The sequence below is a fragment of the Aquarana catesbeiana genome, linkage group LG11 (genome assembly GCF_042186555.1).
Source record: "Aquarana catesbeiana isolate 2022-GZ linkage group LG11, ASM4218655v1, whole genome shotgun sequence".
Taxonomy (NCBI): domain Eukaryota; kingdom Metazoa; phylum Chordata; class Amphibia; order Anura; family Ranidae; genus Aquarana; species Aquarana catesbeiana.
In genome coordinates this window covers 225,070,059-225,324,674 of record NC_133334.1, presented here as the reverse complement: position 1 = coordinate 225,324,674, position 254,616 = coordinate 225,070,059, and the positions used below count along the sequence as shown (strand labels likewise).

At 43.4% G+C, this 254,616-nt stretch overlaps 3 protein-coding genes and 1 long non-coding RNA gene across 4 annotated transcripts; 3 read left to right on the top strand and 1 right to left on the bottom strand.

The window, feature by feature from the left end:
- Nucleotides 1-21,405: 21,405 nt before the first annotated feature.
- LOC141111648 (chymotrypsin A-like) lies at nucleotides 21,406-28,632 on the top strand. The gene is made up of 7 exons (XM_073603801.1): nucleotides 21,406-21,457; nucleotides 22,718-22,821; nucleotides 23,838-23,917; nucleotides 25,508-25,586; nucleotides 25,972-26,152; nucleotides 27,268-27,401; nucleotides 28,471-28,632. The coding sequence occupies exons 1-7, from the start codon at nucleotides 21,406-21,408 to the stop codon at nucleotides 28,630-28,632; spliced, it is 792 nt and encodes a 263-aa protein (XP_073459902.1).
- Nucleotides 28,633-72,667: 44,035 nt separating this feature from the next.
- Nucleotides 72,668-83,699, top strand: AGRP (agouti related neuropeptide). The gene is made up of 3 exons (XM_073603800.1): nucleotides 72,668-72,848; nucleotides 76,559-76,647; nucleotides 82,943-83,699. The coding sequence occupies exons 1-3, from the start codon at nucleotides 72,674-72,676 to the stop codon at nucleotides 83,126-83,128; spliced, it is 450 nt and encodes a 149-aa protein (XP_073459901.1). The 5' UTR covers nucleotides 72,668-72,673; the 3' UTR covers nucleotides 83,129-83,699.
- A 4,976-nt stretch (nucleotides 83,700-88,675) lies between these two features.
- On the bottom strand, nucleotides 88,676-106,196 carry LOC141112519 (uncharacterized). The gene is made up of 3 exons (XR_012236613.1): nucleotides 106,015-106,196; nucleotides 95,885-95,945; nucleotides 88,676-89,249 (listed from the first exon to the last, which is right to left on the bottom strand). It is a non-coding gene; the product is annotated as an uncharacterized lncRNA (long non-coding RNA).
- A 49-nt stretch (nucleotides 106,197-106,245) lies between these two features.
- ATP6V0D1 (ATPase H+ transporting V0 subunit d1) lies at nucleotides 106,246-239,549 on the top strand. The gene is made up of 8 exons (XM_073605424.1): nucleotides 106,246-106,537; nucleotides 170,199-170,370; nucleotides 205,775-205,953; nucleotides 216,092-216,171; nucleotides 219,075-219,152; nucleotides 224,838-225,014; nucleotides 226,601-226,678; nucleotides 234,395-239,549. The coding sequence occupies exons 1-8, from the start codon at nucleotides 106,408-106,410 to the stop codon at nucleotides 234,554-234,556; spliced, it is 1,056 nt and encodes a 351-aa protein (XP_073461525.1). The 5' UTR covers nucleotides 106,246-106,407; the 3' UTR covers nucleotides 234,557-239,549.
- The last annotated feature ends 15,067 nt before the right edge of the window (nucleotides 239,550-254,616 follow it).

Here is a 254,616-nt window from a genome sequence, read left to right as displayed (position 1 = left end):
TGAGGTGGCACTTATAGGGACTGATGAGGTGGTACGTATGGGCACTGATTAGGAGACACTATTTTGCCGCACTGATGGGCACTGATAGGTGGCACTGATATGCGGCAATGAGCACTGATAGGTGGCACTTGTGGGCACTGATAGGCAGCACAGATAGGCGGCACTGATGGGCACTAATGGGCAGCACTGATGGGAATTGATGGGCAGCACCAATGAGCAGGCACTGATGGGCACTAAAAGGCAGCACTGACTGGCACCAGTAATAGGCACTGATTTGTGTCACTGATGGGCACTGATTTGTGTCACTGATGGGCACTCATGGGCTCTGCTTGGTGGCACTCATGGGCATTTATTGGTGGCACTTCTGGGGCTTTACTCTCTATGGGGTTTAGGTCAGGCGAGTTTGCTGGCTAATTAAGCACAGTGATACCATGATCATTAAACCAGGTATTGGCACTTTTGGCAGTGTGGACAGGTACCAACTCTGCTGGAGAATAAAATCGGCATCTCCATAAAGCTGGTCAGCAGAGTGAAGCATGAAGTACTCTAGAATTTCCTGGCAGAGGGCTGCACTGACTTGGGACTTGATAAAACACAGAGGACCAACACCAGCAGATGACATCGCTCCCCAAATCATCACTGACTGTGGAAACTTCACACTGGACCTCATGCAACTTGGGTTCTGTGCCTCTCCACTCCAAATGAAATGCAAAATATTGTACAGTCCGTGATGGTTTGGGGAGCGATGTCATCTGCTGGTGTTGGTCCTCTGTATTTTATCAAGTCCAAAGTCAGTGCAGCCCTCTACCAGGAAATTCTAGAGCACTTTATGCTTCCCTCTACTGACCAACTTTATGGAGATGCTGATTTCATTTTCCAGCAGGACTTGGCACCTGCCCACCCTGCCAAAAGTACCAATACCTGGTTTAATGATCATGGTATCACTGTGCTTGATTAGCCAGAAAACTCACCTGACCTAAAGTATAAGTAGTTTAGGTCAGGTGAGTAGGTCTATAAATATAAGCAGGTCTATAAATATATGTAGGTCTATAGAAATATAATATCAGGTGAGTAGTCTATGAATATAAGCAGGTCTATAAATATATGTAGGTCTATAGAAATATAATATCAGATGGGTAGTCTATAAATATAAGCGAAAAAAATGAAAAACTTTGAAAAAAAAAACAATATTTTCTACTTTCTATTTTTAAAAATATCCAATAAAATCAAATTTGGTCATAAAATTAGGCCAGAATGTATTCTGCTATATGTCTTTGGTAAACAAAATCCTAATAAGTGTATGATAATTGATTTGTGTGAAAGTCATAGAGTCTACAAGCTATGCTACGTATCATTGAAAATTAATCAATTCTGATGTCGGGGGCGGGCTGGGCCGGGGGCGCAGGATGGCATTTACCCCCCAGGCCGGTCTAACTTACATGCAAAACGGCCGGCTGACGATTTTTTTTTTTTTTCCTTGGAGGAAGTCGGGGGGGGGGGGGGGGGGGCGTCGCTGGCTAGCTGATGCACGTTGATGCATTCTGGGAGTTGTAGTCCACTCCGCGCACACTCAAGCTCCTGGTGGGTGGAGAAGCAGTGCAGCCAGGAAACTACAACTACCAGAACTTGGAGGCAGAGTGCGCCAGGGAGTCGGGACTTAGAACCCACACGACTGGCTCGGGCTGGAACTCTACTTGACCCCAGCCCCCAGGACCCTATAGTGAAGAGCTGTGAGTGCCATTGCCCATTACTTGGAGGTGGTGAGCGAACTTATACACAACAAGAGTGGCAGCATGTTATCAGCATGTTAACATGTGATATCAGAGCAGCCACCCATTGTACATGATCACCGCCACTCCAGTCCCAGTGTCCCTGATCACCACCACACCAGTTCCAGTGTCCCTGATTACCGACACACCAGTACCAGTGTCCCTGATCACCGCCACACCAGTTCCAGTGTCCCTGATCATCACCACACCAGTCCCAGTGTCTCTGACCACCGACACACCAGTCCCAGTGTCCCTGATCACCACCACACCAGTTCCAGTGTCCCTGATCACCGACACACCAGTCCCAGTGTCCCTGATCATCACCACACCAGTCCTAGTGTCCCTGATCACCGCCACACCAGTCCCAGTGTCCCTGATCACCGACACACCAGTCCCAGTGTCCCTGATCATCACCACACCAGTCCCAGTGTCCCTGACCACTGCCACACCAGTCCCAGTGTCCCTGATCACCGCCAAACCAATCACAGTGTCCCTGATCACCGCCACACCAGTCCCAGTGTCCCTGATCACCGCCACACCAGTCCCAGTGTCCCTGATCACCGCCACACCAGTCCCAGTGTCCCTGATCATCGCCACACCAGTCCCAGTGTCCCTGATCATCGCCACACCAGTCCCAGTGTCCCTGATCACCGCCACACCAGTCCCAGTGTCCCTGATCATCGCCACACCAGTCCCAGTGTCCCTGATCACCGCCACACCAGTCCCAGTGTCCCTGATCATCGCCACACCAGTCCCAGTGTCCCTGATCACCGCCACACCAGTCCCAGTGTCTCTGATCACCGCCACACCAGTCCCAGTGTCTCTGATCACCGCCACACCAGTCCCAGTGTCCCTGATCACCGCCACACCAGTCCCAGTGTCCCTGATCACCGCCACACCAGTCCCAGTGTCTCTGATCATCACCACACCAGTCAAAGTGTCCCTGATCACCGCCACACCAGTTCCAGTGTCCCTGACCACTGCCACACCAGTCCCAGTGTCCCTGATCACCGTCACACCAATCCCAGTGTCCCTGATCACCGTCACACCAATCCCAGTGTCCCTGACACCGCCACACCAGTCCCAGTGTCCCTGATCACCGCCACACCAGTCCAAGTGTCCCTGATTACCGCCACACCAGTCCCAGTGTCCCTGATCACCGCCACACAAGTCATAGTGTCACCATAGGGACTTATGAACATGCAATGCCCTCTGAAGAGCAACCCACGTTCAAGTCACTCTTCAGAGAGCATGTGGCAAACAGAGAGGAGGTGTTGTATCTCCTCTTTACCACCTGCTGTAACCCCAAGAACCCTGCACAAGCACCCGCATTCACTTGAATGGGTCCCAAACTGTGGGCCATTTCAGCCATGGCATGTGTACACCTTTGGTCACTGCATCTGCAGCTAAAGTGGGTAGGGGTTGGGGGAAGAAAAAACATGGCTCAACCACATGCTCCACTCTCCTGTGCAATGCAGCGCAATGTGATTTTCAGCCTATTGATTTGAATGGGCTGAAATCGCACTGGATTGGACCAAGTGCGTGCACTACTTTTACAAATGCACTGCAACCGGATCACATTGTACTGCCGTTACCTTACAATCTGGTGCAGACAAATGCACTGCGTTTGCGATCTGCATTTGGAGTGTCATTAGAAATACATTGGCACCTGCAGCAGATTGCACACCCAGTGAGTTTTAAAAGCGGGCCCTAATACTTTCCTTATTCCTCATCCACTCCGTTCTCTAATGTCCTGGGGAGGAACGCCTGCATTTTATGCAATGACATTGGAAAGAAGCAGTGAAAAAAGTGGCTTCGGGGGATTGGTCTTGCAGCTAGGAGGAAGAGAGCAATAAGGTAAGTATTACTGCCAGTTCCTACCCCCCTCCCAAGACTAAATAGGCGATTAACAAATGCAGTGTGGGAGGTTGGGTACTGCAGGGGTCATTTATTTTTGCCGCTTGGAGTTGAACTTTAAAGTAAACTTATTATGGGGGAATCATGGATGCTGTAAATGCTGAACTTGAATGAAAATGTTAGTTGCCTGGCTGTCATGATGCCCTTCTTTCTTCAAAATTTCTGACTTTTCTCTGACTTTTCAGAACTGTGTTCTTGTTTTGGGTTAGTGACTCAGGAAGGACTGAAGCCAAAATGTCTGAGTAAAAATGAGAGTGTCAGTCATATTTCTCTCATTTTTAATTGTATTTTAATAGTGACATTTGTCTTAAGCCCCGTACACACGATCGGATTTTCCGGCGGGAAATGTTCAATGTCAGGCTGTTGGCGGAAAATCCGACCATGTGTATGCTCCATCGGACAATTATTATTGGACTTTCCGTGGACAAATGTTGGATCGCAGGTTTTCAAATTTTCCACCAACAAATGTGTGTTGTCGGATTTTCCGAGCGTGTGTACACAAGTACGTTGGACAAAAGTCCAAAGTACAAACACGCATGCTTGGAAGCAAGGACAAGCCAGAAGCGGTCGGTCTTGTAAACTAGCGTTCGTAATGGAGAATTAACATTAGTGACGCGGCAAATGATGAAATCTAGAAATGCAGCGCACAATTCTCTTCTTCTTTAATGGGATAATAATGAAGCTGCTTTGCTGGTGATACTGATGGAGTTATTGCAAACTAATTTTCAAAGGCTTTTTTTTTCTAGTAAAATCAAGAATAATATTATTATGTTTTTTTTTTTTTTTTTTCGGGCAAATTACCACAACACCATTATCCCATGGTTTTTAAGATCAAAGATACAACTAGGTTGGTGTCCCTTGTCAATTTTACATTGTATTTTTTTTTTAAATGTAACTGCCTACTCCCAAAATGTCCCAAGTATTAGCCCCGGTTCGCACAGGGGCAACTTGTCAGGCGACTTAGCCGCCTGACAAGTCGCGTCCCGTTCTGTACTATGGAACCGTTCTAATAGGAGTGACTTAAGTCGCTCCGACTTAGAAAAAGGTTCCTGTACTACTTTTGGGGCGACTTCAGGCGACTTGCATTGACTTGTATACATAAGTCCTTTTGTAAGTCGCCGCTGAAGTCGTGTGCAGGTCGCCTCTGTGAGTTGTGTTGCCCCTGTGTGAACCAGCAGTTATTCTCCACAATAATTTTATTGAGCATTGAAAAAAGAAAACAAACAAAATTAGACATGCTATCTGCCAATAGAACTTAGCCAAAAAGTGCATTCTATGCATCCAAAAATATAGAAAATATACCAAATCAAATTATTATTCAACCAAAAAAATAATGTCAAAGCAATAACTCCAAGGCCAATAATAAATAACACGTTATCTCCTCTGATTCTGCAACATGTCTGGTTGACGAACGGCCGTTCAGAAACAAACTGAAAAGCACGAAATGAAAAGCGCGAATCAACACTCACCGAACGTCTACCAACACGAAATTAGCAGAAGGAGCCCAAAGGGTGGCGCTAAAGAGCTGAAAAACAACATAGTACATCTAGTACGTCACTACGTTCGTAATTGTTGGCCAACAATTGTGTGGCCGTGTGTATGCAAGACAAGTTTGGGCCAACGCCCTTCGGACAAAATTCCACGGTTTTCTTGTGGGAAAGTCCGAACGTGTGCACGAGGCATAATACAGAGAGCTACCAAACAATTGATCTGTCACCGTATAATGAGGAGATCCACAAATCTGAGATCTGATGTTCAGGTCTGGTGGCACATGTCCTAGCCACTGGACCTCCATCTTTAAGGCCTCATGAACACTGGACATTTTGCTTTCTGTCCTAGACACCTTTCCTCCTGACAGCGGTGTTTTGGCAGAAACGCGTGTGATGCGTTTAGGCATGTTAAGCAATTGGGCGTTAATTCATTTCCTTGGCCAGAATAATAATTTATTCTGGCCATTGAAATTAATTAATTGAAATTAATTAGCGCTCAATCACTAAACGCACTATGGAAGCACAAAGGCTGCCATTTTTGGCCTCATAAAAAAGGCCTGGCTGTTGTGGCTGAAATAACACCCAACTTAAATTGGTAGTAAACCCTATTCTACCACTTGTATCTACAGGCAAGCCTATATTAAGGCTTACCTGTAGGTACTGTGAATATCTCTCAAACTTGCAGAGTTTGGGAGATATTCAGAGTGCATTCTGCCAGTGACGTTACCGGCGCATGTGCTCTGAAGGTTCAACATACAGTGCCAGACCTTCAGAGCCCCGTGCCGTTAACGCTGGCTCTCGTGCACATGCATGGGACTGACGTCATTGCGCCCCCAGTCACTCATGTAGCTGGAGGACAACAACCTAGAAGGAAGACCGGGGGAAGATGTCAGCCCTCTCAGTGGTGACAGCACGGCGCCAGGGGCGGATCCAGGGGGGACAACGGGGCAATTGCCACCCCCGAGAAATCTGTTGCAGCCTGGCCGGGCAGGTGAGCTCCGCGGGCGGCTCCGCCGCGAGTGGCTCCGAGAGCGAGAGCGGGCGGCTCCACCACGGACGGATGAGAGAGAAGGCGGCTCCGCAGGAGTGTCGGGCAGCTCCATGTGAGGGCAGGCAGGCAGCAGGCGGGAGAGAGAGCGGATTGGCCGGGCGGCTCCGTGTGTGGATGGGCGGGTGAGACTGAGGCTGAGCAGGCTAGGTGTGTGTGTGGGGGTGGCTGGCCAATCAGCGAGCCGATGGGCAGGGGAGCAGAGAGATGACATCATCTCTCACCGCCCCCCACATCTCTGCATTAACTTCCACCCTCACTGTGCAGGTAGCATGGGCAGTAGGGAGATTACATTATCCCTCTGCTGCCTGTCTCTGGAACAAGGAAACAAGAAACAAGCAAAACACCACCTTACCTGGCACGTGACACTCCACATCTGGATGGCAAGTGACAATCCGCATCTAGTGGCAGATGACGTGGCAAGTGACAATCCGCATCTAGTGGCAGATGACGTGGCAAGTGACAATCCGCATCTAGTGGCAGATGACGTGGCAAGTGACAATCCACAATGTGTGGCATATATTATGTGGCAAGTGACAATCAGCATCTAGTGGCAGATGACGTGGCAAGTGACAATCCGCAATGTGTGGCATATGACGTGGCAAGTGACAATCTGCATCCAGTGGTAGGTGACGTGGCAAGTCACAATCCACAAGGTGTGGCAAGTGACAATCCGCATCTAGTGGCAGCTGATGTAGCAAGTGACAATCCACAAAATGTGGCAGGCGACGGTGGAAGGTGACACGCTCGGGGTTCCCACTGATTCTGCATTATGGTGAGTTGAATGATTTCATTTTATATTACAATGTAATAATAGAAATAATGCGCTTCAATCATCCTGACACCATAACAACCATGGTGCTGGGATGATTAAAGCATCAACAACAGCCATTTCCCCGATAAATTGTCCGCAAAAAAAAAAAAAAAATTATATTTCTGGCAGTGCCCCTCCCAAGACTAGGCTCTGGATCCGCCCCTGCGTGGTGCTAGAGGACTTCGTTCTAAGGTAAGTTTTCACAATGTGCTAGTATGCGATGCATACTAGCACATTATGACCTTGCCTTGCAGGGGAATTTTTTTTTCATCCACTGTGGTTTAGGACCACTTTAAACTGAAAGTTCAAGCGGTAGTAAAGACTCAAGGTTTTTTACCTTCATGCATTCTATACATTAAGGTAAAAAACCTTCTCTGTGCAGCAGCCCCTCTTAATACTTACATGAGCCCCATCTTTCCCCAGCGCTGTGCTTGAGAGCCTCGAGACACTATCCCTCCTCATTGGCTGAGACAGCAACAGGAGCCATTGACTCCCACTGCTGTCAATCACAGACTGTGAGCCAATGAGGAGAGAGAGGGCTGGGGGCACTCAGTTGGAAGGAGGGGCCAGGAGCACCAGCAGGGGACCCAAGAAGAGGAGGATCAGGGCTGCTCTGTGCAAAACCATTGCACAGAGCAGGTAAACATGAAATGTTTGTTATTTTAATGTAAAAAAAATACAAATCTTTAATATCACTTTAAACCAGGTAAATACATTGCCTGACCTGTAGATGTCACTATATATAGTTGTTACATGTATAATTCTTTCTATACTCTGTACAAGTTAGGTCCTGTTTATGAATGCCTGAGCTTGCCAATAAAGTACTCTGCCTCCCAGATTACAGGACATAACAGTTTATTTTAACAATCAACCACAGACTGTATAGAACAGGCTGTCTTCTGCTAGCATGCTGGTAAGAAGGAACCTTGCTCTCTGTGTGGAAACAGCGGTCTCTCTGCACAGATCCAACTCACCCCTTGATAAATCAGACCTATAGCTCTGCAATCAGCAAAGCTTACACTCCTTCCTTATACCTCCCAACTGTCCCTGATTTTGAGGGGCTTCTCCCTGATTTGGAACAAAGTCCCTCTGTCCCTCTTTCCTCCTCATTTGTCACTCATTTTGGACTGATCTATATAGATGTATATAAAATGCACTTTTAATCTATCAAATAGTGTTTCCCAGAGCTAAACCTTTCATCCAATTTCTACATTGCTGCATTTGTAAATTCCAAGAGCCAGTATAAAGAAATAGTAATGGTAAAAAAGCACTTGTGGGTTTAACCAATCGTTTTTTTGTACACTTCTCCTTTAAGGGGGGCGTGGCAGTGGGTGTGTCCTATGCCTATATACTTTTGCTAATAGGTGTCCCTTGTTCTCATTTCAGAAAGTTGGGAGGTATGCTTCCTGGTTGAAGAGCTCTAGCTGTAACTGAGCAGGAGGTGTGTTGGAGTGCAGCAGAGTGACCACTGCTTCTACAAAGATAGCAAAGAATGTATTGGAATGTATTTTTAGCTGATTAAAGCTGAATGTTTACTGGGCTTTAGGAGTTTTGAGTCACAGATAGAACAAACATGCTGTAAATGAACGTAAGGAAAGTGTCAGTTTATTTCTATATTTGTTCTGGGTCAAGGACTCAGAAAGTATTGAAGCTGAAACATCACCATAACAGAGAGGGAACCAACGTTTCCAAAAGGAGAGTACAGCAATGACAGGGAGGCTTATAGTAAAACTAAATGCAAAACTTATTTTTGTAAGTTTTGGATAGAGAGAAGGATTAGAACACCTGTCAGGTTTTTATTGGTCTCTGTGTCTCTCTGAGGGAGATTCACCCTCTCTATTTGTCCAGTTTACAGTTATCACCAAAAATGAAAGTGAAAGAAAATCCCACATTTTAGGTTGTCACCATAACAGGAATAAAGGGGAAATCTTTCAATGGCGACACTAGTTCTGGTGACCCTGGTGACAACCAGTGATTCTCTCACTTTGGAGGGATTTCCTCTCACTTCCTGTTTTGGCTATGGGACAAGTGAAGGGAAATCTCCCCAACGAGACACAGAAGGCAACAAAATTCTGACAGAGGTTACAACCTCTTTTATTCTGTTCAAAATGGAAAAAAAATAATTTTGCCTTTAGTTTATCACACGATGGAGCTCCTTTTGGGGCCAGTTATTTATTTTATTATTTCTAAACCATTAATATTTTATCTATAACAGTGCCTGCCATTTGGCAAATCAAACTGAACAAACAAGTGCAATCCTCAAAGCCTCTTACAAATGGAAAAAAAAGAGTTGGAAAGAAGTGTATGAGCACATGCATTTTCCCAGTTGGTAATGCTACTGTATGAGCTTTGTAGTTCCAGTGTGTTCATTGATTCTCCCTTCATGGAAATAATGATTGTACTGCAGTATACATAATGTACATACTGTATATGTGCAAGTCTTGTATCTGTTTAGATGTGCTGTCTCATGGCCTGTGCTCTTACTACATTTCAACCTATAGTACAAATGAAATGCGGCGCTATAAAATAAATAAACCCCAGGACTTAAATCCAGGGATAAGGTGCAAAGTATAAGGTGCAAAATACAGTGCATATGTGAACAAAAATGGTAATCCTAAAAATAAGAAATACAAAATGTGTACATAATGTGATACTAGCACACACAAGGTGTGCAAACCTGAACAAATAATAGAAAGCTTCACATAAATAAGTCTGTGTTTGCAACCACATGGGATTGGAACAAAGTGAAATATCAACGTGAAAAAGTCACTGAAGTATAATAAAGTTCATGGAAAATAACTAGGTAACAATAACTAAAACATAATCCCACGGTAATAAATTCATAAGGTATGTTCATAAGGGGTAGAAATGATGCTGACTCATGCAGAGTGGAACTTGCACACAACACCCAGGGATATGTCTCCAACACTGGGGAAGGGGAATGGGTACTCTTACCCTCCATGGTGGACTCACGTGCCAGTGGCGGTGAGTCAATCAGGCATGAAACGACAGTTGGGAACTCGATTTCCGATCAGGACATCCACGGTTGTACTGGTAAATGAATATACATGTGTACATCAAGCCAGAAGCGATACCAAAATACATATTTCAGCGATGATGTTCCCGGAATGTATGTTGCTTCTTACGTCCAAAGATCAGCATAAGTCATATAAAAAGAAGAGAAGGCCTCCACATAGTGCAGATGAATCCCATGAAAAATGTATTAAAATAACAAAAATGGTAAAAACAGTACAACCATCACTTAAAGATGAGTACAAATGGTGATCTCAAGAAGAATAAAAATAAGCGCGGTGTGTAGAGCCAAGCAGTACAAAATATTTTACAGCGCACACATACAAGAATGACATTTCCTGCAGGGCTAGTTAAAAACACCTGAACAACCTGAACATATTCAAAAAATACGGGGGTTTGGTCACACTATATGGTCATATAGTGCTAAGCCCACTTACTGCGACAAAGTACCCCGAATTAGTGGGTCCTACACTAGTAATAGAATGGAAGATCCTCTGTCTCAACCATGGGAGCTGAACTCCTCTATGTGGGAGAACTGAAAGGGATACATCCTAATCACTGGTGACCACTAAATAGGAGGTAATGAGGAGGGGGAGGGGTGCTGTATGTGTGCGCTGTAAAATATTTTGTACTGTTTATAGGTCTTACAGCAGCACCATCTTGAATTTAAATGCATTGTATGGTGTGCCCCCCCAAATATGTTCTTGTATGTTGTAATAGGCCCTGACCAGGTTTTTGGGCTGGAGCACCCCTCCCCCTCCTCATTACCTCCTATTTAGTGGCCACCAGTGATTAGGATGTATCCCTTTCAGTTCTCCCACATAGAGGAGTTCAGCTCCCATGGTTGAGACAGAGGATCTTCCATTCTATTACTAGTGTAGGACCCACTAATTCGGGGTACTTTGTCGCAGTAAGTGGGCTTGGCACTATATGACCATATAGTGTGACCAAACCCCCGTATTTTTAGAATATGTTCAGGTGTTTTTAACTAGCCCTGCAGGAAATGTCATTCTTGTATGTGTGCGCTGTAAAATATTTTGTACTGTTTATAGGTCTTACAGCAGCACCATCTTGAATTTAAATGCATTGTATGGTGTGCCCCCCAAATATGTTCTTGTATGGTGTAGAGCCAAGCAGTCTAGGTACATAGCCTGCTTGGCTCTACACACCTCGCTTAATTTTATTCTTCTGAAGTCCCAAGTCAGCGCAGCCCTCTACCAGGAAATTCTAGAGCACTTCAGGCTTCCCTCAGCTGACCAGCTTTATGCTGATTTCATTTTCTAGCAGGACTTGGCACCTGCCCACACTGCCAAAAGTACCAATACCTGGTTTAACCACTTGCCGACCGCCTAACGTATATATACGTCGGCAGAATGGCACGGGCAGGCAGAATCACGTACCTGTACGTGATCTGCCTCCCGCGGGCGGGGGGTCCGATCGGACCCCCCCCCGGTGCCATCGGCGGTCGGCATCTGACTGGGAGCGTCGGGAGGCGAGGGGGAGACCATCCGATCGTGGCCCCCCCCTCGCGATCGCTCCCAGCCAATGGGAATCCTCCTCTGCCTGTGTGTAGTTTCACACAGGCAGAGGATGTGATGTCATCTCTCCTCGGTCTGGCAGTTTCCGTCCCAGCGCCGAGGAGAGAAGACATGTAAGTGCACACAACACAAACACACACAGTAGAACATGCCAGGCATACCTTACACCCCCGATCCCCCCCCGATCGCCCCCCGATCCCCCCCCAATCACCCCCCCCCCCCGTCACAAACTGACATTAGCAGTATTTTTTTTTTTTTTTTTTTTTTTTTTTCTGATTACTGCATAATGTCAGTTTGTGACAGTTACAGTGTTAGGGCAGTGAGTATTACCCCCCTTTAGGTCTAGGGTACCCCCCTAACCCCCCCTAATAAAGTTTTAACCCCTTGATCACCCCCTGTCACCAGTGTCACTAAGCGATCATTTTTCTGATCGCTGTATTAGTGTCGCTGGTGACGCTAGTTAGAGACGTAAATATTTAGGTTCGCCGTCAGCGTTTTATAGCGACAGGGACCCCCATATACTATCTAATAAATGTTTTAACCCCTTGATTGCCCCCTAGTTAACCCTTTCAACACTGATCACCATATAAGTGTTACGGGTGACGCTGGTTAGTTTGTTTATTTTTTATAGTGTCAGGGCACCCGCCGTTTATTACCTAATAAAGGTTTAGCCCCCTGATCGCCCGGCGGTGATATGCGTCGCCCCAGGCAGCGTCAGATTAGCGCCAGTACCGCTAACACCCTCGCACGCAGCATACGCCTCCCTTAGTGGTATAGTATCTGATCGGATCAATATCTGATCCGATCAGATCTATACTAGCGTCCCCAGCAGTTTAGGGTTCCCGAAAACGCAGTGTTAGCGGGATCAGCCCAGATACCCGCTAGCACCTGCGTTTTGCCCCTCTGCCCGGCCCACCCAAGTGCAGTATCGATCGATCACTGTCACTTACAAAACACTAAACGCATAACTGCAGCGTTCGCATAGTCAGGCCTGATCCCTGCGATCGCTAACAGTTTTTTTGGTAGCGTTTTGGTGAACTGGCAAGCACCAGCCCCAGGCAGCGTCAGATTAGCGCCAGTACCGCTAACACCCACGCACGCACCGTACACCTCCCTTAGTGGTATAGTATCTGATCGGATCAATATCTGATCTGATCAGATCTATACTAGCGTCCCCAGCAGTTTAGGGTTCCCACAAACGCAGTGTTAGCGGGATCAGCCCAGATACCTGCTAGCACCTGCGTTTTGCCCCTCCGCCTGGCCCAGCCCAGCCCACCCAAGTGCAGTATCGATCGATCACTGACACTTACAAAACACTAAACACATAACTGCAGCGTTCGCAGAGTCAGGCCTGATCCCTGCGATCGCTAACAGTTTTTCTGGTAGCGTTTTGGTGAACTGGCAAGCACCAGCCCCAGGCAGCGTCAGGTTAGCGCCAGTACCGCTAACACCCACGCACGCAGCATACGCCTCCCTTAGTGGTATAGTATCTGATCGGATCAATATCTGATCTGATCAGATCTATACTAGCGTCCCCAGCAGTTTAGGGTTCCCACAAACGCAGTGTTAGCGGGATCAGCCCAGATACCTGCTAGCACCTGCGTTTTGCCCCTCCGCCCGGCCCAGCCCAGCCCACCCAAGTGCAGTATCGATCGATCACTGTCACTTACAAAACACTAAACGCATAACTGCAGCGTTCGCAGAGTCAGGCCTGATCCTTGCGATCGCTAACAGTTTTTTTGGTAGCGTTTTGGTGAACTGGCAAGCACCAGCAGCCTAGTACACCCCGGTCGTAGTCAAACCAGCACTGCAGTAACACTTGGTGACGTGGCAAGTCCCATAAGTGCAGTTCAAGCTGGTGAGGTGGCAAGCACAAGTAGTGTCCTGCTGCCACCAAGAAGACGAACACAGGCCCGTCGTGCCCATAGTGCCCTTCCTGCTGCATTCGCCAATCCTAATTGGGAACCCACCACTTCTGCAGCGCCCGTACTTCCCCCATTCACATCCCCAACCAAATGCAGTCGGCTGCATGAGAGGCATTTTTATGTCCTCCCGAGTACCCCTACCCAACGAACCCCCCAAAAAAGATGTCGTGTCTGCAGCAAGCGCGGATATAGGCGTGACACCCACTATTATTGTCCCTCCTGTCCTGACAATCCTGGTCTTTGCATTGGTGAATATTTTGAACGCTACCATGCACTAGTTGAGTATTAGCGTAGGGTACAGCATTCCACAGACTAGGCACACTTTCACAGGGTCTCCCAAAATGCCATCGCATTTTGAGAGACCCGAACCTGGAACCGGTTACAGTTATAAAAGTTAGTTACAAAAAAAAGTGTAAAAAAAAAAAAACACATACAAAAATATAAAATAAAAAAAAAATAGTTGTCGTTTTATTGTTCTCTCTCTCTCTATTCTCTCTCTATTGTTCTGTTCTTTTTTACTGTATTATATTCTGCAATGTTTTATTGTTATTATGTTTTATCATGTTTGCTTTTCAGGTATGCAATTTTTTATACTTTATTGTTTACTGTGCTTTATTGTTAACCATTTTTTTGTCTTCAGGTACGCCATTCACGACTTTGAGTGGTTATACCAGAATGATGCCTGCAGGTTTAGGTATCATCTTGGTATCATTCTTTTCAGCCAGCGGTCGGCTTTCATGTAAAAGCAATCCTAGCGGCTAATTAGCCTCTAGACTGCTTTTACAAGCAGTGGGAGGGAATGCCCCTCCCCCCCCAACGTCTTCCGTGTTTTTCTCTGGCTCTCCTGTCTCAACAGGGAACCTGAAAATGCAGCCGGTGATTCAGCCAGCTGACCATAGAGCTGATCAGAGACCAGAGTGGCTCCAAACATCTCTATGGCCTAAGAAACCGGAAGCTACGAGCATTTTAGGACTTAGATTTCGCCGGATGTAAACAGCGCCATTGGGAAATTGTGAAAGCATTTTATCACACCGATCTTGGTGTGGTCAGATGCTTTGAGGGCAGAGGAGAAATCTAGGGTCTAATAGACCCCAATTTTTGCAAAAAAGAGTACCTGTCACTACCTATTGCTATGATAGGGGATATTTACATTCCCTGAGATAACAATAAAAATGATTAAAAAAAAAAAAAAAATGAAAGGAACAGTTTAAAAATAAGATAAAAAAATAATAATAATAAAGAAAAAAAAAAAAAAAAAAAAAAAAGCACCCCTGTCCCCCCTGCTCTCGCGCTAAGGCGAACGCAAGCGTCGGTCTGGCGTCAAATGTAAACAGCAATTGCACCATGCATGTGAGGTATCGCCGCGAAGGTCAGATCGAGGGCAGTAAGTTTAGCAGTAGACCTCCTCTGTAAATCTAAAGTGGTAACCTGTAAAGGCTTTTAAAGGCTTTTAAAAATGTATTTAGTTTGTCGCCACTGCACGTTTGTGCGCAATTTTAAAGCATGTCATGTTTGGTATCCATGTACTCGGCCTAAGATCATCTTTTTTATTTCATCAAACATTTGGGCAATATAGTGTGTTTTAGTGCATTAAAATGTAAAAAAGTGTGTTTTTTCCCCAAAAAATGCGTTTGAAAAATCGCTGCGCAAATACTGTGTGAAAAAAAAAAATGAAACACCCACCATTTTAATCTGTAGGGCATTTGCTTTAAAAAAAATATATAATGTTTGGGGGTTCAAAGTAATTTTCTTGCAAAAAAAAATTATTTTTTTATGTAAACAATAAGTGTCAGAAAGGGCTTTGTCTTCAAGTGGTTAGAAGAGTGGGTGATGTGTGACATAAGCTTCTAGATGTTGTGCATAAAATGCCAGGACAGTTCAAAACCCCCCCAAATGACCCCATTTTGGAAAGTAGACACCCCAAGCTATTTGCTGAGAGTCATGTTGAGTCCATGGAATAATTTATATTGTGACACAAGTTGCGGGAAAGAGACAATTTTTTATTTTTTTTATTTTTTTTTGCGCAAAGTTGTCACTAAATGATATATTGCTCAAACATGCCATGGGAATATGTGAAATTACACCCCAAAATACATTCTGCTGCTTCTCCTGAGTACGGGGATACCACATGTGTGGGACTTTTTGGGAGCCTAGCCGCGTACGGGACCCCGAAAACCAAGCACCGCCTTCAGGCTTTCTAAGGCCGTAAATTTTTGATTTCACTCTTCACTGCCTATCACAGTTTCGGAGGCCATGGAATGCCCAGGTGGCAAAAAAACCCCCCAAATGACCCCATTTTTGGAAAGTAGACACCCCAAGCTATTTGATGAGAGGTATAGTGAGTATTTTGCAGACCTCACTTTTTGTCACAAAGTTTTGAAAATTGAAAAAAGAAAAAAAAAAATTTTTTTTTCTCGTCTTTCTTTATTTTCAAAAACAAATGAGAGCTGCAAAATACTCACCATGCCTCTCAGCAAATAGCTTGGGGTGTCTACTTTCCAAAATGGGGTCATTTGGGGGGGGTTTGTGCCACCTGGGCATTCCATGGCCTCCGAAACTGTGATAGGCAGTGAGGAGTAAAATCAAAAATGTACGCCCTTAGAAATCCTGAAGGCAGTGATTGGTTTTCGGGGTCCCGTACGCGGCTAGGCTCCCAAAAAGTCCCACACATGTGGTATCCCCATACTCAGGAGAAGCAGCTAAATGTATTTTGGGGTGCAATTCCACATATGCCCATGGCCTGTGTGAGCAATATATCATTTAGTGACAACTTTGTGCAAAAAAAAAAAAAAAAAAAAAAAATTTGTCACTTTCCCGCAACTTGTGTCAAAATATAAAACATTCCATGGACTCAACATGCCTCAAAGCAAATAGCTTGGGGTGTCTACTTTCCAAAATGGGGTCATTTGGGGGGGTTTTATGTCATCTGGGCATTTTATGGCCTTCAAAACTGTGATAGGTAGTGAGGAGTAAAATCAAAAATGTACGCCCTTAGAAATCCTGAAGGCAGTGATTGGTTTTCGGGGCCCCGTACGCGGCTAGGCTCCCAAAAAGTCTCACACATGTGGTATCCCCATACTCAGGAGAAGCAGCTAAATGTATTTTGGGGTGCAATTCCACATATGCCCATGGCCTGTGTGAGCAATATATCATTTAGTGACAACTTTTTGTAATTTTTTTTTTTTTTTTTTTTTTTTTGTCATTGTTCAATCACTTGGGACAAAAAAAATGAATATTCAATGGGCTCAACATGCCTCTCAGCAAATTCCTTGGGGTGTCTACTTTCCAAAATGGGGTCATTTGTGGGGGTTTTGTACTGCCCTGCCATTTTAGCACCTCAAGAAACGACATAGGCAGTCATAAATTAAAGGCTGTGTAAATTCCAGAAAATGTACCCTAGTTTGTAGACGCTATAACTTTTGCGCAAACCAATAAATATACACTTATTGACATTTTTTTTACCAAAGACATGTGGCCGAATACATTTTGGCCTAAATGTATGACTAAAATTGAGTTTATTGGATTTTTTTTAGAACAAAAAGTAGAAAATATCATTTTTTTTCAAAATTTTCGGTCTTTTTCCGTGTATAGCGCAAAAAATAAAAACGGCAGAGGTGATCAAATACTATCAAAAGAAAGCTCTATTTGTGGGAAGAAAAGGACGCAAATTTCGTTTGGGTACCTCATTGTTTGACCGCGCAATTAGCAGTTAAAGCGACGCAGTGCCGAATTGTAAAAAGTGCTCTGGTCAGGAAGGGGGTAAAACCTTCCGGGGCTGAAGTGGTTAATGATCATGGTATCACTGTGCTTGATTGGCCAGCAAACTTGCCTGACCTAAACCCCATAGAGAATTTGTGGGGTATTGTCAAGAGGAAGATGAGACACCAGACCCAACAATGCAGAGGAGCTGAAGGCCACTATCAAAGCAACCTGGGCTTCCATAACACCTCAGCAGTGCCACAGGCTGATCGCCTTCATGCCACGCCGCATTGATGCAATAATTCATGCAAAAGGAGCCCCGACCAAGTATTGAGTGCATACTATGCTGTACATGGACATACTTTTCAGTAAGCCAACATTTCTGTATTCAAAATCCTTTTTTTATTGGTCTTATGTAATATTCTAGTTTTCTGAAATACTGAATTTTGGGTTTTCACTAGCTGTAAGCCATAATCATCAAAATTAAAAGTAAGAAATGCTTGAAATATATCTCTCTATGTGTAACACATCTATATAATATATATGAGTTTCACTTTTTTTAATTGAATTACTGAAATAAGTTAACTTATTCGAATTTTATTCTAATTTTTTGAGATGCACCTGTATATCACATACACTGGGTGAACTCATCCATTTATAATCGTTCACAATGCAGTGACTTATCATGCGATTTGACAGGTAAAATCGCATGACAAGTCGCACCCTATTGTCCGCAATGGCTCTGTACAAATTGGTGCGACGTTGACTTTGCGGTGCCACATCGATTTGAAAAAGTAGTTATCCAAAAAGTAGTTGAAAAAGTAGTTATGTCTTAGTGAAGAGTTCAGCTGCCTGTGAATGGTGCTGTCATGTACCTGGTGGGAGAGCCTGACAAGAAAAGGAAGGCCTCTCTCACACCCCTGACTCAGGGCCTCTGACAGAGCACACAGGTAGCACAGGAGTACAGAGTGGCACGAGTGCCTATTGGTTTTGTTAGCAGCAGGGCTAGGTGGACTCTCAGGATCAAGCAGGGGAACACCAGTAGACCACAGCTAGACAGGAGTGCCAGATGGACACCAGTGAGCAGGAGACAGGAACAGGCTGGTACTGGAAATAGTGAACAGGCACAGGCTGGTAGCAGACAGGTGGTGAGCGACACCAGTGGAACATAGGCAAAGCTCACAGCAGGCAGTCCAGCAGCAAAAGGGGACAGAAGCAGAGTCAGAGGAACCGGGGCATAGACAGGCAGACAGGTCAGGTGCAGATGGTTAGGCAGGAGCAATGTCAGGATGCAGGCCGAGTCAGTAACAGATCAGTGGAACAGCAGCAAGGGGAACAGGCAGAAGTGTGGACAGAGGCAAGCCGGGATCAATGCAGGCAGAGTTCAGGAGTAGTCAAGACAAGCCAGGTCGGTAACAGTAGTCAGATGTAGAGTAACAAGTTGCAGGCATGCACAGGAACGATGTAGACAAGACAGCACTAAAGCATAGCACAGGCTCAGATGCATGCACGTGACCAAATTCTACTAGCATGAACAGGAACATGAATTAGCCTGTGCCTATACACAGGGCGCCATCTAGAAGAGCCATCCTGTCTGCTGGAATGCCCTTCCTGACAGGTAGCAAGTAAATGCCTGTTTTTAAACCTATTGCCCAAGGATTTGCTTAGTGTGATCCTGTTGCAAGTTTTACTTGTTATTTTTTGAATAAATGTTTTTTTATGGGTTACACTATGGGCGTATATATGCTTTTTATTTTTCATCCTGCTGATGAACCAACCCTGACTGGATCACGTTTGGCGCTTTGGAGTTTTCCTTCATAAGGAAATGTAACACGCGCATTTGAATATACTATATGATGGTCCACAGGATCTGGTAAGAGGCTTTAATACTTGGTGTCACCTGGTGGTGGAAGCACTATGAATTGTAATTGCAGGGACACTGGTGGAGCATGTGAATTGTGGATAATTTGTTTCCTTTGGACTTTGCTTCACATATACAGTATTTTTCCTTTTTAGCCCTTGTGAATGGGCTCTTATGGACACTTATTTACATATTTGGTGTGATTTCTTTATACATGTTTATTCATTTAATAAGTTTTATGTCATTAAATTGATTTTATTTTTGTGTTTTCACAATATTGAGTTCACTTTTTTTAGCACTGCTTCATATACAGTATCTCACAAAAGTGAGTACACCCCTCACATTTTTGTAAATATTTTATTATATCTTTTCATGACAACATTGAAGAAATGACACTTTGTTACAATGTAAAGTAGTGAGTGTACAGCTTGTATAACAGTGTAAATTTGCTGTCCCCTCAAAATACCTCAACACACAGCCATTAATGTCTAAACTGCTGCCAACAAAAGTGAGTACACCCCTAAGTGAAAATGTCCAAATTGGGCTCAATTAGCCATTTTCCCTCCCTGGTGTCATGTGACTTGTTAGTGTTACAAGGTCTCAGGTGTGAAAGGGGAGCAGGTGTGTTAAATTTGGTGTTATCGCTCTCTCTCATACTGGTCACTGGAAGTTCAACATGGCACATCATGGCAAAAAACTCTGAGGCTCTGAAAAAAAGAATTGTTGCTCTTCATAAAGATAGCCTAGGCTATAAGAAGACTGCTAAGACCCTGAAACTGAGCTGCAGCACAATGGCCAAGACCATACAGCGGTTTAACAGGACAGGTTCCACTCAGAACAGGCTTTGTCATGGTCGACGAAAGAAGTTGAGTGCACGTGCTCAGCATCATATCCAAAGGTTGTCTTTGGGAAATAGACGTATGAGTGCTGCCAGCATTGCTGCAGAGGTTGAAGGGGTGGGGGTACAGCCTGTCAGTGTTCAGACCATACGCCGCACACTGCATCAAATTGGTCTGCATGGCTGTTGTCCCAGAAGGAAGCCTCTACTAAAGATGATACACAAGAAAGCCCGCAAACAGTTTGCTGAAGACAAGCAGACTAAGGACATGGATTACTGGAACCATGTCCTGTGGTCTGATGAGACCAAGATAAACTTATTTGGTTCAGATGGTGATGGCGTGTGTGGCGACAACCAGGTGAGGAGTACAAAGTACTACAGTCAAGCATGGTGGTGGGAGTGTGATGGTCTGGGGCTGCATGAAAGCTGCCGGCACTGGGGAGCTACATTTTATTGAGGGAACCATGAATGCCAACATGTACTTTGACATACTGAAGCAGAGCATGATCCCCTCCCTTCGGAGACTGGGCTGCAGGGCAGTATTCCAACATAACGACCCCAAACACACCTCCAAGATGACCACTGCCTTGCTAAAGAAGCTGAAGGTAAAGGTGATGGACTGACCAAGCATGTCTCCAGACCTTAACCCTATTGAGCATCTGTGGGGCATCTTCAAACAGAAGGTGGAGAAGCTCAAGGTCTCTAATATCCACCAGTTCCGTGATGTCGTCATGGAGGAGTGGAAGAGGACTACAGTGACAACCTGTGAAGCTCTGGTGAACTCCATGCCCAAGAGGGTTAAGGCAGTGCTGGAAAATAATGGTAGCCACACAAAATATTGACACTTTGGGCCCAATTTGGACATTTTCACTTAGGGGTGTACTCACTTTTGTTGCCAGCGGTTTAGACATTAATGGCTGTATGTTGAGTTATTTTGAGGGGACAGCAAATTTACACTGTTATACAAGCTGTACACTCACTACTTTACATTGTAGCAAAGTGTCATTTCTTCAGTGTTGTCACATAAAAAGATAGAATAAAATATTTACAAAAATGTGAGGGGTGTACTCACTTTTGTGAGATACTGTATTTATCACAATATTTAATATATATTTTACTAAGGGAATATGGTGCATGGGTGAAATTGCACACCTATAGCATCGTTTATAGCTCAGTAATTTAAAAGCACTGTCTCTCTCTAGCATGGGATATAATGACATCTGTGTAACTCTCACATCTTTTTATAAATCGGAATGAATGAATTCTTCATCCTGCCACAGGCCTGTCTTGATTATGATTTAATACACCATGTAGCTGCCAAATGTGCTTCTCAAGGTTCCAGTGATAACCAAATGTTACTTTTCCGTGAATGATTTCCAGCCCTCGGATAACTGGCCGCTATTTCATTGGTCTGCCATGTGTATAAAAGGATTGCTAATAAATCAGAGGGTCCCAAAGCATCATTATAAGAAAATGACACTATTTGGTCTCCTCTCATTCATAGCACTTGTGAGTGCTGCTTATGGTAAGTATTGTGTTAAGACTTTCATTCATTATAATTGGTCCGTCACTTTATGATAAACAATTAATTTTAGAATGAGCTTTATATTTTTTTTTTATAATGAAATGTACTAATGTATCTACTGCAGCATATCAGGCCAGCCATGCTTGTTTTATGTTAAAGTGGTTGTAAACCTCAGACATGGAATATGTACAAAGCATATCTCTCTATAGTGTGTACTTGTCTCAATTAGGAGCACTAAGTGTCATTTCTGGCTGCTGCTTCCTTCCTCTGCTATCAGCATGAATCACTTCTGACAATGGTGACAGGGGAGCGATCTCCAACTGATTGACAGCCTCAGCTCTGTTCCTGTGTGCTGTGTGAAGGGGGGTGTGTCCCTTCCCTCCAATCAGCTCTAAGAGCTCTCCTCACTGAGCACTGCAGAGTGTAATGTCAGCTCCCCATCCCGACTGACAGCGCTGCCTGGAGTGTTCTGGGGGAGGGGGGCGTTTCCCTGTCAGAACACAATAGAACAGTGGGGGAGGTCGCTGTACTAACATCGCATTGTTAGTACAGCGGCTCCAGATGGAGCTATCAGGTTTTTTTTCCTTCAACCAGACAAAAAAACTAGTGGTCTGTGCTAGGCTTAACCCCAAACTGCTCCTTCTCCCCAAAGCCTTCCTCCTACTCCCTTAAAAAAAAAAAAATCCCATTGTACACATATATCTTTTATACTGCAGCCTTCTGACAACCCTGCTGACTTCATGGGTCCTTCCTTTTCCTTGGCATCGGCAATCCTTGTTCCAGGACAGCCCAGCACTCTCATGTCCAGGCTGCCCAGAAGTACTATGAGCCCAGGCCAGACCAATAATGCACCTCCAGGGGGCAAGTCCATGACAGTCTGTGTTCACAAGAAGAGGACAGACTGATACAGGGTTTCCATATATCCCAGTAGACTGGGGACATCTTGTGGTAGAGAGGAGGTAGTGCAGCAGACAGTTTGGGATTGAAGGTGAGTATTGCAGCCAGAGCTGCTTTTATACTTGCTTAGCCTCACTTGCAAAGGGCAATGCAAATGTGCAAAGAGCAAATAAGAAGAATTAATTTTTCACTGCTTTCTACAATACGTAATAAAATGGATTGGTTACCATGGATTATTGTACTCATCACCTTTGCTCCATGCACACATTTCAGCATTGTTTTCTCTCTGATCACATAATCATTTGATTTTTTCACAGAACCTATAAACTTTATACTGTGACAGTTTCATGTTTTGTCACATAGGTTGTGGTCAGCCAGCCATCCATCCGGTCCTCACTGGATATTCCAGAATTGTGAATGGTGAGGAGGCTATTCCTGGATCCTGGCCATGGCAAGTGTCTCTTCAGGTAAGATTGCTCTCCATTGTGATTTGTACCATGGCCATTTCAAGACTCAGAACAGCCAAGGCAGAAGTTAAAACAGGGTGAACACTGATTTATAATTCACATGTGCATTTAAAGTATAGAAAGAACAAGTGTCAAGATTCTCAAGAGAATAATGCAAATATGGGGCTGTCACTTTGAAAATTATGCTGTGTAACTTTAATTTAGAAAAATGTTAATAGTTGTGTTTCAGATCCACTACCAAAATATAAACTGGGTGCTAATAGTTGAATGCCAATTCTTTTGGTTTTTATTTTCCTTTTATTGCAGTTACTGTTTCTTATGGTGTTCTTCCACCATGGAATGGTCTTTCAGTTATTAGCATTAGCCATCTTTTATTTACCCCCCCCCCCCGCCCTTCATGGCCAGGCCATTTTTGCTATACAGCACTGCATTAATTTACCTGACAATTGCGCGGTCATGCAACGCTGTACATAAATGAAATTTATGTATTTTTTTCCCCTACAAATAGAGCTTTCTTTTAGTGGTATTTGATCACCACTGGGTTTTTATTTTTTTTTTGTGCTATAAACAAAAAATACAAACAAACAATAGTTTTTACTTTCTGCTATAAAATCTCTTCATTTTCATTCAGTTTAAGCCAATATGTATTCTGCTGCATATTTTTGGTAAAAAAATCCCAATAAGCGTATATTGATTGGTTTGCACAAAAGTTATAGCATCTACAAACTATGGGATATATAATGGAATATTTTTTTTTTAATGTTATACTAGTAGCTGCAAACCGCAGAGGAGAAGCTGCAAAGCATTCGGGGTTGAATCTAGGAAGTTGTATAAAGAGACCAGCAGACAGGCAGAACTCACAACGTGAAAGTTGATGTTTTATATAAGCTTATACTGAATTGTCAAAAATGTCTATTGCTTATATTGCTATTACAATGCTGATATTGTAAAATAAAAGTGTATGCTGTGACCATAGAACTACTAAGGGTATATCATTCCCTACCTTCCTGTTATAGGACAGAACTGGTTTTCATTTCTGTGGTGGATCTCTGATCACCGATGAATGGGTTGTTACCGCTGCACATTGTGGTGTGAGGTAGGTGTTACCTAATGCAAACCTGTATGAAAGGAAAGTTTATTGTATAACTCACTACTCTTATTATTGGACCTTTCTGCCTTCAAAGTAGTTTAGCACCTGCTCCTCCTCAAAAACCTTCACTCCCTTGGCTTCCAAGACTCTGCTCTTTCCTGGTTCTTCTCCTACTTATCTAAGTGCTCCTTCAGTGTCATCTACTACTCTACCTCCACCTTTCCTATTGTTCTTTCTGTAGGGGTCCTGCAAGGCTCTGTCCTCAGACCCCCTTCTACACTTTTTCCCTCAGTCAGTTATTAACTGCATAGCTTCTGATACTGTGCCTATGCTGATGATACCAAAATCTGTCTCTGTCTGTCAGTTTACCGCATCAGTCTTGCATATCACTAATTTACTAACTGACATATATCAGTATGGATGCCAAACAACTTCCAATATTTATTCTTTCAAAAATTCTCAAAAACTCGTAATATTTCCTCTGCCCCCTCCGCAGACTGTTCCATCAGGTTTAGCAACACAACTATCCCTCCCTCTCCTCATACCAGGGTGCTAAATGTAATCCTGAACTCTGACCTCTCCTTTCCGCCCCACATTTAGTGACTGTTCAAATCTTGCTGCCTTCACCTCTGTAACATTTCCAAAATACAACCTTTTTAACCAATGACACCACCAAGCTACTAATTCACTCACTTGTTATCTCTTGCCTTGACTACTGCAACTTCCTTTTAGTTGGTCCACCTCTACACAGGTTATCCCCAGTGGCGGCTGGTGCTCAAAATTTTTGGGGGGGCGCATCGCTGCCACTGTGTCCTCAAATGCTGCCACTGTGCCCATCAAATGCTGCCACTGTGCCATCAAAGCAGCCACTGTGCCATCAAACGCTGCCACTGTGCCCTCAAATGCTGCCACTGTGCCATCAGTTGCAGCCACTGTGCCCATCAAACGCTGCCACTGTGCCCATCAAACGCTGCCACTGTGCCCATCAAACGCTGCCATTGTGCCCTCAAATGCTACCACTGTGCCATCAATTGCAGCCACTGTGCCAAACGCTGCCACTGTGCCCTTTAAACGCTGCCACTCTTCCCATTAAATGCTGCCACTGTACCATCAAACGCTGCCACTGTGCCATCAAAAGCTGCCACTGTGCCCATCAAATGCTGTCACTGTTCCATCACACACTGCCAGTGTGCCCATCATATGCTGCCAGTGTGCCCATCATATGCTGCCAGTGTGCCCATTAAATGCTGCCAGTGTGCCCTTGAATGCCCCCAGTGTGACCCCCCCGCCCGCTCGCCGTCTGCCCCGCACTTACCCTGTCTTGGTGGGGCAGCGGGTGACAGCGACGAGCGGGGTACTTTGTGCGTCTTCTGCCGTCCTCATCTCCTGTCCTGCTGATAGGCGTCCAATAGTCTTTGATAAGATTTACAGTACATGATCCATCCCTTCCTTCTCCAAATCCTTCATTTGGTAATGGGGAACACATTGGCTAATGAAAGCATTTTAGTTCTGCAGCTCAGCTCGTTCTTTGTAATAAAAAACAGAAAACTACCCCAATACACAAAACGTATTCCAATAATGTATTCTGTTTTACAGAACTACGCACAAGGTTGTTGTGGGTGAATTTGATCAACGTTCATCTGCTGAGAACGTTCAGGTTAAATCTATTGCCAAGGTACATTCCAAGTTTTTCAGTATTCTGTTTTTAGCCATTTGATTTTTTTGTTTGCAGCCTTTGCTGTGGCACTGACATATAAAATTTATGTTGCTTTGACCCTTTAAAATTGTTGGTAGTAGAATTCCAACATAAAACATAGTTCTTTATAAAATATGGCATAACTCTAAAAACATGGCTTCAAAAAGTAAAATATTACCGTATATGACAAGAAATCTTTATGTTCCTTTCTTTACTTTCTTGGGCTATTACCAATCTATTGTAGCTCTCTATAATTTGCTTTTACCCCGGTATGAACCTAAGGTGTTTTTGAAGGTTTACTTAGATAGATAAATTTGTGAAATGGGATATGTACTTGAGTAATGTCTTAGAAATTATACTCTAGGTCTTCAAGCACCCAAAATACAGCCCATTTACAGTCGTGAATGACATCACTCTGATCAAGCTGGAGTCTCCTGTTACTGCTCAACCACAAGTATCTCCTGTCTGTATAGCAGAGGCAACTGATAACTTTGAAGGTGGTATGAGGTGTGTCACCACTGGATGGGGACTGACTGATTCCTCTGGTATGAAAAACTTTTGTTATTCAAATTAAACATTAAATAGATGTGTACCCTACTTAAAGGAAAGCTCATCATAAGAAAAACATGGAGGCTGCCATTGCTGACTCGTTGTTTGACTGTCATTGTAACCACTATACTTTGCGTCACTGACCTGAAACAAATGTATAAGGATGTCTGAATTTTTTAAATTTTCTTGATCTCCTGTATATACTTGTTTCAGGTCAGGGACATCAAACGTATTGAAGCTAGCAGGCCAGCATGACAGCTAGTCTAGTACTTTTGGAAGTGGATCAATAGTGACAGCCCTCATATTGTTATGAGGACAGATATATTTTAATTGAACTTCTCTTTTACTGCTCACCCTTGCCCTTCATGGCTTTCAGGCCATCCATGGCCTTCAAGCCATTCATGCACCCACTTCCTATTTTGGGTCTTGAATCTTCTCCAGTGGTGGACAGTCCTCAATAATATAGAGAGCAGGGCCAACATCATTGTATGTGAGTGTAGGGTGCTGTGATGATGCCCTCCACTTACAGAATGCCTTAAATATTTTTGGTTGAATGAGATTGGGTGTTACTTAACCCAAAAGACTGAGGACATCACTGACATGAAAAAAAAAACTCTTTAACATTTTGCATAAAAGACAATACAATTTATAACTATAAAGTCTCCTTATCAATTCAAATAAATTGTTTCAGATAAAGTATATGCCCATATAAATGGATAGTAGCTACACTTCTGTATACTTTTGCCTGCCTGTGGCCTAGTAAAACCTAACTGCCCTACATAAGTTACTTTATGTTAATTCCAACTAGCCTGATGCATTGAAGCTAGAGAATAGAAAATGAGCACACAATTGGAGTTGTTGCCAATGACATCTAATTGGCTTTCTTCTTTCATTTTATTAAAAAGTTCAAAGAACAATTCTGATGGGCTGTTATGAGCAACATAAAATCATGGAGTTGTAAAAATTTCTGCCTAGGACCTGTCTTTGCTTATAAAGTGAAAAAGGTTAAACATGATTGTTTGTGTAAAAATATTATTAAGTTTAAGGGACCTCTGTGCATTTAGAATATAAAATGATTGTAAATGGGTTTATTGTTGCTTCCACCTTACAGCAAGCCAAACCCCAGCAAGGCTGCAGCAGGTAGCTCTTCCACTTCTCACTAATACCGAATGTAAGAAATACTGGGGCAACAAAATCCATGATGTGATGATCTGTGCTGGAGCTGATGGTGCCTCCTCTTGTATGGTAAGCTTACTTGTCAAATCCTGTCATTTTCTGTCATCTAAAATGTCTTAGATCAGTGGTTCTCAACTCCAGTCCTCAGGACCCACCAACAGGCCAGATTTTAAGTATTACCTTGGGAGAGATGCAGACTAGAATACCGCAATCACTGAGCAGCAAATTATATCACCTGTGATGTATTTCAGTTATCTTGCAAACCTGGCCTGGTAGTGGGTCCTGAGGACAGGAGTTGAGAACCACTGTCTTAGATGCTCTAAAAGTGAGATCTCCCTGCCTATCTGGGGGCTTTGATTGCACTTCCCCATGTTTATAATTGGGTAGAGTGGGGAAGGGTGGACTGTCTGACATTGCTTACTTTTATCTATGGCAATGTTGAGATTTTCCCCTGTATCCAGTCCTGGTGACAATGTGTTATATTCTGTCCATGTGGGAGATCGATTATACTTTACTTCCTGTTTAGGTGACAATACAGTGGGTAGGGCTGAGACTAGGGAGGGAAGGCAGAAGGGGCAGCTGCCCTGGGTGCAGTGCCTTTATGTATTGGGGGGCAGGGGCATAAGGCAGCAACCCATATTTTGCATTCAACCAACCTGAGAGCTAGCCTTCACCATTTCCATTCTTTACTGGTCTGCCCTACTACCTGGGCGCTGCCTTACCTGACAAATGAAGCCCAAACAGAGGAGTAGTGATGTGTTTGGTGGTAAGGTCCATTATCTGCACTAGTAGTGTTCTTTAAGACGATGTCGGCCACACCAGGTAACGGCACCTCGGGCAGACAGGCAGAAGCAGAGCTATAGTACTAGTATCATAGGTCCCAGCTGCAGAATATGATCAGAGGGAGGGGGGTTGGCTTCTTCTCCGTGGGCACTGGATGATCTAGTCCCGGGACTGGATGTGGGACATAAAGTAATATGTAATCTCTACAATTAAGCCTCAAGGAGTAGTAAAAATGCAACAAAAGCTATCCAAAGCTGAAATACACAGACTGGAGTTACACTTTCAGTACCAACCCCTATTATCATTTTTGTTTTTCTGTTTGACAATATTGTTCATTGGACTCCTTGAATTTTAGGGTGACTCTGGGGGACCTCTTGTGTGCCAGAAGGTCGGAAGCTGGACATTGGTTGGCATTGTGTCCTGGGGAAGCTCCACTTGTTCCCCATCATCTCCTGGAGTATATGCACGAGTCACTGAACTCAGGGACTTTATTGACCAGACCATTGCTGCCAACTAAAGACACTCCTGTATTTCTGTAATTTTTTCATTAAAAATAAATGAAGTTGTGAAGCAAACCTTTCCATTTTATATTTCTTGCAATTCATATTGGTTTCCACTCTAAGCAAAAAAAATGGTGTCCTCTTGCTTCCACTTTCAATCTGGTGTTTAGAAAATAGTAAAAAAATAAATAGAACAGCACAGAATGGAGCAGTCCAGAGTACCCTACTGTAAAGTACACTGAATAATGTAGTCTGTAGTGTGTACACAGTGGTTCATAGTATATATCATTCATTGCAACATACAGTACACAGGGTATCAACCTGGAGTACAGCATGGTATACAGAATATAATGATCTAGAGAAGCCATTCTCAGCCTTTTTAACATGAAGGATCCTTTGAAATAGCTTTCTGGGTTCAGGAAACTCCTGCTAATAATTCTATACAGTATCTACAGTTCCTAGTACATTGGTATGATCATTGTGATCATTGTGAAGAATCTTACAGATATCTAAAAAGATCATTAGTTAAAGTGGTTACTCATTTAAAGGACATTTACCAAATAAAAAGGCGCAATGCTCAGATATCTCAATATTACTCATGTAAGGTCCATAATCGTCCAAAAGGCAGGTATCAGGGGATAAAAATTAGATGAGTCTGTCAGGGCTGCCACCAAAGGAGACCAGAAGCAAATTCCAGTAGAGCTAGGAGAGAAACAAGGAGAGGGGCGCCTCTAAGTATATATCGAAAACACTTTATTATGAAAGCAATCTCCACTGAAATGGAAGCAAATGACTTTGGGTACATCTCTGGGATGAGCAGGTGGGACTACAGGTAGCAGAGAGTCCGTTTCTAGCTGGCAGGAAGCAGCACGTCAGATCCCAGGGAAGATGAGGGCAGTGAGTCGTCTAGACACCGCTGCAGCTTCAGGACTCCCGTCTGGTCACCTCAAAGATGGAGGAGGGCCGTACGGTGTGGGAACCAAAACGAGGCTTGGATAACAAACAGCGAGGCACAGGGTAGTGACGTCACTATAGTGCGACGTGTTTCATCTAAAGGACAGAAGTTGTTCATTGCTCAAGGAACCCCTGGAAAGCTTTGGAGGAATGCTGGTTGAGAAAGGTTTGTCTAGAACAGCCTTTTCCAACCTTTTTGCCCCAGAGAAACTCCTAAATAATTTTCAGGTCTCGTGGAACCCTTACTTAAATCAATTAATTAGAGTATCAATGGGATAAATGCCCTCTACATTGATAATCAGTTGGAAGAATGAAACCTTTACTGTGGTCGCCAGAATGCCATATTTACAGACAGCTCTAAATATATTATTGGTGTCATGCTGATGGCTTTGCCAAGTGGCGTTGACCCTGGAAATATGCAGGTACCATCAAATGAAAGGACAATCACCCACAGCTCAAGGAACCCCTAGATATACCTGGAAGAACCATGGAGTTCCACAGAACTCTGATTGAGAATGGATGGTCTAGAGCTCATGTGTCAAACACAAGGCCCTCAGGCTGTATCCGGCTCTCCAGGCTATTTCCTGTGGCCCTCACAACTCTCCTGCAGCTCCCCACCCCCCATCTCCACCTCCACCTTGTTTCAACAGTCGGCAGCAGAGAGGAGGACAGAACTCATCTTACAGATTCTGTGCCTTTCTGTGCAGCTGCAGCACCCCTTCTTCTTCGCCTCCCCTAGTCTCAGAATTCAGCTGACTCCAGCCCTTCTCTGGTCCTCCTGCAGTCCCTGCATTTTCTGCTTCCCAGCTCCACCCCCAGCTTCCTCCTGTTAGCAGCACAAGATAAGAGGGGTGCACTGAGTTGTAAGTGAGGGTGGAGGACTCTTGACATCTAATGTAGGGAGATTGGGTGCTCTGGACATCCAGATGCGACCAGCCCTTTGAGGGCAACCATTATGCTTATGTGGCCCACGGTGAAATTGAGTGTGACACCCCTGCTCTAGAGTGTATCACTGCATTGAGTGGAAAAGAATGGTTACAGAGGGAAGGAGAGAGGATATAGCTGGAAGAAAAGTTGGATGATGAGAGAAGAGAGCAGACACTGATGGAAGGGAAAAAGAGTGATCAGAGAAGGAAGGCGAAAAGGCATGGATGGAAGTGCAGAAAAATGACGAGAGTGAGAACAATGGCATTTGATAAAAGTGGAGGAAGGGTGAGCGTGGGCATAAAAAAATGTGGGTAAGCAAAATTACAACAGTGACTAGAACAATTAGATGAAACAGCTCACTGCTGGATTTTAAAAAACTTTACAGGTTTGATTGGAAGCTTTAGAAGCAACTAAAGACACTCTTGGTCTGCTCAAATCCAATGGTGAATGGAGGGATACAACTGGGTGAATCGATGAAGGGGAAGGATATTTGTGTCATGCTAGGTCACAGACTTAAAGCAGAACTTTACCAAAAAAAAAAAATGCTAACAGGTGGGATTTTTAATGCAGAAAAAACATGCTACGTCACTTCTGTATTAAAGTTACTTAACTGCCTGTTTGCCCCTGTACACTGTATGAATTTCGACAATGCCGGGATGACTGAACTCCTGCGCATGCGCAAGAGCGACATCTTCTTGGTCCAGCCAATGGAAATGGCTGGGGTACAATAACCGGAAGCCGCCAGGCTGCAGATGTCAGCGGATGGTGTGAAGCTCCGGGACATCACAAATAGGTGAGAATTGTTCCACTTTAAAAAAAAACATACAAATGGTAATCTGCAGCTTTTAAAGCTAGTAACATATTTTTGTATTATAATTCTGTTCTTATAATGTTTCTATTATAAGAGGCATAGGAGTTAATTTACTAAAGGCAAATAGGCTGTTGACTTTGCAAGGAAAATTTCACTTTGCAGGGGAATTTTCCCTTATCTCAGCGAATAAGGTGAATCTCAAACTTACAATTTTTTTTTTTTGAATGCCATTAGGTATTCTTAATAAACCAACTCTCCATAGAAAGGGAGGTAATATTTTACCCCTATACAAAGCCTCAAAAACCTGTACATATGTTTTGGGCACTCATTCACATAAGTGGCCCAGAGGACCTCAACTATCAACTGATCTGAATGAAATGTGCTGAACATTTCAAAGATGTAATTGGGGGGGATTTCTCATCTTGTATATAAATAAGTCTATTAGCTGTGCAACCACAGACCTACTATGCGAATAAATAAAACATCACAGAGAACAGCTTCCACATTATATCAATAAATCATCATAAAAAACGACAACATGACATGTTTGTGCATGCATATTTATACAGTATGTGATCCCATGTGCCTTACATATTGTGTAAAGTCCAATTTTTATTTTAAAGTCCTTGTAACCATAACACCATAAATAATAAAGTCCATTCAAAAATAGTGCCCTTTTCGTGTGCTCATGATTACTCTTATATAATAATTCCCATGTGAGTTGCCACCACCTTTCACTCACCTTTCAGAGCACTCACCTCAATAAACTGACCTATAAAATAAATAGGTCACCATGCCTTTTCCCCTTTAAGGGGTTCCAACCATCTCCCTGGAATATCTCCAGATATATCATAGACTTTTTAATATAGCCCTGGTTCACACTGATGCGATTTTGAAAGTGCTCCAGTACACATGGAATCACACAAGTGAAATAAACTGATTTTCCTTTGGAGGTCATTCACAAATATGCTCTCCAAATGTGATGTGATTTTAAAAAGGGTCCTGTGCGTCTTTGGAGCGTTGCATTGCAATTTTGGGCTCCATATAGTTGAATATAGGAACTGTATGCAGAATGTATAGCTGTTAAAAGACAATGCGATTCCAGTGTGATTGCTACAAGTCGAGAGGGAGAGAGAGAGAGAGAGAGAGCATCAAGTCACACTGGACATGATCCTTGAACTCTCACTGGAAAACGTATTCAAATCACACTGCATTTGTAAAATGATAGGAAATTGTCTAAAAGACAGAATTCAGAGAGTAGTGTTTAATGATTCTTACTCTGAATGGTCTAAGGTTATTAGAGGTGTACCCCAAGGTTCAGTGTTGGGACCCTTACTTGTATTTATAAATGATATAGGGTCTGGGATTAAAAGTACCATTTCAGTCTTTGCAGATGACAACAAGCTATGCAGTGGAATAACATCCTTACAGGATGTCTCCAACTTACAAGCCGACCTCAATGCACTACTGTATGTGGCAAATGAGATTTAATGTAGATAAATGTAAAGTTATGCACTTGGGGGCTAAGAATATGCATGCATCAAACATACTAGAGGGAGAACAGCTGGGGGAATCAATGGTGGAGAAGGATCTGGGTGTTCTGGTAGATCATGGACTTAAAGCAGAGTTCCACCCTAAATTGGAACTTCCGCTCATCGGATTCCCCCCCCTCCTCCAGTGTCACAATTGGCACCTTTCAGGGGGGAGGGGGGTGCAGATACCTGTATAATACAGGAATCTGCACCCACTTCCGGGTATAGCTAGCCACAGCTAGCAGCAGGCTCCCCGCCCACCCCCGTTGTGTTGTGGGAAATACACAGTTCCTACAACACAACGGGGACCAGTGTAGACGCACAGCGCGACTCGCGCATGCGCAGTAGGGAACCGGGCAGTGAAGCTGCAATGCTTCACTTCCCGATTCCCACAGTGAGAATTGCGTCAGCAGCACCCGAGGATCGAGGGACGGTTCGGTCTCGGGTGCCGACATCGCTGGACCCCGGGACAGGTGAGTGTCCTTATTTTAAAAGTCAGCAGCTGCAGTATTTGCAGCTGCTGACATCTAAAAAATTTTTTTAGCAAAACTCCGCTTTAAGGTATATGTAAAACCTCACCTTTTAAAACAACCCATTCAGTTTAAAATAGAAATGAAAGGCAAAACATTTGTATATAGATATGAAAAAAGCATAATAAATACGTTTTTCCCCCTTTTTTTATAAGTCATCGCATTCCCTATATTCTCTGTTACATAAGAGCTGGGGGGAGGAGAAGCACACCAATCTTCCCAGTGAAAGGCTTTGTAGGGGGTGGGAGTGTCAGGACAAGTCTGATCATTGGAGGAGAGCAAACTGGGTTCCCAGTACAGCCAGAGAACTGACCACTCTGTGCTCTCATTCCTAGTGTGGTCAGAGGGACTGGCAGGGGCACCAGGGATTTCACACAAAGGAAACAATATGATGAGGAAAGGATACTTTTTCATACAAGTACATGCTACAGCAGGCCTTTATCATGAATATGAAATGTTGGGATTAGAGGAACTGAATTTATTCACTCTTAAGAAGAGGAGGTTAAAGCAGAGTTCCAGACACTATTTTTTTATTTTAGTGTAGCTGCTGACTTTTAATAAGGACACTTACCAGGGAGCCCACGATGTCGCCCCCCCCCCCCCCCCCCCCAGGCCAAACCGTCCATCGGATTGGATGCAGGCGCCACCATTCTAACCAAGAGTTTCAGAGTTTCCTACTGAGAATGCGCGAGTCGCATGGCAGTTTGTGAATGGCCAGCTTGCCTCCTGGGACGCACACAGGTCCCAGGAGACAGCGGGGGGGGGGGGGTCTCGCTGCACAAGAGGACATGATGTTCATGGCCCAGGTGGAACGGAAGTACACTTAGTACTTCTAAAAAGGTACTTTAGAAAAAAAATTTAAAATTTTAGATATCCAATAACGAGGGGTGGAGGGGTGGTCTTTAGTTTAAGACCACCTCTCAAAAGTGGGTGGAACTCCACTTTAAGGGAGATATGATCAACGTGTATAAATACATAAGTGGTTCATATAGAGAACTTGGTGTTGAGTTATTCACTTAGTTTCGGGTCATTACAGAGGACAAGGGGGCACCCCTTATGTCTGGAGGAAAAGAGATTTAAGCTTTACATTGGGAAAGGCTTCTTCACAGTAAGAGCTGTGTAAATGTGAAATAGACTCCCTCAAGAACTAGTGGATGTATTCCTAAATGCACAAAATATAACCGGGTACCAATTTTTAGAGGTAATGACGCTAGGGGTATTTGATCCAGGGAATATCTGATTGCCTCCTGGGGGATTAAGAAGAAATTTTCCCCACTAGAAGGAATTGGACTATGTTTTATTGGAGTTTTTTTTGCCTTCCACTGGATCATCTGTGGATATAGGATAGCTTATATGGAGGTTTTCTATTTGTGTTTTTGTTTTGGTTGAACTAGATGGACTAGTATCTTTTTTTCCAACCTGACTAACTATGTAACCTCTAACTTTTCTCAAGATCTTTTTATTAGGTATAGCAGTAGCACTTTACACTCCAATGAGTTCCTCAGCTCAAAACAGATTAAAAAGCCATCACTGTGCTTTATTGCTTTAAAAATTATAATAATACCAAAGTTACACTCAATAAACTTGTGCACTGTATACCCAGGGTATGCCAGTATTTTCGCCTCAGAATATTAAAGCATTGCCCCCTTTAGTCCTGGGAATCAGCATCACCTCATTAGAAACCTCCGTCCAGTCACTTCTGGATTGTTTTGCGATAACGTCACTAGGCTCCACCCTGACACATTTAATAATTTTACCACAGGACTTCCTCGGGGTACTAGGAGCCGTGCCATCCGGACCACTATATATATCGGCCAATTGTTTATGCTTAGTTGCCAAGTTACCAGCGCTATATTGGAATCTACCGGCATCATTTCTGGCTTTCTATCTGCCATTACTGTAGTATTTACCACCATATCCGGCAAAAAGACGGACCGGGCTACATGTAAACTTTTCTATATTCCCCAACAAGACTTTTATTTCCCATGGATAGATCAGGTTTCCCTTCTAATATGATGCCGATACCCTAACAATTCCTCATCTTAATATTCTGCCAACATACCCAAACATAGTAAATATTACTATGCACTGCACAGGTTTTTCTAGGGGATTGGAGAGTTGAGATATACCTGCCTAATCCTCTGATCCTTCCAGCACAAGAGCGGTCCCTGCTACTCCTGCCCCCCTCCGCAGTCTAGCAGTCTTGTGTGGTAGACTATTCCTGAGGACATCATGCTCATAGACCTGCTATGGATGTGAAGATGTCAGGAATAGTCCACTGCTGGATAGTGGGGGAGTACCGTTTGCTGTTGAAGCAGAGGATCGGATGAGCATACCGCTTTCTGGTCACCCCTTGACAAAACAAGTAGTTAACCCATGCAGAGCGAGTACAGCCCCACTGCATGGGAAAAACAAAAAATTGCCCAGAGTTCATCTTTAAGTTGTTCACTTTGCATAGCAGCACCTTATGATTATTATTAGTATTATACAGGATTTATATAGCGCCAACAGTTTACGCAGCACTTTACAACTTGAGGGTAGACAGTACAAATAAAATACACTTTAATACAGTAGGAATCAGAGGGCCCTGCTCCTTAGAGCTTACAATCATTATGGTAAAAAGGTATTATTGCACCAAGATAAATTGTACCAACCAGTCCAAAAATGTATATTACTGAAAACACATAAAAACAAATACTTGTAAAACCAAACTAACTCCAAAATATTATATTAACTATTAATAAAATGCATGATACAACTACCATAAGAAAACACCCCACAAAGGATAAAATTAAAATCAAAACTAACCCAGCTGGACATCTTTTGGGATCTTTCTTATGTGCCAATGCAAAGTGTTTAGATAAGTATTTCTTGTATCCTATTGTCATGTTATATACAAATATATAAATCCTCAAAGATTTAATTTTAGTTATCATGATATAAAATAATGAATGTGGGGGCCTTTTGGTGGGCGGGATTTTTAGTTTTTTCGGGGGGGGGGGGGGCAGCATTACATTCTTGGTCCCAGGCAGCACCATGTCCTGGGCCAGCACTAGCTAGAGCATCTGTGCCCTGTGACCCATCAAGATTGTTTAAGGAAAAATATAGAGGAAACCTGTGCATTTTCTTTTGAGGCAAACAGATACGAAGATCTCCGGATTTAGAGACCACTCTGCTTCCTGAATGGGATGCCTGCTCATAAAATCCGCTACTCTGTTCAGGGTCCCCTTCAGGTGGATTGCTGACAGGGATAGCAAGTGCCTTTCTGCCCACAGCAGGATTTCTGTTGCCAGTGCCTGTAAGCAGTGGCGGATTAATGCACAGGCTGGTCTAGGCTGCAGCTTAGGGCCCCATGTGTGCAAGGGCCCCTGATTGGCCATGATATTTTTATTAATTTATATATAATTTATGTATATGTAGAATAAAAACCATGCCTGCATGTTATACGAATACGCCGATAAATGTTTTTTTTACCAACAGGGGGCGGGGATCGGGCGGTCCGCCCTGGGTGCCACCCATTGGGGGGGGTGTCAGGCCAGCTGTACCGCCTCTCCTGGCCTTGGGACAGCGCTGCCAGCATACTTTAAAGTTGAGAAAACATTACTGCCAGCCCTTTCTCATGCACAGCTACTCGTGTGTCACTCTCAATGTAAATGGAAGTCTCTTAATACCTCAATTAAAGCTGCTCTGTCTGGCCGCTCTCCTCCTCCCGCTCCTTCCCGAGTGTAGCCTTTGATTGCAGGAGGAGAGCGGTCATGTGACCGTCAATGAAACAGCAGAGGAGAGCAGTCAAATGACTGGGTCACGAAGAACGGCGTTAATTGAGGTATTTAGAAGCTTTGATTTACAATGAGAGACACAGGAGGAGCGGTGTATGAGAAAGGGCTGGCAGTGATGTTTTCTCAACTTTAGAGTATTCTTTCCCAGGAGACTGGGGGTCTCCCGGGAGTGCAGGGGGGCTTTATAATGAAAGAGGCCTGTGTGATATGCAGGCAAAGGGGTCTGTGTACTATGCAGATGTCTGTGTACTGTGCAGGGAAAGGGGTCTATGTACTGTGCAGGGAAAGGGGGCTGTGTTATGTGCAGGGGGTCTGTGTACTGTGCAGAGGGTTGTATACTGTGCAGGGAAAGGGGTCCGTGTACTGTGCAGGGGGGCTGTGTACTGTGCAGGGGGTCTGTGTACTGTGCAGAGGGCTGTGTACTGTGCAAGGAAAGGAGTCTGTGTACTGTGCAGGGGGGCTGTGTACTGTTTAATAAAACTGGAAAAAGGTACTTACAAAGGTACATAGTGAACAAGCATGTTGGCAAAAGCTGCCGGATATCCTGGGAGTGAGTCTGGTCCGTTTCCTGGATTGCAGTGGTGTCCGATGGACAGGCTGCGCCGATGGATGCTGGCACTTACTGCCGTTGGAACGTATGATTGTTCTGCTGTTGATTATTGCTTGCTTTTATGTGCTGCTGTTTATGGTATTTGTATGGCTTTTATTGTATTGGAATATTACACAGCGTTTCGATTGGTCTCTGTCAGAATGTTGTGATTTTGCCTCAGTTAAACAGGAGCTGATGCAGACGTTTTTGGCCTAACTGTTGGTTTAGAAAGGTAAAATCTGTTACCAGCTTGCAGGTGTATTTTGAATGCTTTTTTTCTGTGGAATTGCTGTTTATAGTAGGCTCATGTCTGAATGTGTTTGGGCTGTAGACCTGAGAGTTGCACTTGAGGCATGTAATATAGGTCTACCCTTTTACACATGGCACTAAATAATTTATTTTCTGGTAAAGCATGCTTAGGAGGGGGCCACACAAAAAGTAGCCTAGGGGCCCATGACCACCTTAATCCTCCACTGCCTGTAAGGACCTGGTCCTTGTGCCCCCCTGTCTGTTTAATTAAGCCACAGCCGTGGCGTTGTTCTTTAAAAATTTGAACATGGTGAAACTGGAGATCCTGTACAAAAATTAGTAGAGATAAGGCAATTACCTTTAGTTCTCTCCAATTTGAGGACCTCGTCGCCTCCCTCTTGGACCAACTTCCCTGAGTGAAGTTTTCCTCTAGGTGGGCCCCCCATTCCCAAGAGATGGCATCTGTAGTCATTCTTTTTTCGACTGGAAAGGTCCAATCTAGGCCTTTTGATAGGATCTCCCGACTACTCCACCACCAAAGTGACCTCTTCACTCGAGTTGAAATCTTTACCTGTGTGTTCAGAGATCTTAAGCTGTGATCCCATACCCTCAGGAGAAATGTTTGTAGACACCTGAAGTGCTGCCTTGCCCACTGAATTGCTGACATTGTTGAGGTCAGTACTCCTAATGCTGATATAACTTGCCTTATTGTTATTGGCTGGTTGGTCTGCAGCATCAGCACCGTGCACTGAACCTTGTCCTTTTTTTCTTGAGGGAGAACATTTTTTTGTTTCACAGAATCGATTAGGTAGCCCAGAAAATGAACCTCCTGTGGCGGATTTAGAGAGGATTTCTGGAGGTTTAGAATCCATCCTAGGGATTGCAGATGGTTGCGTGCTTTGGTCAAATTGTCCAGCAACCTTTCCTTTGAGGGGTGAAGAATAGTAGGTCGTCCCATCACTGCGATTCCTTGAAGACGAAGCGGCGCTAGGGCTTCCGCCATCACCTTGGTAAAAATCAGAGGTGAGGATGACAGCCCGAATGGCAAGGCGCGGAATTGTAGATGATGAATTATGCCTTCCATCTTTACCACCAACCTGAGGTACCTTTGGGAGTGGAGTGAGATTGGGATATGCAGATATGCATCCCTTAAATCGATTGACGCCATGAAACAATCTGGGGTCAGCAGATTTCTGACAGAAAAAAATCGAGTCCATCTTGAACTTTCTGTACATGACAGCTTTGTTTAGAGGTTTTAGATTGAGGATCAATCGGAACCTCCCCAATGGCTTTTTTACCAAGAAAACGTGTGGTTAAAACCCCTGTTGCTGCTCTTCTGGGGGCACTTGAATCACTACGCCCTGCTGTATCAGTTCCCTTAATGAGGACTTCATGGCCAGGGCTTTTACGGATCCTTCGGGATATTGGTCACGAGAAATCTTCTTGGGGGGAGTTCCGTAAACTCTATCACATAGTCTTGAACAAGAGTGGTCAGTATAAACTGGTTTGATGTGATGTCTGACCACTGAGGAAGAACATTTTTCAGCCTTCCGCCTACCCTCAGGGTCGAGTCATTGAGGTTTTTTGGCCTGTGTTGGAGGATGGGAAAGGATTCAGCTTCTGCTTTTAGCTTTCTGTGCGGACCAATTCTTCCTTTCCCCCTGGGATGTATTGTCCTGCTCCTGAGCTCTTTGAGGTTAAAAAAAGCGCTTTGGGGGTTGCTTCTTTTCCCGGGAAGGACTTCTTCCTATCGGCAGTCCTGTCCAGAATGGTATCTAGATCAGGGTCAAAGAGAAGGTCCCCTGAAAACTGAATTCCACAGAGCTTGCTCTTTGATGCCGCATCACCTGGCCAAGTCTTCAGCCATAATGCTCTTCTTGCCGAATTTGTTAAGGCTACAGATCTAGCTGACATTTTAATTGCTTCAGCTGAAGCAGTCGCTATATAGGCTACTGCAGAGGACAAGGTGAAAAAGGAATCTAAGATCTCCTGTTTGGGTGAATCCGCTACTATATGAGCTTTTAGCTTATCCATTGGGTCTCTTAAAACCCCCATGTCTTCAAAGGCTAGGTCGGTGGATCTAGAGACTTGGGAGAAGGCCGTATCCAGCCTGTTCCATAAAGCCAAAGTATCTTCCTCAAATGGAAAACGTCTCTTGTAGGCTCTTGAGCCTTTGCTGAGACCTGGTCTCTGCTTGTGGACCACCTCAAGGTGCACTTAAAGGAAGTAAATGAAAACTTAAAGTGCCCAGACAGGCCCCCACCACCGGGGGGGAAAAGGGGAGGACTGGAATCCCAAGAAAAGGAATGGACAGATTTAAGCTGCCCCCTACCTGGGCCTTGCTGGCACCTGTCCCCACCGCTGTAGAGCCTGCTGAGTTTTCCATCGCAGCCGTACAGTGCTTCACTCGTGGCTTAATGGTTCGATTCCGGACTCCCATAGTTCCACTGCACCAGACCGGAGGCGGAAATAGATTCCAGCATCAATCCTGCCTCCTCCCCTGCGTCCAACGCCATAAATGACGCCAGATGCCGACCCAGTGACCCACCCTTAGGTAAGATCACTTCTGGCGCGGCCAAGACACTTCTTAGCCACCAAAAACATGGCGGCGCTGCACCCACAGCTGCTGTTGTGCCAGAATAGAGCGGGCCAGCCGGATCCACTGAGGCTCTCTCTGAGCACAAAGGGGGAAGAGGAGCCCGTACGTACCGCTGCGAAGCCTGGGTAAATCAGAAGGGTTGAGGGCCTAAAGAAAAAGGAGGTAAAAAGAGGTGAGGAAACCCTGTCCCCCAGGCGCACCTGAGAGATCATAGCCCCCCCCCCCCAGATGTTCCCTCCGGGCCAGAGGAAACACAAACACTGATGATGGTAGGGAGATGCCTCCCTTTAAAGATCTGGATGAAGAAGGTGTTTCCTGTGGTCCGGTGGGAGGAGTCATTATCTCTCAGGTGCTGTCCTGAAAGACGCCTTGGGAAATACTGGTTGCTCAGAGAATCATCTTAATTACATTGTGTATAAATGACCCAAACTGACATGAAGTTTGGAAGAAAAGGGGCTTAAAGCACATTTCCAACCATACAATTTTTTTCTTGTCTTGGGTAGAATGGGGCAGGATTAGAGCCCTTTTGTTACAGAAATGTACACTCGCCTATGTCTTGATGACAAGATCAGACAGGAATGGAAAGAAAAGCTAGAAGAGGGAGAGATACTCTACTAAAAAAGAAACAAAAAATTCTGCCTATGCTGCTGTTGGAGAATCCCCTTACTTAGAGGGTAAAGATACCCATAGATGACTTGATTTTCTTTCCACTGCAGCGTTATTGTGTTCTACTGGCATGGGGAGCTTTCCGAACTGGCAGAAAACAATGATTACTGCTATCGGCTAAAGCTGCTGGTAGATATTGCATGTAAAAAATCTGACAGGCTAGTTGTACCGAAGTCGATTGATGGAAATCAGCCTGCCCATACATTAATTGAATCTCTGGAGGTCCCTGCTGAACTTGCCAAATTTTGATCCATGTATGGCCGGCTTGAGTCTTTCTAATGGTGCCTCAGATAGCAGTGAAATCTTTGATCTGTGTTTATGGAAAAATAGGATTTTTATAACAGCTTTCCTGTAAAATCCTTTTCTTTGAAGTACATCAGGGGACACCATCATAGGCCACCTTCAGGTGATGGAAACTGGCACACCCTAAGACAGGAAGTTCACTCCCTATATAACCCTTCCCACTACTGGGAGTACCTCAGTTTTTGTAGCAAAGCAATACACGTGTATACCAGAAAGAAGGGAGGGACCTCTGTGTCCCGTGATGTACTTAAAAGAAAAGGATTTTACAGGTAAGCTGTTATAAAAATTCTATTTTCTTATCATACATTACGGGACACAGAGCCATAGTAGTTACTATGTGGGATGTCCCTTAGCAATGCCAACTGAAGGGAGGGAGACACAACAAAAGTAGGGCACCAAGAGACCAGAGGACTTATACTCCTGCCTGCAGCACACTGTGCCCAAAGGCGATATTCTCATGACCTTTTACATCTACTTGATAAAATCTGGTAAATGTATGGACTGGAGACCAAGTTGCGGCCTTGCAGATTTGAGCCATGGAGGCTTGGTGATGCATTGCCCAGGAAGTACTAACAGCCCTGGTGGAGTGCGCTTTAATATGAAAAGGTGGAACTTTCCTCTTTAAACCATAAGCTTGAACAATCACTTGTCGAATCCATTTAGAAATAGTAGATTTTGATGCTGCCTGTCCTCTTTTAGGACCTTCAGGCAGCACAAACAAAACACCCGTTTTGAGCAGTCGCCTTCAAATAGATTTTGACTGCTCTCACCACATCAAGAGAATGTAGTGACTTCTCTTCTGCAGAACGGGGTTCTGGGAAAAAATGAAGGTGGAACAATATCCTGGTTTAAATGAAAACCTGACACTACCTTCGGTAGAAAATTAGGATGAGGACGCAATACAACCTTATCCATGTGAATAATTAAATATGGCTCTTTACAAGAAAGAGCAGCCAACTCTGAAACCCTTCTTGCAGAAGATATGGCTACCAGAAAAACTAGTTTTCTTGTCAAAAGGACCAAGGGAATATATTGGCTCAAAAGGCTGTTTCTCTAATGCCGACAAGACTAAATTCAAGTCTCAAGGGTTCAGGGGTGACCTAACCGGAGGATTAAGCCACGTTACCCCCTGAATAAAGCTACGAATCAAAGAGTGTGAAGCAAGTGGTCGCTGAAATAATACCGATAAGGCCGAAACCTGGCCCTTGATAGTACTCAAGACCAGCTTTATTTCTAATCCCATCTGTAGAAAGTCAAGGATTCTACCTATGACATACTTCCTGGGGTGCCAACCCCTGGATTCACACCAGGAGACATATGCCTTCCAGACTCTATAATATATGACTCTGGAGGCCAGGTTCCTTGCATTAACCAGGGTAGACACCACTGAACCTGACAGCCGACGCTTCTTCAGAATGTGGGTCTCAATAGCCAAACCATTAAATTTAGCGTTTGTAAACTAGGATGGAATACCGGACCTTGCGAGAGAAGGTCTGGCCGTGGCAGTAGGGTCCATGGGTCCCCTACCGCCATCTTTACAATCTCTGCATAACAAGATCTCCTGGGCCACGCTGGGGGCCACAAGAATCACCCACTTCCCTTCCTGCTTGATCCTGCGAAGAAGTTGTGGACGCAGGCAGAATAGGAGGGAATGCATAAATCAGTGAGAACCAATTCCACGGGAATAGCAAGGCATCTGTTCCGCATGCTAGCAGATCCTTTGTTCTTGACACAAAGTTGTCAATTTCTTTGTTGAACCTGGATGCAAACAGATCTACGTCTGGGATCCCCCATCTTTGACATATTGACAGGGAGATATCGGGGTGAAGGAACCATTCTCCTGGGAACAACTGCTGGCGACTCAAGTAGTCCGCCTCCCAATTTTCTATTCCTAGAATGAACACTGCTGATAGGCAAAGCACATCGTTTTCTGCCCAAGATAGGATATGATTCACCTCTCTATGGGCCGCACAACTTCTTGTGCCCCCTTGGTGATTGATATAGGCCATTGCTGTGGCATTGTCGGATTGAATCCTGGCAGGACAATTCCGTAAACTGAACGTTCAGGTCCTCAGGACCAAGTGCTCTGCCTGAATTTCTAGAATGTTAATGGACAAGGCCATTTCTGATCTGGGCCACTTCTCTTGGACAGTTGCCTCTTCCAGGACTGCTTCCCAACCCAAAAAAGGTTGGCATATGTTGTTACCACTTCCCAGGTAACTGAAGGAAGGATTTTCCCCTTTGCAGATTTTTGGTTATTAACCATAAACTGAGGCTCAGGCGCACCTTTGGAGTCAGACACATTGGGCAATCTAGAGCTTGAACCCTTTTGTTCAAGCCGATAGGATACTGTTTTGCTGGTGTCTCAAATGAAACTGAGCATAAGGAACGGCCTGGGGCAAGCATACCCTTCTCTGGGTGTAACTATGATCAGACCCAAGTATTTTAGCCTTCTTCATGGTTTTAAGGAAGATTTCTTCTAGGTTGAGAATCCAGGTAGTTGAATGTGGTGACCATACTTTGGTCTAAGTGGGCTACCGACTGGTCTGTCAAGAACAGATCATCTAGATAAACTCTAATCGTTATACCTTGGGGCCTTAATCTTGCTAGAGAAGGGGCCAGAACCTTTGTAAACACTCAAGGTGCAGTAGCTAGACCGAAAAAGCAGAGCTACACACTGAAAATGAATATTTTCTACCTTGAAAAGTAGATATTAGTGGTGAGCGAGGAAATAGGCATGATTGACGCCAGAAGTGCTCCTCCTTGTAGGATGGAGACAACTGATTGGATTGACTCAATGCAAAAAAAGAGCAGTTATAGTCAAGAATCGAATTAGATTTTTGAGATCCAGAATGTCCACTTGGTTTTGGCACCGTGAAAAAAGGTTTGAACCAAACCCCTGCTCTTACATGGGGACCACCATGATCACTTTTATCCAAAAGATGGTCCAATGCTTGAAAGAAAGACTTCTTTTTCTCTGGATCCTTAGGAACGTTTGAAAACGAGGAGACGAGAACTCTTGGAACTCCAGCTTGTACCCTGGAGCTATTGAGGAAGTCCCCCATCTGTCTCGACACTCTTCCTGCCAGATCCTTTGAGAACTGCAGAGGTATTCCCCCTACTCGAGCGAGGGGGGGCGCCTCCTCATAAGGAGGCTTTAATATTTAGTAAGTTTCCTCCCCCAAGACCTCTTTTGTCCGTGGGGTTGACCCTAAGGATTACCTTTTGAACTTGATGGCGGAGGCCATCGTGACTGCCTGGAGGCTGATGCCCCTGGCACAGGAGAAGGAGCTTGTTAAAATGAAATACGTTTACTCCTTTTCTTAAAAAGCAAAGGGCTATTTCCACTAGAATTTCTTTGGATGTATTACCCAAATCATCCCCAATATTAGGAATTCCAACTTTTTATCCGTTAGATCCCTAAGCATTTGAGCATTGTCAGCCGGACAAGTCAAACTTTTATTCACAGAGGAAATAGCAGTGTTAATTGCTGGTATACCCCACTTTTAGTGAATCTTTTCCTCCATAGGATAAAGTGTGAAAAAACTTTTTAGGAGGGAAATAATGCTTATCTGGGTGATCCACTCAGATACAAAAATCTTTTCCAGCAATGAATGGACAGGAAAGACATGCACAGCTTGAGAAGGCTTTAGCGAACCCAAACACTCAGTTAAGGGTACATAAATGTGGTGAGGACCATTCAGCAAGAAATTGCACCATCAATCTTACAGCTTGTGAAAGCTGATCCCCCCGCATTTGACACCTCAGAAGAGGAGTCATCAGCCTCACCACCGTCCGCTGAGGGAATTCATCTTCTCCCGCCCCCAGTTCCTCAGTTTGAGGGTCCTGGGTAATGAAAAAGAACCTGTCGCATTATGTCCCACACTGGCATGCGATTAAAGTCACTAACTTTTTTTTTTCCCAATCCTATCATGGCTGAGGAAAATAGACCTTTTTAGTAACATAGACAGGGGCTGCAGTGTTGAAAACAGTTGCAAACATTTTATGGCCCCCGATGCTCACTCTGACCAGCCACCCCCTCACAGGGGATGATGCCATTGTAGAGATGAGTAGGCTTTCCAGAGCTTGAGGGAGACCCTTTTAGCCCTTTTTTTTATAGGGGGGTGTTTCAACCCCCCCTTCTGACCTTAGCCTGATGCACAAAAGCAGAGGTACTATCAGAAGAAATCGCATCCACTGCTTGAGCAATAGTCCAGCCACTGTCGCTGCTATTAACGCTCAGCCTGATGCTTTTAGTAAATGTGTCAGGGAATGCCTGTGTCACCAACCTCTTATATGCCCCTTTTTGCTCTTGTGTCCCTCCGACATCTGCAGCCAGCAAAAATGGAGCTATTAAACATACTCCCGTGCTGGACATTGGAGGACGCCAACGCCGTGCTAAGTCCCTTCCATCACATCGCGGCCCCCCCCCTCCTTTTTCAAAAGAGGGTTTTCCCGCGGTTTTCCCGACGGGATCGGCTTGTGTGATGTTTGAGGAAAGCATGACAAGGTACGTGCTCTATACAGCCCCCCCGGTGACTCTTAGGCATGACAACATTTACTTTCTTAAAGGAGACATTTCATAAGAAAATTTAAAAATTCCTTAGAAACCTCTATTTACCTTTCCCGCCGCAGGGTTTTCTGTGGTAAAAGCCAACAGACCCAATCTTCACCTCTCACGGTGGGCTCCGTTACAAAACCTTCAGGAACTGAGACACTCTGGGAACCCACACTCCTGGACCCATAAAACACCCCACCAGAAAAAAACATTATGGCTGAAAAAACCAAAGCTCTGGATCCCGGGGTCCAGCTCTCTAAAAAGAGAAACGTTACAGGCAAAACCTTGTTTCTTCTGCCACGGGGCCCAGGTACCATTCAATTCGGCCTGAAGAGACACTTTGAATGGATCCGGCTGCATAGCTGGCCCCAGCAAGGATTGCTCCAGTGGAGCTCAGCACAGCACATTTTACTTGTGACCAACACCTTAGACACTGTACTCCCATTAGTGGGAGGGGTTATATAGGGAGTGGACATCCTCTCTTAGGGTGTGCCAGTGTCCATCACCTGAAGGTGGCCTATAACCCCACAACTACTATGGCTCTGTGTCCCATGATGTACTATAAGAAAGGTTCTTTACTGGAAGAACTTTGAAAACGTTGAATAGTCTTTCACAGGAATTGATTCTAGAAGGCTCAGTACATTGTTAAAAAAGAAAAAACAGGTTGAGTATGTTTTTAAAGCACAAAATATAAATGGCTACTTACAATTTATTACCGCATGTAGCTATGTTTTCTAGAAACCAAGGGCCCCCTAAAAGGAAGTACAATTTTTAGGAAATGTCAGACTGCTTTGCCTATAACATTCCTTGCTCAGCCTTCATTTTTTTTCTCTCTCTAATACTTCATCAAATGACAGTAATTGAAAAACAGTACCTTCTCTGGTTCATTGTATTAGTAGGATACAGCTTGAAAAACACATCCAGAGTGCAGATGCTTACCCTCAATTACCTTTGTTCCTTTGGATAGACGTCATACATGTTTTTTTCCCCATATCTTCCAGGTATTCAAGGACCTCTCTAGATTAATCACAATTTTAGGAGTACAAAAGCACTTTAAACAGTTTGAAATAATGAATCGAAGATCAATGCATTAAGATGTAGTTATTATTGTGATGTATTTAAAACGTTTACTGTGTTAAGTGGCTGTATAGTATTTTTTTATATATATATTTTTTAAATAATTTTTGGGACTAATACAATTCGGCTTATTCATCTTTTATTCAAATAAATATGAGATATAGCATATGAATAGTTAAAGTGGATGTAAACCCAATGTCATCCTTCCTAAACTACTGCCATAGTGGTTATCTATAAGGATATACATGCCTCCTGCATGTATCTTTACCTGTCAAATGTCTCCCCTCTGTCTGTTATGAGACCCAAAAAACTGCAGATTCTGTGGGTGGGTCTGTTGTCTGGAGCTCGGTGGGTGGAGTTGTGATGTCAGTAAACTCCCCGCCCACCTCTACACTCCCCTTGTCAATATGCATTTTCTCCTGTGTATTTCTTACACTGAACTTCTGCTATGATCTCTAACATCCAGTGAAAAGTCAGGAAAGTAACCACATGACTTCAGCATGCCAAATCATGCTGAGGTGTGGAACAGCCAATCCTTGCAGAGCTGCTGAAGAAAGGAGTGGGGGTGGGAATTAAAAAATAATGCATGTCTTAGGCTAGTGCACGAGATATGTAAATCACCTGTCACTCAGAGCAAGGGGGAGGATTTGACAAAGTTTTTCTCTGTTGTCAAGTTTTATCTCACTGAACAATAAAAGAGGATTGCTCAGAGCTGGATTAACTCTTTGTGGCAAGACTGGGCTCAAATGATAGAAAATCTTATACTCTACATTATGACATAAAAAAAAATCGGGTTTACATCCACTTTAGTGTTAACATTTCCAAAGTTTTTTTTTTTTTCTTATTTACCATCCTGTTGTCATCATTCAGTTTCAACCAGACAGTTCTTCCACAGTACTTTTTCTCTGCCACTAGATGTCCTCAGTCTGGTGGCTAGCAACATTTCACCCACTTCTTTTAAACCCAAGTCAGCCTTTACCCACCCCAGCCTGTGACTGGACAGCGAAAGGAGAAGCAGCACAGTAATGAGCTTATGTTTTCTCTGTCACTCTGGTTTCTCTTGCTGTCAGAATGTTTCTTGTCAGCATGCAAACTGACTGGCTCCCTGTGCTGCTTCTTCCTCTCATACTCCACCTCTGCTATACAGGGACTGCAAAAGCCTGATGTCAAGTCAAATTCAGGTATTTACACTGCTGGCATTTAGAAAATAAATTTAAAGATGATTTTTATATACAGCAGTGGTTTCCAAACTGTGGCCCTTGAAGCAGACCGTTGAAATAAATAGGCTTCTAATGCATCAAAATGTCCCAAAAATCAGATGTGCCACATGTGCGTTGCCTTAGCGTGTTGGGGTGCCATTCAAAATGAATGGCAATACTTGTAGCATGTGTAGCGATACCACCGCAGGAGCTGCTTAAGTTAGTTCAGTCCGTTACTCTGTCTCTCTTACCCCAATAACAGCCTTAGCCCCTCTGGCACACCTGGCAATAGTGTAAGTTCAATGAACAGTGAGAAACACACAGGGTTATGATAAAACACAGAAATTTGTCTTTACTGCAATATTTCTGTGGAAAAGAGTAACAAACGGTAACAATATATATTCAAAATAGTCAACTGGAGAGCAATAACTGAGATTAGGAGCAATATAGCTCTCAAGCTGCTTTCAGGGGATTCCAAACACTAGAATGTCTCCAAGAGCAGAGGCACACTTGGTAATGGTAAATAAAGCACAATATGACACTTCAAATTAGATTGGTTATCTTTACTTAGATTGGCTCTATGAGTCCAGGCAGGAGGAGAGTGGAGGAATGACTCCCTTTGTGTCAGGCCTCTCTATACTGTCCCCTGATACCAGAGGCCCAACTTTACACACCTATTCAAGTCAACAAACAATGGTTTAACTTTATGGATAAACTGTCCCACACACCCAATGCATATGCAGAGCCCTGAATATGTGTGTGCGGATCCGTATGGCCCTGTAAGCTTCAGTCTTTTTTTGAAGAAAAGGGTAAGCTTTGGTGTCTTCAGCTAGCCACTTTGGTTGGTGCACTTTAACTCCTGGGTAGCAGGGCAAACAATATAACTGGCCCAGATTATCAAGTGAAACAGACAGGATTTTGTTCAAGGTGAGAGGACAATGATGTCTGTATACAGTGACCCAGAAATGGATAAACTTATCATTTATCCCTGTAGTACTAAAAGTGTCGGCAAGATGTCTACCGGGAATGATGTTTGTATACAATGTTCAAATAACTCCTTCTGTAGTGCAGCATCTCTGTTTCCTGCAGATGGACAGAAATGCCCTCTCACCAATTCCTGCAAATAGGGCCCAAGAGAACGTCCTGGAACTTTCCCGGTGACCCGACCGGTCCTCACACACTGGAACGGTTTAGCGTTAGTGGAGATGCACCTCTATATACAACTGGTATCCCCCTCTCTCAGGCTGGATGTCCCAACTGGCAGTGGAGGCCTTAATCGCGCAGAGAGATCATCTGAGAGACAGCAGCTCTCCCTCAGGTCTGGTCTCTTTCCTCCCTCAAGGCTGACTGAACTTTACCTCAGGACACAAAATGGAGTCTTTTACTTTCCTGTCAACAAAGCCTCTTGGGATTTGTATTTCACCCTGTATACCAGTCTATTGGGCCATTTTGTGTGGGAACTGCATGTCCCAGAATCCATCGCATCTCTCTCTGCAGTTCAGTACAATCTTCCATTGGTTGTTGTAACTGTGCCCTCCATTGGTTTTCCTCTTCCGGCCAATAGGGGCACAAGAGAGGACACTGAATGCAGAGCTCTGTATGTGTCAGTTCATATTACATTAATTCAGTCAGTGAAAACAGAAAGAAGGGGGGGGGGTGAAAAATCCCCCTTACAACTGCTAGCAGGCAGCTCTCCCTAACTCAAGCTAGAAAGCCTGTGTATATTGTTCCAGCCAGCTTGGCGGAATTGCAGGTTAGAATGTGAGACACCCGCTACACATGCATTGTAGTAATGCATGCGTTACCCGGGTGCTAAGATATAAATGGGTCCTAAACAGGGGTTTCACTAGCGCCAGACACACAGGCAACCCCCTACTGGGTGTTCCGGCTACCCAAAGCCACAGCAGCAACCAGCATCTCTCCTCGTTGGCTACCTGTCATAGCAAAAAACTTTAGAGCAGAGGGAAGCTGTTTATAGGCTCCTCCTTGGCTCTGACATGTCACAAGATAAGGGGGAGCCGGGGTGAAGAACATCCCCCAGCATTCCTGAAAGGGAGAGGATTTGTGTTGGGATGAGGGATTTTGGGGAGAAGAGAATTTTTGCTGCGAGAGGGGATTTATGGGTGGGGATTTGTGGGGTGGAGAGGATTTGTGCTGGGACCCTGCACAGCCAGGCACACCGCATCTTCACAAGCACAATGCATTTAGGAAACAGTCCAGCGCTTTGTTTTCTTTTGTTTTATTGAGGGGAAAAAACTTGGATGGGGATAGGGGTATTATGGGATGCCCACTTGACTTGAAAAAAATCTTCATTTGCTTGTAGAACAAAATAACAGATCCAGCTGGAACATTTTTTTGGGTGGGATCTGACGGGGCACTCTGTCAGCTCCAGCAATTGCCCATTTGTCACATACCTGATTGTAGAACCTGATATGCAGGGAAAGGCCTCTCTTACACCTCTGACTCGAGAAACACTGATAGAGCAGACAGGGAGCTTGGAAGTGCAGAGTGGCACAAGTGCCTGGCAGGATCTCTGATAAAGGGCTGGTCAGAACTTCCGATGAGGCTGTGGAGAGACTTTCAGCAAGGAAGATGGCCAGAACAGCAGGTAGACTGGAGACAGGATCAGACTGGAAGCAGGACTCAGCAGTCAGCCAGGAGGTGTTCTTGTCAGGGCTGGGCTCAGTCCTTCCTTCTCTAAGCTGGCTGTCGGCTAATTGCCAGCTCCTATATCTCCACAGTTACTGACCTGTTGATGATATCCTGCTCATCAGTCCTGCCTACTTAAGCCGTCCAGTCCAGATGATCTCTGCCTTCGCCTTGGTCACATCTCTAGAGACGTTCTCCTGTGATCCTGTTAAAGACTTGCTTGGCTGACATTTATTCTGGCTCCAGATCCTGCTTGCTGTTCTACTACGCTCATCTCTGGCGCCCAGATGTTTTGGCTTGCCTGACTATCCATTCGGGTTCCTGAACTCTGGCTATGTTTTGACTACGTTTACTCTGTTTACCTTTTTTCATTATTATTAAACAAGTGTGATTTACCTGTACTTCTGTCCCAGTCTGCTTCATGGTTTCTGACAGTTCTGTATATAAGAACACAGACAAGTAAAAGCAAGCTGGGTCATACACTAGCGAATAGATCAGGAACAAGTGCGGTAGCTGGAGCAGAGTCAAGGTACAGGCCGAGTCAGTAACAGGCAGGCAGCAAGGTAACCAAGGGAGAGACAGGAACAAAGTCAGGACAAGCCGGGATAAGATGCAGGCGGAAGGCAGGAGTAGTCAAGGACAAGCCAAAAGTCTACTGGAACAGGTTTTCAGGATCAACAGGTAGCAGGGGTCACAGGGAATGCTGTAGACCAGACAGCAATGAACTTGGGCATCAGTCTCCTTTAAATAGCACATCTGGCGCCAAGAACTGTCACAACGTGCGCACCGGTATTCGAGCATCTGCGCATGCATGTGCGCCATGCAGCTCTTCTCATTGGAAACCTATGCACAGATGTTCTTCTGCTGTTGACATTTTGATTAATTCCTGACACCATTACAGTCAGGGACCGCGGGGTCCCTTTTTGGTGTGTAGAAAAGTCCCAGTGTCTAGCTATCTCCTGTGGCTACTGATCCCAGCACCACCTCTTCAGGCACTGCCAGCCCACCTGGCTGCAGCTGCCCCTTTCTCTAGCGCTCCTTGCTAATCTTCTCACAGTCATCCCAGACTGTCACACTCACCAGCCACATGGGTGCCTTCTCCCTGGAGATCTCCTCAACATGTTCACTAGCCCCATGTGTTGTAGAGGGTCCCCCCCTAGAACTCGAGCCCCAGACTCGAGGTCTCACCCCCCCCAGACTAGGGGGCTACCTTCAAGGGTCTCCGACAGCCTCCTTAGCACTCCATCTCCAGTTTCCACCCAAACTCTCCTGCCCCTGCTGGGTTGACTCAGAGTATTTATGAAGTGGCCTTCCCCCTGCCAACCCTTCTGTTGGGGATCAGTCAGGGCCCTTATGAATACTCCAAACAGCTCCTCCTAACCTCCCTCCCATTCTGTAAGTTTCTCACAAGTTCCAGAAGTATGGGGAGGTACCAGAGATGATGATTGCTGAGTCATACCAGCCTCCCTGAGTCACTCCCAAGCCAAACATTTGACCTACACTAACAAAAAAACGATCACCTAATCTAGCACACTAGAGGGTGCTACACTTAGAAGGGCAAGTGGAGAGAATATCACTTGTGGGGGTGGGGGTGGGGGGGGTTGCATTTTCCTGACCCCTACACTCAGAGTTCAGGAGTCATGGGTTTAAAATGCAGTGAAATGCTGACAATGCTTCCCTTTCCACTCCTCTCCTCCATTCATAAAAGCTGTACCATAGCTTTGAACAAGTGATCTATGAAAGGAGGATGGGTGCATGAATAAAAGATCTGCCTCCATTCATAGAGCACTTTTAGTTGCAGGAAGCTATATTACAACATCTATGAATGGTGGGGGAAGGTCTAGCAGCTTGTATTAAAGGGGTTGTAAACCCTCACGGATTTACAAAAAAAAAACCTCTTGTAGTGCACCACCCCCCAGACCCCCCCTTTTACCTACCTGAGCCAGATAGTTCCTGCGCCGGGGATGAGCACATGCGCTTGAACTGGTGTCTCGGGTCCTGATTGGATAGCTTGATAGCAGCGCAGCCATTGGCTCCCGCTGCTGTCAATCAAACCTAATGACACGGGAGCCGGGGCGGAGCCGAGTCCTGCTGTCTGTATCAAGTGACACAGCAGCAGGACATGGGAGCACACCCGCACGGGTGCCCCGAGGGAGAGTGCTTTTCCAACGGGGCATTCGAGAAGAGGGGGAGCCAGGAGCGCTGCTGAGGGACCCCAGAAGAGGAGGATCGGGGCCACTCTGTGCAAAACCAACTGCACAGAGGAGGAAAGTATGACATGTTTGTTATTTAAAAAAAAAAACAACACGTGCAGTGCCGCAAGATTACTCCAGCAGGGAGTATGGGGGGGTGCAGCGGATGGAAGATTTCAACTAAGACAGCCACCAGTACAAGGGATACTTCTCCATGAATGTAAGTATCTTTGTGCTGATTAAAAAAAAACAAAAAATTAACCTCAAGGGTTAGTTCACCTTTAAAAAAAAAAAAAAAGATCAACACTGTACACCCTCCCCCCCTCTCCCCGGTCCCCGCTGTACTTACCTCCGTGGGTGCCAGTACCCACACAGCCAGTGGTCCCTCTCCTTCTCTGTTCAGCATTTTGGAATGGATTCTGATTAGCCAGTGCCAGCACAGAGCATTGCTCTGATCTATCCTGAAAGCACTGCACAAAGAAGAGGGAAGAGAGCATAGATTTAAAATCCCTGCTCCGCTACACTGGATTCATGCAGAGCTTATCACTCATGGAGGTAAGGACAGCTGGAACTAGGGTGCGTGGGTGGGGATGGCGTTGATCCTTTCATTTTTCTCTCTACACTTTAAAGCAGAACTTCACCCAAAATAGGAACTCCAGCCTCTTTGGCTCCTCCCCCCTCCTCTCCTATTTTTGGACACATTTTGTTTGGAGGGGGGGAGTGGATACTTAGTTTTAGATAGGTACCCGCTCCCACTTCCAATTGGATCCAAACAAAAGTCCCCCCCCCCCTTTTTTTTGCCCACAGCCTACTGGGCCAAGTCACTGGTCCCAGGAGGCTGCAGGACCAAGCACATTGTTACTCATGCATGCACAGTGTGAAGCCTCAAGGAGTCAGCCTTGGTTCACACTGGTGCGGCTTTGCAATCAAGCTACTTCAGCCCGTTCCAAAGCCGCAGATAAGTGCAATTTGTACCTTTGATTTTATTGCGGCTTGCAACTTTGCTTAACAGAAGTCTATGCAAGTCGCAACAAAATCGGAAAAAAAAAGTAAAGCAGGAACCTTTTTCTGAGCCAATTTGAGCAGTTCCATTGCCAACAATGGACTGGGGTGCGACTTTTCATGCATAATGGAACTGTCAAATCGCATGGAAAGTCGAACCAGTGTGAATGAGAGCTTAAACATGCCAGCTCCGGGGACCTGAAGACCAGCAAAGAACTGGCGAGGGCGGCACAAGTGTCCTTTTTATTAAAAGGCAGCAGCTACAGTATTTGTACCTGCTGACTTTTAATTTTTTTTTGGGGGGGGAGCTCCAAAAGAATGAGCCTTCCACTGATGATACCTTGGTCAGCGGTCAGAGATCATTTCTATATTGTTTCACCGCTCTGCATCACCAACATCTGCTTTACATCAGAGATGGAATACTCCCATTACAACTCACAATCCCACATATACAATGACTCAGCCTGGCATTTTGTTTACAAATACAAGCCACTTTCTCTCATTTCCCCTCGCTGATTGTTCCTAATAAGTTTCAAGGTCAACAAAACGACAATAAACATGCTATTTATGTGAAGCCTGAATGGGGCAGTAATGAAGTCAGCTCAGCTGGGTTGTTTTTAGTGGAAATAGCTGATTAAATTGAGATTTATTGCTCCAGCTAATGTACGCAGTCATTTCATGGAAATAATATAACACTGGCTTAATGCAAAGTAAGCAACACAAGAATTACTCTGGAACGCAAAGCACTTACTTTTTATATAAAGTAATACGATGTATTCTTGTATATGCTGATTGTTTACCAACATGCTATAGTATATATGCATTTAAGGTGAGCCTGGTATAGCAGTTTCCTTGTACAGTGGAACCTTGGATTACGAGTATAATCCGTTCCAGGAGAATGCTTGTAATCCAAAGCACTCGCATATCAAAGCGAGTTTCCCCATAGAAGTCAATGGAAACGAAGATAATTTGCTCAGCATTGACTTCTATTGCATGCAATACCGCATGTGGCCAGGGGTGGGGGAGGGCGCCGGAGAGCCTCGGAAATACTCAGAAACCCTCAGAAAGGCTCGGAAACACTCGGGAACAGAGTATTTCCGAGTGTTTCAGAGTATTTCCAAGTGATTGCGAGTATTTCCGAATGGCTCCGAACCATTCTGAGTGTCACCGGTGCCCCCGCACCTCTGGCCAAATGCGGTACTGCACACCACATTGGCTTGAATTCTGCTTGTTATGCGAGACAAAACTCGCAAACTAAGTCAGGATTTAAAAAGAAGTTGCTCGTCTTTCAAAACGCTCGTAACCGCGTTACTCGTTAACCAAGGTTCCACTGTATTGTGTCTTCTTGAGGCTCACTTACACTTGCGGTTGGGGATGGTAAAAACACAGGGTTGAGCCGCATTTTTACCGCCTCCCGCACCTTATGCTGCAAAGACAGTAGACGGGTGTACCCATGTTGTGGCCATGATGCGTTGCTTTGCTTGTCTCCCTTGTGACATTCGGTGGGCAGGACTGCTGCCAAAAGCAACCTATATAGGCAAATGGGGCCGTGCTGAACTGCCCTGCAACCATGTGCAATGCATGGTGGGGCAATATTTATGGGGTTATAACAGGCGGTGAGGAGCTTACATATTGCCTATTCACCACCTGTCAAACACCCCTCAAAAACAATCTGACTAAGGATCACTTTTCAGAGGCATGGCCGTGACAGCAGCATGGGTAAATGTAGCCTAAGGTAGGCCTTTAATTCTTAGGCTGCCATGCCATTTATGCGTTATTAATTAAGCAGGATATTATTTAAAGCAGTAGTAAACCACAGGAAAAGAAACTGCAAGAAAATGGCATAATGTGCTAGTATGCATCGCATACTAGCACATTATGAAATACTTAGGTTCAGAAACTAAGCCCCCACAACAGTGCCCGGTCACCACTGAGATGGCTGACATGTTCCCCCCGGCATTTCTTCCGGGTTAGAGGGCTCTGGCAATGAGGTCACTCCTGCGCATGTGCACAGGAGCCCTCCGTTCCGGCAAGAAGCTCTGAAGTTCCTACACGATACGCCGGACCTTCAGAGCGCATGCGCCGCTGATGTCAGTGGCTGCATACAAGGTGAATATCTCCTAAATGGCGTACATTTAGGAGATATTAATTTTACCTACAGGTAAGCCAGATTATAGGCTTACCTGTAGGTAAAAATCACAAGGCATTCAACCATTTTAAGTTGCTTTGCCTGCAATATCAGATTTGACCGCAAGGTCAAAATTAACTGGTAAATTTACTGTTATTGCAGAAACCAGAAACTGTTCACCTTTAATAAAACTTCCCATCATTCTTCAGTCTAAGGAAGAAAAACAGGTGCATCCTTGGAACGCAGACTCCATCTTAGAGACTGAGAGAAGGAACCAGATATCAGAGCACATGTTTGACCAAAACATGCATCCGTATGCATACCCTAAACACAGCATCGCTGGTGAGAATTACTTATCGCCATTTACAGCCTAGCTTATTCATTGTATTTCTGTATATTTCTTATACTGATTATATGTATCTGTATTTGTTTTTACTCAATAGTTTCATCCCACCTTGTTTTGTTAATAAAGCTTTAAATTACATCCAGTCTGGCTTATTGTAAAATAGGAGGGTTTAGCTGTATGTTGAGCTACACACAGGGAAACGTGTAGCGGGGACAGAAAATGCATTCTGGCAACATAGGCAATACACAAAGGAAATTCTGGTTGGTTCCTGATGAACCATCCAAGATTCCAGCTGCTTATGACCTTGATGTAAAAAATTTAATCAATGACACCAGAGAAGTTAAAGAGGGGGCTCCAGTCTTCTGTGTAAAAATTAAAAGTCAGCGGCTGCAAAAACTGTAGCCGCTGACTTTTAATAAACAGCCACGATCCAGCGGCGTACCTCCCCCAGCTGTTTTCATCTAGCGTCGTTTGTCCCTTGTACCGGCACGTCAACTGTGGGCACGCGGCAGTGACAGCTTGCAGCCTCACATGGGGAAATCGGATGGAAACAGACCGCCTGTTGGTTTTCATCCGATCCGCCAAATGGATGGAAAATAGGACCACCATCCGTCTGGTTTTGGCGGACAGTATCAGATCGGATGGTGGCGGGTGTCAGCGGACATGTGTCTGCTAACATTGCTGTTCCATAGAGGAGACTGCAGGGTTCGATCAGGTCCGCCTGTAAAACTGACAGGCAGACCTGATCGGCCAGCCCGTGTGAAAAGGCCCTTAAGAGGTTCAACAAACAGCCAAATGAATGGGTGTCCAGCTGAACCTCCAGCTGCAGCAAGAACTGAAACAAATTCCTACTATAACTACCACTGCTAAATGTGAATGTTTTGTGCTCAGGGCTTCTGGATGTTTGGGAGCTGGCCCTGGTATGAATTTTAGGGGGGAATCCCACTAAAAAACAAGAACAAAAGCAGGAGGTCCATACCAGATGTTTATGAAAGCATGCAGCCCGGCAAGCCTAAAAAAGGGGTGGTGGGAAGAGCATGCCCCCCTCTTTCTAAACCATGCCAGGTAACATGCCCTCAACATAGAAGGACCCCCTGGCAAAGCACATTGTCCCAACGTTGATAAGGAACAAGGGCCTCTTCACCACAACCCTGGCCTGGTGACAACAGTTAAAAACACACACAGTTTTTGACAAGTCCATTATTTAAAAAAACAAAAAAAACAATGACCCACGATGTAAATTAACCATTAATCATGTTATCTAGCAATGAAGATCTATGGCAATTACACTAAATGACACCCGCCGAAAAAAACAACTGCCAACACGTGAGATCTTGTTGCTAGCCTCGGGCTGAATGACATTTCTGGGTCCCTGTCACTAAAGTAAGGAAAGGGATGGGGACTCCGGTTATGTCCACATTTGGTTAACCTGGGAGACCACGCCCCTTCCAAAATATGTAATAAATGATGCTTTAAACATACAGCAAAAAAAAAAAAAAATATATATATATATATATAAAAATATAATATGTAGAATCCAAATCAAACTATAGTTGGGGATCTAAAGTAATCGCTTTAAAGTTTTATTAAAGGCCTTTTTTCACAAATACATCTGTCTGCTCCAATTCTAATGATTGTACCCAAAATGTCCAGCTGCATTCACAGTAAGTAGTAAAATCCTCCTTAGGACTATGTGTCCTATTATTCAATTCTCCATTTAACAAAGATGCAAAGGGAGGATACAGCTGGAAAAACATAAGAAGAAACAGCATGTAAAGGGGCTTCTGATTGGCTGGTTGTTGGTGTCAACAGGTGCAAGTCCCAACCTCACTTCTTCTAGGGTAGAACAACCCATCTGTAGTCCTATAACTCCATCATATTATGTCTCTCTCCTTGCCAGTGGCCTTCCCACAACATCCTCAGCCATTAACCTTTATATTAACCACCTGCCAACCACTCACAGTAAACATACTGCGAGTGGGCAGTGGGTACAGGCACAGTCACATACATGTATATGCCTGGCCTTCTCCTCTGCCGACCCAGAAAGGAATGTCCACACAAAATAGTTTCCACATTTTTCTTCAAAAGATAGCATTGACACATCACATCACATAGACATATTATCCTGGGTCGTTTGGCATTACTTTGCCAATCACACATACAGTGGACGTACCATAGCAGTCATAATGTGAAAGCAGCACATTACACAGCACTCTTAGGCCATCTTCCCTTTTTGCATAGTCTGTCTCTCCTTGGGAGCCCCACAGGGTTGGGACTCATCTCCATGTATACTATATCTGCAGCATTCTGCTCTGCTATTCAAACCAAGATTCACAAGGTGAAGCATCCTGTTCTGTCGGCTGAGATTAACAATGCTCTTTCTTTAGTATACCAGTCTCTCCATAGAAGTCTCACTCCATACAGTAGCTATACCCAGACGGGCATAGGTGTGTGCAGCCTATTGCATTAGGGTGTGCACCCCAAAGCTCAAACACATATGCGTGTGGATATATATATATATATATATATATATATATATATATATATATATATATATATATATATATATACATATACACACACACACACACACAGTTCCTTGCAAAAGTATTCACCTCCCTTGGCTTTTTACTTATTGTGTTACATTACAGCCTTTAGTTCAATGATTTTTTTAATCTGAATTATATGTGATGGATCAGAACACAATTTTCTAAGTTGGTGAATTAAAATGATAAAAAATATATATATAAAACTGTTTTTCAGAAATAAAAAACTGATAATTGGCATGTGCGTATGTATTTACCCCCTTTGTTATGTAGCCCATAAAAAGCTCCGGTGCAACCAATTACCTTCAGAAGTCACATAATTAGTGAAATGATCTCCACCTGTGTGCAATCTAAGTGTCACATGATCTGTCATTACATATACACACCTTTTTGAAAGGCCCCAGAGGCTGCAACACCTAAGCAAGAGGCACCACTAACCAAACACTGCCATGAAGACCAAGGAACTCTCCAAACAAGTAAGGGACAATGTTGTTGAGAAGTACAAGTCAGGGTTAGGTTATAAAAAAATATCCAAATCTTTGATGATCCCTAGGAGCAACATCAAATCTATCATAACCAAATGGAAAGAACATAGCACAACAGCAAACCTGCCAAGAGACGGCCGCACACCAAAACTCACGGACCGGGCAAGGAGGGCATTAATCAGAGAGGAAGCACAGAGACCTAGGGTAACCCTGGAGGAGCTGCAGAGTTCCACAGCAGAGACTGGAGTATCTGTACATAGGACGACAATAAGCCGTACGCTCCATAAAGTTGGGCTTTATGGCAGAGTGGCCAGAAGAAAGCCATTACTTTCAGCAAAAAACAAAATGGCACGTTTAGAGTTTGCGAAAAGGCGTGTGGGAGACTCCCAAAATGTATGGAGGAAGGTGCTCTGGTCTGATGAGACTAAAATTGAACTTTTTTTGGTCATCAAAGAAAACGCTATGTCTGGCGCAAACCCAACACATCACACCACCCAAAGAACACCATCCCCACAGTGAAACATGGTGGTGGCAGCATCATGTTGTGGGGATGTTTTTCAGTAGTCAGGACTGGTCAGAGTTGAGGGAAAAATGGATGGTGCTAAATACAGGGATATTATTGAGCAAAACCTATACCACTCTGTGTGTGATTTGGGGCTAGGACAGAGGTTCACCTTCCAGCAGGACAATGACCCCAAACACACTGCTAAAGCAACACTTGAGTGGTTTAAGGGGAAACATGTAAATGTGTTGAAATGGCCTAGTCAAAGCCCAGACCTCAGTCCAATAGAAAATCTGTGGATAGACTTAAAGCGGAGTTTCGCTAAAAAATTTCTTTTAGATGTCAGCAGCTGCAAATACTGCAGCTGCTGACTTTTAAAATAAGGACACTCACCTGTCCTGGGGTCCAGCGATGTCGGCACCCAAGACCGAACCGTCCCTCGGTCCTCGGGTGCTGCTGCCGCCGCCATTCTCACTGAGGGAATCAGGAAGTGAAGCGTACAGGTATCTGCACCCCCCTCCCCCCTGAAAGGTGCCAATTGTGACACCGGAGGGGGGGAGGAATCCGATGAGCGGAAGTTCCACTTTAGGGTGGAACTCCGCTTTAAAGATTGCTGTTCACAAGCGCAAACCATCCAACTTGAAGGAGCTGGAGCAGTTTTGCAAGGAGGAATGGGCGAAAATCCCAGTGGTAAGATGTGGCAAGCTCATAGAGACTTATCCAAAGTGACTTGGAGCTGTGATAGCTGCAAAAGGTGGCTCTACGAAGTATTGACTTTAGGGGGGTGAATAGTTATGCACATTGACTTTTTCTGTTATTTTGTCCTATTTGTTGTTTGCTTCACAATAAAAAAAAATCTTCAAAGTTGTGGACATGTTCTGTAAATTAAATGATGCAAATCCTCAAACGATCCATGTTAATTCCAGGTTGTGAGGCAACAAAACACGAAAAATGCCAATGGGGGGGGGGGTGAATACTTTTGCAAGGCACTGTGTATGTATATATATATATATATATATATATATATATATATATATATATATATATATATATATATATATATATATATATATACACATACACAGTATATATAGCAGTAGGGCAATTTGTCAGAACAGCAGTGTTGGTGGTTTATTTTTTTCGTTATGACTACTTTTTTACAATTTAATTGTTTTACATTTTTACTTTTTTTTGTTAAATACTTTTTATTATCTATTTTAGTTTTTTAGAATTTTTAGGAGCCCTATTCAGGGGCTTTGGTGAAATATCAGGGGTCTAAACAGACCCCTGATGTTTTACTTTTGGGACAGAGAAAGGAACTGAGGACAGAGATTCTCCAATTCCTTTATCTGTATGCAAGCAGCAGGGGAAATCTGTGCATAACAAGGTGATTAGGGTGTGCAGACAGGTACGATCCCTGAAGTTACACTCTTGCTTCCAGACTCATTAGAACTCACTTAGGGTGCTCTGACTTGCCAATATGCTTAATGCATTAAACTCACGAGTCTCCTGTAGTTGTTCCAGGGACAGGACTGTTGCAGTTGCTCTTGAATTTTGTACACTTCTCCTGAGGTGTCTGCCCTGAGCAGGGCCTTGGCTGAGATGACTACATATTGCATAGTTGTGTGGTAATTGATTCCCATGCCCCGACTGCACTGGGCTCCTCCTAAACTGGCATATACAGTGGATATAGAATATAGAAAGAATCACCCCCTTTGAAATAACCACATTTTGTTGCTTTGCAGCCTGACATGAAAACAGACACAGTTTTTGTTTTATCCATATGTATTTACTAGTACACCTTTTAGCATCCAAGTGAAAGATATAACACCGCCATGTCATAAAAAAATAAAAAAATTCAAAAACAGAATCACTGAGTTGGAAAAAGGATCACCCCCTTGTGTCAGAATTTTGTTGAAGCACCTTTTGCTTTAATTACAGCCTTTAATCTGTTGGGATATGTCTCTACTAACTTTGCACATCTAGACTTTGCAATATTTGCCCACTCTTCTTTGCAGAACTGCTCAAGTTCAGTTCAATTTGATGGTGAATGGGCTCTGACTAGGCCATGCAAGGACATTCAGGCCAATTTTCAGCTTTCAGCACTGTCACACTTTGAATGACAATTGCATGCTCATGCAACGCTGTGCCCAAATGAATTTGTTATCATTTTCTTCCCACAAATAGAGCTTTCTTTTGGTGGTATTTATTCACCGCTGGGTTTTTAATTTTTTTTGTTAAAAAAACGAAAAAAGAACAACATTTTTGACAAAAAATTTTTTTCTTAGTTTGTGTCAGAGAATTTTGTAAATATGTAATTTTTTTCCTTCCCTGATGAGCGCTGATGAGGCTGCACTGATAGACTGCACTGATGGGCACTGATGAGGTGGCACCGAAGAGCACTGATGGGGTGGCATTGATGAGGAGGCACTAATATGCAGCACTGATGGGCACTGTGTCAGGGCTGGGCTCAGCCCTTCCTTCTCTGAACTGGCCGCTCAGCTGTCGGCTAATTGCCAGCTCCCATCTCTCTCCACAGTTACCCAGCTGTTGTTGATTCTGCTCGCCAATCCTGCCTACTTAAAGTCGTCCAGCTCACTTGATCTCTGCCTTCGCCTTTGTCAACATCACAGAAACTTTCTCCTGCGTTCCTGTTGAAGACCTGCTTGGCTGACATTCCTTCTGGCTCCTGATCCTGCTTGCTGTACTACTACATTTATCTCTGGCTCTCTGACATTTGCTTGGCTGACTACCCGATCTGGTTACTGAACTCTGGCTTGTTTTGACTATGCTTACTCTGTTTACATTATTATTATTATTATTATTATTATTAAACAAGTGTGATTTAACTATACTTCTGTCTCGGTCTGATTCATGGTTCCTGATACAAAGATACTGTAGGTGGCACTGACATCCAGCACTGATAGGCGGCACTTATAGGCAATGATAGGTGGCACGGATAGGCAACACTGATGGGCACAGATTGGCTTCACTGATGGGCACAAATTGGCATCAATGATGGGCACAGTCTAGTGTCACTGATGGGCACAGATTGGCGCACAGATGGGCACAGGGTGACATCACTGATGGGCACTGTTGTGAGCTGCACTGTAATCAGGGCACTGATGATCATCATGAGAACAAGCCGATAAACTGCATCTCCCTGTTTACATGTGATCAACTGTGATTGGACACAGCTGATCAAATGGATAAAGAGCTGCAGCTCTTTCCTGAGTCCGGGGTCGCTCCGTGTCCCAGGGACACAGCACGTCCACAATGACCGTGCTGCGCACCCCCGTGGGCATGCGATCGCGGCGAGACTGGGCGACATCATATGACCTCAGCCCAGAACAGGAGAGCATCCCGTCCACCATCAGTTGTCTATACGGTGGGTAGGAGACAGTTAAAAGAGGCTACTGTACCACATCACATGTTATTGCCTAAAATATGCACGTAACGGGGGAAAAACAAGGGTGGGACTTTATATGAGGAAATGAATGGATAGGTTCATATGCCTCCATCCCTAATATATTGAGAAAGGGGGGACTTGTGGGACTTTAAATGAAGCACACTACTAAAGAATGAAATGTAATCATGTTTATTGATTCCTAGTAAACAATTATTTAGTAGTAATAAACTTTATATAATCAATGACAACTTGATATTGCATGTATATACATATATTCCAGCATAAATCAGAATTATTAATAATAAAGGTAATGGTAAGTTGCCCATTGACGTAATAGACAGATGAATCTTATATTAATATATATATATATATAATATATATATAATATTATATACTTAATATAACTTATATTTTATTATACCTTTATTATTAATTACTAGGAATCAATAAACATGATTGCATTTTATTCTTTAGTAGTGTGCTTTTTTTAAAGTCCCACAAGTCCCCCCCTTTTAGAATATGCATGTGCAGTAATGCACCACAAACGTCTGAACTGGCCCTTACAGAACCCCTTTATCAGCTCACTTAACCACCTAGATACCGCCATATGTATATATACGGCCTCGTATGGAGGTGGTTATACTGGGACCATGGTTTAGGCTATAACCATGATCTTGGTACTGTTCTCTTCAGCCAACAATTCTCTTTCATGTAAAAGTGATCGGAGTGGCTATACAGCAGCTGGATCACTCTTACATTTTACAGTACGCCTTTAATGGGCTGTGCTGTCCGATCGGGGGGGTCGAAAACAATGCAACCTGTTCGGTTGCACGCACTGAGAAATGTGACGGCACAGAAGCTCCCTCCCCTCATCTGAGATGTCCGAAACCAGAAGCAACAAGGATTTTGTCACTTCCAGTTTCGGTTTGTTGACAAGCAGTTATTGGCTTGTACAGCATATGATCAATTTCAGTTTGATCAGATGCTTTGGAGGCCAGGGGAGAGATCTGGGGTCTAATAGACCTCAGAACTCTTTATAAACAGGACTTGTCATGACCCATTCTATCACAAGGGATGTTGTTCATTCCTTGTGATAGCAATAAAGTTGAAAAAAATCAAATAATGATACGGTCTAAAAAAATGTAAGTAAAATAGCATGCCGGTCCCACACACATATGTAAACGGTGATCGCACCACACATGTGAGGTATGACCACAAGTATCAGAGTGAGAGCAATAATTCTAGTGCCAGACCTCCTGTGTAACTCTCAGGCCCGGTTCACACCTATGCGAATTGGATGCGGCTTTAACCGCGTCCAATTCGCATGCCATTTTAAAATACGTTCATTTGAATGAGGCTGGTTCACATATGTGCGTTGCATTCACACTCCGCATTGCCCAAAATATGTGTGCATATTCTGCGTTGCGAATTGCAAGCACATTATCTTCTATGGAGATGCATCTGATTCGCAGATGCATTCCGTTGTGAACAGGATAAAATCCTGATGTAAACCTGACCTGATACTGATGCAATCCTGACCTGATCCTGATCAAAAACTGACATGAAACGCTGAACAACTGATTTTTCTCTTCGCAGGGAAACCTGAGCTTCAATTCGCACCGCACATGTGTGAACCGGGCCTCAATATGTAACCTGAAAAGGCTTTTTAGGCATCACCTATGGATAATTTAATGTACCGTAGTTTGTCACCATTCCACTGGCATGCGCAATTTTAAAGCGTGACATCTTTGGTACAAAAAGAATGGTATTATATTGTGTTCACTAAAACTCATTAACCCCTTTGCGCCGGCCGCACGCAAATATGCAGCCTCTCAGTGCCTGGTGCCGAGGCTGCACGCTCCTGACGCAGTTACCAGCACCTAACCGAAAGCTCCCGATCGCTGTTTTGGATCATGTGATTGCCGTGACAGCCAATTAAGGCGGTCACGTGCTCTTAAACCCCTCCCTGCCTCCCAACATCATAAACTTCTTAAAGGGCAAGGAGTCGCCGGCGTAAAAAGGTTAAAGTTTATTTTTTTCCCAAAAACTTATGCCGTGTACACACGAGCGGAATGTCCGACAGAAAAAGTCCGACGGGAGCTTTTCATCGTATATTCCGATCGTGTGTATGCCCCATCTGACTTTTTACGTCGAAAATTCAGATGGACCTAGAAATAGAACATGTTCTAAATTTTTCAGACAGAACCAATTCCTATCGGGAAAACCGCTCGTCTGTATGCTGTTCCGACGTACCAAAAACGACGCATGCTCTGAAGCAAGTTCGAGACGGAAGCTATTGGCTACTGGCTACTGAACTTCCGTTTTCTAGTCCCGTCCTACGTGTTGTACGTCACCGCGTTCTGGACGGTCGGAATTTTGTGTGACTGTGTTTATGCAAGACAGCTTGAGCGGAATTCCGTTGGAACTCCGTCGGAAAAACCTTCAGAGTTTATTCCGATGGGAAAACCGGTCGTGTGTACAGGGCATTAGGTTTGAAAAATTGCACAAATTTCAAGTGACAAAAAAAATTGCAACACCCACCATTTTATTCTCTAGGACCTCTGCTTCAAAAATATATAATGTTTGGGGGTTCTAAGTAATTTTCTAGCAAAAAAAAAATGCAGATTTTTACATCGCCCTCCACAGGAATTATTTAATGACAGACAGTGATCTCGCTGTATTATAGTAGCCATGGCCGATCAGTGCGGAGCTTCCGTACCTAAAAAATGAAGGGCTAATTTTTTTTCAATTTGCACATTTCAAAGGGATTTTTTATTTCAAAAGGTGTGCATATAGCCCGTTATTTGAATAACTGCTAAGTATGTGAATACATTAATTAAGCTGATGCTGACAACATCTAGGTAGTAAAAAAAACAAGTTAAAGATTTTCTGCAGGATCGACTAGTGAGTGATCTTTCCATAAATGCGGCAAATGGGACCAAAATAGATGACTTGCTGTGATTTATCTTATTTTTAAGATAAATCACATTTAGTGAGATTCTAAATGGGCATTTAATGAACACTGTCATTTGTCATTAAGACAGGGAAGAACCCTCCTACTTGTTATTGTGTAAAACGTCAGCACATTATAGCACTGATGTTCCTTTATATAAACCTTATTCTCATGTAACTCCCAACACCAGCTGGATTGATCGTCAGAACCTTCAACCTTCTGCATGTAAGTTACATTTATTCTTAAATATATTAAAGCATCAGATGTTACCAGAGGAAAAGGAATTGAGCGGGGCTTCACAGGTTATATTGTATAGGTTACACATTGGGGGTTAATGCAGGAAATAATTCATGCTTTTGTATAAAATATCTTGAAAATATAAAATAGGACACTTTATCATTTCTTTTCCAGCAAAAATACTGACCATATTGTAGAGCTTTGTTTATTGAAAAAAAAAAAAACACTTTTGAGACTGTATGAGATGCACATATTTTTCCAAACATAACATGGTCTTATGCCGCGTACACACGATCGGAAATGCCGCCAGCAAAACTCAGGTGAGAACTTTTTGTCGGAAAATGCGACTGTGTGTATGCTCCATCGGTCTTTTGCTGGCGGAATTCCAGCCAGCAAAAGATTGAGGGCATGTTCTCTATTTTTCGGTCGGGAAAAGTTCCTATCCGAAAATGCGATCGTCTGTATGCAATTCGGACGCGCAAAAAACGACGCATGCTCGGAAACAATTCGGAAGCATTGAACTTAATTTTCTCGTTCTTGACGGTCGAAGGTTCAGAGAACTTTTGTGTGACCGTGTGTATGCAAGGCAAGCTTGAGCGGAATTCTGTCGGAAAAACCATCCAAGTTCCGATCGTGTGTACGCGGCATTAGTGTCCTTTCAGACTAGGTGCACTGGGACTACACTGGGCACCCTTGCCCAGCACGGTCCCAAAGCAAGACAAGGCATAAAGTCTTGTTCCCAGCACTGTGCTGCCGTGGTGCCCTCAAGTCCAGTGCAAGGCTATGGGCTCTGTATCAGTCTTGATGATGCCAGGACTTTAGACTGCAGGAGCTCAAGGGAGAAAATGCTGCAGGGACACATCTAGCAGCACAGGAGAGCCTGCTGGTACTGAGGATCAGGTAAGTAAACTGCTGTTCACAGTCCCCCAGACAGAAATGAAATCAGTTAATTTTTAACTACTTTTCCAGAGTTCAACTTTAAAGTGAACTATGCACATATTTACATATTTTGAGCAAAGCAGTTAGGCCACTTTGAAACAAGCCCTCATTCACCTCTCTAGTTATAGGTATTGTGGAGAAATTCGTCTTTTGAAATTCACAAAATGCTCAGGAAAAACTGAGCTGCTTTCTGTGAAGAGCAGATTCATCTAATGTAAATGCATGGTAGGCGTTTTTAAGCTGGCGCTGCGCATGCACAGGGCTCTGAGCCTGTGATGCTGAGGGCGAGCATCCAATGGCTGGCTTATATTTCAACAGGGTGAAGCAATGCAGAATATTTGGAGTTTTTCAGGCAAGCTAGGTGCAAATGGTCTACAGGTATGGCAGACACATTAAGTTTTTTTTTTTTGAAAGCTACTTAGGGTGCGCTCACACTGGGACTGTTTTAAGTGAACTGTGGCTGGGTCCACTTGTCCTTCCTCCCTACTGACCTGCTGGTTTGCACTCACACTGGATTCTAAGGAAGTGGCCCCCAGGAACACCGACAACCAGACCAGCAATCCCTGTTTCATTACACAGTTCTCTATGGGGACAACTGTACTTTGGAATGGTTTGCACTCACACAGCAGCAAACTGTACCAGATTAGATGCCTGGGACCAGCTATTCCTAAGAGGTCCTGGATGCAGTATCAGCGTTTTTTTAGCGGGACTGCGATATTGCGGTGGACAAATTGGACACTAAGTGACACTTTTTGGGGACCAGTGACACCAATACAGTCATCAGTGCTAAAAAAAAAATGCACTGATCACTGCATAAATGACACTGGCAATGAAGGGGTTAACATCAGTGGCAATCAAAGGGTTAAATGTGGTCCCTATGTGTGCTTTCTAACTGTGTGGGAGGTGCTGACACTAGACAAAGAGAGAGATCAGTGTTCCTGATTAGTAGGAATCACAGATCTCTCTCTTCCTCTGTGGCAGGAGGACAGTCTGCCTTGTTTACATAGGCAGACCGTCATTTTGTCATTCCCCTGAACGATCGCAGTTGGTCGGCGGACCCGCTGATTGGCTCCCGCTGTGTCCAATCACAGCGGGCTTGGGTTGCCGGTGTCGCGGGTGTGTGTTCGAGACCAGGAAACGTGGACAACGTACAAGTACGTTGTTTCGCGCAGCCGGCCGCCCTGCCCCAGTATATGTGCGGTGGGCAGTCCGTAAGTAGTTAAACAGTATAGACACTTATTTTTAATGTTTTACATAGCTATACCTGCAAAAGGGGCCAGCCTGAAGTGATCTAGCAGGACTTCATTTTCTGACTAAAGTTCCACTTTAGGAACCCACTGAAACCCAACTTTATAGTCTTTGCTGTGATCTTCAATTAAAAAATTTTGAGAGCAAATTACTTCACATTACAAGCAGCTAGAAAGGTCAGCAATGGTTTATTTTACATCTTTTTTACTGCTTTTTAAGAATATGTAAATAAATGATTGCCTGTAGGTGCATTTCAATACTATGTTTTTTTTTGGGAAGATTGCAATAATACTTCCCAAAATACCTTCATACAGTATGTATAGGGCTCAAATTATCACAGTTGTGTAAGGTCGTGTGTACAATGGGCAACACACTAAGAAGCAGTTCGAATGCAGCCATGAAAAAGCACAGTTTTAGGGTTTGTGTAAATTGACATTTGAGTCTTGCTGCTGCCATGTGCTTGTACAGCATTTCTAAAGGATCTGGAATACAATGCTTGATTTTTTTTTTTTTTACTCCTTTGTACAAGTTAGTAGGAGCAAAGTGTAAACGCATGTCAGCACCAATCTGATCATTGGAGAAGAGCAGGCTGAGTTCCCAGCACAGCCACAACACTGACCACGCTCTGCTCTCATGCCTGGTGTGGTCAGTTTTTAACAGGAAAGTAGAGGGACTGGCAGGAACACCAGAGATTTCACACAAAGGAAGCAATACAAAGAGAACAGGATACTTTTTCATACAAGTACATGGTACAGCAGACACATATCAGGAATGTAAAATGTTGGGTTGACATATTCTTTACATCAGATACCTCCATACACATTTAAAGAAAATTAGTCAGGAATGGTCATTTATAAAAAAAAAATGTAATTCTTAAAAGAAACGTATATTGGTTTAGTAAGTATTTTCTTTGTTTATTAATATGGTTTAAAAACTTTTTTTTAAACTTTAATATTATTTTAGTGTGTCAAATATTCATGTTGCATATTAATATTTTATGATCTCCTTTTGGCCCAGCAAATGAAGCTGTAGTCTCCCTTTTACATGTTTAGCTACTTCAGCTAGAGAGCAGCCTAACCAGGGACACTGTACCCCTCTAACAAAAGACCATACTCTGCATTAAATAACCCTAGATCCAGTGCTTCTTATCAATATTAACTAAACCCTTCTTACACCCAATGGCAGGCTGCCTTTTCTGTGCTACCGCTTTAAGTAACTCATAAAGCTCTGGGAATCCCTTGATATTTATAAAAGGTTTATTTGTAAAACAAAGGTTGTTAATATATAATAAACACATATAAGTCCCGGTTCACACAGGGGCGACTTGTCAGGTGACTTAGCCGCCTGACAAGTCGCGTCCCGTTCTGTACTACGGAACCGTTCTAATAGGAGCGACGCAAGTCGCTCCAACTTAGAAAAAGGTTCCTGTACTACTTTTAGGGCAACTTCAGGCGACTTGCATTGACTTCTATACAGAAGTCGTTTTGCAAGTCGCCGTGAAGTCGTGTGCAGGTCGCCTCTGTGAGTCGGCCTGCAAGTCGTGTTGCCCCTGTGTGAACCAGCAGTAAGACTACAGTTGAAAAATATGCTCTGTGCGGTGGTTTTGCACACAGCAGCTCTGGTCCTCTTCTCTTCGCGTCCCCTGCCGTCACCCCTGGCTCCCCCCCCCCGAGCAGTGCCCCCAGAAAAGCCGATTGCCCTGGCGGCACCGCTGCATTCTGGCTTCCGTGCCGCTGCTCTATGCATCCACAAGACACATAGAGCCCGGCCTCTGCCCCGTTTCTCCACTCTCTCCTCATTGCCTCACTGGCTGTGATTGACAGCAGTGGGAGCTAATGGGCTTCCGCTGCTGTCTCAGCCAATGAGGAGGGAGAATCCTGGGACAGCCAAGGCTATCAAGGAGGGAGCTCATAGAATGCACAAGGGTAAAAAAAACTTCAGCCTTTAGAACCACTTAAAAAAAAAATAAAAACTTGACCAAACACATGATAGTTCTCTTTACGTTGTTATAATAATACAGACATACCTCTCTGGAACAGGCGTGCATGCTGCTATTTACTTGTTATTTCCCCTTGTCAGTGTAGAAATGCCACCCCAATGTCAAGGTCTCCATAGAGATGACCTGTCTCCTGCCTGAAATCAACACTAACACATGACACTCTGTATGGGTTGATGCAGATGGGTAAAACTGCATTTTAACAAAGTCTATATTTTTTTTATCAGCTAATGGTGATCACATATTATGGGTTAGTGACAATTGAAATCAATGGGTTAGCATAACATGCGGGCAACTGTATTTTATAGGGTATATGAAGTGGCAGCCTCAATGTTTGCCTCAGCTAAGAATTTTTTTAACATTTGTTTCTTTATTCACACCTAAGTGTTGCATTTTTGCCTGTTTTTTCTGGCATTTTGTTGCTTTTTTGCTTGCGCGTTTTTGAGCATTTTTGTACAGATTTTTCCAAGCATTTTGGAGCTTTGGTACTTTTGTAATAACCAATAGAAAAACTATCATAGGTTATATCCTTTGTTGCTATGTGTTTCTGCTACTTCAAAAATGCACCAGTCTGCCCAAATCAAGCTACAAAAGTAGCTCCAAAACTTCTTTGAGCTTCAGGCGTTTGGATTCAGGCGTTTTGGAGTGGAGATGTGAACCACCTGCATGGAGAATATTTGATTTTTTTTCTTCCCAAGTGGTTTGGAGCTTGGAGGTGTGATTGGGGCCTAAACTACTGTGATCAAGCTCTGTAAATGTTGTTCCTTTATATTTGGAGAAAATGATAAAATCATTATTTAGATCAGTGATCTCCAAACTGCGGCCCAGGGGCCAAGATGTGGCCCTGTCTTTACCAGGCCCTTAGGGTGCTATTCCTCCCACTGATACAAGCATTATTCCTTCTACTGATGCTAACAATGAGGTATAATTCCCATCACTGATACCAACAATAGGGCACTATTCCGACCACTGACAACAATGATGGGGCACTATTTCTCCCATTGACACCAATGATGAATCACTATTGCTTCTACTGACGCCAATGATGGGGCACTGTTCCTCCCAATGACACCAATGATGGGGCACTGTTCCTCCCAATGACACCAATGATGGGGCACTGTTCCTCCCAGTGACACCAACGATGGGGCACTGTTCCTCCCAATGACACCAATGATGGGGCACTGTTCCTCCCAATGACACCAATGATAGGGAACTATTTCTCCTCTTGACTAACAATTATGCAAAATTCCTGTCACTAATACCAATGGTGGTGCATTGTTTACTCCCATTGATGCCAGGGCATTTTCGACTCATGTTGGCCACAGTCTAGCCCCCTCAAAGTCTGAAGGAAAGTAAACTGGCCTTTTGTTCAGAAAGTTTGGAAACCCCTGATTTTGATTGTAGAGATCCTTGAACATGCTCTTTGAGATACAAGAAGCCCATACCTGCTTGTTATTTTTCAGTCGTTATACCTACACTACACAATCATTGGATGCAATCCTCAGATCTGTCACAATCATTTTTTTATATGAGTGAAAAAATGTACACAAAGTATACAACTTCGGTTTTATAGATCATATACATGTTTTGTTGCTGTTGTTGCTTATATTCATTGAGCATATATTTTTTTGTATTGTGTAGTCTTCTCCAGCCATGATGCTGAATACAGTGCTGCTGTGTGTGGCTATCATCCAGGCAATTCAAGCAATGCTCACCTTAGACTCTGGCAATGGCCGCTTTGAAGATATTAACTCTGGCACTAACAATGGAAGATACAACTACCCCGGTTTACTGCGTAAAGTGAAGGAATCTGGATTGGTTGTACCAGGTAAGAGATAGGAACCTTTTTTTTTATGGAAAAAATCTTTACCAAATAGTTTACAATTGTAATGTTCTAAGGCCCGGTTCACACTGGTGCAACATATGCTCGGACTTTGGGAGCACATGTCGCATAACGTGTACAAATCAATGGTTCCCTATGAGAGCTGTCTTAACTAGCGAAGTCGGTCTGACTTTAGAAAAAGTTCCTGCATTACTTTGGTCCGACTTTAGTCCATTTTCAGCTCATTCAATATCATTGAGGTCAGATCAAAGTCAGATCCTCGTCCTAACCAACCACTTGTGACAGCCAACATGGTAATTACAGCAGCAGGAAATGGGATTTATGTCACACTGGGATTATCTTGATTGATCAATAGACAAGTCGGACTATGTTAAAGTCAGAGCAAAATCGCATCCTGTTCATTCAAGTCGGATGGAAGTAGGACCGCAGTAGGACCGATGTCGCAGGGCAAAGTAAGATGACAGTGGTACAACGGTCATGTCGTACCAGTGTGAATTCAAAGTGACCCTGTCGCTGCAGTAAATATTTTAAAGCGGAAGTAAACCCATTGATTTAATAGTTTCATAAAACAGTTAAATTTCCAGCACATGCCGGGAATGTTAACTGTTACATTGGTTGTGCTCTCAACCAAACTGTCAAACCATCCAATGGCTGGTGTCATAACTGATCACATGTGCAGCATCATGGCAGTTGAAGATTAAACAATGGCCAAGATGGCAGCTTTTTTGGTTGAAAATGATAGGAGGGTTTACTTCCACTTTAAGCCATGGCATACATCTAAAAGAAGTCTGTAAATACTTGTCTTTCCCGCTGCTCCTGGTGCTGATAAATCTTCTGCTGAAGTCCACAGGGAAGCCAACACTTCTGGGAGTGTCAATTTCCTATGTCCCCTGCAGTTCTCACTGGCTGACCTCTACCTACTAAAAGATACAGGAAGCACCAGTGGACCCAGGAGATTGACACTGCATGCAGTGTTGGTTTTCCTTAAAGTGGTATTAAACCCAAAAGCAAACATTTATTACAGTATATAGTATATATTACAGTATACTGCAGCTTACCAATTCTTAGTTGTGATGGCTAAATTCGTTTTCTTTTCAGACCCTCTTCATTAATTTTTCATCTGGTGAACCTGCCAATAACTATGTTATTTTTTAAAAGAACAAGCCCTCCAGCAGAATGGATCAGTTACAGAGATGAGACAAACAATTTAACGCTGACAGGAGTGCTTACAAAAAATGCGTTCAGGACGGATGTTCAGAGGCATTTGAAATGCCAAATGCCTGTAACATCTACTAACGCATTTAGCCGGGTTTCGTTTATAGGTGTTTTTAATGGAGATACATTTCTGAGCATTTGCAATGCCAAAAAACGCTTCTGAACGCAAACGCTGCTAAACGGACGTTTTTAACCGTCAGTTACTAGCTGTCAAGTTCCATCGTTCAGGAGAGGTTTTAAAATGTCCCATGTACATGCTGCTGTCCAAAGAACTCTAATATAGGAGGTGTGTTACTGGCCAGATCATCAGGTGAAAACAGGGAAAGAAGCCTAAGAAAATAGAAAATGAATGCCGCCACCACATCTAATGATTGGCAAGCTGCAGTATATTACATTATTGGGTTTAATACCGCTTTAAGACTTCAAGTGTTACTAAAGCCACAACAGTAAAATCAGTCTGTACAAGCAGTAAACCATGCTTGTGTAGCGCACTACCCCCATAGGAGCTGCTAGTTAGTTTGTTCCTTTTCGCCAGTGTGGTTCTATTACCCCCCTTCCTTAAACTGATGACACAGCAGACAGTCTTAAACAAATAAACATATTTCCAACTTATGTCCGAAGAACGATACTCTGAATAAAGTTCTTAGACTGACTGTTTGGATTTCTCCAGGGTGATAACTCTTTAAAGCGGGGGTCCACCTATCTATCGTTTTTTTTTTTTTTGAGTTAATTCACAAACTTTTCTTCTCAGCATTACATACTCACATATTGTGTGTAATATGTCCGCCTGTGTCAGATTTCGTCTGAAAGAATAACTTATATTATTCCCTGCAAGCGGTTTCCATCTTCATTGTGGGCATTTGAAGCCCACAAGCATTTATTTCCTGGATGTGGTGAATGCTGTGCTTCCAGCATTCACTGCTCATTCCCGCACATGCTCAGTGGCATCCTGGGAAGCCTGAGACTAGCTCCCAGGAGTCTGGGAGAGGCTAGAAACATGCCTACTCCCACGGGAGGAGAACCAGGAAGTGCAAAGAAGAATAAAAAAATAAAAAGGTAATTACGGCGATTTAAATTTTTTAAACGGCATGTCAGCATCTAGGCAAGGAAGAGAATACATACAGATATTGTTCAAAATTTGGGTGGAACCCCGCTTTAAGACTCCGTGGTCAGCACCTTAACACCCTCGGTCTTTGGAATGACTGTTTCCCTGGGTTTACACTCACGTGTACTCCTGAGCAACCGTCCATGCTTGCCACAGAGGGTCCTCTCCCAGTCCTTCTTCTGTTGGTAGTAGCAGTCTCCCCCCTGCTAAATATTGCAGATTCCTTCTGTTATCTCCTCCATTTCTGCTCTCCACATGGCACGTTCCCCTCTCCAGAGGGGAGAGAGCTCTTGAGCTGCACCAGCCTCTACATGCTGTCTTCCTCTGCCATTCTTTTCCCATCAGCCAGACTCCTCTGAGCATGTTACCCACAGTTTATTTAGGCCTGAAAGCCCCTCCACATTCAAATTAATGATTGGTTCAGGGTGACCCATACAACTAACTGTATCCTGTTTCCAATTTATCTATCCTCCAGCACCTCTCACTGGACAAACAAGGCATCACTCTCAACAGAATGCAGGTGGTCACACCCCCAATTCTACTCTGTCTTTTCTCCCAACCAAAATAAAACCCAACCAGGCTTAAACCAACAGGGTAATGCCCAGAATTTTTACCTAACACTAACCCCCACTAACTAGTTACCACACACCTAAGTAGGTGGGCGCTACACTTGTTATACTCACTGTGGAACCTAAGGGGTTAATCCTCTCCATTGTGTAAAAAGACTGTTTGACCCTGTCTTTGCTGTTCCTCCCCTTCTTCCACAGTCCCCAATTTATCTGCTGATAGAACAGAGGCTAGGGGAGGAGCTGCACGTGCTCAGTTTGGTGTGTATTGATAGAGAGTTTTTTTTCTTGGGAGAGTGCATGTGATCAGCACAGGGCCAATCAGAACTGTCTAGACAGAGGGTCATGGGTCCCGCAGCCTGATAGGACAGTCAGAGGAGAATAAAAACTCCTCCTACAAGCTTTAACCAGACACTGATAGAAGTCCCAAGACTGCTCGAACTGCTGATGAGAAAAGGTATTAAGCAGTTTATATTTACTAAAACTATTGCATTTCCATGTTCTCTGTACTGTGGGAGACCAGATATAGTAATTGCAAGGTCCTGGGTTTAGTAACACTTTCAACAGAAGATGTCACAAAATCAAAACAATGTTCAGCGGCCTGGGAAAAGGGAATAGTATTTACAGACTTATTTTACAGGTATGCCATGGCATACATTTTTTTACTATGTTGCTTTAAACGCCAGAGAAATTTCATTTTTTTTATCCATAAAACAAGAGGTGTTTGAACACATAGCTACTAAACATGTCTTTGCTCCTGGAAATAGTACAATGCTGTTATAAATGCTCAATAAAATTTAATATTTCAGGAAGCTTGCAAGGATCAGAGGCTCTCCGAACAGACATAGGAGCAGCTCAGGAAGACCTGATAGAGGATTATGGTCTGCTGGACCCAAGGGTAACTTTATAACTTGTACCTTGTATTGTCTTATACCTACTGCTTGTTATGAACAATTCTGAGATGTTTCTGATCCCTATGTATAGTGACATTTAAGGGAACATCTTCCCAAGCAACAATAGGACCTCATCCTGTTTATATTATGCATGTGGGCGGTGTTAAACCCATAAATAGGGAGGTGTCAACACACCTTGATGTTTAAACGTTATTTTTTTTTTTTAATATGGCTCACAGCAGTGGCACTACATATGTTACAGGTTATACACTTCTTCAGGTAGAAAAGATAATGTTTGTCAACAAGGTACTTTTTCAATAGTGATATACCATGAGCATACCAACCACATGATGTCTGAGGAGCACTTCCCCTGGAGGAGGTATTTGATTACTGGATCACCCTATGATCCCCAAAATCCTTGCAGTTATCTGGCTGCCGGTGTTTTGCCGAGAAAGTTCCTCTCGGCAGATAAGGACCCCCATCTACTGCGCAGGTGCAGCGCCTGCGCAGTAGGAGCCAGCTGAAATAGCCGAAGCGAAATACAGAAGAAATCAGCTTTACACAGAGCCTGTAAGAGGGCCCCTCGCGGCTCGTCACGCTTCGGGCACGGCCTTGCTTCGCTCGGTACTTTTTTATTCCCCCTCTAGGTCCACTTGGATGGTGGGGCTTCAGCCTGGACTTAGGGCGCAGGCGCCATGTACAGCTATTTTCGGCGGCTCCTGGTCATTCGTACTGCGCAAGCGCAGTGCTTGCGCAGTACAGGGGGGAACTTATCCGCCGAGGGAACTTTCTCGGCAAGACACCGGCAGGGGACGGTTCCAAGAAGCTAGCAAAAGAGACAACCTGTAAGGGAAAACCTACTCTTTTCCACCTCTCCTTAAAGTGGAACTTTACCCATAATAACTTGATAAAAATAATGTTCTTTAGCAAGGGACGTACATTCCACATTATTAATTCTGCTACCAAAATGAGTGCATGCTGTAAATTGCCTCCAGAATTGTTCCTGTTTCTTCTTGCTGGACGCTGCCATTTTGCTGAAGCCCAGAGCCCCCCCGAACAACAATAAATTGGTGACATCAAATTCCCCAGTGTTTCTTAATACAAAAACAACAACCACAAACCAGCACTACAGTGAATGTTTATTAGAACCTATTGTAAAAGTGTGATCAACAATAACAGCACAGTCCAAAAGCTTTCTCCGCAAAGTCCTATAATCCAGAAGTTAAACTTCTTTTTCAAAAATGGCCTCTTGAGTGATACCCAATCTTAAAGTGGTTGTAAACCTCAAACATAAATTATGAAGAAAACATATCCTTCCATAGTGTGTAATTGTCTCAATTAAGAGCACTAAGTGTCATTTCTGTCGTTTTCCTGACACCAAGAGAAAAATGGTGCCAGGGGAGGGACCTCCAGCAGATTGACAGCCTCAGCTCTTTTCCCATTAGCCGTGTGAAGGGGGTGTGTCTCTTTCCTTCTACTCAGTACAAATTCTGGATGAACCCTTTGAACACTGCTATACACCCTTTCCAGGAAGCTGACCATTTGCATCAAAGTAATCCCTCTTATGGCCAGTCCTACTCTGCTCTGCCACTGCAAATGCTACGGTGGACACAATGCCAACATGGGGCAAACAGACACAAGCTCCAATCAGCTCTCAGAACTCTCCTCGCTGAGCTCTGCAGAGTTTAACTTCAGTTCTCCGCCCACTTTTTCTTAACTCTCAGACAAGCTTATAAATGCTGCACTTTGAATGGATGGAGAGAAGAGAAGACTGCAAATAGACAGATACAACTTATGTAGGCTGATTTGTTTAATCTCTGTGTATCACCTAAGGCCAATCACTTTACTGGGTATATGGAGTGGTCTTAATCTGTGGAATGCAAAATTATTTTGGTAAGCCTCCTCTATTCACGTAAGGGATATTAATTTAAGATTGGGGATCACCCAAGAGGTCATTTTTGGAAAAGAAGTTTCACTTTGGAAATTATAGGACTTTTTGGAGAAAGTTTTTGGACTGTGACTGTTATTGTTGATCACATTTTTACTATAGGTTATAATACGGACATTCACTGTAGAGCTGCTTTGTGGTTGTTGTTTTGGTATCCAGTAGGAGATGCTGACCTCCCCAAGATGGCTACCTGGAGTCCATAATATGGAACAGATTAGTCCCCAATGGTCTCCTTCCAGCCTGAAGGAACAGTACAGTACCACCTTTAGGTTTACAGATAAACTGCAGCTCAACACCTGCCTACATAGAGCTCACCAGTATATCTTTCCATGTTACTATACGCTAAAGTCACAAGGTGTTTTTGTTAAGCTAGAGAACCAAATTATGAAGCATCATTTCCCTATGTTATATCAAAAGTATTCCAATTAGCCAACCTACAGAATGGTTCCTATAAAGAACCTATTTTGTTTTACCCCGCGTATTTATTATTAGACAATTAGACATGTTTCTAGGGGCAGTCTTTCCCTTTACAGACATACACAACTGCCACTCTCTGAAGGTGCCCAAAACTAGCATGCTACTGAAACAGAGCTTTCTCAATCATTAACTTTGTTTTCAGTTCTTCACTTCCTAATTCCCTACTTCCCTGTATTATGGGTTCAATTGCAAGCAGTAGCAAACACTCCCTGCTATGGTCTCTACAGCCCAGTGACACCCTTCCCTTAATAACTCAACAAGTTTTTTAGGATGGAGGAGAAAAGAATGTGAAAGAAAATCTCTTGCTTTGACACAAGGCCTCATTGAAAAAAAAAAAAGATGTATGTCCTTCAAATTCAACCAAAATGCAAACAATAAACAAATTTTAACTTACATAGTCAGAAACCTAAACCCCAGGTGATGCAGAGACAGAAAAAAAAAAACCTTGTAAAACAGTACAATTTGCTCCAATAGGGAAAAAACCCTTCCTGATCCCCTAATGCCGCGTACACACGAGCGGACTTCTCATCGGACTGAACTTCGAAGGACTTTTCGACTGAGTTCCAACGAAACTGACTTGCCTACACACGATCTCACCAAAGTCCGATTCTTTCGAACGTGATGACGTACGTCCGGACTAGAAAAGGAAGTTCAATAGCCAGTAGCCAATAGCTGCCCTTGTGTCGTTTTCGGTCCGTCGGACTTGCATACAGACGAATGTTTAATTTGATAGGAATCGAGTCCGTCGGAAAGAAACGTGAAACATGTTCTATTTCTAAGGTCCGTCAGATTTTTTCAACAGAACAGGTCCGATGAAGCCCACACACGATCGGAATGTCCGACGGATTCGTTCCGTCTGACCTTTTCTGCCGAAAAGTCCGGTTGTGTGTACGCAACATAAGACGTTTAGGAAACTCCCCGGATCAACAATATCACTTTATGACTCCATGCACACTAGCGTTTTCTTTAAGCTCCTAGAAGCTGTTATTAGCATTTTTTCAGCTCCTAGAACCTAAATAGTGTTATCCTATGTGTCCATGCACTCTTCTTTAGGCTATTAGTGTTTTTTTGAGCTTCAGTGTCTAGGAGCAGAAAAAAAAATGTTTTTGTAGAGTTTTTTAGGGTGTTTTTCCAGCAGAAACGCTCCTAAACTCTATGAAATGCTTCTAAACACTACTAAAGAGCTCCTAAAAGCTTTTTCAAGCATTTTTTTTCTTCAAGTACTGTAAAAATGCTAATAAAATGCTAATGCTCCTAAACACTCCTAAAAGCTACTAAAACACTACTAAAAGCGAGCACAAAAACGGTATTATCAAAATTTTTCAAAAACGCTAGTGTGCATGGAGCCTACAAGTGGTAATACTTATTAAAGCGGTTGTAAACCCCGCTTGGTAATCTTTACCTACAGGTAAGCCTAGAATAAGGTTTACCTGTAGGTAAAATGAATATCTCCTAAACGTGCACCGTTTCGGAGATATTCACCCTGCATGTAGATACTTACAACACTGGCGCATGCGCTCTGAAAGTCCAGCATACCTTGCTGGAATTTCAGAGCTTCACGCTGGAACCAGAGGCTCCCACACGCATGCGCGTGAGTGACGTCATTGCGGCTCCGGATAATCACTCCACTGAAGCTCGCTAACCCGGAAAAAAGGGAAGGGGAACATGTCAGCCCTCTCAGAAGTGACTTTTTTAGCGCTGGAGGCCTTTGTTCCAAGGTGAGTATGATGCATACTAGCGCATTATGCCATTGCCTTGTAGGTTTTTTTTTTTTCAACATCCACGGTTTACAATCGCTTTAATACTAATAGCAAGTTAATTTTTTTGTGCATTTAGAGAATCATCCTGCCTTTTTTGAAACAATTTACACAACTGGCTAGAACTAGCTCCTATAGAAAATCTATTTCACATTTTCACAGTTTTTGTAGAGGTTAAACCTTTTTTCCTCCAGACACAAAGAGTTTTACCGTTGTCATTTGCAAAGACCTTAAGGCTGGGTTCAGACTATTGCGAATTGGATTGGGTTTTCTCCGCATCCAATTCGCAATAGCAGGAGATTTTCACCTGCTCTCTATGGAGCCGGTTCACATATCTCCGCTGCGGCTCTGGCGCAAATTTGCACAGGAGTCCTGTACGTCTTTTGGTCCTTTTCAGGTCCGAATTCAGCCAAAAATTCAGGCTGAAATCGGACTTGAAACCGTGAATGGGAACTCACTGGACCCCTGCTTTGAGCCGCATGCAAAGATAGTGTGAACCCAGCCTTAAGTGAGCAACTTTGTATCAAGTTTACTCTTTATATAAACTATTTATGTATTTATATATGGTAATTGTAGCCAGCTTTAATTGCCTCTTCTCAAGGAAAAATACATTCATTTCAGTTAGTCTTACATGATAGCTGAAGACCTCTGTGCCATTTATTGAGTGGAGCAGTAGAAGAAAGACTGCTTTGGTTTGCATCATCAAAGTATAAACTCTTTTAAATATGTCAGCAATGGAAAATGAATGAAAACCAGTTTACATAAGTTTGCATAGCATATGCATAATTACTGTACCCTATGTAAGTTTCAATAAAACAGAAAACTATCCCTTGCAACAAAGCAAGAATGCTAAGACATGACTGATTAAAACTGGCCATAAAGGAACAGCAACTGATGAACACCACAAGTGTTCCTGGCAGAACAGCACAGTCATCTATTCTATTATTGCCAACAGATGCCTCAGAGTCCCCTTAGGGAAAGCAGAAAATGATTTGCCTAAATGTTTGGTCAATAATGTGTAAAGATCAGATCCTCCAATGCATGACCAATCTAAGCAGAAAAAAGGCGCCTCTAAGTGCAGAAGTATAACAATTTAATAGTCCCCAGCGGGATTAAAAACACTTAGAGGATAAAAGAATCAAACGAGCATATCATGAGGGATGGTTATATGGAAGGGTTCAGCATCAGAAATGTTGACGGTGGGAGGCAGTCCCAAAGATGTGCTTGTGTTGTCCCATCAAATCCAGTGGAGTAAACAGCGGTGTGTAATGTAGCTGGAAACGCCAGTGGAAGACAGTGAGTCCGAGAGCAGGAAGGGAATCACACGGAGATGACGTCAGTGCTGTGGGACAGCCAACCAGCCTGAACCGTCATAAGAAAGGGGCGCGTTTCGGAACTCTATGTGGTTCCTTTATCAACCTAGGTTGATACCTACAACCACATAGAGTTCCGAAACGCGTCCTTTTCTTATGACGACATCCGGTTGCGGTTCAGGCTGTCCCACAGCACTGACGTCATCTCCGTGTGATTCCCTTCTTGGTCTCGGACTCACTGTCTTCCACTGGCGTTTCCAGCTACTTTACACACCGCTGTTTACTCCACTGGATTTGATGGGACAACACAAGCACATCTTTGGGACTGCCTCCCACCGTCAACATTTCTGATGCTGAACCCTTCCACATAACCATCCCTCATGATATGCTCCTTTGATTCTTTTATCCTCTAAGTGTTTTTAATCCCGCTGGGGACTATTAAATTGTTATACTTCTGCACTTAGAGGCGCCTTTTTTCTGCTTGTATTTTATATAGATTGCTTCATCTGTAAGTCGCAGCCCTAAGTGTTGAAGATTCATCATCATCATCACCCACATCATGGTCATTGGCACTAGTATTGGACTTTTTGTGTCACACAGAGACATTGCATTGTTTAACCCTTTAGCTCTGAGCGCCCTTTCTCCCCTCCCTTTTATTCTATATAACCAATCTAAGACAGAGAGAGTAGCACATATGAGGCCCTACAATTATTCCCCTGCACACAGATCCTTTCAAAAAAGACCAGTGTTATCGCTCAGCTTCCTCTGCTATGTTCCTCATCACAACTTTCTTTTTTCTCTTCAGCAGGCAATATCACTGGAGCTTTCTTCCCGTGAAGAGCGTTCTCCAAGGAGGTGTATCCAGCTTCATGAGTCCTGTGTTGGCCACCTGCCCTGCTGTAGCCCGTGTGCAACTTGTTATTGCAGATTCTTCAATGCAATTTGCTATTGCAGGAAAACCAGCACTAATTGCCACCAAGGCAAAAACTAGCATCAACGTGCTTAATGGTCCCTGAGGACTATCTACTATGCGATGCTTTGTAATAATAATTGATTGTATTTTTACCTCTATTTTCTCTATATGAATTTCTAACTTGCCTTTATAAAACCTCTTGTAAAGCTATTCAGGGAAAAGTAACAGGTTTGTTTTAGAGCAGGCAGGGTAATGAGCACTTACTTCCAGTGGGTTTCTCTGCTAACCCAACCCCACTGTAGTCACCTGCAAAATTGCTGAGTAAGACCCAACTCAACATCTGATTTGAAGCTTACACAGTGTAGAGAATTCCAGCCCTGTGTGACAAATGGCCACTTATTGGCAATATCCATCTTAAGCCCCATACACATACTATTGCATTGTCTGCAGATTTATGTCTTCAGATTTACCAAAACCATATAATGTGAGGTCAAACCTTAAGTTTCAATTTGTATGCAATCAGGCAGGCCCTTGCACTGCATGGTTTTGGTAAATCTGAAGACAAAAATCTGCAGACAATCTAATAGTGTGTATGGGGCCTAACTCTTATAGGTAGAAAATTACTATATTGTGCTATCTCCTGATGTTAATTCCAACAATGATTTTAAAATGCCAACATTGCAATATTGAAACTAAAAAATGAAGAGTGATAAAGCGATAAAATTTTTTATATTGCATATATATATATATATATATATATATATATATATATATATATATATTTATATATATATATAAAATCCTTTGATTGCTGTGATAATAAAATCTAAGTGTCACATTGCACAGACAAAATAAAATTATAATAAACAAACTTTTATAATATATACTACATTTCCCATGATGCTCAACTACACTGCAGAGTGCATGAGCATCATGGGGAATGTAGTTCCAAAACATCTGGGGTGCCAAGGTTCGCCATCGCTGCTCTATAGCATTATTGAGGATTAGTTAGTTCAGCGCTCTTATAAGTGTTGTCACAGCGCGTTCTGTTTAGGATTCCAGTATATACAGAGCATTGGGCTAAGTATATGCACATTAGGATGTCCCTAGACCACAAGAAAATGGCCGACGGCCAAGTATTCTAGTATAAACAATGCATTGGGCTAAGCATATGGACATTAGGATGTCCTCAGACTACAAGAAAATGGCCGACGGCCAAGTATTTAACTGACAATCAGCACCCCCCTGAGGAAGATACGAAATTTCCCTTGTATCATCACGCGTAGGGTAGGGGACAGGACGGTGTAGGAAGCAGCTGGTCTGCTTCACGGAGAAAGGACATACAACCTCAACTAAAACCGAGCATTTTAAAGGCACATTACAGAGTGGTGCACTATATGCACCTAACCCGTGTGAGTACCCTGTACTGGGGCTTTTTGTTTGTACAATAAAATTGTGTTTAAAAGGTACCACACTATGGAGTTTCTCTTTACTGTTTGTATATGAGGACACAGCACCAGTGAGCAGTTTGGAACTTTGAAAGCTCTGAAGTGATTCATATGCATGGTTGACAGAACTTAATTGTGAGGTCACACGCTCTGAGGTGAGCGTCCATTGCCTGAGGGTGGGGAGCACCTGAGTATGGACACCGCAACATGTGCCTTTCACGTTTTTATCAAGTCTCCATTATACCAATAATAAGGACTATATACCAATTATTTTGGACTGATCTTCGTTTGATTAGGATGTCACTGTTATATGCACTATAGCATATAACAGTGACATCCTACGTGACACTTAGATTTTATTATCACAGCAATCAAAGGAATATATATATATATATATATATATATATATATATATATATATATATATATATATATAATTTTTTGCAATATACAATTTTTTTGTTGCTTTATCACGCTTCATTTTCTAGTTTCAATATTGCAATGTTGGCATTTTAAAATCATTATTGGAACTAATATCAGGAGATAGCGCAGCATAGTGATTTTCTACCTATAGACCCCTTTCACACTGGGGTGCTTGGCAGGCGCTACAGCGCTAAAAATAGCGCCTGCAAAGCGCCCTGAAAGAACCACTCCATTCACTCCAGTGTGAAAGCCCGAGGGCTTTCACACTGGAGTGGTGCGCTGGCAGGACGCTAAAAAAAGTCCTGCTAGCAGCATCTTTGGAGCGGTGAAGGAGCGGTGTGTATACCGCTCCTCCACCGCTCCTGCCCATTGAAATTAATAGGCAGCGCGGCTATACCGCCGGCAAAGCGCTGCTACAGCAGTGCTTTGCGGATGGTTTTAACCCTTTCTCGGCTGGTTTTAACCCTTTCTCGGCTGCTAGCGGGGGGGTAAAAGCGCAAGAAATTAACGGTAAAGCAGCGCTTTACCGCCGACGCACCCACCGCCCCAGTGTGAAAGGGGCCATATTGTTTTCACACGGCTTTATGAGACGTGATTATTGCTAGCAGCTGTCGATCATGATTACTACGCACCTATTACATTTTTAATTTTTAATATTTTTCATATAGTTTATTATTTTATTTTCACAACAGGTAGCTCGCAAGATCCTTATAGTTTGTTTTAATTATCCATCTTACTTTTCCTGCTCCAAAGCAAACCTGTTACTTTGCACTGAATGGATAAACTACAGGGTCGCTTGAAACAAAATATAGTAGTGTGCTTTGCAATGTGCCTATAAATGCTACATATGCTCTATCCCATGCTTACTAAACAGACACTATATTTATACTACCGAATATGAAGATTTTTTTAAAGGGATATTAATATTTTAATGTAACTACAAAATTATTTCAGCAAAATTCACTATTAAATGTGAACAGCTGAATTTAAAGATGCTTTTGTGTTTCTTAAAAAAAGATGGATTATTTTAGAATACATTTTAAAGCTATTTGATTTGACAGGTTCCCACTTTGTCTCCATTTTCTGTTACAGGGTAATTAGGAGGTAAATTATTCTCTGATCATCCAATCTGCCTATTGCAATGATTCATATCTCTGACCATTTTTGCTGTCAGTGTCCCATTCCCATTGGTGGAAATTTCCTTTTATGTTGTGTTTTTCTGTTCTAGAGACACAAAAAAAAAAAATGTGTGAAACATTTCTCCAAATTGAGATGGAATCTAAAACAGATGTCACTAGAACAGTTGTCACCACTGGAAAATACTATCTTGCCTCTATTTAGGTGACAAATAGGAACAGTGAATCTCTGCAGCAGGGATACAGATAGCAAAAAACGTATAAGACTTTTTAACTACTGCCTACTGTATGAATAAGCTAGAAAAAGTGCGTTTGTATATACAAAAAAATGAAAAAAAGGGAACTAACCCTACAAAACTCTTTGCACCCAAGGCCTTGGCAGATGAGTATGAGGCTGCATTCACACCTGGATGATTTGAAACGCGAGCAGATTAGCCGTGATTCTGTCTACGATTTCAAAATGCCCAGGTGTGAATCACAAATCGCACAATGCACATTTCAGATGCCATTCATTTAATCGCCACCTAAAAATGCAGTTGCTGCAATAAATCGTAATGCAATTGTGGCAAACCACATCGCGTGAATCAAAAGAAGCTCCTGAACTTTTTTTGGGTGACAAGCTTCACGCGATGCGGTTGGCCGCGATTGCAATTCGATTTATTACCCGACAATCTCTGCAAAAATCTGCCTGCTATTCAAAATGCCAGGTGTGAATGCAGCCTAAGACCCCTTTCACACTGAGGCGCATTGCAGGCGCTATAGTGTTAAAAATAGCGCCTGCAAAGCGCCCTGAAACAGCGGCTCCCTTCACTCCAGTGTGAAAGCCCTCGATGCACTGGCAGGGCATCAGAAAAAGTCCTGCCAGAAGCTTCTTTGGAGCGCATTAGGAGCGGTGAACTCACTGCTTCAAAGCGCCCGTGCCTATTGAAAACAATAGGGCAGCGCTGCTAAACCGCAGGCAAAGCGCCACTGCAGCGACGATTTTCAGATTTAACCCCGAATAGCACCGCTAAAACAACGGTGAAGCGGCGCTAAAAATAGCGTCGCTTTACCGCTGATGCCCGGGGCGTCTTGGAGTGAAAGGGGTCTTAGTGATCTTTTTTTAAAAAGTGTTTCTATCTCTTTTTTTTACATGTTAGCAACAGGGTTGATTTAGGCTAGATTCAGGTGTCTGGGGGTGGGGAACGCATGCAATGTCCCAACCTGCAGGGAAATGTGCTGCACTTTAGCAGATTTAATTCTTAATGGCAGCCCCATGCATTTGCATACACAGTGGGGGAAAGTTACTAAAACTAGAGCACTCAGAATCTGGTGCAGATGTGCATGGTAGCCAATCAGCTTCTAACTTCAGCTTGTTGAGTTAGGCTTTGACAATAAAACCTGGAAGCTGATTGGTTTACATGCAGAGCTGCACCAGATTTTGCACTATGCAGTTTTAGTAAATGTGTCACACAGGTACGGCAGGCGGCAGCCCATTCAAACGAATAGACTGCCATACCTGCGATGTACATGCGCAACCATGGTTGCACATATCTATATAGAGGCTTAGGCTTGAAATGCATACAGTGAGCCTGCCTGCTCAATATTTCAGTTTATATTTAGGCACTGATTGTCCCCAATACAGACAACACTAAAACCTGACAGAGGTTCTAACCTTTCCCCTTTCTATCCAAAACTGAATAATGAGGAGCTTTAAGCCTATAATGTATACAGTGAACAGATCCTATGTTTTATTTAATTTTTAATCCAGGCATTGCTGTTGTGTAACAGCTCAGCCCACTGCCTTGTGTTTGTAATCTGGTGATTGGGGAACCTTGTTTGCTTACTGGTTTGTAATAAAGGAAAGATACAGTATAACTACTGAGAAGTGCTTGCTGTCTTGCACATATAGAAAGTATTCACATGGGACAATAGGATCCTTGTCCCATGCAGGGCCATGTTTATCTGGCATGGGGATGCACTGGATTTCCATGAATCCCTAGGCATGCCCATTCATGTGTATTGGGACACAGTGGCTGCACGGACACAGCCGCTGCTCCCAATACAACATCTGTGTGGCTGCTGGTGTGTTTGAGGCCATGCACCCGCACTGATGTCACTATGGGAGCAGCGGCGGTGTCCATGCAGCCACTGTGTCCCAATACATATGGATGGGACTGCCTTACACGGGGTGAAAGAAACACCTGTGCATCCCTGTGCTGGTAAAACATGGCCCTGCATGGGGCAAGGTTCAAATTGCCTCATGTAAATGAGGTATTAAGGTATTAAGTACTATGAAGATGCTTTTTTTTTTTTAAACTATGAAGATGCTTACATTTACCAATCACATGTTGCTAATTTTAACTAGACTGATAATACATCAAGGAAAGAGAGATAAGGGAAGTTGGAAAGCTTAGATTCAGAAAGCAAGATCGGTAGGGAGCTGTATGTAAGTATGTTATAGTGCAAAAATGCTGTGGTAGGGGAGAAAGGCCTGGAAATCATAAGTGCATTAAAAATCCAATTTAACCTTTAATAAGATAACTAAACATAATCTCAATGTAATTACATTTATTTATGTTGATGATTTAACCCCTTATGCATACTGTACATAAGAAATAAAAGTTATTATATAAAGAAACAAGAGCTGTAAATTATTTTTCTTATGTGACCTTTTCTCAAATCCAGGCCTAAAGCCTCATACACCTGATCAGATTTTCCACAGACAAAACCTTGGACTTTTGTCTGAAGGGCGTTGGCCCCAAACGTGTCTTGCATTCAAACGGCACACAATTGTCGGCCAACAAACACGAACGTAGTGACATACTACCTGGTTTTTCAGCTCTTTAGCGCCATCCTTTGGGCTCCTTCTGCTAATTTCGTGTTAGTAGAAGTTTGGTGAGTGTTGATTCGCGCTTTTCATTTCACGCTTTTCAGTTTGTTTCTGAACGGCCGTTCGTCAACCAGCCATGTTGTGGAATCGGAGGAGATAACGTGTTATTTATTATTGGCCTTGGAGTTATTGCTTTGACCCAAGTCCAGTCCAGGAGGAGGAGGATTTCTTGGACCAAAAATTGGTTGCTTTATTAATCGTGACCAATTATGTCATATGCCTTTGCTGCGGGAGCTCCAGGAGAATAATCCAGATGATTTTCAGAATTATCTCTGGCTGACGGACCCCTGCTTTTACCAACTCTTGGCATTGTTGACCCCCTATATTAAGAAGCAGGACACATTCATGAGGCTCTTATTTTATTTTTTGGTTGAATAATGATTTGATTTGGTATATTTTCTATATTTTTGGATGCATAGAATGCACTTTTTTGGTTAAGTTCTATTAGCAGATAGCATGTCATTTAATTAGACATTCATTATTAGACATTTAATGCACAATAAAAAAATTATAGAGAATAATACTTGGCTATGTGTTTTAATTCAAATGACAGTTTGGGAGTAGGCAGTTACATTTTAAAAAATACAATGTAAAATTAACAAGGGACACCAACATAGTTGGTGATAATGGTGTTGTGGTAACTTGTACCAAAAAAAAATAAAAAAAATAACAAGCATAATAATATTATTCTTGATATCACTAGAAAAAAAAAGCCTTCGAAAATGTGTTTGCAATAACTCCATCAGTATCACCAGCAAAGCAGCTTCATTATTATCCCATTAAAGAAGAAGATAATTGTGCGCTGCATTTCGAGATTTCATAATTTGCCACGTCACGAATGTTAATTCTCCATTACAAACGCTAGTTTACAAGACCGACCGCTTCTGGCTCGTCCTTGCTTCCGAGCATGCATGTTTGTACTTTGGACTTTTGTCTGACGAACTTGTGTATGCGCGCTCGGAAAATCCGACAACAGACATTTGTCCGCGGAAAATTTTAAAGCCTGCGTTCAACATTTGTCCGCGGAAAATCCGACAACAATTGTCCGATGGAGTGTACAAACGGTCAGATTTTCCCCCCAACAGCCATCACATCACACAATTACCGTTGGAAAATCCGATTGCGTGGCTTAAGACCACAGAAATCAGTTTTTTTATGATAAGTGGATTTTAAAAAACTGCCCATAAAAAGTTATTATTATACAAAAGCAAGGAGGTGAATGAAGATTTCAGCTTCTATTACAAAGTTAAAAGTTTACTTTTTGGGTGGGACCCAAACAGGACCCACATTTTTGGGCAGAACCCAAATCTATTGTTCATTAGGTCTGGTTTACACAACTTCAGCTTGTAAATGCTAGTTTAAGGCTGGGTTCACATCTGAGCATGCAGTGGCTCACAGCAGGAGTCCGGTGCGGCTCCGTTCACTGTTTCAGGTCCGATTTCAGCCCGAATTTTTGGCTGAATTCGGACCTGAAACGGAAAGACGCACAGGACTACTGTGCAAATCGCTCCATAGAGAGCTGGTCACAATATCCAGCAGTGCGAATTGGATGCAGGGAAACCCAGAGGCGGCTCTCTAATTAGGCAAAGTAGGCAGTCGCCTAAGGCCTCTCACTCCCAGGGGCCTCACGCCCGCCTAATTTGTCTACCGTGTGTGGGAGTGAATGTCCCCTGGTCGGCGCCCTCAGAAGATTTAATGCATGGCAAAAGCCCACGGTGCGCACAACTAGTTTTTCCCGGGCCACTTGAGCACTGCCCGAGAGCCCAGGATCACTGAGTGGCTCCATGTATTCCCCTCCTCCGGCTCTTCCCCTTCTGCCGCGCTCTGAGAATCTCCTGCCATGTGCAGACAGTGCTTGGATAATACCCGCAGCGGCTGAGCAGCTCCCTGATCCGTAATGGAGGACCTGCCAGAGTTGGTACCTGCCGATCATCGAATCTCAAGGTACTACACATGACACTCCTGTCAGACACTAACAGCATCCCATGTCGGGCGCCACGAAAATCACCTCTGCCAGCCGCCTGTGTTCTCACTCACACACAGAACAGTGCACTGATGATATGTATGCCGTCCAGCATATGATGCCACCTACTAACCCCTGTCATCATCATTATCCTTGTACTGGAATCACACCACCCTACCTCCTGTCACACTTCTTATCACCCTCCCTGCAGCCCTCTGCCAGCTTCCTACCACCCCACCCCCTGTCATCTTCATCCCCTCTGCCAGCTTCCTACCACCCCACCCCCTGTCATCTTCATCCCCTCTGCCAGCTTCCTACCACCCCACCCCCTGTCATCTTCATCCCCCTGCACCCCCTGCCAGCTTCCTATCACCTCCTGTCATGTTCATCCCCCCTGCACCCCTCTGCCAGCTTCCTACCACCTCACCCCGTCATCTTCATCCTCTCTGCACCCTTCTGCCAGCTTCCTACCACCCCACCCCTGTCATCTTCATCCCCCTGTACCACTCTGCCATCTTCCTACCACCCCACCCCCTGTCATCTTCATCCCCCTGCACCCCTCTGCCAGCTTCCTACCACCCCACCCCCTGTCATCTTCATCCCCTCTGCACCCCTCTTCCAGCTTCCTACCACCCCATCCCTGTCATCTTCATCCCCCTGTACCCCTCTATTAGCTTCCTACCACCCCACCCCTGTCATCTTCATCCCCCTGTACCCCTCTGCCAGTTTCCCACCACCCAACCCCCTGCCATCATCATCCCCCCTGCACCCCCCTCCCAGCTTCCTACCGGCCCACCCTCTGTCATCTTCCTCCCCCCTGCACCACTCTGCCAGCTTCCTACCACCCCCTGTCATCTTCATACCCCCTGCACCTCTCTGCCAGCTTCCTACCACCCCACCCCCTATCATCTTCATCCTCTTTACACCCTTCTGCCAGCTTCCTACCACCCCACCCCCTGTCATCTTCTTCACCCCTCTGCCAGCTTCCTACCACCCCACCCCCTGTCATCTTCATCCCCCTGCGCCCCTCTGCCAGCTTCCTACCACCCCACCCCCTGTCATCTTCATCCCCCTGCGCCCCTCTGCCAGTTTCCTACCACCCCTTCCCTGTCATCTTCATCCCCCTGTACCCCTTTGCCAGCTTCCTACCACCCCTTCCCTGTCATCTTTATCCCCCTGTACCCCTCTGCCGGCTTCCTACCACCCCACCCCTGTCATCTTCATCCCCCTGTACCACTCTGCCATCTTCCTACCACCCCACCCCCTGTCATCTTCATCCCCCTGCACCCCTCTGCCAGCTTCCTACCACCCCACCCCCTGTCATCTTCATCCCCTCTGCACCCCTCTTCCAGCTTCCTACCACCCCATCCCTGTCATCTTCATCCCCCTGTACCCCTCTCTCAGCTTCCTACCACCCCACCCCTGTCATCTTCATCCCCCTGTACCCCTCTGCCAGTTTGCCACCACCCAACCCCCTGCCATCATCATCCCCCCTGCACCCCCCTACCAGCTTCCTACCGGCCCACCCTCTGTCATCTTCCTCCCCCCTGCACCACTCTGCCAGCTTCCTACCACCCCCTGTCATCTTCATACCCCCTGCACCTCTCTGCCAGCTTCCTACCACCCCACCCCCTATCATCTTCATCCTCTCTACACCCTTCTGCCAGCTTCCTACCACCCCACCCCCTGTCATCTTCTTCACCCCTCTGCCAGCTTCCTACCACCCCACCCCCTGTCATCTTCATCCCCCTGCACCCCTCTGCCAGTTTCCTACCATCCCTTCCCTGTCATCTTCATCCCCCTGTACCCCTCTGCCGGCTTCCTACCACCCCACCCCTGTCATCTTCATCCCCCTGTACCCCTCTGCCAGTTTCCTACCACCAACCCCCTGTCATCATCATCCCCCTCTTCATCACAATCCCCATGTCCCTGGTATCCTACCACCCCAACCCCTTGTCATCTTCAACCCCCCTATACCCTACCTCTGACATCCTATCAACCTCCCTCCTGTCATCAACATCCCCATGTGCCCCACCTCTAACCCTACTCCTGTTATCATCATCCTTATCTTCACCCCCCTGTACCCCTCTGCCAGCTTCCTACCACCCCACCCCCTGTACCCCACCTCTAGCATCCAATCATCCTATCCCCATCATCCTTATCTTCATCCCCTTGTTCCCCACTGCCAGCTTCCTACCACCCCACCCCCTGTCATCTTCATCCCCCTGCGCCCCTCTGCCAGTTTCCTACCACCCCTTCCCTGTCATCTTCATCCCCCTGTACCCCTCTGCCGGCTTCCTACCACCCCACCCCTGTCATCTTCATCCCCCTGTACCCCTCTGCCAGTTTCCTACCACCAACCCCCTGTCATCATCATCCCCCTCTTCATCACAATCCCCATGTCCCTGGTATCCTACCACCCCAACCCCTTGTCATCTTCAACCCCCCTATACCCTACCTCTGACATCCTATCAACCTCCCTCCTGTCATCAACATTCCCATGTGCCCCACCTCTAACCCTACTCCTGTTATCATCATCCTTATCTTCACCCCCCTGTACCCCTCTGCCAGCTTCCTACCACCCCACCCCCTGTACCCCACCTCTAGCATCCAATCATCCTATCCCCATCATCACCATCCTTATCTTCATCCCCTTGTTCCCCACTGCCAGCTTCCTACCGCCCCATCCACTGTCATCATTCTCCCCCTGGTGGTGGGTGGGGGCAGCACCCAAGAGCTGATCCAAAAATCGGCTGGGGTCGCGACATCGCTGGATCCCGGGATACGCAAGTGTCCTAATATTAAAAGTCAGCAGCTACAGTATTTGATGTGGGGGGGGGGGGGCTGGACCTCCTCTTTAATGAGTTTGCATTGATTTCAACATGCACGGAGCACTTTGCACATGCTGAAATCAATGCAAACTCATTAAACAGTCCTCATTCAGTGAAAGTTTATGTACTGCAAAGTTTGAATTGATTTCAGTATGTGCAAAGTGCTCCATGCATGCTGAAATCAATCCAAACTTTGCAGTACATGAACTTTCCCTGAATGAAGACTGTTTAATGAGTTTGCAGCACAGATTACTTTATTGCAACAAGATCTGTTGAGCACTTATATGTGATTGGCTGCTTGGCACACATTACAAAAGTTTTGCCGTCAGGAGCCGCGGGGATTTGTTGCCACAAGGAGCCGGTGAGAGGAACCGGGGAACACCAAGTATATGGGGCAGTGTATGACTGCATGGAGGGGGGAGGTCATGTATGACTGCATGGAGGGGGAAGTAATGTATGACTGCATGGAGGGGGGGAGGTAATGTATGACTGCATGGAGGGGGAAGTAATGTATGACTGCATGGAGGGGGGGAGGTAATGTATGCCTGCATGGAGGGACGGGGGTTGTGTATGGGAGAGCCTCAAATATATAGGGGGGGAGGTAATGTATGCCTGCATGGGGGGGGGGGGGGGGGGTAGTATATTAGAGAGCCTCAAATATATGGAGGGGGGAGGTAATTGACTGCATGGAGTAATGTATGGGGGGGTAATATATGACTGCATGGAGGGGTTGTTAAATGGGAGAGCCTCAAATCTATAGGGGGGTAATGTATGCCTACATGGAGGGGGGGGGGGTGGTGTATGGGAGAGCCTCAAATATATAGGGGGGGTAATGTATGACAGCATGGAGGGGGGGGAGTAATGTATGACTGTATGGAGTAATGTATGGGGGGGGTAATGTATGGCTGCATGGAGGGGGGGAGTAATGTATGATTGCAAGGAGGAGGGCAGTGTATATGAGAGCTTCAAATATATATATATGTGTGTATGTGTGTCGGGGGTTAATGTATGGGGGAACACTGACTACTTGGAAAGCATTCTATGTATGGGGGGTGTCCATTGACCCAATCGGAGGTGTATCCTGAGAGCCTTGTACAGCTTGCAGTGAGGCCAGCCGTCTCTGGATCTCATCCGAAGATTTATTTTAGCTTTGTGGAGGATCCCAGCGCTGGAATCCTCCATGATTCTGGGCCACCCCAGCCCTCCCTGGTATAATTAGGGGAATGATGATGATGAGATCCTCCTCCTCCTCAACAGACCCCGCCCCGGGAGACAATACAGTGTAGAAAGCCGCACGGAGGAGGGTAGGCGGAGCATAAGGCTCCGTCTTCGCCAGTAAGATTACGTGCAGCCGGTCTGGCCAGTCGCTCCGCCCCCCTTGGCCAAGCACTGCATACTGCCCATAATATATTTACAAGTGCTGCGCTATAGCAAGCCGGCCGCTGTATTCGTTCGGAGTCAGCCATGGGAGCAGACGTTTGGGAAGATGGGTCTGGGTGGGGGGCTTTTTCTTGTGCAGGGGCTAAAAAACAGCACTAGATTACAATGCTTGCAGGGCAGCAAATACATTTCTAGGTTCCAAGTAGTGAGGACATTAACCACTTGACCTCCAGAAGGTTGACCCCCCCCCCCCTTTCATGACTAGGCCATTTTTTGCGATACAGCAACTGACAATTGAGTGGTCGTGCAAAACTGTACCCAAATAAAATTGATGTCCTTTTTTCCCCCCTACAAATAGACCTTTCTTTTGTTGGTATTTGATCACTTCTGCGTTTATTTTTTGCCCTATAAACAAAAAAACAAACAAAAAAAAACAGACATTTCAGAAAAAAAAAATCTAATTTCTTCATAAATTTAGTCCAATATGTATTCTGCTACATATTATTGGTAAAAAAAAATCCCAATAAGCGAATGTTGATTGGTTTAATAAAAGGAGTTCTGATGATATGAAATTCCCAGTGTGCCACATGCCATAGAAACAGGAAAAAGAAGAAGACCCCTAGGAGTGGGACTTTTAGGGCACTACAAAAATAAATCAATAATATATAAAAAAATATACATAATTTATTGAAAAGTATGTCATAGACAAAAATACTGAACATGGTCATGAAGACTAGAAAAGAATAATATATACAACAACTGTAGATACAATATCCTGTACCCGACACGTTTCAGAGCTGAATGTCCGTTCTTGCATCAGGGATTAACAGGATGTATATAATCTATAAAGTTCAAATACAAACAGTCAACAGTGAGTTTAAACATTTCTCTAGTCACATACAAATATGAGAGAGACATATATGTTCAATAACTCACATCTGGTAGATAGAAATGCCTCATTATGAAAAAGCAGTTGTTTCTGGAAATGTGTGTGATGGTGAAAAAATTAGGGGACTCTGCCCAACCTAAACCAAAAATTTGAGAAAAGGGTCTGGGCGAGTCCTGACCCTTTTCTCAAATTTTTGATTTAGGTTGGGCAGAGTTCCCTCATTTTTTCACGATCACACATATTTCCAGAAACAACTGCTTTTTCATAATGAGGCATTTTTATTGCAAATACTTATCATAAAGCAGACACAAAGCAGACATAGTTGATGGAGACCTCATGTGACAGTGTTTTTAATGTGAATATGGATTTTCTCATCCATATACAACTGAACCAGGTGTGAGTTATTGAACATATACAGTGGGGACGGAAAGTATTCAGACCCCCTTAAATTTTTCACTCTTTGTTATATTGCAGCCATTTGCTAAAATCATTTAAGTTCATTTTTTGTCCTCATTAATGTACACACAGCACCCCATATTGACAGAAAAACACAGAATTGTTGACATTTTTGCAGATTTATTAAAAAAGAAAAACTGAAATATCACATGGTCCTAAGTATTCAGACCCTTTGCTCAGTTATTAGTAGAAGCCCCCTTTTGATCTAATACAGCCATGAGTCTTTTTGGGAAAGATGCAACAAGTTTTTCACACCTGGATTTGGGGATCCTCTGCCATTCCTCCTTGCAGATCCTCTCCAGTTCTGTCAGGTTGGATGGTAAATGTTGGTGGACAGCCATTTTTAGGTCTCTCCAGAGATGCTCAATTGGGTTTAAGTCAGGGCTCTGGCTGGGCCATTCAAGAACAGTCGCGGACTTGTTGTGAAGCCACTCCTTCGTTATTTTAGCTGTGTGATTAGGGTCATTGTCTTGTTGGAAGGTAAACCTTCGGCCCAGTCTGAGGTCCTGAGCACTCTGGAGAAGGTTCTCCTCCAGGATATCCCTGTACTTGGCCGCATTCATCTTTCCCTCGATTGCAACCAGTCGTCCTGTCCCTGGAGCTGAAAAACACCCCCACAGCATGATGCTGCCACCACCATGCTTCACTGTTGGGACTGTATTGGACAGGTGATGAGCAGTGCCTGGTTTTCTCCACACATCCCGCTTAGAGTTAAGGCCAAAAAGTTCTATCTTGGTCTCATTAGACCAGAGAATCTTATTTCTCACCATCTTGGAGTCCTTTAGGTGTTTTTTTAGCAAACTCCATGCGGGCTTTCATGTGTCTTGCACTGAGGAGAGGCTTCCGTCGGGCCACTCTGTCATAAAGCCCTGACTGGTGGAGGGCTACAGTGATGGTTGACTTTCTACAACTTTCTCCCATCTACCGACTGCGTCTCTGGAGCTCAGCCACAGTGATCTTTGGGTTCTTATTTACCTCTCTCACCAAGGCTCTTCTCCCCTGATAGCTCAGTTTGGCCGGATGGCCAGCTCTAGGAAGGTTCTGGTCGTCCCAAACGTCTTCCATTTAAGGATTATGGAGGCCACTGTGCTCTTAGGAACCTTAAGTGCAGCAGAATTTTTTTTGTAACCTTGGCCAGATCTGTGCCTTGCCACAATTCTGTCTCTGAGTTCTTCAGGCAGTTCCTTTGAGCTCATGATTCTCATCTGCTCTGACATGCACTGTGAGCTGTAAGGTCTTATACAGACAGGTGTGTCTTTCCTAATCAAGTCCAATCAGTATAATCAACCACAGCTGGACTCAAATGAAGGTGTAGACCCATCTCAAGGATGATCAGAAGAAATGGACAGCACCTGAGTTAAATATATGAGTGTCACAGCAAAGGGTCTGAATACTTAGGACCATGTGATATTTCAGTTTTTCTTTTTTAATAAATCTGCAAAAATGTCAACAATTCTGTGTTTTTTTTGTCAATATGGTTGCTGGGTGTACATTAATGAGGAAAAAAATGAACTTAAATGATTTTAGCAAATGGCTGCAATATAACAAAGAGTGAAAAATTTAAGGGGGTCTGAATACTTTCCGCCCCCACTGTATGTATATTTATGCATTTTAGCAAGTGCTGCACAAACTGTTGGCCCAAAGTAAATCCTGAATAGTCATATTGTACTCTACACACGTGTAACTTTGCTAGCAATTTTCACCACCCCATACATACTTCATAGCTCCCAACTGTCCCTGATTTCGAGGGACTGTCCCTGATTTGGAGCAATGTCCCTCTGTCCCTCATTCCTCCTCATTTGTCCCTCATTTTGGTCTGATCTATATAGATGTATATAAAATCCACTTTTTATCTATCAAAAAGTGTTTTCCAGCGCTAAACATTTCATCTGATTTTTAAATTGCTGCATTTGTAAATTCTAAAAGCCAATATAAAGGAAGAGTAGTGGTAAATAAAGCACTTGTGGGTTGAACCAATCTTTTTTTTTTTTACACAATTCTCCTTTAAGGTGGTGTGACAAGGGGTGTGTCCTATGCCTGCATACTTTTGCTGATAGGTGTCCCTCATTCCCATCTCAAAAAGTTGGGAGGTATGCATACTTGTCTAGTTTTTTGTTGCCTCATCCTGGTGTCGTTCACATGTCACCCCATCAAAATTTCATCATTCACAGAAAATGCCACAGATGACAGAAAATGCCACAGATGCATTCCCTGCATTAGAATAAAAATAAATTTAAAAAATGTTTACGCAAAAAAGGCTCGAGATGCAGAGTTCGTCACACAAAACAAAAACTTTGTGTGACAAACTCTGCATATCAAGCCTTTTTATGTAACAGTTATGTACTATGTTGGGGGTGTAAAGTATCTATATGAAAATACAGCAGCCATTATCTACAGCTTCTGCCCAGCAAGTTCTTTCTATTGCTTCCATTGGCGCTCTCTCCTCTGCCCTCTGATTGGATTGGATCTGCACTGCGGGAGGGAGAAGAGGGCAGGAGTGGGGATTACGCAGAGCTGCTCCCGGTCACACGGGAGTCTTTGAACACAGCAGCCAGGCTGGAGGAGAAGTTTCTGGCTTCTCCAGGTTCCCTTTATAACTTCTTGCACAATGGGACTGTTTAAAGTGAACGGACAAGGGCAAGCCTCCATAGTGTTAAACCATAAATATTAGATATAAACAGTGAAAATTGCACTTATAGCATACCTCCCAACATTTTGAGATGGGAATGAGGGACACTTACTTGCAAATCTATGTAGGCATAGGACACACCCCCTGACACACCCCCTTAAAGGAGAATTAACCCAAAAAAAGGTCAATTAAGTCCACAAGGACTTTTTTTTCAACTCCTATTCCTTTATATTGGCTTTTTACATTTACAAATGCAGCAATTTAGAATTTAGATGAAAGGTTTAGCACTGGGAAACACTTTTTGAAAGATAAAAAGTGCATTTTATATACAACTATATGGATCAGACCAAAATGATGGACAAATGAGGAGGAAAGAGGGACAGAGGGACATTGCTCCGAATCAGGGACAGTCCCTCAAAATCAGGGACAGTTGGGAGCTATGCTTACAGCAATAAACATGTAATGGAGCTTTAAAAATCTGCCTGTCCGGGACGCCCTGCGTTCTACAGACCGAAGAATACAAAACCTGAAGTGACGCAAGTGGCTCTTTTTTTGCGTTTTTGGGAGCGATTTGTAAGCTGAAAAAAAAATCTGAAAGCTCCTCACTGCTGCTAAAGGCTGGCACAAAAATGCTATTATGAGTATTTTTCATCCAGCGTTTTTCTGGCATTTTTTTAGCTTGTAGTGTTCACGGAGCCTTAAGCTGGATGGAAGTCCGTGTGTTTTTCCCTCCTGATGGGTTTTTCATTGAAATCAATGTAAGCTCATCAATGAGCCCGCCATCGTGTTGCAATGCACATTGTATTGGGTGTCACCACATATCATAACACTGTCAGCCGCTGCAGTGGCTGTCTCACTGCATATATACTACAAACACCCAATGTTAGCATTTCATTCATCACCTGAGCGTCTCACTTGCCACTGTCACCTGCCACCAGATGCCATCAGGTGGCCCTCTTTATGTCAGGTGTTTACAGTCGATTCCCTCATTACATCAGGCGTCCCCCCTCTTCATCACCAGTAGCAACGCCACTGGCGATTTTGTCCCTGCACCATTTACAGAAGACCAGCTCATGGAGGCCGAAGGGAGGAACCAAGAGCCCGAGCCTGGGTTCCGCATCTTGTTTCTTCCTCACGATAGCTGGTCTTCTGTAAAATAGTGGCAAGAGGAGACTGTTAACGAATGTTGGCTGTGCACCTCTAGCGGAGGTGGAGAAAAATAGTTAAAACTCCAAATTCACGGGACAAGACCCAGTTAGACCAAGAAAAATGTCTAAATACCAGTAATGTGGGACAGTTGGCAACTATGCTAGAGCTTAGTTTTTATTTTTCACTTATGACTTACAGCTCTGGGTTTCTTGGTGTGAATCATGATTAGCATGCTATCTGCATGGAGTTTGCATATTATCACTGAACTTGCATTGCTTTTCTCTGGGTACCTACCCTGTGTTTGGGGGTCCACAAATGAAAATGGCCATAGCATCCATATCCCTTTGTCTACCCCCTGTCTCTAGCATGTACGTTCTATGATTGGCTGAGAGCTGTCAATGTGTTGGGAGTGCCATGCGCACGCACATAGGTTGCTGTGTAGGCATATTTGTGGCAGCTGCATGTTGTGTGGTTGAATAACAATACAAGACTGAACAAATGTTGCTTTGCTTTCGAGAGGAGGGGCTGTTTAGATGTAAAATTATAAATTCAAAATTATTATGGTTCAATCACATAAGCTTCTCACCATAGTTTACAGACACCATGCTGTGTTTTGTCTCTCCACCATTGACACCGAAGCAGGCTAAGGATATGGAGTGGTTTGTATCTTGAACAACTTTTTAACTCCTTCAGTTCTTGATAGGCCTCTTGGGGCACTATTCCAATCACTGACACCAATAATGGGGGCCTAATTACATTTGATTACAACAAAGATGGGGCCCTATTCCTCCCACATACACCAATGATGGGGCAATCTTTACTGCAACTGGACACCAGGACATTTTCTATTCCAACTAGCCAAAGTCCAGGCCCCCTAAAGTCAGAAGTATAGTAAACTGGCCCATTGTTTGGGTACCCCTGGTCTAGATGAATGACAATCTTCAGACAGTATGGATTGGAGTACTTTATTTTTATTTATCACAGGCAGGAACGCTAGTCAAATGTATTTATTTTTGCATTTTACAGTCAAAAGTAACAGTAAGCAGGCGGATGTACAGTCTTGTCTGATATCGCTCACAAATTTCTAGTGAGCGATGATAGTTTAGTCCCCTTTCACAAGATCAGATTCGCCTGTCCATTTTCTGGCAGATCCAATTGGCCCAACCATTAATTTCGATGGGGGGGTGGATGTCATGTGTCTGCTGATACCCACCGGGCATCCGTTTCAACAAGATCCACTAAAAACAGACAAATGGCAATACATTTACCATCTGTCTAGCAAGTTGGACGAAAAAGGACAAGTGGTGCTTTTTCATCCAATCTCCCCATAGAGAAGAGCGGTATGGAGTGATCTCATAGGAGGAGGTTTGTTGTGGATGGAGAAATTTGATGGAGGTATGTAGTAGATTTGGTGAGATTGAGGGTTGTAGTGGACAGGGAGAACCCCCAACTGCAATAGATTGAAACCTCTATCAGCTAGCAGACACAATAGGTCTTAATTTACAATGGGACTGCATTCTAGCAGCATACAATGGGAAATACATTTGTCTAGTTTATCCTAATAGAAAAGTCATAAGTAAAGAATACATGTCCCAGCTAGGTCATAAACATGAATCACGAGTCTTGATTTCCAGAGTCTGTATGTCTAAGGGTTTCCCCAGTCACTCATCTACCAAAGAGTAGTGGGTAAGAGGCCTGATCCTTATCTTTGCCAAACGTCCCTGTCCTGGGTAGGTTTGTCACAATGATGATGCCTTTAACACAAAATGTTTATTTTATGCACACAAATGGAACTCTGTTTTTGGTTAACCACATAATTTTAACATTTACTGAGGTTGGTTGAATTGTCACATGGATTCCCATGTGAGCAGTAACGCCACGTCAAGGCTTCAACCCTTGTTACTGACCATTCACACACCTTTCACCCATTCACCCACACCAGTCTCTCACACACACACACCACAGTCTCTCTCTCTTACACACACACAGTGACACACACACACACACACAGCCACTGCAGCAAGACAGCCACTGCAGCGACACTGCCACTGCAGCGAGAGAGACTGCCTCTGCAGCAAACTAGACAGTCATTGCAGCGAGACAGCCACTGCTGCGAGACATTGATCAGATGTTTATTTGTAATAGATTGTATGTGTTTAGCAGGATTAAATTGCAACCCCCCTCAACCTGAACTTATAAATTAGCATTGGAACGTATAAATTATCGTTCTGCTGTAGCTGTGTGTGCTCCCGCCGCAGTGTTTGTATTGTGATTTGGAACATGCCTTAAATCTTTACGCCGTAACTTTGCCGGACCCAGAAATCCGCTCGTCTGTATGCTAGTCCGATGGACAAAAAACGACGCTAGGGCAGCTATTGGCTACTGGCTATCAACTTCCTTATTTTAATCCGGTGTACGTCATCACGTACGAATCCGTCGGACTTTGGTGTGATCGTGTGTAGGCAAGTCCGTTCGTTAAAAAATCCGTCAAAAGTCCATTAAAAGTCCGTCGGACCAGTACGGTCGAAAAGTCCGACCATGTGTACGCTGCATAAGTGAACTTCTCTCCTTTTTATCTGCTTTCAGGTGTGATTTTTATATTGCCCACACCTGTTACTTGCCCCAGGTGAGTTTAAAGGAGCATCACATGCTTGAAACAATCTTATGCCTCGTTTCCACTTAGCGGATCGGTTCGGGTTGGTACAGTTTGAATGGCCTAGAATGGTCCTGTCTATTCTGGTGAGCGTTTCCACTGCAAGTGGGACCACAAGGGGCCATACAGGGTTTAGAAAAAATGCCTCAGCATAGCACAGCAGAGGGTTTTCTGTCAGCCAATCAGTGGAATGTATCGTAGCTCCGCCCTAACCGAACCGTTCCATTTTCTATGGCCCCACATCTGAAGCAGGACCCTGAATGGAGCGGTATGGTTCGGTCGTATGGGCCGCTTTCATAATGGAAACACCCAAAATAGCGTACCGTACCGTACCGTACCGAACCGAACCGATCCACTCAGTGGAAACGAGGCATTATTTATCCACAATTTTGAAAGTGGTGCCATGAATTTTGACCAGCCCATTTTTGGAGTTTTGTGTGACATTATGTCCAATTTGCTTTTTTTCCTCCTTTTTTTGTTTTGTTCCAATACACACAAAGGGAATAAACATGTGTATAGCAAAACGTGTTACTGCAATACTTTTCTGTGAGAAATACTTGATTTTCTGGAAAAATTTCTGGGGTGCCAACAATTTCGGCCATGAATGATATATATATATATATATATATATATACACACACACACACATACACATACATACACACGTGTGATTCTGCACTACCACCTATGTGGCGCGCACCACTGGTAGTCTGCTTATGCTGTGATTAATCACAGCAGAGGCCGATCTCCTGGTTCCGGGCACTGGATGTTCACTGGCACCCTCCGATCATCATTAACCACTTCAGCCCCGGAAGAATTTACCCCCTTCCTGACCAGAGGACTTTTTGCGATTCGGCACTGCGTCGCTTTAACTGACAATTGCGCGGTCGAGCGACGTGGCTCCCAAACAAAATTGACGTCCTTTTTTTCCCACAAATAGAGCTTTCTTATGGTGGTATTTGATCGCCTCTGAGGTTTTTATTTTTTGCGCTATAAACAAAAATAGAGCGGCAATTTTGAAAAAAAAACGCATTATTTTTTACTTTTTGCTATAATAAATATCCCCCAAAAATATATAAAAAACATTTTTTTTCCTCATACGTATTCTTCTACATATTTTTGGTAAAAAAAAAAAAAAAAAATCGCAATAAGCGATTATTGATCGGTTTGCGCAAAAGTTATAGTGTTTACAAAATAGGGGATAGTTTTATGGCATTTTTATTAATATATATTTTTTTTTAAATGGCGGCGATCAGCGATTTTTATCGTGACTGCGACATTATGGCGAACACATCGGACATTTTTGACACATTTTTGGGACCATTGTCATTTATACAGCAATCAGTGCTATAAAATGCACTGATTCCTGTGTAAATGACACTGACAGTGAAGGGGTTAACCACTAGGTGGCAGTGTAGGGGTTAAGTGTGTCCTAGGAGAGTGTTTCTAACTGTCAGGGGGATGGGCTGTGTGTGTGACGTCACTGATCTCTGCTCCAATGACAGGGAGCAGAGATCAGTGACACTGTCACTAGGCAGAACGGGGAGATGCTGTTTACATCAGCATCTCCCCGTTTTTCCTCCCCGTGAGGCGATCGCTGGTATCCCCGTGGCGATCGAGTCTGCAGGACCCGCGACCCGACTCACGGAGCTTGCTGCCAGCGGTGCGCGTGCGCCCGCTGGCCGCCTCTTAAAGGGCAACATATAGGTACGTGGTTTTGCCTGTACGAGCCCTTCTGCCGCAGTATATCTGCGTGAGACGGTCAGCAAGTGGTTAAAACACACAGAATGGAGCTTTGCCTATGTAAACAAGGCAGATCTCTGTTCTGACAGAGAATAAAATCCATCACTTTCCCTAGTAAAAGCAACACATACAGTAAACAAAAACACTGGCTAGGCACACAGTTAATCCTTTGAATGCCCTAGATGTTAACCCCTTCCTAGCCAGTGTCATTAGTACAGTGACAGTGCATATTTTCAGTACTGATTACTTTATTAGTGTCACTGGTTCCCGCAAAGTGTCATTTAGCATCCGATTGTCCGCCGCAATATTGCAGTCCCGCTATAAGTCACTGAACGCCGCCATTACTAGTATAAAAAAAATTCCTGTATATATCCCATAGTTTGTAGACGCTATAACGTTTGCTCAAACCAATCAATATGCGCTTATTGGGATTTTTTTTTTTTACAAAAAATATGTAGTAAAATTCATATTGGCCTAAATTGATGGAGAAATTTGACTTTTTACATTTTTTTATTGGTTATGTTTTATAGCAGAAAGTAAAAAATATTTTTTTTTTCAAAATTGTCTGTCTTTTTTTTTCTTATAGTGCAAAAAATAAAAACCGCAGAGGTGATCAAATACCACCAAACAAAAGCTCTAATTGTGAGAAAAAAATTTACATAAATTTTATTTGGGTAGAGCATTACATGACTGCGCAATTGTCAGTTAAAATAACGCAGTGCGGTATCGCAAACAATGGCCTGGTCATGATTTGAGGTAAATCTTCCGGAGGTCTGGAAGTGGTTAAATGCGCCTATTCATGCATTTTGTGCGTACACATACATGTGAAAAAAAAAAACTAAAACCTTTTAGCTCTTCTTGGATTGTGTCATATGTGCGGGTTCTTCATGTAAAAATACCAGCTGATTTATACACAGCACAGGTTTACGTTAAGGATGAGCTCCGGCGTGTTCGCACAGCCCACGTGTAGAGCTCGCCAGGAAGTGGGCACGGCGGAGCGCTAATCACAGGCAGTGAGATATTGTCCCGATGTGTGGCTGCAGAGATCGGGAAATGTCTCCCTGCCTGTGATTAGCGCAGCTCAGCGCCGACTTTCTGGCGAGCTCTACACGTGGGCTGTGCGAATACGCCGGAGCTCATCCTTAGTTTACGTGTACACAGGTCCATTACAAACAATGGGCTGCATTTACATCAGTAAAAAACACGCCTCAGTGCCTATAAACGTGGAATTTTAGGAGTCTGTGTGCAAGAGGCCTAATTCATGTTGCATGCATATGTGTTTAGACAATGTCCTGAACTGAACAAGGCCTATATATATATATATATATATATATATATATATATATATATATATATATAACATCCTGTGTTCTGACTTCACTGGCTGTTTACCTGCTCCAAGTCACTGAAAAACAAAGAAATTTGCATTTTCTGGAGGTCTGTAATGGCTGCCTCCCACCTCCCTAAGAGCTTTCCACCTATTACAGCAACTGCAGACATTACAGGAAGAATGTAGCTCATGCCATCAGCACAGCTCCACCTGGCGACTTCCTGCATTCCAAGCCTCTTTCTGATTCCATGGCGTCAGCAGGAAGCAAATCCACTCATTGGTTCTTCCTCCAATTCTACCTTCCCCCCCCTACATGACACCAGGCTCGTCATGTGACAGGTGGTGCTGTGTTCACGTGACCCCTCCCGATTCTCCGGGTTCCCCCTGGCCGGTGTAGTGACGTAATTATTCCTCTTTTGCTCATCCTCTGATACCGACCCGTCCCCGCCGCCAACATGATGTCCTTCTCCGAGCTCTACTTCAATGTGGACAGCGGCTACTTGGAGGGCTTAGTCCGGGGCTTCAAGGCCGGGGTCCTCACCCAGGGGGACTACCTGAACCTGGTGCAGTGCGAGACCCTGGAGGGTGAGTGATCGGGTCATATGGGGGGAGGGGCTACAATATTCATTCTGAGAGAATCTCCCTTCACCATCAATTTACAATGTGGCAAAATCCCCCCTACAGACAGAGGTCACCCACCCACATCTCATACAGAGCCATTCATTTATGTCATGGTGACCCCATATCATTCATCACTTCCTGGTGACCCCATCAGACCACCCAGTTCATCATACAAATTCATTCATTTATGTTAGGACCCCTCCTCATCCTCATGGGGTGACCCCATACCTCTTACATCATTCATCACTTCCTGGTGGCACCATAACACCACCCACATCTCATAAAGATCCATTCATTTATGTCAGGGTGACCCCATACCACTCATATAATTCACCACTTCCTGGTGACACCATACCATTACCCACATCTTATACAGAGCCATTCATTTATGTCACGGTGACCCCATACCACTCATATCATCAATCACTTCCTGGTGACCCCATCAGACCACCCAATTCATCATACAAATTTATTTATGTTAGGACCCCTCCTCATTTTCATGGGGTGACCCCATACCTCTTATATCATTCATCACTTCCTTGTGACACCATAACACCACCCACATCTCATAAAGATCCATTCATTTATGTCAGGGTGACCCCATACCACTCATATTATTTATCCCTTCCTGGTGTCACCATACCATTACCCACATCTCACACAGAGCCATTCATTTATGTTATGATCCCTCCTCCTCATGAGGAGACCCCCATGCCTCTCATATCATTCATCACTTCCTGGTGACCCTATAGCACCACCCACATCTCATACAGATTCAATCAAGACAGGATCCAGCGTCATTGTGAGGTGACCCCATACCTCTCATATCATTCATCACTTCCTGGTGACACCATAACACCACCCACACCTTTAGTGTTATCTCTTATGGCTCCTTCCTATTACAGAGTGACCCCACATCTATCACATCATTCCCCACTCCCTGGTACCCCATACCATCAACCCGATCGCCATGTTATTTCTCAGGGACCTCCTCATCATATTGAGGTGACCCCCATTCCTCTTATGCCGTTCATCACTTCCTGGTGACCCCATACCACCCTCCATATGCATTCATGTATGTCATGACCCCTCATCATCATGTGGTGAGCCCATAATTTCATATCATTCATCACTTCCTGGTGACCCCATACCATCCACCAGATCTCCCTGATTATTTATCAGGGCCCTCCTCATGGGGTGACACCATGCCTACAATCCCATTAATTGCTAACCAATGCCCGTACCATCACCCACATACCTCTTATGCTAGTCATCACTTTCTGGTGACCCCCATACCATCACCCACATCTCCGATCTTTTATGTCAGGACCCCTCCTCATCGTATGGAGGTGACCCCCTTGCCTCATACCATTTATTACTTCCTGGTGACTTCATTCCACCACCCACATCTCATACAGATCTATTCTTTCACATCAGGACCCCTCCTCATCATCGGGTGACCCCATACCTCTTATATTCATCACTTCCTGGTGACTCCATATCAACCGCTGGATCTCAGTGTTATCTGTTATGGCTCCTCCCTGCTACAGAGTGATCCCACATTTATCATTTCATTCATGATCTCTATGTTATTTCTTAGGGCCCTCCTCATCATAGGATACCCCCATTGCTATCCTACATTTTATTACCTCCTAATAGATCGCTTTCATGGAGCAGTGATGACCCGTGGCATTAAGTGCATCCGGAAAGTATTCCACGGCGCTTCACTTTTTCCACATTTTGTTATTTACAGCGTTATTCCAAAATGGATTAAATTCATTTTTTCCTCAAAATTCTACAAATGATACTCCATAATGACAATGTGAAAGAAGTTTGTTTGAAATCTTTGCAAATTTATTAAAAAAAAAAACTAAAATGAAATCCCATGTACATAAGTATTCACAGCCTTTATTCAATACTTTGTTTTATGCACCTTTTGGCACCAATTACAGTCTCAAGTCTTTGTGAGTATGATGCTAGACGCTTGGCACAGCTATTTTTGGGCCGTTTCTCTTATTCTTCTTTGCAGGACCTCTCAAGCTCCATCGGGTTGGATGGGGAGCGTCGGTGCACAGCCATTTTCAGATCTCTCCAGAGATGTTCGATCAGGTTCAAGTCTGGGCTCTGGCTGGGCCACGCAAGGACATTCACAGAGTTGTCCCATAACCACTCCTTTGTTATCTTGGCTGTGTGCTTAGGGTCGTTGTCCTGTTGGAGGATGAACCTTCGCCCCAATCTGAGGTCCAGAGCGCTCTGGAGCAGGTTTTAATCAAGGATATCTCTGCACATTGCTGCATTCATCTTTCCCTCAATCCTGACTAGTCTCCCAGTTCCTGCTGCTAAAAAAACATCCTAACAGCATGATGCGTCCACCGCCATGCTTCACTGTAGGGATGGTATTGGCCAGGTGATGCTCAGTGTCTGGTTTCCTCCAGACATGACGCTTGCTATTTAGGCCAATGAGTTCAATCTGTGTTTTATCAGACCAGAGAATTTTGTTTCTCATGGTCTGAGAGTCCTTCAGGTGCTTTTTGCCAAACTCCAGGTGGGCTGTCTTGTGCCTTTTACTGAGGAGTGGCTTCAGTCTGGCCACTCTACCATACAAACCATACAAGGCTGATTGGTGGAGTGCTGCAGAGATGGTTGTCCTCCTGAAAGGTTCTCCTCTCTTGGAATAAGGCTGTAACATAACAAAATGTGGAAAAAGTGAAGCGCTGTGAATACTTTCTGGATGCATTGTAATCTCAATGTCTTCTGTCAGCATCCTTCTTCATCATGGAGTGACCCCGTGCCTCCTTTGTTGTTTACTGGTTACTCATGCCATCATCCAGGTCTCAGTTCTGTCTGTCAGTCCCTTCCTCAGGATGGAGTGACACCATGCCTATTATCTCATGACCGCTGGCATCATTCAGATCTCTGTGTCACTATTCTTATTGTGCCCCCATGCCCCAGCCTGGTAGGTACCTTTCACTGGGTGTTGACCCAATGTCATCATTCGAAGCTCAGAGCCATGTGTCAGGGTCGATTGTCATCATGAGGTGACCCCAGTACCTATCAACTCACTCACTGTCTCCTGCAGTTTGCTTTTCCACTGAGCGCTGACAAGCTCTAACCTTCACATCTCAGTATCTTTTATCTGGGTCCATTGTCATCATTGATATCCTACCATTCATGGCCTCCTGTTGGATACACTTTAACCACTTGCCTACTGGGCACTTACACCCCCTTCCTGCCCAGGCCATTTTTCAGCTTCCAGCGCTGTCGCACTTTGAATGACAATTGCGCGGTCATACAACACTGTACCCAAACACATTCTTTATCATTTTCTTCACAAAATAGAGCTTTCTTTTGGTGGTATTTAATCACTGCTGGGTTTTTGTTTTTTTTTTACCAAAAAAAAGACCCAGAATGTTGAAAAAATTTTTTGTTTTGACTTTGTCAGTTTCTGTCAGTAAATTTTGTAACTAAGTAATTTTTCTCCTTCACTGATGGGCACTGATAGGCTGAACTGGTGGGCATTGATGAGGTGGCACTGATTAGGTGGCACTGATGAGGAGGCACTAATATGCCGCACTGATGGGCACTGTTGGGCGGCACGGATATGCGGTACTGATGGGCATTGATGGGTGACACTGATGGGCATTGATTGACAGCAGTGATGGGCATTGATGGGCAACACTGATAGGCGGCACTGATAGCCAGCACTGACTAAAATCGCTAATGGGCACTGATTGCTGCCACTGGTGAGCACTGATTGGTGACGCTGTTGGCACTATATTGTAATCAGGGCACTGATGATCAGTGCCCTAATTACATGTGTGAAGCGAGGAGCGCCGATTACCGGCATCTCCGTGTTTTACATGTGACCGGCTGTGATTGGACACAGCCGATCACATGGTCAAAGAGCCACGGACGCATGTCCTAGCAACACGGCGCCATGCCGTGCGCGAGAGCGGCCAATCTGGAACGCCGTCATATAAAGGCGTCCCAGAACAAGAGCCGAGCCGCACCACCACGGCGGGGCGGGCGGCAACTAGTTAATGACTTATGTCGTCTGTCCGAGTCCCTCCTCATTGTGGGGTGACCCCATTATCTGTCTCTAAAGTCAATGGGGGAGATTTACTAAAATTGGAGCACTCTGGTGCAGCTGTGCATGGTAGCCAATCCGCTTCTAACTTTAGCTTGTTCAATTAGGCTTTGACAATAAAACTTTGCAGCTGATTGGCTCCCGTGCAGAGCGGAACCAGATTTTGCACTCTCCAGTTTTAGGAAATCATCCCCAGTGTGTCCTGCTGAATCTCCTAACCAAACAGTGATCTAATGTCAGGGTCCCTTTTCACCATGTCTCCTCCCCACCTACATTTTTCATTCAACATCCAGTGGTTCCTTTCCCAGTTATTGCTAAACTTCCATCATTCAGAATTTATACAAGCCTGTCAGTGTTCCCTCCATCCTCAGCTGGACCACCCAGAGATCACCAACCCCATTACAGGTGGTCCCCGGGATACAAACATCCGACTTGCAAACAACTCCTACTTACAAACGGAGAACAGCAAGTGAGAAGAAATCTACCCTTAGGAAGGGAAATTCACTCCTGTATGTCATCATGGGAAAAAGGTGAATCCACTGAAGATTTATCACCAATCCTTGTTTCCACAACAACCCAAAATTGCTTACTGGGCACTTAAACCTCCTTCCTGCCCAGACCAATTTTCAGCTTTCAGCACTGTCACTCTTTAACAATTGCGCGGTCATGCTACAGTTTACCCAAATGAAATTTTTATCATTTTTTTCACACAGATAGAGCTTTCTTTTGGTGGTATTTAATTGCTGCTGGGTTTTTCATTTTTTGCTAAATAAAACAAAAAGGGACCGAAAATTTGAAAAGCAAAAAACAAAACTGTTTCATTGTTTGTTATAAAATTTTGAAAACGGGTAATTTTTCTCCTTCACCGATGGGCACTGATAGGCACCGATAAGGTGGCACTGATGGACACTGGTAGGTGACACTGATAGGCAGCATTGATCTGTGGCACTGATTATTAGACAATGATGAGCATTGATTGGCGGCACTGTGGGCACTGGTAGGTGGCACAGTGTGCACTGGTAGGTGACATTGGTGGGCACAGCCGCGGCTTTCTGAGTAAGGGACTGATGTCCCTTTGACAGAAGCGGTGATCGGCTTTTTTTTCCATGTTAGAAAAAAAAAAATACCAATTACCGAGCTTCTGTTTACATCACGTAATCAGCCGTCATTGGCTGACAGCTGATCACGTGGTAAAAGGCTGGGATCAACCCCTTACTTGGATCTGTGATAAGCCGAGTCTCATAGACTCTGTGAACACAGAGTGCGCAGCGCCACCCGCAGGGTCAAGCAGACTGCGCTTGCTTGGGAGGACATCCATCCTATGCATTAAGGTGAAAAAAAAACTGGAAGTCACCGGTCTGCCAGCCCCCCCCATTTTACTTACTTGACCCCCTTCATCTCTTCGGGGACGCGCTGCCCCTCTCTCCACGGGGTCCCGGCTCTTGATTGAATAGATTGATGGCAGCGCAGCCATTGGCTCCCACTGCTGTCAATCAAATCCAATGACCTGGGGGGTGGGCCCGAGTCTGGCATTCGTGTCTGTGGACGCAAATGCTGGACTCGGGAGTGCGCCCGCAAGGTAGCCCCCTCGGGACATCGCTTCTCCTAGGGGGTTATCTGATGCAGGGAGGAGCCGCAAGAGCCTCCAAGGGGACCCCAGAAGAGGATGTTCAGGGTCGCTCTGTGCAAAAGGAGCTGCACAGTGGAGGTAAGTATGACATGTTATTAAAAAAAAATAAAAAACCTTTACAATCACTTTAAAGTAGAACTATGGGCAAAACTTTTTTTTTTTTTTTTTTTTATTATTTTGGATCGAGTAAGGGAGAGACATAATCCCTGTCAGGTTATTTTTTGCCATCTGTGTCCCATTGGGGAGATTTTCCTTTACTTCCTGTCCCATAGCCAAACAGGAAGCGAGAGGAAATCTCTCCAAATTAAAGTATAAAGGCCCGTATGCATGATCAGAAAATCTGAAGTTAAATTTCGTCCAATGAACGATCTGACAATTTTCTGATCGTTAGTATGCTGCTTTTGACAGCCAATTACAAATTTTCGTCAGACAAAAACTGGATGTGCAGGCTCCAAAATTTTTGTCTCATGTGACCACAACGTCCGATTTTGTTTTCATTAGTACGGTTTTCGACAAAAAAAAAAAAATCTGAGGAGCAAGACTACGCATGCTCAGAATTGAAAGAACACGTACAAAACAATTCAACACATTACGTCACTTCTGATGTTGAATTGTTTCGTACAGAAATTTTCTGATGGTGAGTAACCTCTTCACATTCGATTTTGAGTCTAGCTTGCAACAAAAAACTGACCAAAAATTGTCCAATAATCTGATCGTGTGTACAAGGCTTAAAGCGGAGTTCCACACAAAAATGGAACTTCCGCTTTTCGGAACCCTCCCCCCCTCCGGTGTCACATTTGGCACCTTTCAGGGGGGAGGGGGGTGCAGATACCTGTCTAAGACAGGTATTTGCACCCACTTCCGGCATAGACTCCCATGGGAGTCTATGCCTCTTCCTGTCCCTCCGCGCTGTCTCCTGGGAAACGCACAGCTCCCAGGAGAGAGCGGGGACCAGTTACGATGCGCAGCGCGACTCGCGCATGCGCAGTAGGGAACTGGGAAGTGAAGCCGCAACGCTTCACTTCCTGATTCCCTCACCTAGGTTGGCGGCGGTAGCTGCCGAGAACCGAGCGGGTTCTCGGCGTCGCCTGCCGACATCGCTGGACCCTGGGACAGGTAAGTGGCCTTTTATTAAAAGTCAGCAGCTGCAGTATTTGTAGCTGCTGGCTTTTAATATTTTTTTTTTTTTTTTTGGCGGTTTAGGTGGACCTCCGCTTTAACTAATAGCAGAACTTTTTTTTTAGTTTTGGATAGAGTTGAGAGGGATTAGAACACCTGCCAGTTTTTATTGCTGTCTGTGCCCCGTTGGAGAGATTCACCTTCTCTATTTGTTCTTTTTACTGTTTTAATTAAAAGTAAAAGAAAATCCAAAAATTTGGGTTGTGTCCAGAAAAGTAATAGGGGGGGAAATTTTCCAATGGGGACACTAGTTCTGGTGACCTGCGGGTCCCCAAGGGATTCCCTTAATTTGCAGGGATTTCCTCTCACTTCCTGTTTTGGATATGGGACAGGAAGTGTAGGAAATCTCTCCAATGGGACATAGATGCCAAAAAATAAAATGACAGGGTTTATAACCCTCCCTCACTCTATCCAAAATGAGAAACAAAGTTTTGCCTATAGTTCTACCTTAAAGGAATCTCTCGGGAACCCCAAATCACCAGAATTACTGTCCCCATTGGAAGATTTCCCCTCTATTACTTTTCTGGGGACAGCCCAAAATGTGGATTTTTTTTTTACTTTCAATGATAATAGTAAACAAATCTCTTTTAAGGGGGGTGGGGCACAGACAGCAATAAAACCTGACAAGTGTTCTAATCCCTCTCCACTATATCCAAAACTAAAAAAATATAAGTTTTGTCTTTAGTTCAGGGTGGATAAAAATCAATGATTTTTTTTTTTTACATTTTATTTAAATCCAATTTTTTTTTTTTTTTTTTATCAATTTTATTTTATTAACATGCTTTTGGATTAAAAATCTATCTAAAAATAGTTTTCTATTTAGGATACATTAATAATTTAGTTTATTCAGCATGAAATGGAGCTTATTTATGTAGCATGAGGCTGTATATTCTGCAAGATTTACATTTTTAGTAAACTCATTCAATAACATGAGATAACATGCACTGCACTGAAGCAGTCACACAATTTCACAGTATACACGAGATAAAACAAAGTTCAGGGATATTCTTTTATCCCATTGTTTTGCAAATCTACGTACACTACAAACTGTATGATTGAATAGGTTCTGATACCGCTGTTTTACTAACCTGACGGCTTATTATTCTAAATAGGAAAACTTCATTTTGTTTGCAAATATTAAAGATTCTACCTACCAGCAAGAATAAGTCCTTACATTTAAAGAGCACCTGTCATTTCAGATCCATCATGGCAGCGCCTGTTAGTGGGCATCCACTCACCTGTTGCCGCCACGTCCCTCACCTTGTTGTGTCACTGCCGCATCACCAGCCGTCTCATTAAAGTGAATGGGACTATCGATGAATCAACAGCGGGTCAGAGGAAGAGCCGCTGCAGGATAGAGATGACAGTTGCTCTTTAAAAATTATGATTTAAATCAAATCCACTCTGCTTTACTTCTACTTTAACCACTTCCGGACCGCCCACTGTCGTTATACGTCAGTACTTTGAAGGAGGATTTTGTTGTTATGCCAGCAGCTAGCTGCCATAACCCCGGTATCCTCTTCTTCAGCGGGCGGTCCAGTTTAAGATAAAAGTGGTCTCTGTGGCAGATTCGCCGCAAGATCACTTTTATCGGCGGCAGGAGAGGGCCCTCCCCCCCCGCCGCTTACCGGAGCAATCGGCAGCGGTGGAGGCGATCGCGTCTGTCCCCTGCCTGGGTATGGAGACAAGTGAGGGGAAGATGGCCCCCACCCGTCTCCATATAACTGCAGGGCGGAAGCGACGTCAAAAGGTCACTTCCGCCCATAGCTCTTAAAGGGCCATTTTTTTTTTTTCATTTTTTTAAATGACAACATTTTTTTTCTTTTTTCTTTTATTGCATTTTAGTGTAAATATGAGAACTCAATTAGGTCTTTTTGACCCCAGATCTCATATTTAAGAGGTCCTGTCATACTTTTTTCTATTACAAGGGATGTTTTCATCCCTTGTAATAGGAATAAAAGTGACACATTTTTTTTTTTTTTTTTTAAAAACCATGTAAAAAAAAAAAAAAAAAGGTAAAATAAATAAGAAAAAATATTTTTTTTTTAAACGCGCCCCGTCCCAACGGGCTCGCGTGCAGAAGCAAACGCATACGTGAGTAGCACCCACATATGAAAACAATGTTTAAACCACACATGTAAGGTATTGCCGTGGCTGGTAGAGCGAAAGCAATAATTCTAGCCCTAAACCTCCTCTGTAACTTTAAACATGCAACCTGTAGAATTTTTTTAAACATTGCCTATGGAGTTTTTTAAGGGTAAAAGTTTGTCGCCATTCCACGTGCGGGTGCAATTTTGAAGCATGACATGTTGGGTATCAGTTTACTCTTTCACAATATAAAAAAAATTGGGTTAACTTTCCTCTTGTCTTATTTTTTAATTCAAAAAAGTGTATTTGTAAGGCCGCTGCGCAAGTACGGTGTGTGACAGAAAGTATTGCAACGACCGCCATATTGTTTTCTAGGGTGTTAAAAAAAAAAAGTATAATGTTTGGGGGTTCTAAGTAATTTTCTAGCAAAAAAAACTGTTTTTAACTTGTAAACAACAAATCTCAGAGGCTCGTTTCTTAAGTGGTTAAGTGTACTTATCTTACACTGAACTCCATGCGAATTGCTAAATGCACAAATAAAATACATATATGAGAGCTGTTTAACTGTCAAAGGATTTGTATTTCTGTCTGTCCAGCCCTGAGGTTACCCAGCTCTGCCAAACAGCACAGTCCTTTTTGACAGGAGAGGAGACCTGCTTTTTCTCAGCTGCAGTTAAGAAACACATACAGGTCTTGTCCCTGTGATCACATGCTGACCATAAGAGGATGATTCAAGGTCAGGTACTTGCACTGATTGCCTTTAAAAAATATATTTAAAAATGTATTAAGGAATGCAGAGCTACATTAAAGCTGACCTTCGGAGAAATTAAATAACTACCCTTGAAGAGGGGGCGTTCCCTCCACCTACACCTCATCCTGAAAGGGTTTAACTCTTATTTGGATAGAGTAAGGGAGGGTTATACTTGCGGTAATTTTTTTTTTCTGCCATCTGTGTCCCATTGGGAGATTTCCCTTTACTTCCTGTCCCATAGCCAAACAGGAAGTGAGAGGAAATCCCACCAAAATGAAGGAATCCCTGAGTGTTATTGGAATCGGTGTGAAAACTTTCCCCCTATTCCTGTTCTGGTGACAATACAAAATGTGGGATTTTCTTTTACTTTCAGATGATGATGATAAACAGGACAAATTGAGGGTGAATCTTCCTATGGGGACAAATTGAGGGTGAATCTTCCTATGGGGACAAATTGAGAGGGTGAATCTTCCTATGGGGACAAATTGAGGGTGAATCTTCCTATGGGGACAAATTGAGGGTGAATCTTCCTATGGGGACAAATTGAGGGTGAATCTTCCTGACAGGCATTCTAATCTCTTTACTCTGTCCAAAAGTAGAAAAGACGTTTTGCCTTTTAGTTGTACGGGTCAAGCTTTTAATTTGTATCTTTTTTATGTGCCATTTAGCTTCAGAATATGCTTTTATACGTTATTGGTGTTGATGTGATTTTAGTTTTTTATTGGGGGGTGTAAGGTTTTAGGGCCATACCAGCATCTGTCTGAGAATGGAGGTGGAACTGAAAATACTGATCAGGATATGACTTTTGTGGTGTTGCAATTGAATTCCCTTTTTTTTCTCAGAAGTCTGAAGTCAGTTGACTTTATGTTGCAACAATGGTGAAACATTGTAAGGGTTTTTTTTTTTTTTTTTTTTTTGTATAGTAGAATTGAGATGATGATCAGCTGACCTGACGATTCCAGGCTCACATGTTGTAATATGTCGATAGAAAATCCACAACCTTGACAAGTACTCCTTGGCTGAGCAGTCTTTTGAAGAAAAATCAATCAGTTGGGTTTCATACTCCCAGCCGACCCTTGGGGATCATTTATACCTATCCAGTTCATTGTGTATTAGTGCAGCCTGTGTTTGTTTTTTTGTACTGGGCGGCCAAGGCACCACAACAAACCTAAAATGAACATATTACATTTTTTAGTGCATTAATGTGCTTTGTGGTGCATCGCAGTGCATGTGTGTTGGAGGTAAGTTTCGTTAGTGCTGTGGTCTCCTAACCGCAGCCCAGGGTCAGATGCAGCCCTTTGCCTTTTATCTGGTCCTTGGGGAAGTGTTCCTCTCACTGACACCAAGGATGGGACACTATTCCTCCCACTGACACCAAGGATGGGACACTATTCCTCCCACTGACACCAATGATGGGACACTATTCCTCCCACTGACACCAGCGGTGGTGCACCGTTCCTCCGGCTGACACCAACGATGGGACACTTTTTTTTTTTCTTTTTTTAAGAAAGTTTGTAGACCCTGCTTTAGTTCATTGGCACTGTGAGGCACAAACATGGATGTTGTGTTGTCCATATTGGTGGGGTTTTTTTTGTTCTGTAAGGTGAGCACTGATGTCCCTGTTGAAGTGACATCCCCCATACTTACTCTTCTGACGGGGCGCAAAAGACATCAGAAACACATACTCAATAGAGTAATATCTTGAGAGATGTTTGAACCCTTCACTACTCTACCCAAAACTACTTTCCCATAAACACAAGATGTAGTCCAAAACAGGCCTTAGCATTGTTATAAGCCTGCATACATTTTAATAGGTAGGTACTATAGGTGCAATGGTCATTATAACTGCTTGAATACACACATCCTTCAGGTGCGGGGAATTGCTCCAGGCTGGGGTGCTAGGTTTACTATGCTGGGGCACAAGGGTGATGTCGCCCCCCCCCCCCCCCCCCACCAAGGAAGCTCTTAGCTTTCCATCTATTATCCAATGGCCATGGAGACCTTTTGTGATGTGGTGTCTTCCACCACCAGTTCCATGGCAAATATGAGGCTTGGATTTTTTTCATTGGACTTTATAAGTGACAGTGGTGGAAAACTCCTACCTGTGGGAGAGTGATGTGCTGTGATTTTGCAAAGATGGCTGCAGTGGGCAGGGGGGTGGCAAAGCCTTCCCAAATTCACCTGGTAAGCAAGTGTTTATGCAGTCTGGGCTACTTTTATGGGGCTTATAACAGGAAAAAACTATTTTCGGATATGTGATACAACTACCCATGTGCTTGATTTCTGTATATCCATACTCTTTTGGTCTATGTAAACTGAAATTTATAAAACTTAAAGATGAAGTAAACTGTCCATTCTACAGCCCATAAAACTCTAATTTTCTGGTTACCTACAGCCAGTGTGTATTTTCCTTATTCCCAGTAGGGGATAAAGGTTTGCAGAATTTGTGAAGGCATGGTCTGTGTGGTCATAGTATACATTGGTCTTATTTACTCTTCTCATTGGTGTTTCACATACTGCACCTAAGTGTGTCAGCCTACAAATGTAAATGTACTAAATTACGGGTTACTATACTGTAGGTTTAAAATTTTGATTAATTAAGTTCAACTCTAGTTATGGGTTTTATGCATAGTTACATTGGTCCAGCTTGGACCATTTTAAGTTTGCTTATTATATACCTGATGTAGAAGCAGCACAGGACCCAGAGGACGGTGGCAATCAGTGTAGTAGTGGTGACTATTGCAGTGATTGCTGAGGTCTTCTGGGTCCTGTAGCGAACGGCTGCCCTGCTGCATAGTTGCCACAGGTGATCGATCGCTTGGCACAGGCACTGTTCACAGAACAACTTGTATTTTTATTGATGAATGTATGATGTTTTCTGATTGGACAACATGTAGAGGCTGGGCAGTGACGTGATCTCTACAACATCCAATCAGAGAGCGCTTTGTATTTTTTGAGAAATCAAATTGTAGAGGCTACACACTGCACCCTGCATTTTATGAAGGACTTTTAAAATGTAGGCACGGTGTAAACTCCCTGTGGTATCTGCCCTCTGTTGTACAATAGGAACCCCAGTCTGGTTACTTGCATCCCATTACCACTATGCTTTTCCTGAAATATGCTAGGTGATCTCTCTCCCTCTCCCTCCAAAGTGAGGGGACATCCAGAAGTCATATACTTTTTACTGAAGGTACAGAGACCAGTGGTTGAAATTATTCCCCCATGGGGCCCATGTAGCTTCAAATGTGTACATGGTATTGTTTGGTTTTGATGATCTCTCTTCATTGAGCATGGTCCAAGTGATATCTCTTTCACCTTATGGAGACCAAGGCTTGATCACTTCCAAGATATCCCGATCATCTGCTCCACAGCTGTAAGTCCCCTACTTACGAATGAGATCCGTCCCGGGAACTTATTCATGCATAAGTCCAACTTTTTTGTAAGGCCAGCAAAGATCAGCTCTTACAGACAAAGGCAACATTGCTCGTTTTGGTATGGCAATCTGTCAGTTTTTGTTTCGTTCAGCCCGCTGGGTTGAATGAGAAAAACTGAGTGTGTGTACCCAGATTTACGGATTGGACAAGTGAACAAATGTTGGCATCTTTGAAAGTTTGCAAGTTGATTGTTTGTATGTAGGGGACTTGCTGTATTGGGTTAAATTGCATTGAGGTGTTTTTATTTTTTTGTTTTTTGTTTTTCTTCAAGAAGTGCAGTCGCTGGGTCTTTAGGCAGTGGCTTTGCAGAGTAGTATTTGAAATAAATTTTACGTAATTGAAATATTTCATTTGTAATATTCTAGCACATTGCCAGTGGTTTCTATAGCAGCTTCAGAAGTTTCAGCACTTGTGACTTTTCAGTCATATGATGCTACAGCAGTATACAGGCATACCCCACTTTTAAGTACACAATGGGGTTTATTTACTAAAGCTGGAACGTGCAAAATCAGGCTCACTTATGCATAAAAACCATTGAGCTTCCAGGTATTATTACCAAAGCTTAATTGAACAAGCTGGGGTTGGAAGCTCATTGGTCTCTATGCAGAAGTAAGCCTGATTTTGCACTTTCCAGTTTTAGTAAATAAACTCCATTGCGTACTTAAAAGTGGGGTATGCCTGTATTGTATTGTTTTAAAACAAATATCGGAATATATATATCAAGTCATTGCTTTTCTGCTTTTCCTTACACCACGTTTTTCCCTATTTTGCTGTTCCCTGGGTTTTTATGGGTTTTTTGTACTTATTTTTATTAAGTACAAATACTAGAGGTCGACCGATATGGGTTTTTCTCTGGCCGATGCCAATATTTAGAAATCGCGGTGGCCGATGGCCAATATGTGATGCCGATTTTTTTTTTTTTTTTTTTTTTTTTTTTTTTTTGGGCCGATCTATTAGGCCGTTTTTTTTTTTTTTTTTTTCTTTTCTTTTCTTTTTTTTTTTTTTTCCCCTTCATCTCATAAAATCCAACAGTTAGACCCCTTTCACACTGGGGCATTTTTCAGGCGCTTTTGGGCTAAAAATACCGCCTGTAAAGTGCCTGTAAAACGGCTCCCCTGCAGTCTCAGTGTGATATCCCGAATGCTTTCACACTGAGGCGTTGCGCTGGCAGGATGTTAAAAAAAAGTCCTGCAAGCGGCATCTTTGGAGCGGTGTATACTGCTCCTCCACCACTCCTGCCCATTGAAATGAATGCGCACAACTGCCGAAGCACCTGCAAAGCGTTTCGGCAGCGGCGCTTCAGGGGCGCATTTAACCCCTTCCTCGGCTGCTAGCTGGGTTATAAGCGCCCCGCTAGCAGCCGAATAGCGCCGCTAAAATGACGGTAAAGCGCCGCTAAAACTAGCAGCGTTTTACCGTCAGCGCATGCCCGCTCCAGTGTGAAAGCAACCTTAAGTGATACAGAAATTTTTTTACATTTAACCACTTACCGACCGGCTCCTGTACATATATGTTGGCACTTTGAATTGGGATATCTTGGTAACGGCAGCAGCTGCTGCCACAACTGAGGTATCCATCTTTACAGGAGCCGGTTCTGTGTACGATAATGGTGGTCTCTGTGGCAGGTTCGCCGTGAGATCACCGTTATCGGTGGCGGGAAAGGTGCCACCCACCGCTCTCCCGCGCCCTCCGCCGCTTACCGGAGCCGTCGGTAGCAGCGGAGGAGATCGGGACCTTTCACTGCTTAGGTATGGAGACAAGTGAGGCTAAGATGGCTGCCACCCGTCTCCATACCATAGGAGGGCGGAAGCGACGTCATGACGTCAGCTCCGCCCATATGTCTTAAAGGCATATTTTTTTTTTTTTTTTTTAATGTCATTTTTTCAAACAACTTTTTTTTTTTTTTTGCATTTTAGTCCAAATATGAGATCTGAGGACTTTTTGACCCCAGATCTCATATTTAAGAGGACCTGTTATGCTTTTTTCTATTACAAGGGATGTTTACATTCCTTGTAATAGGAATAAAAGTGATCCAAAATTTTTTTTTTTTTTTAAATATTGCAAAAATAAATATAATAAAGTAAAATAAATAAGAAAAAACAAAATAGTTTTTAAAGTGCCCTGTCCTGACGAGCTCGCGTGCAGAAGGGAACGCACACGCGAGTAGCGCCCGCATATGAAAACGATGGTCAAACCACACATGTGAGATATCGCCACGACCGGTAGAGCGAGAGCAATAATTCTAGCCCTAGACCTCCTCTGTAGCGCAAAACATGCAACCCGTAGAATTTTTTAAACGTCACCTATGGAGATTTTTAAGAGTAAAAGTTTGACGCCATTCCACGAGCGGGCGCAATTTTGAAGCGTGACATGTTGGGTATCAATTTACTTGGCGTAACAATATATTTCACAATATAAAAAAAAAAATGGGCTAACTTTACTGTTGTCTTATTTTTTTAATTCAAAAAATTGAATTTTTTCCAAAAAAAGTCCGCTTATGAGACCGCTGCGCAAATACGGTGCAAAAAAAGTATTGCAATGACCGCCATTTTATTCTCTAGGGTGTTAGAAAAAAAACAATATATAATGTTTGGGGGTTCTAAGTAATTTTCTAGCAAAAAAAACTGTTTTAAACATGTAAACACCTAAAATCTAAAACGAGGCTAGTCCTTAAGTGGTTAAACATTTATTAAACAAAACGAACCTCCTAAAAAAAAACAAAAAAAAAACTATCTTAAATATTAAATACACAAAAACAGGTAATCAAAACTTTTGGACGAAAAAAAATGGGCTAACTTTACTGCTTATTTTTTTTTTTTTTTAATTTATTAGTGTATTTTTTAAAAAAAAATTGCGTTTGAAAGACCACTGCACAAATACCGTGTGACATAAAATTTTGCAACGACCGCTATTTTATTCCCTAGGGTCTCTGCTAAAATATATATAATGTTTGGGGGTTCTAAGTGATTTTCTAGCAGAAAATACAGGATTTTTACTTGTAAGCAACAAGTGTCAGAAAAGATTTAGTCTTTAAATGGTTAAACTGAGAGATTCTACAAAAGAGTTCAGTTCATTCATAAGTGTAAACATTGTATCTCTTCAGGTTCTTTTTATCAGATTTGGCAGGCTGCCCAGAGGAGGAGAGAAGTGCTTCACAGAAGATTTCAGGCAACTTGTATTGACTTCTATTACAGAAGTCATTTGCAAGTCGTGCTGAAGTTATATCGGCCTTTTTTATCAGCACAATCCGCAGATGCCGATTAATTAAAAAACACCAAATATCGGCTGATATATCGGCCGACCTCTAACAAATACCCCCCAAATGACCGCTTTTTGGAAAGTAGACATTCCAAGGTATTTAGTAAGAGGCATGGTGAGTTTTTTTGACGTAATTTTTTTCCCACAATTCTTTCTTCAAGATTTTTTTTTTTTTTTCCTTTTTTTTTCACAAAATTGTCATATTAGCAGGTTATTTCTCACACACAGCATATGCATACCACAAATTACACCCCAAAAGACATTCTGCTACTCCTCCTGAGTACGGCGATACCACATGTGTGAGACTTTTACACAGCGTGGCCACATACAGAGGCCCAACACATATAATTTCTTGACTATCTCTTACAATTTTGAACGCCCTGGAGCACCAGGACAATGGAAACGCCCCAAAAATGACCCCATTAATGGAAGAAAACACCCCAACGTATAATCTATGAGGCATAGTGTGTCTTTTGAACATGTCATTTTTTTCTTCAAGTTTTTGGAAAATGTGGAAAGAAAATGAAAACACTTTTTTTTTTTTTTTTTTTTTTTTTTTAATACAAAAGTTGTACATTTAGACACTATTTCTAACACATAGCATGTACATACCAAAAATTACACCCCAAAATAGTACGGCGATACCACATGTGGGAGACTTTTCCACAGCCAGGCCACATACAGAGGCCCAACATGCAGGGAGCACTGTCAGGTGTTCTATGGGCATACATTTGAAATCTAATTTGACTACCTATTACAGTTTTGTGAGGCACTGTAGTGGCATGGATGAGAACTGATCTGGTATGGATGAGCATGAATGGGGATTGATGAGCCATGGATTGGGATGGCTGAGCATGGTTGAGCCATTAATGAGTATGGCTGAGTGTGGCTGGGGGTGGATGGATGGATGAGTATTGCTGAGTATGGATGGATGAGTATTGCTGAGTATGGATGGCTGGATGAGTATGACAGAGGGATGGCTGAGCATAGATGGATGGATGAGGTTGCAATGGGCACAGATCAGCGCTGTGGGTACTACAGATCCAGCCCACAGCGCTGCTGCACCCGATCTCTCCCCTCTCCGCTCACACTGTACCGATTTATTACAGAGAGGGGAGGGAGGAACTGGACATGACACCGGTTTGTTTACAAGTGATCGCTTCGTAGTAAAGTGCGTCTTGTTTCATTGAAATCAATCTTTACAGAGTTCCAATCATTTAAATCAATCTTTACAAGGTTCCAAGGTGGAGGGCAAACAGATGAACATCAATTACTAGTCCATTGATCAATAGGTTCTCTCACAACCTAACTGCAATTGAACGGGCATCGGACGTAATGTCACCGCGGTGCCGCAAGCTGCGTCTGACGCTGCGTTTCTCCCTTCCCACATAACTCCCTGATCAATGCCTACTGATCAGGAACAGCGATCTCTCTCCTCCAGTCAGTACACTCCCCCCACAGTTAGAAACACCTCCCTAGGGAACACTTAACCCCTTGATCGCCCCCTAGTGTTAACACCTTCCTTGCAAGTGGCATTTATACAGTAATCGTGGCTATTTTTAGCTCTGATCGCTGTATAAATGTCGCTGGTCCCAAAAAACTGTTATGCCCCATACACACGATAGGATTTTCCAATGGAAAATGTGTGATAGGACCTTGTTGTTGGAAATTCCGACCGTGTGTAGGCTCCATCACACAAAGTTTGAGAGCTTGCTATAAAATTTTCCGACAACAAAATCCGTTGTCGGAAATTCCGATCGTGTGTACACAAATCCGACGCCCAAAGTGCCACGCATGCTCAGAGTAAATTAAGAGACGAAAGCTATTGGCTACTGCCCCATTTATAGTCCCGATGTACGTGTTTTACATCACCGCATTCAGAACGATCGGATTTTCCGACAACTTTGTGCGACCGTATGTATGCAAGACAAGTTTGAGCCAACATCCGTCGGAAAAAATCCATGGATTTTGTTGTCGGAAAGTCCAATCAATGTCCGACCGTGTGTACAGGGCATTAAGGTATCTGATCTGGCCGCCGCGATGTCCCAGTCCCGCTAAAAATCACAGATCGCCGCAGATCTAGTAAAAAAAAATAAACAAAAATGCCATAAATCTATCCCCTATTTTGTAGACTCTAACTTTTTCACACCCCAATCAATATACGCTTATTGCGATTATTATTATTATTTATTTATTTATTTTTTTACCAAAAATGTGTAAGAATACATATTGGCCTAAACTGATTTTTTTTTTTTTTTTTTTTTTTTTTCAAAATTATCACTTTTTTTTTTTTTTTTTTTCATAGCGCAAAAATTAAAAACAGCAGGGGTGATCAATTACCACCAAAAGAAAGCTCTATTTGTGGGGAAAAAAAGGCCATCGATCTTGTTTGGATACAACGTTGCAGGACCACGCAATCGCCAGTTAAAATGGTGCAGTGCTGTATCGCAAAAAAATGCCTGGTCATTAAAGCACGCACGTCACTCCTCCCGAATCGTATTTCATCACAAGCTGGTGCCCCAGGAAACGCGCGTCGGAAGGAGTGGCGTGCTGACGTCATTGCGTTGGAATTCCTAAAGGTCTTCCTGTTTAGGAGTGGTTGGTATCCTGCCCCCTTGATGCAAGGATTCTACCTGTGAGCTGGTACCTCAGTGCCCCTTGGATAAAGGCCCGGGCTGGGTTAATGGCCGCAAGCTATTCCTAGCCTGCCTTCCGGTAAGCACACACTCTATGTGGTGGAGGTTCACAAGTTGGTAGCGGTGTTTTGTGATTTGTTTCAAGTCATTTGAACGATTCAAGATACGCTCATTCACTAGTGGTTGATGGACTATTTATGAACATTTTTTTTTATTATTTTTATTATTATTATAATTATTTATTTAAATTCCCCCCTAACATTGATAATATTTGTATATGTATATATTAAGCCCGGCTTCATTATTTTTCATTTCTCATTTAAATTGATTGTGCAGAGGCTCACTTCAGAAATCACTCTTGCAGGCAATAATCTTAGAATTGGCATCCAGTAGACAGAACAAATGTTTGCTCTATGGATTGCAGGTAAGGGCAAGTAATGGGGGAACACTTTTGGCATCACCTGATCATTCAAGTACCTAAAGTGCTTGTAAATTCATGTCTTTTATTTTAATGCACTCTATGCATTAAGGAAAAGTCTCCTGTGTGTAGCGGCCCCCCTCATACTTACCGGAGTCAGCCGTACGGGACTCTCCTTCCTGAGACACAGCAGCAGCGCCATTTGCTCTCGCTGCTGTCAATTAAACTTGGTTAGCCAGTCAGGAGAGGGGGGCAGGGCTCCGCAGCTCCGTCCTTGAATTGACACAGAGCTGCAGCTCGGCTCAGGTACCCCTATAGCAGTGATGGCGAACCTTGGCACCCCAGATGTTTTGGAACTACATTTCCCATGATGCTTATGCGCTCAGCAGTGAGGTTGAGCATCATAGGAAATGTAGTTTCAAAACATCTGGGGTGCCAAGGTTCACCATCATTGCCCTATAGCAAGCTGCTTACTGTGGGGGCACTCAACAGGAGGGAGAGGCCAGGAGCTCCAGCCAGGGAGCCGAGAAAAGGAGGATCGGGGCTGCCCTGTGCAAAACCACTACACAGAGCAGGTGAGTATAACAAAATGAGACTTTACAATCACTTTAAGATCTTAGAATAGATGTGATTTTTCAGTTGGGCAGTAGGCCCAAAAATCTGAGCAATGAAAACTTCTAGGGCTGTAACATTTTTCCCGAACAGATTCATGAAAATCCTTACTGAGGAAGTATATAGGTTTTTGCCGCTATCCTCCCCCTTCTGAAAATCCTAGTTCCTATGGCCGTCATGCTGATCCAGTGGGGTTAGCACTTGTTTATTTTGCAAGAAATGTAGATATCAGGAGAGAAACTCTTCCATGTCTGATCTGCATGCTTGTTCCAGGGCAGTATCTTAGGCAACTAGCAGCCTCAAAAGAAGGTCAGCAGTGGCAGCCTCTATTTGTCTCAGCAGAGAATTCCTTTAATAGCTGCTGCTAAAAATAATTGAGGAATCCTTTTTATTAAATACAATTCAGAGAATATCTGCAGTTTTGCAGATTTTTTTGGTATATTGCTGCCACCTTGTGGTAACATCAGAAATGTTTAAAGAATAATGAAAGTAAAAACTAGTGGTGCGCCGAAATTAAATTTCTGCACCAAAACTGAAAATGTAGGATGCATTTGGTTATTAAAAAACAAAACACTAATTTATAATTGTATTATATTCGACTTTGTAATTAATATGAATTGAAATTGATATTTGATATTGACATTTTTGGCCATTATCTGTACTTTTTTTTTTTTTTTTTTTTTCTTTTTTCGGCCGATTATTTTCAGAGCCCATTATCAGCACCTCCTTCTTTTTTTTTTTTTTTTTTTTTTTTTTTAATATCAGTAAAATGCTGACAATCCTATATTTGGCCAGTATTTTTTGATGCTATATCGGTGCATCTCTAGTAAAAACAAACACAAACCTCTGTGTAAGGATCCTTTCATACAGGTGTTCCTTCTGTCCCTGTTTTTCATCAATCTGTTATGGGCAAAGGGGTGTAAACAGATAATCAAATATTTATATCCTAATGCTGCGTACACACGAGCGGATTTTCAGTTGGAAAAATCTTGGATGGTTTTTCCAACAAAATTCCGCTCAAGCTTGCCTTGCATGCACACAGTCACACAAAAGTTCGCTGAACTTACGACCGTCAAGAACACGGTGACGTACAACACTACACGAGCCGAGAAAATGATGTTCAATGCTTCCGAGCATGCATCGAATTGTTTCCGAGCATGCGTGATTTTTTTGTGTGTCCGAATTGCATACAGACGATCGCATTTTCGGATAGGAAGTTTTTCCGACTAAAAATGGAGAACCTGCTCTCAATCTTTTGCTGACTGGAATTTCGCCAGCAAAACTCCAAAGGAGCATACACACAGTCGCATTTTTCAACCAAAACCTCTCATCGGAGTTTTGCTGGCGGCATTTCTGATCGTGTGTACGGGGCATGAGGGTCTGCACACAGGGCAGCTGAGCTCCTTTCATTTAAATTCTGGTGTTTTTCCCCTACAAGGAAAGCCCATGTGCAGTGTGCAGCCTCCCATAGACCTAAATGGCTATGCGCTGCTGTGCGCTGCTGTACTCAGCAATGTTATCATAAATGTAAGTATAACATACTGGCATGTGCAAAAAAAATATAGAAAGATTTCTATACATAATTTTTTTTTTTTTTTTTTTTTTTTTACATATGTACGCTATACTCGTGTTTTTATTATATACATCAAGCATGTCAACCCTTAAAATTGCGAAACCCCTGAAATCGCAAAATACAACAGTAAACAAAATTGTCCTTGGGTAATGCTTTATAGCTAATCAATTTAGAGAAAACTGAATCGTGGCCCTAAAATTATTGCTTTCACAGCGTTGACTCGCATGCGTGTTTCAATCACTGTACATACATGTGTGTGACCTATGAGTGTGTTTGCATTTGCTCAGGGCATTGAGTTTGCTTTTTCATTTTTAATTACATTTTATTTTACAATTTTAATTTTTAACACTTTTTCATTTAAAGAGGAAGTAAACACTGATGGGTTTTACTTCCTCTTTATTCCCCTGCAAAGTAAAAGCATAATGGGCTAGTATGCATCACATACTAGCCCGTTATGTTCCACTTACCTGCAAATGAAGTCCCAGAGGTCCCCGCTGGTGGCCGGGTCCAGCTTCACCCCTCTTCCTTCCAGGGCTGTGTACTCTGGTTCTGTGATTTGCGGAGTCGCGTGACGTCACTCACGCGCATGCGCACAGGAGCCGAAGATCATGGCACGAGCCTGATAGAAACAGCACGATCATGCTCTTTCTTTAGTGCGCATGCGCTGATGACGTCAGTGCAAGCGTATATGATAAATATCTCCTAAACTGTGCAGGATTAGGAGATATTTCCAGTACCTACAGGTACGCCTTATTATAGGCTTACCTGTAGGTAAAAGTGGTGTGTAATGGTTTACAACCACTTTGCTATCCCAAGGTGGGCTAGCAACCCTTTATGTAACAGCATGGGCTGGTTACAGGTTCTCTTTATGGAGATATCAGAAGTTTATTGGACCCCCCCATGTCTCCCCTACCCACCACTTCAGCTTAAAAAGTACAGAACAGTCCAAAAATAGAAATATACAGCGCCCCAGGTTGGTCTGCTTTAGTATAACCCCCTGGGGATTCCACAACAGGTGCAGGTCCGGTTTGCAGCCAAATAAACATATGAAACGCATCAATACTGCTTCTTTGCTTGTGAGGTTGTTTTGTTTTTTAAAGATGGAAAGTCCCAATAAAGTTAATGGGTTTACTTCTTATAGGGCGTACACACGGTCGGACTTTGTTCGGACATTCCGACAACAAAATCCTAGGATTTTTTCCGATGGATGTTGGCTCAAACTTGTCTTGCATACACACGGTCACACAAAGTTGTCGGAAAATCCAATCGTTCTAAACGCGGTGACGTAAAACACGTACGTCGGGACTATAAACGGGGCAGTGGCCAATAGCTTTCATCTCTTTATTTATTCTGAGCATGCGTGGCACTTTGTCCTTCAGATTTGTGTACACACGATCGGAATTTCCGACAACGGATTTTGTTGTCGGAAAATTTTATGTCCTGCTCTCCAACTTTGTGTGTCGGAAAATCCTGATGGAAAATGTTCGATGGAGCCCACACACGGTCGGAATTTCCGACAACACGCTCCGATCGGACATTTTCCATCGGAAAATCCGACCGTGTGTACGGGGCATTAGTGTGCGCTCGTCATCCTCCTTTCTTTTAAGCACAGAATGGGTAATGTAAATGTGATTGGGCGGCTCAACAGTCACCCGGGTCACTTTTATTGAATGCTGCTGCAGTGCTGAGCTTGTTTAATCACATTGAAGTTCAAGAAATGTATGTACAGCCTGTGGACAGCAAGTGGTAAATGCTATAGGACAAACGGTGCACCAGTATTGTGTGACACCTTCACAAAACTTTTACTTAACAATAGTAAAGACTGCTACTATGTCTGCTGGAAAGTGGCGTGTAGCATTTGCTGGCAGACACAGTAGTGTAATAAATAAAACATTGCCCATCTGGTGTTTTATGATTGGATGATGGAAGGCATCAGGGTGTTTGTTGGCTATTATAACAGTTTGTAAAGTATATATATCTCTATCTCTGATGTTTGAGCCAAAACTCGTTTTTATTGATGTTTCTTTCAGACATTTATATATGCATTCGCTCCTAAGGAAGTGGATTTGTTCCCACGAAACACGTTGAGCATTGTAGGATGCAACCATGCTTTTATACATCATTGTATGCATATCATACATTTTTTTTTTGGTAATTTTATAAAATCTCTTCATACGGAGTTTAATACTTTACACATCGGTAATTGGAATGTTCTGCTATATGTGTTTTTCTTTTTTATGTGGATATATATATTTTTATTATTTTATTTCAGGTACTTCTATAGCGCCGTCAATTTACGCAGTGCTTTACTTATACATTGTGTGTGTGTGTGTGTGTGTGTGTGTGTATATGTGTGTATATGTATGTATGTGTATATATATATATATATATATATATATATATATATATATATATATATATATAATGTTTTCTACATACAGTAAAACCTTGGATTGCGAGTAACACGGCTTATGAGCGTTTCACAATGCGAGCTGTTTTTATTTTTTAAATCCTGACTCGATTTGCGAGCGTTGTCTTGCAAGACGAGCAGGATTTAAGCCTCTGGGGTGTACAGTACTGCATGTGGCCAGAGGTGCGGGGGCGCTGTTGACGCTCAGACGCTTGGAGACACTCAGTTCTCGAGTGTCTCCCGAGCATCACCGGCGCCCCCGCACCTCTGGCCACATGCAGTACTGCATACACTAGCAGTGACACTGGAACTCATTTTCTTAGTTTCCATTGATTCCTATGGGGAAACTCACTTTGATATACGAGTGCTTTGGATTACAAGCATGCTTCTGGAACTAATTATGCTCGTAATCCAAGCTACTACTGTATGTACTTATTAATAAGTGCTATACTATGTCTTTTATGATAATAAATATGCCAATTTTTTATACGCTGGTCGTCACTTGCCCCACTCAAAGTCCCAAAACTCCCATCTCTGTTTAACTGTATTTTTCTACAGTTACATTGTTCCAGCTTTGACCAGTGTAAGTATGTGTGCCAATGTGTGGCCGATACACCTGGATGCTGGGAATTATTGTAGTAGACGCTGCTACTCCAGTGACCTGCACTAGTTTCCGGGGTCCCATGCTAAGTGGCTGGCCAGCTGCATTTTGAACACAGGAGGGAGGTCGGCTGCTCAGCAGAGGGGCCATTGAAAGAACGCTTTGTATTTTCTGAATTAATGCAAAGCGTGGTCTGATTGGATGAGGTGGAGAGGCAGGGCAGTAATGGTATGCTCTCCAACTCATCCTCTTAGACAACACTTTGCATTCATTAAGGAAATGAAAAAATGAAAAGCATTCTGTGAATGGGGCCCGACCTCCCTCCTGTGTTCAAGTTGCAGCAGGTCAACCTCTCAACATGGGAAGTGAAAGGGAATTAATAAATACCTGGAATTCTTTTTTTAGCCCTCGTTCACATTTCAGTGCACGTTCAGGGGCAATTTGAAAGACATCTGTGCGGGTTCATGCACAGATGTCTATTAAAATCGCCCCCTGAAGTCGCCAAAAGTAGTGCAGGAACTACTTTTGGGACATGTCAAATCGGCCCCATGTGACCGGGGGGTGGGGGTGGGGCTCAAGGGTGCATTCAAGCTTGCAAATGCACCCTGTCTGCGATTTAGATACGAGAACTCCAGCAGGGGTTCTCACTATTCGTTGCAAGTAGGCAGCCCCACTGAAAGCCATGGGGAACTGCTGACTATTGCAGGTAATTGCGCCCACTCACATGTAAACTCTCAAGCAGCAATCGATTGCATGTGATTACATGTGAGTGGCCATGATTAGCTGCAGAAGCTGACAGTCTCCTATTGCTTTAAATGAGGCTGCCTAATCACAGCTAATAGCGAGAACCTCTGCTGGTGTTCTTGCATCTAATCGCAGGCAGGGTGCATCTTGCAGGTTTGAATGCACCCTTTAAAAAGATTTCCAGGTATGGCAATTTTTAGGTAGTTATGTTGCACCAGCTTGGACCAATGTACAGTATCTCACAAAAGTGAGTACACCCCTCACATTTTTTATTATATCTTTTCATATGATGACTCTGAAGAAATGACACTTTGCTACAATGTAAAGTAGTGAGTGTAAAGCTTGTATAACAGTGTAAATTTGCTGTCCCCTCAACAGAACTCAACACACAGTCATTATTGTTTAAACTGCTGGCAACAAAAGTGAGTACACCCTTTAGTGAAAATGTCCAAATTGAGCCCAAAATAGGGCTGGGGAAAAAATCGATTGAAATCTTGAATCGAGTTGAGAGGTCAAAATCGATTCAAAATTTAAGTAAATCGATTGTTTCCGTTTTTTTTTTTTTTAAATTATGTGACTCCCAGCGGGACGGGACGGGAGTCGCATGTATCGTACTACTGTGAAATTCAGTATGAAGTGACATAGTTTTTTAAAAAGCACATACAGCGGGGCACATCATCCATTGTAATACAGCATTTATTAAAATAAAGTCATTTTGAAAAAACGCTCTGAGCGCTTTCCCGGGAGGGGCGGGGCTAGTCGTCATGACGTCACCCGCAATAGATTTTCCGGTCCTTATGCATCGATGCCGCATCGGGGACACCCAAATCGAGATGCATCGATTAATTTCAGCACCTCTAATCTGAACCAAATATGTTTATCTTGGTCTCATCAGACCACAGAACATGGGTCAAGTAATCCATGTCCTTAGTCTGCTTGTCTTCAGCAGCTTTCTTGTACATCATCTTTAGAAAAGGCTTCCTTCTGGGACGACAGCCATGCAGACCAATTTGATGCAGTGTGCCGCGTATGGTCTGAGCACTGACAGGCTGACCCCCCACCCCTTCAACCTCTGGCAGCACTCATACGTCTATTTCCCAAAGACAACCTCTGGATATGACGTTGAGCATGTGCACTCAACTTCTTTGGTTGACCATGGCGAAGCCTGTTCCGTGTGGACCTGTCGTGTTAAACCGCTGTATGGTCTTGGCCACCGTGTTGCAGCTCCGTTTCAGGGTCTTGGCAATCTTCTTATAGCCTAGGCCCGTGATGGTGAACCTTGGCAACACAGATGTTTTGGAACTACATTACCCATGATGCTCATGCACTCTGCAGAGTAGTTTGAGCATCATGGGAAATGTAGTTCCAAAACATCTGGGGTGCCAAGGTTCGCCAGCACTGGCCTAGGCCATCTTTATGTAGAGCAACAATTCTTTCTTTCAGATCCTCAGAGAGTTCTTTGCCATGAGGTGCCATGTTGAACCTCCAGTGACCAGTATGAGAGAGTGAGAGCGATAACACCAAATGTAACACACCTGCTCCCCATTCACACCTTGTAACACTAACAAGTCACATGACATCGGGGAGGGAAAATGGCTAATTGTGCCCAATTTGGACATTTTCACTTAGGGGTGTACTTACTTTTGTTGCCAGCGGTTTAGACATTAATGGCTGTGTGTTGAGTTATTTTGAGGGGAGAGCAAATTTTACACTGTACACTCACTACTTTACATTGTAGCAAAGTGTAATTTCTTCAGTGTTGTCACATGAAAAGATATAATAAAAGGGGTGTACTCACTTTTGTGAGATACTGTAGGTGTGTGTGTGTGTGTGTGTGTGTGTGTGTGTGTGTCAGGCTGTAGCAGTAGGCACTGCTTCTACAGTGATCTCCATAAGGTTGCTTGCTCAGCTTCCACAGGTATGGCACATGCATACTAACATTGGTCTAAGCTGGACCATTGTAACAATGTAAAAAATTGCCATACCAAAACCACATTTTTAAGAGTAACGCCAATTTTGTTGAGAAAAAAAACATTCCCCCCCTCAGTGATCTATGTACAGTGCAAGGATTTTAACAAACTTTGTAGCAGATTCCTACCTTTTGTTATTTTGAAGAAATCCATGTGTGTTTGTCTGTGTCCATATGGTAAGGTAATCTAATGGGAGTGGTTTCTTATCAACCAGCTGCTTTACCTGAGGAAATTGGCAAGTTCTGCATCCATTTAGACGTGATTGATTTCCTTTTGGAAGTATCTCACCAAAAATGACATTTTTATTGCAGGGGATGCCTGATATCTGACTTGTATCTTAGGGCAGACTTATGGGAAAATCAGCCAATCACACAAGCAGGAAATTATGTGTTTTGGGTGTGTTCTGTACAGTCCCTGACAAAAGTCTTGTCGCTTCTCTATTTTGTAGAAACTCCTGCTATTAACCTGACTTTTAATTAATCAATTGGTGTTAGAAATGGCTCATATGAAAAGCTAAAGCCCTCACAAATTGTGTTTAATGCACTGAAATAAATTAGTTTCACTAAAAAAAGATTTATCATTTAATCAAGACAGACAGGTCAAATTTTGGCAAGACGAAAGTTTTGTCGCCTATACAGAAATTGAACAAATTTACTGAAAATCCAAAAATATGTCAGCAAATTAAGTAGTGGTGCTGTGAGATCCAAATTTAATATCTTGTATGACTTCCATGAGTTTTAAGGACAGCATCCATGCGGTTTGGCAAGGATTCATACAATTTATTGATGAAGTCATCAGGAATAACAAAGAAAACAGTCTTGCATGCCTCCCAGAGTTCATCAATATTCTTTGGTTTCATCTTCCATGCTTCATCTTTCATCCTACACCACATATGCTCAATGATGTTTATGTCTGGTGACTGGGCTGGCCAATCCCGGAGCATCTTGATCTTCTTTGCCTTAAGGAACTTTGATGTGGAGATAGAAGTATGCGATGGAGCACCATCCTGCTACAAAATTTGGCCTTTTTTATGGTTGGGAATATAAGAGGTAGCTAAGATTTCTTGGTATTTTAGACTATTGATGTTGCCTTCCAGCCTGCCGATCTCTCGCACACCCCCATACTGGATGTAACCCCAGACCATGATTTTGCCTCCACCAAACTTCACTGTTTTCTGGGTAAATCTCGGCTCCATTCCAGTAGGTCTCCTGCAATATTTGCGGCGACTGTGGTGTAATTCAACAGAAGATTTATCTGAAAAATCCACCTTCTGCAACTTTTCCAGAGTCCATCCTTTTAGCAGGCTGTGGCCCTTGGCAAATGCCACACGGTTTTTCAATTGTCTTTTGTTTAGTGCTGGTTTATGGGCACTGATTCGACCATGGAGGCCATTTCGAGACAGAATCCGACAAACTGTTCTGGTTGACAAAGGGACTTCAGGTGACCAGGTCTCCTGGAGTTCTGCTGGAGTGGAAAATGGGCTGGCCTTGGATTTTCGAGCCAACAAACGGTCCTCTCGAGCAGTTGTCTTGCGGGGTCGGCCTGACCTGGCCTTGTCCAAAACGTCTCCAGTCTCTTCAAATCTTTTTTTAATCCTCTGAACTTGACGCTGAGACATTGAAGGTGTCTGCCACATCAGCAGTGGATCTGGTCTTCAGCCTCTTGATAATCAACACTTTAGTCTCTGGGTGAATCTTAGGCATGTTTGCAGAGGTCTAGTTGCAGTTGAGAAGGTCTAGTGTACTGGTGTTCTTTTTATACACACCTGAGACCTAACTGATCCATTTTTAGTCACAGGTGAAGCTCATATAACAAGGCGACAACACTTATGTCTTGGCAAAAATTGACTCAATGGGCTTTACCAAACTGTGAATATTAGAATACTTTTTGTTAGTTTCGTTTTGCACTAAAACATTATTACAAAAGCTGTTGGGATTAAAATGACCCATTTCTTGTAACAAAATCTTGATTAGAAATATATTTTAGCGGCACTTCAGGTCAATTTGTACACAAGCGACAAGACTTTTGTCAGGGACTGTACATCACACCTCCAGGTAGCCATATTGCATTGCATTTTCAGAACATTACAGAGCTGCAGATTGGAAAGGAAATTTTAATTTTTAACATTTATAACATTCATCTACAATGTGACTTGTCACAATTGTATATGCATTATTATTTTTTTAACTATCTGGTGTTTTTTTTAACTATCTGGTATTTCTTCTTGGAAAACATTAGATTTATCCAGTCTTTATCATCTTATCCAGTGTCAGAAGCCACTTCTAGTCACCTATGTTAAAGTTTGCAGTTATTCCTTTTATCTTCCAATTTTTTTCCATGAAAAATGTGTCTTAATACTACTAATCCAATATAAAGTTTCTATTTAATTGTCTCCTGCTTCTGTTAATCATTGGATATCTGACCTGCATAACCATATTTGATCACTAGATGGCACCACAGCTCTTCATCATTGACACAGCTGGCTGGTGAAGCTGTACTCTCATTGTTTGGAGACTGGAGTAAATGTTCAGCAATGCTGTTTTGGGCTGGGAGCCACAGGCAGTGTAACTAGATGTGCTGGTAGATAGCCTCACATTGATTTCAATGACCTTTAGGTGTTGATACTTCTCTCACTCAGGCTTGCCCTGTTTTGACCACAGAGCGGCCATATTTTTTAAACCCCCCCCCCCCCCCAAAGGTCAGTAACAACCAAATAATTGTCTTACCCTGTTGTCACGCCAGGTAATCCTGTATTTATAGATTATGGCCGTATTTCTGGATCTTGGTGTTCAGCTACGTGTTTATGAAACAAGGTTTATATTGGGTGTATGTATATGTGTATTGTGGTCTATGGAGAGATTTATGTATTTTCATCCTAAAGCAAAACATGCAGCCCTTTTCTGGCAGTGGACACAGCGCCCAAATGTACGGGATCACTTGCGTCCTCCACCGCAAATAAAATGCAGACTTGGGGGTCCTTCTTGATGGGCTCCCTCTGTTCCAATCAGCAGGGGGTCTATAATCAGATCGTTGCTGATTGGAACAGGATAGATGTCACTTTTTTATGACTTCTGTGCCCATTCAGTATTTTTTTGCCCGCATTTTGACAGCGGACATTTATGTTAAAGTGGTTTAAAGGCAGAAGTTTTTTTTATTTTAATGCATTAAGATAAAATGCCTTCTGTGTGTAGCAGCCTCCCTAATACTTACCTGAGCCCCATCTCGATCCAGTGATGTCCACAAGTGCCTCGGCCGTCCGGGACTCTCCCTCCTGATGGGCTGAGACATAGCAGCGGCACCATTGGCTCACGCTGCTGTCAATCAAAGTCAGTTATCCAATGAGGAGAGAGAGGGCGCAGAGCTGAACTGTGGCTCCGTGTCTGAATGGATACACAGAGCTGCGGCATGCTGCTTGCTGTGGGGGCACACTACAGAAGGGAAGAGCCAGGAGCGTCAGCCAGGGACCCGAGAAGAGGAGGATCTGGTATGCTCTGTGCAAAACCACTGCACAGAGCAGGTACGTATAACATGTTTGTTATTGTTATAGAAAAAAAAAAACAGACTTTACAATCACTTTAAAGATATATAGATAGAGAGAGAGAGAGACTTGTGTTCATTTACATGGGGGTACCTCTGATCCATCACTTTTGGGTTCGGAAACACTGAAAAGGATGCAGTCCATTTTTTTTTTTTTTTTTTTAATTTCCAGACTTGGACTGACTCGGAGATAGGCGGATACAAAGGGACAGGCATTCGTTTACATTTGTCTGCAAAATAAACCTGCATGGAGCTTCTGATGGGGTCCCTCTGAAAAATTGACAGTGGACCGGATCGGAAAGTCCATGTAAAAGGACTCTTGGGCTCCATTAACAGCTGCATAGTTACATGGATATATAATTGGTAAGGTTGAATAAAGACAACAGTCCATCCAGTTCAACCTAAGTGTGTCTCTGTGAAATACATCTGTGGATGGGAGCTCCACATCCTTACTGCTTTAGCAGTTATGAACCACTAGGGTTAGGGCTGTGTGCTAACAGCTGCAGCTGGGAAGCCTATACAACACAGTGGCAGGCGGAAGGGAGCTGCAGCTTTCGGTCGCTGTTCTCATGTATCTACACATCCAGCAGTTAAAGTGGTTGTAAAGGTTAGTTTTTTTGTTTTTTTTTTGTTTTTTTTAAATAACAAACATGTTATACTTGCCTCCTCTGTGCAATAGTTTTGAACAGAGTGGCCCCAATCCTCCTCTTCTGGGGTCCCCCTGCGGCGCTCCTAGCTCCTCCCTGCATCGAGTGCCCCCTCGGAGACCCACATCCCAAGGGGACACCCGAGCGGGTGTGCTCCCAAGTCCTGCTGTTGCGTCCATTGACATTGACATCCATTGACATTGTGCCCCCCCCCCCCCCGGCTTTTTTGTCACTCTATTTGATTGACAGCAGCCGGAGCCAATGGCTGCACTGCTAACAATCTATCCAATGAGGACCCAAGACAGCAGTTAGAGCTGCTGTGCTCGTCCCTATCAATGGAACAATCTGGTTCAGGTAAGTAAAAGGGGGGATCTGGGGGGCTGCTGCACTGCTATGGAAGGTTTTTCACCTTAATGCATAAGAATGCATTAAAGTGGAGTTCCACCCAAAAGTGGAACTTCCACTCATCAGGTTCCCCCCCCCCCTCCGGTGACACAGTTGGCACCTTTCAGGGGGGAGGGGGGTACAGATACCTGTATATTACAGGTATCTGTACCCACTTCCGGCGTAGATAGCCGCAGAATCTGCGGTTATTTACGCCACTTCCTGCTCCCTCCCCGCTGCCTGCTGGGAAACACACGGGTCCCAGAGGCAGCAGGGAGCATTCGTATTGCGCGGCGCGACTCGCGCATGCGCAGTAGGGAACCGGGAAATGAAGCCGCACGGCTTCACTTCCTGATTCCCTTACCGAAGATGGAGGCGGCAGCACCCGAGGACGGAGAGACGCTTCGGCCTCGGGTGCCGACATCGCGGGCGCCCTGGACAGGTAAGTGTCCATGTTTTAAAAGTCAGCAGCTGCAGTATTTGTAGCTGCTGACTTTTAAAAAATTTTTTTTTCGGCGGCGCTCCGCTTTAAGGTGAAAAACCTAGAGGGTTTACAACCCCTTTTAAAGTGGTTGTAAACCCATTACAACCACTTTAACCTACAGGTAAGCCTAGATTAAGGCTTACCTGTAGGTGCAAGAAATATCTCCCAAACCTAAAAGGTTCAGGAGATATTTGCAGAAATAGCAGCACCGATGTCTACGGCACATGCGCCGTAGACATTGGGCGCAGGCGCACTGCTATGCATACTAGCTCATTATGCCTTTGTTCTGCAGGGTGTGTTTTGTTTTTTTTGTTTTTTTTTTTCTTACTTGGGTTTACTTCCTCTTTAATTGTGGCTAGGGATAGATGACCTACACCAGACGCAGATTGATTGTGCCTAGGGCTGATCACCTGTCCCCTAACATCAGTGCTAATTTTGGCAGCAAATTTCGATTTCGTTTTAGTCTTAGGACTAAAATGGCATTTTAGTTTTAGTCCTATTTTAGTCTTCTGCAGTTGTTTTAGTCGTATTTAGTTGACTAAATAATCTCCAGTACGTTTTAGTCGACTAAAATCTAATGGGTGTAATTAAATTGTAATGCATTAGTTAACATTTCTCTACAATTTCCAAACTCATTATATACTGCTGGAGTGAAAAATCGAATATGTTATTATTTATGGTATTGAGGTATGAACATGCACTACAGACCAGTGTTCATTTTGAAGTCAAATATCAATTTAGTTTTAGTCCCATTTTAGTCTTTTGACTAAAATGCCATTTTTAGTTTTAGTTGTAATTTAGTCGACTAAAATGTTTTAGGCGACGAAATTAACTCTGCCTAACAACCACTGTATTTGCAGTTACATGAGGATGTATAAATCCACCTGGTGTAAAATGCACGTACCGGAAATTCTACATAAAACCATATTTATGTTTCTTGATAAGGTTTATATGGTTCTCCATAAAGTTGTAAATGGCAGATAAACTTGCAAGAACAATTCTTGCAATATTTGCACTTTTTCCTTTGCACGTACACACATTTTTGCTTGTCACATCTGCAGATGATCCTTCCATTGGATTGCCTTACCAAAACACAAATTGTCTTCTGTGAATATAAATTGACCTATGTGAATTCTTTGAGCTCTGAATTTGTGGGAAGTTTGCATTCAAATTACAGTGGAAGACATTGTATTCTGTACACTTGGGTGTTTGAGTCCATTGGCTGAAAAAGGTTTTTGATTTAGGGCGAATTCACACTATACAAGCCGGCAAATCGCAGAGCAGAGGGAGCAATCACTGCTCTGGCTGCTCTGCGTTGGTGGCTGCGCTAGGAGGCAGTCTGCATCACATACTAGCACATTATGTGAAACTTGCCTTTGAACGAAGCCCTCCAACGGCACGCTGTCACCGCTTCCATCTTCACCCGGTCTTCCTTCTGGGTTCGCAGATTCCGGCTGTGTGAGTGGCCGGAGCCGTGATGACGTCATTCCAGCGCATGTGCACAGGAGCCACCCAGGTGGCCATTCCTTCAGCGCACACACGCCGGTGATGTCACTGGCTGCATGTACAGACATCTCCTATACGGTGCACAGTGCAGGTTCAACAGCGGCCTCAGGTGAGTGTAAGGGAGGGGTAGTGTACACAGAAGGCTTTTTTTTTTTACCTTCATGCATATAATGCATTAAAGCGGAATTGTATCCATAAGAACTTGATGAAAATAATGTTCTTTAGCAAGGAACATACATTCCACATTCATAATTATGCTACCAAAATCAGTGTGTGTGTTGTAAATTGCCTCCAGCATTGCTCCTGTTTTTTTGTGCCTGAGGCTACCATATTGCTAAAGCCCAGTCCTCCTGAACAGCAGTAAATCTTTAGGCTGTGTCAGCAGATCGGCTTCTACAAATTTGGCACAGTGCCTAAAAATAACAACTAGGGTGAGACAGTGTATTATTGGATTTTAACCATTTCCAGACTGCCCACTGTACATTTACTGCGGCAGGGCGGCCACTTTGTGCCAGATCACGTACCTAGTACGTCATCTGACACTTCCGGGGGTGGAGCGCGCGCCGCCGGCGACCCCCTCTCATTGTGATTATACACAGGAGCCCAGCGGCGGGTACCGCAGACTCTGTCGGCCAGCGCCCGCTAATGGGCAGGACACAGTAAACAAGGCAGATTGTCATTCTGTCAGATAAGTAGGTATGGATCCTGTGTTCGTGCAAAGCAGGAATACAGATCTCTGCCTTCCCCTAGTCAAAGCACCTCCCATACAGTGAGTAAGCACCACCTAGGCACACAGTTACCTCTTTAATAACCCCTTACCAGCCAATGTCATTGTGACAGTTCATATTTCTTAGCACTGATCACTGTATTTGTATCACTGGTCCCCAAAAAGTGTCAGTGTCCGATTTGACCACCGCAATATTGCAGTCCCGCTATAAGTCGCTGATCGCCACCATTACTAGTATAAAAAAATGTATTAATAAATATCCCATAGTTTGTAAATGCTTTAACTTTTTTCGCAAACCAATCAATATACGCTTATTGGGATTTTTTAGCAGAATACTTGTTGTCCTAATAAAAATTTTTTTTTTTTTCAAAATTGTCGCTCCTTTTTTTTGTTTATAGCGCAAAAAATAAAAACCGAAGAGGTGATCAAATACCACCAAAAGAAAGCTCTATTTGTGGGAAAAAAAGGGCAAAATTTTTCTTTAGGTACAGCGTCGCACGACCGCGCAATTGTCAAAGTAACGCAATGCCGTATTACTAAAAATGGCCTGGTCAGGTAAATCTTCCGGAGCAACAGTATAGACACTTATTGTTAATGTTTTACATAGCTAGACCTGCAAAAGGAGCCAGACTGAAGTGATCTAGCAGGACTAAAAATGCAAAAAATGCATACAGGTTCGTAGGATGAATGGCTCTATAAATTGCTTATAAATACACCCTAATGGTACTGTTTCAAGGTTTGTACAAAATTTCTAGCCAAGTAGTTTCAGGATTCCAGTTGGAAAGCCGTGAGTGGGGATAGCTCATAATTGGTCTGCAAATCATTTATAGGACTATAAAGGGTCTGTAAGTTTGCTGGAAGGAGTTCTCGTTAATATCCTGAGAATAGAGCTGTATGGTAGATATCGGTGATATATTAATTGGCCATTATAAGTATTAATTACATGAGAAATATGAGGTCTTCTAGGGACAAGATAAGATCATGGAAAAGCCCCATGTAATGCAACACACCCAGAACTTTAGAGAGAGCTGCCAGGATCAGCTGACAATAATTCATTTTTAATTCCCGTTCTTACAACCCTGGCCAGGTTCAGAAGTTCCCATTCAAATTAGAAAACATTGGGGTCAAGCTGCTCGAGAGAAACATTGAGATTACTATCCTTGGCTTTTCCTCTTGAAAATACTAGTTGTTTGGCTATCATGCTGACCCTCTGGATTCAGTACTTTGAATGATGGACCTGGGAAGAACTAAATATAGTTACATCATTTGTAAAGTTGAGTAAAAACACCAGTCCATCAAGTCCCCCCCCCTTCCCGCCTTCTGCCGCTCGCCCGGGCTCTCCCGTCCCACCGGGAGACCTGACCCATCAGGCGGCCACGTCCAAAGACCCGATCAAAGCTGATGCCTTCTTCATCTCTGATCTAGTAACCCGGAAGCGATGTCATGACATCACTTCCGGATTACTGGCATCTTATAAGCGCCAGTTTTAAAAAATAAAGTATTCAAAAACGCCGATCATGAGGTTTTGAATACTTTCAAGTGCAGAGAAGGGATCCCTCCATAAAGAGTACCTGTCGCTGCTTATTGCTGTCACAAGGGATGTTTACGTTCCTTGTGATACATTTTTTTTTTTTTTTTTTTTTTTAAAGGACAGTGTAAAAATAACAATTTTAACCACTTCAATACAGGCCACTTATACCCCTTCCTGCCCAGACCAATTTTCAGCTTTCAGTGCTGTCGCAGTTTGAATGACAATTTCGTGGTCATCCATCACTGTACCCAAACTAAATTTTTATCATTTTGTTCCCACAAATAGAGCTTTCTTTTGGTGGTATTTGATCACCTCTGCGGTTTTTATTTTTTGCTAAACAAATAAAAAAAGACCAAAAATTTTCAAAAAAATAAGTTTTGCTTTTGTTTGTTATAAAATTTTGTAAATAAGTAAGTTTTCTCTTTCACTGATGGGCACTGATAAGGCGGCACCGATGAGCGAGCACTGATGATGGGCACTGGTAAGCAGCAGTGATGGTTGGCACTGTTATGCAGCACTGATGGGCATTGATAGGCGGCACTGATGGGCACTCATGGGTGGCACTGGTGGGCACTGATAGGCGACACTGGGAACTGAAAGGCTGCAAAGATGGGTTCTTATGGGTGGCACTGATAGGCAGCACTGATAGGCGGCACTGATGGACACTGATAGGTGGCATTGATACATGGCACTGATACCCGGCACTGATATGAGGCACTGATAGGCATCCCTGGTGGCACTGGCAGTGGTAGGCATTGTGAGTGGGCACTGGCAGCTGCCTGGGCTTTGATTGGCAGCTACCTGGGCACAGATTAGTATTTCCCTGGAGGTCTAGGGGGGGCATACCTGGTGGTCCAGTATGGATGGCCATCCTGGTGGTCCTGGGCGGCATGATGGTGGTCCTGGGCGGGATCCGAGGAGGGGTTGTGCTGATAAACAATCAGCACAGACCCCGCCTGTCAGGAGAGCAGTCGATCGGCTCTCCTCCACTCGCGTCTGTCAGACGCGAGTGAGGAAAAGCCGATCACTGGCTCTTCCTATTTACGTTGTGATCAGCTGTGATTGGACACGGCTGATCACATGGTAAAGAGTCTCAGTCAGAGACTCTTTACCTAGATCGGAGTTGCGGGGGTGTCAGACTGACACACCGCAACAATGATCGCCGCGATGCACGCCCCCGGGGACGCGCAGCGGCTTAATATCCTGAGGACATCATATGACGTCCGGTCAGGATATTAAAAGCACTTTGCCGCCGTCATTCTGCTATATGGCAGGCGGCAAGTGGTTAATGTACAGAATATCGGCACCTACTGTCGGCCTGAAAGGCAGTTAAAGAAATCGGTATTGTATCGGCCCTGAAAAAAACGATATCAGTCGATCCCTAATACCCAGTGAAGTGACTGACCTCAGATGATACAAAGGTGAAACAGAACCTCCTACAAAATTTGTACCTGCCTATCTGCAGTCTTCGCTTCTCTACAGCCATTGGAATTGCTGAAACTTGTCAGAAGTGATTCATACTGATAGCAGAAGAACAAAGCAGCAGACAGAAATTACACTCGGTGCTCTTAATTAAGACAGATTACAGTACACACTATATAGAGAGAGATTCTTTTTCATATTTCATATCTGAGGTTTACAACCACTTTAATTTAAAAATTCTGACATTTTGTTGTTTTTGTAATAAAAAAGAACAAAATATTACAGAGCACACATGCAAAAAAATGACATTTAACTCCTGCAAGGCTATTTAAAACACCTGAGTGTTTTCAAAATATATGGGGATTTGGTCACACCATATTGCTATATGGTGCTTAAGCCCACTTACTGCGACAGAGTACCCCAATAATAATGTCTATTGTATAGATTCTGACCAAATCCTTTTGGGCAGGAGCACCAAACTCCCTTATCATTGCCTCTCATTAGTGTCCACCTGTGTTATAGGAGGAGTCCTTTAGTACTCTCATATAGAGGACTGTATTTCTCCCATGGTTCAGAGAAGCAGGATCTTCCATTCTATGGATAGGGTAGGACCCACTAATAATGGGGTACATTGTCGCAGCAAGTTGGCTTAAAGCAGAGTTCTGCTTCGAAAAAATCTTTAAGTCAGCAGCTACAAATACTGCAGCTGCTGACTTTTGAATAATTGGACTCTTACCTGTCCCAGTGTCCAGCGATGTGGGGGAACAAAGCCCCACTCCTCCCCCCTTCCTCTCTGCGGCGCCAGCATTGTAACTGTGGGCGCCCGGCTGTGGCTTCACAATTGTACAGTTTATAGGTCAAATTGAAGGTGGAAAAAGTTCTGAAATTATTTATCTTTATCTCATTTTTTTACATCACAGAAACTTGACCTTTTAACAGGGGTGTGTAAACTTTTTATATCCACTGTATGTCTATTTGACTCCACGAATGACTAGAAAATCAAACAAACATTCTTAATACAAAACTTTTTGAACTTTTTGAATGAAAATCCATACATATATGGCCAGCCATATGGCTCTTCGTGCTGGCTTTTAGCCATGCTAGAAATCCCAGCTGCAAGAGTCTACCAATTCCTGCGGCAAAATTCGACAGCTGCATGTGGATAGCCGTGACCACCAAGCCTTTACATTGCAATGACAGGTTGTCAACGGCTGCAGCTATTCATGACTCTTTGCGCAGCTAGTGATTACCTGCAATGATCGAGGCTGGAAGCACTGTCTAGAGTTCTATGGCTTGCATACCCTTAGTGGGATTACCTAGCACTGCAGCCACTTTACAATGCCATTCGTGAGCTGACCTGGCACTGAAACCACTTTACCATGCTTTTGGTGAGATCATCTGGCACTGCAACCATTTTACCATGCCATTGGTGAGATAACATGGCATTTAGTGAGAAGACACAACACTGCAGCCATTTTACCATGTCATTAGTGAGATCACCTGGGACTCCAGCCAATTTGCCATGCCATTGGTGAGATGACCTGGCAGTGAAGCCAATGTACCGTGCCATTTATATGATATGGCACTGAAGCCAGTTTACAATGCCATTGGTGAGATGACATCGCACCAAAGCCAATTTACCATGCCATTGGTGAGTTAGTTGACCTGGAAAAATGCCTTCTTCTCCTCAGTCTTTATGCAGGGAAAGGAGGGGTATACCAACCGCGACAGCACTGTTAGTGACACATCACAGGGCATACACTCGTGGCTAACAGAGGCTGGAGTGAAGCAAAGACTAGATAAACTTAATACAAATAAATCCCCAGGACCAGATGGCTTACACCAGAGAGTCCTCAGAGAACTCAGTCAGGTTATAGCCAGACCATTATTCCTAATCTTTGTGGACAGCATACTGACAGGAATTGTACCAGATGATTGGAGAAAAGCCAATGTGGTACCAATATTCAAAAAAGGAAAGAGACAAATCCCTGGAAACTACAGGCCAGTCAGCCTAACATCGTCATTGGTAAATTATTGGAGGGGATGATAAGGGACTATATCCAAAAATTTACTGGGGAAAAAAATATCATTAGTAGTAATCAGCATGGGTTTACAAAAGGTCGTTCCTGCCAGACCAATATGCTTACATTCTACGATAGCGGTTCTCAACCTGGGGGTCGATTGCCGATTCGCCAGGGGGTCGCGAATGCTGGCCGAGACAAACCCGAAGTTACTGTCGGAGTCTGTCTGTCTCGGCCAGCAAGATGTCACTTCCTGGAGAGGAGAGACCGCACAGAAGTGATGTTCCGTCTGCAGTAAGGCTACACTTAGAAGTCGGCAAGCGGACATCTTTTTACACCCACCGAAGTCCGCTTGCTGAGGACGAGTGTACCAAGAGGGAAGCTGAAGAACACCTGTGATTTTTGGCAAGTCAGACACAGCAATTATAAAAGCATTTTGCACTGTATGTCACCAGGGCAATCAAGACATAGATTTTTTAAAAGTAAATGTTGACATGACAAATTTTTTTTTATTATGGAACCATACATATCATTACTATATTAATGTCCCAGTTGGTTCCTCAAAAGTGGTTATTCCGTGCCAGTGCTAGATACATGTTTGGGTGCTATACACTTTGTATCTAGCACTGGCACGGAATAACCACTTTTGAGGAACCAACCAGGACGTTTATATATAAATCAGTGGTGGGGGCGCAAACAAACTGAAAAAAATCTGAAAAACCCCCATTAAAACACCGCCACTGTGCCATCAAACGCCGCCACTGTGCCATCAAACGCCGCCACTGTGCCATCAAACGCCGCCACTGTGCCATCAAACGCCGCCACTGTGCCCATCAATTGTCGCCACTGTGCCAGCAAACGCAACCACTGTGCCCATCAATTGTTGCCACTGTGCCATCAAACACAGCCACTGTGCCTTTTAGTTGTTGCCACTGTGCCCATCAGTTGTCGCCACTGTGCCCATCAGTTGTCGCCACTGTGCCCATCAGTTGTCGCCACTGTGCCCATCAATTGTCGCCACTGTGCCCATCAATTGTCGCCACTGTGCCAGCAAACACCGCCACTGTGCCATCAAACGTGACCAACAAAAATAATTTTACTGTTAGGGGTCCCCACAACTTGGGAAATTTTATCAAGGGGTCACGGCACTAGAAAGGTTGAGAACCACTGTAAAACGAGGAAGTGAGCTGCCATCTAGATGGGGGAATGCCTGTGGACTCGGTGTATCTGGATTTTGCAAAGGCATTTGATACAGTCCCCATAAGCGCTTAATTTACAAGCTGAGGTCCGCAGGTGTGGACCATAAGGTCGGGTAAAAAAAAAAATTGGTTACAAGGGCGTGTCTAAAGGGTGGTGATAAATAACATGTACTCAGACTGGAGTGGTAAGTGGGGTACCTCAAGGTTCCGTCTTGGGACCAATTCTATAAAATTTATTCATAAATGATATAGGGGGTGGGATTAATAGCTCAATCTCAGTTTTTGCAGACGACACAAAATTATGCAGGGCAATAACTAAACATCAGGATATAGAAATTTTACAGAAAGACCTGAACAAAATAATGGAGTGGGCAAATACATGTCAAATGAGGTTTAATGTGGAGAAATGTAAAGTAATGCACTTGGGGGCAAAAAACATAAACGCAAACTACTCACTAGGGGGAGAACCGCTGGGGGAATCAAGGATGCAGAAAGATCTGGGGGTCTTAGTGCATGACAGATTGAGCAATAGTATGCAATGTCAAGCTGCAGCTACCAAAGCCAGCAGAATATTAGCATGCATAAAAAAGGGGATATACTCCAGGGATAAAACTATAATCCTGCCACTTTATAAAACTCTGGTTAGACCACATCTGTAGTATTCTGTCCAATTCTGGTCACCAGTCCTCTGAAAGGAATGTGCTGGAACGGGCAACAAAACTAATAAGGTGACTGGAGGAGTTCAATTACAAGGAACAACTGCAAACACTAAATCTATTCTTGCTGGAGAAACAACACTTGAGAGGGACTTGATGGCGATTTCCAAATACCTCAATAGTGATCCCAGCATAGGAAGAAAAATATTCACTCTCAAGGACTGTAAGAGAACACAGGGACACACAATGAGATTGGAGGAGACGCGGTTTAACCTTAAACTGTGTAGGGGTTTTCACTGTCGGAGTGATAAGGATGTGGAACTCTCTTCCACAACTGGTGGTGGCAGCGGTGGGGATTATGGATATTTTTAAGAGACTCTTGAATGTGCATCTTAAAGAACACAACATACATTGCTTTCTTCCATCAAAACTGGTTTGCTGCTATTTTCAAGGCACTTTAATATGGCAGCTGCACCAGATATTCAGTATACCTTCAGAGGAGTAGAGTTTGTTTGCACACCACAGCTGCAAATGTGTGTGGCCTTTCTAGAAAAAAAAAGTTAAAGGTGTTTATTTTGATTTTGTAATGTAAAAATACAAAAGAAGATAACAAAAGTGGGACCGTAATTACAGTTGCGAAAAGTGCATTTAGTAGCGCACCTACATACAGAAATACCCCAGTAACACACATTCCCTTCATACATACAACTATTCAAACCTGCAACACATCGACCCCGTAAGGACAGCAGAGGTCCAGAGTCCCCTCATGTAGTAGATGCTTCATGAAAGATGTCTTGTGATTCTTTTTTTTGGTATCTTGCCAGACAATAATATTAGAATACATAAGTAGTGGGTCTGCTGGGAAAGTTGTGAAGAGAGGACATTCCCCCCCCCCCCAGAGATCCTCCGATACATCAAGCCATGGTTGCCCGATTTTAGTGAACTTCTTAGGGCATGCCCTACTCTTGTATATCAATTTAAATTTGGGTAGAAGGACCCAATGAACAATGTGGAAGAAGGCATGGGCTGAAAGGGAGGGGGGGGGGGGCACATCCTTCCAGTGCATAAGGATGTTTTTACGTGCATAAAATAATAATATATGTAGTAATGTCCTGGCGTGAGTACGGTGAACATGGTCGTTGAGTATTCCCAAGAGTCCCACCTCCGGGGTGTGAGGTATCGGCAGTTGAAGTTTGAAAAATGAGGAGCAACCAGTTGGGACTTTATATGAGAACGCAAGGCTACCACCGCCAGGCGCCTCCATCCCTATTAATTTGATGAAGAGAAAAGAAGGTGGGACTTTATATGAAGAAAGCACCCCTGGAGAAATCACGATTTATATGAAATTGGGTGGTACTAAATATACCAACACTATGGGCATGAATAACAGCATTACGATACAACAATTGGCAGTCAATGGTTTATTAATATAAAAGTAGCAATAATAATGATAGTGCCATAATCAAATGATGACATAGTAAGTTCATAATGTAAAACATTATATAAAAGCAAGTACATTAGATAAATTGATATAACAATGACAGTGACACCAACAATGATAGCATAGTAAGTTCATATCATGCACAACATAGAAAACCATTTTCATAGAAACGTGTCTCCCTGGTAAAAAATGATATCTTAATTCATTGGTACAATCCAATTGGTAAGTACGGTAGTAATGGTGAAGTACAGTATGGGCAAAAAGGCATCTATTGGCTCTACGCGTTTCGTGGCGACTGCCACTCTTCAGGAGCAAGTATGAGGAAGAAGCCTATATATATTGAAACACATAATTATTTTATAGAATAAGGTAAAATGATATAATAATTATTGTAAAGAGGAGAAGGAGAGGGGAAATAATCCTACTTTACCATGACTACTTACAGATATGTCAATGAGACTAGGTGAAGGCGTGAAGGGCCGGAAGGCCGACCGGGAGCAGATACCAGTCCCGGGAGCTGAGGTGGACAAACCCAGGCGTAGAAGGACCCAATGAACAATGTGGAAGAAGGCATGGGCTGAAAGGGAGGGGGGGGGGGCACATCCTTCCAGTGCATAAGGATGTTTTTACGTGCATAAAATAATAATATATGTAGTAATGTCCTGGCGTGAGTACGGTGAACATGGTCGTTGAGTATTCCCAAGAGTCCCACCTCCGGGGTGTGAGGTATCGGCAGTTGAAGTTTGTGATCGAAGAAAGCAAACAGTTCCTTCCAGAAGGTTGAAAGTCCAGGACAGGTTCAGAACATATGGAAAAATTTGGCAGCGATCGTATCACATCTAGCACATGCAATATCCTGTCCCAACCCAATCTGTACCAGCCTAGCTGGAGTATAGTGTAATCGCTGTATAAACTTTAATTGTACCAGTAGGTCAGCCGTGCTAATGATATCCTGAAAACATATCTCGGTTGCCTCTTCCCAAGTTAAACTGAACCTTAGTCATCGCTGCACTCCATATGTACTTCTAAAGTGTGTTCATAAAGTATTAAACACATTTCCTTGACATGCTGTCAACAAGTTGTTAATTGGCTCCCCAGTGGTGCACAGTGGTGAAGGGTATCTGTTTCGGCACTACTTTTCTACGAATCTGGAGACAAGATCCTTTGCATATTCCTTCGCTGGCATCTGGTACAAGTAAAACAAAAGTGCTGACCGGCCCATTCTGCGTCACTTTCTCCCCGGAGAGCTGAGGACCTGCTCGGATTCAGAACATTTTGTTCCAGGCATTTTTGCAACTGCTTCTAACTGTCCAAAAGCCGTGAAGCCTCGGGAAAAAGAAATAATCTTTCGGTTGTTTAGACCTAATATTCAGACATCTTCATGTCATGTATTGGCATTTGGCAGATCTGTAATACTAGATTCAAAGTTTGCTCCTAAGTTTCTCTTTTTATCGGAAGGAACTATTTTCTAGAACTTCATTTTCTGAAAACTACAATCATTTTTGCATGAAAAAGAACTTTGTATGTTTCTTACTACCAGGATTGTGTGGGCTTTGGATTTTTATTTGTATTTGCTTAAAAATGTCAATGTAGATATAAACCAGGAAAAAAAATTAACATAATATTCAGTGTGTTTGTTTTTTTTTTTTTTAGCTTAACACATTGAGCACAGTAAAAGAAACATTTCCCAGGAAACTATTTTGGTAAAATTCTTACAGCTTCCAGCGCTGCTGGTGTCTGCTTAAATGCTGCTTCCCTGAGCTTGTAGTCTCCACATAAAAGAATTAACAGTGGACAGTGCAGTCTTAAGCCAAAGTAGGAGTGCTTTACTGTCCTAGGCTACAGGGCTGTGTGTTTCTATTGATTTACACAGTGTGGGGAGACGCAGCTCTATTTCCTGCATGTAAAGGTTACTCCATAGTAGAGCTGCACGATTCTGGCCAAAATGAGAATCACAATTTTTTTTTGCTTAGAATAAAAAGATCACGATTCTCGCGACGTAAAATCTTTCACATTATACAAAAAAAATTGGGCTAACTTTACTGGTTTTGTTTATTTTTTTTTTGTTTGTTTTTTTAATTCAGTAAAGTAATTTTTTCCAAAAAATTGCAGTTGAAAGACCGCTGTGCAAATACAGCGTGACATAAAATATTGCAAAAACCACCATTTTATTCTCCTGGGTGTCTACTAAAAGAATATATATAATGTTTGGGGGTTCTAAGTAATTTTCTAGCAAAAAAAAATGATTTTAACTTAAAACCAACAAATGTCAGAAAAAAGGTTTAGTGTTTAAAGAGGAGTTCCACCCAGGGGGGCCGTCAAAAAAAAAAAAATTAAAAGTCAGCAGCTACAAATACTGCAGCTGCTGACTTTTAATTGGACACTTACCTGTCCCTGGGTCCAGCGATGCGGGGGATCGAAGCCCCGCTCGTCCCCCCCCCTCCGCTTGTCGGCACCGACATTTCAACTGTGGGCGCCGGGCTGTGGCTTCACAGCCTGGCACCCACTGCGCATGCGCGAGCGGCGCCGCGCGCCGTGATTGGCCGCTCAATCACCTGGGACCTGTATTGGGTCCCAGATGATTGACAGGAGGGAGGGAGCAGAGCCGAGCCCTTCCTGTGCCTGGGGGAAGTGATGTCACCAGCCCAGGCAAAGGAACAGGCAGACTACGAGGGACCACCTAGCAACAGGCATTTAGAGGTAAGTGAAAAAAAAAAAAATATCCAAATGTTTTTTTTTTTTTTTAGAATTTTTACAGGTATTTTTGTTTTTTGGGTGGAACCCCACTTTAAAGAGGAAGTAAACCCTGATGGGTTTTACTTCCTCTCTTTCTCGCTGCTGCAGCCTGCAAATGAAAAGCATAATGGGCTAGTATGCATCGCATACTAGCCCATTATGCGGCATTTACCTGCAAAAGAATCCAGTGATGTCCCCTGTGTGGGCAGCGTCCATCTTCTGGCCCTTCCGGGCCGCGGACTCCGGCTCTGTAAGTCGCCGGAGCCGCATGACGTCACTCCCGCGCACGGGAGCCGCGAGTTACGGCATAGGCTAGGGAAGAAATAGCACTGAGTTTTGTTTCTTCCCTGCGCATGCGCCGTTGCATTTTCGGACTACAAGTAAAATATCGCCTAAACGGCGCACGTTTAGGAGATATTTCCACTACCTATAGGTAAGCCTTTTCCAGGCTTACCTATAGGTAAAAGTCCAAAAAGTGGGTTTACAACCACTTTAAGTGATTAAAGAAGTCTTTGCCATTGACAAATTGTTACAATGTTTCTAGCTAAGTTCAAGTGCTAAAGAATGTTTTGATTCTTGGTGGACTGCCCAGTTTTTCTCTTCCTTTTGACTGCCGTGGCTTCAGAAGAGCAGAGAATTCTTTGCATAGAAAGAATCGGGAAACACTTTAGTCAAGATAGCGATAACGATTCTTGACGATTAATCGTGCAGCTCTACTCCATAGAATGCTGCGAGAGAAAGGAGCCACCCTGAAACGGGAAACCTTTACAGTACCTACAGGTAAGCCTTATTATAGGTTTGCCTGTAGTGTAACTAGGTTTACAATAACTTTAAGTATTGGCAACTTGCGGTTATATAAAATCCCAGATCCTGCAAAGCCTGTGTATGGAGTGTTGTGAAGCTTCTAAATAATCCCTTATTGGGGGATCGTTGGCACCAACCTGGAATCCATTTAACAGCCAGCCACACCCACTTTCTGGTCCAGCCTGCTGGAGAATGTGTCCCTCCTCGAATACACTCCTCCAAGTGCAGCTCAAAAGGAAATTGGTTTCATACTCCCTGCTGACTGTACCACATTCCCAAGACAACAGAAGTCTCACTGTCTGTCAAACTTCTTCTAAAAAGGGCTACCTGTGTATACGAGGCCTAAAACATTTGCTAGTGGTATGGTACCTTTTTAAAAAAAACTTTACACCAACTGTTTTGTTAAGAGTTCTGACACACATAACAGATTCCAGTAATTCTTATTTGTGCCATGTTTACAATATGTCAGTATGGCTGCTATAAATTTAAAAAGAATTACTGCCAGATAACAAAACCAGAGGTAATTAAGATTAAGTTGGTGTACAGAAATGGGCCAATGCCCAGAGTGGGGTCTCTATGTAGTTAAAAACAGGGTATATTTGCTCAGGGCCCACTGGTTACTAGGATGCTGGCATCCTAGCAACCAAAGATGCATCCCCAGTCCCATTCATTTGCTTGGGCAGGAGAATCCCTGTCCAACAGCTAAATGTAAACAGATGGGCCTAGGATGCCAGCTGACGTCAAAATCCAAATATAGTGATATACCCATATTTGGTCAATGACGTCAGCCAGCATCTCTGCCCTTGTTTACATTTACCTGTCAACTGGGGAATCTCCCAGCTGGCAGCCAAATGGAGCCAGAGATGCGCCATTGGTTACTAGGACGCTGTCGGCTGCGCTGTCCAAAGCTTCCTAGCAACAAATGACCCTGTGCAGTTTGAGGGCTGAACATGGACTGAGGATGGCATGTCCATGGCATGCTGGCAGGTCGCCCTCATACCATGGTATGTAGACACGCCTCAGTGCCACTCCCCACCATGTCTTTGTGACAAATATACAGTGGGGATGGAAAGTATTCAGACCCCCTTAAATTTCTCACTCTTTGTTATATTGCAGCCATTTGCTAAAATCATTTAAGTTCATTTTTTTCCTCAATGTACACACAGCACCCCATATTGACAGAAAAACACAGAATTGTTGACATTTTTGTAGATTTATTAAGAAAGAAAAACTGAAATATCACATGGTCCTAAGTATTCAGACCCTTTGCTCAGTTATTAGTAGAAGCACCCTTTTGATCTAATACAGCCATGAGTCTTTTTTGGGAAAGATGCAACAAGTTTTTCACACCTGGATTTGGGGATCCTCTGCCATTCCTCCTTGCAGATCCTCTCCAGTTCTGTCAGGTTGTATGGTAAACGTTGGTGGACAGCCATTTTTAGGTCTCTCCAGAGATGCTCAATTGGGTTTAAGTCACGGCTCTGGCTGGGCCATTCAAGAACAGTCACGGGGTTGTTGTGAAGCCAGTCCTTCATTATTTTAGCTGTGTGCTTAGGGTCATTGTCTTGATGGAAGGTAAACCTTCGGCCCAGAGGTCCTGAGCACTCTGGAGAAGCTTTTCGTCCAGGATATCCCTGTACTTGGCCGCATTCATCTTTCCCTCGATTGCAACCAGTCGTCCTGTCCCTGCAGCTGAAAAACACCCCCACAGCATGATGCTGTCACCACCATGCTTCACTGTTGGGACTGTATTGGACAGGTGATGAGCAGTGCCTGGTTTTCTCCACACATACCGCTTATAATTAAGGCCAAAAAGTTCTATCTTGGTCTCATCAGACCCAAGAATCTTATTTCTCACCATCTTGCAGTCCTTTAGGTGTTTTTTTAGCAAACTCCATGTGGGATTTCATGTGTGGTGCACTGAGGAGAGGCTTCCGTCAGGCCACTCTGCCATAAAGCCCCAACTGGTGGAGGATTGCAGTGTTGGTTGACTTTCTACAACTTTCTCCCATCTCCCGACTGCATCTCTGGAGCTCAGCCACAGTGATCTGTGGGTTCTTCTTTACCTCTCTCACCAAGGCTCTTCTCCCCTGATAGCTCAGTTTGGCTGGACGGCCAGCTCTAGGAAGGGTTCTGGTCGTCCCAAAAGTCTTCCATTTAAGGATTATGGAGGCCACTGTGCTCTTAGTAACCTTAAGTGCAGCAGAAATTTTTTTGTAACCTTGGCCAGATCTGTGCCTTGCCACAATTCTGTCTCTGAGCTCTTCAGGCAGTTCCTTTGACCTCATGATTCTCATTTGCTCTGACATGCACTGTGAGCTGTAAGGTCTTATATAGACAGGTGTGTGGCTTTCCTAAACAAGTCCAATCAGTATAATCAAACGCAGCTGGACTCAAATGAAAGTGTAGAACCATCTCAAGGATGATCAGAAGACATGGACAGCACCTGAATTAAATATGAGTGTCACAGCAAAGGGTCTGAATACTTAGGACCATGTGATATTTCAGCTTTTCTTTCTTAATAAATCTGCAAAAATGTCAACAATTCTGTGTTTTTCTGTCAAAATGGGGTGCTGTGTGTACATTAATGAGGAAAAAAAATTAACTGAAATGATTTTAGCAAATGGCTGCAATATAACAAAGAGTGAAAAATTTAAGGGGGTCTGAATACTTTCCGTCCCCACTGTATATGTACCCATTTCCGACCAGGTTTATGAATTTATTGCAGGCACAGACATTTTCTGTGTGAAGGTGCAACACAATTCTAAAATTCTATGACTTTTTTTTATGAACTCTAGGTAATGTGTAACTCACGTTTTAGTAGTGTTTATTTAGTTATTTAATGGTTTTAAAGGAGTTTGTGGATAGAGAACACAAAACTTTTCATTTTGCACCTCATATTTACCAGAGAGGCGTAAATCTTATGTTGCAATAAACCACTAGACTTACTAAAGCTACTCATAAGGCAGACCAATCATGGACATTTCCAGGAGTAATCAAAAACTTTTGCTTACATTTAAAGTAAAACAAACAAAACCACAAAGAACATAGGAGTCATGGTATACTTGGTTTTCATTACAATTAGAAAAGGGGCTAAAATCCAATTTTTCATTCCACCCAGGTGGGAACTTCTTATTCTATATATCCATCTGCTCTTTAGTCTTAGCAAATTTCTCTTCTAATCATCTCTCCTGGAAACTTTATGGATTCAGTCCAGAACCTGCATATAAAACCCCCTGAGGTCCCATTGTATTTTAAGTTGAAATGATGGTTGATCATGGAGAACATGTTGCTGATTTTAAATCGTATTGGTTTCATAGATCATTTTAAATAACAAAATCCATAGAACAATTTACCTTGTGATACACCCTCCTTCTCTTCCATTGTGCTTAGCACTGTTGATATTAGAATTTGTAAGCCAATGGGCATTCTTCCTTCATGTTATGAAAAATGTTAATAGTTCTACCTGTGCCAGTTCTTAATTGTGGTCTCGATCTTAAGATATGCCTGATCTGTTATTATGGAAAAAACTTTCCACTTTCCAGCCCATTTGTATTTGTGTGCATGAAGGCCTCTTTCTGTATAGGTATGTTCTGTGTATCTGAATAGTTCTCAACCAGCTCACCATAAAAAACACATCTACAAGTCCAATGGTTTGCACTTGCTGTTGGAGATCTGACATGAGCGTGACATAAGGTCTAAATGGAAAAAAATATATATATATTTTGCCCACCCCCATCCCCTCCTGCCCAGGCCAATTTTCAGCTTTCAGTGCTGTCATGCTTTGAATGACAATTGCATGGTTATGCAACAATATACCCAAACAACATTTTTATTATTTAATTTTAGACAGATAGGGCTGAAACGATTTTCATTATCAGTTAGTTGGTCCGCACCTTCCTCCCTGCTAGTCCGTTAGAATCCTCCTGTATAAAAGGTGGCGGCGCTGCCGTAAGTGGCCAGGCACATCCGCGCCTCGCTGACGTCAGCTCCCCCCTGCTATTCTTAGTCCCGCCCACTGTTACCTTGAGGGAATGAGGCGAGAAGCAGCTGTGAGAGCTGAGCTGCACAGTGTGAAGATAAGGTAGCGGCTATGCCTATACAGAATACTCATCAGTAGTGGTCATCAGTAGTAGTACAGTACATTAATAATTTCTTTGACAAGTGCCCCAGTATTTCTGGTGGGGGTGCCCTATCATTGGTGCTCCGGGGGGGTGGGTGGAATGGTGCCCCATCATTTGTTTTCCTGGGGGGGAGAAATGGTGCCCCATTGGTGTTCCTGGGAGGGGGAGAATAGTGCCCATCATTGGTGTTCCTGGGAGGAATGGTGCCCCATCATTGGTGTTCCCGGGTGGAATAGTGCCCCATCATTGGTGTTCCTGGGAGGAATAGTACCCCATCATTGGTGTTCCCGGGAGGAATAGTGCTGCCCCATCATTGGTGTTCCCGGGAGGAATAGTGCTGCCCCATCATTGGTGTTCCCGGGAGGAATAGTGCTGCCCCTTTATTGATGATCCCAGGAGGAATAGTGCTGCCCCATAATTTTCATTATTACTTTAAATAAATGAAAAAATTGCATATTACTTTTTTTTAATGATTTTATTCGATTTATCAAAACAATAATCGGCCAACTAATCGTTTATGAAAATAATCATTAGTTGCAGCCCTACAGATAGAGCTTTCTTTTGGTGGTATTTAATCACAACTGTCATTTGTTTAGCAAAAAAAAACATTTTGAAAAAAAAGTTTCTCTTAGTTTCTGTTATAAAATTTTGTAAATAAGTAATTTTTCTCCTTCACTGATGTGCACTGATGGGGCGGCACCAATATGCGGCGCAGATAGGCAGCACTGATGGACATTGATAGGCGGCACAGATGGGCAACACTGATGGAAAGGGATAGGCTGCATTAACTGGCATCACTGGTGACTGTCACTGTCGATGTCACTGCTGAGAAATGCCACTTACCCGGCATTTTTTGTTTACACTGTGGTCAGCTGTGATTGAACACAGATGTTAACATGGTAAAGAGCTTACGTCAAAGGCTCTTTGCGGTGATCGGTGATGCGCTTTGTCATTTCACTATATGGCGGGCGGGAAGCAGCTAAGTATGTATTCTTAGCCCAAAAAGTATTTTCTTTTGCTCTCAGCCTCCACCAAATCTCCATATTTTTCTTCCTTTTTTTTTGATCTGATGTCCTGTTGGAGAGTAGCTACTTTCATACTCCATGGTCCCACTGTATGTACAAACCTAGCCACCCTCTCCTGTTCGCTCCTGAGATTGGACTACTAGGGACTGAGCTTTGTAGTGTGCATAGAGCAGTGCCCATGACCACAACTAACCTAAACTGCTTCTTCCAAAACAAACAAAAGTTGGGGGGATCAGGAGCTCATGGAGCTGTTTCTCTGGAGTTCTGCTTAAGCCATTCTTCGGCTTAAAAATGCATTGTGATCAACTTTGGTAGTCAAGTAGCCTCTGACATTGAGGCCTCATGCACGCTGGGAATTTTTACAGCTGCTGTTTTTGGCTTTGGGCGTTTTTTTTCTACAGCCAGTAAACTCCCCAGCATGTTATCCTATGTGTCCATGCACACACAGGCTTTTATCAGCATTTATTGGCAGGGGCTTTTTTAGGCTAGAATAAAACCCCAGAATTACTGTGTTTTGAAGAGGTGTTTTCAGCTGTAAAAACGATCTAATGCTGAAAAACTCAGCAAAATGCAGCAAAACGCAGCTATCCACCGTTTGAGCGTTTTTGAGCCTCAAACTTTTGTAGGAGTAAAGTTTTGCTAAAAAACACAAAAGCAGCCAAACGCTAATGCAAAAACACGGCAAAACTCACATTCTACAGCTAACGCTTCTGGCGTTCTTATATTGTCCATTGTGCATGAGGCCTAAATGTTCAGAATACCGAGGTCTTAAAATGTTATAAAAATCTGGCACATGATGAACATTTCTAGCTTTTAGTGAAGAAATTCTCCAAAAGATGTCTAATTCAGCACCCAATGGTGGCCTAGCTAATATTTATACCAAGTAATGTGACCTTGTAGCCAGAGCTGGATTTCCTTTTGGGTAATATACAGGTCGCATGAGACTTGGAAGCCAGTGAAGATCAATGAAGTGGCTAAGTGTTAAGGACTTGTGCCTAGCAGCACTAGGGTTGTTGATTTGAATCTTAACCACGGCACTACCTGCCTGGAGTCTCAATGCTCTCCCTGTTCCTCCAGTACTCCAGTTTCCTCCCGTACTTCAAAGACATGCTGGTAGGTTAATTGGCTCCTGTTTAAATTGGCCCTAGTATGTGTATGTATGAATGTGAGTTAGGGGACCTTAAATTGTAAGCTCCTTGAGAGCAGTGAATGTACAATATATATGTAAAGTGCTGCGCAAATTGACGGCGCTGTTTAAGTACCTGTAATTAGAATTATTAAAGCAGAACTCCGGGATCAAAAAAATCCCCTATTAGTACACCCCCCCCCCCCCCACACGCACACACACACACCACCAAACAGTTATTACATTTATGAAATTCCTTACCATTGAAGAGAAAAGTCTAATTGAATATTCAGAAAGCTCTCTGTAGTTCAAAAAATGCATCTCCCAAGGAGGAGCTGTTAGAACAGTGACTGCATCATATCCTCTCCCTTGCTTTACGTAATCATTACCAAACTGTAGACACATGCCCCTAATTATATATTCTACACACTGTACTCTGCTGTAATTCAGTATTAGAAATATTCCTACTCATGCTGCAGCTTTGAGATCTTTCTAACAGCAATCAGTGCTTGTATGGTGTATGAGAACATCCCTATCCGCACCACAGAAAGAGAGCCAGGACATGCTGCTTTACATCAGCATGTGACACATGTAAAGTCTAGCAAAAAACAAAAAAGTGCAGCGCTAACTTACTAATCAATAACACAATAATGGTGGAACCCTGTATGGAAATCTCAATAAACTTAAATATTACCACAATACCGGCCTCTGTGATATGTAATGTCACATATAATACACATCACACTGAAAATAAGATATAAAAAAAATGACTGCAAACTTTGCGGGGATGGTGGAAACCCCTTCTACCGATATTTGGCAGTGGATGGTGACAGTAAAGCAGTGGACGGTGACAGTAAAGCAGTGGACGGTGACAGTAAAGCAGTGGACGGTGTCAGTAAAGCAGTGGACGGTGTCAGTAAAGCAGTGGACGGTGTCAGTAAAGCAGTGGACGGTGTCCACTGCTTATCAGTGCGGCCTCATCAGTGCCCATATGTGTAGCCTCATCAGTGCTGCCTTATCAGTGCAGCTTTTCAGTGCCCATAAGTGCAGCCTTAGTGCCCATTAGTGCTGTTTATCGGTGCCCATCAGTGCGGTCTTATCAGAGCTCATCAGTGCCCACCAGTGCAGCTTATCAATGCCCACCAGTGCAGCCCATTAGTGCGGTCTCACCAGTGCAGCTTATCAGTGTGGTCTCACCAGTGCATCTTACCAGTGCCCACCAGTGCAGCTTTTCAGTGACCATCAGTGCAGAGCACGGATAGTTACCACAGATCATACGCATGACAGAGCGGAGATCTCAGGCTGTGACAGGTGTTGTATGTGAAAACACCGCTCACCGTAACGTCCCAGCATTGTGATAGCGCAGTGCACTGTTCCAATGATCTCACATACAAGACCTGTCAGCCCGAGATCTCAGCTCTCATGTGGATGATCAGTGGTAACTATCCCTGCTCTGCACTGGAGAGCGATGGTGTGCGGAGTGGGGGCAGTGCTGGCAGAGAGGCGGGAGCAGAGGAGGAGGACACCACCTCTATGGGCGGCATAGACCGGGGGCGCTGAGACCCCCTCCGCTCACTGCAGTGAGCAGGGCGGAAATAGAAATCCCTGCTCAGCTTGAGAGAACTACTGGTGGGCAGTGACAAGATCGCTGGCTGAAGATACAGAAGGAATAGCAGCCAGCAATCTTACAAACAGGATATCGCTAGGCAGTAACGTTTTTTCAGCAAGATCAGCAGGCTATTGCAGAGGTACTACAGAGCTCAGAAGAACATGGATGGCATAGTTGGTGAAGGTAGGAAATCAGCAACAAGGACATGGAAAAAAGTTTTTTTCCCGGAGTTCTGCCTTAAATAAATGAAGTAGTGGTGTCTACTTCAGTGATTTCCAGCTTCCAGGAGGATCGGCCAGAAATAGTATATAAATAGGTACATTGGTCCAAGTTTGACACTTGTAGCTTTGTAAAAAATATATAATTTCTAGAATTATTATACCCACAGAGCCAAAGCTGTATTTAGCTGGAGCCCCACTTTTATAATTTATATTGTTTTCCAGTTGATTAATTTTTACCAAGGAACTAAGGCACTTATTATTTATCCACATGTTGTTTTTAGATGTGTATCAAAATGGAATTCTGGTAATGGTTTATGAGGCATGTAGTAGACTAGATCTGAGTCATTAATTTGTACAATCATGCAACCATTAAATGTCCATGTGATTGTATTTAATGACCTGTAAAGAGGTCTGTTTCTTGTTCTGAAAGTTAAACACAGCTAGGTTTTATTACACGTTGTTCTGATTTACATAATAGTTCTAATGCCTTTGACCCAGTCTTAATTTAATGTGCTGTTTTTTTTGTGTCGGCTCAAGTTACCCAAAACATTTCATTTCGGTCAGAATGGTGGAGATACCATGGAAGAATGAAGGTGGTGTCCTTGAGACTGCCGATCTTTACTTGTTCTCCAGTTATTGTTAAGTGCATACTATCAAGTTACTCTTTTTATTGAATTCAGTGGCAGTTGAGATGGGCAGGTAATACAGTGCCTCTTAAAATTTTCCACATTTTGTCATGTTACAACCAAAAATGTAAATGTATTTCATTGGGTTTTTATGTGATAGACCAACGCAAAATGGCGCATAATTGTGAAGTGGAAGGAAAATGATTTTTAATTTTTTTTACAAATATCTGAAAAGTGTGGCGTGCATTTGTATTCAGCCCCCCTGAGTCAATACTTTCTCGAACCACCTGTCGTTGCAATTACAGCTGCAAGTCTTTTTTCTCTATCAGCTGTGCACATCTAGAGAGACATTTTTGTCCATTCTTCTTTGCAAAGTAGCTCAAGCTCTGTCAGACTGGATGGAGAGTGTCTGTGAAGAGCAATTTGCAAGTCTTGCCACAGATTCTCAACTGGATTTAGGTCTGGACTTTGGACCATTCTAACACATGAATATTCTTGGAACCAATCCATTTCATTGTAACTATAGCTGTATGTTTAGGGTTGTTGTCCTGCTGGAAGGTGAACCTCTGCCCCAGTCTCAAGTCTTTTGCTGACTCTAACAGGTTTTCTTCTAAGATTGACCTGTATTTGGCTCTGTCCATCTTACCATCAACTCTGACCAGCTTCCCTGTCCCTGCTGAAAAAAAGCATCCCCATGCGGCCACCACCATGTTTCACGGTGAGGATGGTGTGTTCAGGGTAATGTGCAGTGTTAGTTTTCCGCTACACCTAGCGTTTTGCTTTTAGGCCAAAAAGTTCAATTTTGGTCTCATTTGGGCGGCACAGTGGTGTAGTGGGTAGCACTTTCGCCTAGCAGTAAGAAGGGTCGCTGGTTCAAATCCCAACCACGACACTACCTGCTTGGAGTTTGCATGTTCTCCCTGTGCCTGCGTGGGTTTCCTCCCACACTCCAAAGACATGCTGGTAGGTTAATTGGATCCTGTCTAAATTGTCCTTAGTATGTATGAATGTGAGTTAGGGACATTAGATTGTAAGCTCCTTGAGGGTAGGGATTGATGTGAATGTACAATGTATATGTAAAGCGCTGCATAAATTGACGGCGCTATATAAGTACCTGAAATAAATAAAAAATAAATAAAATTTGACCAGAGAGCACCTTCTTCCACATGTTTGCTGTGTCCCACAGATGGCTTCTCACAAACTGCAAACTGGACTTCTTATGGCTTTCTTTCAACAATGGCTTTCTTCTTGCCACTCTTCCATAAAGGCCAGGTTTGTCGCATGCACGAATAATAGTTGTCCTGTGGACAGATTCTCCCACCTGAGCTGTGGATCTCTGCAGCTCCTCCAGAGTTACCACGGGCTTCTCTGCTACTTCTCTGATTAATGCTCTCCTTGCCCGGCCTGTCGGTTTACATGGACGACCATGTCTTGGTAGGTTTGCGGTTGAGCCATACGCTTTCCGTTTCCGGATGATGTAATGAACAGTACTCCATGAGATGTTCAAAGCTTAGGATATTTTTTTTATAACCTAACCTTCTTTAAACTTCACAATTTTATCCCTGACCTGCCTGGTGTGTTTCTTGGCCTACATGATGCTGTTTGTTCACTAAGGTTCTCTAACAAACCTCTGAGGACTTTACAGAACCGCTGCATTTATACTGAGAATAAATTACACACAAGTTGACTCTGTTTAATAATTAGGTGACTTCTAAAGGCAATTGGTTCCACTAGATTTTAGTTAGGGGTATCAGAGTAAAGGGGTCTGAATACAAATGGACGCCACACTTTTCAGATATTTATTTAAAAAAAAAAAAATGAAAACTATTTATAATTTTCCTTCCACTTCACAATTATGTGCCACTTTGTGTTGCTCTATCACATAAAATCCCAATAAAATACCTTTACGTTTTTGGTTCTAACATGACAAAATTTCAAGGGGTATGAATACTTTTTCAAGGCATTGCATTTTTCTGTTTGAGGGGGGGCTGGGCTGGGTAAGGTTGTTTGTCAGCGAGGGGGCAAGTGGAGGTTGAGCAGGGATGTGTGTGCATGGGCAGTGGAAGAGTGTAGGGCGATCAGGTCTGTGAGCGGGGATTGTGAGGGAGCGATGTTTATTGGGGTCAGAGGAATTGAGGTGTATGGTGGAGAGAGAGGGAGATGTGGCAAGAAAATACAGTGCCTTGCAAAAGTATTCACCCCCCTTGGCTTTTTACCTATTTTGTTACATTACAGCCTTTAGTTCAATGTTGTTTTAATCTAAATTATATGTGATGGATCAGAACGCAATTGTCTAAGTTGCTGTAGTAAAATTAGAAAAATATATACATAAAACTATTTTTCAGAAATAAAAAACTGATAATTGGCATGTGTGTATGTATTTACCCCCTTTGTTATGAAGCCCATAAAAAGCCCTGGTGCAACCAATTATCTTCATAAGTCACATAATTAGTGAAATGATGTCCACCTCTGTGCAATCTAAGTGTCACATGATCTGTCAGTACATATACACAGCCAGAGGCTGCAACACCTAAGCAAGAGGCACCACTAACCAAACACTGCCATGAAGACAAATGAACTCTCCAAACAAGTAAGGGACAATGTTGTTGAGAAGTACAAGTCAGGGTTAGGTTATAAAAAAATATCCAAATCTTTGATGATCCCTTGGAGCATCATCAAATCTATCATAACCAAATGGAAAGAACATGGCACAACAGCAAACCTGCCAAGAGACGGCCGCAAACCAAAACTCACGGACCGGGCAAGGAGGGCATTAATCAGAGAGGCAGCACAGAGACCTAAGGTAACCCTGGAGGAGCTGCAGAGTTCCACAGCAGAGACTGGAGTATCTGTACATAGGATGACAATAAGCTGTACACTCCATAGAGTTGGGCTTTATGGCAGAGTGGCCAGAAGAAAGCCATTACTTTCAGCAAAAAACAAAATAGCACATGTGTTAGACTCCCAAAATGTATGGAGCAAGGTGCTCTGGTCTGATGAGACTAAAATTTAACTTTTTGGCCATCAAAGAAAACGCTATGTCTGGCGCAAACCCATCACATCACCCAAAGAACACCATCCCCACAGTGAAACATGGTGGTGGTAGCATCATGCTGAGGGGATGTTTTTCAGCAGTCGGGACTGGAAAACTGGTCAGAGTTGAGGGAAAGATGGATGGTGCTAAATACAGAGATATTCTTCAGCAAAACCTGTACCACTCTGTGTGTGGTTTGAGGCTAGGACGGCGGTTCACCATCCAGCAGGACAATGACCCCAAACACACTGCTAAAGCAACACGAGTGGTTTAAGGGGAAACATGTAAATATGTTGGAATGGCCTAGTTAAAGCCCAGACCTCAATCTAATAGAAAAATCTGTGGTCAGACTTAAAGATTGCTGTTCACAAGCGCAAACCAACCATCCAACTTGAAGGAGCTGGAGCAGGTTTGCAAGGAGGAATGGGCAAAAATCCTGGTAGTAAAATGTGGCAAGCGCATAGAGACTTATCCAAAGCGACTTGGAGCTGTGATAGCCGCAAAAGGTGGCTCTACAAAGTATTGACTTGAACTAGGGGGGTGAATAGTTATGCACATTGACTTTTTTTGTTATTTTGTCCTATTTGTTGTTTGCTTCACAATAATAATAATAAAAACATCTTCCAAGTTGTGGGTATGTTCAGGAAATTAAATGATGCAAATCCTCAAACAATCCATGTTAATTCCAGATTGTGAAGCAACAAAACACGAAAAATGCCAAGGGGGCTGAGGGCTGAATACTTTTGCAGGGTACTGTATGGGCACAGATAACGAATGTGGAGGCTCCTTTCAGGTCCCTGGGCTCCCCCTCACGCGAAGTCTGTCCCAGGCTGTCCCCCTCACGCAGGAGAGTAGCAAGTGGGCATGGGTGTGTTGGATCTCTCAGAAACGGCAGGAACAGGAAACAAGCGGCAGCACAAAATGCATCTCACAACTGGAGGTCCATGTGTGCCAGGGGTTGGTTACTGCTTTAAAACCCAACTCTCTAGGATATTTGCAAGTGGAGCTGGGCTTTTAATGGGAAGAATGGGCAGGGCTTGGTGAGCTGCGGGGTTAATGGGGAGCCGGGAATGTAAGCTGCATGGACTGGGAAGGGTGCTATCAAACTGTAAAACTGGAAGCTGAGGATCCTTAGCAAATCACAACAACCAGTCCCAGTGTCCCTGATCACCGCCACACCAGTCCCAGTGTCTCTGATCACCGCCACACCAGTGCCAGTGTCCCTGATCACCGCCACACCAGTCCCAGTGTCCCTGATCACCGCCACACCAATGCCAGTGTCCCTAATCACCGCCACACCAGTCCCAGTGTCCCTAATCACCGCCACACCAGTCATAGTGTCACCATGAGGACCAGGGCTGGTGCAGTTGGGAGATGAACTAAAGGAATTGTTGAGGAACAGGCATGGAATTTGAAGAAAGCAGCCTGATTTCTGGCCATGTTCATCCAGAAGTTTAAAGGGGGGGATAATTGATCAGGGTCTGGTATGTTGAGATTTCTGGGGCAGGGTACAGGCTCTTTGGAAGGAGGGGACCATGAGTCCACTTGAGGCAGAATCCCCTACTGGCATAACTTTTTTCTATTGAGGATGATTGCACTGTGGGTCTTATTAAGTACCTGTAAAGTATTGCATATCATTTGCCTTGGATCGATATCATACCCTCTTTTAGTACTGCACTTCTCTCTTTGTATATTTAAATTGTTCATATCCAATAGTTGCATAAGAGTGCCAACGTTGATTCTGTTATGTAACATATAGTCTCTGTGAATACACACCTGTCTGGACAAATTATATGGGAGCTGTCATTGCTAAATCAGTTACAGGTTCAGAGGTCATCAGAGAGTTTCTGGCTTGTCATTATCTTAGCTCATACACTTTGAGTGTGCGGACCGCATCAGTCAGACCTCAGTTGACTTCTGACCCTTTGTCCTAGTCCAGTTTTGAACTAGAATGTCGAAGTAGACAAAAAACACATAAGTAACTGGACAATCATAATAACAGCATTTTCAGACTCCTGCTTAAGTCAAATCTGTTTCTCTTTAAGAGCATGCTCTTTGGAAACAATTGTTGTGTCCTTATAGCGACGGTAGACAAAGATGTTTTCTAAAAAATGTATGAACATTCACAGAAATGCTGGATGTCGGTAATCAACACCTTCTACTACACACTAATTAGCTGTGATAATGTGTACAAAATGATTCTTGATTTCCCGATCTTCTCCAATTTCGACCAAGTGACTGTTCAGTAAATTGAAAGTCTCTACTACTTATCTGGCCGCCCAAGACTAAATTCTGGCAGGGGAAACATATGTTAATATTCTTGACATGTAGAACCCAGAGTCTCCCATTTCATTTCAAGTTTTTATAGGGGATATTCCAATTTTTCATTTGCAGTGAGCCCAAGAGGCTTAGATGGTAAATGGAAACTTGGTTACTTTTTTGGCAAGCAGACGTTTTCATGTTATAATTTAGATTTGAACAACACCAAGCTAGCTAGTCATATTCCATTGACTTTTGGTGACTGTGGGGTTGATTTAATAAAAGTAAATCCACTCTACACTACAAGTGCACTGCCAGTGCAGTCGCTGTAGATCTAAAAGGAAAGATCTGAAATCAGGGGAAGCTCCGCTGATTTTATCATCCGATCATGTAGAAGCAAAAATGCTGTTTTTTATTTTCCTTGCATGTCCTCCTCAGATCTACAGCAAGTGCACTTGCAGTGCAAAGTGGATTTGCCTTTAGTAAATAACCCCCTGTAGGTCATTTTCTAAACAGTCAGTGCATCCTTTTCCCTTGGCACCTAACTGTTTTTTGGATTTAGAAAATGCACATAACAAATCTACACTTTGTACACTGGTAACACTAGAACAGATTTAAGGAAAGATTTGAAAAACAATTATATTGGTGGCAAAAGTGGGAATGGTAAAATACTGTATGTATGCTTGTATATGGCTGATCTTTAGGGAACGTCATGGGATTCTTTTTCATCAAATCAAGTTGCAATTTTGGCCAAGTCGTAGGCGAGTGATTCACAGAGAAACCTCTAAAGTTAGAGAATTGGATGGCTCCATCCTTTTTGGTATTTGGAAGAAAGTTTTGCATAAGACATAACTAATATTTTACAAGTAATGTAGACTTAAAGCCTAACACTAACTATTCTTAAAAATATTCCCTCACCTACTGTATACCATGTATAAATAATGTATACTTACCTTTTTTAAACTTGCTCTGGCCTGGTCACGTGATCCTGGAACCCATTAAATATATATTTTTTTAATTCATTACATATGTAAACTGTTTTTCTAGCTAAAGGATGTAATCCTATGGAGCCAGTCTTGTGATCCACACACCCGTGCCATACAACACAGCCAGGTTCCTGCACATTTTCACATTCAACACGTTTTTACAGGTGAAAGCTTGCTTCTTCAGGAACAATGAACATTTTCCATTTGTCTGAAATAATATCAGAATGTGCATATGTTAAAACCAAATTGAAGAAGACACACTCATTGATAGACATGCCCAGTTGCTAGAGGCCAAAAAAGAGGAGGACTTCAGTAAGCAGCCAAGTGAGTTGCCCCTTGTACTTGCCTTCATTTTGTTAAGCACTGGGCAAAATGTTGGCGCTATATAAATCCTGTGTAATAATAATAATTTTATTGCACCTAATAAACCTGTAAACTGTCTGCACTTAAAGGCGTTTTTTCTTCTCTCTCCCCAGCATATAACAGGATATACTCCCACTTTCCATTATGCATTCTCCATCTATCAGCAAAAGCTCTGCATATCGTCATCCATGCCTCCCCAGTGTAATTTCTTCCTGATCACTCGGCTCTGGGTGTCCTTTCATACTGATCCTTGTCACTGATCACAAGGCCCCGGGCATTTTCTCCTTCCGCTCAGTGATCACACAGCTCCCGGTGTCCTTTCCTCCTGCTTCTACTTACTGCTCACACGGCCCCCAGCGTCCTCTCCCCCTTCTCCTGCTCAGTGATTGCACAGCCCTTGATGTCCTGTTCAATTTTCACAAAGCCCCTGTTGTCCTTCCTCCTGATCTCGCTTGTTGATCACATGGCCCCCTGGAGACCTCTCCTTCCGGTCACTGATCACTTAGCCTCCAGCATTTTCTTCTCCAGCTCACTTTTGCTGATTACCTGGCCCTTGGTGTCTGCTCCTCCTACTCCCACTCTCTGGTTATACAGCCGGTGTTCTCACCTCTGGTGTCTTAGCCTTCATTTCCCACGTCCTTTCCCTGTGCTCCCACTCACTGATCACACGGCCTCTGGTGCCCTCCCCTCCCACTTACCGGCGTCCTTCTTCCGTTTACTGATCACACAGTCCCCAGCATCATCTCCTCCTTGCTTTTTGATCACCTGGCCCCTGGCTTCCTCTTCTCCCAACCACTGATCACATAGCGCACAATGTCCTCTCAATCCATTCACTGATCACTTGGCCTCCAGCGTCATCTCTTCCCTGCTTTTTGATCACCTGGCCCCTGGTGTCCTCTCTTCCTGTTCACTGGTCACACAGCCCAGTGCATCCTCTACTCACTGATCACACGGCCCTGAGTGTCTTATCCTTTTGCTCCTGATCACTTATTTCATGGCCCTCTATATCCTCAGTACTCACAGTGCCCCTGTTCACAATACCCCAGTACTCACAGTGCCTTGATACACATATACAGTCCAGTGATCCTTCACCTGCTCCGGCAATCCTCTCACACAGCACCTCGCAGCTAACTCCTGGGGCAGTCCCAAATTCACACCCCTGTCACTCTACTTTGCCTGTTTCCCAAACGGCTTGTGGCAGCTCAGCCCACTCTCACGGTGTCAATCATATCCAGCACCCCCTCAGCCTACTGTCACTGTGGTTGATTTACTAAACCTGGTAAGTGCAAAATCTGGTGCAGATCTGCATCGAAACCCCAGTCAGCTCCAGGTTGTTTTTTTTTTTTTTTTCCAAAGCTTAATTGAACAAGCTGACATTAGAAGCTAATTTGCCTACAATGCTCAGCTGCACTAGAGTTTGTACTCTAAAGTTTTAGTAAATCAACCCCACTGTGTCTCTGTTTTAATATCATATACTCTTCGCTAATCTCTGGTACTTCTGCCTGTAATGCTTCTTTTCTCTACCTAGTCTTCACGTTTTCTTAAGGACCACCTACGAGGCTCCTAGATAATAAAGCTGCCAGGTAACGCCAAAACAAAAAAAACATGATTATATCAAACACATGGACTATTCCAATGCTCCTCGCCATTAAAAAAAAATATATCTAAATTTAATAAGGTCATAGTACTAGTTCGAGCAAAAGAAATTGGAAAATGAATTGAAATGTCATCTTCATTTTTTTGATCTCTTATTTCCTGTCACACAGATCTCAAGTTACATCTTCAAAGCACAGACTATGGCACGTTCCTGGCCAATGAAGCCTCACCGCTTGCTGTCTCAGTCATTGATGACAAGCTGAAGGAGAAGATGGTTGTGGAATTTAGACACATGAGGAACCAATCGTATGAACCACTCGCCAGCTTCTTGGATTACATTACGTAAGCAGAGAGCATAGTTTCACTCAGGCCAACACTTGACCTCATATAATCATGTTGCTGTGCATTTGTTTTATTGTTACTGAGCACCCATTCAAATTAATTGGTATTTCATATTATTAAAGCCCCACTCCAGTTGTGCCCTACTTTAGTTGTGGAGTGGAAAAGGGACATTCTGTCTTTGTTCTCTTTGACATTTCTCCTCCTAACGGAAAAGGAAGTGATGGGAAAGCTATTCAGTGGGCACAGACTACAACAAAAAACTTTTTTGCGTTAAAACGAGGATGAGTTAGGTTAGGTGTCAGGTTATTAGAACTGTCTGTCTTCTAGTGCCAATGATACCGCTTCCCTAATTTCTTTTTGATGTCACGGGAACAGGACGTGAGATCAAATGTCACAGTGGTGTCAGACGGAAATAAAAACTGGACAAAGGTATTCACTGTTCCCATGTCTATCTGAAAAAGAAAAAATAAAGTTTTGGCTGGGGTTTTTCTGTAAACAACTCTTTTTTATATATAATAAAATTAGTAAAACTGCCAAAGGGATGTATTTGAGGCACCAATGTCTGCATATGACCTCAGAGTCTTCTCAAGTTTCTGAGTACCCCTGAAAAGCTGGAAACTCTGATAGAAAACAAGAGAGATAGTGGTGGTCATTTTTTCCCACTGCTTTTGCCTTGTCTTAAGTTCCTTCTAACTACATTTTGTGAACCAATAGTGAGGCAAAAAGAGTTGGTCCATCATCAACTTCCTGGTCCAAGTCTGTATTTTAAAGAAATCTAACTTCAGTTTTTAAAAATATGCTTTGTTTCCTGGGGACAAAGTACATGTAGTACTTTGCCAAATTTTCCTAGGTGCTGTCTTGTGCCAGCTATGAGGTCAGACAGGGTACCCCTTCTCCCTACACGCCTGTCCAACCATGCCGTTAGTAAGGAGACAGCTGCATTTGATAGACTGCACTCCTCTCCATAGCCAAGCATATCCTGTCCTGCTTGCCTGAAAGGTCTTGGATGACAAGCCTAGCTTCCCCTCTATTCCTTGTGATGAGCTTGTCTCAGGCCAGTGCTTGGAAATGGAGAAAATTGTGGTTTGTCCAAGCAGCCATCTCCTTGTTAACTGCATGGTCGGACAGCTGTGGCACATGGTGTCTTGTCTGACCTTGAAACTAGCTTTAGACAGAACCTATGAAGACGGGACCAAGTTCTACTTGTACTTTGTCCCTTGGAGAACAGAACGCATTCATGAAAATCAAAGCGATATTAGAATTTCCTGGGCATCAGATTTTGCCTTCCAGTTGCCCTCTTGTTGCTACACCACAAACAGTTCAGTGGCCTGTAACAACTTATTATTATATAGTATGGTTATCATTTATCCTTAATGTACCTTTTGTGCTCTGTTGTTACAATGTGTGCCATTCTGAATATTTATGCTTGGTAACTAATCTGTATTTTATCGCCGACTTACATCGCTTTAGTCTCCTAGAAGTATATGATTGTGGTTATTTTCATTTTACATGTCCTACAGCAACTTTTACTCAGTAAATTACTTCATCACGGCTTTTAGTTCTGTTGTCCTGAGCAAACCTTTCTCCTTTTTATAACAGTGGGATTTCAGGATTAATAGGACACTTTTTTTTTTTCTACAGACAGCACGCTAAAGCCCGCTGTCATCAGAGGTCACAGAGCCGATTCATATGGTCAGGATCCGCCCAGAAGCCTTGACCAGCAGCTGGCTCAGCCTCTCAGTGATCCGCAGAGCAGAGAGCAGTGATTGACAGCCACCAGTGTTTGCTCATGGAACACTGAGAACCCAGTTCTCAGTTTTAAGGCCAGCAGGGGACAAATGCAGCATTGGACCAATGCTGCTTCCACCTCGTCGTCGTTTAGTCATGTCCAACTCTTCCTGAGGTCATGGACAATAGCTTGCCAGGCTTTTCTTTCCTCCACTGCCTCCTGAAGTTTGCTTAACTTCAAGTTCGTGTTTCGATGATGCTATCTATCCATCTTGTTTTTTGTCGTCCTCGTCTCCTTTTTTCCTTCCATGTTTTCCAGCATCAGGGTCTTTTCCATTGAGTCCTCTCTTCGCTTTAGATGGCCAAAGTATTCAGGTTTCGGCTTCAGGATCTGTCCTTCCAGTGAACATTCCGGGTTGATTTCCTTCAATATTGACTGGTTTGACCTTCTTGCCGTCCAAGAAACTTAAGAGTCTTTTCCAACACCATAGTTCAAAAGCATCAATTTTTTGGCGTTCAGCCTTCCTTATGGTCCAACTTTCACAGCCATAGTTTATTACTGAGAATGCCATAGCTTTGAATATATGGCACTTTGTCGGTAGGGTAATGTTGTCTAGGTTTGCCATTGCTTTCCTCCCAAGAAGCAAGCGTCTCTTAATTTCATGGCTACAGTCACTGTCTGCTGTGATCTTGGAGCCTAGGAAGATAAAATCTGTCACTGTTTCCATTTCTTCTCCTTCTATTTGCCAAGGAGTGGTGGGACCGGTTGCCATGATCTTAGTTTGATTAATAATCAATTTCAGGCCAGCTTTTTGCATCCACCTAGGTAAGTGTATTTTATTGTTTTTTCTGTTATCCCATACTACTTTTTTAATTTTCACTTTTAAAAGGATATGTATATTTTTTTCTTATACTTATTGTTGGACTTGCACTTTTATCCTTAGATTATTATTGTATTGTTAGCACGCTAAATAGTACTGCCCTTTTTACATCATCGCAGCTTTTGAAGCTGAAGTTGAAGCTAATCATTTTTTTTATATTTATATTACTGATTCTTAAAAGCGTTCTAGAGCTAGGCCACTAGTCCTTCTGTGAAACCCAACATATACTGTATTCCTTGTTTGCAAAAAATATATTTAGAAAAATAGTTCCCATTCTAAAAGTACAGGTATGCATTAAAATAATCAGTTGTAGCAATGAGGACTTCATGCCTGTTTTTAGAGTTATGTGGTTCATTTGAAGGAGCTTCCCAACATGACAGACATTTATAATACAGTTTTTTTGAGACCTATTGAAAGTTATTGAATACCCTACTGCAGATGACAAAAATACACCGTATTCAGAAATCCATTGTCAGCAGTTTAGTGCGGTAAGACTAAGAAAATATGACTTTTTATTGTTAGCCTTGGGTTCCTTGGGAGCCATTCCTCATTGCATATTACTCACATGTGTTCTCATGTGCCCTTGCATTGCAGAGCCGTGTCTGTGGACATCTTTTTTAATATTCAGTTATGTAAGTGCACATGTAAGTTAAATGTCTGAAATAGCCTGAGCCAACTGCTCTTGTTGAGAACTTAGTAAGTAAACTGATTTTCCCACAGCTTGGCAGGCCCTTTCCAGCTGGCAGAACTACAAGTTATTCACTGACATAAGTTTATAGCTGTGGTTCATAATTAGCCACGGTTACACAGGCTGGCTCCCCAAAGCTCACCCTGAGTAGTGGGCGCGGTGCCAAGTGCTGTTTTTGTGTGTACATCTAGCACTGATAGGGCTGCATGTTCCGAGACATTTATAGCATAGGCAAACATTAGCAAAGCTTTTGGGAGCAAAGTTACAGGTGCGGACAATGACACGGAGTAATGCGAGATGATCTTTGCAGAACAGCCTGTTCATGCATTGCAGTGTTCCAGGACTTGATAAGCTCTGGATGGCATACATTGTAACGCTCATTCTGTCACAGCAACCTTCACATAGGCTTCAGAATTCATTTATTGCTCTGTGTGCTAAAGCTGGCCATACACGTTAATTTAATCGAGCGATCACATTTTTCATTCCTTTTTTTTTTCTAATTTGTAAAGTTATCGAAAGACAAAGTAGGGTGCAATGAAATTACCCCAATCAACCACGATCGAAACAGAACAAAATATTGTGGCATAGTTTTCTTCATTTTTGATTCCATTTAAACTGGTTGCAAACTTCCTTCTTACAGCTGAATTTCAGGAATTCAGCAACTTTGCAAAAAAAAGCGAAGCTTACTATGAGTTAAGTCCAATTAGGTGCATGTCACCTCTGAGACTTATCAGTAATACTTATATGTGACAGGTTTATTACACTGCTGGAGGACACACTCTGGTTGTGAGAGGATAGAAGTGCACATAGAGGTTATTCCTGTTCTTCCCCTCTGCTGCTGATTTCCAGAAGCCTTTTTTTTTTTTTTTATGAGTTCACATAATACAAAGGCCTCTATGAATTGGCAGGAGGAGAGGAGGGGTGGTTATAGCAGTTCCAGGACCTCCTCTCTTGAAGGTGTGAATATTATAGATAAGTCTATGAGGTGGCAGGCACCTCATTAGACTTGCTTCGTGGAATGCCTTCAGTTATTACAAAGTAACTGAATTCCTGGATGTCACATTTAATTGAAAGCGTCAGCTTATTGTTCAGTGTTGACTTCTTCTATCCAGTTCTAAAACAACGCAGCCACATGTCACTGTCTGGCAGGATGGGGGGGGGGGGGGGGTCCTGATTTTGTTCTGCTGCAAAGTACACTTAGGCCTCCTATACACATGCAATTAGGGGCATACACCAGACTCTAGCTGCAATAATCAGAAGAGGCTTGTGGCTGGGATGGCAGGTGTATGCAAACAGTGGCAGTCACTTTGCTTGTTCGAAGTACTGATAGGCTGTATCTGCACATGCAGCAGTTACCTGCGGTTTGGTAAGGATATCTGGACCTGGATGCATCTCTCTTCATCCAGCAACGATCATCTGTTCCCAACTGTAGGCAACCACTGCAAGTGCATTTACCTTCGGACAGCTATGGCTGCTGTCAGTTCGGCCTCATTCACATGGGTGTACTAGCGTAGGCCCATGCAAGGGCCATGTTTGTTTGCATGGGAATGGACAGGTGTTCTGTGCACCCCTATGCAGGCAGTCCTGTTTATGTCAATTGGGACACAGCAGCTGCATGGACATAGCTGGTGCTCCCAATTTGACAGCCATGCAGGTGCGTGCTCACGGCCCCCAAACTCAGTGTGTGTTCTGGGCCATGCATCTGCACGGCAGTCAAATGCTGTCAATCACTGCTTCCCAACTGAAATGGATGGGACTGCCTGCATGGACCACCTGTGCAGAAAAACATTGCCCTTGCAGTACATTGTAATACACTTGTGTGAACAAGGCCTATGTCATTCATTCACACAGACAGTGCGGTCTCAACTAAATGTAATCACCTGTGAGTACATCTACAAGAGCAACACATAGAGTACATCTTGTCCTTCCCCTAGCCTGTGAGTGTGTTTTTGCACTTTTTTCAGGCATTTGTATTTTGTTTTGGCCAATGGAAAGATAATTACTAGGGGGGAGGAGATGGTTATTGTTTAGGCTTGAAAAACACAACTTTGCTGGCGTTTTCAGGGGCTCCCATTGAAGTCTATGGGGCCAAAAATGATCCACCTTAAAATTACAAAATAACTTGGTTTCATGCTAATATAGCAATCAAGACAGCTAACAATTAGGACTGATATATGCAAATCCACTGAAAACATACAAATATAGTTGCAGTCTGTGGCCCGAAAGAGTCCCAAATAGTATGACTTGTATACACCAGTGTGCTTCAAACACTCCAACAATGCTACTCCAGTGAAAAAGCCATCATTGGTGAGAGGAAGTTCTGCTCCTCCCCCCCCCCCCCCCCCCCCTATCACTTTTAGATATATTTATTTTTGGGGCGGAGCAGGTATCTGGTTTTCACAAGTATCTGCTCCCATCTCCTTCTTGGATCACTAGGCAATCCAAGAGGAATGCTTTGTGCTAAACCTTTTCCCACAGCCTTCTGGGAGGTCCCAGAAGACTGCAGGCCATCCACAAGGTGCGTGAAGCCAAGCTTCCCTTAGTAAACATGCCGGTGCTGGGGAACTGAAGAACCAGTTCGGGAGAGGTTTTTTTTTTTACAGTATTTGTAGGTGCTGACATTAAGTTGTTTTTTTTTTTTTTTTTTTTTCTTTTTTTTTAATACAGCCTGAAGATCCACTATAAGCTGACGTCATTTTCTGCTGGCTTATGGTGAGAGGCTGCACTTATCTATGAGATATGAGCCGGGCTTATTGTCATTATTTTAATGGTTTTTATTGACATAAATCCTTAAGTTGCTACACGACGAGTCTCTCTTTACCCCTTGAAACGTGTCGTATTGAGGATGTTTTGCCTTCATGCAGCAAGCAGAGATATTTAGAGCCGGGACCTTCCAGTGTAAGTGTGAATGAACTGCCTGTCAGGTGGTCTTTTTGCACAAACGCTGTTCCTCTACTCCATAGCTGTCAGCAGGGAGAGGGGAGTTCCCCCTGTGATAGCCACAGTTGATTGCAGATCTTCACCCGTGCTGGGTATGGAGACGATTGAGGGGAAGATGGATGGCCTCCACCCGTCTTCATAGCATTGCAGGGCGGAAGCGACATCAAAACGTCACTTCTGCCCATAGCTGTTAAAGGGCCATTTTTTATTTTTTTAAATTGCATTTTAGTGTAAATATGAGATCTGAGGTCTTTTTGACCCCAGATCTCATATTTAAGAGGTCCCGTCGTGCTTTTTTTTTTTTTTTTTTTTTTTTTTTTTTTTAACCGTGTAAAAATAAAAGGTAAAATAAATAAGAAAAAAAAATTGAATGCATACAGTGGGGCAAAAAAAGTATTTAGTCAGCCACCAATTGTGCAAGTTCTTCCACTTAAAAAGATGAGAGAGGCCTGTAATTGTCATCATAGGTATACCTCAACTATGAGAGACAAAATGTGGAAACAAATTCGGACAATCACATTGTCTGATTTTTGAACAAATTTATTTTCAAATTATGGTGGAAAATAAGTATTTGGTCACCTACAAACAAGCAAGATTTCTGGCTCTCACAGACCTGTATCTTCTTCTTTAAGAGGCTCCTCTGTCCCCCACTCATTACCTGTATTAATGGCACCTGTTTGAACTTGTTATCAGTATAAAAGACACCTGTCCACAACCTCAAACAGTCACACTCCAAACTCCACTATGGTGAAGACCAAAGAGCTGTCCAAAGACACCAGAAACAAAATTGTAGACCTGCACCAGGCCGGGAAGACTGAATCTGCAATAGGCAAGCAGCTTGGTGTGAAGAAATCTTTAGAAAATGGAAGACATACAAGACCACTGATAATCTCCCTCGATCTGGGGCTCCGCGCAAGATCTCACCCTGTGGGGTCAAAATGATCACAAGAACGGTGAGCAAAAATCCCAGAACCACACGGGGGGACCTAGTGAATGACCTACAGAGAGCTGGGACCAACATAACAAAGGCTACCATCAGTAACACACTACGCCGCCAGGGACTCAGATCCTGCAGTGCCAGACGTGTCCCCCTGCTTAAGCCAGTACATGTCCGGGCCCGTCTGAGGTTTGCTAGAGAGCATTTGGATGATCCAGAAGAGGACTGGGAGAATGTCGTATGGTCAGATAAAACCAAAGTAGAACTGTTTGGTAGAAACACAACTCGTCGTGTTTGGAGGAGAAAGAATGCTGAGTTGCAACCAAAGAACACCATACCTACTGTGAAGCATGGAGGTGGCAACATCATGTTTTGGGGCTGTTTCTCTGCAAAGGGAACAGGATGACTGATCCGTGTACATGAAAGAATGAATGGGGCCATGTATCGTGAGATTTTGAGTGCAAAGCTCCCCCCATCAGCAAGGGCATTGAAGATGAAACGTGGCTGGGTCTTTCAGCATGACAATGATCCCAAACACACCGCCCGGGCAACGAAGGCGTGGCTTCGTAAGAAGCATTTCAAGGTCCTTGAGTGGCCTAGCGAGTCTCCAGATCTCAACCCCTTAGAAAACCTTTGGAGGGAGTTGAAAGTCCGTGTTGCCCAGCGACAGCCCCAAAACATCACTGCTCTAGAGGAGATCTGCATGGAGGAATGAGCCAACATACCAGCAACAGTGTGTGACAACCTTGTGAAGACTAAGAGCCCTTGCACACCGGGGCGGGGGGCGGCGTCGGCGGTAAAACGCCGCTATTATTAGCGGCGTTTTACCGTCGGTATGCGGCCGCTAGCGGGGCGGTTTTACCCCCCCCGCTAGTGGCCGAGAAAGGGTTAAATACCACCGCAAAGCGCCTCTGCAGAGGCGCTTTGCCGGCGGTATAGCCGCGCCGTCCCATTGATTTCAATGGGCAGGAGCGGTAAAGGAGCGGTATACACACCGCTCCTTCACCGCTCCGAAGATGCTGCTGGCAGGACTTTTTTTACCGTCCTGCCAGCGCATCGCTCCTGTGTGCAAGCCCTCGGGGCTTGCACACTGGAATGAAAGCAGTGGCACTTTCGGGGCAGTTTGCAGGTGCTATTATTAGCGCAATAGCGCCTGCAAACCGCCCCAGTGTGCAAGGGCTCTTACAGAAAACGTTTGACCTCTGTCATTTCCAACAAAGGATATATAACAAAGTATTGAGATGAACTTTTGATATTGACCAAATACCATAATTTGCAAATAAATTATTTCAAAAATCAGACAGTGTGATTGTCTGGATTTGTTTCCACATTTTGTCTCTCATAGTTGAGGTATACCCACGATGACAATTACAGGCCTCTCTCATCTTTATAAGTGGGAGAACTTGCACAATTGGTGGCTGACTAAATACTTTTTTGCCCCACTGTACATGAGTAGCACCTGCATATGAAAACGGTTTTCAAACCACATATGTGAGGTATCGCCGCGATCGGTAGAGCGAGCGCAATAATTCTAGCCCTAGACCTTTTCTGTAACTTAAAACATGCAACCTGTAGAATTTATTAACCACCTCCAGACCGCTCACTGTCGTTTTACGTGATGACTTTAAAGGAGGATATCGTTGTTATGGCAGGAGCTAGCTGCCATAACCCCGGTATCCTCCTTTTCAGCGGGCGGTCTGCTACAAGAGAAAAGTGGTCTCTGTGGCGGATTCGCCGTGAGATCACTTTTGGCGGCGGGAGAGGGGCCCCACCGAGTGAGGTGAAGATGGCCCCCACTCTATATAACTGGAGGACGGAAGCGACGTCAAAACGTCACTTCCGCCCATAGCTCCTAAAGGGTCTTTTTTTTTTTTTCTTTTTTTTTTAAATAACAACATTTTTTATTTTTTATTGCATTTTAATGTAAATATGCGATCTGAGGTCTTTTTGACCCCAGATCTCATATTTAAGAGGTCCTGTCATGCATTTTTCTATTACAAAGGATGTTTACATTCCTTGTAATAGGAATCAAAGTGACACAATTTTTTTTTTAAACAGTGTAAATATGTAAAAAAAAAAAAAAAAAAGATAAAATAAGAAAAAAAACAAATTTTTAAACGCGCCTAGTCCCGACGAGCTCGCGTACAGAAGCAAATGCATACGTGACTAGTGCCCGCATATGAAAAATGTGTTCAAACCACGCATGTGAGGTATCACCGCGATCGGTAGAGCGAGAGCAATAAATCTAGCCTGAGACCGCCTCTGTATGTCAAAACGTGCAACCTGTAGAATTTTTTTAAATGTCGCCTATGGAGATTTTTAACGGTAAAAGTTTGTTGCCATTCCACGAGTGGGTGCAATTTTGAAGAGTGATCAATTTAATCGGCGTAACATTATCTTTCACAATATAAAAAAATGTGGGCTAACTTTACTGTTGTCTTATTTTTTAATTCAAAAAAGTGTATTTTTTCCAAAAAAAGTGCGCTGTGCAAATACGGTGTGACAGAAAGTATTGCAACGACCGCCATTTTATTCTCTAGGGTGTTGGAAAAAAAATGTATAATGTTTGGGGTTCTAAGTAATTTTCTAGCAAAAAAACCCCAGTTTTTTACTTGTAAACAACAAATCTCAGAAAGAGGCTCGGTCCTTAAGTGGTTAATGGATGACGTCATTGGTTGTTAGGATGCCAGAGTCTAGAAAGTCGTAATGGTGCATAATGAAAACCTGTGGCTTTGTGTAACTAAAAGACAGGCTTCATCCACCTGTCGGCTTATATACAATTTTTGATCAATTTTTAGACATTTTGCCGAGGCACCTCTGAAGAAACCTCAAGGCACCCTGGTTGATAAAGGTTGTCCCAGTGTATTTGTTTTCTATTCCAAAAAACAGATGTTTGGTAAGACAATTAACAATATTCATAACCCAATTTCCGCAGTAAGGAAAGCAGACTTCTGCTTTTAAGAAAAGGTCTCCTGCTACCTCCAGCGACTTTTCACACAGAAAATGATATGTTAATTGGCATAGGCACATGTAAATGTTCCATGTTGTTAAAATAAATACATTCCTGTTGCGTGACTTTAGTAACATTGGAACATGAAAGTCCTCTTTGTTAGGCTAACCCAGTGAAATGACGTTGTGCAATTCAGTAGTATCTATCTCTGGTTGCAGATTGTTTCATTAGTCTGTTTTTGTCTTGGGTCTCTGTTGCCATATTGTGAAATGGCTCCTGACGCTGACAGTGCTTATACACACTGAGATCCAAGTTTCCTTGAACTTTTATGATCATGGGGGAAAGGAGAAACATTTTAATGTTTTGACCAATTAAACCAATGGTCAATTTCTTTAGGAAAAAAAATAAGGACACTCCAGTGAAATGTTTTGCTGTTGTGTTCAGTAAAAAATTGTCCCCTCCAGATTAGTTGTACACATTGGGTGGATTTTAGTAAACAAATGTTCCAGATTTGAGATATTGAGCTCCGTAAACAGTAGGCTGTAAAGGAGACAGATTACAATATGTGACAAGAAGATATATGTATACTCTGCCCACATTTGTATTATTTATTACGCCATATCCTATTCCAAATATTGACCAACAAAATTGATTTTTTTTCATTATTATGTAAAGAGAAGCTTAACCACATTCCTACCGGGGCCAATTCTGACACTTCTCACATATATGTAAAAATCAGTAGTTTTTTTTTTTGTGCTAAAAAATTACTTAGAACTCTTAAACAGTATACGTATTTTTTTAGCAGAGGCCCTTGAGAATTAAATGTCAGCTGTTGCAATTTTTTTTGTCACGCTGTATTTGCGCAGAGATTTTTCAAACGCAATTTTTTAAGGTATTTAGAAGAATTAAAAAAAGGCATACAGTATATACTACAGGTTATACTAGCAGTGGGGCTACAGTGCTTGTGTGCAGAAATGTGTACAGTAATGTGTGCACTGCTCGGAGCGGTGCTACAAGGGGAGGGGAGGGGCAGCTCACACAGACTAGCTGACAGGCAGGGAGGGGAGGGGGGAGGAGAGCAGGGCTGCGGATGATGGAGGCATGTAAACTGACCACTGTGTCAGGGCTCAGCAGCCATGATATACCATGGTCTGGTTACAAAGGGGAGGGTTTAAACTGGCATAGAGGGACTTTGCAATTAATTGCAATTCACCTTATCACTCTTCATAACGTTCTGGAGTATATTCAAATATGTATAGGCCGCATCGGTTGCTATTACAAGAAAACCGACCGTCGCCTCTAAAAAAAAAAAAACAAAAAAAAACCCAGCAGCTGCAGACATCACCCCGGTACAACCTCTTGAACCCGAGGCCCCATATTTGCGTTACATCGGCGTGAAGGGGTTAATATTTGTGTCATTCTCCAAACTTTTGGCCATGGCTGTAGCATAATAAATGCTGTCCTAAGTTTATAAAGAAGACCAATCAGTATAATCAAACACAGCTGGACTCAAATGAAGGTGTAGAACCATCTCAGGGATGATCAGAAGAAATGGACAGCACCTGAGTTAAATATATGAGTGTCACAGCAAAGGGTCTGAATACTTAGGACCATGTGATATTTCAGTTTTTCTTTTTTAATAAATCTGCAAAAATTTTAACAATTCTGTGTTTTTCTGTCAATATGGGGTGCTGTGTGTACATTAATGAGGAAAAAAATGAACTTAAATGATTTTAGCAAATGGCTGCAATATAACAAAGTGTGAAAAATTTAAGGTGGTCTGAATACTTTCCGTCCCCACTGTATATATATAGTATAATTGTTTATAGTGCAAAAAATAAAAACATAGTGATCAAATACCACCAAAAGAAAGCTCTATTTGTGGGATAAGAGGACATAAATTTTATTTGGGTAGTGTTGCATGACCGCGCAATTGTCAGTTAAAGTAACGCATTGTCTTATCGCAAAAAGTGGCCTTGTCATGAAAGGAGGGGGGAATCTTCCGTAGTCAAGTGGTTTATATCGCTTTAAGTCATATTTGTATTGGTGATAAATGGATTTGAAAACAAAGTATTCCAGTCTCATTAAAAAGCAAATAATCGTGTAATGTGGTGATAAACTAGATTTACAGCTTCTATGTATAAACTGTTAACCGTGCAGAAAACTTTCACTGATAGACAATGTTATAAGACCCTTGATATCTTTCAGATGTTAATACTTTGCTGGAACAGGGTGACTGTTTTACAGAGTTCTGGTCATCTCGCTCTGTAAAACTGTCATCACTAGGCTTTTAACATAGTTCTTGAAATGAACACAACTGCAAGAGTAGATTAAAGGTGCAATCTGTGCTTAATAGAATCAAAGCAACCCAAGAAGTGGTTAATGGTTTCCCTGGGTCGCAGTTTTGTTGTCATGGAAAAAAAAATAATTAAACAGCAGTAGTAAAATTATGTACCAGGGTTTGCTTATTTTGCCACCTAAAAGGTATTTACAACTTTTGTGACAGTTATTAATAGTGGTCGTCTTATAAGTATTTTCCCCCCTTGAAACTTTCCACATTTTGTTATGTTACAGCCTGGAATTAAATAGATTTAATTGGGCATTTTGACACCTTGACATTGCAGAATATTTTTTGTGACACTAAAGTTAAACAGAAAAGAAATCTTGCTTATATTGCTTAAGTATTTTCCATAATGAGTCAAGTAATTCATAGAATCTGCAATTACTGCTGCTGCAAGTTGTTTGGGATGAGTCCCTTTCTGATTTGTAAACCAGCATTTATTGCATTTTCTTGGAGAAATTTCACTATCCCTTCCAGATTGGATGGGAGAACTTTGATACACAATCTTGCCATAGATTTTAAATGAACTGAGTACCCTATTTTTTTTTTACCATTGCAAAACATTTTAGGTTCTTTATTTTAAACTACTGCATGTAGATTAAGCTGTTTTTGTAAGGGTTGTCCTTCTGGGAGGTGAATGTCTACCTCAGCCTTATGTTTCTTGTGTACTGATACGGGTTTTCCTCTAAAATTGCAGTTTTTTTTTTTTACTCCATCCATTTTGCTTTAGAGCCTGATCAGTTTTTTGGTCCCTTGTGGTCAAAACACGATTCTACCGCCACCATACTTCTCCCTGGAGATGGTTTCCACGGGTCAGCAAGAGTTTTGAACAGACAAAATGGCAAAATGTGCAGGCTAAGTGTTGTGGGTGTGTAAACATTTATTAAAGTGAGGTATTTAGCAACTCTCAGAAAGTAAGGCGAATTATGCTTATCGTGGTTCTCAAAAGGATTCCCAGCTGGGGAGGAAACCAAAGAAATTGTCATAGAGCTGGCTTAAAAAAGAGGCATTGGCTTCAAACATGTGGCCAACCCCCCCTGACATCACTTCCTGTTTCATCACTTCCTGTCCTCGCCTTTGCGCCATCGATTCACACATTCTGCTTCCTATCCTGAGGCTGCGTGGTCATCCCAGCTACTACACTCCACTCCTTGAAGTATCTCCATCTTGGAATCTTGGATGCCTCCTCTTCCCAGCTGCAGATGCTCCAGTGACTGCAATGCATGAGATCATCCACACACTGTGAGTTGCCAATTTTTGTGTGCTGTATCCACCTCTCCACATTGCTGCACTTAGATTGGCGCCCCCTTGCAGTTTCTCTTAGCTATTGCGGGTGCCATCCAGACCATATCCCATATATCCATTGTGAGTTTCCTTGATGTCCTCCAGCTGAGAATCCTTTTGAAAACCAAGATAAGCATTATTAATCTTTGTGAGTTGCTAATTGCCTTCCTTTATTAAATGTTTACATACCCACTACACTTAGTCTGTGCACTTTGCTCTTTTTATCTGTTAGCCACTTAGAGATCGCGTCAGTCTCTCAGAAGTGCTGCGTTACGTGTGCTAGGTTGGATTCTTCAGCAGTTCCTAAAGCCATACGTTTTCTCCTGAGGATTTGGACCACACTGTACTTTTTTTCAGTGCAGTTTATCTCAGCCCAGGCTGCACCCATCATACCATATTGACAATTTTTATCCTCAAAGAGTTTTTGCTTACTTTCACAGAGATTTTTTGCAATGGTCAAATGATACTTTTTGTCATAAAATAATATGCAGCGCTCAAACATACAATTAACCATGGTCATTCAGTTTTGTAATCTCATTTTGATTGTATGTTTGAGCGCTGCATATTATTTTATGATTCCTTGTTCATAAATTGTCTTTTGTTGTGCTGGCTGCTCTACATACTATTTTTGAGCGTCAGCGCGGTATTTTTAATTTTTTCAAATGGTACTTTTTGGTCTCATCAGACCAGAGGCCCTTTTCACATATTTGCATGTGTTCAAGCAAGCGCAAAGAGTTGATTTTTGATATTGTATTTTTTTTTTTTTTTTTTTGGCAGTAGCTTTCCACCGATCACTTATCAGTGTTGGTGAGCATCTAGGTTATTCCAGTCCCAGGGACTGTTTCTCCCATCATGGTTGCGAATCTCCACAGCTTCCCTTTCTTACATCTCTGACTAATGCACTAATAACCGTAAACACCTTTGTAAGAAGTATGTAATGGGAAGCTTACAAAGAACAGCAGTCAGGAGTATGTAACGTACCACAAAGTGTATCGTGTTCAGGGGGCATGACTACAGTACCTGTCCGTGAGAATGTGTTTTGCGCTGGTTCTTAGTGACAGGGTACTGTACATCTCGCGCTAGCTGCAATTGGAAAAACACATTTTCTTATCGCAGTGAGCGCGAGAGGGAATTCCCCTCCAGGAGCATACCAGGCCCTTAGGTCTGGTATGGATTTTAAGGGGAACCCCCCTACTCCAAAAAAACGGCGTGGGGGTCACCCCCAAAATCCATACCAGACCCTTATCCCAGCACGCAGCCCGGATGGTCAGGAAGGGGGATGGGGATAAGAGAGAGCCCCCTCCCCCCTTCTGAATCGTATCAGGCCGCATGCCCTCAGCATGGGGGGGGTGGGTGCTTTGGGGAAGGGGGGCGCCCTGCGGCCCCCCCACCCCAAAGCACCTTGTCCCCATGTTGATAAGGACAAGGGCCTCTTCCCGACAACCCTGGCCGTTGGTTGTCGGGGTCTGCGGGCAGAGGGCTTATCAGAATCCGGGAGCCCCCTTTAATAAGGGGGCCCCAGGATCCTGGCCCCCCACTCTATGTGAATGAGTATGGAGTACCCCTACCCATTCACCTGGGGAAAAAAAAAGTGTCAATACAAAAGCACACTAGACAGGTTTTTAAAGTAATTTATTAGGCAACTCCGGGGGTCTCTTACGACTTCTCCGCTCTCTCTGGCCTCGTCTCCCGGTGTCCGGTTCTTCTCCTGCTCTCTGGCCTCTTCTCCAGGTCTCCAGTTCTTCTCCCGCTCTCCGGTTCTTCTGCCGGGCTCCTCCACTATCTTCTGCTCTTTTGGGGGGGTCATAGTCCCAGGGCATGATGGGACTGTGACGTCATAAGACATCACCCGGTGACCACGCCCCATGCCCATATAAGTCTTTGCGCACCTCGCACGCGGCATTACAGCAGGAGAGAGCGTCATGTCAACATCAGAAGAAGAGCAGAGGGAACAAGACGACGGAGAAGACCAGGTCACCGCTAGCAAAAGAGCAGAAGATAGCGGAGGAGTGTTTATTTATTGACACTTTATTCCCCCAGGTGAATGGGTAGGGGTACGATGTACCCCATACTCATTCACATAGGGTGGGGGGCCGGGATCCGGGGGCCCCCTTATTAAAGGGAGCTCCCGGATTCAGATAAGCCCTCCGCCCGCAGCCCCCGACAACCAACGGCCAGGGTTGTCGGGAAGAGGCCCCTGTCTTCATCAACATGGGGACAAGGTGCTTTGAGGTGGGGGGGCCGCAGGGCGCCCCCCTTCCCCAAAGCACCCACCCCCTCATGTTGAGGGCATGCGGCCTGGTACGGTTTAGGAGGGGGGGGCACTCACTCGTCCCCACCCCCCTTCCTGACCGGCCGGGCTGCGTGCTCGGATAAGGGTCTGGTATGGATTTTGGGGGGCCCCCACGCCGTTTTTTCGGCATAGGGGGTTCCCCTTAAAATGCATACCAGACCTAAGGGCCTGGTATGCGCTTGGAGGGGAGCCCATGCCGTTTCTTTATTTTAAAATTTGGCGCGGTGTTCCCACTCATGTTTTATACCAAACACCTGTCAGCAATGCTTGTCGCTCAGGGGCTCGCAGGTGTCAAATCTCGCCGATAACAGCGGAGAGATTGACACAATATCGCGGTCACCTACTGTATGTAGCATAGAGCACAGCTTACTTAGCGTAGTGGTCAGGCCTATGTAACAGAGGGCTCCTTACATTGCTAGTCAGCAGGAGGAAAAAAATGCCCTGGCTTTGGTCATCTGTTGAAGGAAGAATGCTTGGTTTTGGCGGTGAGTAGGAGGAAAGAAATACCTTGATATTGGTGGTCAGTGGAAGTAAATAAATGCCCAGGTTTCATGGGTAAGTGTGTGGAAGAATGCCCTGCCATCCGTGGTCAGCGTTGGCTGTCGGTGGGAGTAAAAAAAAAAAAAAAAAAAAAGCCTAATCTTTGCTGTTCAGGAGACAAATCCTCCAAAGCTATATTGTAAGTTGGACAAAACAGAAAATCCCTCTGCCGTTAAACATCCTCAGAAAGTCGGGATCTCAGCAATGGAGGCTTTATTGTCCTGCATAGCCAGCTCTGAAAAACTGATGTCCGTGCTTAAAGTGAAAGAAAATTGACATCTGTCAGGAAGGAAATTGCTCCTTTCAGCAGTGCAGTATTAGCAGAAGTCCTCTGGCACCCAACAGTAGGACACCCAGATTTTGGTAGAAATCTGGGACAGCTTAAAAGCTTTTCGGCGAGTATAATGCAGCGTACACACGAGCGGAATGTCCGACAGAAAAAGTCAGACGGAAGCTTTTCATCGTATATTCCGATCGTGTGTGTGCCTCAGATCAGTCATGCTGTGCCCAACCCAGGACCTGTTTATACAGTGTCATTCTGCGCACAAGGTTGGACCTCCAACATTTTTATCTATTATGATTTCAGCTGCTACTATATATTGGGTGATTTTTGCTTCTTTTCAGGTTCTTATAAAGAGAAATACACCAGTTGCTTTAGAAAGAGGATACATGTGACGTAATGTGGCTATAGGGCTCAGATAATGAGTGGGTGGGCAAGCGTGATTCTACCAATGGGACCTTGTTTATGCCTACGAAACAAGAAAAAAAGAAGTGCACTTTGATTGTCTTTAGGGAAGTGATGGCATCAGGACATCATATTATTTTTTTTAATTTTTTTTTGTGTTTAATCTTTTTTTAATCAGAGTTTTCAAGAATAAAAAAGTTTAAAAACGCAAACCTTGCAAAGTTTACATGTGAACCGTACACTGACAGAGGCCGTAAAGAGCACATATTGGGCAAAAAAGATAGAGGTTGAAGTGTAGAGTCAGCCATTGTAGGACAGAACAGAAGAAAAGGAATAGAATCTGGTGGAAGGGAGGGGGGGACAAAGTGGGCGCTGAGATAGAGGGGGTTAGGGTAAGGCTTGGAGGGGAAGGTTGGCCAGGGAGGATTCTTGTTATCCACACAAAATAGCAATCATAGATTGCCTGTGTCCGAGTTCGTGGTGGTGACAGTCAAAGTTGGCTTGTAGAAAATGTGAGACCCATGGTCCCCAGTCTTTATGGAACCTAGGCATGGTGCCTTCTAAATTTGCTGTAAGTGTCTTCTTAAGTAATGTCCAATATTAACTTAGATTTGATCTCAGTGACGTGCAACGTTTTGGAAAACCACGCATTAGCTGTTGTCTGTTTTGTTGCCACCAGAACACGGGTCATGAGCACACGTTGATACCGGAGATATCAGTAGGGTTTAAAATAAAGCGGAGTTCTGCCGAGAAAAAATAAAATAAAAGTCAGCAGCTACAATTACTGCAGCTGCTGACTTTTAAAATATGGACACTTACCTGTCCCTCGGCTCCCGATGGAGGCACTGGCATCTTCAGAAAGGGAATTCGGAAGTTCACAGCCTGGTTCCCTACTGCGAGTCATGCTGCGCGTCCTGACTGGTCCCTGCTGTCTTCTGGGACCTGTGTGTCTCCCAGAAGACAGTGGGGGGGTGGACATGGCGTAGATCGCCGCAGATTCTGAGGTGATTTATCGCTGGAAGTGGGAGCAAATACCTGCATTAGACAGGTATCTTCTCCCCCCTGAAAGGTGCCAAGTGTGACACCGGAGGGGGGGGGGGGGGGGGCGGATAAGTGGAAGTTCTATTTTTGTGTGGGACTCCACTTTAAGAATCAATTCACTAGACATAATATAACTGGTCCTACTGATCATTACTGCCAACATTTTTCTGCTGGGGGCTGGTCATAGCCATGAGATTTTCACCTGGTCTAACTGAAGTTGGTTGTCTTAACAGCCACTCATTTGGTCCCTAAGGACATCTCTTTGGATATACTTTCGGAACATGGAGGGAGTAGAGTCTTCAGAAGCAAATGAATAGTTTCCTCAAAATATCAATAACCTAAAAATCTCCTTTAACGTATACCGATCGGCCATAACATTATGACCACCCACCAAAACCCGGTGAGGGCAGATCTTCACCCTAAGGGGAGACTTCCCTCTTCTCCACCCCCCTGATTGCCCCCCCAGCCAGAATAGGGATGTCCTTTTTTTTTTTTTTTTTTTTTTTTTTTTTTTTAATTAACCACTTCAGCTCCAGAAGATTTTACCCCTTTTTATGACTGATTTTTTTTTTCTGTTTAGCACTGCACTACTTTAACAGGTAATTGCGCAGTCATGTGGCACTTTTTCTCACACAAATAAGGCTTTTTTTATTTTTTGTGCTATAAACAGAAACAGACCGAAAATGTTAAACTATTTTTACTTTGTTATAATGCATATTCAATACAAAAATTAAAAAAAATCAAATGTCTATATAAATTTAGGCCAAAATGTATTCTGCTACATATGTTTGGTAAAAAAAAAATCCCAATAAGTGTAAAGTATAATGATTTTGTCATTGGCTTGTGTGAAAGTTATAGGGTCTACAAATTATGGAATATATACTGGAATTTCTATATATATATTTTTTTTTTAATACCACTAATGGTTGTAATCAGCGACTTATACTGAGACTGTGATAGTGCGACGGGCAATCTGACGCTGGGGGGGGGGGGGGAGAGACTGACTGACACTGACATCACCAGTGACACCAATACAGTGATCAGTGCACATAATATACACTTTCACTGTACTAAAGGCACTGGCTGGGAAGGGGTTAACTTTTAGGGGCAACCGAGGAGTTAACAATGTTTACTGTATGCAGTGTGCTGTTCTTACTAAGCAATGTGCCAGTTTTTTCTCCCTTATTTGCAGGGAGAAAAGAAAAACACTACCTGCTTTCTGTAGGGTGCCAACACAGGGCACTCTGCTGTCATTCGATCAGCGGATTATGGACATAAAACATTGGCTGGGACTCACTGATTGGCATGTGCTGTAGCGAATAACAGGACAGCTAGGGCGGTAGGCGCTGGAACTACAAAATAACATACATGTATGTGATCCAGTGCTGCGAGTTCGCCCTGCTGCGGAATAAGTGCGGTGGACGATCCTGAAGTGGTTAATAAAGTCCAGCCCCGCCCCCGCCCCCGTCCCCTTGCACTTCACTCACCTAGGCGAATGCTGTGCAGAGTCCTCCCTTTTTCTCCTAGGATATGCATGTCACATATCCCAGGAGGCATATCTCTTCATTCAGAAAGGAGGAGGGGCAGGCCTAGCACCGCATCATCAAGAGATGTGCCGACTGAACCAGAAAGAGCTATCGGGCCTCTTGATGATGTCAAAACCAACATGGCATCACGGGACTGAGAGGTGGCTCACAGGTGGATCTCTGTGGGACAATGCTGGATCCTCTGGGTGGTTGAGTATTAGATTTGTGCCCACCAGACCTCCCAGTAAGCGCCGTTTTTTCTTTCTTGGACCACTTTTGGTAGGTCCTGACCACTGCAGACAACATGGGAACATTCCGCAAGAGCTACAGTTTTGGAGATGGTCTGATCCAATCATCTGGCCGTTACAATTTGTCCCTTGTCAAAGTTGCTCAAATCCTTATGTTTGCCCATTTTTTTTCTGCTGTCCACACCTCGGTTTAAGGCATACCTTGCTGCCTAATATATCCCACCCACTTTCAGATGCCATTGCAATGAGATAATTAATGTTATTTGCTCTACCTGTCAGTGGTCATAATATTTTGGCTGATTGGTATATTTTAATTGGCAGCACACTAGCTTAGTGGTTAGAACTCCTTCCTTGCAGTATCAGGGTCATTGGTTTGAATCCCAACCATGTTAAAGCTTGCATGGGATTCAGGTAGTCCAGTTTTCTCCATCGATTCAAAGACTTGCTGGTAGGTTGATTGACTCTTGTCTAAACTGGCCTTAGTATGTCGCTTCTCAGACTTTTGTTTAAGACTAAGTGTATTCTCTGTTCTTATCAGTTTTTTGGGGACAGAATGCAGTTTTGCATCCCTAGTTTGGGGAACCGGTTAGTAATTCCCTGTGTGATAAGGTGGGTAGGGTAGGAAGACTCTTCCTTCCAGGTTGAGTGTGGCCTGGTTTACCAGGCTTGTCCCCAGTTGAAGGCAGAGATCTCCCTAAGTATTCATGCCTTTCTGATAGGGATGTTGCTGCATTTGCTTGTCCAAAGGCTAGGCTGAGATAAGTATCATTACAGGGCTGCCAGAAAAGATAATGGTTTGGATACTCTGTTGAATTTAGTTGAACACCTTGTTTACAGCACCCCTTGCACGCCTCCTGGGCTGTACGGTTTGTCTGGGACCGGAGGCATTTTTATACCGACCAGAAGACCAGCCGTTGTGTTGCACATTGGCACCCAAGCACTTGCCCCTATCCCCATCCATTTTTTGCACAGTGCTATGCAGTTTATCTCTACCCCCAGTAGGGTATAGCTCCTCGGACTTGCCCTGAAAGTCTTGGGGAGAGATACTTGGCCTTATGGTCAGGTTATCCCTATCCCGTGAGGGTCTCCCTTCAGGGGAGCCCCACTGAGTACTTGGGTGGACCTCGCCTTGGCTGGTCCCCTGAAAAAAGGAGTCACAAAGGTGGACCACAAGTACCTCTCTGTCAGGAGTCTTGTGTCCAGGGAGATTAGGGCCAGGGTCTGTCTCTTCGGAGGAGGATCAAGTGTACACCCCGTGCATGTTTTTGTGTGCTTCACTTTTTGTGAGCTCACTTTTTTTTTTCCACCTAGTGTTAGTTTCGTATGTGCACAGCACACCTTGTAGCTAAATTAAAAGATGAGTATTTATGCAGGTGAGGTAGGGACCTTTTAAATTGTATCCTGTCACAAGTAAAGGACGCTGCAGGGGTTTCAGGGAGAAGTGACTGGAACAATTTCTGCATGGCTGGGAGCAGGGCGGTCACTGTATCTGGGACCCCCCTCATGCTCAGGTTATTCCTCCTATTTCTATTGTCCAGGTCCTCCAGGTGGGCTTGTAAGAGCTGCACCATTTCTGTGAGGGTCTCATATGATTTAGCCTGCGTGTGTGTGTGTATATATATATATATATATATATATATATATATATATATATATATATATATATATATATATATATATAATGTGTGTGTGTGTGTGTGTATGAATATATATAATGTGTACGTGTAATAAAATTGTGTAGCTCACTTTAAAAGCTGCACTAGGAAATTGCTTTTGGAGATCATCTTCTTGTGAGTTGGCTGAACATCCCAGCTTGGAGAGTTTGTTTGCCAAGAAAGGTCAGTTCACCGGGAATTTCTGCAGCAACGATGACTGGCTGAGCACATCCATTTCTCCTGGGTTGTGATTTCTGTAACGTTAAAAAAAAAAAATGTAACTCTATTTAAATGTTTTCAAAAAATGTTTTTCAACTAAATGAATGTTCACATTGGTGTAATATAGTGTACTGTTTAACCTATTTATCTGGATGCTTAGAACCCAAGTTGAAACTGAACTCAAGGCAGATATTAAAAAAAGCCTGGTAAACACTAGTAGTTTTTTTTTTTTTTTCTTCAACCAAGCGGACTAAACAAAAAAAAAACTGAAGCGTTTATTAGGAGCCACTGTAGTAACAATCCAATGTACGAACAATCCACCCAATATTCAGCCCGTGTGTTCGGCCTTTAAGTGGCTGAATTTTCTGGCCACATAAAGTGCCCCCTACTGAGAGAGGAAGAACCAGCTTTCAGAGCCAATCAATGTGCTGCATTGTGCATGTGTTGGTGGAAAACATGCTGTCAGGAGGAGTAAACTTAAGGATGACCTAATTGGATTCTAATCCCTAAGCCCAATAAAGATCCCAAACAGTGCGCCTCATACAGGCCCATAGCACTTTTCAACATTGACTTCAAAATCTTATCTAAATTAATTACTGTTAGACTCAACCCACTTCTGCCCTCTATTATAGACACAGACCAGACTGGATTCATGGCCCATAAATCAACGATATTAACCCCCGCAGACTATTCACCAACTTGCATGCCATACACGATAATGTGGGCACTAGAACGGTTGCCTCCTTCGATATCGAAAAGGCATTCGATTCGATCGAATGGCCATTTCTCTGGGAAACTCTGCGGAGGATGGGATTTCCGTTGGTTTTTATTGGGTGGCTGCAAACTATATACAAATCCCCGAGGGCAGCCATTAGACTGGGAGGTGACGTCTCCCCCCCCCCTTCCCACTGTCCAGGGGTACCAGGCAGGGCTGCCCTCTCTCTCCAGCACTGTTCGCAATAGCTATGGAACCGGTGGCGGAGGCACTGTGGGTCTCGCCCCACATAAAAGGACTAAAAATAGCGTGGCTGGAGGAGAGGGTAGCTCTGTACGCGGATGACCTCCTACTCTTTCTGAACGACGCGGACTCCTCCCTTAGAGGGGCGCTGCAAGTATTGACTGAATTCTCCAAAATAACAGGGTTACGGGTGAACTGTAAATCCCAGTTACTAGCTATTGACCCTGAGGCAAAAAGACTAGCCCCGCCAGATCTCCAACTGCAATGAGTAGACGAATGGTGTGCTTGGGGGTGCGTGTCTCGAAAGACGCATCCAGCTTTATCCTCCTTAACCTAGACCCGGTGGTCCAAGGAGTCAAAGCCAAACTAAAAGCCTGGGAGAACCTTCCTCTATCCTTATTGGGCCGCATTAACTTAATTAAAATGAAAATCATACCTAAATTTACATACCTATTCCGTAATTCCCCACAATGGTTACGAAATTGAACCGAATGTTCTCCTCCTTCCTCTGGGCCTCAAACCCCCCTAGATTTAAACTGTCCACACTGATGCGTCCAGTGTCACGGGGGGGGGGGGGTTGGCGTTTCCGGACTGCCAGAAATATTTTCTGGCAGCTCAGCTGGTCACGGCAGTTTGGTGGCTAGTGCCGGACGCGTCCAACCCCGCGGCAGTTCTGGAGGCTGCGGTGGTCTGTTCTGTGGAGGCCCTAACACATTTACCCCTTCGAGGTCCCAAAGCTCCATATGACTTGACCAGCTCCATGCACACGACTCTATGGGCCTGGAAGGCAGGACTTGGACTCGAGAAGTTTTCACGGAATGCAGTATCCCCACACTCCCCCCTATGGAACAACCCGACCTTACCCCATCTTTACTCATTACCAGACCCCAAAATATGGGCCAAATGTGGCATTAAACTGATATCTGACCTCACCACCGGCACGGCAATACACCCCTTCAATCATCTAGTATGCCACAATAATGTTCCCCCCTCACATTTATTTCGCTATATGCAATTGTCTCATGCATTTAAAGCCCAAATATTACCCAATGACACGCAAATAGTGCAATCTGATCTGGAGAGGGTCACAAGATATGAATGCACCAGGAAACCGACTTTGGTCCTCTATACACCTCTCCTTAGAGTTTCCTGTCCAGATCTGTCAAAGCTCCGTCAGCGATGGACACAAGACATCCCGGGACTGGACTCCGAGGATTGGGAGGACATGTGGGACTTCCCCTTCAAAATCCTGGTCTCACTTCGTGACCGCCTCATACAATACAAAATACTACACCGGGCATATATTATCCCGTATAGAATGCATAAAATACGGAACCTCCCTGTCCTCGGAGTGTTGGAGGTATACTGGGGATCCGGGCGACTTTATACACATCTTCTGGTCCTGCCCAGCAATTCAAAACTACTGGTCACAAGTAATATCTGTAATAAAAGAAGTGGTGGGAATAGATATAGCCCCAACCCCGCAGATATGCCTTCCAGGCTTAGTAGAAGAATTAGCCCCCAGGATAGCGGAGAGGACTCTGATAGGACTCCTGATTTTCTATGCCAGAAAAATGATCACTCTCTGCTGCAAAAAACGTGTCCCGCCGTCAATATTGCTATGGAAAACACATGTCAATAAAGTACTACCACTCTATAAGGAAACCTACCAAAATAGAGGATGCCCCAAAAAATACCGTAGAGTGTGGGCCAAATGGCTGGCGGAGGCCTCCACAGCAACCGCAGACTGATTGAGCATGTACATAATACCACTCTACGGGTGGATGTGATTTTGATACTTTGAGTGACTTTTTTGTATTGTAATCTCTGATATGGGTTTATTTGATATCTACTATTGTCCCTTGGGTCTCGAATGAATGATCTGATCCTTAGATATTTCAATTGAGCGGGAGCCAATACAGCACTAGGTTGTTTGCTGTTCTTTTCTTGTAGACGTGCTACAGCTGTATGTCACTAATGATGGAAACAGCCCAGTTGCCAGCTGGCACTGGCCCCTGTGTGGGTCTAGTCCCAATGCTGTAGCGTGTTTACTGTTGTTTTTCTGTTTGTATGTCTTATACTCAATAAAAAGATTTAAAAAAAAAAAAGGATGACCTAATTGGGCTTCTACTGTTCCTTTGGCATCTAATCAGTGGGCAGACTTGTGTTTTAAAGTGCCCCAAACTAAAAATGTTATATTGCAGCCTACCAATCATTAGATGTGGTGGCTGTATTAGTTTTCTTTTATTTAGGCTTTTTTTTCCCCCCGGTTTTCACCTGATCATCTAGCTAACACACTTCCTGTATTAGAGTGCCTCCACTTTGGATGAAAGAGCACAGCAGGCAGCAGCATTGCCAGTCTGGGGGTGGGGAGTATTAGATGTACTGGCAGATTTAGATGCACTAACAAACTAAAGCCAAATTCCAGCTCGCACTGCAGTAACAGGCTGGATTACCAGATAAAAATAAAAAGCCTAAAAAAATAAAACTAATTCAGCCACTACATCTAAGGATTGGTAAGCTGCAATATAATACATTTTGCTTTTGGGTTTAAAGAGATAGTAAACCCTGGAGGGTTTTACTTCCTCTTTATTTCCCTGCAAAGGTAAAGCATAATGGGCTACTATGCATCGCTTGCACTGATCCGAATGCACGGCTTCTATTGTTACATTAGCAAACAGTGAAGAGCTGACTGAAGAAAGAATAATAAAGACATTAAGCTAAGGGTAATTTTTCCATTAGAGGTCTATCAGCTTAGAACACTAGCAAAAACGTATGAGTCAAGGGGTGGGATTATAGGGATATGTGTCAATTACCTAAAACCGAGCCTGCGATGTCACCGCTGTCCCCACCAGCAGCAAGCGTCCATCTTCACCCCTCCTCCTTCCGGGGCTGTGAACTCCTCCATGACTGGCCAGAGTCATGTGACGTCACTCCCATGTGCATGCGCGGGAGCCGCCAGTCACGGCATGACCCCTATTAGAAACGGCACGATGTGCCCTTTCTAAAGTACGCATGCGTTGTAGACATCGGCGCACAGATTTTTTTGTAGATATCTCCTAAACCGTGGAGGTTTAGGAGATATTTCCAGCACTTACAGGTAAGCCTTAATATAGGCTTACCTGTAGGTGAAAGTGGTTGTACAGGGTGTACAACCACTTTAATACTGTTTTAGTCTGGGGGAGTGTTAGATGGACCCTGGGTTAAAAAGCTGGTACCTTCAGGCCATTGGACACTGGAAAGCTTTTGGGGACATGCCCACTAGGCGCCTCCCCTATAATCCCACCCCTTGACTCATACGTTTTTGCCAGTGTTCTAAGCTGATAGACCTCTAACGGAGAAATTACCCTTAGCTTAATGTCTTTATTATTCTTTCTTCAGTCAGCTCTTCACTGTTTGCTAATGTAACAATAGAAGCCGTGCATCCAGATCAGTGCAACCTTGGGAACCAAATCCCAACTCCACGCCATGGGAACTGCCTGTAATGTTGCAGTACTGATGCACGAGATCCTGCATGGGTGTTCACCTCAGCAGTTCCCCCAGTGTGTTTACAGAGTCAGGCGTTACCTTGTAAAAGTAGCCCGTGACCTCATCACTCTGCTGCACATAGCTTGTTCTGAGTGGAACCTGTCCTGTTAAACCGCTGTATGGTCTTGACCACCGTGCTGCAGCTCAGTTTCAGGGTCTTGGCAATCTTTTTATAGCCTAGGCCATCTTTATGTAGAGCAACAATTCTTTTTTTTCAGATCCTCAGAGAGTTCTTTGCCATGAGGTGCCATCTTGAACTTTCAGTGACCAGTATGAGAGAGTGAGAGCAATAACACCAAATTTAACACACCTGCTCTCCATTCACACCTGAGATCTTGTAACACTAACGGGTCACATGACACCGGGGAGGGAAAATGGCTAATTGGGCCCAATTTGGACATTTTCACTTAGGGGTGTAGTCATTTTTATTGCCAGTGGCTTAGACATTAATGGTTGTGTGTTGTTATTTTGAGGAGACAGCAAATTTACACTGTTATACAAGCTGTACACTCACTACTTTACATTGTAGCAAAGTGTCATTTCTTCAGTGTTGTCACATGAAAAGATATAATAAAATATGTACAAAAATGTGAGAGGTGTACTCACTTTTGTGAGACACTGTATATATGTGTGCGTGTATGTATGTGTGTGTGTATATATGTATATATGTATGTATATGTATATATATATATATATATATATTATGTGTGTGTGTATGTATATATGTATGTGTATATATATATATATATATATATATATATATATATATATATATATATATTTATATATATATGTGTGTGTATGTATGTATATGTAATTTTATATATATTTTTTTCTTTTTTAATTTATTTGGAATTATGGAAAGTATATCACAGTTTGCAGATACTACGATACTTCTATGAAAAGTACTGCATGTCAGTTATGCCGTATTGTAATTTTTCAGTATAGTTTTCTTTCTGATAATATATGGTTTGGGTGAAATTAAACAATGTGATTAAAACCTTGTGAGCTGCTATGTGTCCCCAGTCAATATTAACGAGCAGCTGACAGTCAACACAACTCCATATATTCTGTGTGTGATAAACAATTAAATAATAGTGTGCCGCGCTGTGTTTCCATAAAGTGAATTCAACCTACATTTACATCAATCCAATATGTTATACAAAAAAAATCACGTTATAGTATCCATACAAAATCCACAAAATTTGTGTTTTCTTAATAATAAACAGTTCATGCAGTCAAATGAGAAAATTCAAATGAATAGTGCTCAAAGAAATTTTCCGAAAAATCTTCATAACTACCTTCTCATATTAGGATTCAAGCCGTGCTTCTAATCCTGTGCATATGGTGCTCTCCCTCCACTAGGTGTGCTCCCACCTTGTTTCCTGTGACCTCACAATTAATTAAATTTGATCAAACAGCACTTATGTCCCTCTGGGACTGGGGTAGGTGTCTATGAAGAGACGGTCCTCCCCCCTTCCCTTGTTAAAACTCCAATGTGTAGATATCCTCAGTGTGGTTGTTATACATCCTTGTATATAAAGGGAGGAAAAAATTGCCAAAAATAGTGCTCATACCGTTTAGATCAGGGATGTCCAAACTTTTTTCATTTGATGAAGTGAACGTGCGTGAGGGCCGACCGTTTTGCCTGACATTCTTTAAACCATTAAAATTCGGTCCAAGTGTGTTCGTCTGAGCACTAATACAACAAGAATTCTCTTGCCTTTTGTGGCTGTGTGTGAGTAAAGAGATGAGCTTGGGTGTGTTATTTGGATATACCGTATTTATCGGCTTAAAACACACACCTTAACTTTAAAAAGGAATTTTCAGGAAAAAATCTTAAATTTTAAATAAAGAACTGTGAAGCAAAATAAAGGTCAGTGCCCATCAATGCAGCCTCACAAGTGCCGTGAATGCAGCCCCCCACCGTTGCCATGAATGCAGCCCCCCACCGTTGCCATGAATGCAGACTCACCATTGTGGTCTCTTTAATAGAAAGTCCCACCTCCTATGATGGACAGAACAGTCGTCCAATGGCAGCGCACGAGATGGGACTTCCTATTACAGAGGCCACCGTGTAAACAGGAAATTCTCCTGTATGTACGGCACTCATCCCGCCCCCTCCGCGTCCCCTCCAAGGCACCCAGCATATATATCTTTTGTGGCCCCCGGTGCTCGAGGATTCGTTGGGGGCCACAAAAGATATACATGTCAAAATTCCTAGGCGGGCCGCAAATGTCCCGCGGGCCGGATTTTGGACATTCCTGGTTTAGATTAAAAACAACTATCACTTTATTCCACCAAATAAACACTTACATAAAAAGGTGCTTGAAGCGCACCACACAAAAAAAGCATGCTGTAACAGGCCGCTACCATGGATCAACAGTGAGACATGGCTGTGCCCATTACCACTTTCTTCCAAACACAATCCCAGTCAGTGCGTTGTGACGTCAGGTGCCCCTCCCCTACTTGTTACGCCACATGGTCACGTGGCTTCCTTGGGGATTCTCGTCGCGTAGGGGAGGGGCACCTGCTATTCATAGACACCTACCCCAGTCCCAGAGGGACATAAGCACTGTTTGACCAAACTTAATTGTGAAGTCACAGGAAACAAGGTGAGAGCACACCTGGTGGAGGGGAGCACCATATGTACAGGATTAGAAGCACAGCTTGAATACTAATATAAGATAATTGTGAATATTTTTCTGAAGATTTCTCTGAGCACTTTTCATTTGAATTTTCTCATGGACTGCATGAACTGTTGTTTTTTATTCTTAAGAAAACACCAATATTGTATGGATACCATAACACAGGATTTTTTTTGTATGACCTATTGTATTGATGTAACTGTAGGTTTAATTTACTTGATGGGAACACAGCACAGCACACTATTTATTTTATATGGTTTGGGTGGTTTTTATGGGTGCGTGTTAAAGTGCAAAAAAATGTTCACCATTTAAAGTACAAAATGTGATCTTTCTTTCACTGGTGGGAGGGTTAAACCTTTTCTACGTGTACTTTTTTACTTTTTTTTTGCTCTACAAAATCCCTTAGCAGAATAAATCCAAAAAGTTCACAATCCCCTTCAGTGTTACGGGCCGTTTATTCGAAAAAAAAACTATTGTTTAATTACATTTGCCTGTTGCCAAAAATCTGGAAGATAATTTTCTGTGTGTAAACGTTCTTTTCTTCCCCAGAAGCAGACATCTAACAGGAGGCGAGGGCAAGTCTCTTGTCTTCTGGGACTCTTGGAGTTTTCTTGCGTCTGTACTTTTTACGTCTGTTCAAAGGGGAAAAGGTCTCCTGGTCAGCTAATAATTTAAGAAGCCTGCAGAAAGTCTGAAGGGATACAGAGAGGAACAAAATATATTATAGTTTGTATAAATAATAAGGGTATGCCAAGTAATGTAGTTCAAGAGGAACTATTGAACCAGGTACAATAATTAACTGAACTGCTAATACTATCATAGCGATATCCAATATTTTTCTTTTTCTTCCAACTCCGGGCTGCAACCACACTGCAAGGGTTAATGGCTTGCTTTGTCTCAGGGAGAGGAGAAATAGTTTTGGTTACCTGATTCCCTGCTCCCCCAGCAGAGATGGTGCTCCCTATACGTCGGCGGTGGACTGTCTCTTGGCACCATCACATCCAGTACAGAGCTATGAACCCTGGTGATGGTGCTAAGACTCTAGACCGCTGGTAGTGGGGGAGAAGATGCTGCAGGGACCGGTTTAGCTATTGGGAGGGAGCGGCGGATCGGGTATGTGATTTTGTTTTTGTTTTTATTTATTTTTTCTCCTAGGGTCTCCAAACTTTCTAATTGAAGGACCAGTTTACTGTCCTTCAGACCTGGAAAAAAAAGGTTTAGCCTATAGTTCTACTTTAACCTTAAAGAAAGTGATGAGCATGCTGCATTTTTGGCAAGATCAATGGGTGTTTTTTAGGACTTAGTTATCACTTGGCGCCTAGTAAAGTTCAAAGTATTCCCTGACCGAATGGAAGGCCTGTAATTGATTGTATGTGGTTAGCTTCAGTGTAAGGCTGGCCATTCACAATTCATTTTTTTTTTTTCTTCTTTGGTTCAGCTAGCAGTTTGATGGACAAACCCCTTCCTCCTGGACATTGTATACCAACAGTGGCACCAGGCGCTGTCAGACTACACTTATCAGGGCCTGCAGCTAATTGGTTGCAGCCACTGATCATCAGAAATGTGTCCAGTGTGGCCCTTTTGACAACAGTCAATTCAATAAATGACCTCTGTTGAGCTGGGGCGGCCACACACACTGATAAAATGTATCCTGTCTTTGCTGAATTTTGGTCAATGTATGGCCAACTTTAGTTCTGATATATGATTTCCATTGTTACGTTCTTTGTGAGTTTTTATGATTAAAGTGGGGGTCCACCTATCTATCGTTTTTTTTTTTTTGAGTTCATTCACAAACTTTTCTTCTCAGCATTACATACTCACATATTGTGTGTAATATGTCCGCCTGTGTCAGATTTCGTCGGAAAGAATAACTTATATTATTCACTGCAGGCGGTTTCCATCTTCATTGTGGGCATTTGAACCCCACAAGCATTTATTTCCTGGATGTGGTGAATGCTGTGCTCCCAGCATTCACCGCTCATTCCCGCACATGCTCAGTGGCATCCTGGGAAGCCTGAGACTAGCTTCCAGGAGTCTGGGAGAGGCTAGAAACACGCCTACTCCCACGGGAGGAGAACCAGGAAGTGCAAAGAAGAATAGAAAAATAAAAGTTAATTATGGCGATTTAAATTTTTTTAAACGGCATGTCAGCATCTAGGCAAGGAAGAGAATACATACAGATATTGTTCAAAATTTGGGTGGAACCCCGCTTTAAGGCCCCTTTTGCATGGGTCGGACTTTGCCAGGAATCCACCTGCTCAGCGGGGAATCCATCCACTGATTCCCTAAGCAGGCGGATGGCTTGTCTGTGTTCGCACCACTTATGCGGAACGGACACAGACACATCCTTCTCTTCTCCTATGGGCGGTCAAATGTAAATAGACTGCCTGTTCGTTTACACCCAGCGCCATCTAATCCGATCTGCAAGACAGATGGGATCTATGTGTTTTTAGCGCAGTGGTTCTCAACCTCAGTCCTCAAGTACCCCCAACAGGCCATGTTTTGGGAACTTCCCTTTGATAAAATAGATCTAAAGCTGCTGTGCAAAGTAAAGGAAATCCTGAAAACATGGCCCATTGGGGGTACTTGAGAACTGAGGTTGAGGACCACTGTTTTAGCTGATAGGATAGGATCAAATGTCGGCGAGTGTCAATGGACCTAAAGTGGCTGTAAAAGCAGAAGGTTTTTATCTTAATGTATTCTCTGCATTAAGGTAAAAAACCTTTTTGTGTTCAGCTCAAAACACTTACCTGATCCCAGTCTCTTTCCAGTGCTCTGTCCGAGAGCAGTGTCTATCTTCTCTCTCTCTCTCCCTCTCCCTCCTCTCTGGACATGGAGGAAGCAGTGGGAGCCATTGGCTCCTGTGGCTGTCAATCTAATCCTGTGAGGAGGATCGGGGCCGAGCCACAGTGTGTGTGTCAATAGACGCACACAGCCTGGCTTGGAATTGAGCCCACACAAGTGCACCCATAGCAAGATGCTTGCTATGGGGGTACTCAGAAGGGGGAGCCAGGAGCGCCAGCAGGGGGGCCCAGAAGAGGAGGATTGGGGCTGCTCTGTGCAAAACCATTGAACATAGTAGGTAACTATGACATGTATGTTGTTTTTTTTTTTTTTTTTTTTAATTACTTTTATATTCAGTTTAATCTCTTACCATCCTAGATATAAACATGCGGACAAGTTCGCCCTGTTCTCTATTTCTGCCTACTAAGTTTATCTCTCTAGGAATGGATATTATCCTTGTATGCAGTTTAGTGTCAACAAGCACAAATGTTCCCTCAAAATGTTTATGGAAAAATAAACCCTCTGATACACATGGTTGTATTCCAGACTCTGTTATTTAAAATCTCCCTTTTGCAGGAATAATTAGGTTGTGTTCTGTCTTTTGTTTTTTTTTTTTATCTTTTTGTTTTCTTTTCATTTCTGAACTTCTTAATCTTTGAGTATAGCTTCTGCTTTCCACAGTTCCTTATGTGTTCATTTTGTTAGAAGGGGCAGATAGAGAGTTTGCATGTCCTGTTCACAGCTAGGCACTTTCTCTACATGGAGTAGTTTGTATGTACTTCTGCTAGGTGCGCCATTGTTATTTTATTTTTTTCTTCCAACTGTTCAAAGTCTTCTGGTTCCATTTACTCTGGCTAGAATGGTCCCAATGTATGTGTATATCTGTGATTGTGAAGTTATAAAGCTTAAAGGAAAAGCTGAGCTTGTTTGGCTGGGCTTCTCCTATGGATCACAGGAGTGCAATCAGTTTTGCACTCCTGTGACCCGTTTTCAGCAGGGAGCGGTCTGAAGTCCACTCTCTGCTGACGTCACAGGAATCTGTCCAGGCACCACCTCATTACGACTCTGGAAGTCTGGATCTACCAGGTGCCTGGATTGATGGCTGTCTCAGTGAGCCGCTGGGAGCCTGAGACAGCCGCTCTCCGCCCCCTCCACAGCTCAGCGCTCCAGTGAGCGAGGAGGAGCAGGGAGGAGAGCTGCTAATTGATAGTCAGCCGCTCTCTTCTCAGGGATCTGTGAGAACCATGTCATCGGCGATGTTCAATTGCTCGGTTATCAGTGCAGAGACCCCCGGGGACAGATGCAGCATCGGTCCCATGCTGCATCCAGCTAGGTAAGTATAAAAGGTGGGGGGAAAAAAAAACATACTTCTCTTTTAAATATCTCCTTGAAAAACTGTTTCAAGAGACAAGAAAAACTGGATTTCACCAGTACCTTCTGTACTTTATAAAACAGTGATCTGTTGTATTCTTTGGAAGAGACAGGTGCTTATTGATATCTCCAAGCTAATTCATTTTCTCAAATGAACATCCTGTGTATGACGCAGTTGTGAAAAAAATGTTACACCACTTTCTAAGAAAAAAACAATGCTGGCAACGATTCTAAAGAATAGTTGATTGTGTTTTTAGAGTGAGCTTAAAGCGGAGCTCCAGTCGGAGTCTGGATCCACCAGATGCCTGGACTGATGGCTGTCTCAGCGAGGAGCACTGGGAGCCTGAGACAGCCGCTCCCCGCCCCTCTACAGCTCAGCGCTCCAGTGAGTGTGGAGGAGCAGAGAGGAGAGCTGCTGATTAACAGTCAGCAGCTCTCTGCTCGGGCACCCGAGAAAACCGAGCCATCAGCCATGTTCGATGGCTTGGTTCTCAGTGCAGAGACGCCGGGGACAGATGTTGCATCGGAACGATGCTGCATCCACCTAGGTAAGTATAATGGGGGAAGAAACCCCAAACCCATATTTCTCCTTTAAGGAATTTAATTTTTTAATTCAATTTTTTGCATATTTACTTTGATCCAGAGCCACTGGGGATGCTTTAAATCACCGTAGTATTCCAGGCTTTATACAATGAGAGCAGTGATCTTTTGGGTTCTGTGCCAAGTGTCTTCCCTTCTGTACACTGACCTCAGGTGGTTGCTAGCTTGCCACCTATAACATTTTTAAAACCCCTTGTAATTATTTTTTTATGGTAATACAAGGCATTCTTTGATTGGTTGAGGTGAAGAGGGTAGTGATGTCATGATCTCCAGCTTGTCAAATCCAAGAATATATTGTATTAATTGAAAAAAAAATACAAGAAGTTGTCAGTGGTGCCAAGTGAGTGAGACCCCCTGGGGTCAGTGTGCAGAGGGGAAGCCTTTGGCACAGAACCCATAGGATTACTGCTCTCCATGTATGTAGTGTGGGCTAATGCTGTGATTTACAGCCACCCCCAGGATATCAGATATGGATACTTACATTGAGCCAAACTGGACCAATGTAAATATGCAAAAAAAAAAAACAATTTCGGGAGTTCAGCTTTAATGTCCCCAGGAGTGAGTAATTCTTTAAGTGATTCTGTGTTCTTGTTAGGGCTCATTTACACTTGTGGTTGCTTTACAGCAAAAATGATCCCCTCTGTTTGTGATCAACAGGCACTCCACCCCATTCACATTTGTGCGACTTGTCATACGACTTTGGACATCAAGGTGCACCCCTCACATTTCTGTAAATATTTGATTATATATATTTATTTTCATGTGGCAGCACTGAAGAAATGACACTTTGCTACAATGTAAAGTAGTGAGTGTACAGCTTATATAACAGTGTAAATTTGCTGTCCCCTCAAAATAACTCGACACACAGCCATTAATGTGTAAACCGCTGGCAACAAAAGTGAGTACACCCCTAAGTGAAAATGTCCAAATTGGGCCCAAAGTGTCAATATTTTGTGTGGCCACCATTATTTTCTAGCACTGCCCTAACCCTCTTGGGCATGGAGCTCACCAGATACTCACAGGTTGCCACTGGAGTCCCCTTCCACTCCTCCATGAGGACATCACGGAGCTGGTGGATGTTAGAGACCTTGCGCTTCTCCACCTTCCGTTTGAGGATGCCCCACAGAAGCTCAATAGGGTTTAGGTCTAGAGACATGCTTGGTCAGTTTATCACCTTTACCCTCAGCTTCTTTAGCAAGGCAGGGGTCGTCTTAGAGGTGTGTTTGGGGTCGTTATGTTGGAATACTGTCCTGCGGCCCAGTCTCCTGAAGGGAGGGGATCATACTCTGCTTCAGTATGTCACAGTACATGTTTGCATTCGTGGTTCCCTCAATGAACTGTAGCTCTAGGCTCTGCTTGAGATATGCCACACTGCTCAGGTGTAAACAGGGCGTTACATACATGAAGCAATTCTAGGTAGATGAGAGGAAATCTTGCCACGGTGTCACAGCCAAAATATTAGACTTCAGCTGATGGTTCAACATACTTTGAAAACTTGTTGCTTTTTAGAGCTGAACACCCTTATATGTTTTTTTTTTTTTTTTTTTATTCACATACAGGTACAGCTACATGATCGACAATGTGATCCTGTTGATTACTGGCACTCTGCACCAGCGTTCCATTTCTGAACTTGTGCCAAAATGTCATCCCTTGGGAAGCTTTGAGCAGATGGAAGCTGTAAACATCGCCCAAACGCCTGCAGAATTGTACAATGCCATTCTTGTAGACACTCCACTAGGTAAACATGGGTCTATACCATAAATATACCATACTGTCTATACTATAAATCTACTATGCTAAGCTTATGTTGGATTGTTTATCTTGTGGAAGGGTAACTATTCCATTGAAAGCCAGAATGAAATTCTATGGGAATCATTCCAATCAGCAAGCATCAGCAAATATATGCTTTAACCCCTTCATGACATAGGTAAAACAAACCTTAAATTATAACTAAAGACAACCTTTTTTTCTTCTTAGTTTTGGATGAAGCGGAGAGGGATTAGAACACCTAATAGGTTTACACACGGGCAGAATATCAGGAGACATTTGCTGGTACAAAAAATACCAGCCGACATTCTGCCCATGTGTATGTCGGTCTGTCGGACACGCATGCTGGAAAACCAACAGCCGACTGACTCCCGATCAGTGTTCTCAGCCAATAGCAGAGAGCTCTGATTGGAGTGTTCTGGCAGGAGGGGGGTCCACCCCCCTGTCAAAATACAACTGCCCGGGGGGGGGGGGGGGGGGGAATCACTGGATTGACCCCACATGGTTAATACAGCGGCTCCCAACCGGAGGTGTCAGGTTTTTTTTTTTTCGTGCAACTGTAGTGTGTACCCAGCTTAAAAGAACATCCTACATTTTGGATTTTCCCCAGAAAAGTAATTGAGGAGGAATCATCCAATGGGGACACTATTTCTGGTGACCTGAAGTGCCCCAAGGCATTTCCTTATTTTGCAGAGATTTCCTCTCACTTCCTGTTGGCTATGGGACAGGAAGTGAAGGGAAATCACAATGGGGCACAGATGACAAAAAAATCTGATAAAGGTTAGAACCCTCCCTTACTCTATCCAAAATGGAAAAAAAAGTTTATTCCTATAGTTCTACTGTAATACCTGAATACAGTTTTCAGTTTAGACACTTTGACATGTGTTAGTAAAACTGCAACTACCTCATTTATCCAGGCAAATTATCTTGGATTTTTTTTCCAGGATAAATTGGGTCTTCATTTGCTGGCAAATGTTAATGAACATCTCCTGACTTTTAATTTTGTTAAAGAAAAACTGACCCTGAACAGTAACAAAAAAATAAATGAACGTTTAGCTGTATATTTCTTTGCATTGCAGTGACCCAACACAAAAAAAACCAAAATACATTTTCTTACTCCTGACATTTTGTGGCAATACCAAGTTGTGCATATCATTGGTTGCTGTACCCATAGTAGAGCCTAGCAAAAAATAAAAAAGCAATAGTACACATTTTGCTTTTATTTATTTTTATTTTACATCCATCTCCTCTAGCAAGGAAAAAAGAAACATAATGTGTATTTTTTTTTTCTCCATTCAGAGGGAAAAAGTTTTACAAAGAATGATCACAGTGATAGCCAATCACAGCGATCTAGTGAGGGAAAGCCAATCCTCCTGTCTCCCGATACGCGCATACCGTATATATGATTCCACAGAAAAGGCCCACTTCTATGACACTGCACATATGTTTGCTAGTGGGAATGGGTTGAAGTTTATGTAAACCCTAAATCAATTTTTCATTGTATTTGTTATTATGCTTCTTGTATTCATTACCAAATTGTTGTTTGTTAATCTGTTGCAAACTTTTTTCCCTGGAGGTCCTGCCAGTATCAGAACTTCTTGTTGCAGGCTGATAAGGTTGCTTTTCCTTGCAATTAGCAGAAAGTTGTCAGTCTGCCATGCAAGCTTCTTCAGTATGCTGTTGGGCTGCCTATCTGAAAAAGAAATGCAATCTAACGGCTAGCGAAAAGTTCTAATCCAGGCACAAAAAAGTCTTCCTTGCAGTGGTGCTGCGGCTGTACTGCAAGTGTTAATTGCTTGTTTTGTCCACGGAAGAGTAGAAAGGCTAAACTCGCCGGATCCACCGGTTAACAGCACTCCCCCACATTCCAGCGGCAGACTGTTTCTGGCGTCCTCATGTCCAGAGCGGGGCTATGGGCTTGATGACATCAGAAACAGTCCACTGCACAAGACCGCGGGCGAGGGGAGTAGCCGCTGGGAGGATTAGGTAAGTATATCTTTGCTATCCAATCCCCTATCCCAGTGGTCGTCAGGACCCACCAACAGGCCAGGTTTGCAAGATAACTGAAATACATCACAGGTGATATCATTTGCTGCTCAGTGATTGCAGTATTCTAGTCTGCATCTCCCCAAGGTAATACATAAAACCTGACCTGTTAGTGGGTCCTGAGGACAGATGTTGAGAACCACTTCTCTAGACCGAAACAGGCAAATAACCCTTGCAGTTCAGGCACAGGTGCAAGGTGTAAGGTAAAACTTTTGGCCAGATGTGGGCTTTAAAGAGGAAGTAAACTTTTTTTTTTTTTTTTTTTAACCACTTAAGGACCGCCTAACGCCGATTTACGTCGGCAAGGCGGCACGGGCAGGCAAAATCACGTACATGTACGTGATTTGCCTCTCGCGGGTGGGGGGTCCGATCGGACCCCCCCCCCGGTGCCCGAAGCGGTCCCGTTCTGTTCCCCGGCGATCCGAGATGAGGGGGAGGCCATCCGTTCGTGGCCCCCCCCTCGCGATCGCCGCCGGCCAATGGGAACACTCCTTTGCTGCTGTATGCTAAACAGCAGCAAAGGAAATGATGTCATCTCCCCTCGGCTCGGTATTTTCCGTTCCAGCGCCGAGGGGAGAAGACATCAATGTGAGTGCACAACACACTACACACACAGTAGAACATGCCAGGCATACAAAACACCCCGATCCCCCCCCGATCGCCCCCCGATCCCCCCCCAATCACCCCCCCCCCCCTGTCACAAACTGACACCAGCAGGTTTTTTTTTTTTTTTTTTTTTTTTTTTTTCTGATTACTGCATAGTGTCAGTTTGTGACAGTTACAGTGTTGGGACAGTGAGTATTACCCCCCTTTAGGTCTAGGATACCCCCCTAACCCCCCCTAATAAAGTTTTAACCCCTTGATCACCCCCTGTCACCAGTGTTGCTAAGCGATCATTTTTCTGATCGCTGTATTAGTGTCGCTGGTGACGCTAGTTAGTGAGGTAAATATTTAGGTTCGCCGTCAGCGTTTTATAGCGTCAGGGACCCCCATATACTACCTAATAAATGTTTTAACCCCTTGATTGCCCCCTAGTTAACCCTTTCACCACTGATCACCGTATAACCGTTACGGGTGACGCAGGTTAGTTCGTTTATTTTTTATAGTGTCAGGGCACCCGCCGTTTATTACCGAATAAAGGTTTAGCCCCCTGATCGCCCGGCGGTGATATGCGTCGCCCCAGGCAGCGTCAGATTAGCGCCAGTACCGCTAACACCCACGCACGCAGCATGCGCCTCCCTTAGTGGTATAGTATCTGATCGGATCAATATCTGATCTGATCAGATCTATACTAGCGTCCCCAGCAGTTTAGGGTTCCCAAAAACACAGTGTTAGCGGGATCAGCCCAGATACCCGCTAGCACCTGCGTTTTGCCCCTCCGCCCAGCCCACCCAAGTGCAGTATCGATCGATCACTGTCACTTACAAAACACTAAACGCATAACTGCAGCGTTCGCAGAGTCAGGCCTGATCCCTGCGATCGCTAACAGTTTTTTTGGTAGCATTTTGGTGAACTGGCAAGCAAGCACCAGGCAGCGTCAGGTTAGCGCCAGTACCGCTAACACCCACGCACGCACCGTACACCTCCCTTAGTGGTATAGTATCTGATCGGATCAATATCTGATCCGATCAGATCTATACTAGCGTCCCCAGCAGTTTAGGGTTCCCAAAAACGCAGTGTTAGCGGGATCAGCCCAGATACCTGCTAGCACCTGCGTTGTGCCCCTCCGCCCGGCCCAGCCCAGCCCACCCAAGTGCAGTATCGATCGATCACTGACACTTACAAGGCACTAAACGCATAACTGCAGCGTTCGCAGAGTCAGGCCTGATCCCTGCGATCGCTAACAGTTTTTTTGGTAGCATTTTGGTGAACTAGCAAGCACCGGCCCCAGGCAGCGTCAGGTTAGCGCCAGTACCGCTAACACCCACGCACGCAGCATACGCCTCCTTTAGTGGTATAGTATCTGAACGGATCAATATCTGATCCGATCAGATCAGATCTATACTAGCGTCCCCAGCAGTTTAGGGTTCCCAAAAACGCAGTGTTAGCGGGATCAACCCAGATACCTGCTAGCACCTGCGTTTTGCCCCTCCGCCCGGCCCAGTCCAGCCCACCCAAGTGCAGTATCGATCGATCACTGTCACTTACAAAACACTAAACGCATAACTGCAGCGTTCGCAGAGTCAGGCCTGATCCCTGCGATCGCTAACAGTTTTTTTGGAAGCTTTTTATTGAACTGGCAAGCACCAGCGGCCTAGTACACCCCGGTCGTAGTCAAACCAGCACTGCAGTAACACTTGGTGACGTGGCGAGTCCCATAAGTGCAGTTCAAGCTGGTGAGGTGACAAGCACAAGTAGTGTCCCGCTGCCACCAAAAAGACAAACACAGGCCCGTCGTGCCCATAGTGCCCTTCCTGCTGCATTCGCCAATCCTAATTGGGAACCCACCACTTCTGCAGCGCCCGTACTTCCCCCATTCACATCCCCCAACGAAATGCAGTCGGCTGCATGAGAGGCATTTTTATGTGCTCCCGAGTACCCCTACCCAACGAACCCCCCCCAAAAAGATGTTGTGTCTGCAGCAAACGCGGATATAGGCGTGACACCCGCTATTATTGTCCCTTCTGTCCTGACAATCCTGGTCTTTGCATTGGTGAATGTTTTGAACGCTACCATACACTAGTTGAGTATTAGCGTAGGGTACAGCATTGCACAGACTAGGCACACTTTCACAGGGTCTCCCAAGATGCCATCGCATTTTGAGAGACCCGAACCTGGAACCGGTTACAGTTATAAAAGTTAGTTACAAAAAAAGTGTAAAAAAAAAAAATATATATATAAAATAAAAAAAAATAGTTGTCGTTTTATTGTTCTCTCTCTCTATTCTCTCTCTCTATTGTTCTGCTCTTTTTTTACTGTATTCTATTCTGCAGTGTTTTATTGTTATTGTTATTGTTATTGTTATTATGTTTTATCATGTTTGTTTTTCAGGTATGTAATTATTTATACTTTATTGTTTACTGTGCTTTATTGTTAACCATTTTTTTGTCTTCAGGTACGCCATTCACAACTTTGAGTGGTTATACCAGAATGATGCCTGCAGGTTTAGGTATCATCTTGGTATCATTCTTTTCAGCCAGCGGTCGGCTTTCATGTAAAAGCAATCCTAGCGGCTAATTAGCCTCTAGACTGCCTTTACAAGCCGTGGGAGGGAATGCCCCCCCCCCCCCACCGTCTTCCGTGTTTTTCTCTGGCTCTCCTGTCTCAACAGGGAACCTGAGAATGCAGCCGGTGATTCAGCCAGCTGACCATAGAGCTGATCAGAGACAAGAGTGGCTCCAAACATCTCTATGGCCTAAGAAACCGGAAGCTACGAGCATTTTATGACTTAGATTTCGCCGGATGTAAATAGCGCCATTGGGAAATTGGGGAAGCATTTTATCACACCGATCTTGGTGTGGTCAGATGCTTTGAGGGCAGAGGAGAGATCTAGGGTCTAATAGACCCCAATTTTTTCAAAAAAGAGTACCTGTCACTACCTATTGCTATCATAGGGGATATTTACATTCCCCGAGATAACAATAAAAATGATTTAAAAAAAAAAAAAATGAAAGGAACAGTTTAAAAATAAGATAAAAAAGCAAAAAAATAATAAAGAAAAAAAAAAAAAAAAAAAAAAAGCACCCCTGTCGCCCCCTGCTCTTGCGCTAAGGCGAACGCAAGCGGCGGTCTGTCGTCAAACGTAAACAGCAATTGCACCATGCATGTGAGGTATCGCCGCGAAGGTCAGATCGAGGGCAGTAATTTTTGCAGTAGACCTCCTCTGTAGATCTAAAGTGGTAACCTGTAAAGGCTTTTAAAGGCTTTTAAAAATGTATTTATTTTGTTGCCACTGCACGTTTGTGCGCAATTGTAAAGCATGTCATGTTTGGTATCCATGTACTCGGTCTAAGATCATCTTTTTTATTTCATCAAACATTTGGACAATATAGTGTGTTTTAGTGCATTAAAATTTAAAAAAGTGTGTTTTTTCCCCAAAAAATGCGTTTGAAAAATCGCTGCGCAAATACTGTGTGAAAAAAAAAAATGAAACACCCACCATTTTAATCTGTAGGGCATTTGCTTTAAAAAAATATATAATGTTTGGGGGTTCAAAGTAATTTTCTTGCAAAAAAAAAAAAACTTTTTCATGTAAAAAATAAGTGTCAGAAAGGGCTTTGTCTTCAAGTGGTTAGAAGAGTGGGTGATGTGTGACATAAGCTTCTAAATGTTGTGCATAAAATGCCAGGACAGTTCAAAACCCCCCCAAATGACCCCATTTTGGAAAGTAGACACCCCAAGCTATTTGCTGAGAGGCATGTCGAGTCCATGGAATATTTTATATTGCGACACAAGTTGCGGGAAAGAGACAAATTTTTTTTTTTTTTTTTTTTTTTTTGCACAAAGTTGTCACTAAATGATATATTGCTCAAACATGCCATGGGAATATGTGAAATTACACCCCAAAATACATTCTGCTGCTTCTCCTGAGTACGGGGATACCACATGTGTGAGACTTTTTGGGAGCCTAGCCGTGTACGGGACCCCGAAAACCAAGCACCGCCTTCAGGCTTTCTAAGGGGCGTGAATTTTTGATTTCACTCTTCACTGCCTATCACAGTTTCGGAGGCCATGGAATGCCCAGGTGGCACAAAACCCCCCCAAATGACCCCATTTTGGAAAGTAGACACCCCAAGCTATTTGCTGAGAGGTATAGTGAGTATTTTGCAGACCTCACTTTTTGTCACAAAGTTTTGAAATTTGAAAAAAGAAAAAAAAAAAAAGTTTTTTCTTGTCTTTCTTCATTTTCAAAAACAAATGAGAGCTGCAAAATACTCACCATGCCTCTCAGCAAATAGCTTGGGGTGTCTACTTTCCAAAATGGGGTCATTTGGGGGGGGTTTGTGCCACCTGGGCATTCCATGGCCTCCGAAACGGTGTTAGGCAGTGAAGAGTAAAATCAAAAATTCACGCCCTTAAAAACGCTGAAGGCGGTGATTGGTTTTCGGGGCCCCGTACGCGGCTAGGCTCCCAAAAAGTCCCACACATGTGGTATCCCCATACTCAGGAGAAGCAGCTAAATGTATTTTGGGGTGCAATTCCACATAGGCCCATGGCCTGTGTGAGCAATATATCATTTAGTGACAACTTTGTGCAAAAAAAAAAAAAAAAAGTGTCACTTTCCCGCAACTTGTGTCAAAATATAAAATATTCCATGGACTCAATATGCCTCTCAGCAAATAGCTTGGGGTGTCTACTTTCCAAAATGGGGTCATTTGGGGGGGGGTTGTGCCACCTGGGCATTCCATGGCCTCCGAAACTGTGATAGGCAGTGAAGAGTGAAATCAAAAAGTTACACCCTTAGAAATCCTGAAGGCGGTGATTGGTTTTCGGGGTCCCATACGCGGCTAGGCTCCCAAAAAGTCCCACACATGTGGTATCCCCGTACTCAGGAGAAGTAGCTGAATATATTTTGGGGTGCAATTCCACATAGGCCCATGGCCTGTGTGAGCAATATATCATTTAGTGACAACTTTTTGTAAATATTTTTTTTTTTTTTTTTTTTTGTCATTATTCAATCACTTGGGACAAAAAAAATAAATATTCAATGGGTTCAACATGCCTATCAGCAATTTCCTTGGGGTGTCTACTTTCCAAAATGGGGTCATTTGGGGGGGTTTTGTACTGCCCTGCCATTTTAGCACCTCAAGAAATGACATAGGCAGTCATAAACTAAAAGCTGTGTAAATTCCAGAAAATGTACCCTAGTTTGTAGACGCTATAACTTTTGCGCAAACCAATAAATATACGCTTATTGACATTTTTTTTACCAAAGACATGTGGCCGAATACATTTTGGCCTAAATGTATGACTAAAATTGAGTTTATTGGATTTTTTTTATAACAAAAAGTAGAAAATATCATTTTTTTTCAAAATTTTCGGTCTTTTTCCGTTTATAGCGCAAAAAATAAAAACTGCAGAAGTGATCAAATACCATCAAAAGAAAGCTCTATTTGTGGGAAGAAAAGGACGCAAATTTCGTTTGGGTACAGCATTGCATAACCGCGCAATTAGCAGTTAAAGCGACGCAGTGCCAAATTGGAAAAAGACCTCTGGTCCTTAGGCAGCATAATGGTCCGGGGCTCAAGTGGTTAATTTTATTTTTTTACCCTCTAAAGTAGAGCCATAATGTGTTAGTATGCATCACATACTAGCTCATTATGTGACACTTACCTGCAAACGAAGCCCTCGTCATCCCCGCTGGTGGCCGCATCCATCTTCCCCCGTCTTCCTTCGGGTGCCTCAGACTCCGGCTGTGTGACTGGCTGGAGTCGCATGCGCACGGGAGCCGCCGGTCACGGCACACGCTCCTGAAGAAACGTCACGGGCAGCAGTTCCTTCAGAGTGCCTGTGCCGATGACCTCATCAGTGCAGTATACAGTAAATGTCTCCTAAACGGCACACGTTTAGGAGATATTTACAGTACCTATAGGTACAAAGTATACAGGGAGGTATACAACCTCTTTTAAGGGGCACACATTTTGAATGGGTCTTAAAGTGACTCTAAACTCTGATTTAAAAAAGGAAACTTTCATTAAAAATAGATTCCATGGCACTTAAGTAGCGGATGTGTATGAATTATTTTTGGGGAATAAGGCTATTTTATGGATTTTAACCACTTCCGGACCGCCGCATACCAATATACGTCCTAACTTTAAAGTGGAATATCGTTGTTATGGCAGCAGCTAGCTGCCATAACCCCAGTATCCTCTTCTTCGGCCAGCGGTCTGGTTTCCGATAAGGGTGGTCTCTGTGGCGGATTTTCCGCTAGATCACTTTTATCCACGGCGGGAGAGGGGCCCCTACCGCTGCGCTCCGATGCCCTCCGCCACTTACCGGGGGCCGGAGGCAAACTGATCATCTCCTTTGCTGGGCATGGAGACAAGTGAGGGGAAGATGGCCCCCACCCGTCTCCATACCATTGCAGGGCGGAAGTGACATGAAAACGTCACTCCCGCCCATAGCTCTTAAAGGGCTATTTTTTTTAAATGACAAAATTTTTTAATTTTTTTTTTTGTATTGCATTTTAGTGTAAATATGAGATCTGAGGTCTTTTTGACCGCAGATCTCATATTTAAGAGGTTCGTCATGCTTTTTTTCTATTACAAGGGATGTTTAAGTTCCTTGTAATAGGAATAAAAGTGACACAATTTTTTTTTTTTTTTTTAAAAGAACAGTGTAAAAATAAAAAATTAAACGTAAAACAAATAAGAAAAAAAATGTTTTAAACACTCCCCGTCCCGGCGAGCTTGCATGCAGAATCGAACGTATACGTGAGTAGCGCCCGCATATATGAAAACGGTGTTCAAACCACACATGCGAGGTATCACCGCGATCGGTAGACCTCCACCCTAGACCTCCTCTGTAACTCAAAACATGCAACCTATAGAATTTTTTAAACGTTGCCTATGGAGATTTTTAAGGGTAAAAGTTTGTCACCATTCCACGAGCAGGCCCAATTTTGAAGTGTGACATGTTGGGTATCAATTTACTCGGCGTAACATTATCTTTCACAATATAAAAAAAAAATTGGGCTAACTTTTACTACTGTTTTATTTTTTAATTCAAAAAATTTTATTTTTTCAAAAAAAAGTGCTCTTGTAAGACCGCTGCACAAATATGGTGTGACAGAAAGTATTTAAATGACTGCCATTTTATTCTCTAGGGTTTTCACCTTAGAAATATGAAAACAAACTTTATTTTTAAAGCATATATAAAGCTCAGATGTATTAAATGAAAACGCACAACAATTGCACTCCTTACAAAAGCCTTATGGTGTTGATATCCTTGTACACGAGCCCTTAGAAAAATGTTTGCAATCAGCAAAAAGTGTAGTAACAATGGATAAACCGATACCTAGCAGTAGGTACTGATTGGTTGCAGTCAATTATTGCACCTTGCTTTTTGCTTTTTTTGCATTATTCTGAATCTTTAATTGGTATATGGTGTTTTTGTGTTTTCAGCTGCATTCTTCCAAGACTGCATTTCAGAGCAAGATCTTGATGAAATGAACATTGAAATTATAAGGAACACATTGTACAAGGTAAGTGAAGAGTTGGCCTCCGATACACAAAGATTTACAGCCACTTAATTATAATGAAAGAATGTGGATTAAAGGATAATCTTGCTTGATTATCCCAGGTATCATCACTGTTTAGGAGCAGAACCGTAGCAATCATTGGATAAAGAACTAATATTTAGACAGGTTTTGCAGTAGTCTGTCCATAATGGCTTTCGCAATATTTAAAGAATTGCGTGATGATAGAAGAACCTAAAAGTAAAATGAAAACTCTTTTAGTTTATAAACCTAAAAATGTGAAACATAAAATGACCTACAAATCCACCTTTATGTTCATTTTTCACAATTTCTGCACACCCAATTCAATCTCACATCAGACTGCTTAATAGAAGTGAAGGGGGCAGACCTTCAGAAGATCTTGTGTGCAGGTACCTTTTTTTTTTTTTTTTTTAGCTGACACAGTGTTATATTTTATGTACTGGAGGGAAATTGAAGGAGCTATCTAAGCATGGCTTAATGTGTGCAGTGCGCTTTATGAACGGAAGAGGTGGACCTTTCATTAATCCACCCCTCCTCCATTCATAGAGTGCTTTTCATTGATGGAAGCTATGATACAGCTTCTATGAATCGATGAGGGGGCAGAGATGGTGGGCATAGGCAGCACTCTTGATGAGTGCCAATGACAGGGGCTGTACCTCTGCAACTTAGGAATATTACCACTGCAATGTTGTTTGTGGACCAAGGTGATTTCAACTACGACAGCTGGCAAAAGCATGAGAGACACTATTTATTAAATGTAAGAACCGTCTCTTTCACTGATTTTTTTTTTTTTCTTCTGTTACTTAGGCTTTAGTAAACTGCAAGAAACATTTAGTGCTTACTTGCGTTTCTTAATCTAAGCAAAAAAGAACCATTGAACTTTGAGCGTTATATGATTATAGGCTAAATGCCTTGAAAATTAGAAAAACATGTTTGCTTTTTAATGCACATATCAATATCTGTTGTATCAAGACCTGCACATGTGCTAGGTCCCTGTATCAGTAGAAATAGGAGAAAATATTTTCAAAAAAGTGCTCTCAGTAGTATTTATGAAAAACTGTAATGCGTTACACAAGCCAAAAAAATGGACATTCATGGCAAATAAATAAGGAAGCATGTATGAAGTTCAGTTGTTCACTTGATGAGATCCCCATTTGTATAACCAAGTTAAACGTAGAAATAAACCCGCTGATTCAACAGTTTTCCAAAACAGTTACATTCAAGGCATGCTGTTATAGTTACTAGTGTTCTCATCTGAACTGTCAAGCCATCAAAGGGCTATCATAACTCATCACATGTGCAGCACCATGCAAATTGCAGATTAAACAGAGGCTAAGATGGCAGCTTCTTGGCTGTAAAGGATAGGAGAGTTACGTTACACTTTACTTGCTTCAGATCCGCGCTATAGCCGAATAACGGCTTCAGCGCAGACCTACTTTGCCTGAGCGGCCTGCGCGCCTCGCTCCCTGCCCCCTGCCCCCTGCAGGGCGTGTGCGGTGCGCTCAGTGGTCAGCGAGTCTATGAGACTTGGCTGATTGGAGTAAGGGGTCGATCCTGACCCCGTACCACATGATTAGCTGTCAGCGAATGACAGCTGATCATGTGATGTAAACAGAGCCAGTAATCGGCTATTTTTTCTCCTGGCGCTGACAGCGTGAGGAGAAAAAAAGCCAATTGCCGGCGGCTGTGATTGGGACATCGGCCCCGATCAAAGAGAGCTGCCACCAGCCAATCTGTGCCCACCTGTGCCACCTGCCAGTGCCACCTAGCAGTACATAACAGTGCCGCCTACCAGTGCCCACCAGCGCCACCTACCAGCGCCCACAGTGCCACCCATCAGTGCCCACAGTGCCACCTATCGGTGCCTCATCAACAGTGCTGCCCATTAATGTCACCTATCTGTGCCATCTATCAGTGGTACCTATCAGTGCCCATCAGTGCCGCCTTATCTGTGCCTATCAGTGCAGCCTATCAGTGCCTACCAGTACCGCCCCATCAGAAATTTTACCTGTTTGCAAAATTTTATAACAAACTATGAAACGTGATTTTTTTTTTTTTTTTTTCAAAATGTTCCTTCTTTTTTTGTTTAGCAAAAAATAAAAACCCCAGCTTTGATTAAATACCACCAAAAGAAAGCTCTATTTATGTGAAAAAAATGATAAAAATTTAATTTTGGTATAGTGTTGTATGACTGCGCAATTGTCATTCAAAGTGCGTTAGCACTGAAAATTGGTCTGGGCAAGAGGGGGGTTTAAGTGCCCAGTAAGCAAATGGATAATATCCAAGCTTTTAAGGGAGTCTTCACAAAGTGTTAAAGAAGATCTCTCAATACATTTCATTTGTCCAGTTCTATCTTTCATGGGACGCAGTAGATGTAGTACCTTGTCCTATGTTTCTAAGCACTTTCCAACTATGAGGTCCTACCTGCCCGCCTCCCTTTCTGCCACAGCCGATTCAACAACAGCTATGAAGGAGAAGGCTGGTCCATAGGTGTATCTTGTCTCAGCTGTGGGCATTCGGAGGCTGACACGGCCCCCCTTCCCTTTGCATTCCTGTTGCCATTGCTTGTCTCAGCAAAGTGCTCACAGCCAAGAAAAGTTGCAGCTATGAATCAGCCTTCTCCTTTATAGCTGTTGTTGGTTTGGCCATAGCTGAATAGAATCTCGCAACTAGGGTTAGAATGCACTTGGATAATGTACATGGGGGACAGAACCGTAACAACATTTATACTGTATTGGTCTTCTTTAAAAAAAAAAAAAAAAATTGTGGTTGCTGTGCATTATACGCGTTAACACAGTAAGTATACTGTTATATCTGTGTATGTTATTTGATCAGTCCAAAAAAAATTATAAAATATATATATTAACTTTTTTATGTCTGACTTTCAGGCTTATTTAGAATCCTTCTACAAATTCTGCAAAGGACTTGGAGGAACTACTGCAGATGCCATGTGTCCCATTCTGGAGGTACATGTACATCCTTTATTGCTGAATTTTGTGACCGGGTGAACATTTTAAGAGGAACCAAGCCCTGAAAGCTGTGCCCCCCTTCAATAAAAAAAAAAAAAAAAAAAAACAGGCAGAGGGCAAAGGACTAGTCACCAGGCTCCCTTGCAACTCGGCGTTTCTCCCAGTTAGTGACTTACCATGCCTTGTTCAGCACTGTGTCTCAATGTGGAATTGGGCATCTTGGTAGAGGCACAGGGTTTTGTTTTGGAATCGGAGCCTCCAGCAATAGTCTCATGCCAAATATCTTGGGACTAGCAGTCAGAGGCACAGTGCCTTAGGTCTCGCTTTGCAGACATACAGCTATGAGACTGTGGGCAGAGGAGGACGTGGTACACTCAAATATATGAAAGTACACTACTATTATTCAGGAGGAATTTAGGACAAAAGATGCATTTTTTTAGGGTACTACTTAGGCTCTAGGGATGCACCGATACCTGACTTTTTAGGAGCGAGTACCGATACTCGACAATAATAATTACGATACGTTACGATAATTGTACTGCAAAGAATCGCATGTGATTTGAACAGGAATGTGGTGCAATGTTGTTTTTCTCGCACTGCTCCTGTGTGAGCCCAGGCTGAAGTCACTATGAAAAGCCTGGGTTCACACAAGAGCGGTGCTGGAAACTGCGTGTGATTTGGACAGGAATCGCACTGCATTGCTGTTCAAATCGCATGCAATTCTTTCTGGTGTGATTTTAGCTTTATTCATTTTGTGTGGGCTCAAATCGCACTGCAAACATATCGGTTTTAGGTACTGGAGTGGTAGTGGAGGCCATTGAAGTACAGTGAACTCATTGTCATGTTCAAGAAACCAGTTTGAAATGATTTGAGCTTTGTGACATGGTGCATTATCCTGTTGGAAGGAGCCATCAGAAGATGGGTACACTGTAGTCATAAAGGGATGGACATGGTCAGCAACAATACTCGGGTAGGCAGCGACATTTTAACGATGCTCAATTGGTACTAAGGGGCCCAAAGTGTGCCAAGAAAATATCCCCCACACCATTACACGACCAGCCTGAACCGTTGATACAAGACAGGATGGACCCATGCTTTCATGTTGTTTATGCCAAATTCTGACCCTACCATATGAATGTTGCAGCTGAAATGGAGACTCATCAGACCAGGCAACATTTTTCCAATCTTCTGTTGTCCAATTTTGGTGAGCCTGTGCAAATTGTAGCCCCTCAGTTTCTTGTTCTTGGCTGACAGGAGTGGCACACGGTGTGGTCTTCTGCTGCTGTAGCTCATCTGCTTCAAGGTTCAATGTGTTGTGCATTCAGAGATGGTATTTTGCATACCTTGGTTGTAACAAGTGGTTATTTGAGTTACTGTTGCCTTTCTATCATCTTGAACCAGTCTGCCCATTCTCTTCTGACATCAACAAGGCATTTTCGTCCACACAACTGCCACTCGCTGGATATTTTTTCTTTTTCGGACCATTCTCTGTAAATCCAAGAGATGGTTGTGCATGAAAATCCCAGTAGATCAGCAGTTTTTGAAATACTCAGACCAGCCCATCTGGCATCAGCATCGATGCCACGTTCAAAGTCACTTAAATCCCCTTTCTTCCCCATTCTGATGCTCGGGTTGAACTTCAGCAAGTCGTCTTCACCACATCTAGATGCCTGAATGCATTGAGTTGCTGCCATGTGATTGGCCGATTTGCAATTTGTGTTACCAAGCAATTGAACAGATGTACCTAATAAAGTGGCCAGTGAGTGTGTATCTCTCTGGCAGCTTGGTGTGCATTTTGAGTGTATTGCATTAAAAAATATATATATTAAATTCATTTTTAAAGTAAAACGGAGTTCAGTACACCCAGCGCATCCTGTGCAACTTTTTTTTCCAGCATATTGATATTCATTGTTGTGAACCAGAACTGAATCCTTCACAAGACAACATGGACAGAAGCCTACAGCCCAACCAACTTTTGCTAGCTCATACATATGGACTGTAAGGGTCGGTTCACACTAGGACGACTTGTCAGGCGACCTAGCCGCCTGACAAGTAACGTCCCGTTCTGTACGTCGCTCCGACTTAGAAAAAGGTTCCTGTACTACTTTGGGGGCGACTTGCATAGACTTCTATATAGAAGTCGTTTTGCAAGTCGCCGCCCTGTCGTGTCCAGGTCGCCTGAGGCAGTCGCGCTGCCTCAGTGTGAACCGGGGCTAACTGTGCTGCTGGTTGACAATTGGCCTATTGTTACGTGAGCAAAATACAGGTTTGCTTTAAAATACAACTAAATGTGCACTAAAAAAAAAAAAAACGTTTGGTAGAGTTTTATGACAGAAGAGATATTGGATGTCTTTTCTACCAACTTACTTAAAGTGGTTGTATATCCTTTGTTTTAATATTAACCTACAGGTGTGCCTATAATAAGGCTTACCTGTAGGTAAAATGAGTATCTCCTAAACCTGTATGGTTTAGGAAATGTTCACTTTGCATGCAGCTGCTGCCAGTTCTTGCCGGGAAGAAGACTCACATGGGCATGCGCGGGAGTAACGTAATCGTGGCTTCGGCCACTCACAGCGTCGGAGCCGCGAACCCGGAAGAAACACCGAATGCAAAATGTCAGCTCCCTCGGCGTGGACTGGGATCAGATGCCGACGCCTCATTCTCTTGTGAGTATTTCATAATGAGCTAGTATGCGCGGGTATACAACCGCTTTAAGGTAGGAAGGCAGGGAATAAAAATGCTCGATTTCCCCTATCAACACAGACAGTGTGACTGGGGGAATCCCTCCTGCGGTGCTATTATGTTCTCTCAGCAGGGGAAGGGGTCGTATGGAGCGTCCCTGCCAGGTAAACACAGTCATTACTAGTAGTGGCTATAGCCTCTGGCAATAATCGCATGCTAAAAATTCAACCTTCTGGTTCTACCCAAATTGATCAATGGATTGCCTAGGGTACAGTCAGCCTGCCCATAGATGGATCGCATCTTGGACAGTTCAGCAAATTTCATTCCATCTATGGATTGAATCTGTTTTTACAATGAGTGTGACATGCAGTGTGTACATTTCTGTTATATGTAAGAGTCAGCTTCTGGGGCAATAAAACTCCTATGCACATGTGTACGAGTTACATTATCACCGGCCATGGAAATAAGATGTTGTAACTGGAAGAAGACCGGAGTAGATGGTGGTAATGGAGCAACAAGTCTTCCTGTGATCTTTGCATCGCTGGAGGGGAGCAGACAAGGGGGGTAGGTCTGCCATATACATACTCTGCCTTCACATTATGGAAATTGCTCTGGGGACACACTGTGGATTCACTTCCACTTTACCTAAATTGTTAATCATTGCAGTTTTCCTGATGGTAGGTACCTCTGTATACCTGCACCTACCTGTGTTTCTTAGCAAAAGCTCTTCAGCTTGCCCCAGGAACCCTGAACCTGGGTGAGTAGTTAGTGAGAGCTCGGACAAGCCATTGTTTACAAGGGTCCTTATGCTTTACACAGGTGTTTTTAGAATGACGTACCAGTGTATGCACACACATTAACATCCTTGTTGTTGGGTACATTGTGAAATATTTTAAGTATAATGTGAGAATTATCAGTTTTTGCCAACATTAATTAAAGAGCACCTTGCTGTAAAACAAAAGATCCAATTTAAAGTGTTTTGTTAACCCATATATATAAGACTATGCTAGCCCCTCTATTAGAGGCTGGCATAGCACACTGTCAGTGGTTTTTAAAAAAAGAGCGTTCTAAATACCGAATTTCAGCTGTCTTCAGGCCGGTCACATTACTCGCAGATGCTTTACAGCTCCGATGGATGTCTTCTGTAGGAGGGGCCATGATCTCCCTCTGACGTCAGCTGGGGGAATCACGTGGCCACTCGTCTCCTCCGCAGAATCCCCGTCTCGTAGCTCTAAAGTCACGTGACCAGTCTGAAGACAGCTCAAATTCAGTATTTAGAACGCTCGTTTTTTGAATCCACTTACATAGTGTACTATTTCAGCCTCTAATAGAGGGGCTGGCAATGACAATTTTAAGCTTTTTGTTTTAAGAATATCGGCGGGGCGAAGACAGACACAGAGAGGGAGATGACAGGCAGGAAGGAGGGGGTGAGGGGGTACAGAGGAGCGCAGAGGGGACAGATACGTATGATGGAGGGACATACTCTGACCACGGTGGTCATGGATCAGCAGCCATGATTTTCGTGCGCAGAGAGGGCATACAGCGCGATTTCAGCACAGAGAGGGCATACAGGAAGTGGCAAGTTCATGGAGGTTTTTTTTTTTACAGTTTACAGGGGGGCAGATTACACAGCACAAGTACTGTGTTGTGTAATCTGCTTTAAGGGACTATGATGTGTTTTTTTTCTTTGGGTTAATAAACAATTTAAGGTTTGGGCCCTCTCCCCCGAAAATAAAAATTCCGCCCTAATAGTGGTTTATAAATTATACCTGTATAAAAAAAAGATTATATACTTGCCTTCCCCCTGTCTTCCACCTGCTGTGCCTAAGAGAGGATGACGTTTTGCTCTTTCTGCTAAGATCTTGGGGAATGCAGAGCAGCCTGAACCTTGTGAGAAGATACTCCTTGTATTGGACTAGAGCGGGGGTCAGAAACCAGTAGATCGCAGACAGGTGACTGGTAAATCGCTTGCTTACCCGCCATCCCAGAGCATCAAACAGAGTGCAATGCAGAGGGACTACTTGTAAAGTTGGAGCTGTAGTAGGGAGCAAGAGCTGCATAAGCTGATGCCTCCTCTGTAGTGCTGGCTCCTGTCCCGTGCAGAGTGATACCAACTGCACTCCATCTCTTATCCTGCCTATCAGTCTCCACAGTGGTGCCAGCAACAGGGAAGAAGAGATCTTCAGGTCAGTGTGAAGCAATACCCTGGGCATAATAGTATAGGGCTGCTTTCACACTGATGCACTGTGGTTTATCCACACCTACCTGCAGCTTCCCTGTGGGTTTGCTGCACTAGCCATAGACTTCTATTATTGTAAAGCACTTTTTGAAAGCGCACCAAAACTGGTGCAGGAGCTTTAGTGCGCTTTTAGAGAGTGCACCACACCTGCAGGATAAAATAAAAGTCTATGGCAAAGCACAACTAGTCCAGGAAATTTGCAAATGCCCTGCAGCAGGCACTGCTGCTCCCCTGAAAAGCAATCCAAGTGTGTTTGACAGGTGGTGAGGAAGCGATATGTTGCCTCCTCACCATCTGATTTAAACGCATGATTGCCAAGCAATGCACGCAATTGCTACATGGTAGTATGGCAATTGGAGGTTTAAGTCAGGTGTGAGAAAGGTGACACTGCCCGGTTAGATTTTGGGTTCTTTATCACTTCCCAGCTGCAAGGGTCAACGCAGAAGACAGGGCTAAGCATATAAGTTTATGTGTGTGTGTATGTGTGTATTGCCACAAAATGGGCTAGTTTGCGATGCATACTATCCCATTATGCTTTTACTTTGCAGGGGAACAAAGAGGATTAAAACCCATCAGGGTTTACTTCCTCTTTAACAAATGATCTGTTAATAGCCTGGATGAATTATGTTTACAGTCCTTAATTATTGCTTTCTTTATTAGAAAACAAATGTCACATACTTCAGTGCTGTAAATGTCAAATGAGTTGTTGCAGACAAAGTACCTTTCCTTTCTCAAACTGCAATACTTTATATTGTTTCTAGTTTGAAGCCGACCGCCGGGCGTTTATAATAACAATTAATTCATTTGGCACTGAACTTTCCAAAGAAGACCGTGCCAAGCTGTTCCCTCACTGTGGGAAATTGTACCCAGAAGGCCTGGCCCAGTTGGCGAGAGCTGATGACTACGAGCAGGTCAAAGCAGTAGCTGACTATTACCCAGTAAGTAAATGTTACCCTCTGGTCTTTTTTACTCCTCTTTCCAGTTTGATAATTTGCAACAGCTGAGGGTTTTATTTTATAACTGAACAGTGATGTGCAGTAATTTGCTGTAGACTATCAGAAATTTGCTGCTGTTTGTCTGAATCAGCATCTTTCAACCCTTTTTTCCAGTAGCAGCACCCTTTAAAAGTATGCAAAATCTAGAGGCACCCCAGTCTAAAATGTAAAAAAACATAAATGTTACTTATCAGTGGGAAACCTGAGCCTGGGACAATGCATGTAGCAACCACCTTGATGAAATGAACTTCAAATTAGAGGTCCCTCTTGTCACAGGCCCCTTTGTCACACAGTCCCCCATCACAAAGCCCCCCCCCCATCTTTTGGTAGCAGCAGGGCAGGAGGTGAAGGAGCTCTAGAGATGGCAGACTTCTGTCTTCTCCTGCATGCTGGGGGCAGCTCTCATGCCACCTGCCCTAGATCAGAGTCATGTGTTGGCGTGGTGTGGAAGAACCAGCTTCCATCACCATAGCAGGAAATTATGTCATTTATCCTGCTGCTAGAGCATTATTGGTTGTCATGGTGCTGTCGGCCCATCCGTACCATGGCAACTCATAATGACTGTGATCCAGGGCAAACTGGGTCTAATCGGGTAGAAAGCAAAGCCAAGCCGCTCCAGGTGAGAGCAATCCCACGCTTCAACCTCATGTTGTAGGTCCAGTCCGCAATCTGGATAGGAGCCACTGGAATAGGAAAAGTTTTGACCACACTCACCGGTTTGAAGCAAAAAGTGAAGACTTTATTGAAGATAAAGATTATCAGACAACATGGTAGACATCATGACATCAATGCAGACCTGGCAGAGGTGTCTGCCAGTTCTGCATTGATGTCATGATGTCTGATGTTTTTTATCTTCAATAAAGTCTTCACTTTTGCTTCAAACCTGTAAGTGCGGTCAAACCTTTTCCTGTTCCAGTGGTCTGATACTTGCGTCAGTGCTTGATAAACACTGGTCTAAATGTTAGCTTAAAGTAGAACTCCAAGAATTAACAGTGTTCAATAGCAAAACTACTTAGTACCTGCATTTTTGTTTTTGGGAAAACCCTTTGCAAATGTTTCACAATCAGTTTTCATCCTTAAAGTTGAACTCCAGACAAATGTAAAATGCACAACTTATTGAAACTCTGTAATTATTACGTAAGTCAGTGTGTGTGTGTGTGTGTGTGTGTGTGTGTGTGTGTTTTTTTTTTTTTTTAATGGAAGCAGTATAGGTGCCCCTGTATTTGACTTGGTATCAGCCTCTTGCAGGCTACTGTACAGTTTTTACAGCAGAGCCCAGGGAAGGGGTAGCAGAAGCAGTGCAAGGAGCCAATTAAGCGTGCTCTAGTGCAAGTTGCATACTGATAGGTGGAGAGAGCAGAGTGACAAAGAGATGGCTCATCAGCGTCCTGCATCTCCTTTCTCCTAGCTCTCTCTCTCTGTCACTCTCTCTCTGTCACTCTCTCTCTGTCACTCTCTCTCTGTCACTCTCGCTCTCTCGTAAATCCCATACTTTTTTAAAAATCTTTCTCTCTTTTTTTTTCTATTAGGAGTATAAACTGCTGTTTGAAGGTGCAGGAAACAATCCTGGTGATAAAACCCTGGAGGATAGGTTCTTTGAACATGAGGTAAGTAAATTCGGAGGAAAGCCATGTCTCTAGCCTACCCCTCGGAGCACACAGCTGTGCACACGCAGCATTGCGTCTGTTGAGGTAGGCCCATTAAGTTTTGGCAGAGCCATACTTAAACCTCTTTCTGGTTCTTCATTAAGTGCACAAAGAAACTGATGAGATCCAGATGAACATTTTAAGCTTTTTCTATGTTTGGCCCTCAGATCATGTCTCTTTTTACATATGGTTTTGTGCTAAGAAAACTTTTTTTGGTCCTCGCTTCATTTTATCACGGTATAAAATTATCCATCTGCAGCTTTGCTGACTGGCTTTTTTTCCCCCTCCAAGTATTATGTGACATTTCTGATCATTTGTAAGCAGTTTGTCTTTAACACCTGCAATGTATAGAGGTCAGGAACCACTGGCAGACTCCTCAGGACTTGGAGCTATATATGCTAATTACCTCCCCTTTATAATTTAATCTCCACACTGCTGTAGGCATGGGAACAAGTTTAATACCTCTTTCCAGCAGGGTTTAATCAACGCAATGACTTTAGACAGGCTCAAGAGGTTCCTGTTATATTTATCAAGGAAACGTTCTTTAGCATCACTGATTACTATGTAAACACTGTTTAGTTTTGGTCATTGTTTTGTTGCCAGCTGCGCATTCTGTTAATCCGGTACATAATGCTTGTTGGTTTTTGTATGAGGTTATGTGTTTTCTCAAAGCTAGTACAACTTGTTGTGCTCCATAAAAGATACCCATGGATTTATGTTCTTTTGTGTAGGACAATCGGATTCATGTTTTCATCCAGAATTGACTCCCATTGCTCAGTCCATGTTTATGTGAACCTTCAGTAGACCGTTTATCTTTATTATGAAACTGAGCCAATAGGAGATGATAAAAAATCATTTCAAATCATTGTTCGATTAGAAATGATTGTTGAACTCCCCAAAAATAGTTAATTTGGCCATTATTACTCATTTTCTAGAAATATAAACATTCAGTAATTAGAAAAATCAGTGAAGTCAGTTTGTCAAAGCATTCCTTAAACCAAAGAAATTATTATATTGAGTAATTTGGCAAGTGTAAGGGCCCAAGGGCTTTTGTGACATCCATGGCTGTTAAAGGTTTTACCTCCAGAATGAAGCCTGACCCATATTGGGTCTGTGGGCCAGCAGATGTAAACAGATCTGTGTCTGTTTACATCCTTTTACTTCCAATCTGTCATGTTTTAGATTTTTTTTAAAAAGCAGAAAATCACACAAACCTTTTTTTCTTTTTTTTTCTTTTTTTTTCTTTTTTGTGGCTTTAGATAGTAAAGCAAGTCCATTTACATCTGCCTGCAATAGATTAACATTGAGCTTCTGTCCAGATCCTCTGTTCAGATGTTGAGTCAGCGACTAAGTGCTTTACAGGACCAGGGGAGCCACAGTGCACCCATCTGGTGGAAACCCATCCCACCTCTTAGGCATTCTGCATGTGTTTTTTCAGGGAGTCTGCTTTGGTGCATACAGTCCGGTTCCTGCCTAAGGACTTAATGCACTAAGCTGTAGCCAGAACACAGTTGGTCACACAGCTGGTGGCAGGATGGGAGAACTAAGCCCATTTTTTTAATGTGGCTCTTCTGTGTGAGTCCCGTCCATGGTGGACATCCTGCATATGTGTGCACCATTTTCTCTGATAGCATGGGGAACTATATTCCTTTGTTCTAGCTCTTCTGCAACTTCCTTAGTTTTACAAATGCATCCAGAACCTGGGCTACCTACTGCCTTGGACCAGTGATGTAGTCACAGATGACACTAACCCATACTGCTCCAGCAGCAAATACGCTACTAGTATTGCAGATCATAAGCACAAGAGCAGTGGTCCCAGGAGCCAGGGCAGCAGTCCTTGGGGCCTGGCTAGCTTGTGATCTGCTAACAGTGCCAGGGGTCTTGCAGTGTTATCTCTATAGGACCTCACACCTATAGCCTGGATCACTGCCCCCTGCCTGAGTAGCAGCACTCCTCTGAGTCTTCCTTAACCCCTTCACTTCTTAAGAATTTTTAGATACTGTGTCCGTTTTTTTTTGGGCAAAATTGCACCCATGATATCCATGGCAGCATGCTTTCACACCCTTTCCTCCAGAGTTTCTCATTTCGATGAGGTTGCAGTTGCTTCTGCACAGTCTGAGGATGAGGACAATTGTGCCTGATGCAGTTGAATACCAAATCTCCAGAAATCAGTGCTGGAACATTCTCATCACATTTGGGCCTGTTGTTTGACATGGTCCTGCCCAATGTTTTTCTTTCCCTGGACAAACTCCAGACTGTCTACACCTACATAGACTCCAGGAGCCAATGAACCCTTCGTTGACGCATGAGAGTCATTTAACTCTAGCACATTGACACTCAACATTCTGGCAGCCTGGGGTGGTAGGGGGCAGTCTATGAATCACACCATATACCTGACCGGCAGGGCCATGCTTGCCGTGGTGGGTTACAAGTTTGCTACTGGTATCATAAAAGACAAGGGACTTTGTTGCCAGAGGAAACTCATCTCCTGATCTGGACTCAGTTATTTCAGTTATCCCTTCAATGCTGGACCTCTTGTCTGCAAGGTCATCTGATCCAGGATTCAGTTGGACAGTGCCATGTGACTTACATCCAGCCATCAAAGAGGAACCAGAAGTCACTCATCTCAAAGAGAAGCAAATCTGATTCTGGCTTGGACAAAACTTCACATCCATCCCTAACCATCGTGCACATCCCAGGGGTGGAAAACTGGCAGGCAGTCCTCCTCAGTAATCGATGTCTGGACTCCAGAATACAGTCTCTTTACCTCAAGGCGTTTCAAGACCTCTGTCACAGGTGGGGAACCCCGGATGTGGATGTGAACTGAGCAAGTTTATCTCCAGAACCAGGGGTCCTATAGCCCTCAAAGTGAATACTTTGGTCACTATGTGGTTCAACCACTAGTTCAACCCGATCTATGTCTTTCCTTTCCTATTCTACATGATTGAGATTGGGGTGATTCTGGTGATTCGCATCACACAAAACTAGCTCAAAAGGACATGTTACTCAGATATCCCAGTAGATTTTCTGTGGGCCCTCCTAGATCATTCAGATCTTCTCTCCCAAGGGATGGTTTGCTACACTGCTTAACAGTCACTGCCTTTACCGACTTGGCTGTTGGAGCCCAGGCCTTAAGAGACCGGGGCCTATCATATTTGGTCATCCTTCTGCTCTTGTAAGCTGGAAAATCGACTTCTAGCAAAATCTACCCTTGCATTTGGAAAGTGCATTTCTTACCATGCAAGACCAGGAAATTGTATCCCAGGAAGGTCTCCAATGAACAAATCCTGTCTTTTCTCCAGTCTAGTCTGGATCCGTGTTTGGCCTGAAATATCGTCATGAATGGTCAATCCTTGGATTTAGTGGTTGTTTTTCAGAGACCACTTGCATCTCACTTCTTAATGAGGTCCTTTGTACAGGCTAACGCTCACATTGTTCCTCCTGTATGTTCCCCAAGGACTCTGAGATCTTATCCTTGTTCTGTTGGTTCTTTAAAATACACCCTTTGAACCTATAAGGTTGCCTTTTTTGTTGCCATAACTTTGATAAGGCAAACCTTCTGAGTAAGTGTCCTTAAACTGCAAGGAACCCTTTCTAAGTATTTAGGGAAGGACTTGGAGGTATGCTGAGCACAGAAGGGTTTTTACCCTAATGCGGAGATTAAGGTAAAAACCTTCTACCCTTACAACCACTTTAACATGTCTTTATGTATGTGGTGTTAAATGCAGACAGTCTTCTTTTGAAATAAGCATATCCAAACTAGACAGTTGCAGCATTGGATTTCTTTGTGTTAAGCTATAAATGGTATATTTAATGTACACGGTAGAAACGTTTATCCTCCTCGTGAACTTGAGTCATTGCCAAAATCCTTACGCATAATAAAATGGCAACATGTTGTGCCAAGGGGGAAGTTGCCTTGCCAAGATTTTAGTGGCTTTGAACTGGTTTTTGCTAGTAAGTAGATATTGTGTCTTTCCATTAATTAAAGTGCTGACCGAGACCAGTCTTTATGCATAAAACATTTACAGGTTGATATGGTCCTTGAGTCTGTGCCAAATTTCAGTGCAATTAAACTGTGCTGTTTTATTTGATCAAACACAAGATATAGGCTTAATGTTTGTGCTCCTTTTTTGAAAAAAAAGAGAACAAGATGTTTGAAGAAAGCTCTTAAAAAACTTATGATCAATGTTTTAAGCTAAAGTTTACACAAGGGACAGGATTTCCATTGAATGAGAAGTGTCCCATGTGCTGGTGGTGCTCTGTCCGGTGCAATATTCAGTCCCTCGTCTCCCCCATACCCCTTTTAACTTTGGTCTTCTGGTGCCATGGGGGTTAATACAAGCCTTTGAACTTGTCATATGTACTTGTTGAGAGTGCTATGCCCACTCTTCTCCCCACCACTTTTCATAAAAGCTTATATTAGCACTTTCTGCATTTAAAAGGGATCTATGAATGGAGGATGGGTGGATGAATGAAGACTCCACTGCCTCCATTTATGGGGCATTTTTTTTTACAGGGAAGCAATAGTACAGTTTCTATGAATGGAGCAGGGGGGCAGAAATAGCAGGCATAGTTGCCTCTTTTGGCGAGTGCCTGTGCCAGGTCCAGCACAAAAACTGTAAGCACTGTCTTGGTGGTCTTTAACATATTTGAATAGGTTCACATATAGATAAATAGGACTTATCACAATGATTGTCTTACTAAGCAGAACTTCTCCATGTGAGAATCTTGGACGTTCCAGCATCTTCTGTCACATTTTACAGAATACAATACAGTGTAAAATCCAACAGATAATGGATGCAGCAAATATTTAAACCCTGAAACTTAGGTGTAGTGATCTCAATAATTGAGTCCCCACAAGATCAAAGAAAATGTCAGGTGGCTCCATCTAAAATGTCAGGTGACTCAATCTATCAAATACAGAAACCCTTTTACTGCAGCTGCAGTTAGTATGGCACAGCATTAATGAGGTGTGTGACAGACCTAGCCGGGACAGAGGCTTTTGGAGGGGACTGAATGCTAGCCTCTTGCCTACCTATTATGGGCCCTGGCATTTGAGGGAATGGTGCTCTTTGTGAGCTGTATGCCTGGGGATCCTTGAGGTGGCGTTACTTTAGATTCAGGTCCATGTCCCCCAAGACACACAGACTCTGGGGACCCTGGATATGCCATATTACAAATAGTGACTGATTCATACTGTTGGGACACATACTGTTAGATGCTAATGTCATCAACTCCAGCCACCCGTCTGTTGTCTTCTATAATGTAAATGAGTCTAGTGTGACTTCTCTTTCAGCCATTGTTGTCTGGGCTACTTAACCCTGCAATTGTATGAAGGAGTTCTGTGTTGAGATGTATGATAATGTGTATTGTATAGTCGGTGAGCTAGGAGACGTGAAGTCTGTCCTAAAGGTCATGTCTCTGAGTCACCTAGGCTGTCTAAAGGATTAGATAATTAGCTCATGTTAATTAGGTTTCTGGTGAGAGGTTGTATTTTCATCCTGCTGTATATATATTATGTGTGAGATCTCAAAATAAAGATGCATTCCTGCTTGACCCTCAATACAGAGCCTTGTCTTGTACTTGGGGAAAGTTATTTGTATGGGTTTCTTGTTCGGCTGATTGGAGTGCTCGGTAGCTGCCTTTGTGTTCGGGTATGGAATGTCCTAAACGACTTTAACCCCTTTCATACTCGGGGTGTTGTTACAAGGTGTAAAAAAGCGAACAGCTGGAATAGATAAAAAAATTATATAGGCATTACATTTTTGATAAACTGCAAATTGATGAGCTTTTATGGATATTGCACTTTGTCACTGTTTTGCAGACACATGCAATTTTGAGGCTTAGCAGTATCAATATCATGCACTAAAATAATATAGATTTGATAAACTGTTACACAAATATTGTGATATATAAAATTGCAACTGCCATCATATTGTTCTACAGGTCTTTGCTTAGAAATATATATCTGTTGTTTTGAGGTTTTAAAGGAGATAAATTCACCTTTCGTGACATAATCAGGGTGTAATATGTTACTGTTGCAGCAGCCCCCGGATCCCCCGATGTGATGGTAAGCGGGGGCTCCTCTCTTCGCACTCGCTGTCACAATTTTAAAAAAAAACCCAGCCATGCGGGGCTCCACCCATCCAGGGTTCTATGAATGTAAGGACTACAAGTACTGACAGCCTTAAAAGATGTGCATTTATTATTTAATAAATACATTTCCCTGCATCGCATACTAGCACATTATGAGAGACTTACATTAGAACGAAGCCCTCCAGCGCTGTCACTGCTGAAACTGACATCTTCACCTGGTCTTCCTTCTGGGTTTGCGTCCTCCGGCTACATGAGTGGCCAGGGGCGCGATTATGTCACTCCATCGCATGCGTATGGGAGCCGCCGTTCCGGCACTGTATGCCGGACCTTCAGAGCGCATCCACTAGCTGCATGCACTCAGAATATCTCCTAAACTGTGCAAGTTTAGGAGATATTCACAGTACCTACAGGTAAGCTTTACTATAGGCTTGCCTGTAGGTACAAGTGGTAGAACAGAGTTTACTACCACAGTAAAGCTAAACTCCAGCCTTACATTCAGTGTTGCACTATGTGCCTTCAAAGCTGCAGTAAGTCAGATACAGCCCACCTCATTTCCTGGCTGAAAGACATCCAGCATCATCTTGCTCTTTCCTCTCCAGTCTTACTGTCCCTGGCCCCTCCTTTTCTTTCATTGGATCTCAGTTCTTTCACATGTGGGTGTTACTGGAGTAGTCTGCATCCCGCCGGCCCACTTCTCCAGACTGACATCCACCCATCAAATCATTTTGATATTTGCATAACTCCTCTTTAGAGTCATCCCACTGCTTATATCAGCACTGAAAGCTCTTGGGTAATAATGCAGGTTGCTGTGAGGTTATCAGGAAACTATTTATAGAGAATCAAGTTGGCCTAGTGATGGAATTACTGGGTCTAAAAAATTTTTTATGAAATCGTAAAGGTTTAAATTAAAAAAAAAATAAAAAACATGTTGATAATGGGGAAAAAGAGGTATCAGAAAAAATATAATCAGAATAAACATCAGCTTTAAAGTGATAATAAAGGTTTGTTTTGTTTTTTATAAATAACATATTTGTCATACTTACCTGCTCTGTGTAGTGGTTTTGCACAGAGCAGCCCTGATCCTCCTCCTCTCGGGTCCCCTGCCGGCACTCCTGGCCCCTCTCTCCTGCCTAGTGCCATCAATCCAGCGATGTGCACAAGAGCCTTGGCTCTCCCAGGTCTTCCTCCTCATTGGCTGAGACCGCAGCGGTAGCCATTGGCTCTCGCTTCTATCAATCACAGATAGTGAGCCAATGAGGAGAGAGCGGGGGCGGGTCTGAGACACACTCTGTGTGTGTGAATGGAAACGCTGAGCAGCTGCTCGGGAGCGAGCCTGCTTGGGTGCCCCCATGGCAAGCCTCTTGCTATGGGGACAAAAACCTTGAGCCTTCACAACTACTTTAAGTAATATTTCATGTCAAAAAGAGGCATTTTAGCGTGCGTGTGAAAAATGAAAAAATTGGTCAAGCTTGATCAGCCTGTGATCCAGCAAAATGGTTCTTTCACTGCCTTGTCTATAATTGGGTGCATTAGTTGAAAATTTTCTATTGTATATACTGACAGCCATCTTTCTGTTCACAGGTGAAATTAAATAAGCTGGCCTTTATAAACCAGTTCCACTTTGGGGTATTTTATGCCTTTGTAAAGCTAAAGGAGCAGGAGTGCCGAAATATCGTATGGATCGCAGAGTGTATCGCCCAGAGGCACCGAGCCAAGATTGACAACTACATTCCTATCTTCTAGAGGGGTATTCCTACCATAGTTCATCTACCAGGTTCTCCTCCTCCCCTGCAGACATTTCCTTTGCCTTACAGGCTGAAAAAAAATCCGTAGACTGGATGTGACATGAGATGTAAAGATTCAGAAGGCTTTATATAACTGATCATGTGGAGGTTTCCTTTTAATTTATAGCTGTTAATCAATAGTAGATCTACTCAGTTCCTACAATGCCTTCCATCTGGCTGTAAGGAATTAAAGGGCCATGAATCCTACAGCAAGACTTGTTACTTTTTTTATGTGGAATATCTACTAATAGCATTAAAGCTGAAGTTTAAAGGCAACACTTTTTTTTTTTTGGGTGGAGTGGAGATGGATTAAAACACCTATTAGGTTTGTATTGCTGTCTTTGCCCCTATTAGGGAGATTGAGCCTCTCCATTTGTCCTGTTTACAATTATCATTGAAAGTGAAAGTAAAAGAAAATCACAAATTTTGGGTTGTCTCCAGAAAAGTAACAACGGGAAAACCTTCATATGGGGACACTAGTTCTGGTGACCTGGGAGCACCAAGGGATTCACTTAATTTGCAGGGATTTCTTCTCACTTCCTGTTTGGCTATGGGACAGGAAGTGAAGGTATATCTCCCTCAATGGGACACAGATGGCAAAAAAAAAACTGTCAGGAGTTATAACCCTCCCGTACTCTATTCAATATAAAAAAAAAAGTTGCTTACAGTGCTACTGTAGTTGCATTAAAGTGCTATACAACACGAGGGACATATCTTTCCTGTAATAAAGTGTGTCCTATGTCTGTCTGGCTGCTTTATAGTAGTAAAATCTTCTCCCCGCTGTTACCAGGTCCTCCCCACGGCGCTGATCTTCCGGCCTACTAGATTTAACATCAGCTGCTGAGAGTGTGAAAAAGTTGTACCGCTCGCCAGCCTCCTCCATTCACATAACTTTCAGTATTTTTTCCCAGAATGCAACATGTACTGTAATTGGAGGAGGCGGAACTTGTCATTCACCTTGGCCATGCCCATTTTCACAGAAAGCTTTGCATTCTGGTAAAGAATTGTGTTTTGTGAATAGAGGAGGCAGGTGAAAGATCAGCACTGTGCAGAGAAGAATTCTACATTATGCAGCAGCCCAACTGGACAAGAGACACCCTTCATTAGAGGCAAGTTATGTCCCTGGAGCTGCTTAGCCATTTAAAAAAATGCAAATAAACTTCATCTGTATTCATTCTAAATGAAATATACCAGTGTCTGTACAAAACCGGTTTTATTTAACATATTTATTTGCTTTGAGCGTACTGATATATTCCTGGTAATCTGCCATTTTGGATTGGAGAAACACTGGCAGAGTAGGTACAAAATATCACCTGTGCGTCAAATAATATCTTCCCTCTGATGAGAACTTTAGCTGAGATATACATGATTCGGATAGATTTCCAAAACAATTAAATATATAATTGTGATAGCTGTTAATGAAGCTCTTTGGTTTTGGTTGGCCAGTGTTTTTAGGGTTATTGGTCTTTTAAAGAAATTGCTAAAAGAGAATTTCTGGAAAAAAAAAAAAAAAAATCAGTAATTACGTATAAATATCGGTTTTCTTGAATTATCTGTTTGTCATTTAACATTTTTAAAGACATTTATATTGTACACAGTTTGGGGGCCTGCAGCAGCAAATAAAAGCAACTTGCAAATAAATGGGGCAAACTGCATTGTACACAATGCAGTCTGAGCCAACAATAGCTGTCCCCATATCTCCATGCTATTCGGTAAATAGTAACCTCAATTTTCAGTACAGATCAGGTTTTGTACAGCTCATGACATGAAAATTTAATGTGATAGTATGTAGGTTTGCTGGTTTATTTTATCCCAGATGGAGTTCTCCTTTAACCTTCCTAAGAAATAAGTAATATAAAGTTATAGTATATTGTGATACTATGTGTGCTGTATGGATGTGAGAATCCACTCTTGTATAGACCTCTGTTACCACCCCTCACTGCTTCTATACAAGTTTGTTGATATAACCTGGATCAAAAGGTAAAAGTGTTACTCATAGTAGCCAGTTTACGAATATGAAGTGTCCTGTGAACACTGGTGCAGCCTGATCTCTCTGTGTTCCCAGCTGCCAGGGGGCCATGGGGAAAAAAAGTGGGGCCAATGCTACTGCCGGGTGGTGGCATTGCAGTACCAAGACAAGAATTGAGGCCGCCTCATTTTTCAGGGTTTTTTTTTTTTTTGCCCCATAACCTTTTGTATAAAGCAGGTAGTGAAAGGAGCGTTGGACCCAAAGATAAGTGTGATCTGATGCAAATATTAGTCTTGAGAGGCTGCTCTCTAACAAACAGGGTAGCCCTATGGGTCCCCGAAACGATCCAATGAAAGTGAGAAGGATGAGAGCACGACAAATCTTTAACGGTCCAGTAAAGAATTATTGACATTTTATAAAAAAATCAGTAGGTACCACTGTTTTTTTTTTTTTGGGGGGGGGGGGGGGGTGACATATCCCTTTTATTAGGGCTGTAAAACAGAATAATGTAAAACAATATCTATGAATAAATGTAAGCACATGTTATTACACTGTTCATTGATGTACACTTCACCTGGCTACTTCTAGATTTATATATGATATTGTTTTTCGTTATTTAGTTTCTTAGCCCTGATGAAGGATTTGTGAGTCCCCCAAAATGCGTCTTCTGTACCTTCTGAATTTTTATGATGATTAAAATGGTTAGAAAGCCTAAACATTTTTACCTTTTTAAAGTGGATGTAAACCTGATTCCTGAAATTTGAGCTGGGCTCATATATCTGCAGTGTTTTCTTATCTCTTTATCTCTCTTCAAAGCCCCGAGTCCAGTGGCTTTCTCTTGCTCCGTTCCTCTGTTATCAGCATGATAACTCCTGACAAGTTCTCCGACACGGGTTATAAAACTAGCCTGAATTTTGTGTTGTCCCGTCGTGCCCCCCCCAAATACGCCTTTACTTACCTGAGCTCTCGATCCAGCTCTATGCACATTTGCAGCCTTTCTCTCCCCTCACTTCCGGGTCTTACTGACTTTATTGGCTAATGCTGCTGTCTATCAAAGCCAGTGATGGGGGGCGGGGCTGAGTCCCACTATATACAGACAGCGAGACTTGAGCGAACCCACACGAGTGCCAATTTCCTCAGGGGCTAGGAGTGTTGACAGGAGACCCGAGAAGAGGAGGTTTGGGCCCGCTTTATCCAATTCCATTGCACAGAGCAGTATAAACCTGTTTGTTAAAAAAAAAGTACATTCACTTTTTTAAATTTTTAAAGATCACTTTTGGCGATCTCATCCTTCACACTTTCATCCCATCATCTTTTAGGCAAAGGCAACACAGCAGGATTGGGTTATGCCGCTGTACACAGCTCCCTTGGCGACCCTTTAGACTGGTTCTCTTTAGGGCTCATTCCCACCAGACTGAACATAAAACGTATCTACACTGATGTATGTTGTGTTGAGGCGGTGCAATCCATCACACTGTTATTTTGTGACACCTCATTAAGATAAATAAAATTGACCGCATGAAGTGCGGTGAGTTGCGCTGCGTAAAGTGCATACATGCTGCATTTTTACAACATGCATACCACCGCATATGTATGGGGTGAACATGCCACATAGAATATCCTTGCATTGAGCCTGCGTTGGTTAAATATCAGTGCAGTTCAACAAGCATGGTGTGAATGAGCCCTGTCTACACTGTCCTGCCTGCATAGAAAATAGATTAATAATGATTGGTTGCTCGGACACTCTACCTTTCTATTTGATTCATCACCATCCGTACCTCTGACACAGCACAGACCATTAGTATGGCAATAAAGAACCGGGTGAAAAGTCAGCAGTGAATTTTGGGCTTGTGAATGTTCACAGATGAAGAATACCCTGTGGAGGATGTGAACTCGGTATAAATGATATTTGTCCTAAAGCTTGTTCATTGTGGTCCTTTTTAGAATAGAAACCTATTTCTTGTGTTATGTTGTACCTTTATCACTGTATCATAGCAGGTGGTTTACAGAAATAAAAATGTCACTCCCAGCCAGATATGAATACAACCACTAAAACCACCTTTTATGGGTGTTTATATAGTGTGCTGTAACTTCCAGTCTGCTCAGGGGCAGATTGCACAAATCCTACCTACCAGGTTGTCGTGACCTCAGATGCAGAGAGAGAACAAATCCCAGCTACCTCTACAAGCTAGAGTTTGCTTGAGGTTTGGAGCCTGCAAAGACATTTTGTTCTTTTTGTGTCTGGCAACTATTTCCATAATGTGTTTTGGCTCTTAATTAGTATATGTTTTCTGTACTACTTTAAGGGGGGTGTTTTAAATTTTTTTTGCATAGCTTTTTGTCTAGTGAAGCTGATGGTACATACATTTTGTGCAAAAGGGGAAAAAATCGAGTGGTTTGGGAAAATATTGCATTTTGGCCACTAGATGGAGCTGAAGATGTTACGAAGTGAGTACAATCATCAGCTCCATCTAGTGGCCATAATGCTGTAATTGATAAATACCATTTGACCTGTAGAGGAAATAGGAGAACATTTGATTTTTGTCCCATTCGTCTAGAACAAATGTAACAGCAGTTTTGCTTGACAAATGGCTTCGCAATTTTTTCCACACCCCTAAATGTCTAAGGAATGATTAACCCGAATTGTCTGTAGGGATGTGATTTGATCAGTTATATGGAAATACATATGTTTTATTTTAGAAATGCTATTATACAGCCATGTTTTAGTGTCTCATTATGTGACCACATTCCCTGGCTGGGCACCTCCAGAGTGACATTTTACATTTTCCTTCATGTCAGTGTTAAGGAATAGATATTTCTTGGAAAAATGTTGGCTGATTTTCTGTATTTGTGCAATTCATATGTTTTACTATAAATTCTTTATGTAAGTGGATGGATTTTGCCTAAAATATGACACTGTATAAATAAATATATATCTTTATGTATATGGTAATAAATTGATTAACTGGATACAAACACAGAATTAGCATTGCCAATTGATCATTTCTAATAATTGTATTGGCTTCTTCTAGCTGGGTTTAAAGACGGTTGTGTATCACATTTTAGTTGCTGGTTAGGTCTGAACTGTGCTGTCTCCTTGACCAGCTCCCCACGACAGGCCAAATGTGTGAAAGTGCAATATCAAAACTAACTGTGCTATATGTAGCAACAATTTTTATCTCAAGTCTTTCATTTTTTTAAAAAAAGGTTAGAAAACAACGGAAATGTGAGTGGTTAGTCATATTGACTAGGAGAAATTCTAGTGAAACCAATAAGAGTGTACAGCAGGGGCAGACTGACCATTAGGGCACTTGGGCACGGCCTGAGGGCCCGGGGCCAGTAGGGAGCCCCATGAGAGTACCTGAGTCCCAAGGCATCTGTGTTTATCCCGGAGCCCAGTGCTAACAATCTGATGTTAGTTCAGCGGTCTCCCATGCTATGTTATTGTGTTCTGACGGGACGCTCCCCCCCGCCAGAACACTCTGGTCAACGCTCTCAGCCATTGACTGAGAGTTCTGATTGGAAGCCAGTCGGTAGACCTTTTTCAGTTATGACCCCCTGAAAAAAAGCTGGTGTTCTATCGAATAATGCCTCCCGTCGGATAATGCCTCCGATGGGTCTGCGCATGCGCAGTACACAATATCACTCCAGCTGATACGTTGACTTGAACACTGCACATGTGCAGATGGTCGGAGGCAGTATCCGACGATCTGCAAAGCGCAGAGGGAGAACATAATTATCAGATTCTGCCTCACTGTTGTGGGCAGGTTTTGGGTGTGTTGAAGGGCTGGTTTTATGTGTGTTGCAACCCGCCCTTACAGTGAAAACCCACCATTCAACGCACTGAACCTGCCCGGCAACAGACAGAAACACGCGCCCTTCAATACATTGAAAACCCGCCCCGCAACAGCGAGGCAGAATCTGACAGTTACGTTCTCCCTCAGGGCTTTGCAGATCGTCAGATACTGGATCAGCCTCTCAATTTATGGGAGAGAGACCCTATGGGATAGGAATGAGGGCAGAGCAGAGTCTACCGATTTGTATGCTGCCATGGAGTTAATCAGGAAAGGAAAATTACAATAAGGATTTGTTAACATTTTTCCGTTATTTACTATGGCCAATCTAGATCCAGTTTGAAACGAAGACAAGGGCAAACTAATTATGCTTTCCAGCTATCGATCTTTCAAATTACTGAACTGAATATTTGAAATTATTTTAATAGAATGTTCCAATTTGATTTTTAGCTACTTTTTATTTTCCAGTCTCACATTTTTGAAGGCCACATTCATGCTGTTCTCATTAATATGAATATTCGTGCACACTACAGCAATGTGTATGCAAGTGGTGATGTATCGCCAAACATTGTCAATGCTATTCCAACATGCGTACACGGAGTAAACAAACGCACATGCAACACACCCATGTAGCTTTTCTATATAACCGATCTGTATAGGTATGCTAGGTAGTTCTATATTTATGTTCTGATGAATATAACTTAGAAGCTTACAACTCTCAAACCATCGTGTACCTTGTACTCTGTCCCCACTGAAGTGTGATCATATCCCATTCTATTAAACAAAGGGCTTTATCAGAACGTCTCACAGATCTCGCTAATAGAGATATAAGAAACTGTCAGGTAGTTCACTTGCTTTTATTTACCAAAAAAATAAAGTGCAATGACACCTAAGAAAAAAATGTAATATATTGCATCGGACTTTGGTGTAGTCTTCAGTTTCCTGCATTTTCTTCCTTTATTTTCACCTGGTGATCCTGCCAGTACCACATTTCTTGTCCTAGGGTACTGTATCTATGGAGGAGCAGCATTGTCACCTTAGGCCATGTCTACAGAGAACCTCTCTTACTCCTCATCCACATGACACAGGTGGGGGAGGTGTTCAGTGGAGTAAAAAGAGAACTAAGAACAATGCAAACTGATAACCATTCAGCAGATATTTCATGTCCTGTTAATAGGTGTTTTTTGGCACTGATCAAACATAGACCAAAAGGCTTTAAACCCTTCCTGCCGCCCTTTAAGAGGTTCCAAATGCCAGGACGCAGAGGTGGGCATTCTGATCATGTGATTTTCAGACACAACAGTCACATGATTGGAAAGCTCCTAATCGCAAGTATGCATCAGGAGCTTTCCGATACCCACCGCGAGCGCGCGCTCAGCACAGTAATGTGTTTTCAAAGCCACCCTCCGAGAGGCCACGTATATCCGTACCACCAGCAGGAAGAGGTTAAATGGTATATTTCAAAGATCAAAAGAAGCTTACCTAAATTTTATACATCAGTTATGTGTGGACTGAGCCTTTAAAGTAGAATTTAAAAAAGACAAAATTAAAGTGTAAGTACACTGAGCCCAATGAGCTTCTTATATTTGCTCTCTTTTGGTCTGTTAAATATGCCATTAAAAGCTTTTTGTTATATCTGTTCAATAACAAGAAAAATGAGCTTGTTGATTCTAGCAGAAGTCATCTTTTAAACTGAATTCCTGTGTTTTCTGCCCATGCTGTTATCAGTTAGGATTGTTGCCAGTTTTCTGTGTCAACTCCAGCCCCCCCCCCCCCATGTTATGGAGATAAGGAGGAGGTGTTCTGTAGTTCTAACAATTTTTCTGGCCTAGGGTGAATGAGCATTGTCACCCTAGGACAAGAAGAGTGTTACTGACAGGATCACCAGGTGAGAATAAGGGGGAAAAAAAATGCAGCCACAACATCTGGGGACTAGTAAGCTGCAAAATATTACATTTTTGTTCTTGGATTTAAATACACTTTTAGAACTAGGTATAAATACTGTATCAAGATATCCAATTATAAATAACTATTGCTAAATGCCACAATTCAGAGGAGGCGCATATCACTGTTGCCACAGCCAGGACATACAGAAGAGAAGTAGAATTGTAATTTAAGAGACAGAATTAACATTACCTACTTGATTCATAAATTTCCCCTCTGCTGTTTGGTAGAAGCACTGTGTGACTATAAATAACCCCTACATTATGGGTGCATCTGTTTTACATAAAAATATAAAAAATAAATCATAACCACAATCATAGCTCTAGCACAGATGTTTGCAAAGTTGTCACATTAGGGTGTCTGAGATCGCAGCTGCAGAGGTCACACATGCACACAAACCATAGGAAATCCCTGGATAAATGTTTGGAACACTCCAAGGCAGACTTCTTAGTCATTCTTCCATAGATATCATGGCTGAGAGCCAACTAGTATGAAATTGCTTTATGGAAGTTGGAATAAATGGATGTGTACATCTGCTATGGTCCTGAATATACAATTGGCACTTTTTTTTTTTAGTTTTACATTTACACTGATTATATGTGAATACAATCTATGCCAAGAATATGCTTTGCAGTACTTGGGTGAAAGACACACCAACTTTAACTATTGTTAAAGCTGAGCTCCAGGTAGATAAAAAAAAAATGCACCTATAATGCAGCTCTGTATTCATTAATACGTTATTAAATGCATTTGTTGTAGATGCAAGCAGTGTACGGACCGTCATTTTACTTGGTATCGGCCTCTGCAGACTATTGTACAGCAAAGCTCAGAGAGGGGGAAGGAAAAGCAAAACTCAGTCAAATAGCAGTGGGCAGTGAGAGAAGAGCTTATTAGTCTTCTGTTTCTCTTTTCACTGTGGTGTGGTTCACTAGGTATGGAGTTGACGTGTAAATGAAAGGGAAATATTGCTCTTTGATACTGGATTCTATAATATGTTGTAAATGGTTACATTGTAGAGCAAAATTCGGGTTTATTATCCTAGTTTGATAAATTAAGTTACTTTAAATTGTGCTAGATTGGCACCTGACTCTGCAGATTGCATGATAAACCCCCCTCCCCGGAGTGTTCAGACACTTGACCTATTGTTGTAGATGGCAAGCCACTGTATTTCATTATATATTATAAGGGTCTGCATCACAGACTAATGCCAATGTGTGCGTTTTGGGGCTTCCAGACTTTCCCCTACTGCTGAGTATTTTACTCAAGTACTAGGCAGTGATGATACAACCCTTCTGGCTATTTTACCACACCAACTGATCTGCTCTAGCTCTCAGCCTGTTACAACACAGACTAACCGTCCTATGCTTGCCATACAAGACCTGAAATTCAGCCAATTCCTGTGAATCGGCTGAAATTCAGTCCATGGGTAGCTCTGCTGACACCACCTGGCTGGACAATTTCAACTGATAAATCAAAGGTACCAGATGGGAAAAATATTGGGCAAAGAGTGACTGCATCCAATCAGCTGAAGTCACTTTTTGGGCATTGTAGACAGCCACAAATGCCGGCTGACAGAATACATGTACTGGAAATGTATCCATCTATGCTGTTTAGTGTGGATTGGGAAATCTACAGCGGGCTAAACAAGAGAAATCTTTACGTGTGTAGCAAGCTTTGGTCTTTCCCAGATGTTGGTCTGGTTTGAACACCTATCCATTCACAAAGAGACTTCCTATCTTTCTTTATAGTCTCCAAATCTCATCCATATCAGACGTCAGTCTAGTTAGGGCAATAAGGCCAAGAGACACCCTGTGTGTCTTTACAAATGCAACAGCAATGGCTTCCACAAAAGAACCCTGATTAGCTAGAGACAGCGTTGGACCAGTAGAATGGTTTTTGATAGATGTTAGGTGGTTTTGCAGGTGAATGATGGTGTTGATCTCTCTTTGGAGATTTGGGTTCCTACCTTACTGGTACAACAGAGCTGTCGCTTAAGCTGAAAGGATACTTAAGTAGGGAGAGAGTAATGCCTGGTGTCCAGAAAAAGGAAACTCTTATTGAAGATCATAATCATTTATTAGAAGTAAAACCTGTACAGAGGGAGCCAATATGTCTCTGGGGAATTGCCTCCCCCTTCTTCAGGATTGTTCACACGTTCTAACAGAGATGGATAGGCTCCACGTGTGTACCTAAGTTTCTTGTGAAAGCGGATGATGGCTTGTGAGATGCCATCATCAGATTTCACAAAAATATTAGACATACCCGCAGAGCCTGCCTATCTCCATTAGAACGTACCAACAGGTATAAACAAGGCCAAGGCTAAATCCAAGGGAAAAATCCAAGCTTAACTTACCAACCAGCCTGCAGACAACCAATTAAACGTGTCTAACAGTAGGCGTTAAAAGCAGGGGTTTAGTCTGCACACATTTGCAAATGCATTCGTAAGCCAAAGAGCCTCGTCACGGCACCCTGGTATCTGTGGTACCTAACACTAACTTATAAGTGTCCCCACAGTGGACGCACATGCATTCTGATGGATAGGTGAGAGCAGGTGGACTGAAGGGGAGCCCACCCCTTCTTAAAGGTACAGGGGCACACTGAACACCCAGCATATAGCACAATGGCTGCAAAGGTGTCAGTGCGTTGCCTGACCACAAAACACGACAGTGATACAAAAAAGACGCCATTTGCCCCCATCTATAACTGGCTATCGCAGTAAGAAGCATTGGAAGGCTAACAACAGGTACAAACAAGGCCAAGGATAAATCCAAGGGAAAAGACTAAGCTTAACTTGCCGATCAGCCCGCTTTTAACGCATACTGTTAGACAGGTTTAATTGGTTGTCTGCGGGCTGGTCGGTAAGTTAAGCTTGTTTTTTTTTCCCCTTGGATTTATCCTTGGCCTTGTTTGTACCTGTTGTTAGCCTTCCAATGCTTCTTACTGCGATAGCCAGCTATAGATGGGGGCAAGTGGCTTCTTTTTGTATCACAAACGTACCATCAGCCCTGAAGAAGGGGGAGGCAATTCCCCCCAAAACACGGCTCGATAGGTACATATTTTACTTCCAATAAACTATTAGATTCTTTGTTAAGAGTTTCCTTATTCTGGACACTGGGTGCTCCTCTCTTCCTACTCAAGAGAGCCCTGACTCAGTGAAGCTTTTTCCCTTTTGTGGGCAAAACCCATTTTGGACTATTCCACTGGATTACCTGTCCTGAGCTATCGGGGATACTTTCTCTGCCAGAAATGTCTCTCCTGGGGTCATTTACAACAACAAGAGACAACAGTATCACCTCACAAAAGCCTGCAAACTGGTTCTATACCAGAGTGGATCCCTTTTTTTAACAGTGTGTTTAGAAGCACTAGGGCTGCTGTCTGTACAGCACCCACCAACACCCCCCCCCCCATAGGCCTCCTTGCCGCCTGTCAAAAAACTCTCTGAAGAGTGATCCAAACACTGACTGCTCTTCGGAGAGCAAAGCACATGTCAACAAGCCTTTAATTTGTGAATTTTTTTTTTTTAGAATTTTACTTTTTTCTTTTTTTTAGAACTATTTTTTTTAACTGCCCTGTTGTGGAGGCTTTGGGGAGGGAAATATTAGGGGTCTGTTTAGACCCCCGGTGTTTTATATTTGACACAGAGAAAGGAACTGATTCATTCAGGATTCATTAGTCCCTTCCTCTGCAGTCGCAGCTGCACAGGTGAATTAATAGGAAGTGCAGTTTACTATGCAACAGTGATGAATGGACACAGGAGCAATTGTTACTGAGCACTCACTATGTTCATTTGGGAAAGGAAGTCATATTTACCAGCCCCCCGCTCTTCATCCTAATAACTAATCCCCCTTGTGTGCCCACAGCAGCTGCCGGCGTGAGAGGAAGAAAGCTGGAATCGCTTCTGGGGATGGGGGGCACAACGGGTGGACTGGACAGAAGGTGGCAGGGGGCACAGATACTAGAGAACTGATCTCCCTACATTGCAGCTGGAAGGAGAAAGCCGACAAGGGGATCCACAAGAGTCACAAGGCAGTAGAACTGGCAATCCTGTTCGGCGGGTGGCCGGGCCCCCTTTTGAACTGATGGGGCCTGGGCCCAGTAGAGGAAGACCAGCTGTGCTGCCTTATCAGGGGCCCTGAGAACCACCACATGTGTGAAGGAGGCCGGTGTGAAAGCTGGTCTGTCACAATATGCAAAAATTACCTGATTGTGTGATTTTGCCTACACCACCTTTTAGTCTGTGGATTGCCTGTTGGCCACAGACTTGTGGTTGAAAATAACTGGGCAAGAAAGAATAACATATTCTATATTCTATCAATATTAAAGCCATGAGCCTTCAGACAGGATTTCTTTCTTGACTGCTATGTCTTTTGTGAAAAAGAAACCTTAAATATAAAGAAAAACAGAAGTGTTTTTAGACCAAATCCTTATTTAAAGGTATAGGAGCTATATCAAGCCAGTGTATAACCATTTCATTTCCTGTTCATTTAACATATGGAAGGAGGTTGAACTATATGATATTCTATCCCTTGAAGATGTGTATGAAGGGTTTGTGAACAGTGGAGGGTATGTATATTTTTACAGCTGTGGTAAAATACAAGTTGGAAAATAAAGTTCTGTTCTTTTCCAGAAAGGCAGTTGTAATGTAGTAGGTTTACAGGTCACCAGTCTTTGTTTCCACAAATTAAGGATTTATGAGTTGAGGTTTTCCAGGCCCTTGTAATGAAGGTTGGAGGGGGCTACTTGGTCATCAAGCGCTTTCTCAGAACCAGAGATTAACTACTCAGGAAATACGTTCCCTAAAAGAAATCAACATAATCTCTGACAGACCTTGTCTTTTACAATTGATTTAGCAATAGTCTGCTGGGTCTCTCTAGTCTGGGTTATAACTTATAATGGCATATGGCTGTGATCCTAATGCATAAGCAAAAAGATTTTCTATAGATTTGTAAAAGATCCCAATCATATCCAACAGAAATATAAGATCTGGAACATGTATAACGGATGCTAAAAAGTACAGGCAACTTAATTAAAAAAATATTTTCATAGACAGTAACTCAGTGGAGATATTTAAGAAGATGGTCAGTCAAGATGCATATTGCACAAGCTCCCCTCTGTTGGATAGTATGAGAGGAAGTAGATCCCAGATCCCCTTTCTCATTCAATAGCAAAAAGAATGTATTTTTACATTAAACAGTCTTGCAGAATCAGACATATTTTTTAAAGCAGAATTCCAGTAAAATATGAACTGTTTTACCTGCCAAAATATATGTAATTGTGTTCAGTGGTAAACCATGTGGTGTCATTTTTAACAGATTTTTCTTTTAGCGACAGAACATAAGTCGAGGAAGAACCTTGAATCCAAATTTGGGCGATATTTAGACACATATCTGATTATTGTATAGGCAAAGTGTACCAACTGGGGAGTGTGAACAATTTGGAATGAACTGTTTTTCTGCAGCGGGCCATACACGGAGGGAATTTCTTTCCTGCAACCACATGTTGCAGGAAAGAAATTTGCTCAATTCCATCATCAACACAGACAGTGTTGATGCAGCAAACCCTCCTGCCAGGGCCATTGTCTTCTCCTGGTGGGGGCAGGCACGAGAAGCCATCCTTGCTAGAAGACAGTGATTATCGCTATCAGCTATAGCAGCCGCTAGCAATAATCGCAAGAGAATCCAGCATGCTGGTTGTAACCAAGTTGATTGATCAACTTGGTACATTCAGCCTGCCCATTAACGGTTTGAATCTCTGCCAGTTCCTGCTCAAATGGCTGAGATTTGAACCCTGTATGGCCGGCCTAAGGGAACCATAGGAGTTAATAGCTGATCAAACCTCTATTGGCAGCAATGACTTCAAGCAAGCACTTTTTGGTAGATCTGGATCAGACCTGCGCAATGTTCAGGAGGAATTTTTTGACCATTCCTCTTTACAAAAATGCCTCAGCTCTGATATATTTGTAGGATGTCTGGTGTGAAGGGCCCTCGTGAGATCATCCCACAGCATCCTCTATAAGATTAAGTTATGGGCTCTGACTGGGCCGCTACAGATGGTGCATTTTATTTTTCTGAAGCCAGTCTGTGGTGGATTTACTTTGATGCTTCGGGTCATTGTCTTGCTGCAACATCCAACTTTTCTGTGTCTAAATAATTTCTCAATTCCCTTTGGGATTAATAAAGTATTCTGTATTCTGTAACTTCTACTAAGGTTCAGCTGGTGGACAGCCACCCTGACATTATTCTGTAGGATATTTTGGTGAACTTAGGAATTTATTTTCCCCTCAATGATGACAAGTGGTCCAGGCTCTGAGGCAGTGAAGCAAGCTCAATTTATGATGTTCCCTCCACCATACTTCACCGATGGGAAGTTTTGATGTTGGTAAGTGTAAATCATGAATGATGACTAATAATTATTATTGTAATTATTAGTAGTGTTGTGGAAACAGTGCGGCAACCAGTATAGAATGCAAACTCCTCCAATGTGAATGAATATCCGCAGCTACTAGGTTCTTTACCAGAGATTTATTTATTGGATCTCAGAACAGATGACAAGGCCCAACAGGGTACTTATAAAATTAAAATAATGAACAGAAGCCTTCAGAGTACCCAATTCCCCTCCCCTTTTACAAGCAGCTTTGATCTTATCTGTGACAAACACTGGTTCTTGGCCTTGAACAGCTGCATGCATACATTTCATTTAAAGTTACCTAGATATTTCTTGTATTGTTTATGGCAACTACATTCTTTAACACATTCTTTTACAAAGGTAAACAAGTTACCCCTTTCAAAATCTATTTACCATAAACAAGTACCCTATAAATATCTAAGACCCCTTAAGATTACAGGCATACCCCACTTTTAAGTACGCAATGGGGTTTATTTACTAAAGCTGGAAAGTGCAAAATCAGGCTCACTTCTGCATAGAAACCAATGAGCTTCCAGGTTTTATTACCAAAGCTTAATGGAACAAGCTGGGGTTAGAAGCTCATTGGTTTCTATGCAGAAGTGAGCCTGATTTTGCACTTTCCAGCTTTAGTAAATAAACCCCATTGTGTACTTAAAAGTGGGGTATGCCTGTATTTACCATATACTTAGAATTAACAGAGTAAAGAATTTTGTCTCCTTCCTTCCGATGTGTAAAATGCAGCTTGTCTGGTCAACCTATACAGTATCTATATTTTATATATATTTTTATATATTAAATATATATTTTTTATATGCAAGCCTGACAGAATATAATACAGTAGGTTGTGCCCTTTCTGCGTCATACATAGTGCTGAGTATTCTTCCTGAACAATTCAACTTTTGTTTCATCAGTCCACAAAACTTTTTCCCAAGAGTGTTGCGGTTTGCCAACGTGTGCTTTGGCAAACTTCAGGCATGCAGCAGTGTTTTTTTTTTTTGTTGTTTTTTTTTTTTGAGAGCAGCGGATTCCTCCGTAGTGGTCTGCCATGGACAACCTGCCTGTACAAAGACTTATGTATGGTAAACTCCTGAACAGGGATGTTTTCCAGTTCTAGTAATGTCTTCAAGCCTTCAGCTGTTACTCATGGGTTCCTCTTTATTGAGGATTCTGCATTGTGCCTTGGGAGTCATTTTGGCTGGGCACCCACTTTTAGGAAGAGTAGCCACAGTACTTAACTGTCTTCATTTATAGACAATTTGTCCACCTGTTGACTGACGAATGCCTAAACACTTTAATATTTTCTTGTATCCCTTTACAGCCTTATGCAGATCAACTACTTTGGATTATATGTCTCTAGAGAGCTCCTTTTTTGCGAGGCATGGTTCACATGAGCAAATGCTTCTTACAAACAGCAATCCTAAAATGTTTAGGTGTCTTTTATCAAAGTAGCTCTAAACCACACCTCCAGGCTAGTTTCTTGTAAAAGGGCCAGTTTACTGTCCTTCCGACTTGGGGGGGGGGGTCAGACTGCGGCCAGGGGGACAGAAATTGCCCATATATGAGTGGGCAAAATCTCAGGCCTGGTAGTAGAAAAATTGCATAGTGGTCAGTAGGAAGAGAAATAGCGCCCATCTTTGGCATTAGTGGGAAGAATAGTGCCTGATCATGGCTGCAAGGACCTTTTTCTGTCCACATTCACCCTGTTATTAGGTTGTTAATTCTAAACAATACATGATTCTTGAAAGAGCCGATCACATTGACCTGCAGAGACGAACCGTCTGGTCACCAGGGCTTCCTTACGTGTTGTGTTAATTAACATGTTAATTATATTATTGTCTTTTAAGTTTTTGCTAGAGGGGAGGGGGGAGTATCCATGAGTCAGCCCTACCTCGTTATCTAACCCCTTGTGTTAAATGTGTATAAAAAGGCTGTGTTCTGTCCAATAAAGCATTCAAGATTCTACAAGCTATTTTCGGCTAGACTTGTATTCAATGCAGCTATAAAAATATATCTCTCTGGTCAGACTGGAGGAAGCAGTATTACTGACGGGAGCACTCAGCGGAGTGTGGGATAGGATCCGTCACAATTGGTGGCAAGCTGTGGGATGCTTCCTCTTGCCTAGGCACACCCAAATCGCCACTGGGACCCCCTGCTCCTAACAGCAGATGGAACATCACTACGCCAGACTCAAGCGCAGCACCTTGAAGGATCTCTTGGAAGCCCGTGGAAAAGTCTCCGGCAACAAATCCAAAGCAACTCTCATCACCGAACTAATGGATATTGACCAGGCCAGCAACCCACCAGCAGATACCTCAGAGGTGACAGAGTTCCAGTGTGACGTCCAGTGGCGACTAGCCTTGTATGGTACTCACCCCCCGCAGGAGGTTATCAGTCAAGTGTTACAAGAGGTGTCCCAGCTGCGAATGGCTGAACTCCAGCAGGACCAATGAGCGTCGGTTATGTTCAACCCGGGAAGCTCCAGCAGCCCGCAAAAAGCTACCCTATGCCGCCTTCCACATGTTTCGAGATGGGGAAGATGAGATGGATGTTTACCTGCAAATTTTTGAGCGGCAATGCGGTCTCCAAGGTGTCAGTAAAGCAGATTGGGTCACGCTCCTGGTCAGGCGGCTCACAGGAAGGGCTGCAGAGGCATACAATAATGTCCCTGACGAGATCAGCCAGGACTATGACCGGGTAAAAGAAAGACTATTGGCTCGCTTCAGCATTACTCCAGAGGCACACCGTTTGAGGTTTTGCAACCTCCGCCGAAAGTAGAGAGAGCCTTAGAGACTGGGTAAAGGATCGGCGGCCAGTCACAGTAGATGAAGCTGCCACCCTAGCTGACCAATACGTGGATTCAAGGCGGACTGTACAACCAGAGCCTAAGACCCCAGCTCGGCCTGTCCCCAACATTCCACGGAGCGTTGCCCCTCCACATCAGCCGTCGATCCCCGGCCCCACTCAGCTACCATCTTCACGAGGAAAAGGGGACTTCTGCTACAGATGCAACCAAGCAGGGCATGTTAGGAGGTGTTGTCCACAGAATGTTTCCCAGGACGTGCGGAACAACAGGCCCTTTGGACCTGCCCGGGCTGCTGCACACTGTCTGGAGAGAGATGATGTGACTTACCCAAGTGAGGAGAATATTGGAATTCTACATGAGGCAGGCCCTTTGCAAGCTGCCACTACAGATAATCGTTTGCACCATCGACAAGCCGTGTGGATTAATGGTCGGGCTGCCCAGGGACTGCGGGACACGGGAGCTACTATTACCCTGATACAGTCCCGAATGATAAACCCGGCAAAGCAGACGGGACGGTCTGTGGCTGTGCGGGTGGCCGGGGGAAATGTTATGCGGGTCCCCACTGCCAGGGTTCACCTTGATTGGGGTTCGGGGGCCAAAGAAGTGGAAGTGGGAATAATGCAGAACTTACCTGCAGAGGTCTTGTTGGGCAATGATTTGGGACGTTTAAATTCAGCCTTCTCCCTGGATGTATCCCCGGAATCCTACCCTGTTGCCACCCGCCAGCAAGCCCGGATGGAAGTGCGCTCCCTCGAGGATGGGACCCAGGTAAGACCTGTCACCCCTGACCTAGACTGTACTACCCCAGCTATTCCTACCCCGACTTGGGCTTCTCCCCAAGACTTTGCTCAGGCAACTGTTAGCGACCCTTCCCTAGCTAGCTATAGGGATAGAGCAGGATTGGACCCTGGGGGGTTGGAGAGGGAGCGGATAGAGTGGGTCCAGGGATTAGTCTATCAGGTTACTAAGGGAAAGACAGCCTCCCATCCACCCAAGCGGCAGCTGGTTGTGCCGCAGAAATATCGGCATGACCTGCTGCGCATTGGGCATGACATACCCTTAGCCGGACACCTGGGGATGTCCCAGACCCTCCACCGTCTGACTCAGTCGTTTTTTTGGCCAGGGATTACAGGGGATGTCCGACAGTATTGCCGGACCTGTGACACATGCCAGCGGGTGGGTAAGCATGGGGGCCCACTGAAGGCTCCCCTACACTCTTTACCAATCATTGATGAACCCTTTAGCCACGTTGCCGTAGACCTGGTTGGACCATTGCCCCGACCTAGTCCTTCTGGGAAGAGATATATCCTTACTGTGGTGGATTATGCCACCCGGTACCCGGAGGCCATTCCCCTGGCAAATATCCATGCAGAAACTGTGGCTGATGCTTTGCTCCGGATCTTTGCCAGGGTGGGTTTCCCTCGGGAAATCATCTCTGACCAGGGGACCCAGTTCACTCAGCAGTTATGGAGGCTCTGTGGGATAAAGCCCCTACAGAGCTCTCCCTATCACCCCCAGACCAATGGACTGTGTGAGAGGTTCAATGGAACACTGAAACAGCTGCTTAGGACATTTGCAACCTCTCACAGGGATTGGGAGAGATATCTGCCACACCTTCTCTTTGCTTATCAGGAGGTGCCGCAGGAATCTACTGGGTTCTCCCCGTTTGAGTTACTGTATGGGAGGCGGGTGAGGGGGCCCCTAGATCTAGTCAGAGCTCACTGGGAAGGGGGAATTGATCCCAAAGGGTCCTCCATCATGGCATACGTTCTTCAGTTTAGGGACAGACTGAAGGAGCTCACGGACACTGTCCAGGAGAACCTTCAGGCTGCCCAAAGGCGGCAGAAACGATGGTACGATTGTACTGCTCAGAACCGCACTCTGGAGGTTGGGCAGAAGGTTCTTGCCCTTAGGCCAACCAAGCAGGACAAGTTACAGGCCACTTGGCAGGGACCTTACTGGGTTGTGGCAAAGCTCTGTGACACAACCTACCTAGTGGCTAAATGTTCGGATGAAAGAGTCCGACGGACCTTTCATGTGAACATGTTGAAAGCATACTGGAAAAGATCAGGAGAGGTAGCCGCTATATGTGCTCCAGCTGTGGAAGATTCTGAGAATCTTCCCCTGCTGGTGCTCCCGGAGCTAAACAGAATTACTGCAGGGATAGAGACGATAAAGCTTAACGACCAGCTAGGGCCGACGCAGAGAGAACAAGCTAGACAGGTCCTTAGTCAGAGAAGGGAAATGTTCTCCACAGTCCCTGGGTACACTACTATGGCAGTGCACCGTGTGGAGACCCCGGGACAACTACCACTAAGACAGGCGGCTTACCGGATACCTTACGCAGTGAGAGAGGGGATGCGTCATGAGATTAAGGAGATGCTTGAGTTGGGAGTCATTGAGCCATCCAGCAGCCCCTGGGCTTCCCCGGTGGTCCTTGTACCAAAGCGGGATGGCACAACTCGCTTCTGTGTAGACTACCGCAGATGAAATGAGTGCACCACCACTGATGCTTACCCTATGGCCCGGGTCAATGATCTGTTAGATCGCATTGCTCGGGGAAAATTCCTGACAACCCTTGACCTATGCAAAGGGTACTGGCAAATTCCTCTCGATGCGGAATCTATTCCGAAATCGGCGTTCATTACCCCATTTGGCTTATATCAGTCTAAAGTAATGCCATTTGGGATGAAGAATGCACCGGCGACTTTCCAGAGGATGGTAGACCAACTTCTTGATGGCCTCCAGGACTACGCTTGTGCATATCTGGACGACATTGCGATCTACAGTGATACCTGGGAGGACCATCTGGTTCACCTGGGTGTCGTGTTAGACCGCATCAAAGCTGCAGGACTAACCCTTAAGCCAGAGAAATGCAGCATAGGGATGTCCGAGGTACAGTACCTTGGACATCGAGTAGGCAGTGGACAACAACGACCCGAGCCTGCTAAGATTGAGGCAGTTGCCAAGTGGCCGACCCCCCGTACTAAAACCCAGGCCCTGACGTTCCTCGGCACAGCTGGGTACTATAGGAAATTTGTCCCGCAATATAGTTCCATCGCTAAGCCCCTGACAGACCTGACTAAGAAGCACCTTCCCCGACA

Bases quoted from the DNA above. Each gene is read 5' to 3' on its own strand.
- LOC141111648 (XM_073603801.1), top strand. From the start codon at position 21,406: ATGACACTATTTGGTCTCCTCTCATTCATAGCACTTGTGAGTGCTGCT. The intron at 22,822-23,837 runs GTAAGATTGCTC...TTCCTGTTATAG, and splicing joins CATGGCAAGTGTCTCTTCAG to GACAGAACTGGTTTTCATTT. The intron at 26,153-27,267 runs GTATGAAAAACT...TCCACCTTACAG, and splicing joins GGGACTGACTGATTCCTCTG to CAAGCCAAACCCCAGCAAGG.
- AGRP (XM_073603800.1), top strand. From the start codon at position 72,674: ATGATGCTGAATACAGTGCTGCTGTGTGTGGCTATCATCCAGGCAATT. The intron at 72,849-76,558 runs GTAAGAGATAGG...TTAATATTTCAG, and splicing joins ATCTGGATTGGTTGTACCAG to GAAGCTTGCAAGGATCAGAG. The intron at 76,648-82,942 runs GTAACTTTATAA...TTTTCTCTTCAG, and splicing joins ATGGTCTGCTGGACCCAAGG to CAGGCAATATCACTGGAGCT.
- ATP6V0D1 (XM_073605424.1), top strand. From the start codon at position 106,408: ATGATGTCCTTCTCCGAGCTCTACTTCAATGTGGACAGCGGCTACTTG. The intron at 106,538-170,198 runs GTGAGTGATCGG...CCTGTCACACAG, and splicing joins GCAGTGCGAGACCCTGGAGG to ATCTCAAGTTACATCTTCAA. The intron at 205,954-216,091 runs GTAAACATGGGT...TTGTGTTTTCAG, and splicing joins TCTTGTAGACACTCCACTAG to CTGCATTCTTCCAAGACTGC.